Source organism: Thunnus albacares, chromosome 6 (assembly GCF_914725855.1).
Source record: "Thunnus albacares chromosome 6, fThuAlb1.1, whole genome shotgun sequence".
NCBI classification, from domain to species: domain Eukaryota; kingdom Metazoa; phylum Chordata; class Actinopteri; order Scombriformes; family Scombridae; genus Thunnus; species Thunnus albacares.
In genome coordinates, this window is record NC_058111.1 from 14,866,032 (window position 1) to 15,154,389 (window position 288,358).

The 288,358-nt window shown below is 39.5% G+C and overlaps 16 protein-coding genes and 2 long non-coding RNA genes across 29 annotated transcripts in view; 8 read left to right on the plus strand and 10 right to left on the minus strand.

Moving 5' to 3' along the window:
- Nucleotides 1-5,746, minus strand: part of ift80 (intraflagellar transport 80 homolog (Chlamydomonas)) — a 64,904-nt gene extending 59,158 nt beyond the window's left edge. Inside the window, exon 1 of the mRNA XM_044354876.1 lies at nucleotides 5,743-5,746. Coding sequence (XP_044210811.1) covers nucleotide 5,743 — 1 coding nt within the window. The 5' untranslated portion in view covers nucleotides 5,744-5,746. The remainder of the gene's footprint in view (nucleotides 1-5,742) is intronic.
- The window catches only part of smc4 (structural maintenance of chromosomes 4), a 19,450-nt gene extending 13,130 nt beyond the window's left edge, over nucleotides 1-6,320 (plus strand). Inside the window, exons 16-24 of the mRNA XM_044354875.1 lie at nucleotides 59-211; nucleotides 387-513; nucleotides 948-1,137; nucleotides 2,456-2,600; nucleotides 4,108-4,281; nucleotides 4,541-4,723; nucleotides 4,874-5,106; nucleotides 5,215-5,398; nucleotides 5,885-6,320. Coding sequence (XP_044210810.1) covers nucleotides 59-211; nucleotides 387-513; nucleotides 948-1,137; nucleotides 2,456-2,600; nucleotides 4,108-4,281; nucleotides 4,541-4,723; nucleotides 4,874-5,106; nucleotides 5,215-5,398; nucleotides 5,885-6,049 — 1,554 coding nt within the window. The 3' untranslated portion in view covers nucleotides 6,050-6,320. The remainder of the gene's footprint in view (nucleotides 1-58; nucleotides 212-386; nucleotides 514-947; nucleotides 1,138-2,455; nucleotides 2,601-4,107; nucleotides 4,282-4,540; nucleotides 4,724-4,873; nucleotides 5,107-5,214; nucleotides 5,399-5,884) is intronic.
- Nucleotides 6,321-7,529: 1,209 nt separating this feature from the next.
- trim59 (tripartite motif containing 59) lies at nucleotides 7,530-13,965 on the minus strand. Of its 2 annotated transcripts, none has more exons than XM_044353150.1 (5): nucleotides 13,464-13,965; nucleotides 11,132-11,438; nucleotides 10,779-11,000; nucleotides 10,440-10,649; nucleotides 7,530-9,123 (listed from the first exon to the last, which is right to left on the minus strand). In XM_044353150.1, exons 2-5 carry the CDS (start codon nucleotides 11,384-11,386, stop codon nucleotides 8,521-8,523), a joined length of 1,290 nt encoding a protein of 429 aa, XP_044209085.1. In that variant the 5' UTR covers nucleotides 11,387-11,438; nucleotides 13,464-13,965; the 3' UTR covers nucleotides 7,530-8,520. The 2 variants fall into 2 exon arrangements, with proteins under 2 accessions (XP_044209085.1, XP_044209086.1); XM_044353151.1 differs by having other exon boundaries at nucleotides 11,132-11,479.
- A 99-nt stretch (nucleotides 13,966-14,064) lies between these two features.
- On the minus strand, nucleotides 14,065-30,104 carry kpna4 (karyopherin alpha 4 (importin alpha 3)). 2 transcript variants are annotated; one of them, XM_044353148.1, is made up of 17 exons: nucleotides 29,860-30,104; nucleotides 27,425-27,469; nucleotides 27,183-27,272; nucleotides 24,459-24,488; nucleotides 24,129-24,181; nucleotides 23,011-23,106; nucleotides 22,603-22,688; nucleotides 20,723-20,809; nucleotides 20,453-20,622; nucleotides 19,556-19,600; nucleotides 18,890-19,021; nucleotides 18,498-18,626; nucleotides 17,685-17,789; nucleotides 17,493-17,564; nucleotides 16,887-17,049; nucleotides 16,688-16,782; nucleotides 14,065-16,411 (listed from the first exon to the last, which is right to left on the minus strand). In XM_044353148.1, the coding sequence occupies exons 1-17, from the start codon at nucleotides 29,926-29,928 to the stop codon at nucleotides 16,316-16,318; spliced, it is 1,563 nt and encodes a 520-aa protein (XP_044209083.1). In that variant the 5' UTR covers nucleotides 29,929-30,104; the 3' UTR covers nucleotides 14,065-16,315. The 2 variants fall into 2 exon arrangements, with proteins under 2 accessions (XP_044209083.1, XP_044209084.1); XM_044353149.1 differs by lacking the exon at nucleotides 29,860-30,104 and adding an exon at nucleotides 28,958-29,626.
- Nucleotides 30,105-34,434: 4,330 nt separating this feature from the next.
- Nucleotides 34,435-37,305, minus strand: LOC122983431 (ADP-ribosylation factor-like protein 14). Its single transcript, XM_044353147.1, has 2 exons — nucleotides 36,827-37,305; nucleotides 34,435-35,860 (listed from the first exon to the last, which is right to left on the minus strand). Exons 1-2 carry the CDS (start codon nucleotides 37,139-37,141, stop codon nucleotides 35,567-35,569), a joined length of 609 nt encoding a protein of 202 aa, XP_044209082.1. The 5' UTR covers nucleotides 37,142-37,305; the 3' UTR covers nucleotides 34,435-35,566.
- A 1,464-nt stretch (nucleotides 37,306-38,769) lies between these two features.
- On the minus strand, nucleotides 38,770-86,288 carry ppm1lb (protein phosphatase, Mg2+/Mn2+ dependent, 1Lb). The gene is made up of 4 exons (XM_044353146.1): nucleotides 85,369-86,288; nucleotides 54,309-54,525; nucleotides 43,419-43,580; nucleotides 38,770-41,161 (listed from the first exon to the last, which is right to left on the minus strand). Exons 1-4 carry the CDS (start codon nucleotides 85,765-85,767, stop codon nucleotides 40,821-40,823), a joined length of 1,119 nt encoding a protein of 372 aa, XP_044209081.1. The 5' UTR covers nucleotides 85,768-86,288; the 3' UTR covers nucleotides 38,770-40,820.
- A 1,596-nt stretch (nucleotides 86,289-87,884) lies between these two features.
- Nucleotides 87,885-102,117, plus strand: nmd3 (NMD3 ribosome export adaptor). The gene is made up of 16 exons (XM_044353144.1): nucleotides 87,885-87,998; nucleotides 88,254-88,329; nucleotides 89,505-89,639; nucleotides 89,757-89,853; nucleotides 90,306-90,386; nucleotides 91,034-91,162; nucleotides 92,855-92,945; nucleotides 94,015-94,093; nucleotides 94,681-94,777; nucleotides 97,775-97,892; nucleotides 99,234-99,379; nucleotides 99,745-99,857; nucleotides 99,974-100,046; nucleotides 100,271-100,377; nucleotides 101,260-101,330; nucleotides 101,551-102,117. Exons 2-16 carry the CDS (start codon nucleotides 88,286-88,288, stop codon nucleotides 101,682-101,684), a joined length of 1,515 nt encoding a protein of 504 aa, XP_044209079.1. The 5' UTR covers nucleotides 87,885-87,998; nucleotides 88,254-88,285; the 3' UTR covers nucleotides 101,685-102,117.
- Nucleotides 102,118-104,664: 2,547 nt separating this feature from the next.
- sptssb (serine palmitoyltransferase, small subunit B) lies at nucleotides 104,665-110,349 on the plus strand. 2 transcript variants are annotated; one of them, XR_006403690.1, is made up of 2 exons: nucleotides 104,665-105,241; nucleotides 107,055-110,349. XR_006403690.1 is itself a non-coding variant. In XM_044353153.1 (2 exons), exons 1-2 carry the CDS (start codon nucleotides 105,008-105,010, stop codon nucleotides 107,303-107,305), a joined length of 267 nt encoding a protein of 88 aa, XP_044209088.1. In that variant the 5' UTR covers nucleotides 104,671-105,007; the 3' UTR covers nucleotides 107,306-110,349. The 2 variants fall into 2 exon arrangements, 1 of the variants encoding a protein (XP_044209088.1); XM_044353153.1 differs by having other exon boundaries at nucleotides 104,671-105,023.
- A 5,587-nt stretch (nucleotides 110,350-115,936) lies between these two features.
- otol1b (otolin 1b) lies at nucleotides 115,937-120,333 on the plus strand. The gene is made up of 5 exons (XM_044353675.1): nucleotides 115,937-116,416; nucleotides 116,867-117,282; nucleotides 117,385-117,474; nucleotides 118,639-118,710; nucleotides 118,806-120,333. The coding sequence occupies exons 2-5, from the start codon at nucleotides 116,880-116,882 to the stop codon at nucleotides 119,702-119,704; spliced, it is 1,464 nt and encodes a 487-aa protein (XP_044209610.1). The 5' UTR covers nucleotides 115,937-116,416; nucleotides 116,867-116,879; the 3' UTR covers nucleotides 119,705-120,333.
- A 69-nt stretch (nucleotides 120,334-120,402) lies between these two features.
- Nucleotides 120,403-123,326, minus strand: LOC122983686 (high affinity immunoglobulin gamma Fc receptor I-like). Of its 3 annotated transcripts, none has more exons than XM_044353674.1 (7): nucleotides 123,270-123,325; nucleotides 123,128-123,163; nucleotides 122,490-122,780; nucleotides 121,912-122,184; nucleotides 121,261-121,536; nucleotides 120,784-121,094; nucleotides 120,403-120,747 (listed from the first exon to the last, which is right to left on the minus strand). In XM_044353674.1, exons 1-7 carry the CDS (start codon nucleotides 123,292-123,294, stop codon nucleotides 120,697-120,699), a joined length of 1,263 nt encoding a protein of 420 aa, XP_044209609.1. In that variant the 5' UTR covers nucleotides 123,295-123,325; the 3' UTR covers nucleotides 120,403-120,696. The 3 variants fall into 3 exon arrangements, with proteins under 3 accessions (XP_044209609.1, XP_044209608.1, XP_044209607.1); XM_044353673.1 differs by having other exon boundaries at nucleotides 120,403-120,730; nucleotides 120,767-121,094; XM_044353672.1 differs by having other exon boundaries at nucleotides 120,403-121,094; nucleotides 123,270-123,326.
- Nucleotides 123,327-124,638: 1,312 nt separating this feature from the next.
- On the minus strand, nucleotides 124,639-134,488 carry rabgef1l (RAB guanine nucleotide exchange factor (GEF) 1, like). 3 transcript variants are annotated; one of them, XM_044353670.1, is made up of 9 exons: nucleotides 134,349-134,488; nucleotides 133,480-133,673; nucleotides 133,160-133,332; nucleotides 131,101-131,279; nucleotides 130,340-130,421; nucleotides 130,107-130,239; nucleotides 129,862-129,953; nucleotides 129,495-129,751; nucleotides 124,639-127,857 (listed from the first exon to the last, which is right to left on the minus strand). In XM_044353670.1, the coding sequence occupies exons 2-9, from the start codon at nucleotides 133,650-133,652 to the stop codon at nucleotides 127,429-127,431; spliced, it is 1,518 nt and encodes a 505-aa protein (XP_044209605.1). In that variant the 5' UTR covers nucleotides 133,653-133,673; nucleotides 134,349-134,488; the 3' UTR covers nucleotides 124,639-127,428. The 3 variants fall into 3 exon arrangements, with proteins under 3 accessions (XP_044209605.1, XP_044209604.1, XP_044209606.1); XM_044353669.1 differs by having other exon boundaries at nucleotides 133,480-133,676; XM_044353671.1 differs by lacking the exon at nucleotides 134,349-134,488 and adding an exon at nucleotides 133,799-134,245 and having other exon boundaries at nucleotides 133,480-133,676.
- Nucleotides 134,489-137,560: 3,072 nt separating this feature from the next.
- On the plus strand, nucleotides 137,561-140,354 carry LOC122984224. Its single transcript, XR_006403850.1, has 3 exons — nucleotides 137,561-137,752; nucleotides 139,120-139,399; nucleotides 140,293-140,354. It is a non-coding gene; the product is annotated as an uncharacterized LOC122984224 (long non-coding RNA).
- A 1,828-nt stretch (nucleotides 140,355-142,182) lies between these two features.
- Nucleotides 142,183-147,735, plus strand: LOC122984222 (caspase a-like). 2 transcript variants are annotated; one of them, XM_044354557.1, is made up of 8 exons: nucleotides 142,183-142,819; nucleotides 144,571-144,855; nucleotides 144,939-145,027; nucleotides 145,308-145,484; nucleotides 145,607-145,841; nucleotides 146,025-146,195; nucleotides 146,326-146,435; nucleotides 146,617-147,735. In XM_044354557.1, exons 1-8 carry the CDS (start codon nucleotides 142,813-142,815, stop codon nucleotides 146,722-146,724), a joined length of 1,182 nt encoding a protein of 393 aa, XP_044210492.1. In that variant the 5' UTR covers nucleotides 142,183-142,812; the 3' UTR covers nucleotides 146,725-147,735. The 2 variants fall into 2 exon arrangements, with proteins under 2 accessions (XP_044210492.1, XP_044210491.1); XM_044354556.1 differs by lacking the exon at nucleotides 142,183-142,819 and adding an exon at nucleotides 142,840-143,332.
- Nucleotides 144,911-154,932, minus strand: LOC122984225. Its single transcript, XR_006403851.1, has 6 exons — nucleotides 154,311-154,932; nucleotides 153,064-153,156; nucleotides 152,046-152,110; nucleotides 151,508-151,600; nucleotides 150,783-150,849; nucleotides 144,911-144,999 (listed from the first exon to the last, which is right to left on the minus strand). It is a non-coding gene; the product is annotated as an uncharacterized LOC122984225 (long non-coding RNA).
- A 6,379-nt stretch (nucleotides 154,933-161,311) lies between these two features.
- On the plus strand, nucleotides 161,312-165,379 carry LOC122984223 (caspase a-like). The gene is made up of 8 exons (XM_044354558.1): nucleotides 161,312-161,680; nucleotides 162,850-163,134; nucleotides 163,218-163,294; nucleotides 163,585-163,761; nucleotides 163,847-164,081; nucleotides 164,232-164,402; nucleotides 164,527-164,636; nucleotides 164,817-165,379. The coding sequence occupies exons 1-8, from the start codon at nucleotides 161,674-161,676 to the stop codon at nucleotides 164,937-164,939; spliced, it is 1,185 nt and encodes a 394-aa protein (XP_044210493.1). The 5' UTR covers nucleotides 161,312-161,673; the 3' UTR covers nucleotides 164,940-165,379.
- A 2,043-nt stretch (nucleotides 165,380-167,422) lies between these two features.
- Nucleotides 167,423-230,554, minus strand: stx1a (syntaxin 1A (brain)). 4 transcript variants are annotated; one of them, XR_006403788.1, is made up of 11 exons: nucleotides 230,033-230,550; nucleotides 211,011-211,088; nucleotides 203,236-203,335; nucleotides 186,116-186,190; nucleotides 184,363-184,436; nucleotides 184,113-184,221; nucleotides 174,949-175,022; nucleotides 174,716-174,850; nucleotides 173,120-173,156; nucleotides 172,465-172,575; nucleotides 167,423-170,973 (listed from the first exon to the last, which is right to left on the minus strand). XR_006403788.1 is itself a non-coding variant. In XM_044354080.1 (10 exons), exons 1-10 carry the CDS (start codon nucleotides 230,060-230,062, stop codon nucleotides 168,752-168,754), a joined length of 864 nt encoding a protein of 287 aa, XP_044210015.1. In that variant the 5' UTR covers nucleotides 230,063-230,553; the 3' UTR covers nucleotides 167,423-168,751. The 4 variants fall into 4 exon arrangements, 2 of the variants coding, with proteins under 2 accessions (XP_044210015.1, XP_044210016.1); XR_006403789.1 differs by having other exon boundaries at nucleotides 173,120-173,162; nucleotides 230,033-230,549; XM_044354080.1 differs by lacking the exons at nucleotides 172,465-172,575; nucleotides 173,120-173,156 and adding an exon at nucleotides 172,103-172,213 and having other exon boundaries at nucleotides 167,423-168,829; nucleotides 230,033-230,553.
- Nucleotides 230,555-231,008: 454 nt separating this feature from the next.
- Nucleotides 231,009-238,841, minus strand: bud23 (BUD23 rRNA methyltransferase and ribosome maturation factor). Its single transcript, XM_044354082.1, has 12 exons — nucleotides 238,642-238,841; nucleotides 237,220-237,257; nucleotides 234,732-234,827; nucleotides 234,155-234,237; nucleotides 233,458-233,554; nucleotides 233,255-233,351; nucleotides 233,117-233,167; nucleotides 232,907-232,992; nucleotides 232,636-232,681; nucleotides 232,489-232,550; nucleotides 231,559-231,648; nucleotides 231,009-231,460 (listed from the first exon to the last, which is right to left on the minus strand). The coding sequence occupies exons 1-12, from the start codon at nucleotides 238,687-238,689 to the stop codon at nucleotides 231,406-231,408; spliced, it is 849 nt and encodes a 282-aa protein (XP_044210017.1). The 5' UTR covers nucleotides 238,690-238,841; the 3' UTR covers nucleotides 231,009-231,405.
- Nucleotides 238,842-257,994: 19,153 nt separating this feature from the next.
- LOC122984276 lies at nucleotides 257,995-263,238 on the plus strand. Its single transcript, XM_044354615.1, has one exon. It carries the CDS (start codon nucleotides 257,995-257,997, stop codon nucleotides 263,236-263,238), a length of 5,244 nt encoding a protein of 1,747 aa, XP_044210550.1.
- The last annotated feature ends 25,120 nt before the right edge of the window (nucleotides 263,239-288,358 follow it).

Consider the following 288,358-nt stretch of genomic DNA (forward strand, 5'->3'; position numbering starts at 1 on the left):
AGCACCACAGCAGACATTTACTGCACAAAACATGATGATTTTCATGTGTTTTCTGCAGCTCGACCGTATGGAGGGCAAGCTGAATGAGAATGTTTCGAAGCTGCAGGGCTGCCAAGAGAGAAAGCTGCAGCTAGAGGAGAACATACAGCGCTTCCGGCCACAGCTCCGAGACATGAAGAACACCTTGGAAAAATACACCAACAGCATGACTGTACAGCACATCCACCTCTTCCTTTTCATTCACTGTGTTTCTTTCATCCATTTGGATGTATTTGTGATCTAAATAATAACCTCTACTATTCATAGCTAACAGTAACATGTGACAGTATTGACTCATAACTTAGTGTTCTTAACAATTGATTGTTTTCCCTCTTTCTGTCCTTCAGAGTCTAGCTGACCAGGAGACTCACTTGAAGCTCCAGATCAAGGAACTCGAGGCCAACGTGCTGGCTGCTGCGCCAGACAAGGCCAAACAGAAACAGATGGAAAAGAGCCTCGAGGCCTTTAAGAAAGGTAGGATCCTCCTGTAAACTGTAAAGAGGACTCTTGTAGTTTATGATTTTGGGTTAATGTGAACTCTTATGTAAGACTAAGTTGTGATAATAGAATTAGCACCATACATATGGCTGAGCCTTGTTGGGACAGAAGGTTACATGAGTGATTGACATGACTTTACGTTAGCTTGAGCTTTAATTCAGTTTCGATATTAAGTATGTCTCACCACATAATCGAATGGTGACAAAATTCTCATATTGAGTTACAGTTTCAGGTCTAATGTCTAAATGAGTCTACATACCACATGACCGTTTCATTCATGAAAATGTTTGTCCAGTTTAATCCCCCTGAATATAAAGCAAAACAGATATCAAATTCCAACGTTAATATTATTGTCTTTCTCCTCTCTTCCTGTTCTGTCCATTCATTCATTCACTCTCTTGCACTCCCAGACTTCGAGGCAGCGTCCAGTAAAGCCGGGAAGGTGGAAAATGAGGTGAAAAGACTCCACAACCTGATTGTGGACATCAATAGCCACAAGCTAAAGGCTCAGCAGGACAAGCTCGACAAGGTCAACAAGGACCTCGATGACTGCTCCTCCACCATAACCAAGGCTCAAGTTGCCATAAAGACCGCAGACCGGTGAGGAAATATGCACATTTGCATTTTATAATTAAATGATTGCTTGGTTGATACTTTGCTTTAAGTTATTAGGATCATCTATTGTTTGACTATGATGAAACGTACGATACAGTCAGAAATGTTGAGCCATATTTAGCAGCTTAGTTTGAGTGAATGTGTTGGTATAGTGTGGTATAGTTAAACTTTCCTTATTGTTAGTTCTTGATTCTGTATACAACATCATAGAACTATTTTTAAAACGAATTATTGTGCCTCACTGACAAATATACAATACATAGAGTTAGGTTACAGGAACACTCACTAAACTCCACTTATTCCTATTGTTGGCATTTTTTTCATTTACTTAATCAATATGCTGACAGTAGCAACTAAAATAGCCATCTAGTCATCAGTACCTGTAGCTAGAACATTAAGATTGATTTGTCTGTTGAAGCAAAAAGACTCTGGTAGCTGCATTTGATGTGCTTTGTTCTGCTGGAAGAGCTGTCCTGCCGATGACAAACACAGTGGAACTTATGAACTGAGACACTGAAGCTTCCTGTGTGAAAACTCTTCTTTCTAGATGTCATATAAATCCTTGATGTATTTTCCAACTCACTGATACTTCCTAGCAGTGCAGACACCATGGTGAGGAGCAACGGAACAAAAACAGTTTTTCTTGTTGAACAAACGTTGCAGCTCTATCATAACTATCCTGTCATGTTTGAAAAGAGTCAACGTGGAACTTTTCTCTAATCGAGAAGCATGTCTAAAAGCCAAAAAGCCAGGTACTCTGGAGTTTTGGATCACTAGCAGCGTTATGGAGTAATGGGCAGTGACTGTGCAGGTGACGTATTGTTGGCATTTGTAGAGAGCAAGCGGCAACGATATTTAGGTTTAACATGCTGAGCCCAAGTGGAGGAACAGTGCTCTATCTGTCAGTGGTCTATCAACACCATTCCTAACCAGATGATGACGGAGAGAAGGAGGAAGAGAAGGTTTGAAGTCAATAGCATGGTCATAACCATGTTTGACACAAAATGTATCTGTCCTTTTGCGCACGTGGCTTAGCTGTTCACTGTTATAAACATCAAATCCTGTGTGTTTGAACTCTGACTGAACTCTGTAACAACCTGGGGGGAAACACACTCCTAAGTTGGAAAACTCCTTGTAGCCTTGTAGACAAGATGTTTGCTCTAAAGTAGTCACTCATTAACAGTCTCGTATGGCAAGTCAAAGGGGACAGTATCACTAGTTCTTTTTCACTCAAACACATGTTACGATGCCACCACCCTCACAGAGACTAATTTCTTTGCATTTGTGTGTGTCCTCTGTTCAGAAACCTGAAGAAGTGTGAGGAGAGTGTGAGTCGTGTGCAGGGTGAGCAGGAGGAGAATGAGAAGTCTTTGGCTCAGTTCGAAGAACAGCTGAACAAACTGGAAGAGGAGGCCGGGGAGATCATGAAGGCCTGTCAGGAGGCTGAGGTCGGCACTCTTCTTTCATTAGGGTTCAAACCCTGAAGGGGTAGAACCCTATTGTTTTTCTTCCGACTATTATTATTTTTCTCCACTAAAAGTCTCTGCGGCTCAGCAACCATAAGTCCAAAACCAACCAGATACAGTAGGTTCCTATGGCCCTCCACTACTCAGGCACCAATAATCACCCATGTCAGCCAGATGGTGGCGCTGTAACAGCGAACTTTATGTTTTGAACCAGTCTCACAAACAAAATTCTTTTTTCCTGTACTCTGTGGGTCCAGGCGAATCTATCCATATAAGCCATGCCCATTTACGCCAAGATAGATTTTCTGCCATTTTGAATTTTGTCCAAACCTTTTTTTTTTTCGCTACTCCACCTACAATTTTTGAGCAATTGTCACCAAATTTGGCATACTGCCTTGGGGGACTGAGATAGATAATCGGTTCAAAAACATGATCAACATCCATCAAAAAGACTTCACAAAAGGGTGGAGTTAAGCAGGAAATTGGGCATAACTCATACATTTTTTTTATTGAATCCACACAAAACTTAAGACATATGTTGAGGAGTGTTCAATGAGTATGTCTGGTGAAGCGCATTGTGCTTCAGCCTTAGGGGGAGCCACAAATGCGAAAAGTTTATATCTCATAATTGGCTGCATGGATTCATAGAAAATTTGGATTGTGCAATCTAGGCTCATGACTCAGTCAATAAAAATTGGTAATGATTGGTTAAAGGGGCTTGGCTTATTACAACAAATCTAAGTTTTCAGAAGTTTCACATTCCAAACTTCAAAACAAAACAAAAAAAAAAATCCACCTGTGCGTCTTACAGAGCTGACATTTTTCAGCACATCCTATGATATGTGACAAAAGTTTGCCTTACTGCCACCTGTAGTCAATTCAGTAAGAAGATATATAGAAAGTCATGTCTCCCCAGTAGCACAGTCAGTAAGTCACCTTCTCTGGGGATACAAAGGTCATGGGTTCAAGTCCCAGGATGTCCAATTTAGACTTGCAGCACATCCACTGATGTGACAAAAGATGGCCTCACTGCAACATGTGGTCATTTCAGAAGTCCGTCACTGTTTTTTCATTATATTTAGAAAAAACAGTGAAAAATGAAAAATGTTCAAGTTTGTTCACCTTTGTAAAACCTGAAACCCGATCGTTGCTGCTCACGGCTTTAACTTTGGCTGATTTGAAAAAAGATTCGAACCCACATATTGCCAATTGCAGCTTTATTTTTATTTTGGTTTATGAAATATGATTTTTAATCAAAATAAACTGATAAATTCAATAATTATGTCTGCAGCTTACCACAGTGCTTCAAAGGTGTTTCCGTTTCAAGTATGCAAGTGCTTTTTATAGAATTCTTGTACATGTGAGAATTGTCTCTCATCATTTACATATGAACTCTGCTTTTTGTTTTTACGTTCTGTAGCTGTGTGGCATTACTGTATCTAAATGACTTTTAGGTAACACTGTAGCACTGTTTCCTTCTGTCCTCTAGGCATCACTTCCTGAGGTGCAGGAGCAGTACCAGGGGGTGCTGAAGGAGATAAAGGTCCTGCAGCAGCAGGAGCATGCACTGCAGGAGGAGTCCCTCAGCGTACGGCTCCGCATTGAGCAGATAGAGACCACCATCACTGAACACAACAGCAAGATCAAAAACTGGCAGAAAGAGGTGTGTGTGTGTGCGTGTGTTTGTTCAAGCACATTACATAACTTCCTTAAATTGTTTTTTAAAAGTGTCCTATCCTTCATCTCTGAAGCGTTTATTAACTTTGATTTGAGATGTTCCCTTTGAGAAGATCTATATTTCTAACTGAGGGAGATTTTGGAGGGTGGGGTAGGGGATATTTGTTTTGTTTTGTTTCCTCTCTTCGGCACTTGTGTGGGTACATGATTTATATTTATGACTATTGTGTTGAAATGTTCTTCAGGCCACTAAGCTGTCCCTTCATACCATTGAGGATAAGCCAGCAGAGGAACTTCCTGTTTATACTCCTGCTGAACTGGAAGAAATCTCAGATCCAAATGTTATTATCAACAAGATGGTCACATTAGAGACCAAGAGTGCTCAGATGAAGCCCAACCTTGGTGCCATTGCAGAGTACAAGAAGAAGGTACGCACAAATATGCATTATCTAGTTTATTGCTCTGAACTAAACAAGTAGGAAGTGAGAGCAAAATAAGAGGAACCTCTATTTAGAATTTGTCTGATGCAAAAAGTACTGGATCAAAGGTTTCATCATCACGGCTCATTGTGTCTTCAGGAGGAACTGTACCTGCAGCGTGTGGCTCAGCTGGACGAGATCACCACAGAGAGGGACAACTTCAAACGTGGCTATGAGGACCTGCGCAAACAGCGCCTCAACGAATTCATGACCGGATTCAACATGATCACAAACAAGCTGAAGGAAAACTACCAGATGCTTACACTCGGGGGCGACGCAGAGCTGGAGCTCGTGGACAGTTTAGACCCCTTCTCTGAGGGCATCATGTTCAGGTAAGAGACGAGGAAAATGCAAAACAAAATGCAGCTGGCACATTGAGTTCTAGACATTAATCCTATCCTTATGTTTGAGCATAAATTTCCATTCCTCACTCTCCTTAGTGTGCGTCCTCCGAAGAAGAGCTGGAAGAAGATCTTTAACCTCTCAGGAGGAGAGAAGACCCTCAGCTCGTTGGCGCTGGTGTTCGCTCTGCACCACTATAAGCCCACACCACTCTACTTCATGGACGAGATTGATGCTGCTCTTGATTTCAAGAATGTCTCGATTGTGGCCTGTTACATTTATGTGAGTATGAACCTGTGTATTACATTCATGAGGCTTATCTCTTTCTTATAACTCCAGATTAGATTTTGGGCTGTGGAGTGGTGTAACAAACCACGAAAAGCTTGTTGTAAAGTGCTGAATCCAAGAGATGCTGTTGGAGGAAACGGTGATCCAACCAAAGTAATTGAAACATTAAATTGCATTAGTCAGTTAATTTTAAACACTGTGCAGCCAGCTAATCACTGTTGTAATCACTGACTCATGTGATCTCAGTGTTTCTGTTGTGTAACACTGGAATAATGGAGGAGTTCAGAAAAATCACCTGTTTTTGGGAGCTGGAGCAAAACAAGTACTAAGCCTTTAACTGTTGCCACTCAGTGCTCATTATTTTATAAGCTTCTGGATAATTGTTCACTTCATTCAACATAACATATAATTAAATATTCAACTAAGAATAAAATCTAATCGGATTAATTAATATTTTGATTCTGTCCCATCTCATTGCAGGAGCAAACCAAGAATGCTCAGTTCATCATCATCTCCCTGAGGAACAACATGTTTGAGATCGCCGATCGTCTCATCGGCATCTACAAAACTCACAACACCACTAAGAGTGTGGGAATCAACCCCAAGACCATTGTATTCAAAGAGCACGACGCCGTCACAGCTTAAACTTTTAAATTTGCAGTCTGTATATTTTAGTGGCATCTTGCGGGGGAGTATTCAGTTTGTTGCGATCTGCAACCTCACCACTAGATGTCACTAAATCCTACACACTGTGCCTTTAAATGTCGAGTGTCTGTTAAACTCAGATGTCTGTCTTTGCTGTTTTACTTCTCGTCACACAATGTAAATATTTATCTTTTTATCTTATTCTTTATGATGAAATGCTGCTATTCTTTATCGTTTCAATCAATAAACGTTTGTTTCATCTTTTCCTTAATTTTCACATTTCCACTCACATGATGAAAATAAACATAATCTTAGACATCTATGTATGTATTTTTGCTTAGTAGTAACTGAGATCTGTCAACATTTTAGGTTAAATTCCAAACAAAACTTACCTGATTCCTATTGAGTCACTGATGTCCCAAAAGATATTTTTGGTCTTACTCCTAAAAATCATAAGTTCACAATTTTTTAAGTCTGTTACAACAGTCAGATGCCCATATGAACAATGAAATAGGTTTTGCTCGCTGTAATCATTCCACTGTTCATACTGACGATTAGAAAATCTCCTTCAAATGTACTTAAGATGTGAGTGAGTGGACAAAATCCACAGTCCTCGTTTTGACGGAAAAAAATTATTTTAAAATTTCATCTGAAGCCAATATGAGGTTTTACCAGTCTGTTAGTCAAACAAAGCGGATCTGTTCCAGTTACAGCCTTTTTTAGTAAACTTGTCCCTCTTTGTGTCTTGCCGGACAGCGTTTTCCTGTTCAGCTGCAGAGGAAGGATCGTAACAAAAAGAGGGAATTTGGCACTGAAAAGACTAACTGAAAGATATTGACTTGATTTGGATACTTTGTATAGCCAAAGCCTCATTTTAGCTTCAAATATACTTTTCCACAGAAGGAGGCTTTGTCTATTTTGTCCTCTGTCCCTTACATTTTAAGTGCATTATGAAGGAATCTATTAATGGTCAGTATGAACAGGAGGAATGATTACAACAAGAAAAACGTGTCAGTGTTCATTTGGGCACCTGATTTGTTTTAAGACAGACTTGAAAAGTTGAATCTGTCCTTTAAGTCTCAGTGATGAAACCCAGTAAGTGAATTACTGAGATGATGCAAAAATGGTCAACTAACAATATATTTAAATATATATAATATAACACAACTGTAGCCATGACCGGGCCTCTATTTACACACTAATGTCCTGCTCTGAGGTCATGTGACAGCTTGGATATTTCAATTTCACACTAAACAGACAACTGTAGCAGGCATCCATTAATTGAACTCACTGCTACACTAACTGACTTTCTCACCAGCACTGAGAAAGCGCTTTTGAACATTTAAACAGGACACTACAAATAGGATGCGTTTGACCAAATTTATTATGACGTCTATAATATGCAGGAATGGTCAAAAGAGCCACTAAAACAGGTCTGAGAAATAGAGCATTTGTTAAAAAATTACACAGAAACCAATGCTGAGATTTGTTCAGTCTGACGCTTGAAATAAGATTATTTATTTAGGAATGCAGCTTGGCGTACACTGATATGACAGATACAGTACAATCAGCCCTACTTAAGTTTGCATGAGCGAAATGTAGGTAACATTTGTGGGATGCAAAACAGTCTCAAGAAGAGCTTTTCCAAAGGCAATAATAATTTTAAAAACAGACTATATATCAGTGCGCTGTTTAGTAAAAAGAGCACTGCTCTCAGCAAGACATATTGGCCCTGGTGGAATTACCAGTCCACTACGATAAAGCTTTTAAGTGGGGCGAGGTAAAGGCGTAGTGGTTTAAAGGCACAGTAAAGGAGCCACTCGGAGCCGTGAATCAATGCAACATGATCTGTGGAGGCTTCGGGACAGCTCCAGTGCGCGTCTGCATCCATTCACCGTGCTCTAAATTTCACTGTAAACAGTCTTGTGTAAGGAGATACACGTGCAGCTGTACTGATGTCCTGAGCTTCATGACACAGCAGGAAAGCAGCTGAAATGTCTCATTGCATGATGGGAAAAGTAGGAGTTTCACACAGTGTTAAAGAGCATGTAGTGTTTTACATGATAAAAGCTGATGTTAGTGAGGCGGTATGACTGTAACCTGGAGTAATACACCCAGATAAAGGACAGTAACGCTCAACAATAACACAATTTGATATGTGCGACGATTATATTGGCTACTGAAAATGTGCTCAAACGTTTTATGTGCAGTTCTCACTTCCGTGTTTTCTCCAGGCCTGAAGAGGATAAAAAGGGAAAATTCCACCCTCACACTTGCATCAAATGTTCATGATTTTTGGTTGAATGTTTCCTCTATCAAACTAAAAAAACATCAAAATAGACCCAGGAATGCAAATTCTGTTTAAAAAGTGTATCAGGGTGGATTTTTTTCCTTTTATACAAGACAGGAAAGAGGGAAGTGAGACTTTCTCAGCTTCTAAATAAACATCGAGGGTTCCAGTTTGGTCTCTTTCAATAAGATGTCAGAGTTTTGAATAAGGCAGTAAGCTGCTGGAAGGCTTTTTCTCCCGCAGAGGAAAGCTGACAGCTCCATCTTTCTATAGCTGCCTCCATCACTGTGTAAGCCGACCCCGCCGAGTCCCACGCAGACGAGATGAGTTCGCTGCTCAGGCCGTGAACCAGCTGACTGAACCGAGAGAGCAGCGAGAATCCGAGCGACGCCCCTCCGACCGGGTTGACCCACAGCGCCGCCAGCAGCAGCAGAAGACCAAGCAGCACCACAGACGACGTGGGCTGAAGCTCGAACCGCTGGTCCTGGACCCGGCTGTCAGACTGACCCCTTTCACTTTCGGCCTCCGCACCGCCACATCTGGCACAGCAGCACACCCTGGGAACAGGTGCTTCCTCCAGGCTCCCGACGGTCACGGCGGGCCAGTGTTGCTGAAGGTACTCTGCTGCTCGCGGAGTGACGGAGAGGTTTACCACAGAGGGCAGAGGCGCTTTGATGAACTCCTCCACCCGCTCTCTGAACAGATGCACTTTCTCCAGGAAGACCAGCGGCGAGTCCTCCTCCTCTACTGACGAACCCAAAGACACCAGGTCCAACTGCTCTTCCTGGAGGAAAGTTCACTGTTATCAGCGCTCGACAATGACAGTTAATTATTGGTTGCAGCCATGTAAACAACATACAAGCCAATCATGATTATCTTTGGATGAAAACACAGAAACACAATTTTAATGTGCCAGACCAGTTTTCAAGATCATAAATAAATGTTAATGCAGCATTCAGGTCATATGGGAGATGCCGTAATTACCAGTTTCTGACTTGTTAATAGCATTAATGTCAACATGAGAGTTATGACTGGGAAACTCAGATTTTTCTCAAAGCTCAAATATGTCCCACCTGAAGCTTAAAGATCCCCTCCAGTCATGTTTTAAGACATAAAAAAAATCTTCTGCTCGGAGTAATAAATTGTCTGATATGGTTTTTCCTCAAAAAAGTTCAATAACCTTCCGTTAACACATCCACATCTCTTCCTGCTCCCTCATTGAAAAATCCAGATTCTATGAATATTCTAATATTCTTCATTTCAAAAGTTGAACTGCTGTATAAAAGATGTCTCCTTTTCAGTGTTTGTGCACTGCAGGCTTCCTGTTTCCACATCACACTTTTATAAATTAGATATACGCACTAAACTCAGCAAAAAAAATGCACATACATCATTCTGCACAGTGAAGCTCAAACATCCAACCAAATAAACCCAAATTTAATGGATATAGTTTTATATCAATACAAAATATTTTTAACCCTTACACAGCCAGCTCTTTGATCGTCCTGTGATGTGAACGCTCACGAGTCAAACGTGGAAATCTTTCCCATATGAAGTGAATGCAGCGTAAATGTGAACATCGCTCACTGACGGTTCTTTCATTTTGAGCTGAGATTGTTTTAAACTCATCAGGAGCTCGTCTGACAGTGAAATGTAATGAATGATTCCTAAAATGTGTAATTCACTGTAATCACCCGTCCTTGCTAAATACTGTTTATGTCAGAGCTGGGCAATATATTGATATTATATAGATATCGTAATATGAGACTATGTATTATCTTAGATTTTGGATATGGTAATATTGTGATGTGGCACACGTGTTGTCTTTTCCTGGTTTTAAAGGCTGCGTTACAGTAAAATGATGTAATGTTCTAGCTGTTCTGTTATTTGCTTTTACCCATTTAGTCATTATATCCACATTACCGATGTTGTTTTATCAAAAAATCTCATGTAGTATTGATATCAAGGTGTATATATATATAGATATTTGATTTGTCCATATCGCCCAGCACTACTTTATGTATACTACAAAGCTGGGACTAAATGTGTGACACTCCATCTTGATTTGATGTAAACCAGCCATTAGCCTTGAAATCACACCTGTAGCTCCTTCACCCTGTGGATGAGTGGGTCATAGGCCCGCGACACCTCTGCACCAGCTTTATCCAGAGCCTCCAGGTAAGCTTGTCTCTTCCTGGTTAGCGCTGCCTCCAACGTCTGAAAAAACTGATTGACTTCCTGTCGGTCCTGCCTCACCAGGCCCTCACAGCGAGCTTTCTCCTGTTCCAGCTGCTCCCCCAGCTCACACACCTAACAGACGGAGAGAGTAATAGTGTTTTTTTTTTTTCACTGGAACATGCATTTATATTAATATATTTAGTTAAACATTAACTTTGCCCCAAATCAAACACTAGCCATGTATACGTGAGGACTCCCCACCTGTGCCCATCTCTGCTCAGACAGTCTGGCCAGCAGGAGCGACGGGGTCTGTTTTTCTCTGATGAAAGCCGCCTGCAGGTCATCTATGGGGTGGCCCTGGTGCTGCCCGATAGTCAGACACAACCCGCATATCAGCTGCCGATCCTGGATGCAGTACATGTTCAGAGGCTGCCTGTGATGCTCCTCACAAGTGGGGGGTCGCGGCTCGCTGTCACTCTGGTACTGAGACAGCAGAGGAGCAAACGGACATGCAAGACAGATGAGTGAGGCAGCCGAGAAAGTAACGGCCTATAAGAAGATTTCAGGTTAATAAAAGTTCATGTTTCAGCTGAACGTAAGTGGCTCCTTCCTACTTTCTCGATGATGGCCCGCAGAGATACATTGGTGGGCAGAGCCTCTACGCCCGTCGGGGGCAGCTCCACCACGCTGCGACAGTTGGGGCATTTCAGCGGCAGGCGCAGCGGACGCCAGATGGAGTAGTTGGTCGACACTTGGAGCAAGTTGTCCAGGCAGCTCTTACAGAAGGTGTGCGAGCACGGCAGGACTCGCGGGTCAGCGAAGAGAGAGTAGCACACCGAGCACGTCAGGTCCTCCTCCAGGTTGTCCATGATGGAGACTAGAGGGCCAGGCTCAGCACTGATGGCTGAGGGAGAAGAAGATCTGGCAGGACAGCAGGATGAATGAAAAGTGATGTGTTGCACCTGTTCAGCAAAATATGTTAACTTACTACAACTGTAAAGTGAATGTGACTGAGGTTACAGCTGAAACTGTCAATCGACCAACTGTTTTGATATTATTTGTTTGATTCATTTTCCAAGCAAAAATGCCAAAAACTCACCGGTTCCAGCTTCTCAAATGTGATGATTTGATACTTTTGTTGTCATAAATGATAAAACTGAATATCTTTATATTTTGGACTGTTGGTGAGATGAAACATTTGAAGTAGAACTTCAACTATTAGTCGATTAAGTGACTAGTTGCCAACTATTTTGATAAGAAATGACTCAAAACGATTATTCGATTAAGAAAAAAAAAAGTCAAAATTCTCTGGTTCCAGCTTCTCAAACGTGAATATTTTCTGGTTTCTTTAGTCTTCTATGACAGTAAACTGAGGATCTTTGGATGGTGGACTGTTGGTCAGGACAAAACAAGACATTTGAGGATGTCATCATCTAGGGCTTTGAGAAAGAGCGATCGTCATTTTCATCATGTTCTGACATTTTCTAACATTTTATGGACCGAACAAGTAATAGATTAATCAAGAAAATAATCGATAGGTTAATCAATAATGAAAATAATCGTTAGTTGCAGCCCTAACTTGAAGATGCAATTCAGACTGTGGGTAATTTTAATAGACCTTTCTCCATATTTTCATAGACTTTTATAGACACAATGATCGAAAAAATAATCAGCAAGTTAATCAAAAATGACAAAAAGGGTTAGACGTGTAAACACACTAATACTAACCACAAAAAGTTTGGTTACCTTGTGAAAGAAATCCAAAAGTTAGGCTACATCTTCTCCTTGTCTCATTGAAAAAATCTGAATCTGTATATGCAAATATTTTTCATTTCAAAAGTTTATCTTCTAGACACAAGAAAAGTAAATTCATAAACTAGTTTTGAATTCACAGCATCACCATTAAACTGAGATTGAAGGTGAGCTCAGAGACACTTTTCCCTACTTCAGCAGATACACCGGAAAACAGTCTTCTAGTGTCAAACGACACTTGAATGTTGCATCTTCATGACCCACTTTCACATCTCCAGTCCAGTCCTCCTAGCATATATGATTAATGCTTCCACTTATTTTAGGAGGTTTATCTAACTAGCAGTGATTGCCCCAATAAAAAACCGAAGTCTAAATCAGCATGTGTGGACGAACAGATTGTACTGAATAACAGCAGAACAGCCAAAAAAACAGCTCAGCTCTTATTACAGGATCAGTTATGTTGTTGTTTTGTATGTGTGTGTGTGTGTGTGTGTGTGTATGGCCTCTCTAGTTACAGCCAACACCGCAGTGACAATAGGAGGCCTTATGCCAGCGCCTACCCAGTCCACATACACACCCCCACCCACCCACTTTGTTGTGAGGACTGTTCAAAGCTGTAAACCTGATCCGTACGTGTCTGAAGTCAAACTGCAAACGATTAGGCGCCCAGATTCAAACAGGTTAACAGGTGTCCTGCTCAATTAAACACTTTGCAAAACTACAATTAGCTGTATGCCCTAAATATTTACTCTGTTACGCCTTAGTTTGAAATGTCAAAAGCTCAGCTCATTTACGTCGATCTGATATGATGGATGAGCTGACAAAGGTCGTTAGATTAGTTCAAAAACTTTTATTGCTTTGTTGTTTTTTTATTTAGTTTTAAGTTTCATTAAATTAACGGCGTAATCCATCTCCCGAATGACACGCAAAAACACGCAATTGTGTCGAAAGTGATAAAAGCGACATTTCTAACTAAAAAAGTGCCGAGATGTAGCTGCTAGCAAAACAAACTGTTCATTTTATCTTCATTTTTAACAAACGTTTTCAGTCCTGATGCTGGAAACGTTATGTTAGCCACATTACAGTTGTTTCAGCTACTTTTTAAAGGAACCTGTCCGCCATGTTGTGTTATCGTTTTCGTTTTAAACAATCTAAAAGATGTCTTATAAGAGTAATCTTCGATTTTAAACTCACCGTCTGCTCGGAGTTCAGTGCCTGCTGGTCCAAACAGAGCCTTCATTTCCTGTTAATGTCGTGTTGCGTTCAAATGCTCTCAGTAAACTCCCATTCCCCATCCAGCAACAGGTTAAAAAAAATGTCGGAAAATGGATAACACGACGAAATTAGTTGAACTAGATAAAATGATGTGTTAATTGAGAAATGATGATATATATAGCTAGATAGATATATGTTGACATTTAAAGTTCTAATCAGTTTAGAAAAAATGTGCAAACATATTCATGTTGTTTCTGATACGTTGACTATTAAGATTTTTTTTGGCTCCGTTTTCACTTAGACGTCAACGCCCCTGTCTTAATGTCTACGAATCCGACAGTACTTGAATGCATCATCTTTTTTATTTACCGTAGTACGCATGCGGATAAACGGTCACTCTGGCCAATCAGGCTCCACTTTATCTCAATTTGAATACAAGCTCAACTGTTGAGAGAAACCAGACTTTTTGGCTGTTCTACAGCATTAAAAAGTGGGGAAAACAAGCTGATAAATACCACGTTGTTACAGTATTCAAAGCAAAGGCACCTCTTCACAACAGACCACACACACAAACAGTCTCTCGATTTGGGTTTCACTATTTATTTTCTCGAAGACAACCTATCCTGTAGCCTATCTCCCAAAAAGGCTTTTGGGCAAACCACCTTTTTTCTCTTCCATGTCATAATTTTAAATTTGAAACCACATCTTTGCTAACAAGGAATGCTGCAAAAAGAAAAAAAAACCCTATGTTCAACAGAAGGTTTATGAGCACAATGTGTAATTATTTACTACAGTGTCTTGAAGTTAACACAAAAAAAAAAAAAAAAAAGGGAAAGGGTAAGCTTGTACACCTAGCTGGTATAAGAGGAAATAGGAGTATGGGGCTAAGGACTCTGCAAGGTACTAAAAGGTACAGCAAACTTGTTCATGGGTTTATTTTTCAGAGAACCCACTAAATTTAACTCCAGTCTGACATGTGGGATGCCCTTTGACCTTGAGAAAAGGGAGGTTAGATCTCCTCTTAGTCTAGCTGAGATACATTAGCAGATTCATTACTGCTGCTCCTGAAATAAACTCATTATTTTCTCAAGTATCACTAAAAAGCATCATTGGATTACTCTAGAAAGACAACAAAGATTGTGGTTGAGTGATGCATATTGGAGAGGTTGTTGGCAGGTCGAACCTATAAAACCGACCAACACACCTTCAGAAAGACTTCAGGCCTCACTTTGCAGTACATGTGCAAAACCATACAGATTATTTAGCAAATCGGACACTAGTGAGGGGTAAGGGAAGGGGGAACATGTAACATTAAAGCACAGTTTTACTTAAAATGAAAATTACACTGTATCCACAGCCTAAGGAAACTAAAATACCCTAAAAAGTAACTGTGCTATAGTTTAGTACATGCAAAGGTTATGATTCACAATCCTACGTGAAATGGCCATTGTTCTCTTCTCCCTTGGTGATAAGTCAAAGCTATGGCAACAATACTGCAAAGCAGTGATTTTGCTGTAATTGAAGGAAAAATAATAGCAAGGGGAACAGGTCATTTGGTTGATTATAGTGATGGTGTCAGAATTTCACAGCATCAAGCCCATGTCTGGTGCGTAGGTTAGGGTTCTGGTGTGAGGGTGGAATACGATCGTCGTCAATCACCTTTACAGAAGCAATGAAACTAAAAGCTGAAAATAAAAAATATCATAAAAAGGAACACACTGGAGGCAAAAAGAAAAGCCCAAAAGCCACCAAATGCATCTTAATACAATGCACTGCTGCTCCACGCCTGCCAATAGCATTGTCCAGTGTCAATTAATACTAACTTAACAATAATTGAAAACAAAAAATAATCCTTGCGATGACGATGATTTTTTTTTTTTTTCATATCCAAAGTTCTTCCGTTCAGGGATTTGAGGATCAGCCTCTCTTTCAAAGGCAGAATTTCTTTCCTGAAACCTTTTTCTAACCTCATTGTTGCGTTTCTCAATTTTGTTTCTCTTCAGATGTTGTATTGGTATCTTTTTCCCGTCTCTGCATGCGTTCTCACCCAGTCTTGCATACTCCCAGTCACGCACGCAGCCAAGCACACACAACTCATCCATCCATTCTCTCGCACATGCGTCACGCGCAGCCGGACTCCTGGCCTCGCCCGCCAGGGGGAGAGGATGGTGCCCCATCGGGGCGTCTCGTTGGAGGAGATGAACCTGGCTCCTCAGCACTGAGTCCAGACATTCATACACAATGGGTCCATTCACACACATGTCTGATAGCGTGGCCGATTGGGGGAGGGGCACATTGAGGGTGGCGCCCTCTCTAGTCGGAGGACCGCAGAATTGTGATGGTTTGTGGTTCATCTCAGTTCATAATTATAGTTCTATTCATTTCTGCATTTTGTTGTATTGAAATATTTCAAGATCTCTTGATTTGTTATTTTTGGATGTCCTTGGTTCTCCCCGGGCAGACATCGAGTTTTTTGTTGTCATTTGAAGTAGTTTTCTGAAGACGACAGCTCCAATAACACAGAAGTTATGTCGGCATGTCTCTCAACGCATTCGATGTAGATGTTTTGCTTTTTTTGCAACATGTAGCCACTCATTCTCACTCGCACCCACTCGCCATCTCAAACTTCATTTGGGCTGGTTCCCCTGGAATGCCAAATGAAATCCACACATTTTTCTCTCAGATAAGATGCAGCCATGGATCCCACGAGCCAAGCACAATGGATCAAATTTCTCACACTCTCGCTCTCTCTCGCTCTTTCTCTCCTAATTTTTTTATGTTGAACAGAGTGCTGCATCGTGAACAAAACTCCAGAATACCCCAGATGCCGTCTAGAACTGGAATCCCTCGGCTGGCACGTTGGCTGAGTTAAAGCCGTAAGTTCCACCCTGGATGGCCTCTGGGACCAGGCTGGTGTCTTCGTCAATCTGAATGACGGACAAGGTAAGAGGGCGTTAACAATGTGCTGCAGATCAAACACTAGACTTTTAAATTAAATAGGCTACATTGGGATAGGCTACAGTATTGGGCTGTAGCAGACAAAACTGGGGAAACTCAATACCAAACGTCACACAGCATTACTACTAAAGAGTTTCTAAACAGTAATCAGTGAATAAATAACACTACATTACAGTTACTTTGATTTCAAATAGTAAAAATCTGAACTAAACCTAAATTTGGAAGTACTAAAAACCATTACTTACATCATCAGATGAGAAGAATTGATCAATAATTTCGTATGCCAATTTGTAGATATCTTCATTTTCATGATTCTGCAGTTGCTCCACTTTCTCCAAACCTGATGAGCAAATAAATAACAGATTATGCATCATTCAATTGCATATGAACACATATTGCTGAGAAATAAAAACATCATGTAACCTTGATGGAAGTGAGACTCACCTCCGCACTCCTCAATGAGGTTAGCAATAGTTTCAGCCTCATCGTCAGCCATCTTGAGGATATTGCTGAGGCCGTCCAGGACGACCTGCACGACTTGGGCGTCCTTCACTGTCAGCAGGTTGCAGAACGGAGGGATCACCTGTTTCTCAATCAGATGTGCCACCTGTAGACGGCAAAGATACAACTCACGTCAGTAATGTGACATGTTAGAGAAGAAGCAATACACTGTTTTTTTTTTCTCACTACATTCTGTTTCAAATTTAGAGTTTTGCTGATGTGATTTTCTGGGTTGCATTTTAAGATTTGACTCCGTATTAAATGATAAATGCCAACAATGGTTTGACAATAAAACTACTAAACACAAAACACATTATTCTTCAACACAAACAACTGTGCCAATACCAACTAGGACAAACATTCCTTAATAGATTCTCTTTTCTTCAGTTTTTATTGACTTGAAAATGACCTTTATTTCAATTTAATGACACTTTGGTAAGGAATTTGTGGGTAAAAAGGTTGAACGTTAAAGCACAAAGAAGACAAAGTACTTTAGTGAGTACAGGGTGAAATACTATATACTATATTTTTTAAAAAAAAGGTTTTTACCTGATCTTTCCTCCCACTTATTGTCAGATTGCTGATGGCCCAGGCTGCTTCCTTCTGAGTGCCAAAGTCGCCCTAAAATGACATTTGTTCAAAGTGAGCTTTCCATATTTTCCCTGTTGTTCTACAAAAGTATCACACATCATCAAACTGTACTTGACACAGATACAGTGATAAAGAGGAAGAAACATTCACCTTGTCGAGCAGGTGAATGATCATGGGAACTAGCTTGGCGTCGATAACAGCCTGCACCTGCTGCTGGTTGCCTGCTGTGATGTTGGACAGGAACCACACTGCCTCCTACAGGACAAAAAGCACAAATACAAGAGTCAGTTGTGTCATGGATGTTTAAGCGAAACAAGCAGAGACCCCAGATGATTTTTAGTGTCACACTTTGGAGCCGAACAGAAGAACCAGTCAAGGAATTCACCTGGAGAATACTTTGATTGGAGTGACTGTCTGTTCCTCTTATGGAGGGCTAAAACACTTGTCAAAAATTAGGTTTTGTGTCTGAACTGGATCAGAATCCAGAGATCCACTCCGGAGAGTTTGGACCCCTGGCCGAGACAGAGTGCTGCGGGTGGGGCGAGGGCAAATTTGAGGCTCTAATCATCGCCCAGGTCACAAAGGGAGGGGCCTCGTTTCTTTTTAAGTGACAGGACTCAGATGCACTCCGATATCAGCAGAGACACATGACACATGGCCTTCAGCACCCTCTGGCCACCAACCCATTTTACCACACATTCAGTCACATGCACACAGACCCTCCTCCCCAGTTATCACCCATTGTACTAATTACAACTACAAGCCTGCCGTTGAGATCCTCTTCATCTTCTTCGTCTCCTGTCGATGTTGTAAATTCCTGTACTCTATCTGTCCCATCTGATACCTTTCACACAGCTTTCACACGAGCACCGAGTCTCTGATTTCATCACTTCCAGACATTGAAGTAGTTTGAGCTCGTCAAGGTTGTTTGTGTGAGAGGAGGAGAAAACAAGAGATTGTTACCTTGTTGATTTTCTCCTTCGGGTGTGTGAGGAGGGCGGGGAAGTGGCTGAGGGCGTCACAGTTGAGCACCACCTGCGTCTGTTCATCTGTGCCAGTCACTATGTTCCCCACGGCCCTCAGGGCAGCAGTCTGGATGTGGAGGGCGGGTGTATTTTATTTATAGAGCATGTTTATTCAGATATTCAAAGATGCTTGTTTTAGCATGAAGCCAAAAGAGGTAGAAAGAGTCCAGCTGCATAATTGGACTAAACTTCCAAGGTTATTTTGATTTATTTTATGTATTACAATCTCTGTATCGTGTCGAGGTATCTACAGGCAACACAGGATATTTTTATTGAGTACCAAATTCAAACCCCAGAGTAATTAATCTGATCTTTAGTGTTTCTCCTTACCTGAACTTTGACTTCCTGGTGACTGAGCAAAGGCACCAGATGAGGGACGATGCCAGAGTCGATGACCATCTGGATCTGCTCGTTCCCAGCGTCCGTCAGATAGGACAGAGCCCACACTGTGTCTACCAAGATCTGGAAACAGCAAGAAAATTTTATTTAAATGAATACATTCTGCTTCCTGCTAAACTTCATTAGACACTGATGATTTAGCAGGGACTTTCATGGCATAGTGATGACTGTCTAAGCCTACAGTCTATCTGTACTAACAACGTAGGTGTTACTTTGTTATTAGGCCATCAGCCACTTGGTGTGCCAAATGACTGAGACCGATATGTTGCCAATCAGTGTGGTAGAGGGCGAGGGATTGAAAGGGATAGTTCAGTACCTCAAGCCTGAGTACATTATGTCATCGAGAGCTACTGTGACTTAACGCATTGAAAACACTTTGAGGTGAAGAAGGATGAGCTAAAAGTCAAGCTAACCAGGGCAGACAAGCTAGCTCTGACCACCAACTGCTGGACAGTTCTCACAAACGAAAGTTACATCGCAACTTTTCTTAAAAATTAACTGGTTAACTACCAGTTACTGGGTGTCTGTCTGTGGAAAGCAAAATTAACCTAAATTGACATCCCTAATCTGGAAATATAAAAAATACTGGGTACTCACACTGACATCAGTGTGGTGGATCAGCACGCAGAGAGCAGGCAGGATCTGAAAAAAAGAATGGAGAAAGAAATAAGAACAGAGGGAATCATTAAGTAGTAAAAACAACAATAAAAACGCCAACAGGGTTCCTTCGTGATCCATAAAAGCTGCAGGATCTGTGAACTGAGAAATACCTGCTACACTTTTATTTATGTCATTAATAGATTAACTTATTTAGACAGACCACTGATGGAGCAGTAATCCTCTGTGCCTCTCTCACTTTGCCATACACAAACTAATAAACACAGATCTCTCTCTGTAGACTTCGGGAGAGGCGTAGAGAGCATTCACTGATACACAGAGCAGATGGACATTTACAGTAAGAGGTAATATTTTACTCTGGAATCAATAGTCAATATAGTTTTTGACACAAACTGTCTATCACCAATGTGTTCAAGAACATTTAGCCATCAATACTGTAATATCATCAATTTATTTAGCATATGAAGGAGATCTTTCACTCTGCCTAAAACTTAAAACTAGATTTAATTAACAGAAACATTTTGATCAGGTGTAAATCTTCCTGTCTCCTCTCAATATTCGAAAGGAAGATCTGTGTTGGACTGAAATGTTGTCTGTCTGTTGATAAAAATGTTCCAGCTGTGAGCCACAGGCAGTTGTTGTGATCCTTTCTTACAGTTTTTCCTGATGGAGGCTTTTCAGACACATCTTTTCCTTTAGAGTTTCATACTAGAATGGAGAAGGTAATCTTTGATCTATCATAAAAATAAGAAGATTGTAAAACCTGTCGGAGTCACTAGTGAAGGCTTCCCGCTGAAATATCGCCTTTCAAAAAACACCCATGTTACCCATCATTCTTACATGTACATGCTCAATTCCCTTTTCACACATACAAACCTCTTGGATCGTCTCCATGGGTGGTGGGGGGTCCTTGTGGCGGCACAGGTTGACCATAACCCAGGTGACATTGCGGAGGAAGGTGATGGGGATGGAGGGACTGATGAAAGAGAGCAGGGGCTTGACCACACCCAAGCTGATCACATAGTCTCTGCACTGAGGGCCATCACCTGGAGAGAAAGAGATCACACGTACACAGATGGAGCACATGTTGGGACCAACTGTACGCATTTCTGACACGTTCATGTTCACACAGCAACGGCAGCTCACCTATGATGTTGCCCAAAGCCCAGACAGCCTGTTCGCACACATTCTGATGAGGAGAGTGAAGCAGCCTCAGGAACAGCGGCACAGCATCTGCACAAAGAAAACAGATAATCATTTAAAAAAAAATGTATCTCATGATCTGATTGGTTGCTTTTAAATCAGACACCATGTTCAACACCATGTTCCTCACAGAACATGTGTCTGATTAAGCCCCGGTAAGAAATATTAAGATAGTTTTAAAGCGACTTGTATTATCTGGCAGTTACACGCATCAAGTGACCGATTGGACACACAGGCTTGGAATTAAGTCATTTTTAGGGCAAGGCCACTTTGGCCTTGGATAAATACAAATCTGATCTGTCTTAACTGAGAAGTGGCTATGTCTGCTTACAGAGAAGTGTGTCTCTGTGTGTGTCAACGTTGCATCGCACTGAAAAAGTAGGAACTTGACAGATCTAACAGCAAGTTATAAACTCTATGTATGTTCATAGTTAGCTAACACTATGCAGCAATGTCCTGGTTCGGGATGTTAACGGTTAACTGCTGAGAATATTTTGACCGGTTACGCATGTCGGTCTATAGATTCATTTGTGTACACACTCCACTGATGTTAGCCAACCAGTTAGCTGTTCATGTTTACGTTAACATCAGTTGGAATGGGAGAAATCTTGTGCTGCTGTTGATGTCCAGCGTGATGATGGAGACACTGGGAAATGCTGAGTCTGTTTATTTGCTGCGTCACATGTAGTTTTAAATGGGGATATCTGCAACTTTCTTTCAAGGGCACAACAGCCAGTTCAAAACAGGGCATGCCAAACTGGCAATGTGGGTAGTTAATTTTAGAAGGGCACTGCAGCCACACTCCGGGGCATCCATGGCACTGGCCATTTGGCCGTGGTATAATTCCTGCCATGGACGCATCTAGAAATCTGATTCAGACTGGGTCACACTTGCACCATGATTAGAAATCAACCTAGTTGGGATACAATTCAGCCCCAATACACTACTAAGAATAACAAGAAGAGAGAAGAGAAAATATCATACAACTACAACATACAAAGTCTGATCATAATCAGATCTTTATTTTTTTTTTTAAAATAACTCAAAATACTGATATTAATTTGATATTCTGTGGTCATGATTAATAATCCTGTAGTTTTACAATTAACTGTTTACTGTATATTTTAATTTCCCTTATGTTCCTGCTTGATATAAGTGCTGTAATTTAGTGTGATCAATCAAATCCTGTCAATGTGCGTTCACGTAGCAAAGAAAAAAATTAAGATGGAGAAGCAAGCAGCTCTATTAAGAAAGAGTAAAGGAATGGATAATCCCAATATTACATTAAAGACTATGTTTATAGAAGTGGATCATCTTCTGGTATTTGACCATGTTCCTTTTAATAAGATTTTAAATCCTATCTAATTATTTTGCCATCACCTTGCAGTTTATGTGTTACACACAGCATCACTATATGACATTCTTCTGTGCAAATACTGAGGATGAAATGTGTAACTTCATGTGTGTTTAAATTGCAGCAAAGATAATAGATCATGTCGTGTTTATTAACTGGTTTCACCATGTTGTAGTAAAAATCATTGACTGACTAGGTGATGTGATGGTATCATTTACTTAATGAGATAAGAGAGCTAAAACTATGAAGCTCAAATCTTCCAACACAGAAAATATACAGTTGAATGAAATGAACGCCATGAACTGATAAAGATTACAGGTTTATATTCCAGCAAAAGACTGCATCTCAATAAGTCAAAGTACTCTTAAAACAAGGCAAAACATAAGAACGATGCATAAAAAAGGTGTAAACAAAATCAAGAGAAAGGTTAAAAAAAAAAAGTGATGTGTTGTGGTACAGTGACACTTACTGGACTGCACCACGGCTTGGGTCTGCTCTGAGGTACCCGACGCTATGTTGGTTAGAGCCCAGGCTGCCTCGAACTGAAGAGATGGGCTGGTGAGAGGTGAGAGAGAGGAGACAGAAACAGTAAAAGTGACTGTGATTGGGCAGGAGCGTTAATCATTAAGTACACGCTGGTGAGTCATTGATGTTCTGCCTTTCCTGGAAGGTGAAAACTGGAACACATTTACATAACTGCAACACCGATCAGATGTAGGCCGGGCTAAAGCCTGCTGGTGCATTTGCATAACTTTGAAGTGTACATAGACTCAACATGATACGGAGGGGGAAAAGGCTAACTTGTACTATAATTATCACGTATGAATAAGCACGACTCACTGCAACATACAGACAAACAAAATTACAGCCGTCTTACTTGTCATCTCTGTCCAGGCAGTGGACCAGTATAGGAAGGATCCCAGACTTAATCAGGTCATCTATGGGAGGGTTACGGTCACTGGACAACAACTTCCTACAAAAACAAAGAGCCAACAAAAGACCATTACTCACACACTCATACGCACATAGCTTAACGGACACATACCAACAAGAAGAACCAATTACACACACAGTGAAACAGCTGAGGAATGTGAAGTGTCTACGAATAATAACTCATTCACAATCCCACTGACTGTAATAACAGGAGACTTCAGCCGTTCATGACCCAACATTACACAACGTCAGGTACAGTGTGATGGCGTTTTTTAATGTGGAGATAGAGCTGCAATGTAGACTTTAGTTGAGTCGTAAAATACAATTAAATGAACACAATATGCCCTGTGGAATAGGAACATGTTTTATAAATTAGGCTAACTAATGCTGCACCTGACCCGTCTTCATGAGGGCTGCGTTATCAGGCTGCAGCCCCATTTACAGTGTCCATTAATCAGGCTAACAGTCTGAACGGTAAATCACTGCTGTCTTACCGAGTTGGAAAAACGTTCAGCCGCTGAAATTGCAACACTGAAACAGTATTTTGCAAGAGGTCATAAATTTTTATCAGAGAGTCTCTTAAGACAAAGTATCAGTGTCCTGATGCAGAATCTCAGGTTTACAATTACATTTGTGAACTACATGAGTCTTGATCTTGAAAACTCCAACATGATACAGCATTAATATATTGTTTCCTCATAGTCTACATTAGGTTTGTATATAATAGTAACACAACAATAACCATCACAGCAGTTTTGCTACTATTGGTGTATAATAATTTAATACTTTATGTCAGTAAGTACAATTTATTTTCACTGGATTGTACAAAAACAGTTTTACTTAAATCTGGCAATTTTGAAGAGTTTAAAAGTAAGATTTAACTAATTTATTTAGATACCACTTAAAACTGTGTGAATAGAGTATCACAACATAAGAAATGTCACTACTCACTGTATGATTATAAAGAAAATGTTTATTAATAATATAAAATTGTTGGCCAATCCTTGGATAAAATGGGGTGAAAATCCTCAGAGCCCAAGTGTGATTTGTGTGTGTTCATACCTGGCAGCCTGAACGGCACTCAGCTGGACTCCCTGGTTATCACTGGTGGCGTTCTACAATAACACATATAACCCAAAAGAGTCATACACAACATTTAAAATGATCAATTATGTCCTTGGTATCTGTACACTCTCAAGTACATGCAAATAATAAATCAAAGGGTAGAGGGTTAGCTAGCTTCACATTTACATTGTATTACATTACTATACAGTTTGTTACATGTAGTGTTAAATTCTGATGCATTAAGGAATTAATGAAACATATATACAATGCCAATAAAAAAGGGTAAATGAAGGAAAGAAAAAAAAGAAAATCAAACACCCAACTTACTTGTACTATTGCTTCAAGAGAGGTGTTTTGCTGAAAAAGAAAATTTTGGAAAGTCATTAGTGTAGAAAAGAGCTTTGACACACATACATTATCACATACTGAGTCACACCATGATCAATAACTTTTTTCAACCAGTGGTTTGGCAACATAAAAATACCTGTAACACTAAAAAGCAGAGTAAAATAGTTTTGATTAACAAGTAGCGAATCGTTATGTATGTACATTTACAACCACTAGCCTCCGATTCAGAACAATGGGAGCATGATGATAGAGAAACATGCATTTGTTTGTAGTAAAACAATACATTAACCATCAATGTGGCATGATAAACCTTATAATGAAAGTGTCAATAAATATGGTCTGTTGATTCTTAATTACAAAAGTTCTGATCAGTCAGGAATAGGCGTGGTTTTAAATATTAATAGCTATTTACAGTCTGTGTGAGCTAAAACATACAAAAAGCCTCATTCTCCTTTACAATAGTTGACTACATGTTTACAATCAGGTAGGCAAATTCATTAAAATATGCAATAATTAAGAAAAGTGTACATGATGGAATAGTGACATTACAATGTGCCAGAGGCCATCAAATCTGGGTTTTTACAGCCAAAATGTTTCTCCAGGGGGGCATACCTTATCCCCAGACCCCCTTAGCTGACTACTTTTTCCCACTAGCTACTCTATATCCTGGTGGAAAGCCCTGGTAAGAACATAGCAATTCACACAGAACAAAATCCATCTGAATGCCCTGAAGAGTGCATAACCTGGCAGTGCCAAACAAGAGTGAGCAGACATCTGTTAGCTTCTTGCCTGGCATTAGAAACAGCCCTTCCTCAAATTTCTTTTTTTATGTGAAGACGGCAAAGCAGGAAGGAAATGTCACTGAAGCACCAGTGAGAACAGTGAAGGGAGGCTGGGGATTGGGAAATGCCATCAGGAGAAAGTCATGACTATATACAGTCTCATTTGAACCAACGTGGCGTTCAGGCAGGCATTCAACATGATTATTTGCCAATTGGCAAATTCACCTAAAGCCCTCTACAGGGACTCCAGAGTCCGGGGTAAGATGCTCTTGGTGGATCCTGTGTTTTACTCAATTTCAGTTGTTAATGAAATCAAATTTGGTTGATGGGTGACACCTTTGATAGCCAGAAGCTGATTGCCTGTGCACCTTCAAATTAAGGCTGGCAGTAGACTTGGAGAAAAAAAAGCAGAACCACATTCAAGCACGACCTGGCATAAAAATATGAATGTACTTGCAACAGATTTATATTGTTTGTGTATTTACATTCCACTGCTGTGGGCAAAGATTAAAAGAGACGATCGCAACCTAGAGAAATTAAAAATAGCTGTGACGAGAGCTCAGACAACACAGGCCAGTGCAGAAGCACTGAAAAAAATGAGAAGGAAAGATAAGGGGATTTTGGAAACACTTGAATAACAAAAGGGCTGATAGCCTCTAACAAGATCAGCAAGCTTAAATTACTCTTTTTTTAAGAGTTGACCACAATACCGGCAAAAAAAATAAAAAAGGCAAATGTCCACAAGGCAACACAAACAGGTATTTTATTTTAAACAGACTGAAAGGACTCACTCCGCAGTGGCTGGTTTGTTAAGTATTTAAACTACATTGGCCAGCATGCTTTTCCACAAAAGCCTCTCTAATGTCTTGCAGTGAGTCAGAGCTGCATGTCATTGTTGATATATTGCTAAGCGGCCCGTTTCTAGTCAGCCCTCTCAATACCACTAGGCAGTTACTGTGATTGAATTTCTGAACTGCTGAGTGGCCATTTTAATCCAGCAGTGCCACCAAACACTGGTTCCTTTAGTGAAGGTGGGATCCTTGATTGATTCGTTTTTGTGGCTGTGTTACTTCAAAACATGTAGGTCTGATGTGTGTCATCATTGTATACATCAAGGGACGACTACAGAGACTTTTATCATTGTGATTCAGGCTTCTGGAGCTCGATTCAACACAAAGATTGAAGACAAAAACAAAACATTGCATGTATTTCCACAGTAATAAATCACTATAAAAGTACAAGGTCTAATGTTTTTAGTTTATCACTCATGGTAAGATTAGTTTTACATAAAAAATATTGTGTGCCTCAAATGGGCCCAATTTGAGGGATACTTTTCAGGCAGATACCTACATTTTAAGTCACTGAAGTATTTATCGCGATTGCCATGACAACCAGCACTATTTCAGGCAATAATGATAATAATATTAGTCATTTTCTTCCCTGGAGCCCACTTCATACCTGTTTTCTTTCGTCTAAAAAAATAAAAAAGAGAGAGAACATGAATCTCTCTCAAATATTAATGGAAGTATTGTGCCAAAAAAGCCCAGAAAATATTCAAAAAAGGAAACAACCCCAACGAGGGATAGTTATACTTGGTACATTTGTGTCAGTGACTGTCAAACCAATAACTTTCATACTAAGAAGTTGCAAGTGTGCCTCTTAGTTTAGGAAAATGAGACACCAACTAGCACAGAGAAAAACAAACTGCATGTTTGCTCACACTCCTGCCCCACCCAACTGTCACTAAACAAGGAGAGCTAAAGAGGCAGCATCACAGGGACAAAATGTCAGCACGACCTAAATGTCTGGAGTGTTTAACCTGCGAGATGAATCTAATGCGCAAAACCTCTTGGACAGCCGGCCACAACAGACTATTTATGCCAAGCTGTCATTCTGATGAGTTGAAGACACACAACCATACCGATCTGAAATCTCCGTCGACATCAGAGTCCTCACAGATGTCCTCGTGGGGCACATTTCTCCTCTTCAGAAGGTGTTCATCTCTTTTGTTCTGTGGTGGAGGGTACAGAAATATCACTTCATGCACATTCAGGCTTGATCACCAAAAGGAAAACTCATTATTTCAAAGATAAGTTGCAGATAACAGCTAAAAGTTTAATGGCACACTAATGTAAAAGCACCATAATACACAAATGGGATTACCTTTCTGAGCTCCACCACTACCTCGGTCCTCTGTCTTCTCATAGTCTGTGGGCGAGATAGGATATTAACATTATACAACATGGAACTTTAATCCTAGTCTCCCAAGAGAGTGAGAGCAGCTGACATTAAATTTGGGCACAGCCTGAGGTCAGGATCCCGTTTGCGTTAATGGAGCCGAGCAGTAGTCTCAGTCATACCTGGAGCCTACAGTCAGCAGCCTACACACAGCGTATGACAGCACCCAAACAAGAGTCACATCTAAAATGACTCAGCTAAAGATAAAGCCAAAACATTTCACCTGCCGTAAAAAGAATCTTTAATAATCTATAATAAAAATATACACAGTTAGAATTGTAAAATACAATCATTTACTTTAACTAATGCAGTCCTACAGTAAGCTCTACCATCATAAAGGTTATATAATGTTGACACTATTTCAGAAAGGTGTTGATTCAACTTCATTGACATTTGTAGTGCTTTTGAATTGTATTTTGTTAGACTGAGAGATGTTTCTCATAGTAAATCTAATAGTTTACCCTTATTGATATAAATGGACTGAACACAATATTAGAAACACCTCTCAGTAAGTATAACATAATACAATTCAACAGCACCACAAACAAGCCTCCAGAATGACCATGAAGTTGAATCTTTTATAACAGTCTCATAAAGGTAGGAGTTATTGCAGTTGTATCATAGCGTGTTAGTTTGTAGTTAAGTGTGGCAAGAAAACTAGCAACTAAAGCTTATTATATACTTCATCTGCAAAAGAGTGTCGTTCTAGTTGCCGTTACAGAATAGATACAAGAAGGTTATGCTTGTCTGCTTGTGATCACTGTGACTTCCAGCACAGTGATGACAAGTTATTAACCTTAAGATAGGTTCACAATTTTTCAAGTCTGTCTTAAAACAACAGTCAGGTGCCCAATTGGACAGTAAAAGAGGTTTTCCTCACAGTAATCATTCCTTCTGTTCATACTGGCTATTAAAAGATCCCCTTCAAATGCACTTTCGATGTAAGTGATGAAGGCCAAAATCCACAGTGTGTCCACACAGTCATTTTGTGCAAAAATGTATTTAAAAGTTTATCTGAAGCTTATATGAGGCTTCAGCAGTCTGAGTTAGTCATATCAAGTGGATATCTGACACATTTACAGCCTTTTTAGTAAAAAATTCCCTCTTTGTGTTTCCCTGTTGAGCTGTGATGAAAGTATAATAACAAACAGAGACTGTAGCAGTAAAAAGACTAACTTTGAAAGAAATCTACTTGATTTGACTAATTTGGACGGCTGAAACTTTTAAATACATTGTTGCACAGGAGGAGGACTGTGGATTTCGGGCCCCCCCTCATTTAAATTATAAGTGCATCATGTAGAGATCTTCTCTGAACAGGAGGAATGATTACAGCAAGAAAAAAAAACTACTTCAATGTTTATTTTGGTACCTGACTGTTGTTATAAGACAGGCTTGAAATTGTGATCCCGTCCTCTAACATGCTGCTATAATCGAGACACCTCTTGTCTAGTGGCCTACCTCGCTGCAGCACAGAAACTACCGTACTTGTCAAACAGGATGTATCAGTATACCCCGCTCATATACATGTACAGAGAGACCGCCTGAAAACACATCATCACCTGCTGGGATTAGTAAAACACAGACATGCCGAACTGACAGTAAATCAACTAGGTAACTTATGGATCCAGCGTTAGCTAACTGTTAGCTTTGATCTATCAGTCATGTGATCGCGTTAACGTTAACTAGCTACTCGTGTTAACCTTGTTTTTGAAGATAATGTGTAACCTTAACATGTCGCGGGATCACAATTTAACACTGCGCCACAAATTAAACGATACAGGTTGGTGGCCAGCTAAGAGGCTAACTGGTTTCCGCCATTGTTTTTGGTGATAAAGACGGGGGATGGGTGAAGTGCAGCCAGCAGCAGCATCGAGCCCGACCAGCGAGCTTAACGACAAGCTAACGAGCAAGCTAGCACGCAGTTTAGCCAACTGCGGTATCAAAATAACGTCCATCTGCCGCTGTATTCGCTTGCCAATCATGAAAATATCTTCCAAAGACAACCTGAAAGTCAAGTGTATGTACTTTCACACACACGTTAAGCATTTTCACTGGCCAACGCATCGAGCTCAACCGATCCGGCGCTTCAGTTAGGCTAACTGTTAGCATGTCCCCCGCGGCCCTGGCTAGCAGCGGAGGAAACTACATGTTTTATAACCAACGCGGTCTCATGGCGCAACAAACACCTAAAGGAAAATCGCCGGTGATTTAAAACTGATGCCCAGTAAAGGCCTCGGCTGCTGCTGTGCCTGCAAAGTTCCCGATGGTGGAAATTAGAAACGACGTCACAGGGAAGCGAGGAGGCGAAGCTGGCCCCGGACTGAGCGCAGAGCCTCGACACCAATCTGTTCAACTTTTACCTCCAAATCACGGCCCTTATTCTTGAAATTCTTCAGCCGCTGGTTGTCCAGTTTCTCGCTGTCAGCCATGTTAGCGGTTCTGGTTTGCGTTAAGTAAGTTTTACTCGTGGATTTAGCTCGTGAGCTGCCCTTCTCTAGTTCCCTTTTCTCAGCCTTTCGTGAGCGGACTATTTTCTGCTGCTCTGTCCGCGGTGCATACTGGGAATGCCGGCGGTGGAGGGCAGCCTCGCTCTGGCGTAGAGGAAGGGTGGGGAAACCCCTTCACTCTCATTGGCTTCTCTGTTCACATCCATCTGCAGGGCGCGCCACACAACCAGGCGCGTAGCCAGTAATGGGCCTGGGCGGCATTGGCCCACCCACATTAGTCACTGGCCCACCCAGCCGAGTTTGATCAAAATACATTTTGTAACAATAAATATAATTTATATATATATAGAAATAAAGTAAATATGGACTTGATTTGAATTTGTTGTCTGATTAAAACTGAACTTTTGAAATAAGTTGTAGGAAGTCTCCAGAATGTAATTGGTTGCTTTGGTTCTGACACTCAGACCTTCCTGAGCTGTCTTCAGCCAATAGCTGGCTTTTCAGGCAATGTAACATTAAAGCTACGTAACAATGGCTGAACAAAGTCTTTAATGTGTCATTTGAAAAGAGTTGAGGAAGAAGAAATTCCACTGCATCGACTGAGTCAACCAGACTCATCAGCCCACGATGCGGTCAGCTGGGTCGCTTGCTCAATGATGGTATATGACTTTCTCACAGTCAGTCTGATGCGGGTTCACCCATAGTCGCCAGAAGAAGGGATGCTGGGAGTGCTGCAGCCTCCATGTGGTTGGCATTTGTGTTGTTGCAATAAGTTTTTTTCTGTCATGTGCAAGCTGGTCTTGCAAAAATAGATCCATAAAGATAATGGAGTGGGGAAAAGAACTGGACGTGAGGCGCACAGCTCACGGACCCATTTTTTACGCAGTCACTTTCAAGACAGGATCATCACTGCAAACTGTGTCACCATCCGGTGTCACAGAAAACTCACCATCTTTGTCATGTCTGCTTACAAGACCTGCATCTCCCGTGCCACGCCTATACCAACGGACTCTCATGAGTCCTGCTTTTTCTGCCTGGGTTGGCAGCATGAGGCAGAAATCGACCCCTGTGCCACCTGCCTCGAGTTCACCCGGGAGGAACGCAAGTGTCAGCTGGCCTTCACCAAGTCTCTCCGCTCCCTCTACACCAGCGTGGCACCAGAGATGGAGGATGTGACGACTAAGTCCAAGCTGTGGGCCAATTACAATAAGGAGGATGAGCGTTAGGCAAAGAGGAAGATCCTGTGTCCCTCTTCAAAGACGGCGACCTACCGACAGCCCAGCACTATCCATAAACGACCTGCCCAGCCTGTTCTAATCAGCCGTCAACAGGATGACGACCCCACTGTACCCTAGCCACCTTCCAAGGCTCTCACAGAGGGTTTTACCCCAGGGCTCCTTGCCCAGCTTTATGGGAGCCCTCACCCTTGTGTGATCTGTCCCAAGATGGCACCCCACTCGTGTCGGAGGGGACATTCCCCTTTACTCCCCAGATGAGGCGAATAAGGGGATGGCAGTGTATGAGGCTCAGTCTTCCTTGGCCTCCACATCACGAGTAGGGCCACCACGATCTGCTTCAGTGGCTAATAGAGTGTGCACCAACTGGGCTAGGTGGGTGCAGGCGAGTGGCGCCACTCACACGGCAGTTACCGCAAACAGTCTTGACCCATGGTAGCAGGCCAGTGTTGCAGAAGCATAGCGCCCACCCTCTGGTTCTCCCCCAGGTCGCCCTGGTGAATAAGTGGTTCAAGGTTGAGCTGCTAACCCCCATAAGCACTGTTAGCTCTGTTAGCACTACTAGATGCCACCATTTCAGCTACTTACGTGTTTACATGTGATGTTGGAGGTGAGAATCATGTGTAGGCCATCACGGTTCACACACAAGATGGTGTCCAAAACACTAAGGCAGGGCTATGTTCCAGGTGAACTAGCCCGCAGCCTGCTAAAGTAAGCCTTTCCTCATCGAGTTGGGATGTCCTGAGCTCTGAGCAGACTGCCAATAGGTGATTCATGTCTCATCTATTCACCGCTATTCCTCGCTATGCAGGGCCCAAAACACTACCGCAGTGGAGCATTTTTCCAGTCAAAACACCCCGCAGGTGAGTGTTCTTTCTTCACTGAGTGTGCACAGCGGACCTAAGTGAAAAGCAGGAGCTTTGCCTAACCCCAAAAGGAAGTTGTTGCCATCGCCCCCCCCCCCCCCACAACCGGCTTGATGGGTGACGAAGCAAGGGATGCGGCAGCATCTCTGTTAGCTTTAGCCACTTCCCAGCCCTTTCTGCAGGGGCCCCAGCCATGTTGCGCAGAGGCCCATTTCACAGGTTGATGGTCAGACAGCTTTTGGAATGCATCCTGCCGTATATCCATAGACCTGACTGATGCATACTTCCATGTCCCCCATTCTGCAGTGCCACCGGAAGTACCTGTGCTTCGCAGTGGGATGACAGAGCTACCAATACTGTCTACTCCTGTTCAGATACTCTCTGGGCCCGCACACATTCTCCAAATGTGTGGAGACAGCACTGGCGCCACTCAGAGAGAAAGGTGTGAGAATCTTGACCTACATAGATGACTGGCTTATTCTTGCCTCTCCTGGCAGGAGGTGGAAGCCCACACAACGCTGGTCATCCAGTATCTCTTGCAGTTGGGCTTCGCTATAAACCCCACCAAGAGCACCCTGTAGCCGAGCCAGCAGATGCCCTACCTCCGACTGCTCTTGGAGCGTGTGGAGGTGATATTACCCCTGACCAGCCACGTGAGGTCCATGGCCTTTGTGCCAGCAGGAAGCATCATGTCACTCCTTGGGATGATGTCAGCAGCCCCCCCGGTTGTGCGCCAGGGGCTGCTGAACGTGAGAAATCTCCAGTGCTGGTTTGCATGGCTATGGCTGCACCTGTTCCAGGACAAACAGTGTAAACTCTATCCCTCACTCAGCCGCCTCTGTGAGGGGGTTCAGCTGGGGTGTGTCCCTCACTACATCCAGGTCTTCACAGACACCTCCATGGCTGGTTGGGGTGAAACCCTCGACTCTTGACTTTTGTATTGGCCCACCCAAAATGCAATTTTCTGCCTATACCACTGCAAACAAAATCATGTTTGATCGTGTTTTATGTTCATCATCTTAAGTTTATATTCATGTTAAAGGACCAGTGTGTAGGATTTATGGGGATCTATAGGCAGAAATGGAATATAATATTCATAAGTATGTTTTCATTAGTGTATAATCACCTGAAAATGAGAATTGTGTTTTTGTCAGTTTAGAATGAACCTTTTATATCTGCATAGGGAGCAGGTCCTCTTCCACGGAGTCCGCCATGTTGCACTGCCATGTTTCTGCAGTAGCCCTGAATGGACAAAACCAAACACTGGATCTAGAGAGGGCCTTTCACAGTTTCAAGGCCACCATAGGTTCTCCCACACACTTGGAAGAGGAGGGGGAGGGGTATTCAGCTGGTTGCAATCTGCAACCTCACAGCTAGATGCCACTAAATCCTACACACTGGTCCTGTAATTCCACTGTGGCATTAAAGGATTGTTTCACAGTTTTTCAAGTCTTTCTTAAAACAACAGTCAGGTGCCCAAATGAACATTTTTTTTGCTATAATCATTACTCCTGTCCATACTGACCAGGGTTTGCCCTGACTTATGGTGCCAGATCAACAGAGCCCCAACACCCCAAGTATACGTAAGTCAGTTGATTTTTATCAGTTGCAGACTTTATATAGAATTTGCCCCACTAAAGTAAAATATCAACAGAAGCATGTCCTGCACTATTAGCTACTGTAATCTTGAGGCCCTATCTTGTACATGTGCCCTGTGCTAAAACCTGGTTTTATGAGCTTTATTTTTCAAATTTATATCATGCTCACAGGGAGCATAGTAAAGCTGTGTTTAGTCAAAATAAGTACTCGTACGTTTTGGGATCTTTTGGCAAATAATGAAGCTACCATGTATAGCCTGCTGTATATTCTGTTGTTCTTCTGCATAGCTAGTACTAGTGTTTATGATACTTTAAGTACATTTGACTGATGATACCTCTGTAATTGACTATTTTTACATTGTTGTATTGCTGCTTTTACTTAAGTAATAATGTAAGTAATAATACTTGCTGCAACTCTCATTTCTTTCAAATCACAGCTGAAGACTTTTCTGTTATCTGCTGTCTTTTATTGAACCAAATTTGAAGGTTAATATCTTACACTGCACTGTAACTTTTATTCTCCTGTTTTATCTGTCTTATTCCTTTTTAACTTCTTTTTATTTCCAAATTTAACACTTTTTAATTGTATTTAAATGTCTTTTTACTTGTGTTGCTTTTATATTCTGTCTTGATGCCTTTTATGCTCTATATAAAGCACTTGTATAGAATTGCCTTGTTGTTGAAATGTGCTATACAAATAAACTTGCCTTGCCTAAATAAAGCATATTTATTCTACTTCCATCACTGCTTTTTATCATCTAAACTCAGAAACATTTAATTCAAAGCCAGTTTCCAGATATTTTTATCAACTTTATTTCAGTGCAAGAAATAGACAAAACAATACAAAAACAGCGCTAATATGTGCATTAAACAAACACATTTTCAAAACACAATGTGGATTGACAGTTTGACTTGTTTCAATGTGTTGTTGGGTTTCATTTTCAAATGAGGTAAACGAGGAATTTTCTATGCCATATCCTACTTTATGTGTTCAATTTTGCAATAATTAAAATGGTGATATTTTGATTTAATTTCAAGTATGAAACAATACAACCTCAAATAAAATCAGTAGCAATATGAGTATATTATACTGGTACAGAAGTTATTAAGTATTAACAGTAGCCATGTCCGTGTTGCTAAAGGAAATCTTCACATTTTAACATATTGTGAGACAACACTATGACAATATTGTATATTTTCAAATAACATTAATATTCTATGTTATTTTTATTATTGCTCTGCATTCTTCTTAATAACTTCGTAATTTTAAATCTTATATTCTTTTTTAGTCTGACTTTGTAACATCTTTCCAGGGACTATAGTTGAAAAATAGTCTGGCACATTTACCAAAATGTTATTAATGTGCACTGTCCCTTTAAATAAACCTATAAATAAATTAAATAAATACATAAAAGTTCAAATGGCATTTCAAATCAATAAATAAAGTTTTTATGAAATACCAAGAACATAACAAAATGTCCGTAATATGAAAACTAATACAAATAAATACATAAAAAATAACGAAAAACAGATGATGCACGATTGAAAAACAACATTTCTTTCAGTGATAGAAACATGACCAAACAAACACTAGTTTTTTTATTTGCCAGTTTTCCATGTTCGCATTCAAGCAAGCTGATCATGACAGTGTATGATACACTGAATGTTTCCTCAAAAACATCCTGATAGCCCAAGAGTGCTCTCTGCGTCTTCATGGACTTTTTTCACGGTCCAAAGACACTTTATCTTCTCCATGATTCCATAAAAGTACTTTCTGCTACAAAGAGCACTAAACACTGAGTTAATGTCATCCACTATTACCGCCTCCTCTCATTTGATCTCATAGATCACACAGCAAGGTACGCAGGCAGGCCAGAAGGAATTATAGCATGAATGAAGCAAGATTTTCCTCCACGATGTATCAACCACAGTGAAAAGCTGTGATACTGAAGCCCTTAGCCTTCATCTTAACCTTAATGTCCTCTTGAGTCTGTTTCAGTGGAGTCTTCATCAGATAGACAATCCTCCTGAAACCTTCCTCTAGTCCCATGCCGGTGGTGGCTGAACAGGGCTGGATGAACCAGGCCCTGCCCTCACACACGCTTCTCAAGTCCAGTCTCAGGCAAAGCGCTTCTGGACTTAAAGCTCCCCGAAGGTCCTGTTTGTTTGCGAGGACCACGAGAGGAACTCCTCTGAGACTCTCGTACCTCAGGACCTAAAACAGAATAAAGAACACTTCAATTAGTATGGCATAAAACTAACTCTTCAGATGAATCTGCCCGTTATTATGAAGATTTTGTGTTTGCTACACATCCCATCAGGGTACACATTACTTTAATGCCTACTCAACATTTAAAAGCAGTATATACACACATAACATATAGTTTATAATACACTGTAATGTAAATAGACATAAGGACATTTTAAATGTTTATCAATGCATGTCTCAACAATTATGACTCCTCATATGAAGCATCCATAACTGGTGAATAAGCAAAATGATTGAAAATATAACACAGTTCTAATCATATAAAATATACAATATATTTGTTTCTCATATTTATTCATTTATTTATTAATGAAATATGTACTTATTTATAAAGACTTTTATAAATTCTTCACTGTCCATGACAACTGAACAAACCATCACCTGATGAGCACCACAAGATGCAGCTGAAAACTCATAGTCTGTATATATTGCCATTTATATAAGTATGTATCATTTTATTGTATTACGTTTTGCTCATTTTTCCTACTTTTTATTTATTATTATGACTAGTACATGCTGGTGTTGTCTCATCATAAGAATTTCATTGACTGCTACGTCATTCTGTATATATGACAATAAAAAACCCTGAAGCTTGAACCTTGAAAGTTCAGATTTTTTTGTCAAACACCATTTCCAAAGTCAAGATTAACACATCTTCATTATTTTTTATCACATTTATAAATAATTTTAAACGTGTCTGTGAATGATTTGTATATGTAAAGAATTAATAAATGCTTTATACTGTAACACACTGTAAGATCTGTCCTTGTGTACGACGATGTCATTAAATATACTGTGTTATCAGTCACTCATGAAAATTTTATAGCATGACAGATGCTTCACGGGAGGAGATTGACAAATAAGAACTTTAAAAAGTTACCCTAATTAAGAATCAAATATTGATTTAATTACCCGATGGAGTTCCTTGCAAGCCTCGTCCAGCCGATTCTGGTCCGAGCTGTCCACCACAAACACAACTCCGGCTGTGTCAGTATAGTGATGCTTCCAGTGGGGCCTCATCTTCCTCTGACCACCCACATCCCACACTGTAAGCCCCGGGCTGCTCCTGTCTGTCTCCAGCGTCTCCACGTTGAAGCCAACAGTTGGCACCGTCACCACGCTCTCATTGTACTTCAGCTTGTAGAGCAAGGTGGTCTTCCCTGATCCGTCCAGGCCCAGCATCAGGACCTGTGCTTGTTTCTGAGGCTTGGAACCATACATACCCATGTCTGAATGCAGCTTGTGTCTATATCCAAATGTATGGATTCCTGCACCCAGCGGATCCCTCTGTGTTGTCTGTCTGTAGGCTCAGTATGTCTGGTCTCTTATGGAGACTGTCTGTAATCAGTATGCTTTATGTACACACAGACAGAGTGGATCCTCCCCCTCTGTTGTGATGGGATTCTCCTGGTCCCTGAGTGGCTTTCGGTAAAGCTATTTATATCAAGAGTGACAGTGCAACTATGAGGAATGACATGCAGTTCTCTGGTTACCACAGTACAGTTAGTGGAGACACATCACACCTGCCCCAGATCATCACGCACACCAGCCAGGAAGCCCATATTTGGTACAACAGGAGGATGATGTTTCTTCCTGGCTGTATGTCCCATAGCAATGACATGGCCAAATGTAAAATTATCTCTAGAAGATGCAGCTTACGGAAACCTACAAAGAAAAAACAGTTTCTGGAAATTTGTTATTCAACTCAAATGGATGCGCACATACATAAAACATCTTTTGATTACAGCAATATAGATATTACATTATAGTGCCTATAACCTTAACCCCCTACAAGCCATCAGCTACCATGCTTGACAGCGGGAATGGTGCGTTTATAACAAAAAGTTCAATTTTGGTCTCATCAGACGAGAACCTTCCTCCTGCTGATTTCAGTCTCCCACATGCCCTCTGGCAAACTGTAGCCGAGATGTTGTGAGTCTTTAAAGAGAGGCTTTCTCTTTGCACCCGGCCAAGTGTTAATGTCTCTCCGATCTAAGCCTCTAAAGCTTGGTACTTCCTCACTAGTCTGCTTACCAGCTCACTCAGTTTTTGGGGACAGCCTGCTTTGAGGAGATTGACATACTCTTTCCATTTTTCAATGATTGATTTAACTGTGTTCAAAATGATGTTCAGTGACATGGAAATGTTCTTGTATCCATCTCCTGACTTGTGCTTTTCAATCATCTTTTTTTGCAGAGGTGCTTGTGGTGTTCATTTGTCTTGTCTATGGTGCATAATACTGACTTTTCAGACACAGGTGTACATACATTACTGCTACTGCTTTTTGTATTGATCAATGTCACAAAGGCCACATGAAATCCCCTTTGATTCTAATGCTTTAAAACAATAAAGCTACTTTTTCTTGGCACTTTAAGCACTACAGCTACATACAGTAAAGACTAGAAAATATGACCTAAAATCCACATCACTATTAACTGTCACAATTATCGATATAATAAATATATAAATAAATAAATATAAATAAATAAATAAATATAACAAAGTATTCTTTTAATATATCAGTGCATATTTAATTTCTCATGCTTGCTTGCTTCTGATTGTTTGTCCTGCTTAATAAAGTGGACTGTGGGCTTCAATTTACTTTATTTATTGAAAATTGTGGTATGAATAAACGTGGATTGAAAAGATTCATAATGTCTGTTATTTAATAAATTTGGTTTATTGACCAGACTAACAAACAGTCAAGAACATGGACTGCTGTAAAGATCTTCTAATATTCTAATCACCCAGCAGGTGGCATAAACTGACTACAAACAAGGTTCTCAAAACCTGCAGATCAATGTCAGAGTCCATGTGAATTTCAAACAGGAGAAAAAAATAAACCACAACACAGAGAAAACTGATATGATCATTTATAATTGTAATGTTTCCTTTTTGATTTACATTTTAAAATTCAGATTTGTTTTTACAGTTTATTAAAGTCAACAAAAACAAGTACAAATGCCACATAAACATTCTGTAACATACATTATCAAGGAAGAATGTTCAACTGAAAAAAGCACAAACAAACGGTTTTATCTGGTATCTATCTCTGAAGTTTATCAATCCAGGAACAGGCGCGTTGCTTCGTTGCTGTATAAACAGTGAAGGGGAGTGATACTGACATGAGGACAGTATGTACATTCATCTTACAATTTCATGTCTCTTGGAGACGTTCTTTCAACAATGCTTCTTCTACATGTGATTTAACACGGTGGGACACCGAGGTCGTGCTGTGTGCGTGGTATGATCGACAGTGTTGCATTAAAAAAAAAAAAAGAAGCGAGGAGCAGTTTTGGCAGCAGACTTCAGAACAGGAGACAAACAGTTAAAAAACATAAGGCAACAATAACGCGATTCATTCGAAGGCTTGTTACATTTTGTGTTCAGAGAAATGGAGATCAAATTGAACGTGATCTGTATCAGGATGTAGGATGTTTCTCTAAGTGAAGATGACACGTATTGATGGTAACAGTGAGTTGTCAGCTTCAGTATCTTTATATTCCACGTGGATTGCACTAAATGATAAGAAAGGTCAGATAACCTAATAAATAGCATGTCAATATGTAAGCCTATTCAAAAGGGTTGTAGATCTAACATGTTAATGTCAATTTCCAGATGATGTAATAATATTAAAAGTATAACTACCAACTATTACTTCAGTTATTGCATGTGATAACTCAATTTATTACCTTTTCTTACAAGTTTCTTTTTACATTAACAGCCAATAATTTGCAATTGTCATAATGTGATTTATTATCACAACATAATCTGGAAATGTATTGCTTTAATACTTTACATTTTATTCCCATTTAAAGTGCCATTTTATTACACACTGACAAGCTACTAGATTATCCAACAAATATCTCATTATCAGTAGTACACAGATCCTGATATGTTGGGGCTGAACAGAGTAACAGAACAGGAGTAAAAGTCATCAACAATCAAAATGGACATGAGACTATCAGCAATCGTTTCAAGACATTCAGCAACCAAAATATTAAAACGGGGCAACTCAACAAAAAACACTTCATTCATCCTCACACGTTCAGCAAGTGTGATATGACAATGTAATCGGCTCTATTGCTGTACAATACGTATGGTGATATTTGAACGAGCGTAGGTATATTATCAGTTGTGTTGTTCATGTATAAAGGGAATAAATTCATAATGTTGATTTGCACCAGTGACATATGTTTGATCCAGGGAAAAAATAAACTGCCCACGTGTTAAACGACAGAATTTTCAGTGCAGTCACTTGGTAGACGTCAATACAAGTGGACAATGTGGAAACACAGAATTAGGAATCGAAAAATATAAAATTAGTGGTCACACAGACATTGAGTGAAAGACAATATATTTGAAATAATATGGACGTGAAACTCCATGCTATCATGTATACTTTAAATGTGTCGTTATTGGCTAGACAACGAATTGTTAATTTGACACTTGTGTGCAAGTTTATCACACAAAGACAGACATCTATCACTTTTTCTCCTCACAGTCACTCTCTCTCTCTCTCTCTCTCACACACACACACACACACACACACACACACACACACGACATACAGATGTGTGTACACTCATGGGCGTTCCCCACGGCTGCACAAAGCTAAATCTGTTCGTTTGCATAACAGTGACCCAGCTCGCAGTACGGTGTCTGAACGATATGGCGAAGCTTAAATGAAAAGACATTTTGTTACAAGTGTCACTTTTACAGCAGTAAAAGTAAAAGAGGGCTGGCCGTGGTTTGATGCACTGAAGGACTAACTTTTGTAGCTATCGGTGATAGAAATAGTTCTCGCTCAAAAAGTTGCGGGCTCGGTTTTTGATATTTTCATCTTAAGCCTATTCTTGCTTATATTTAAACATCATATAGATACTGCATGTGGTAGACGGGCAGTCTACTGCTCACTGGCCTTGCCTTTAAACTTGACCACCATGACAGTGATGTTGTCAGGGCAACCACGGTAAAAGGACTGGAGGACGATGCTCTTGGCGCCAAAATGAGGCTCGTCAAGCCGATCCCTGATGAAGCGGACTGCTTCTTCATTGCTGAAGGTGTCCCACAGGCCGTCTGACGCCAGGATCATGAACTCTGGCTGCAGCTTGTTCAGGTCAAACGACATGATGTCGGGATCAGGAATGACCACGTTGAGGTTCTTCAGTGGGTAATCGCCCAGAGAGCGGGACATTGCTAAGATGCCCTGTACACGCCATGAGCCATTGAAACTGATGAAACCACCTGAGGAGGGAGACAAAGCCAGAGAGGACATGGTTGGAAAATAATATTACAAGTAATAGGATATGTGGGAAGGACAAGAGAGGGGGAAGTGTTAGACAGTAGAGTAGAGGAACACAAAGGCAAGAGGAAGAGAAGAAAAACAAATGTTTTCTTTGTCACTGCCATTATTTTTGTTCCTCTGAAACAGCTGGCAACATGTCTATTAAATTTTATCCACTGATGCTGTTGTATGCACATGAAATTGCCAAAAACAATACAGATCAGAGCCACTGACATGTTTTCACTCACTCATGGAGCACTTTATTTACATTGGATACGTTTCACTTCACGTCACATCCTGCATTTACAGCTGTGTGTGCTCTATGGCTTCAACAGATTTGCACACAGGGAATTGTACTGGAAATGACTGGATTACATGCACACTTCCATACTAGGTCAAGATGATTTCCTCATTGCTTGGAAGCAAAGTCGTAGCTTGGATTTTAAAAATACCAAGGTCGAGAGTTCAGGCCACTGGGGGCTATAAGATATTTGTGTCAGCCTAAAAATCCCATTAAGTGTATCTTTCTATAATAAACTGCACTAAAGTTAGCTAGAATCCCCAAATATCCAAACAAAAACAGATGATATGAACTCTGTGTCCTGAACAGTAGCTAATTTAGTAGCTACTGTCTCTTCAGCTCGCTGCTTTGATATATTGTAACATTATGTACAAACTGCAATTAGAAGCAAGAGAAGCATTAGATTTTGCCTAATGTCTCTCTTAAGCACTATGAGGTATTGACCTAAGCATTTAGCTACTGAGGACATTAATTAAGCTAATGAATGCATTACTTATGCCTTCACTTTATCATTAGACTGAATTAATTTGTCTTCTCATAACTGGTTGCTTGTATTTATTTGAATACAAGCCACTGGTAATAAGTTAGTCTGAATTCCTGCACTACACACTAAAATGCAACATTTCCTTCAAAGATTTTAATCAGGCATCACATTCATAATATGAACATCTTTGTAAAAATCTCACCAACACCTCAGACAATTATACCATCAATAAATGACAAAAAACTCTAATATGAGACCAACAATGTATCATAAGATCCACATAATATAATAGATGAATGGGAATAGAAAATGACCAAATGATGCAAAATAAGTGATTTATATCAACAAGTTTACAAATTAGAACAATTGAGCTTATTTTTATTAAGGAAATATGAAGTAAAGAATAAAAACTTCATTGAAAAATTTCTATCAAATTCTATAGATTTAAGATACATTGATGGTCTCATTTTTAATCAGTTATTGATGATATAATTATCTGAGGTGTTTGTGAAATGACCCCTTTTTGATTGGTTGTTGCAGCCTGTGGTTCTAGTATCAAGATATTTTTGCTTCATTAGGAGTTTGAAGATTAACGAAGGTCTATGACTAAAACATTGCATAGCCAGCGCTTAATTTAGCATTTAGATGTTACAACAGTTTCAAGAAAATCAGGTTTCCCTTATTAATATGCAAATGTATGCAGCGAGGTGCTCCAACATCTAATCAGCTCATCAGCTCTACCTGGGGAACCTGTGGTGTAAGTATAACGTTTCTATCATTTATTGTTCTCGAGGAACTGTGTTTCAAACAATGTGTCTGTACACAGAGAGATACAGATTGATACCAACATCACTGTAACATGATAATGTCACCCTATGAGAAGGGGCTACAGTATAAGAATTTATTAATAAAACATTTGGAGGCCTTCTCACCCAAAGTACAGTAGGGAATCTCAGCACCTGCAATCTTATAATTGCAAGCATTAATAAGTGACCAGCACCATAACGCAAACAAAATCTGTGGAGTTTCTTTCAGTACCCAAATGGACCATTAGATGGAGATGGTGGGCTGTCCTGACTACTGACCAGCTGACTAACTAATGAGGCAACCTGCCATCAAACTGAGAGTATGTAGATAGGATAGGAGGGAGAATTATGCCTACAAATACACCTTAAATACTGTGCACTGTCTGGCTGCATTTGATAACATGCTAATTCAGAAGCAGATTGTGTTATCAGTCACTGGGTTTTGATGTCCGTACAGAGACACAAGATGTGAAGAAAAGGATAACGCACTAAGCTTTGATCATAAGAAGACTTTTTTTATGCTTTCATGACAACAATCTGAGTTTTGATGTTCTCTCAAGCCATGTTGTGCTGCTCAGAATCAGTTGTGAAAAGTCTATTGGTCTGGACTGCAGCTGTTTTCTCACCCGCTTTCTTGATCCTCTTGCGTTCTTTGAGCTGGTAAGGTTTGTGATCATGCGATAGAGGAATGGCGTTGCCGTCTTTATCGCAAAGAACTCCACGTGAGTCTCCAACGTTGGCCACCGTCAACTCCTTATCAGACAGCAGGGCCACCAGACATGTAGTACCTGAAACAGAGGGAGCGGAGGGGCCCAGATACAGATAGGAAAAAAAAAAGAAAAAAAGAGATGGAGCAGGGGAGGGCGGGGGGAGAAAGAGGCAGAAAAGAGTCGTAAGAGAATAAGTGGATCATAATTGGGGTTGGCAGTATGGAAAAAAAATCCTCTAGCAGGGTATGTGTAATTTTATATTCATCACATTGTTGCAATAATCATTATAATACAATATTCATTCATACAAAAATGAATAATCTAAGTAGAAAAACATTTTTTTGGTAACACAGGAACTCGATGAGAAAAACCTCTTGCAATACACACACTTCCCTCCTGCAACAAAGTGAAACACATGAAACTGTGTGCAAACAATGCAACAAGCCCTCTGAAGTAACTTGTCTTCCTTGTACCAGTCTCCAAACGCTTTCATTTCTTCTCCTTCCTCTTTTTGTTTAGCTTCCCAGCCAGGCAGAACAGTCTGGACTCAGAATCTGAGGCCTATTGTGTGAGATCCAAAGTCCTGTAGAGAAAGAACAGATCTGCCTGTTTGGCCATCTGCTCACACAGACTAAAGACAAAAATGGAGAGAGAAACAGAGAGAAAGACAGAGAGACATAGAAAAAGAGAGAAGGGAACAGTGGAGAAAGTAGGGGGTCCTTCTGGCCTGGACCACCCGGACAGAGATAGAGATAGACAGAGAGAGAGTGAGAGGTGCGGGGGATACACAGGGAGAGAAAATGGGACGTGCAGTGGATACAAGCCCAGAAGAAAAACTAAAACAAAGCTGGTTTAAATGCCATCGTAAGAATGTGGTCGACCTACTAACTTTTGAGACTTCCCTTTAAATTTCCACATCTTGGCGTGATGTTTGACTAACTGACAGTTTATGTCTCAGCTGCTTTGGGGTTAAGCAGGATGAAGTAGGTCTTCCCCTTCCCACTCACTTCAGATTTACTCAGCCCAAACTTCAACTTCAGCTTGGACAATATATGTGAGGAATGAGACGGGGGACGGTGGATGCAGATGAAAAAAAAAAAGGAGTAAGAGGAGAGGAAGGCTGGAGGGCCAGGAGTAGGGGAGAGATATGAGGGAAGAGAGAGAAAATAGATTACTTCTCAGCAGGACAATGATTTTATTATTCCCGTTTATTGCTTTGGCTGAGAAAAAAAAAGTGATAAACAGAAAAACTGTGCAAAAAAAAAAAAGGAGACAGAAAGATGAGAAACAGCTGCAAGCGCAGTGAGGAAGACTGAAGTGAATATTGATGCCACTTAATTGTAAATGACTTACTAAATCTTTTACCCAGTTTGAGAAAAATATATTTCCATTAGTTTCATCATTGTATGCATCCTTAATCCTGCTGCTTATGCCTATAGTTTCCGCTGCACTGTGCCATGCTGTCCAGCTAATTATCCTTATCTAGTTCCCATGGCGATAGAGATAATGGACTGAGGTGCCTTGCTAGCACACCCTTCCCCAATTAGCCTAGCCATGCCAAGCACATATTCAGCATTCCCTATTAAAATGGCACCATGGCCCGCATGCACCCTGTGCTCATGCTAATTATTGGCTTAGCTTGGCCAGGCATACTTTCAACACTCCAATAAGATTAACATCTCAGCCCCAGATAGTCCCTCACTCCAATTTGTATCATTGCAATGATTCACTCTCTCCGAGCAAGCAAAGACTCTCCGCTTGTGCTGTCAGTGAGTCTGGAGAGCAAAAGTGTGCGTAGACTACATCCCGTGGATTTATGTTCTTAACCAAGCTGCTTGGCATTTAGGTGAAAAATGTGAGGGCAGGATTGCTGCCACCCTGCTCACCTCAGCTCATTGTCTGTTTCAGAGTCTTTCTAAAAAACACTACCTGCCCATTAGTCCACCCACAAAGTTTTTCCCCTTAGAGCTGCCATCCTATTTTACTTACCCTCCTTGGACTTGCACTGTTAACATTTATAACAATGCTATTTTTAGCCATACCATGTACATCATTTTGAACTGCTTTACAAAGGCTGTTCAACACTCAACACTGCATTTGCATACTATGTCACAATGAGGCTACAGGTGAGCTCTACTTTCTATAGTCTACAATTCTTATTCCACTCATTTGTTTCTATCATAAATAACTAGTTTATTCAGAGCTGGCCTCAGACTTTTTGGAGTCCTAGGTGAGAGTTTGTTTTGGGGGGCCTGTGTACATGTGAACCAGTCAATCATTTCTGATTCTGCGCAGTGTTTCTTTTTCTTTTTATCATTTTTATGACGTCATGGGCGTCATAAAAATAGTGACAGGTCAGGTCATAGGTGAAGCATGTCATTTAACACATCTATGGACAATTGTGGGAAACAGCAGTCTGATTGTACAGGGTCGTTATGGAAACACTGACAAAGTCAACCTTGTGGGTCAGGAAGTGGTTTAAGATTATTGATCTCACACAACCAAGTGAGAACAGAAAAATAAAAAGCTGTTTGCCTCGAGTCCTTACACACTTTTTAAACAACTTTCAAACACAAAAATCCTGAATAAATTCATGCTGAGGTCAAACAGAGCACTTTCAAATCCAACATCAAAGACAAGACAAAGACTTGACACTTGCATTTGATAGATAATTCATCACAATGAAAAACTCACTATCTTTACGTTTTTTGTATTCCTTTCTTTATGTTTTCTAACCATCTTACTGCAATTAGTTAGTAACTGTGAGCATGAAATACTTTACTTTACTGTCCCTAATTCATTCTGACATTTGCTACTTAGAAGTCAGCTTCCAAAAACCACTGTAACGTTGAGCTGTGCTGTTGTATAACAACAACTGTCACAACTCAGATGTCAAAGATGTTTGGTCTTTGTCAAATGTTTCATCAACATTATGTTCATTTCCTTAGGCTACACATTTCCCAGTACTATTTTGAATATTACTGCACATCAATAAACATTTAAAATGGGATAAAAAAATATTTGTGTGTCCTCTTTCATCGGTCTTTAACTTTTTCAGTCAGCATTTTGTATTTCTGTATTCTGCTGATAAACACTTTCTGAGTATTGCCCTGTTATGCCAATAGACTATGCTGTATGATCTCAGTCCTTATACCATAAAGTAGGATCCCAACTTATTATAGTGTATCCTATATTGATTTGAATTTTTTTCATTGCTTGCTACGAGCTTCATCAATTTTCATCCCTATATTGTACACCTACACACACCCTTTATTTATTCAGCAGCTTGGCACACCAGAGGACTACAACACTTCATTGGAACCTCTTCTTTAACACAAAGTGTTGCGAGCGAGTGACACAAACTAACTAAGTTTCAATTAATGACATCCAATGGCAAGCAGATCCAGTTTGGGTTAAAAAACAAATAAAAAATGGTCGTTTTGTTTCCATTTTGGTAACACAGACATAGAAAATTGTGTTTTGTCCTATCATAATGAAACATAAAATTTCAACAATCCCTATAGCTCTACTGTTATGGTCCCTTTTGGATGATGTTGCAGTTAAGTAGCTTTAGGGTGTGTCTCTAAAAGTCAACTGTTCTGACCTGTCACCATTAAAATGAGATGAGATGACATTTCACACAGTGTGAAAGAGAAGAAAGAACAGGGCTCATCTATGTTTTGCTAGGAAGGGGGAAGGGGATTAACAATTAAAGTTGGAAATAATAAGAAAGTTGATACCAGTTAGTGTCCATAACTGGGTTGGTAATGCGGGTGTTGCCTTCAGTATTTGGTGCTGCAATAGTTCAAATTGCATCGTTCTCGGCTCGACAAAGTGAACTAAAGGAGGAAACGCTGCGGAGTTTGAACACACTGCTGCAAATATACTCGGTGTGAGCAAACATTTAGTTGAATGAGAGTGGAGTGTATGTCACTTTTTAAGGTAATAAGACCCTTCACAGAAAAGAACAACGGGCCTTATGCATGAATGTTTTCTTATTTTTCCTCTTACATTTGTTCTTGCACAAAGCAATAAGAGGAAAATGAGAAAACATGAAACGTGCGCTGACAGCCAAGTCTGACAGCCAAGTCTGCTCTTACACACCTGAGTATGTTGATGAATTGTGTCTGATCTTAAATTGGATGCGTGTGCCAAGCAATTTGCGATTAGCATAAGGAAACATCCAAATATACCTATATAAGCTCAGCAGACTTAACTGCCATGTGCAAACCACAAACCAACAAGCCACGACAATTTCACAGGTAACATTAAACTCAGACAAAAGAAGAAAAGACAGGGGAAAAAAAAGGAAAACTCTTCTGCAGAGATAGAAACTTTAGGATAATGAAGTTTCATTAAGAAAATAAAATCTTATTTCAAATGTGAGCAGTGGTGTCATCAGTCCAGAAAAGCACAAAGCATGGCAAGAGATCACAAGTGCAATTAATGCTGTATCTGCAGAAGAAAGAACTCTTAGTGAAATAAAAAAAATTGTTTGATCTGAAAACGGACGCCAAAAAACAACTGCCTGCTGCCAGGCGTATTATTACAGCCACAGGAGGGGGCCAGGAAACTGTCAAAACAACAGACATGGATGAGCGCATTGGAGCCATTATTGGAGAGGTTTCTCTGTCGGGGTTGCAGCCTGATATTCCACTGGACAGTGACCTACCACAGCCAGGAAACATCCCGTCAGCACCAAACAGCATACCCCAGGATCAGCTAGCAAGATCTGAAGGCAACAATAAGCAACAATCCAAACTTTTAATCTTCACAGGGAATTTAATTAAGTTGAATGCTTCGTTTGATTCCACATTAAATGTATTTGAAAAACACTTGAATTTTACCTAGTCTACAGCCTACCATGTGCCTCTTTTGGTTTTAAGCTACATGTCTATTTTAAATCATTTGTATATAAATAAATTAGACAAAAAACATATGTATTAACGGTCTTTATTTTATTTTTTGGATGCATCTGGCTCCAATGCACCATCAATCATCATAAATCACTGAAATGCCATTACAGTTTTTCTGCCTTGAGTATAGGTTTAGGTCCATAGAGCGTGCACAGTATGTTTTCAGGAAGTGGCTTTTTCGGCTTCATGAGCCACTGAACAACTTTCATAGGAATAAACGGGGCCCTGCTTCTGACGCTGTATCCAGTCTCTTTATACATCCATGATAATTTCAGCTTAAGTAACACTGGCGACGGCACACAGATCCTCTCTTCTTAAATAGGTGTTATTTGGATAAACTGACTGGATATTGGGAATCTAAATGGTTACTTTTTTCATCTTAAAAATATTAAAACATAATAAAGTGACATGTTAACAGTCCTGAGGAGAAAATTACAATAGCTTAATCTCTGCCATTGCTGTCGGTTGGCGCAAAATGCATTCTGGGATACTTAATTTCGGCCGCCTTCGGCTGACCAATAGTGTAACTTCATCACTCAGTCAGTCGGTTGGTGAGTGGGGGACAGATGTGGTTATAGGGTTAGCCGCGCTGTTGCAGTCCAGCCAATAGAACATTTCAAGCTCTCTTGGGGGCCCGCTGGTGGCCACAGGGGTTCTAAGCAGGCACTTAGTTTTTAAATGTGTTGGGCGGGCCCTGGGATTCGATAGTTTCATCTCTGATCTAAGTTGAGGCTTCAGAACGTCACACAGGTTCGGAAGAATCTGCCTTGGTAAGTGAAAACGGCTTATGAGCCATTCGTCACTCTCAGTAAACAAATCTGCTCGATCTTTAAAATAATGCTCTCTTCTCAAGGCCTGGTTGGCCAACGCATCGAGCAGTAGCAAATGAGCAATTGAATTATTGTACATAATTTGCAAAAATACACGTAACATGTGTACAACTTGAAAACTCTTGATACTGATAACAGAATGTTTACAAAAATATGTGCAGATGCCAAAACTGTTAGTTTGTCATTTATGCCTGTTTGTCCATTTCTCTTTCACCTGGTTAAACACAGCTTACCAAGGAACACAGTTTCACTACACACTAACCAATACTGCTGCATTTATATAGTTTATATTGTTTACAACCTCCACAATAATCAAACTTAAGCCAATTTGATTTTTGAAAATATGAATTTCAGCTAATTTGAAAAGATGATGACAATATAGCTGTAAAACCCAAACCAGCCTAAACAGACTATTTTGTGGCTACGATGAAATAAATGTTTTAGAGCTGGTTAATACAACAGTTCTCATTATAGGTAGGCTATTATTTAATGGTAGGATGACCTAATGACAGGCTGAATATGAACATGACTGTTGAAAATCGTTGACAAATCGTACCAGCATACTTTCATGTCAAAATGCGTACCTGCTAAGCAAAATGCATACAGGTTGGCAGGTCTGCACAAATATTGATGAATGCAACAAAAGTTCTTAAATTGTTTGCATGAACAATTTAAGATCAAATCTGTGTGTATGCACAATTCATGCATGAGGCCCAATGATCAAAACAAACATTAAACATCATCGGAGTGAGAAAATGAAATGACTCATACCAATTAACAACTAACAATGAGATCAACATTCAGCTAAAACCAACTATAACAGCAACATACAAAGCTTAGAAAAGCAAAAACTAGATGATTGGTACTAAACAAAATGGAGCTTCACTTGGAAGAGATTCATATGATGAAAGCTAAAGAACAACATTTATATTGCTTCTGGCTGTTGAGGAAAGCTTGATTAACATTTCTGAATAGGCATGGGACACGTAATTAATATAACAATATGCAGTGTATAGTGATACAATCTGTTGCAATACAATATCAGTACTCTAGCACCAGAAATATGAATATCTTCTATTATATTACTGAAGTAGATATTTTTCTTTCCTTTCTGCAGATATTTGAAACCAAAATGTTTGGCTTTCTGGCAAATTCAGCCTTTTCCCAGTTATGGCTGTTTGACATTGAAATGATGACGTGTGTGCTCATTTTTCTGTGTGTGCGTGTTAAACAGACTCTTTGTCACCTCTTTATAAAATATAAACCACTTCATGAATACAATACACAGTAGGTTTGATTTCTCACTTGTAAAACAGTATTTTGTATTTTTAGGAGGTATCAGAAGTAATATTTCAAGTGTGCAAACATTATTTTTCTAAAATGTTTCTGCACACATTTCCATGAACTAATCTCAACCGTTCCTGACATTCACTTTGTAAGACAGAAACCTTGATGCAAGATGACATAATTAAACTGCCAGCTTGGTTGCTGAATTGCTGCTCGCACCTACAAGTACAACTACTGATTATTGGACTATGATGCACTGCTGAACACTTATGTGTGCTTGCGTGGGTGCAAACATGTGCGCTGTGAGACATGTCACGCAGCTACATAAAAGGTCAGTGCAAGCAGAATACCATACCGCATTAAGGAGACTGCTTCCATAATAGACTCTAAGCTCCTGGGCATTCCATCAAAGTCCCATCTCCCTTATCTTCCTTTCAAGCGCTTTTGTTCACTGATAAACAACAGAGGGATGAACGAACAGGGGGATAAATCTGATACGCTGTTGTCCTGGGGACTGGGAGCTGAATTGAGAGTGTATCTCTCTATTTTCCCCTCTCTCTTCCTTCCCTGCCAGCTCAATTTAGGCCCCCGATTACAACAGAATGCAGGGAGCTGTGCACCCTAAATGATGTGATTGTTGAATCAGATACACGGACAAGAATGCACAACAATTACCTGATCAGCAGATCCCCCCCCTGAGACGCTGACAAGAAAGCTAGGACAAATACTGCAGCAAATTCAATCCCAGGCTGTCTATTGCCTCGGACTAGACAACACAGGAGCTTTTTCATCGTAATGGAGCTTGACTGTAAAGTAATCTATAAACTCAGTGCCAGTCCTTGCTGTGCTGACCGAATAAAGATGATAGAAATATAGGGATAAAAAAAAAAAAAAGATATAGACAGACGGGCAGCTGGAAGAATATTTGGAGCCCGGATACAACAGGTCACAAAGCTTAAAAACAGAGACAGAGGGATCAGGAGAGAAGATTTAGTTGGTGGCTGTTTTGAGAGACAACATAGACCAGTAACCTGATGCTTATCTGCAGCAGGAGAAGCGTCGAAGGGGAGGATGATAAGGATTAAAAAGGATGAAGAGGTCGAGAGCAGGTGAGTGTAACAAAAGGTGAGGTAGCTGTAGTACACACACTACATACACCCGCCATTTTATTAGGAACACCTGTGCAATCTAATGCGATCCAACACAACAGCTCTGCCATAAATTCCACTTTTACGAAGCTTACTCATTTTCAGTTTTTGTTGACATTGTCAGAAAGGAGATAATTGTACTTTACGTTTATTATTGAGGTCGTAGTGGGTGGTGCCCCCCTTCATAATGCACTCCAGTAAACCACCACCACCCACTACGACCTCAATAATAAACAGAGTAGAATTATCACCTTTCTGACAATGTCAACAAAAACTGAAAATGTATAAGCTTCGTAAATGTAGAATTTATGGCAGAGCTGTTGGATTGTAATACATTGCACAGGTGTATCCAATGAAGTGGCCGGTGAGTGTATATATGTATGTATGTCAACCTTTTCTGAGCTGTCAGCCTCCAGACAGGGCGCTGTTAGTCTGGAGATTTTAATTCTCCTTTTTAACAATCAGTATCATATGACCCATTCTCTCGTTGCTTAATTTAACTGCGGCAGTCCTTCTCAATGGCTCTTTCATACCGATGACTTTGCAACCAACTTGCATGTGAGTCACATGTGAGTATCAGCTGTGTGCAGGTTTTTATTTAAGCCATACTCTGTTCAAGACCTATAATCTAATTGTAAACATCCACATTCTCTTTCCCCTGTCTTAGGAGGAAGGATACCACTCAACATCTCCGACATCAGTTTCACTCTGTGAACCAAAACCCTTCTCAATTTATTTTGTCTTAAACGTGCTTCCCACTCAGAAGAAACAGTTAAGGTTTCAGTATGCTTGAAACAAACTAGGTCTATCAACATGTTGTTGGATAACATCTGAAAAACATCTGAAAAAAAGTGTAATATCTCATAAATGAAGTATTTATCTCAAGGTCACATTCAAAGGTGGGGTCAAAAGTCTGCCATCACATCTAGCTGCATCCCACGGCCTCCCTGATCTCCCTCCAAGAACTCTGTCTTTTGAGTGTCTTTGAAGTCCCGACGCAACGAATCGTACAAATGGGGATAAAAAGGCCCACACTTTGGGTCTCTCCTTGAAGGCGTTCATGGTTTTGTGCTTGGTTGTACACACTAAAAGTGACATGGGTAGCGCAGAAAAAAAGGAAGCTTGCGAGAGTTCAAAATCTGCCTACTGTCTCACCTCTGCATGCCTGGCAAATCACTGCGATCCTTCAAGTAGATTGTTTGAAGTATAGTGAGGCCCTTGGTGAGCATTCAGACCAAAAACAGGCTTGTGTTAAAGTTTGAGAAACAGATCCATGAATTTCAAGACTTATCAGATGCCAAAACACTGCACTGCAGTTTTATAATATTATGAGAAAGGATTTTATAAGTCTGGGAAATCATAATGATGGCATTTTATCTTTTGTTTGTGTCGATCGCAGGGTAAACAGTAGGAAATGCTGCAAAGTAATCTACTGTGACAGGAATGTGTGCTTATGTGTATTTAACTGGCAAACACATTGCCTTTTCACGTAGAGCTGTTGTCTGTCTGAACATGGCCTTAGTCTAATCAGGGGCACCGGGAGAGAAAACTGTATTGTTGCATTTGCAGTCTGTCTCAATGTAATCATCTTATAATCAATATTTCAACCCTCTCCCCTGCATTCTCAATAAGCCAATAATGTTTCTGCTGAAGAAAGAAAAGAAAATCCTAATCTCCACTGTTAACATAAGGTCTTGGCCTCCTCTAATTTTCTTTTTCTACATCTATGATTCTGCGGTGGGACTTTTTGTTCCCTTTCTCTTCTCCCTCATGGTTTGTCTCTTTGCCCTCTCTCCTCACGCTTTGATGTTTTTGTGCGAATTGATCTTTTTCATCACCCTTTGTATCCATGTCCTCTGTCTCGCTCTCTGTTTGTCCCTCTCCTGTCTTTCCTTACCTTTCAGCTCTTTCTCTTTTACTGTTCTCCCTCCATTTGCCTGCCGTACAGGTCTCTCGTCCCCTTCTGCTGTATAGCTCTTACTAGCAAAATGTCCTCCTTCCACACATACATCCCTTCCTCTGACCCTTCTCCTACCTCTCTGCATCCATCACTCCCTCTCTCTTGCGTCACCCCTCCCTCCCCAGCCTCCCTCCAGAGATAATTACTACAAGCCTTGTGAAGATCAGCTTGTATTTAAACAGCTGAATAAGCAAGGACCGGGGCTGCTGACAGTCACTATTCAACAACAGTCAAGTGAAACAGAGGAGTGGAAAATAATAGTTTGCGTGCAGCATTATAGGGGACATTTAAAAACATCACTGGAGGAATAACTGGTACTTTCTTTTTTTGTGTGTCCAGTAATGAGCAACACTCGTGGGCAAACAGCCATCAGTATGTGGCCTCTGTCTTCTTGTTTTGTGGTCACACATTCACTCTGATATATTGTAGTCCCACATTTAGACCATTTAATGAGCAAGTGAGGAATATATATCGTCTAACCCACTGCAAAAAAAGTCCTCCCTAGCTGTAACAAATTCAAGCGCATGCAAACATGTGCAAGGATACATGTGAATATATTATGTATAAAGTTATGTGTACATGTTTTTAGAGTTTTGGGGGTATTTTTCCAGGCTATTATGGTGTATAGCGCGCACACACACACACACACTCACACACATACACACCTGCTTCATTATAAGTGGCAGAGAGCTTGTCCAGCATTTCTCTGTCCAAAGTCAGAATCTGCTGCTCCAGGATGGAGGGATAGGACTGGCCACCCCTCTCCTTTTTCTCATCCTTCTCCTTGTCCTTTTCTCTGTCTCGCTCTCTCTCCCGTTCGTAGGTCAGTAGCTGCTGGCGGAGAGCCTCGGGCAGGTGCGCCTTTGCAAAGTCAGCAGCAGCCTGATAATGGAGAGCAGAGGGAGATGGAGGAAAAAAAATTAGATAGGTTGCAGACAAAAATGATTTTGGTCAAAAACACTATCAGAGGCGTAAATATATTCTGATCGACATGTTTATGAGCATGTTTCTCTTTTACATTTTACATACTTTGTGTTCAAACAGAGAAGTAATGAAAACCTGACAGAAGTAGAACTGAAACAATTGGTAATTTTTAACCAAAAATACCAACCACTTACTGGTTTCAGCTCCTCAGTTGTGAGGATTTCCTGCATTTCTCAGTTTCATATCATTATAAACAGAAAATCTTTAGGCTTTAGACTGATGTCACCTTGGAATTCAAGAACATTTACCAGGCGTTTGTCTCTATTTTTTGACATTTCATAAACTAACTGATTAACTGAGTAAATAATTTTCAGATTAATTGATAATATCAATAGGTTGATAAGTTGCAGCCCCAAGCAAGAGGAAACTCGACTGATAAACTGAATTTAAAAATAAGTTTAAAAATCAGAGCAATTGAGAAGGTAGGCCTTAAAAACATATTAGCGTATTGTTGGTGCAGAATATTCGAATGTAGTGCCCAAACTGTGATGTTTTCTATATCTATACACACACATACATGCAGTGTATTTGTCAAGTGGTATATAGTGGGCTACAGTGGTGGTAGCCTGCTTGTCCTTTCTGCCTTGAACCAGATAAATCACGGATAAACAGAGATAAAGAAAGGAAAAGTGCATTGCCAATCAAACACACTCACACCCCGCTGTGGGATAGAGCTGAGCCAGAGAAACTGTATCCTCACCTCTATCCATTTTACTTTGAGGATAACACCAACTAAACCTTTTTTTTCACACATTCCTACTGCTGCTTCAGAGCAAATAATGCCTCCCTTCCTCCATCCCCCTCCCCTGACTCGGTGCCAAACAGCGAGGGCAAGCCAGTCCAAGGTCACGAAGTTCAGAAAGTTCCAAGTAAAAATGTTGGATAATATACTGCTGACAAGCCACTGATCTGAAGCATCCCAGATTCATCTCAAATTTCGTACATGTTTTCACATGTACGAAGCGGTGAAATGAGAAAACAAAATGAGCCAGTGAAGGCTGCAGGAGAAAAAAATAGTTTGATATTTCCTGGCGCTAAATATAATGATTTGAGGTCATATGACAGAGAGATATAGATGAACCCCATGTCTCAAGTGCTCATACGCTGTCCCCGTTTAGCTCCCTCTCCTATCTATACCTCCCTCTCTTTCTCTCTCCGTCTATATCTCATTCTGCTCTGGGAAATTGCTTTCAAGGACTCAGATAACCCTGCCTCCTCTTCTTCTTCTCTGCACACATGAAAACAACTCATCTACTCCTCTCCGGTTATATCTCTAGTCAGTGTTGTTGCAGCTTTCCGCTGCAGGCTCTGTCACTCTTCCCATATCTTCTCCGCTGACACCCAAACACTTCCAATGTTTTTCTTTCGCGAGACCGTCCTTCTATGTTATTTATCCGTTTCCCAAAGTCCCTTCTCTCTGCTTCCATAGTGATGTTCAGTCCACATATCACCATGGATCTTTTCTACACTCTCCTGTCTCTTGACAATCACCGTAGACATACCGCCATCCTGCTGTTACCATGCAGAGTGCAGAAGTCATAAACTGGGTTCAAAGGTGATAAATAGAAGTCTTTAGTCTTCCTTGGTTGTGCTGTGCCAAATACTGAGCACTTTAATTGTCTGCCTGTCAGTCCTTAACAAAGCCCCAAGGTCACAAACCCGTTTTTCCCCTGGCCTAGCAATATACCAACCAGTTTTGGAGATAATGTGACTGCATGTGTGTCTAACTGTACACAATTATAGTCCAAGATAAGCCTGGGAACAGCAGACAGCCTTGACAGAGTGGGAAGTGGGTAAATCCTAATTATCTGACCATCTAACCTGCTAGAGAACCAGATCAACACTTCAGACACCTGGCTGTAGCATCTGCACTGGTTTATAGGATGAAAGGAGGGAAAGGGCGGATGAGGAAGGGATGGACGGGGATGAAGACTGAGGGATAGAGGGATGAAGACAAGATGGCAAGGATCAAGGACAGTGATACAGCAGTGAACAAAACGGAGGATGAGATTAGCAGTTGACATAAGAACATAACAGAGGAATGTGAGAAGAAGCTGAAGGACGAGCTGGTCCTTAAAGGGAGAGTTATTCTTGCTGAGAGAGACATAGAGGGTTCAGAGCAGCAGGGGTCAGGAGCTGAAATTCTATACTGCATAGCAGCAGTTGACAAAGAAAATGTGCTTCAACGTGCGGAAACAGAAAGCGGGGGGGAGGGGGGGGAGTGATGAAGATGATGAGTATATATGGTCATGGAGGAAAAATAGAGAGAGATTTGAATGAACAAATGGTATAAGAGGCATGTTTGAGAGAGAAAAGGCAGGATTAAGTTTTGGTGCAGGGCTTTTTCGCTGAAAACAGGTGCCTGCTGCAGCCTAGAAAAACACTATTAGGGCTGTGAGACTGAACCAGAGCAGTAAAGATTTAAGCTGTAAAAAACAAAAACAATGAGCTGAAAGAAGCTAAAATGCTCCGGAGAGCTGAAAAGTCAGGTTAGGATTCTCTGAGGGTTTGTCACGTCGAGCGACCCCTTTCACATTACACAGTTATTTGATCCATTTTTATCATAAAAATATTCATTAGTTCAGCTTTAAGTTGTTGATTATAATTAATAGGGCTGTAACTAACAGCTATTTTCATTATTTATTAGTCTGTTGATTATTTTTTTTAGAATAATCAATTGGTTATTTAGTTTATAAAATCTAAGAAAAGAGTGAATAATATCTAGAGTCCAAGCTTAAGTCTGTGATAAACATTCCAAAATCCAGACATGTAATATTTTTATAGCAAAAATGCCAAATATTTAATAGCTTCAGTAACCAAAAACTGAGAATTTGCAGCTTTTCCTCATCACATATGATAGTGAACTGAATATCTTTGAGTTTTGGACTGTTGGCCGGACAAAATAAGACATTTGATGACATAACATCAGGCTCTGGTAAATTGTGATGGGCATTTTTCACAGTTTTTTAATGTTTTATAGAACAAAACTTTATCTGAATATTAACTCACAATGAAAATAATTGTTAGTTGCAACTCTAGATACAGCAAATCTAAATTTATATAAAAAAATATTTGGAGCTAGTTAAATTTTGTTATTTTATCATGATTAATGACTCTTAAATGATTATCAAAATTGTCAATTTTCTCTGGAACAACATATTGATTGATCACACAATAAAGTCAGCATTCATAGCTAAAAATGTATTTTTTGCAGTGCAAACAATCATTCTTGTGACTCCAAGTCCCAAAACAGGAAAGCTGGCTCAGAGTGCAATCAGTCATGGCCGTGCAGAGCGTCACATTGGCATCTCCTTCACAGAAGACTTAACTTGCACCACACATGCAAGCACAAATGCTTGTATGCACATACAGTAAGTACACAAACCCACACATACCTTCCTATCTCAACAGGGCCACCTACACATCTACCCCGTCGCCCTAACTCTCCCTCCTGACTCCTAACTGCGAGCCACTCTGATGCGCAGTCCAACAGAAATAGTCAGGCCTTTTAAACACTTCCATCCATCACATTGCGAGTCTGGCAGAGAAAAAGAGAAAAGTCATGTGAGTTTTCCTTTAGAATCACCCTGAGGGAGTCTCATAACCGAAGTAGAAAAATCTCTTTCTGCGGTCTCTCTGACAGATCAAGCAGGCAGATGGAGAGAAGAAGAAAAAAGAAGAACGGAGTGGGAGACACTGAAGAAGAGAGTAAGAACCATTCATTAGCATCACTCAAGCACGTCATTAAAAGAGAATAGAAAAAGAGAGATAAACCCTCAAAGCAATGACATACAGAGAAAGCAGTGGACAAACTCTACTAGAGAAGGAGTCTGGAAGAAGAGCATTTCAAAATATTTCCCTTTGTTGTTTTGATTTCCAATTCTAGTTTTAAATTACAATAACATTATTCATCTCTGAGGGGACAACATTCGCCCATTTAAAATTCCAGTACAGTATGCATTGAGTGTAAACACTATGTGCTCAACGCTACACGCAGTAAGAAGGACATCATATGCCTGTACCTTAAATTAAACAGGAAAAATAAAAACAAATAGATTATGAGAATAATTAAAGAGGAAAAAGTCTATTTAACTATCATGTCTGTTGTGGAGGTGTAGCATGTTTCTCCTCAGGATGACATTGCAGGGATTAGTCTGTCCACAGGGCCAATGAGAGCATGAGCATGGGGCGCTAATTTCATTATCTCACACCTGAGCTTTGTATGTGTCAGGGCTATGCCAAGCAAAGGTTATTAGTGGGGCTGTGTGTGTTTGTGTGTGTGTGTGTGCTGGAAAATTACGATGTTGTCACTGTATAATAAATAGAAGCCCTCTCTTTTGTACTTAGTGGAATGTGAAAGCGGGCAAACAACACTGGGGTTAAGTACACGTGAACACACGAGCACATACACACTGTCGTTTGTGAGGCTCAGACCGCAAATTTATTCTTGAAATTGGAAGCAGAAGCACTTAAAGTACTCAGAAAAATGCAAATTTTGATATTTCAAATGAGCAAGCTCCATCTGCTGAGTGATATGATCGTGGTAAGAATGTTTTGTCAAATATCATTTGTAAGCTTTAAATCTTTTTATGCTGCTGAAATTATAACTTTGGAAATAGTTGTTTCAAATCAAATAAACAATCATAACTCAAGGTTCACTTATTAGTTTTCTGTGGAGCTTATATTTTATTGATAGCGGTGAAGCGAGCTCACTTATTCTGCCTGGTTTTAAAATATTGACTGATTTATAGAATAATCCCCAAACAAGTTAAACAGTGAAAACCAATTTGTTTCTTTTTTTGTTTTTTTAATGATAGTAAAACTGAGTCATCTGCTGATTAGACTGACGCCATGTGATTGAAAGTTCTTTTGTTTAGTATCGAGTCCTGAGATGCTATTTTTCATATATTAGAAAAAAGAAATAAACCAATCACATTTCATTCTTTTTATCCATTTTGTCACTTTTTTAGTTTTGTTGGGACTATGGGTGCAAACTAGCTGCTGTGTTGAGCTATTTTATTAAAATGTCAATATTAATGAATGTATGAATTGCACTGGGGTCATCTCACTTATTCTTTCTGGTTTTAAAATACTGGCTTATCTTTTAAAATATCCCAAACAAATGAAGCTATACTGGCAACCAATTTCTAAACCTGTTTCACTTATTTTTAGAAAAAAAAAAAAAAAGCAATAACTTGCTTCCTGTGCAGTGTGATCCTAGAGCCAGATTGGAACTGTTTGTGTGGCCTTGAAAACACCCCCTTTCGTCCAAACACACAGATTTTACCCAGGCATCTCAAAACTATTTCGCCCTGCCAGCCATTAAATCTCCCCCAAAACCACAACAAACATTCTGAGCGCAGATGGGCTCGGGGATGGAAGGCTGGTGTAGGGCAGCGGTGGTACTGTGAACTTTAAATCTCCTGTAGCTGCCAACAGAAAAGACACATACTGTATACATAAACACACATCAGTGCATTGGCTTAAGAAACATTCAAAAATAAACCACTCTGATTCATATTCAAATACCAGTCATCCCTCAGAGGGTATACGTAATGCCCAACACTGTGCAGTGTAGCTGACAGTGTCAAGAGGACAGAAATGACTTCTGTAAAGTGAATGAGGATTTCAGAAGCAGAGCCAGAGCTATAAAAGTGAATCAGGAGTGGATAGTTGAATAGAAGTCCATTAAAAGTGGAAGGAAACGCTTCAATGCCTTCAGCTTTCAGAGAGAGACAGAGAGAGAGAGAGAGAGAGACAGAGAGAGACAGAGAGAGAGAGACAGAGAGAGACAGAGAGAGAGAGAGAGAGAGAGACAGAGAGAGAAAGAGAGATCGACTTGAAATACTGCCTCATGGCTAAACAGAGTCAGCCCCAGCTCTTTTCTCTCCGACTGTGAAAGAATGAGAGGTGTAAGAACGGTATGATAAGAACATCTGGTAACCATGGTTACAGCTGCCAAGGCTTCCCATTGGCTGAACATCTGTCCCACCTCAGCAGACATCTCATTCTAAGTCCCCCTCAAACTTGCGGTGACACACAAAGACCTGCCCCCGAGGACAACAGTCCACAGCCTGTTGGCTCATTCAGTTGCCAATAAAACAGATTTTACAGCAAAGGTGACCGTCTGCGACTCCAAATCGACCACTCCAAACACACACACACACGTACACACACACACACACACGCGCACAGAACGCCAACAGGTACAAACTTGCACTCAAACACACAAACAGCGACAGATCTTGTCCCTCTTTACTCATAAAGTGAAGGGAAGTATTACAGAGGTGATTCGCATTCAGGCAGTGAACAGGCTCAGAGCAATCAGTCTGCCTCTCCGCTTGCAATACACACAGCTTAGAGTAAGATCTCACCATGTGTCCTTCCTGCGACAGCCGGGTCTATTAGAGGAGGTGAAAACTCATATAAAACCTAAACAGTCTATTAGAAGGAGGCTGTCTGGTTGATCCATAGCTTCCTATAGCTTAACCTCGTAGTAACAGTTCCCTGTCAGTGTCTATGGCGTGGACTCCTGACTCAATAATAGACTGATGTTTAGTTTATAGAAAAGAGGCTCAGCATCATTTCCAGTGTTCTGTGATGCCAGAACATGATTCATATAACTGCAGAAACATGCAGGGATTTGAACTGCTTATATTACAGCCTGACCGATACTGGATATATGCAGATGATACTGATATCTATATCTGAGATTATAAAAAAAATCAGGTAGAGATACATCAGCTGATATACATTTTTGAAACGTAAATTGAAATACATTTGTTTTTTAAAAAAGTTGTGTTTAAGACATGTACTACATGTACTGAGTGAGATATTTTGTATGTAAGCATGTAGCAGTAATTTCCATTTATCAATCGAGGAGCTCAGTAGTTCAGCAGAGGCTCTGTGCCTTTAATTTCTCCAGTGAAAAATAGATGTTTAAACTTGAACAAATTAATCTCAACTCATGGTCCAAATCTAACTTTTTCCAGAGCTTTCAATCACTTCTTGCAAGTCTTCATCAGTGGATGGTATGCTCAGTTGCCATGGACCTGAAAAAAATTACTCTTCACTTAATTTTGAAAACAAAATTGATATTCTCACCCTGACTACTTGACCCTTTTACCCTGATGGAGTTGTTTGACAGTGTATTTTGCTTATTCAGCTTTTGACAGAAGCCACCAGTTTCTCCTAAATCCTTCCTTCAGTCTAGGACCAGAATAGAGACTGCTGGTGGCCTAGCTCTTTAAGACAGGGGTTTAATCGCAAAATCCCTGCTTCCAGTTCGACTGAGCACCAATGTTGCATGTCATATCTTATCTCTCTTGCCTTATTGCTTAATAAAAGTTTACAGTCAATACTCCACTCCACTGCTGTGCTACCTAGCTAGCCTCGTATAGCAGCTAGTTTAAGCAGCAAAGACGTGACAGAGCCATGACTTATCTTTTAAGTAACACATCTCACAAGCAAAAGAGCACCTTACCATGAAATCAACACTTAACAGACCCACAAACTCCGTCCACCTCCATCAGCGGTCTGCTCGGCTGTGATGCTTTCTGCCATCTTACGTGGATCAGTGTCTTGCAAACAGGAGCTACAGTGCTTTTTGGTGAACAAACATGTAATGGCAACACTGTTTCTAAATGACCTCAAACATAGCTTTGGCATTTCTTTGCTTCAATTTCTTTCTCAGCTGACATTTAAACAGATAAAAATGTATCTGTGATGAACTTAAATTGGTTGATATCATTGGGGTTAAAGTTAGATTTTAGCTTTTATGTGTGAGTAACATTATTTTCCTTCTATATTCACCGGACAACAGCAAGAAAATTGCTGCCATTTCTACAGCAAAAGAAAAAAAAAACGATCATGGGAAATGTTAAGTGGAAAGGTGCAGAGGCGCTGATGCTCACACATTTCCAGCAAGGCAATAAATAACATTCAGACTTCCATCTTGCTGCCTTCTTTCCAACACACACACACAAACAGAGTCGCCACAGTGTAAATGTGGCATCCATGAAATGTAATGCTAGTCATTAAGTACTACAGCCCTGTAATTTCTTGGGTAATAATATTGAGTGCTAAGCAGCAGTATTGCAGAGGCATAGCCTAGTCGTCGTGCACATGTGTGTGAATGTGCCAATATTCATGTGTGTGTGTGTGTGTGTATCACAGAAAAGATAGACAGAAACAGTTATTACATTTGGCCTGGGTGCTCCACACGTCACATGCCTGAGCGCAGGGGTGGCAATTAGAATAACTCCAACTGGCATAAATCAGCACGGGCCATAAACACCAGAGTGAGGGAAAAAGAGAGTGATGGAAGTAAAAAAATGAAATGAGGAGGTGAAAGGAAGAGAGAAGAGGTGATATAGCCATTTTAGATGGGCACTCAGGTGAGAAAAATGAGGGGGAACGAGAGGGAAAAAGGCGGAGAGAGGAGAAAGAACGAGAATCGCTTCCAACTCAGATCTGCTTCCAAATTTCTTGGAGGCGTGGGACTGATTAAAACACATTCACACACAAACACACTTACATCTATCTTGATAGAATTAAAAATATCGACAGATATTATGAGTGAGGACAACATCACATAGTGTCTTTTTTTTCCTCAAACCATGGGCAGCTCATTTTGGGGTGCTCTGTCTCTTACATCTCAGCACTGACAATACTTTCTCCTCTTCCACTTCCAGTAAGTCTATTATTACCAACAGCTACCAATAACAGTACATAATCCCTCGCCTTTACTCCAGCTGCAAGAAAATAAATGATAATTCTGAATAAATATTACACATTCCTGCTACATTACCAAGCAAAGATGACTTCCCACGGGTCCCCTCTTCCAAGTCTTATAAAGCTACAGACTCTGATCATATTAACTGCAGGAGGGCACTGCAGAAACAAATGGAGCGATGTCACAAAGTTGCAGGGTCAACATTTCCACCGCACTGACAAGACTCTGTTTTTAGACAGACAAACTGCATTATCTATTGTTTAGTGCGAGCCGACACTTTATACACCAAGAATGATAGTCATGACTGTCTTATTAATACAACATCACCAGGAAGTAGTTTCAATTAAATGATGTGACATTAGTTTATTGGTTGAGATTTAACGAGTAGTCAATGAATCAATTAGTTGGCAGAAAATTAATCAGTTTCAGTCATTTTTCATTTCATTTCATGGTTCCAGCAGCTCAGCTGTGAGGATTTGCTGCTTTTCCCTGTTTAAACTATAGTGAACTGAATATTTTTGGGATTTAAGTATTGGTCGGACAAAACAAGCAATTTGAAGATGGGAAATTGTGATGGCCATTGCTCACTTTTTAATTTTTTTTTTTTTAAGTCAAATAATCCACAAAACATTGCTAATGAGAATGATCCTTATAGTTGCAGCCTTAGACGACTAACCATTCCTGAGATGTGAGGTGGGCATGTCGATTATTATGATAAATATGATCAATCATCATGCATTACTGTGACATCTCAAAAATTGTCACGATCACGGTATTAGTGTTGGAATAATTAGTTGCTTAATCGAGTAGTTAATTATCAGAAAATTAATTGACAACCATTTTGACAATCAACAACATCAGTTAAGTCATTTCTCAAACAGAAAAGCCAAACACTGATGGTTCCAGCTTCTCAATTATGAGGATTTGCTGCTTTGCATACATTTAGGTTTTAGACTGTTGTTGGGATAAAACAAGCAATTTCAAGACGTTGCTTTGTTCTCTTGAAACTTGTGATGGACATTTTTCACCATTTTATGAATTACAAATCAACTAAATAATTTATATATAGTTATCAAAAACATCATCCACAGATTATTTGATAATGAAAATAATCATTACCTGCAGCACTTAAAGGTAATACAGTAATAACACATTGAACCAAAGTACAATGGTGGCGATCGATATTCATAATGGATATAGACTCACATTGACAGGACAGCAAATTCTGTACTTTGGCAAAAAACCTCAGTTTAGTTTGATGCTTATCATACAGAATTTCGACAGGGAGCAGACTAAATTATTGCACATTTGCAATTTCCTTAGATGAACAGATGTAAGGATAGAATGATGACCGTTTCTGTTCAGGACCCAGAGGGTTTGGCTAAGCACTTTTCAGATATCCATCAGTTTACAGATGTCCTTGTGCTAAGGACAGAGCCAGCACTATTAAAAGTTTCTGAAACACGTTCGTACATAACAATACAGGCTCCTCAGGGCTGCACATGTTCATTTGAATCAGGATATTAGAAAGTGCTGATCTATAGTGAGAAGAGAAGAGAAGAGAAGAGAAGAGAAGAGAAGAGAAGAGAAGATTGAGACACTAATAAAATAGATGCACAGTGCCTCCGTAGGCTTGTCCTTTGGCATCTATTAGAATTTCACTTGTCCTTCAGACCCCAACACCTACCTCTGCTCTATTTATATACACACACCCGTGCACGATTTCTGTGTGTGTGTGTGGAGTACACTGCTGACATTTTCTTGTCTTCATTCTCTCTTTTACTTTGCAGAAAAGGGAAAACAACCTGGGGGAGTTGATTTATATTACACTAATTGGCAGCAATATTCTTTACATGCAGAGTTAAAACACTGTTTTTTTGTTTTTCCAGTTGTCTCTTTTTTTCTGCTGTTACTGCATTTATGTTTTCTTATTTTAAATAAGTGCTCAGAGAAAACAGTTGAAACTGTATTTGCAGAGATCTTTTCAAAAACAAATTATCTGTAAATATACAACTCTTGTTGTATCCTGTCGTAGATTTAGAAGTTTAGAAGATATATTTACATTGCTTCTTTTGTCTGACAAACAGTCCAAAGGGTTAGGGTTAAAGATCTTCAGTTTACTGTCATATATGACAAAGAAATGTACCAAATACTCACATTTGAGAAGCTGGAACCAGTGAATGTTTGGCATTTTGCTTGATAAACGACAATTTAAAATGTCAAACTGATTAACAGTTGCCGGTTATTTTCTGCTGATCAACTAATAGCATAATCCATAAATTGTTTCAGCTCTACTCTCCATGTAATCATATGGTTTCACAATTTGTTTTTTTTAAATAAATGATACATTAATCTTACAAAAATCTGTGACAGCATGACATCTTAAAATATTTATAGATTTTGGTCCACGTAAACTTGAATGTTGAACCTCAATATCATTTTTGTTCTGGCTGGAATGTGTTTGTTACTCCATGTATTGAAAACTGTTAAGTACCAAAAGCTGGCATTGAATGTTTGGTCAGATTTATTGACTTGTTTACCTTTTCTTAGGTCAAAGTTTCTGATTTAAATCAAAATTTGACCAGACCATTTTAGCTAAAATGAAACAACTTCTGCTTTTGTTGAGAAGTTTTAGCCAGACAATCAGACTCAATCGCCATTTTGTTTTGCTTAATTCATTTTATCGATACCTTACTTTGACAAATTCTTAAAACACTTTTGTTATTTCACAAATGAAGCCATGTTCAATTATTTCATTTGTATCATTGAACAATCTGGAGAAGTTGTAAGAGATTCAGAAGGCTAGAGAAGTTTGGCAACTTTTGTGAAATAAAAAAAAAGGTTTTGAAGAAAAAGATGTTTATTCTTTGTTGAGAAAAATATTGATAAAGCATCGTATTGTCGCTGGTATTGATACCTAGCCCTAGCTATAACACAGTCTAATCTGATTTAATGTAATAAACAGGAACTAGAGATTTAAATCACATGATTTTTATTGATGATACTTTTTCAAGATCTAGTAGTGTTTCACATTCTTTGGGTTCCTATTTTACTGCAATATCACACATTGAGCTTATTTTATCCATGTGCTCTGAACAAACAGCAGGATGTAACATAGTGAAGGAGGCAGAGTTGTGAAGACAGCAGGCAAAAGTTTCCAAAAACAAGAGCGAGTGTTCCTTTCCCTCTTTTGAATGTGGGGCACAAAAAGCCTAGAGGAGAGGAGCTAAGTAAATGTCAGCTACGCCTCTCTTTCTCTCTCTGACACACACACACACACACATACACACACACACACACACATCTCAATCTTACACCCTCCCAATTGCTCATGCGCTCCGGGGCCTATAATCTCCCTCTGCGCCCACACACAGATCACACACACACTTGGCAAGTGTTCTTATTTGTATTCCTGCGATCTGGAGCTTGCATTCTCTGTCAGACACTGATATATCAATTGCATGAATATTCATACACTAGTTAGGGTGGCAAGCTACACCAACCCCCTCTCTTTTCGCAAGCATGAACACACACACACACACACACACACACACGCACACACACACACACACACACACACACACACACACACACACACACACGCCCATGTACTCGCACATGCACACACACCTTACTCACACTGCGCTGATGATTTATGTATTCCTAAACAATGCTAACCTTCCACATACACATACAGTATGTGAACACTGAAGTGTTGAGAGCTGCCACAGCAGGGTCTTTCATCATAAGCTAATGAACTGTGTCAGTGTCTGTCTATCACACCCTACACACACACACACATACACGCTGACAAGAGGTGCATCTCGGTCTCTCTCCTGCTGTGATTGAAGCCCCTTATCAATCATTTCCTGGTTGATTAATTGGTACAGCGGATCTCCTGGTAGATTAATGACATCTGTCTGAGAGCCTTTTTACGTTTGAGTAGCTTCACTGAAGAGGCTGAAAACTGCAAATGTGTACACACACACACACATACATTCACACACACACACACACAAAATGCACATGAAGTATCAGATCAGTCAGACCTCAGATGCCCTTCTTAAGCCATTAAAGACATTAGCTAGAATCTCATCTGGTTTAAGGAAAAGTGCATTAAGGACTTAGTAAATAATTTAAAAAGACCACAGCTGAAGGTACATTGCTCCACAAAGTCTATCCATTATTGGACTTTTAGTTGGAGGCTGACGTTGTCAACTTCATTAGAGTGGGAGTATGAATCTGCCTCACCCTTTTTTGCTGGTAGGAAGCTATTAAGATGCTGGTGGTGGAGAGACAATCCAAGACCTTTGTCAGTGTGCATTCGTCATCTCCGCTCGCCAACTTTCTCTCCTACGTCTTCGGCGTGTCGAATACGGCTCATTGCTCCCGTGCTTCGTCTGGTTCCTCTCATATACATGCACTTATGTCGCAGCCATACATGTGTACAGCTCCTCTGATCTGAGATATCAATTTGCATTTCTCTCCACTCCACTGCAAGCACAATGCACATCCACGCTGCGATATCATATCACTCACTCTCACTGAAACCTCGTCCTTGTTCTTTTCCGTTTCGTTTTATTCAGCTGTGATTGAAGGGGTGATTATGCATGCGGCCTTCATACAGCAGGATCTTAACTTAAAACCACATTTCTCTCACTGCTTGCCCTAACTCTCCTTCCGTTCAGGTGGATACATCCTGTGTTCTTATCGAAAAGCGGAAAGGCGATGTGAGCATGGAAAGAGAATGAAATTGAAATAAATAAAGATAGAGTACAAACCTCGTTAGATCTACAGAGGACACAGCAAACACAAAGATTTAGAGATGAAAGGGACAAATGTGAGATAAGAGAATTTCCGAAGCTGACGTTCGGGAGGAAAGCAAACTAAGTTTTCTGTTTACAGATTACCACCTCTGTTGTAAAAGTGCTTTATCACACGACAATGCCTTCACTGTGGGCCAGAGGGAAATGGCGAGATAGGAAGGAAGGATGGAGCTGAAGTAAACACACACTGCTTCTCTGTTCCTCCAGCCCCTCCTTTCCCCTCTATTACTTCTTCCTGCCAGAGGTGAACGCCCTGTACCAGTCCAAGTAGGCATCTAATATTTAATTGTGATGCAACCTATAACTGCCGGGCTGACAAATGATTTTATATCTTGTATGTTGTGTTAACAGACACATTTATATCTTCCTTTCTGTGCGGCTGTTTTTGTGTATTTAAGACAAAACATCAGTAATAATGTTGAGCATTTATAGAATTTTTTTAATATAAAATGAAAAATATCTATTGATAAAAAAAAGCAGGGAAAACTCACTGCAGTTTATAACGGACCTTTAGACAGCAGTCATGTGGGTAATTGATCATTTAGGCAATCAATCGTGTCGTGACCGTCCTTAAACTGAGTTTTAAGCGACAACCGATCCGGCTGATTCTAAAATTAGTCACTGCCAACAAATTAGAGTTAAAATCAGGTTTAATCTTTATAGTGTCCGCCCAGTTTAAAGGCACCCTGTGGACTTTTTGACCACTAGTGGTGCTATAGAGCAATGTTTTTACAAGTGGGTCCCTGTTTTGTTTGTAATGAACACACACATGAAGCATGACGTGGCATGATTTTCATTGCGCTGCTGGTTTTATGCTATTCTGCTGATCGACAGTTGTTGGCAGTAATGAGCAAAAAAGGAAGCAATGAGCAAGTAAGAAAACCGCTGGCAAGCAAACTCGGTTTAAAATATTCTAAAAAGTGGCTTTACACATGTTTTATGAGGAAGGAAACATGTTCAACACACATTTAGTGAGAAAACTAAGTGGTTTTCAACACTTCTCAACACACAAATTAAAGAGCTAAAAATTGCCCCATGTTATCAGATTAGATAGAAATCCTAAACATGTTTCTCTTGGCAAGACTTTTCTTTAAATTCCTCTTGATTTCTAAAAGTGTGCCACTATTGCATTATGCATTTAAAATCATTTGTAGTCAAATATCAAGTCAAGTACAAATATAACATCACTGTTATCAATACAGACAACTGATGATTGAGTCGTCAGATTCGTTGTCATTCTGAAAGACTCTTGCCACCAAAAGGCACATTGCAGCACGCTCTGCCAAGTGTCGCTTCCACCATCCTGAGTCAACAGCTTCCTGGACTCCATTCATCCCTTCCTGTGTCCATCCATTCATGATCGCTCTCATCTCCATACAGCTGGCTTCCTTGGCAATTAAACAACATTGCACACATGAAAAATAAGCCAACAGTGGGCATATGGTGCAAAGTAACCATTCCATATTTCACATGCACATGCACCTAATTACCATACACATACAGCGTGTTGAGCAGCAGCAGGCGGCAGGCCCTATAATTGGGGCACCCATAAATAAGGAACAGAGCGGCGCCTGGATTTCTGCTGATGTGTTTTGCAGGAGATTCACGTGTGAATAAAGTGATAGCTTTTCATTTTAATAACGCTGCACTCTGCTGGTGTCATCTGGATTACTCCCTCCCCTCTCGCAACTTTATGTAACTACACAACTATACCTTCTTTGACTCCTCACAACCCCCCTGCCCACCCCTCCCAAACCGCTTGCTTATTCCAGGCCTTCCATCTGTATCCTCCTCCCCTTTCTTTTACCTCTCCCCCTTTCTCTTGCTGTCACTCTGGAGACAGATGCTGCATTTATCACGTTAATTATAAACTGCCTGCTTCCTTTCTCTCTCTCTCTCTCTCGGTCTGATTAGTGACAGTTTAAAAAAGCACCACCGAAGAAATCCACAAATACAATTACCTCACCGAAGGCATTCATGGATGTGTGCAGGTATACGCACACACACAAACACACAAAAAAAATCCAACACCAATCCTAACCTCTATGCTCTTGATTGCTGAGTGATATGCAATGCTCAAAATATGACTTTTCTTCAGTGGTCCAAACACTGGCTTGCTGGCATCTCCCCCACTCCCATTCATCAGAGAGAAGGAAAAAAAACACAGCGATCAATAAAATGCCTGTTTGTGTGTGTGTCATAGCACAAAACCAAATTGCACTAGCTGATAAACATACAGACATTCATAAAAAAAAATCAATACTCATCTACTCCATCCGCTGCTGCTCTCATAAAGCTTGCTGATGAATATAAAGGCTTTTGTGTGCATGCTTTGTGTGTGAGTACTTCTGTTTTGTGGAAAGTACAGACCTCTATCAATCAGAACATTGATTAGATTAAATGGACTCTGGATACGAGGAGAAATGTAAAGTGCGTATGAGGACAAGGCTTTGCATGATGAAGCCATGAGCAATGAAAATGGGAGCAATACAGAAGTATAGGACTGGGAGATATGAGTAAGAGTAAAACTAAATAGAAGTAGCTACTTTCAGCATGTGAGTCATGCTGAAGACAAGGACAGAGATAGAGGTGAATCCTGCATCACATCAGTCTGTGTGACAGGCTTGTGGAAGACCAAACTATCACTTCCCACACTCTGCCAGAAGAGACGCTGGCTGAGAGTAACGGATGTCTCTGAGGAACACAAATCTCATCCAGGATCACTGTGTCTTCTAAAACTAGTCCTTCAATTTCCAAAAGAAAACAAGGTGCTGACTAAACCAAAATCAGTTATGATCCGGAAACAACACGACAAAATCCTCACTGTGTCAGAGAGCCAACTCATGTCCCTTAATTTATACCTTAAAGTTGACTTGTTCCCTCTGGTCGAATTGATTTAAATGGTAAACAGTATAATGACAGATGATGAGGTGATGATGACACGTGTTGCTCCATGATGGCTCAAATCTATAGCACAGTCAAGTTCCCGTACATCATAACGAGGACAGGATGTGTTGCCAAAGACCAACCCGGTGCCCAATTTCCAAAAACAGGCTCCATCCCAAACATTGCCCATTACAGCTCAAAACGACACTGTGGCCACATTCAATAGGCTTTATGTGGAAAGCGTCCAACAGCTCTGCTTTCAGTACGGTCCAGCTAATGAACTGAATCAATGCTTATATGCTGAATAAGCATGCCCACGTAGGGAATAATTTTGGATTAAAAATGCTTTTAATCATTTTTGTTCACTTTTGGTTTGCAAGCTTTTGACAGCTTGTACAATTGTTTTCATGCCTGCCTGGTGAGGGAGGGCTGCAGGCACAGTGGCAGAGCCAGCAGGCGTCAGGCCACGGGTCTCCAAGGCAGCCCAGTTTCCACAGCAGGTGCAGTAGCATCATGGAGCAGACCCACTCCACTTCGACCTGCTCACTATTTCTAGCCTTAAACACCACTGACCCCCAAGGGACTGCCTGCTAAGAATAGCCAACATGAGCCTCTGTCCTTCTCTGACTATATGTTTGTTTGTTTGTTTGTGTTTGTGTGTGTGTGTGTGTGTGTGTGTGTGTGTGTGTGTGTGTGTGTGTGAACCATGCGCATCCATATGCAGTGTGTACCATAAAGTGAGGAAAGTGTAACTAACTGTGACGTCACTCGTAGGTGTCTTAAGTGATGATTTGAAGCTCGGAGTTGAGTTTGCAGTTCGTCAACATGCTTAATTGGAGCCAGAAAAATCAAAGTTGAGCATAGACATGCAACCACTACACCTTAATGTCAAACCCCCCCCCCCCAAAAAACACCCCCCCAGAGATACCCCACTGGCAATCGACCAATGTCAAAGTCAATTTACTAGTCATTGAGAGTACCAACGACTGTCTTCTTTAGCTCTGGAGGAGCTTTGTCAAGTCAGAACAAAATTACTCAAGAGACATGTCAGCTTGGGTGAGTCTGAAAGACACGGGCAACAACCAGTTGGGGGAGGAGGGCCGGTCTAGCGAATAGCCGTAAAAGTGATGGCTACAAATGTCCTGTTTTTCCAAAAGATATTCTCTTCACAGTGATATAAAATAGCAGCAAAGCAACAAATCCTCACATTTGTGAAGCTGCAACCAGAAAATGTTGGCATTTACACTTGATAAATGACTTTAACAATCAATGCCAATAAAATACATCTGCCAGTACATTAAATGTTTCAGCACTAAACTTGACTCTTACTAGGGACTAAAAGTCTGATTATCTAAGCATCTGCTGCACCTATTCTGACCATGCTTTTGTCAGTCTGTCTTTTTGCAATTCCCAAACTTTAAGAGAGGTGAAATTGGCTATCAAGGCCGAAATGTCTTGTGGAATAAAGTACTGGAAAGTTGTTGATTTTTCTACTCACTGAAATACAGTCTAGAGTTTTCTTATCAACTGTTAGAGGAACTGCTGTACCGACAGTAACTCAAATGAGTCAGTCTTCCCTTGTTCTGCAAGACCAGCTAATATTAACTGGTGTCCTGTAACCTGCATGTGTTCGGCAGACTGGCAGTCGCTCAGGCATGCATGCCATCAGTTTTTCCGACAGTATACATGCATCTGCAGGGTCCTGAAGGAGCAGGATTTGTCAAGATTATGTGTGCTGTCTGTCAGTCTGTTAGAACCAGGAGGAGACTCTAAAACGACAAGACAACCAGTAGTTTGAGCACGGCATAGTGCTGCTGAGCGTGCACCATCTTCAGAAGACATTATGATGCGGGTTGTGTGTGTGTGTATATGTATTTGCATGTGTGTGTGTGTGCGTTGTAAGTAAAAATTGTGGACTCCCCTCAGGACTGGAGGCAGCCGACTCTTTAATATTTCAGGGCAGTGATAAATAAGTCAGACAGACTGCAGAGAGATAAGGTGACTCTGAGGGTAGGGGTGAGGGGGGAGGAAGAGGAGGGAGACAGAGGTAGAAAAGGAGAAGGGGGAAATAGATATAGCAAGGTAGAGAGAGAGAAAGATATAAAAGGTAATAGAGCAAAAGGTCAGAGGAGACATGAGGAAAAGGAATGGGAAAACCAAAAAAAGACTCCTTATACTATAAATGGAAATCCAGACACCTCCGGCAAAAAGGGAAAAGCTTTCTATAAACATTTTACAAAACATTTAGGAACAGCAGCCTCTAATGCATCACGAACCTAAAATCTCTCTAAAAACCTGTGTAGTTCAACGGACCAATCAGATGATATCCGAGGGTGGAATCTCTGCCCTTCACATTTCTCTCTTTCTCTCTCTCACACACACACAAACACTGAATCTCCAATTTCACTCCCTTGACAATAGTGACCTGGAGACATGGTGAATGACAGATTTTGATTTCTGAAGACGAAAGTGATTGGTGGGGGATCAGAAGAAGAGAAAGGAGAGAAGAGATAAAGTAGGTAAGGTGGAAGGAAGAAAGGAAGGAAGGAAGTTAAGGGGAGAGGATGATGAGGTAGGAACTGTTGGGAAGGGGAAGGGGGTGGGGGGGGAGGGGGGAGAGAGAAAACAGAGACAGTTACTGTGGGGAAAGGTCAACAGAGACACAGAGCAGTGTGAGAGAGAAGATGAAAAACAGAAGAAAGAGGTGGAAAAGTATGGCATGCTTTCTCAGGGGAGGAACTACCCCATGGTGCCATGGCCTTCAGTCTAACAGACTTATGATCAAAAGATGAAAAAACCTCCCCTGGCACTTCACACACAATCTAACTCACAGCTTGTAGTACAGTTACAGTATGTTTAGCCTGTATCTGTCAACTCTTTGCTTCACATGCACTCTTTAAGCCTCGGAAATCTACACCAACTTTGCTCTGCTGCTTTCTGACTAAACTGGAATTATTATGCAGGCCTGGAAAATCTTTAGGCTACGGGCGAGGAGTCGCCTCTCCGTACATCCATGTTTTCATCCCTATCTTCTCTGAAAGAAACAACCTCCTCCACGCCTTTTCTCCACCTCCAAACACCAGCTTTAAGCCCCCTCTTCCACCATCTTCCCTTTTACTTCTTTAAGCCCGAAGCATTTCATTTTCCCGACTGCTTTGTCAATATCTCTCTCCTCTCCCATCACTCCCCCTCTGTCCTCCTCTCTCCTGCCCCTACTGAGGGCGCTTCTCATCCTCACCATCATTCTCCTCTTCTTCACCCTCAATAAAGCATCTCTCCTCCTCCAAGCAGCTGTAAGTATAGCTGCCAGCTCTGCTACTGGATAAGCTCATTAAATCAAGTCAGGAAGAGGGCAGCATGCAGACTTCTCTGGATAACAAACACACGCAGGTACTGGATGTGTAAAAACATGCACTAGAGAGAGGGGGACATCTAAAAATATCGAAAAGTCTGACAGGAGGGGAAAGAAAAATTAATTGGGGAAATAAAGTGGTTAGAAGGATGATGATGGGGGGGAGGGGAGGAAACTCAATCCATGGAGAGAACGTATAGTCCCAATCTCCCCAGCGGGATTAGTGTAAATCTAATCTGTCCCGCTGTCTCTTCAACTCCTTTTAGCCTCGGCTTAGCGACGCTCTCAGGAAAAGAGCAGGGATCCTAAGAGCCTTGAGCTGTTAGCATTAGCTCACATCACTGTAAGCTTCCTCTGCACCACACTAATCAATTACCAAACCTGCTTATCTGCCTCTAAACTTCCCATCCACTCCGAGCCATCACCAGCCTGTGACCTGCAGCACACACACACACACACACACACACACACACACACACACACACACACACACACACACACACACACACACACACACACACACACACACACACACACACACACACACACACACACACACACACACAGGCTACAAAGCTCCTTTAAATGAGACCCATTTACCAATATACTGGATCTGATGTATTTATCTGTTGTCCTGTTTGCTAATGCACCAGTGTCTGTGGCAGTTTGAAGTTATCACATCACCTCAGTTTAGTTCATTAGGGAGAACAAATTTAATTTTAGAAAAGTGCAAATAAATATAATAATAAACATAGGTTTAGAAGGCCAAGACTATACATAGTTTTCGTAATATAATAGCAAGAGGTGAAACGATTAGTCGGTTAATGTATAAACTATTTTGATAATTTCTTAGTTGTCATTTTTCAAGCAAGAACACCAAACATTCTCTGGTTCCTGGATTTTCTCTGTCTTCTATTACTGTAAATTCAATATCTTTGATTTTTTTTCACAGTTGTTCAGAGAAAATAAGCAATTTGACTGGCTTTGGGACCATTATTCTGACATTTTATAGCCAAAGCAGTAAATCAAATAATCAAGAAAATAACTGGCAGTTTAATCAGTAATGCCAATGATCATTAGTTGCAGCCCTAGTATCAGAGACAATGCTGCTTGACTTCATTGTAAAGGATATATGCTCTCTTCTACTAAAAAAAACTGGTTTTACAAAATTGCATGCTATTCTGTTTAAATGTAGTGTAGTTTTTATTTTAAAAGTGGCCAAAATGTTGATATTTTCTTGTGAATAGAGTGTCTGGCTCTGGGTTTAAACATGTTCGCAACTGTGCTAAAATGTTTCATATCAGTAAACGTAGAAACCTAGCTCATATATAAGGAGGAAGATGTGTGAGAGAGCAGTTATGTCACTGGGGTCAGAACATGTGAACAACCCGTTTCTGATTTTCTGAATGAGGCCAACAGCACCTCTAGAGACCTCTGGCAGCCAGCGGATAGCCTAGCTCTGACTGGGACGTGGCTAAATGCAGGGTTTACACTCAGCTTGCTTGTTATGGCCTTCAGCCACTGTTGACATGGTTCAGGATTACAAACAAAAGGTCAGACAGACCCAGATTGGAATCAACTTTCAATCCCATTGGAGGATTAAATCTATTTATTGCAGTTACTCTGATGAACATGGAAACTTTGACTTCAATCTGTTTACAAATAACTCTCAATCTGCTTCTTCCCCTTCTTCCTGGTTTTGTCTTTCTTTACCCTCCAACCTCATGTGTTTTCTCCTTAAGACTCACAGCTTTTTCTAAGTCTTACACTGCAGATGGTTTACCAGAAAGCCTCTCAAGCGTTAGAATCGCCCCCTGCACCACCCTTTTCAATAAATGCCCTGAAAAAAAGAAGGAGCCACAGAGGAAAACAAGAGGGTGAAAAAAAAAACTCTTAGGGTCATAAATCTCAAAGGGCCATAATTACATGACAGAGATCCAGCAAAACCCTGGTATACAAATAATCACATGTACTCTGACTAAGAATAAATGCAAAACACACACACACACACACACACACACATTTGCGTGCACATAAGATCCCACTTCCTCCCAACTTTAATCACAAGCACAAATTAATGACATGCTGTGGAGTCCGATCCTTTATCCCATGAGCATTCGTTACAGTGTAAATTAAAGACAACCTGGCTCACGGTTGGTTCACCGCGGTGTGTTATTTGAAGGTTTGTGGCTCACAGTTAATCCAGTGAATAGAAACCATGTGCAAATATCAAACATTCATATCAGCTGCATTCCTCTTGTCTGGATGGATCGATGTCTGGAAGGCTGTGCAGCACATGTGTGCTGCAGACCGGCTCCAGCATGCAAACTTTAAACGTACATACAAACATGTGGAGGGCTCAATCATACATTCAAAAGTAAGTAAGAATAGAAAACAGATTCTACAATTGAAAAACAAAGCATGAAATGTTTAATTCTTCATCTAAGAAGCCTTAGATATTTAGAATTATCTGATGCCGCATGTTTAACTTGTGAGCATACATACTGATAAGAGACAGTGGCAGACTTATGTGCAGAGACAAACACAACCAGGAAGCCTGTTTTCATTTACCAGGGTGCACCTGCCTTACCCACAGGCCCATCTGGCCAGTGTGAAGAGAGGAAGAGCCACAACTGTGAGCCTTAAAAAAATAATGGCCCAGTCTCCTTGCACACACAATCACACCAATGTCACTAACTCTGAACAGCTGCGACTTGCTACCTTCTCTCAGCCAACATTCTTCTCCCGCTGGCCTCCACTGCCAAGACAGCAAACAGGCAAACTCCAACTGACTCATCTATTTTCTCAATCACACACACACACACACACACACAAACAAACAATTGTGGAGCTCACACTCGCGTTAGGCTCCTGTAGTCGGGTTCAAACTGTAGACGATACTAAAAAGGAAAAAAGCATGCACAAACATTCTTCTATTTCAGCTTTTTATGTAACTGCCTTCTACATGAGGAATGTCTGCCTTTCAAAACAAAGTGTAGATTAGACCAAGCAGCACAGTCAATTCCAGCCATGTGATTAGATTTAGAGACTGCTTATCAGCTACAGACCAAAAAAAACAAACACTTAAGACTATATAATCTAATAGCAATGCTTTGTACGGACAGATATACAGTAGAACTGCTGTAGGAAAGTATTATGCATTTGAAGCCAGACATGCAGCTTTACAATGTCTAGGATTGGATTTTAAACCTACACTTCTAATACAATTGGCATGTTAGGCATTTAAAATAGGGCACACATCACATGGCGTGGTATATTAGCGTGCCACATCGAGTGTTTGAGTGTGGCAATCAGCCGAGGCCAGTGTGTGCACACAGAGGCATTAGGGGGGATGCTATAATGGGGGGACAGCAGGTTGACATGGCCTTGGAGATGGAGTTTTTTTTTTGTGGCCCATTCATTCACTGCCAACCCCCCAAGAGAGAGGAGAAAAGGGGAGATGGGAAAATAGGTGAAAAGAGAAAACAGGGTGATGGGGGTGACAAGAGGAGAGGGGGAAGGGGGGGGTTTAGCAACCAAACACAACAGCTCCATTACCAAACCCACCCTTCAACACTGTGTCAGCTCAAACTAGCCCCGCTGGGAGAGGAGCGGGTGAAGTGCAGGAGGACAAAGAGAAGCTAAACACCCTGAAGCTCCGACTTCACAAACACCTTCACAGACAAGACCTCCTCCCCAAAACTCCACATACGCCATGATATGTGATGCGTGTGCGAACAATGACCTTGTGGTTTCCTTCTGCTTGGGAGGTGGGTGTATATTTAGTCAGGGAGTTTTAGCCGAAGTGTTTGACAGAGCGGGTGTTAAATTATTGAGCAGTGGATGCCAGCAGGGAAGGACGACACAGTGAGGCTGAAGAAGGCGCTTATCTGGCGCTACATGCTGTTGGCAAACACGCACATATACAATCCTGTCACACGGACACACACTTAAACACCTATAACACCAGAAGTAGTGCATGATCTTTTTAACCAACCAAATGCTACGATTTTTTTTTTTTAAAGAGAGGAGTAGGTTTTAATATGCTAAGACACACACAGAGGTAAAAATATTAATACAGTTAAGAGGATTTTTATATGAGCCTCACGTTTATTTTTATGGAAAAGAAAGAGATTACAGATGTTTTCTCCAGGGCTAAACATTTAGGTTGCTTGACAGGCAACAGCCCCTTGATCCATTTATTTGCTTTTTTCACAACGTGACTCCACTCCTCACTCACTGCCTGACAGTCCTCCCGCTATACAGGAAAACAAACCTCACCACCGGGGACAAATTACTGAGAGGTCAGAAGACTTTTCGGCAGAGCCTTTCAGCTCTCTCCGGTCTCTTCTCTGCTGCACAAGTATTTTCCAGGAGAACATGACCTCCTGTGTACGCTCCACTTTCCACTTCACTTGACATCAAGGAAGGGCTGAAATGTTGAGCATCAGCTTTCACCGTGAGCGACAGTGAAGTGCGTACGGGAGGATAGCAGCAGTAACAAGCAATTTTACTGATCCCCGTTAGATGAATTCCTCTTTTTTTGCCCTATCCTGTCAAAGAGCAAAGAGAACTGCTGGAGTTGCCAAGAATTTAGTCCTACTTAAAGACATTTTAGTGTGTGGCTGATGCTTGATGTTTTTTGCAAGCCCTGCTGCTGATGCTTTAGCCTGAGCTTAGTGGTAAATGGATACCCTATTAACTGCACCACCATAGTCATAGTTTAGAGAAAGTAATGAGCTGGTAGGTGTTTGCAGAGGTTAGACAAAGCAAACATGCAATAACTGATTTTTTTGCCATTTGGAGGCAACAGTAACAAGCTGTAAACACGCACTGACATTATCACCTTTTATGGTAATATGAGGAACTTGTTATTGGGGAACTTGGAAACTTACACATCCAGCAGATATGGTGCAACATAAGTGTTCATTTGAAGTCATGTTTCCTCACACCTGGCTGCCAACTGTGTGGGTCTGCCATTTGGTGCTGGTTAGGTAGTGTACAGTACGGTTTTAGTGCTTTACAATGCTGGTGAGACCGATGAGAGTGAACCAAAACAGTAAAATTGCAGTCCAAAAGATGTAGGGAACATAGGCCATGTCACAAAAGTAGTCACACAATCCAATTTAATATAAAAACAGTCACCATAGCTGCTTTAACAGTTTTTTTAAATTCTCAGTCTTAATTTAGTTGATCTAATTTATTCCAAAATGCAGTGAGAATGCACGGTGCACAAACTTGCTGTGGGCGCTGATTGAAGATGTGATGTAAAATGGTGTGAGGCAGGTGTTTGGTTCTGATAGGCCTCTGGCATTTCAGGCTCTCGCCCTGATGTCGTCTTTCCCTGGAAGACCAGATAACACCAAACTGCCCCTCTCATCTCTGAATCTTCAACTTCCATGAAGGAGAAGCAGTGTGTCTTCTTGGTTAAGCTCGCAACACGCACAAACACACACACACACATATATATACATATTCATGCACTCAGGCCCACATTGCTGTCCTTGGTTTTCACACGACTCCCTCTCTTCGTTTGCTCTCTCTCTAATCCTGTAATACCAACAGTGCAATTAGTCACATGCTGGCTCTTTCTTTCATCCCCCAAGTGAGAGCGAGCTCAGGAGGAATTCAAACTGCTTAGTATCTTAACTACATGCCCCCGCCGGAGTCAAACACAAACATGAATATAAACGCATTAAATTACCTAAAACTATACAGCAGTATTTCTGACTATAAAACATCCTTCATTGTAAAGTTGCAAAGAAGGTGAACTATGCCGCACGACTGCTTCACTCGCTCTCAAAAGTCTTGCCTACTTTGCAATTCAAAAAATGAATAATGAAGCTGAAAATGAAATTGCCATTCAGCCTGAATATGAAGTAAAGTTGAACTAAGGACAGGCTGAATAATATCAGAGAGAATCCTTCTAAAAATGGACATTGTCCCTGTGGTTTCAGCATGTTTACCCCCCCCCCCCCCCCCCACTTCTTTACACTGTGCTCTCCTGTCACCTCCATCACAGTTAGACACATCTATCACAACCCACTCACAAACAAACACCACTGATTGAAACTACATAAAAGAGGGAGCTCTGATAGAAAAAGAAATCGACAGAACAAAAGTTTTAAAGGACGGCAAAACGGACAGAGAAAGAAAAGCAGCCCCCACACACTCAAGTCAAACAGGCTTATAGTGAATATCTTCTATGTACTCAGTTAAGGTAATTTTGCAGCGCCTGAAGCCTGTGAGGCAGGGAGGGACAGAACATGGCTGACTCTCTACATGTCAGTGAGGAACAAATGGCTCATGTTGCCGTTATATGGATGGAAAGCCCAGGGTTATCACTTTCATGCAGGTTATTCCTATGTGTCAGCTAAAACTCAATCTCTATTTAACAGATAAATCCTCTCACTGACATCTAATATGACTGAGGGCGCCGATGGATATGTTCACATTAGACACTGATTTTAAACACTTTGAAAATTGAATTTGGGCTGGTGTGTGTGTGTGTGTGTGTGTGTGTGTGTGTGTTTGTGTGCTGCAGCGAGATAGAAAATGAGAAAACTAGATTTCCAGATGTTATCAAGAACTGACTGGCGATTCATCTGCTAGTAAACGGATTGGTTCCAGTGAGGTGGTGGAATAGTGACAGGGTCACACTCAACGAGAGATTCAGTTTTACTTCCTTAACCTCCTCTCCTCCAACCTGCTGGACTCACACCGTGGGGTCGCAGGATTAAAATCAACCCAACCTCCTTGCAGATTAAAACTATGTAAGGAATGGTTTGACATTTTGGGAACCGCGCTTATTTGCTTTCTTGTCGAGAAGTAGATGAGAAGATCGATGCCTTTCTCATTTTATGTGTTGAATATGGATCTGGAGCCAGTGTAGTGTAAAGACTGGAAGCGAGGGAAAGCAGCTGGCCTGGCTCTGTCCAAAGTGAAAAAAGACAACTACCAGCACCCCTAAAATTCACATATTGTCTTTAATTTCTACACAAACAAAAATATATATAAACAAATGTGGTTACTGTAATGTTGTAACTTGCCAACCTACAGAGAGGTAAAAAAAAAAAAAACAGCACATGGTATCAGTCTTATCATCTAACTCTAGGAAAAGGAAAAAAGTCAAAAGTGTTTTTCCCAAAATGTCGAACTATTCCTTTGATGTTCCAGTTTTGTGGGGAACTGCACCCACCCTATAGTCTGTTATGACAAATGCATTAAGTGTGTTTTTTATATGTCCCACATTGAAAAATATCCATTACCTACATCAATTTCACCAGTGCGATTGCTGTTGTGGTCAATACTATATTGATACAGTGATTACATCACTTGCTGCTGCCATTTCTAGCTTTCAAAAAGCTCCATTTACAGCACGTACTCTTCCACAACACCTGCTCCCTGCATTTACAATAACTCAACAATGGGTGATGGTGCCACGGGCAACTGAAAAAAAGGCTAAATGATTATACGTCATTATGTTGCAGTTAGAGCTGAAATGACGAGTCGATTAATTGATTGGTACGCCAACAGATAATCAAATATCAACTATTTTCATTGATTGATTGATCATTTAAGTCATTTTTCAAGCAAAAATGTCATTTTTTTCTAGCCTCTTAATGATAGGGATTTGCTGCGTCTCTTTGTCTTATGTGATAGTAAAGTGGGGTTTGGACTGTTAGTCGGAAATCAAGCAATTGAGAGATGTCTCCCTAAACTTAGAGACAAAACAACTCATTGATTCATTGGGAAAATAATCGTCAGATTAATAGATAATGAAAATCATGTTAGTTGCAGCTCTTGTTGTATTCTGATTGACTACCTCTCTTTTGTTGAATCTCTGCTCTAAATAACTGGCACGCTGAACTGTATTTTAGATATCTGTCCATTACAGGCTATCTGTTGATGATACATGTCCTTCATTGCTTTAATGACTGTGTATGAGGTGTAGATATGGACAGTGTCTACTGTATGTGTGGAGAGATAGGGAAGCGGTTGACACCTCACTAACTAGCCAGCTGAGGCAGCCAGTATTCCTGGTGCTGCCTTGGGCCACACAGAGTCCCTCTGCTTTATTCAATGCCCTCTGGCTAGCAAAAAAAAAAAAAAAAAATCTAAATTCACTAAACAGAGGAAGTTGTTTCTTAAAGCTGCTGTCTGGCAACCATTTCACACACTTCAAAAGAGGGCGTAGGAATGACAACAGACCAAATTTTTGCCCATGGACGTTCAGTGATAAAACAGCCTCTCGCCTACATGGGAGAATCTGAACCTTCTCTTGCTTTTACTCTCACCATTGATGCTCTCCCACTCATCTTCTCCTTTCTCTCTTTCACATATATAAACATATATCTTCTATTCACTATTTATTTCTCATAGTCTCTTAACCACATGTCTGGTAGCTGTAGCAGGACTCACAGGTTAGGTCACCGGTCTCAAAAGGAACTCCACAGAGGGAAGGAGAATCGGGAGAAAGGCCGCAGGGAAAAACAATCCAATGACCACTTTTGGTCAAAAGCTGCAGCAGTCAGCACTGCGGCCTTAAATTTAATTTCCCCTAAAAGAACAGCTATCCTCTATGCCTTTGGCTGCCTATTTTTAGCATGTTATCGTTCAGCCTCAATCAGACCACAGCAGTCAAACTAAGAATGAAGACAGTGGCTGTCAAGCGCAAAACAGAACAGAGCTCCGCAACAACCGCAACTGGATGATCGAAAAGTGTGTAAGAGAAGAAGAGAGAAGAGAAGAGAGGAGAAGAGAAGAGAAGAGAAGAGAACAGAAGATGCCCTGTCACTTACAGTTTATACACTTTTTTTCTTTGTGGCTTTGTAGCATCAATACTATACTGTCAGCTGAGGTCATGGTTGCCGCCCTAAGAGACAATGCCAGTGTTCAAGCATGCCATCACTGCACGATAAATCAGCGTTTTCATGCAGTTCCCGTCTCACCGCGGCGTCATCTCAAATTCTCTTTGTCCCTTTAAGTGACATCGTTTTTTTTTTTTCCAGGAGCTTGCTTTGTTAAACTGTTCCCTTGTTACACTGAACTCGCTGCCACGTTCATGTGCTCGTGTGGAAGGGCAACATTAGTTAGCTCCAAGGAAGCAGAAAGACCCAGGAGGTTTCTTAGCTGCAAACAAGTATCAATCGGGGGCGGACAGTGACCAGCAGATCAGTGATCAATGACCCACTTCAGTTTTTGCTCTGCTCATGGTATTTTGAGCTTGGCTAGCTGTGTTTGCCTCTGAATAACACGGATTTGAGTACATCCTCCTCCTTCCAGCTATAATCATCATAGACTGTGGGGCCAATACCGTCCGCATCCTAAAAATGTTGTTTTGGCCACACAAAAAAAACACAAGAGATGGGTATTTTGGGGGAATAATTTTAAGCTGTGGATGGACAAGATGCGGTTGTCTTGCCATCTGGAAGAAAACTGTGAAAGCGTGGGTGTATGTGTGTGCAGGGCTGTAGCAAGGAATTATGGGCTTCTACATGCCACCTCCACTTATCAATACTCCCTGAATGAGAAAAGCCCAACGCTGGACTATTAACCGTGCAACCCGGGCAACTGTCCCAGAATCCCAGAACTCCTCAGTCCCAGAAAGCTCTGGGCTTATGTGTCAGCTGGTTTGAGCTAATTTAATTGAAAAGTTGTTTGGGGATATGCACCACTAAAGTGCGATAAAGGCCTAAAGACCAGTCCTGCTTTATTGCCTGACCTCAAGGACCTGTCTTGAAGAGGCCTATATGTCAAAACATAGTTTAAACAGCTTAATTGGGTCAGTTTTGTGCTCATATGTTGCACATTATTAAATTGGTGTAAATAAAGTAGGAGAACAGGGAATTAAAAGGGGCCCAGTAGCTTGTTTTTGCCTGCTGTCAGGTTAATCTGGTCCTGCAAATGTCCACACCTTTATCACAGCTTTCCATATTGATTTGGGGATTTTGATGAGATGCATGACTTACTGGAGTTATGTTTTTTGGGTACTGGCGTGAAAGAGCTGATTGGCTGTGTTTTAAATAGAAAAAGATAATAAAAAATGGTGTAAATGATTATTGTAAAAAAAAAAAAAAAAAAAATAGAGATATTTTCCACTTAAGAAATCCTCTTTCCAAAGTGTGTGGAGGACAATTCAGCTGTAATTTGAATTTGAAAGAGGAAAATATAGATTCCAGTATGCTCCACTTTGCCTCTTTCATGGTTTTCATTAATTTTTGACAGCAGAATTTGAAAATCAGACCAGACATAATAAATAATCCTACAAACTGTGTTAAATACTCACTTGAGAATCATTTTACTCCAGATACTTCAGGGCCTCTTCCACTCAAAAATTTGTTTTTCCTCCTGTTCCTACAGTTGGATGTTCACTGTGCAGAATTATGCATGTGCAGACTTCTGACAGTTGAAGGCTGTTTTCACATTAATCTGCTGAAAGTGGAAACTTTCTCTGTGATCACTGAAAATCCACTTTTAAGGGGCGGACATACAGGCGGGATTTCTGAAATCACAAAATGTTTGGAAGACAAACTGGTCCAATATCCAAGGTGTGACATGGAAACTTTAAGCCTCCAGTGCACAAACACTGAGAATAGACTTTACAGTGAAGTAGGGGACATCCTGTGTCCAGCAGGAAAACTTTAGAAATTAAATATATTTGCATATTAATAGATTCTGGATTTTTAATGAGGGAGAAGGAGTAGAGGTAATTTTAAGGATTTTAACAAGATAATTGAACTTTTTTTTGTGGAAAAACCATATCAGACACAAATTATTATTCAAAGTAGAGCTCCTTGTTTATTTTTGGGGCCCCTGGGTACCCAAACACTTGAGTATATTTTGGAGTGGGAGCGTAATTTGGACTGAATGTGGGAAAGAGATACACACACACAGACAGAAATGACACCTCGCCTCCGTTTTCTCCTCCACATTGTACTCACCTCTCCTCCGTGGCCGTCAAAAATCCCAAATATAGACGGGTGACTCTTGTTGACGATGTCGGTGAGCACCTCGAACCTGTCCTCCATGTGATCTCGCCGGCCTTGGATGGAGTACACGGCCGCGTTGTTGCTCTTGAACTCCCAGGTCTTGGCGAACTCCGCGTCCAGGACGTCCAGCCCGCCGAACCGCTCGTTCTGCATCATCTCCGCCACTTTCCCCTTGACCATCTTGACCGCATCCCGGCTGGACTTGACGATGGTCTTCACTTCGTCCGTGTGGAAGAAGTAACTCCACAGAGCCAGGCTGATGCACAGCAGGAACAAGGTCTCCGGTCTGAGCAGAAAATAACGCATGATCCGACCTAATAGAGACAGCAGGGTCATTGTATCCTCTATCATTTATTTATTTACATGCAGGAAATCGCGGCAGGTTGTGTGTCGTTCGCCCCCGCCGCAGATTTCAGTCCATCGTCGCGGTGAAACAGGCGCATTTAACCGAGTGTTTCACAGCGGGGAACATTAAGATTATACTGACTTTAAGGGTGACACTTCACTGCATTTTATGCGGAACCACCAGGCTGGAGGTAAGGTTGTTTCCTACACAGACCCGGTCTAAGCACGGTGCTCCGGCTGCTCTAGCACACAGCCCCGCAGTGAGCCACCAACGGCTGTCCGTTGACCATCTGATGCGGTCCGAGAGATCCGCTACCCCGGAGAGAAAACGCAGGTCGCCCGTTTTGACTTAAAATTAAGCCAATGTGGGGATCAGAGGCGAGCCGTGGCAGCGTCTCTTCCCCTGCTACTGTTCCCAGTCCTGAAAATAGCAGTCTGTGTTGAACCCTCACATTCCCAGCTGCCACACTGGCTGCGACTCTGCTTCTGTTTCTGCTGCCTGACCTGACTAAGCGGCGGTGCTGCCTTCAAGTGCACCCCGTAAAGTTCACTTAAGTGAGTCAGAGATCTAGTGAAGTTGAGAAGCGCGGATGACCATATACAGGAGACTGCTGGAAACATGTTTCAGCTACGTTTCTGAAAGGTTTTTTTTTGTTGTTTTTTTTTTTTTTTTTTTTTTTTTTTGGTAGGCTATAGGTCTATAAAATGGCACAACTTCCAACTGCTGCTCCAGTATTTCATTAGAAGCTCTATGAATGATCAGAATCAGAATAATCTTTATTGGTCCAGTATGTTTACACAAATAGATAGATAGATAGATAGATAGATAGATAGATAGATAGATAGATAGATAGATAGATAGATAGATAGAGCAGCAGCCTTATTAGGTAAAAAACGACAACAACAAAAAAAAAACAATGTGGTAAAAGAAATAAATACAATCAAAGGCTAAATTATATACAATAACTAAATAAACTAACTCCAACTTCATACCTGAATAATCTACACAAAGTATGTACATATGATGATAGCACAATAAACCCAAAATATGATTCTGAAATTGGTTGGTTATTCGTTGATTTAATCGGGTACAGCAATATTAACATTAAATGCACACCAAAAAAGACCTTATAATTGTTAACATCAATCTTCGGGCTTTTATTCTTAGTGTCGGTTAATAGTCACATCATTTCGTATTTCCTTTGGAAGATCATTAACGTGCGCACGTTTTGAGTTTGGATATTTCCGACAGCAATGTAAGGCGTCCAAAGCGCTGCCGAACCACAGGTGCGTGCAAAGACAGCAGATTTATAAAAGGTAACCCACAAGCGATAAATCCATCACAACCATAAAACAAATCAGACAAAACAATCACAATGTTGAGCAGAAATCAATATAATTCACACTAACCTGGCTATACGGTCCATATGAATTTTGAGGCTTTAAATGTTTGCTTTTATAGACCAGTCCACGCTTAAAGCTATATATTGAGTTTATCAGACCTGTATTTTGAATTGTGAACGACCAGTAGAACTGCTTTATATTACTAAGTCAATACCAAGTTTAGTCAAATAAATGCTAATCTGTTCTCACTATAATACAATGACATGGAATCAGGTCCAGAGGTGTGTTTGTTGTTTGTTGAGGTGTGTTGCAGTGTGTTTAAGAAAAACTACACGCACACATGAAATATTAATTGTTCATTTCCAAGTTACAATCTCATATCGTTGAATATGGTATACATTTCTCATAAATATTTTCCTTATAGGTTATCTGTTCACATTGCTGGGCTAGCAGCCTACTACTTTTTGTGTGACCTATGTTGCAGCAGGGCAGAATTTCAGACATACATTGGACAAAATAAAGTTCTTTCTCTCTTATTTTCTTTCCTTATTTTTCTTTTCCTTAGTTTTTTTTCTGCAACATGATGACAGTATTTGTCAAATTTTAACCATTCATTTTGGTTTCTGATATTAAACAGCTCTATTTATGCGGTGACTCAGTAAGATAGATCAGATAAGACAATAATTAAATGCCAAATATACTTAACTTGCCTTTTGTTAGCCCATTTTAATTTAACCTGCATGGCTTTTAGAATCAATTTTTATTCAGGCAAACAAAGACAGTCTCGGGGTCCTCGAGGCCTGCGTAACGTCACCCAGCCTTCCTTGGTCCTCGGTGGGGAAAACGTGGAGCACTTCACGGTGTGTTTCGGATGTCACTTCTAAATAACACCAGTAAGTGTTGTCACCCTCTCAGTTTGCAACAGTCGTAGCTAGAAAAAAAAAGTTAAGTTGACGTCTTCTGCTCATTTCTTCACGAAATGTCTCTCAGAAATCAGCAGAAGTAGCCGTTTAGCATTTGGTGCTAACTGTAACGTCAACTACAGTCTGTGTATAACTGTCTTCTCTGTCCCTGACTTTAACACCTAGTGCGTGACAATACACTTATATTGTATAAAAATCTGTCTGCCATGATGTTTCTGTCCTTAGAGATCCACACAAAACTGTGAGGTTTGACAAGAATGGAGTACATACAAGCTCCTGCCACAAGTAGCCAGGGGAATATGTAAGTAAAAATGCATAAATGTAGTACTGTGTGTGTGTATTAATGACATTTCATCTCTGTCTCGTCAATATGTCTACTATTCTATTGCGTCTTTGCTGTACTGACAGACGTATTACTGCAGATATATCTCTCAAATACTCATCTGTAGTGGTCATGACAGACATGCTCAACAATCAGAGGGGTTTCAGTTTGTAGAGACTGGAGATGGGGAATTCATTGTAGTGAAGATTTTGTCATTTTTGTTGTTGTTTTTTAAGATGAACTTATTGAAGCTTTGTTTTGCCATTGAAAGCATTGATTGGAAACGAAGAGTTGACTGCAGCCCAGCACCACATTAACAAGCACAAGCATTACTCAGCACTCTGTATCTTTACCTTTTCACTAGGAGTCCTCCTAAATTACCCAAAAGGTTCCTAGCTAAAGTTTCTTCTTGAGATCTGTTCACAAAGCTGCTGACATCATGTTGATGATGTAATTTAATATTTTCACAGTGGTTAGATGACACAGCAGCAATCATATCAATGAATGTAAAACATAATATTCAGATAGATGGATAGATCAAATGTGAAGTTTTGTGCCCCTGATTTTATACATGGAAAATAATATTGATTTGTCAAACTAAGTATACATGTTTTGAAATTAATAGTCTAAAACATATCTGTGAGGAAGCTTAGCCAGGGTGTCAAGGAAGGTGATAAGAGGCAGATTCAGAGACTTTTTGAATAGCAAAAAAGATGAATTATTTAGATCCATGTAACTAAAGACAAGTGACTCCAAAAATGAAATGAAAAAAGCAAGCAAATCAAACGCAGCTTAATCTGATTTAACTCAAGAAAAGTCCACAAACTTAGGCATGATCATGTTCTTACAGCTACTTGGACATCCTTGTCTCTGTCCTGAACAAACAACAAACTCCCCCCTTAAACAGGCCCTTCAATCTGTCTAAGAAGAACCACATTTCTCTCAGGATTGTTTCAGTCTTCCACCCCTAAGCACTTATCCTTCCAAACAAACAAATGACAAGAATGGGAAGTTCTACAGCAAAGTCTAACAGGGATAAATGGCGTGGCCACACCCACTTTGTCACAGTAACAACGCCAGTATTTTTCTTCAACTTAGAGATGTGAAAATACGCAAGCAATTTATCTCACAGATTTGACCCTCTCTCTTCCCAGCCTGTGCTGTACTTGCGGTGTCCCTATTCCTCCCAACCCAGCCAACATGTGCGTGGCTTGTCTGCGTACTCAGGTAGACATCTCAGAGGGAATCCCCAAGCAGGTCACAGTGCACTTCTGCAAGCAGTGTGAACGGTACTGAACTATATGATACATAGAGTACATTTTTCAAAAACACACACTGTACAAAACTGTTTTTTGAGTAATTGTGTTGAGGCTTGAATGTACTGTATGTCTGTCTCCTCCGTGTAGGTACTTGCAGCCTCCAGCCACCTGGGTGCAGTGTGCTCTGGAGTCCAGGGAGCTGCTGGCCCTTTGCCTGAAAAAACTTAAAGGATCTATGACCAAAGTAAGTGTGATTCTTACTAAACTGCACAAAAGACAACAGCATATTTGCACAAAATATTCACATGTACAAAGAAAGTTTATAAAATCTAGGGGATCTCGTGTCCTTTCCTAATCGTGGGATTCCCTGATTTTGATTTCAATGTCAGCCTTTTAATACTAATGTAATACATTATGAAGGAAATCATTTCTGTATCTCATTTTTGCCTTTAATTTTTTTTGGCAGTGTGTAGATGCATCATGCATCATTTCAGTGACAAATTAATTGTAGCATCTTATAATCTTATAATAATATAAAGCTGCCTAATACATAAAGTTAAATCAACAAAAACTCAACATTGTAATGTTCATGTTTATAGAATTGATCTCATGCCATGGATAATTAAAATCAAGGAGAAGTACTTGATTCAGAGCTCCTGCTGCTTGATGGATTCAACAACACCTCTCTTCTCACAGGTGCGTCTTATTGACGCTGGCTTCCTGTGGACAGAACCACACTCCAAGAGGATTAAGATGAAACTTACCATCCAGAAAGAGGTAAGGAAACAGAGGAGAAGTGATAAGTGTGGGAGAGAGACATTTAAACTGATTAGCGACCTGAGATTGGCAAGATGTTTTTCTTTCTTTTTTTTTCCTTTTTTTTTGTCCAAAGGTTATCTAGGTTATTTATTTCAGGTGGTAATTGGCAGCCAGATTTGTTTGTGTTTGAATTGTTCTCATTTAGAGATTGCAATAATTTGAGTGTTTTGATTAACAACATATGAAAATAATAATGTCAAGGTGCAACACACACCTCCCATTACAAAGTGACTCAGAAATAATCATAAGTACAGCAGACTTTGACGTAAAGTCTTGAAACAGAGTCGCCTGTTCTCAGTTCATTTAGTTGTGTTTGAGAGAGGTGAGCGTAGCCAGTGGCTGTCATCTCATCTCCTTGACCTTAAGTGAGAACCTGAGCCCTGTGCTGCTCAGAGCCAACTCTTTTGTTTGTGCTGTTGAAGGGTCTGTATAACGCTGCTCACATATTCTCTTAATGGTTCAGAGATGGCAACATAATGAACAAATATTTTTTTTTTCCCCCCGGAAGACTTGGTTAGTGAATGGCTGTGTGCACAGTCTTCGCTGCTACTTACAATGCCGTTAGAGCATATGGTGTAACTTGTTGCTGTCTTTTGCGTCTCCAGGTGATGAATGGTGCTATCCTACAGCAGGTGTTCGTGGTCGAGTTTGTCATCCAGTCCCAGATGTGTGACGACTGCCACCGTGTGGAGGCCAAGGACTTCTGGAAGGCCGTCGTTCAAGTCAGGCAGAAGGTAGTTATCTGTGATCTAACGAAGCGTGTATATATAAATATTTATTTTATTTTTGGTTATCTGCTGTTTTACTCTACCTGAACTGGACTCACATGTTCACCTACAAAGAATTTAAAATACACCAATGTGTACGTGCTATAAGCCTAATTTTAGGAAGTATTTATTGATTAGTTGATTCATTAATAGTGGTTTTATTTTAGCAAGGTACGATTCAGTAATTCTAGTCGTCTAGGTAGCAAAGAGCCTGAAAAACTGCTCATGCTTGAGGCTGAAAATATGCTTGTAAATAAATTATACTGGGTGTGACTCCATAATTGACTCCTATTTAAGTGTGTGGGGGTTTTTCTAGGTTGATCTCATTTTTCCGTTTTGGCGCGCTCACTTTACCCTTCTCTCAATCCTGTTGTTTTTGTTTGTTTAAACCTAACCCTGTATCTTTGTAGGTTTAATGTAAAGCAAATATAGAGGCCTAGATATTCTGCAGTAAAATATAACACTAAATCCAAAGGTTACACTTTTTTTTCCCTTTTATCATTGATGTGGAAATAAACCAAGTTTTGCTGCAGTCATATAAAGACAATAGACTTGTGAGATCATGCCACCTAAATTAAGCTAAGTTACTCCTGCTGATTATCAACTCAACACTGTCCACGGCTACTTAACAGCCACAATTACCTCTCTTCACTGGAAGGCATTTCCTGTGAAGCAGCTGTACAGGAAGTGTGAATTAACAACATACTAAAAACTAAAGGTCTGCTTGTTCTCACTCGTTCCTCTGCAACGCTTTGCCACTGGAATGCATTTTCACAAACTGCTTTTTTCAGAGAAAAGAAGTAGTAAGCCCCAGATACCGAAGGTTTTAAATTGAGTATTTTTCTGAGAGGTCAAAGGTGGCGACAGGCTGTGGCAGATGCTAATCTGTTCATCCTCGTTCCACACCAATAAATGTTACAGTAATTGAGACATGGGGTGGAGGGATTTGTTAGCCTGGGAACCAGAAGAGTCTGCCGAGCTCATGTTTTATTTGCTCTGGCAGATACGTCTGGCCCCCTCTCGTTCAGACAGATTTCCACCCGTCCTGGGCCATGATGAGCCAATCACAACCATTTATCCATATGTGTGGGAACGTATGGGGGGAATGGCCATGTAGGGATTCCATGCTGTGATTGGTCGACGTTGCTAAACTCCATCAGAGCACCCTATTGGTTAGTGCAGGATCTGTCACTGACAGTCTGCAGAGGTCCGTCCAGTGCAACGCACCAGGCTCACGAAACTCAGATCAAACTGTCAAACTAGGCGGTGCTGATCAAATATGATTCAAGATTCTGTTACTGTATTGCCTATTTCCCACCTCAAATGTTTTCAAAAACATATTTTAGTGTACTGTTTAGCTCTAATATGAGAAATTTTGTGACCAGACCGCCATTTTTTTCCTCCTTGAGAAGGGCGAAGCACCGCCCAACTTGCATGTGTCGCTCATTGCTACGTCACACGTTTTGTTGCTCTGACTGGTTGTAGGTCTGTCCAATTGCGTCCAGAGACATTTTGGTCTTCGCTTGTTGATAACACCCCTTGGAAATTCAAAATGAACTGAGAGGTTCCAGACTAATTCGTATTTGCAAATTAGTCTGCCAGGCCAGGGATTTGTATGATAATGATTATACTGAGAAATCTTTTTTTTTTTTTTTACAGACTGCTCATAAAAAGACTTTCTACTACCTAGAACAGCTGATCCTCAAGCACAAGCTCCATCAGAATTCCCTCAACATCAAAGAAATCCATGGTAGGTTTGTGGCACATGATTTCATATATTCAGTTTTTTCAAGATCACGTCTTGGACAAAGAGAATTGCTGCAACAACAACATCACAATAAGAACAATCTAAGAAAAAACACAGTAAATAAGCAAACACAGTACAAACACAGTAACTAAGAACACACGTGCAGATGTTGGCCTGAGAATCATCAAATTACTACAAAAACCATTCACTCTATTAAAAAACTGCAGTCTAAGGCAAAAACATCTCAAGCATCTCAATAAATTACAAACAGGCACATCTCCCTTTACATGTTTACAAACAAACACACAAATGGTGAAGAGCAGCAGTTGTGAGTGCCTCGCTGTCTTTCACGAGTTGTCCATTAATAACTCGTGAAGGACAGCGAGCACTCAGATAACCGCTGCTAGTATGTATATCTTTAAAAGTAGAGACCCGCTGTTTTCCACAGGGCCAAATTACACTGAAAAGTGGGAAACTTGTCTCATTCGTCACCGGCGTAACTAATGTGGATTAGAACTGAGCAGAACATAATGACGTGTCGAGTGTTAATTACCTCTTCCCGTACCAGACAGCAAGCCATGCATGCATATCGCTGGTGCCAATCAGTTCATACAGCTGGCCTGTGTGGGCCTCAGCGGGGCATGCGTCTGTGCGTCTAATCATTGTGCTGTAATCAGAGCAGGCATTCCATACCAGATTCCAGCAATGCAAGCTCACTTCATACCCTATTTAGAGATGCTAACTCCGACCTCATACACACACACACAAGCATCCACACACTCAGGCACACATGCTGTGAGTTGAGTGAGCAGCGGCTCTCTGCACTCTAGGACTGTGAAGTGGAGTTTGGCTCTGGTAGTGTAATTTAAATCATGCCCATATCTCAGCAGGACTTAAAAGCTTTATGAAGGTTACAACATGTGGCTGCCATATTGTCTCCTGTCTTCATCGGCTCGAGCTTGTGTTGCATGTGTTCCGCAGTGATGATGACCCGTGAAGCATGCCAGTGATTAATTTATTGGTGGAGGGTTTGATGGTATTGCTCTTTTTTCTTTCTTTTTTTTTTTCTCAGAGGGGATTGATTTCTACTATGGCTCCAAGCAGCACGCTCAGAAGATGGTGGACTTCCTCCAGTGCACCGTGCCCTGCAGGTGAGCGATGCTTCAGTCTGTGCTTATGAAAACATTGTTCTCATGAGGCTCAGTATTAGGCCAACATTATCCTTTTATTTATTTAGAACATAACCTTCAGAGCTACATTGAGTAGTTATGTTTCCACCCAGTAGTCCAGAAATTTATGAGCAAATGCGGTCACAAAAAATCATTGGCTTGATTCAACATATTTGTTGAAGTGAATAAATTATCCTAATAAAAACTGCATAAACAAAGAATTTAACTCTATTAAAAACAGTATTCATACTGTGACATTATTTTAAATGAATGTTTTCTTTTGCTATGTACATAATGTAATTTGCCAAAATAAACTGCAGCTATTGTTGGATAGTAAAAACTCAAACATTATGTAATCAGTCAACTGGATGTGGAGATGGCATGTTGACATGACCTTCAACAGTTCAGATGAGTTAAACAGCACAATACATAGTCTTTTCCATGTGTGCAGAACATCTTATTGCAATTAGGCTCTTTTGTTGTGATGATTTGTCCACCTGGGACACGATGGATTATGTCTCTGAATGGTGTCTGTGATAATGACGAACACTTTCTTTTCATTTTTAAAGGTCAAAGACTTCCCAGCGGCTCATCTCTCATGACATCCACTCAAACACGTTCAACTATAAGAGCACCTTCTCTATGGAGATCGTACCTGTCTGCAAGGTTTGTTTTCATTTTTAGTGGGATTTTGTTTCTCTTAATTGCAGCTGAGACACAACCGTATCTGCTCAGACCTTTTCAGACAAGCCAGAACTGTTGATGTTCTTACACATCATCGCAAAAGCTTTCACTTTGTTAGTTTAGGATAAATGTTGTTTTAGAAGGGTGTTAGACGTTTTGGTGATATGCAGATGGAAACCTGCGGCTGGCCAAAAATCTCTCATGTTTTTGGCACTGACACATAGTAAAAAAATCAACTCATTCAGTATTAGACAGAATTAATGTGCTGTTGTGACATGACAATTTATTAATATAAAACATAACCTCGTCTGGGCACCACCTCCTAGAAGTAACCTTTTAATGTCTGGAGGAAACATTTAAGGTTGAATTTAATTCTCAATTTGGTCACTAAATCAGTCTCAAAACTGTAAGTTCTTGTCCCGACAGTGACCTCTTATTTACTGTTGCTTAAAGAAACAACCGACCACTTTTAGGATAAATTAATACATTTATTAATAGCTAAACATCTTGAGGATAGATGATAAAGCATTAGATAACAAATAAAAAGAATAATAAGGCCTATAAATGATAATGAAAATAAGATCAAATTATTCAGCAAGAGTAGCACGAAGTGCTAACTTATTGCATCAAGGATGCTAAAGGAAAGCTAATTCAACTTATCTAAAGAAATTATCTTTTTAATTTTAATGTTATTCGACATCAACCCTTTATCACAAAGCCATGTTTAGCCTTATAGTTGACGTGTTTCGTCATGATAGAGGGGTCATCCTGGCAGGTCCAGCATTGTTTGGTGTAGAATCATCAGCAGTGTTTGGCAGTTAAAGAGCCCAGATCAGGCTTTAGACTGTGGGCACGTCTTCCTGGGTACAGAGGTGCTTAAATTTAGGCTGGCTTAAATTCTAGTTTGCAGTATTGCTCTCAGAAAGCTGGTAGCGGTCCTTTTTCAATCGTCTTCTTCAGGTGTTTAAGTTGAGGGTTCAGGCTTTGGTTGGCTCGTGGCAACCTGAGTTTAATGCTGAATTAAGTTTAATCTGACTACTCTCAAATCTTCAGTGGCATTTACTTCAAAAGTAAAATACTGTATGTGGAAACACAACACTTAATGCCACAAACTAGGACAAACTAAACTTGTTGCAATAAAAGATTAAATTCACATATACTTGGTTGAGAAACAAATAAAAGAGACCCCCTCAAAGAGAATTCACTTTGAGGCTGTTTTATAAGTTTGGACAAAACGGTTGGAGTATTGGGCGTGTTTTAAATTTTCGTGCCAAATTACTGATGAATATTCAATTTCTTTGTTTCAGGGAGTTTTAAGGTGTGGTTTGAGTTTGACTTGAGATGGCAAATTACTTTCTTACACTGAGGAATTAAGTTTTGACTTTTAAATACAAAATTCACACTTCAGAGTCACTAGGTCTGAACATTTCATGTCACTTTGTATCATATATTGCTAAACAGTTGAGCAGTATACATCCACTTTATAATAAGTCATAATTCTTCTATTAACATATCAAACATTAACCTTCATATTAGCACTTCATGATGTCTAAACATCCAACTTTCTCAAACCATCCATACTGAAATAAAAGTTTAATACTATAGTGAAATGAAATAAAGTTAAGCAACACTTATGTGATTAGATTAAACCTTCAGGAACATATTCAAATATAAATTCAACACAACTCTTACTTCATAATACAAAAACATTTAATTTGACTATTATTTCATAATAAAAGAAAAGTTAAAATTGAAACTCTTCAAACTATCTTTACATTCTTATTACTTCAGAAAATTCACTCTTTCAATACAACTACTTATCTAATTTAACTACTAAAATATGATTGTCTATTAGGTTAATAGATCAAAAGTTAAACACTTAGGTGATTTTAAAATACAATTGCATTAACTCTTGACATAACGGAGTTTAACTCTTGTCACTAGAGGGCAGTAGGGTCACATGTAGTAAAAAGGTAATAAAATCAAAGTTTAATGTCTCCTTAGTAGATAATCACACAACTATTAAAGTTGTACCATTCTTCATGTATTTACATGACAAATAACATTACATCATTTACATAATGATTAGACATATAATTTACATGAAATTCAGGTTTGGCTCAGATTTGCAGGGAGACTCCAGGAATGTGAGTTAGAGTTTGTGGCTCTGGTCTGGTAAGAGAAGAGGCCCAAACGAGAGGCGTTCTCTGTCCATGTTTACTGAGTTGTTGATGATTTCTCCTGGTTCAAATGACCCCAGACGTCATTTATGCTTTTAGTTCAGGCCATAATTCAGTTTATGGTCAAAAATGGTTTCTCAGGAGGTCTGTTCAGTCTCTGTTTTGTCACAGTGTTTAAGTTCTGGGGTAATGTCCCGCTAACAAACATTCACTTGGCAAGGAGGTAAGTTCAGGGTTCAGGGTGAGGCATTCTCCATGTCTCTTATTTTGAAATTAAAGGAACGCTGTTTTACCCATGAATTATCCATGAATCATCCAAGATGTCCTACAGTGTTTTGACATGAAAACTTAAATTGGGTGTAGAGATTTTTGGCAGAGGCATATCTTTGATTTTCAGTAGTTGCTAAATCCAATTTGACATGTAGTATTAGTTATGTATTTTAAATAGCAATACACACATTTTTGTGGTTTATTTCATAGCCTGGTTGAATGACAGGGGCGGCAAATGGTGCAAAAGCCACTGACACATTCAATAAGCAAATTAATATCAACTGATATCAAGATCTTAATCAGATTTTTATGTGTGAACTGGCAAATCTTAGCTCCCATGTTATTTTTTTAGGCCAGAAAGATATAATCCAGACACACTTGTTATCTCAGCTTTAAGATAACAAGGACTGTCTTTTGGAAACAAGAGCAGTAGGACACACTTTGTACTTTTTTCACTTACCGTAGCAAGTCGGCAGTCTTATTACTTTCCCAACGAGCTCACTTTGACCCTGAGTTGTCTTGTTGCCAGGACAACGTAGTGTGCCTCTCACCACGGCTGGCGCAGAGCCTGGGGAACATGGGTCAAGTGTGTGTGTGCGTCCGTGTCACCAGCACCATCCACCTCATCGATCCCAACACCCTGCAGAGTGAGTATCTCCACTGACAGTGTCCTGCTGAGTTTTACCAGGTTCAGTTGCCTCGGTGTATTTAGCGAAAAAGCACAGATACTCTTTCATTCAATAATATGAGCTCTATGTGTAGGCATTGTGAAAGACCTAGTGTACAGCAGGGGAGAGATTTCCAAAGGTGTCTATGCTGAAAGGATAGATGAATAATCAATTAGTGGATCAACAGAAAAGTGCAGCAGATCCAGACAATTTAAAAGGCTGGAATCAGTGAATTTACCGCTCGATAAGTGACTTTAACAATCAGATGAGTATTAAAATAGATGCACATTCATTTTCTGTTGATGGACTAATTCATTAATTGACCAATCGTTTCAGCTATGCACTTTAATAGGGTCTTTTGCATTATTCTACTATTTGGGAATCATTGCTGCAGAAGGAACATATTTATGCATTTATGTCTGAGTGTTTATCAAAAAACATCAAAAGCATTTCCTGTATGTTACCATGGTGACACTCATTTCTTGGTTAAACCCTTCAGTGCTGCACTAAGCTGACCTCAGTCTGCGGACCACATGTTTATCACAGATGTCTAACTCCCTCTGCTTCCAGTCACAGCTCAGCTACAGACACACTCACAAAAAGAAAAAACATATTTTTAGTTTATGTTAAGCATGCTGTCACAGCCAAGTCAGCTTATTTGGATGCATTTTTAATCAATACACGTATGGTGACAATTAGTGAGGATGTGTTTCCTCTCTTCCTGGTGTAATCACTAATTACTTGAGAGGCTTTGGCACTCCTCAACAGAATTCTGACATCTTGGAAGCGGCACACACGTTTTTAATTACTCTTCAAAGACTAGGCTATTTTTGCTGCAGAAAGTTTTGGAGCTGGCTGAATATCAGAAACAGCCTCGAGGCAGAGCTCTGTTAGGCAGATTTGGGATTCAGTTGGCAATTAACTGGACTATTAAAAATATTTTTATTGCTGTTTGTCTGCTTGTGTTTGCTTTATTTGCTATATAGGCAGAAACACATCACTCCTGTCTGCATTTGGTTTATTTTTTAATATGTAGAGTTAGAAAAACACACTGTTAGACAAGTCTGATTCATATTAGCTCAGTACCCATATGACTTTTGATTAAGAGGCTGAGAGTGTTGAGGTTTGACTTTTTAAGGAATTCAAAAAATATTTAAACTTTGCATCAGGAGTGACTCATTTCTTTAAAAAGCTGTCTGTGAAATGATAATGGGCGAAATGTATTCTAGCTATCTAATTAAGTAGAATGAGAGGGTAGATTATAATTAGTGCTCACTTTGCTCTGCTGTTAGTAATAAATGTATAACTCTAACTCACTAGTTGCTGAGGTGGATGGGAACACATACTGGCGTAACCCCTTCAACAGTCTCTGTAACCCACGGCAACTGGAGGAGTTCATCGTTATGGACACTGACATCATCAGAGATCAGAAGCTGGGTGCTGGAGCCGGCATGAGGTCCAATAAGGTGAACGTGTGTCTTTTGTTGCAGAACAGATTGCATTATGGCGGAACATTGCTCTTCTCTTGGAAGCAAAATCAATAGTGAACCATTACATTATCCCTGAACCTGTATGCGGGATTCAAGCCAAAACAACAGAAACGCACTGAGGGTGTTTGTTTTGATGGCACAGGGAATGAGGTTTGTAGGGACATTGGGCTCTCTCTTCTGTCTGACTGCTGCATTATTATCGATGCAACTGTCAGAACAAATTGGAGGGAAAGAACAAGAGTAATGTTGTTACAATGGCTTGAAAGTAAATTTCTATTCCGTGTGTGTGTGTGTGTGTGTGTGTGTGTGTGTGTGTGTGTGTGTGTGTGTGTGTTTTACAGCATACCCTGGCTGAAGTGTGGGTTCAGAAAACATCAGAGATGGACACTAGTCAGCAGTATCACTGCCGCACATTCCTGGGTCACCTGCTTAATATAGGAGACCTGGTTCTCGGGTGAGTCTGGAGGAGGCACAAGAATTTGAGATGTTGGTCAGATTGGCAGTAAAATAAAGACCGATGGCAGGCTGTGTGGTTTGCACTTAATGCCACATTTACTTTTCACCCTACAGGTTTGACTTTGCCAATTCCAACGTCAATGATGAGTACTTGAATAAGATGAACCCTCACCATGTTCCTGATGTGGTAAGACTAAACTGCACTTCACTGATTGAGAATAAACTTGCATTTCATACTGTATATCCCCACAGTAACCACTGTCGACTTGTTTGACACTGACCTCTAGTGGTGGTATGAAATACTGATTGTGCTATATCTGCTATATCTTCCCATAGAATCACATAACAAAAATATGTGGGAATCTGTTGTAGTGCTTTTAATTTGTACAATGAAAATGTGGACTGTTGAAGGTGCTGATCAAGAAGAGCTATGACCGCACAAGGAGGATTAAGCGCAGGAACTGGAAACTGCAGGAGATGGCCAGAGACCGAGATGGCATGGACACAGATGATGAGAGGTAGGAGAGTAATCGCACAGTTCTCGTGGAGTGAATTGCCACGTGTCTCGTGAGAGCTTCTTATTGGCAACAGATCCCATGAAAACACCAAAACCAATAATGCATTAGTCTGTCTCTCAATACTTTCCTACTTCCCTACCTATTAGATCTAACTGAAGATGTGAATTTGTTTTCAAAAGATATTTTCTAATGCACTTGGGCACCGTAGATTTGAGTAAATGTTACTCAAACAGGAGTAAAAAAAGTGCATTTGTAGGAGACTATTTTCAGCCATGTTGATTACATCGAGTACTTGGTGATCTATTGAGTATTCCAGGCAACACGACGGTGTTTGTGGGATGGATTAAAAATAAACTTCAGTGCCTGTGTTTGTGGTAATGAAGGAACATGACACCCAGTGAAACAGTGTGACTCACTAATGTGATTTTTAAATAGTTTTTGGGCAACAATGGAGGTCTGTGACACAAATTAATCATCTATATCAGGCAACATACATGACAACATAGCCAATTAATTGTTGGTTTTGGTCTTTTAATGGGATTTGTTGTTTGGAATATCTTGTATTCAGTTGCATGAAGTATCTTATGAATGTAGACATATGCTTACAAAAAGATAATAATGTCTTGTGTTTAAAAAATGCCATTTAGGCTACGAGGGATTCCTCAAAGTTTGTTTTCTGCACACATGTACTTGGCACAGAAAATAAGGGAAAACACTCAAGATATCTGGAGCGGTGATTAAAGGCATGACTGATGACATTGTTTTCATTAGTTGGTGAATAGTTTGAAAGTGCGCCAAGAATGCCAAGTACCCCGTGGATTGTTTTCTATCTGTAATGTTGTACCACATGGGTTTTCCTTTAACTTGCTTTTTTGTCCTCAGACAATACCAGGACTTCCTGGAGGACCTGGAGGAGGATGAGGCACTGAGAAAGAATGTTAACATCTACAGAGGTGAGCAGCTGGACATGGCAGAGTTCCCTTTGATATATTTGCTGTATCTTTCCGTTGTTGCAACTGAAATAGTCAGGCTACGGCTAATTTACTGTAAATGACTGCTGAAGCTGCTAAAAGATCTAGTGGCACACAGTTTATTATAATTGAGAGAATATATACTGGATGACAGAGTAGAGGTTGATTCTTTTTTTTTTTTTTATAAATATTTTAATTTCAGATGCAACAAAGATCCCAGTGGAGAGTGACACCGATGACGACGGAGCACCGCGCATCTCCCTGATGGAGATGATGGAGGAGCTCAGCCTCTCAGATGCCACAGGAGGAGAGGGTGCTGACATGATGACAGACTAGCCGGTTGCCATTCTGCCTGTGTGACACTGACAGCTGATCTGTCAAATGCAGGTCCACTGATGATACAGTGATAGTTACAGAGCTGAGGCATCTGATTTTGAACTGACAGCAGATTGAGGACTGATTGAACCATTGACAGATGATTTTTCATACTGAAAAATAACAGTTTTTCTGACTGGTGTGGTGACTCATTACAGTTAAAGCTGCAAAACTGTGCAGTATAGCAGTGCCACTTAACAAGTTTCCCCCGAGAAACCGGACTTATTTACCTTGTCCACCTCTTCTCAGTGAATTTTTGTCTTTCCAAAAAAATTAACATTTTCACCTATTACTGAAGTATTCTTCTCTCCTTTGTCATGTAAAGTTTTGAAGTGATATAGAAATGATGTGCTTCTGCTTTACAATATCAAAATAAATATTTGTCTTATGCACACTTTTCATATATATTTTCTACTTGGGGATGAAAAACACAGTGTTCTGTTGGAGACGTCCACCAGAGGGAGCTCAGAGACACTTAGAAAAAGGAAGTAATATATTCGAACAGCCACACATAAAGTAAGTGGAGTCAAACCCCTTAATGGTGTGATTTGGTTACTGTGGGTAATATTCAAATACAGACTCAGCTGCAGGGCCTTGTCAGCCAGACTGTGCTGTCTGTGCCCTGATAAGGGCTGAAGTTTAAGATACAAATAAGGATAAAGGATGTTCTGCATAACAGTAATGTCCTGAGATGATCTGGAGTGATGTGCAATGTCTGCTGTAAACTGTCCCCCACCTAGAGTGCTCTATATACACAAAATAACATTTAACATTTGGACACTTAACACATAGAAGTGCCCTTCAAAACACATAATACCTCACTAGCTGTCAAATAAGGGGGTTTTAAACTAGTGACAATTTATTAATTCATCCTGTAATGACAGTAATAATTAGCACAGTACTTTCAGGTGTTATGTAGATGTGTTATCTGGTAGTCTGACAGTAGTCTGATTTTTAAGGATTTAGATAAGATTTCATCCTTATAAGAAAACAAATTAAAACACTGTAAAAATTGAATTATCAAATTATCAAATAATTTTCTTTCTTTTTATATCCTGATTCTCATTCAAGGCAGCTGCATATAGGTGCTGCTGTCACTGTGGTAATACTGTAGAGCTGCAGTATAATGTATAAAATGCAAGGACACTTTACGTTATGAAAACATCTTTTGAGCATCTTCGTGGAAGAAGTGAAGAGCAGCTATTATAAGACATTTTGCCTTAAAAACTCTTATTTTAAAACGGTTTGAAAGCATGGAATTCATATCAAATTGAATATCAGATAATTTAATATTCCCCGGTGATGATTTTGGGAATGTAAAACCATTAAATTGTTACAGGCACAGTTTTGTGTTTGTTGCTCCGCTGTGTAAACCCTAATGATATGAAGCTTTATGTAATCTAACACACTAGAGGAATGTTTGTTTCAGGGTGTTTTAGTCTGTGTGACATGTCTCACATTCTAACCTGAAGAAGGAGGAGGTCGTCCAGTTTTGTTTTTCACAAACCCGAGCTGGTTGTTAATGGTAATCAGATCTACTTGGGAAAGTGAATGAAGTATGTGTGTATGCAGGTGGGTGCAGCAACAGTGCAGAAAAGGGGTTCTCCTTTTTTTCTGATCACCCTCCTGTTGTCCTGATTTTCTCACCATCTTTGCATGTGCACACTTTGAACCCTTGTGACCCAAATGCTTTGCCTCTGGCACCTCATTACCTGGAATTTCTAGTATTACAGACTCACTTTCCAGGTATTAGAAGACACGTGGTGTGTTATTGGATCTTTGAATCACAACAGAACCAGAGGCTATGTGTATTTTCTGTGACAAATCTGTTGCAAGAGCGGTTCAATATTCGCAAAGTTGATAATTGTTTTTTGGCATTCATCCGCAGAGCTTTTGATGCTAACAAAGCTGCAGAGTGTATCCATGCGTAATTGGTGCGCCACGGCAGCACTGCCCGTGTTTACACATCAATAATGCAAAGTGTTGTGAAGTGTAAGAACTGAGCTGGTCAGCAAACCCCTGGCAGATAGGAGATAAGATTTCCTAACTGTACGTCTGATTGCCCCAAAACAAAGAAACACCGTCTTCAAGCTTATACTTGAATTTCTTTTTCAGGGGTGTTTGGGATTGAGCGTTTTTCTCTTTGTGTTTGTGGTTGGTTATTAACTTTTCCTATTCGATTCTGCAGTGGCTAGATGTCTAAAACCAGGTGTTGAAGGAACCCTTCAGGTTATTCACATTTAATTCAGAAAACCTTTTCTCAGCCCTGTTTAGGCAGGGGCTTTGAAGAGAAGAAATACTATATTAATACTTTTCTGAATATATTCTATTGTATGTGAGTGTGCATAGTAGGCTTTTGGCATTTTTCCAAAACAAACTGAGCCACAGCTGCTGTTAGAGTTGGTCAATTCTGTGGTCACTGGTGCGTAATATGTTATGGTTTCAGTACCTGATTATAGTCACACACCTCATTCCTCTGATTCCTATTTCTATTCTTCATTATACATAACCAAATATCAGCCACCAAAATGTCGACGCCCATAGACTAAAGGACAGAAGGGAGTATAGATGGATTTTTGCATATTTCTTCAAAATGGCCAAAGGTTTACAAACTTACTAGGAGGACACTAGTCCTAAATGCTGCATGCACTGTGATCTCATAGAAACACTCACTTCTGCAGCCTGCAATATATTCTTATCATGAAAGAGGGTCCATGAGATTGATTTTTTTCTTAAGTCTACCAAAGGCGGAGATAAAGAGAAGCATGACTGTTTGTGAATGGTTTATGAGCTACGGACTGTGCAAACACTGCAGCTTAATATTTAGAGCAGGTTGGAAATAATTTCATGTGCAGTGTATCATTTCTGACCATTTTTGTTCAATCTTTCATTTCCATATAGTAATTCATATAAACTACAGTACCCAAGGCTGCGGTATAAGTGCATACCAGTGTGATGTCTGTGCTGTTTCGGCTTGTTTTCCCATCCTGTGCAGCAGAGCAGCGCTGCTGCTGGCTGCCTACGTCAGAGGTGGTACTGCGGCGCAGTGTCGGGCTGCAGCATGGTGGGACAGATGCGCAGGAGGATGCGACACACGGGCTGAAGAAAGTTTCAAGATGCTGCACAAAGCAGCGGACTTCACATGGCGCAAATAGGGCTGCAACCAAGACATCGAAACCTCCTTAGCTTCTGATGCGAGGATTGTTTTCTTTTCGCTGCCTGGACACACACGTAGCCTACATACACTCATACACCGGCCTGTGTGTCACGGCCACTCCACCTGCATGATCTGTGAGCCAGGTGAGTCGGGAGTGTAAACACGAGTAGTGGGTGTGGTGTCATTCTCATAGTCTGTGTGACCCACTACATATAGGCCAGTGGCAAACTGGTGAGACAGCTTTTCGTTTACACAAAGCAACGCAGCAGCAGCGGGACGCGGGCTGTTGTCTTTGGCTCGTCCTGTATAATAATCTATCATTAGTAGAAAATATCCAGAAGAACTGACGTCGGCTGCTGAGGTGAGTCGTATGGATTCTGTTATACATAATTCAGGCTACACTAGGTGCTCAAGAGCTGCTATACCCCCTCTAATACTCTGCTTATTAAAAATATCAATATGACAGCTAAGTGATGAAATATATCATTTCTATGTGCAGGTCTTTAATAATTACCTATTTAAATCATTAGGCCAAGGAGAACAACTTTTGCTTTGGTACTTCTGTGGGCCAAGCTTGTTAATAGAGGCATTTATCAAGTATTTTAATTATAATAAGAGACTGAGTAGAATACCATCATAGAAAGCAACAACAGGTTTGTTGTTGTCTTTATTTAAGGGCTATTAAGGAAGTTAATTTGTTTGCATCCTGTACACAGAAGATATGCTGAAAACGGACGTGGCTTATATTTTCCATTCTTTCTACTTATAAAGTATATTCTACACAGCCAGGTGAGTATACACCTGTAGCGCACCTGTAGCGCACCTGTTGGCCCCGCCCCCTGCCTGTGTAGCAGGATCTGTTAACGCCTGCGGCTATGTGAACCTTGCTTCAAATAAACACAGCGATTTTATCTGATATTTGGGGAAAAAAACGGTTAAAATTATTGCAAACAGTGTTAACCCAAGCAAACTTTAAAACAAGTGTGCGTTATTTTATCCATATGTAGGCTGAAGTGCATGTTTTTTTGCCCTGTGCTGTATGTTCTGTAGTTGTGGAAACCCATTGCTCATTACTTTCCTCACACAGCATAAACTCATTTGTAAGTGTCCCATGTGTAATACGTGTATGTGTATCATGTAAGTATGGGGAGAAATGTGCCAAGAAAATAAGGGAGGAAGGTTTTTGCTGTTCTGGTCCATGTGGGACCCCTGGGTTTAATTTCTCTGCGTTTCTCCACCCACACAACTAATGCCTGTAAGACCCTGAGCTCCCATATGGCCTGTTGATTGCCCCCTCAGGGCTCTGCTTTGGGTTTCGAGGGGCTAGAGGAGTGCTCCTAATTCCCCTTCACACCTCCTTATTAATAAACACAGTCACAAGGGGGTCTTTTTTTCCATTGTGGTTACACAATTGTCCCAGGGATAATGGCAAACAGGGGACAGAATATATTCGTCTGTGTTTGGAGCATCAGTCTTCATGATTACAAAATGATACATGATGAGAGCACTATGAGATATTCTTTTCTGCATATTCGTAGTCAACTTGTTTCCATAGAGAGTAAATTCCTCTTGTTCAGGGTGTTTTCTCCTTATATTTACCCACTAAAATACAGGTAGTAAGAACTGCACTTAAGTACAACTTGAGTGTTACCATTTTATGTTATTTTTGACTTCTACTCCACTACATCTCAGAAGTAAACATCAGACTTTTAACTCCTCTGTGTTCATGTGACAACACTGTAATTACCATTACTTAATTTCAAGGTTTTACATACAAAAATGTATGACAAGCTTATAAAATATGATGCATTGCTATAAATTAAACAATGCAACCAGTATATAAAGTTGTATACAATAGCTTAATTTGACGAGCCACAACATTAAATGCTGAACATCAGTAATAATAATCCAATAACACTAAGAGAAGTAATTCTCCTTTGACTTTCGATACTTAAAGCACACTTTGCTGTTGCTACTTTAACTTAACTTAATAATCTGAATACATCCTCCATCACTGCAAGTAAAGTAACAATCATGACTCAGAGATGTTGTTGAATCATCCGTAGATATTTCTCACACTGTAGACTGAGCAGTGGCCTCATAGGTGTATCCCTGACCTTTACCACAGTTTCTTTATCCTCTTACATGTTGGCATTTCTCTGTCTTTCTCTCAGCCCGCAGGATGAACTTCAAGAACTTGAGGGAGTACCTGGCCTGGCTGTACTACCAGTACCTTCTCATCACAGGCATCTATGTCCTGGAGCCGTGGGAAAAGTCCATCTTTAACTCCATCCTCTTCTCTGCCATCGCCATGGTGATCTACACCTCATATGTCTTTGTGCCCATTCACGTACGTCTGGCATTGGAGTTTTTCTCTGGCATCTGCGGTGGACAGCCTGAGAGCACCATGGCACTCATGAACTAAAAGAAAGCAGAGAATATGGAGGAAAGGATTAGTCCACTAATCATTTTCTATAACTCAACTCCGTAGCTCTTGGAGCACCTTGAGCCTCTCTTAACACCACATTAATCCTGAACCTATCAGTCACCTCAGCAAATCCTAATCAAGACTGAAAACATGAAGATCTTAAAGGAATGCTCTGGAAATCAGAGCCTCACTATCTTCTTTACATCCCAAACCCTCTGGCCTTACCCCACGGTATTAGACACACGACTGTACATTTCTTTCACACCCTCGCTGTGGAACGTCTTGTGAAATGTTGTCTGTCCTTTTTGTTGTTTTTTTTTATTCTTCTTACCCTATGTTCTGTGTGAGTGCATATCACCTCTGGGTTTTGCATGATAGGATCATACATGGGTAGTAGATTTGCATGCTTGTCTCACTACAAAATACTACTAGACCCTCTTCCTTCCGCCATACCGCAGTTTTTATGTCTTTGTTTATCTGCTGTATCTGTGACAACATGTTATCACTGATTGTGAAGCACTCCCAGATAAAGAGGGAGTTAGCAGTCATCCCAACATATTTGGCATGCACTTACTGGTTGATTTATGGTTTTGTATCAGAACCACTATCACCTTTTTTAGTTGCCTTTATGCACTGTAACACTAATTGGCAGGGTACATTGCACATTTCATGAAGCCATTGTGTAGCTGATCTTTAAAGAGAGAGTTGATAGAAAAGCTAAAGCTATGCAATGAATCAAAAAGCGTCATGATCAGGGATCTGTCAGTTGTTGGAATGTTTGTCCCTAAGCCTACATTTGCTGATTTCCTTGTCAAAATGAGGAATAAACTGCAATAATGGCATCAATGTGTGCCGAACCCTCTCTTTATCTCCAGTGTTTTAACTGTTGGTATGTCAGGAAGGTGTGCTCACCACTGAGCATTATCAAATATTGACAAAACACACCTTTGTGTGTTAGGCTTGGCTTTGTTAATGACATCGCTTTACTTAATCAACAGCCTCTGGACTCAAAGCAAAACTGTTTGCTTTCACATGCAAAAATGCAGAGACACTGCAGTCAAATTGGCCTGAATGAAAAGCAAAGCCTGACTGGCCAACCAAAAACATTGTCTTCCTGGTAGTTGAGCACTGAGCATTGCGTTTAGTTGTGTGTTCAAGATCATCTTTGACTTTTGTGCTTTGGGTCAAGGGCTCGCTGATTACAGTCTAAACATGATCTCTATGTTAACCTTATTTATATGGAGTTATATATTTATACACACTGGTAAATGCTTGGCTGGTTACAATGTCAATTACCAAACTGTTTTAATTATTTATATCTGTGTTCTCTTGTGGCCATAAATAACACATACTATAATTTGTTCTTTATGTTTTACTCCAGCTGAACATGCTTTTATATTGTTTCCCGTTTATGTCATTTAGTTTTGCAGTAGTCTGGGACATTTCTGTACCATGAATGAGGAGCTCTTTAAGAAGCTATAAGACAGAAGACATCTCTTGTCACCAAATGAATGTTTTATTTATATATGATAGCAACACATCACTGCAACATTCAGGAAATAAAGACATCTGATGATACGTCTTTTCTCATCCAAGTTTGGTTTTTGATTTGAATGTATGCTGATAAAACAAGCAGAAGGCTTTGTACGCCTCACATTCAAACACAAACACAAGCAGTCAGTTTGAAATGGAAGAACAAGTGAAATAAAAGCTTGGGTGGCACATTTCTCACACAATGGACTGTAACACATTAAGTGAATTCACACAATAAGAGGCAGAGCCACCAAACCAGTTCTCCCCAGACAGTGCAAGAATGAATGGCCAGGGGCTTCACCTTCCCCTCTCTAGACACTGTCCAACCTCTCCATGCCTACAAGCTCTGCGGGGTCCACCCTCTTTATTGGCACGGACACAGTTTATACCAATGTAAAACACAATAGGGTTTTAAAGGCTTGCTGGTAGAATCGTGTAAAATTTATGGTGCTGAAATTAAATTTGCACTGCAAATTTCCTGCAATATTATTAACATGGATGATGGGTGAGGGAGCAGGAAATTGTTTTGGTTATCAGTTTGGCTTCAGTAGAGGGAACAGTCAGGTAATTATGTTTATGCCTTGTAATTGGACACCTCCATCTTGGTTTTTTTCCCCAGGATGTTGGAACACAATGGCTTCTACAGCATATGTTTCCAACGTCCACACCGAAACACATCCCAAAATACTACTGAAGCCATTTCCTTTCCTTTCGTTTCCTTTCGTTTCCTTTCCTTTTCTTTCCTTTCCTTTCTTTTTCTTTCCTCTCCTCTACTTTTCTCTAGTTTCTTCTTCTTTCCTCTCCTTTATCTTCATTTCCTTCCCTTTCCTCTCCTCTCCAATACAAAAAAACCAAATGCACTATGTAAAATTCTTATGATATTCTACATAGTGCATGTTTTTAGGATTGAAGTCTGCCTCAGCATCTTTGAAGAACTGTCCTCTGTTTACAGGTCACATGTTAATTTGTATCCCACGAAGGAAGAGGTCAGAGGTTATCTCCTTAATGACAAGGTGTAAACAAAGCTATCTGAAGACACAAATGCTCTAAACACACTCAGCGGGGTGGTGGTGTATTGTTTCTGTCATGTTTACATGTGGCCTGTGACCGTTTCTCTCAAAGACAACTTGGGGGAACTCTTAGCAACTGTCAGGTACACAGACGGAGAGGTACATGACGAAGAAAAACACACCGACACCACCACTCACCACCAGGTTTCAGTTTACGAGAAAACCCCAGAAAGTGTTCAAATATTAATATTATTGCCAACACACACACACACACGTGTGCCATTACAATGAATGTCTCCATGGTAATAACCTAAGGCTACTGTTTAACCACAAACTACATATGCACACACACACACAACTGATTTTACAGCATGTACGTGATCTATGTAGTAATTTGTTGATATGAGGTGATATATTCATGTTTACTGGTAAATAATTGGTTGGTAATGTATTTTTATTTCCATTTTATCATTTATCTTCACTTTTGTAAAACTCATTTTTTTTGTACTGTACTGTATGATAGCAACATCTCACTGCAATGTTCATAAAATAAAAAATAAAGACAAACACAACAGCTGTTTTCTTGTTTTTGTTCATGTTCTTGTGTGTCCTGTTTGATATAAGTGTTTGTACATAGTGTCCACGACTGTAGGAAATATGTATTTATACTTACTGTAAACATAATCCATTAGGTTTTAAGGGACATGTTCAGAGATACATAAAACATGTTAGTTATATTACAGTTATATACATTAAATTGATAATTGCAGTAGAAATAGTGAATGTCACTATCATTTAATCACAGGACAGCCTTCATAAACTGCTTGTACTTGAACATGTTTATAGCTATTGTCACTACATACCATCAGTATCTTGAGATCTTGATGTTTTATAAAGTGCAAAAATCAATGAATTGTATAATCATTTTATTATCTGCCAGAGCCTTCATTGAGAGTTAGCCACAAATCTGTATACTTTAAAGATGTCAGATGAATTTACATTGTGCAAGTGTTGTTTTGGTTTTTTTGGTCACTCACATGATCAACTAATATGGCCAACAAATGTATTCCACTTGACTGTGTGAGTCATACGATTCATTGTGAAACAACAATTTGCAGTGATTGGTTACTTTATGAGTTAGTTCAAAAGAGAGCGAGAGAGAGAGAAGATAAGACACTACCCTGCTATTAAAACATATTATAGTGTCATTCAACGGGCTTCTTTTGAGGGAACATTGTTTGCTCTGCTGGGTGTGTGTGTGTGTGTGTGTGTGTGTGTGTGTGTGTGTGTTTGCGTGTGTCTCTGTCTGTTGTTATGCAGTGTAGTGTTTCAGGCTGAGGCTTGGTTCAACACACTCTTTTAACTGCACGTCTCCTTTTAAGGATTCAGATGTGTACATGGAAAAAGTCAGGAGGTCATCTCCAAAAGGTTGAATTCACACTGGGTATAAAATTGTGTTTTTCCCCCCATAAAACAGAAATTCAGGAACACTTGGTGAGCTAACAAGCCCTGTAAATATTCTTCAATCATTTTCTTTCTTTACTTGTTGGAAATTAATTTTGAACTAAAACAAAAGTTTTAAACACATTGTTGTCTAATCATCCACTGAGCAAACAATTAGCATAGATCAGATTAGACAATCATGTGGTAACATGATTTGGGAATATAATCACATCCACAACAGAGATCACGTAGACAATCACATTATTATGGTTTGAAGATAAATTTTGTTGTATGTCTACTGCATATCAACACCAGATTTCTTTCTAGACTGATCTCTGTGCAATCAGACAAGGTTTGTGCTGTGGTGTTCAGAGTCATTGTGCAATTATTGCCATACTCTGTTGATCAAAGATGGAAGAGGAATTCACCTTAAGACACAACTCCCAGTGCCATGGTATATCTGAAGGATCAATAAGTCAATATGAGCCTAGGAGTGGCTGACTTGATAAAAACATGAGACCAACAAGGTATGAAAACATAACTGGAGCCAAACCCTGATGCAGTCAATGGACACATGACAACATGTTTTTCTCATAGATGTTGATGAGCAGCGTATAACATACAGGAGTGTTGTGTTCCTACATGTATTTGTGAGTGCAGTGTTAATCTGGATATTGTGAATGGTGTATAGGCTTTAAAGGACCAGTGTGTAGGATATAGTGGCATCTAGTGGTGGGGTTGCAGATGGCAACCAACTGAATACACCTCCCTTCACCTTCCCCTTCCAAGAATGTAGGAGAACCTAAAGTGGCTGCGAAAAATGCAAAAGACCCTCTAGAGCCAGTGATTGGTTTTTCTATTCTGGGCTACTATAGAAACATGGAGGTGCAATGTGTTGGGCTCCATGGCAGACGACCTGCTCCCTATGTAGATATAAAAGGCCCAGTCTAAGGTAACGAAAACATAATGATTCTTATTTTCAGGTGATTATACACTAATTAAAACATACTTATGAATATTATAGTCAATTTATGCCAAGTCTGTTTTGCTAGATGCCTAAATTCTACACACTGGACCTTTAACATGAACTAATACACATGCATTTTCATTTGTGTCTGATCAAATATGTGGTAACAATCACAAAAGTAATTCAAGCCCTGCAAATACAAAGAGCCCACAAGTCTGCCACCAAGTAGTCTAGTAGAGAAACTATTTTTTGCTTATTGCAGTACAGGAACAGTAACAATCAACATGTTCTTTGCACAATAAAAAAAGTGTCAATGAATTTGGTGTCTTGTAAAAAGTGAAATTTTCCTGCATGACATGTGTGCAAGCTGCTGTGAAGGAACGTTTAACAAGGTATCAAGAATTTTAGTGTGAAACACACAAGGGAGAAAGTGAGTCAGAGTTTGGTAATATGTTTTTCCAACAGACACCAAACCTGCCTGATCATCATAGGACTCTGTTGGGAGAGCTACACTGATCACCATCTCGCTTAGTTCACTAAATCCAGAGGTGTGAAAGATGAAGGCTTTTTATTTTGTTCCTCTATTTAGGGGTTGTTGTTGATTTGGGGGCATTTATAACCTTTATTTAATCAGGTCTCTTTTGCAAGAGGCGCCTGAGTACCACAGAGAGACAGAAAACAAACATAACCAGGCATAACAAAAGGACAGAGACACACAACACAAATAGCCAGACAAAAATCACATGCTGCATTAGAATCAATCACAGGAGTCATTAAATAGACACATGAGGGCAGTTGGTGTATTAGGTATGGGACCTTTGTTTGGGAATGTAGGTACTGTATAAGGTAAGAAAGATATCATGAGGCTGCTGGTGGAGTTGTAGGTTAGTTGGAGTTGGAGGAAAGGCTATAAGTTGTGAAGAAGGAGAGGGGGAACATGCAGGTGGTAAACCATCCATTCATCAGCCACATTTTGCAATATAATCTCATTTTTTGTAAGTAGTTCCTGTTTTCTGGAGGCACAACTCAGTACAGGAAAGCATTCAAGAAGCTTGTAGGGCAGATAATGATCCAAAAACTCTGCTATGACTTCCCCTTTGATTTGTCCAACCGCCAAGTTAAACCATCAGGCCAGCGGTCAGTCAACTGCGAATTATGTTTACTGACAAAACACTTTTAACTCTACCTAACAAACAAGAGCTTCCGCTACCATTAAGTTGCTCCTTATAGAAATAGTTTGACATTTTGGGAAATGCTTATTTACTTTTTTGCCAAGGGTTACATGAGATGATTGGCACCACTGTTATGTTTGTCAGTCAAATATGAAGCTGGAGCAAGTAGCACAGTTAGCTTAGCTCAGCATAACATAGCATAAGGGCTTTGTTTTTGTTACCTTCAGACAGGGCCAGGGTAGCTGACTGACCTCCTGCTGTTTCTGGTTGTTGTGCTAAGCTAAGCTAACTGGCTGATTCTGTCTGGGTTGTTGAGGAGTCAAAGACACTCCTGCACAGCTGAACAGTAACCTGGATAATGTTTGCATTACAAAGGGATATGAATAACCAGGTGTCTTATGTTCCATATCAAATACTGAACATGATTAAAATCAGAATAAGACATAATAGGGACTAATGTTCATGTAAAGGTACTAATTGACAGACTATATCATATTGATGATATGAAACAGACCAGAAGTTTAGTTAAGTTGAATAAAGTTACACATTTCTTATAATTGTTAATAATAATAATTAATAATGAAAAGATCAGTCCCTTCAGGGGTGCCAATAGATGTTTCCTGCTTATATTTAACTAAGAAATTTGAGAGTGGTATCAATGTTCTAATCTAGCTGTCAGCAAGAAAGCCAATAAACATATTTCCATAAAATGTCAGACCACTTCTTTAAACTATGATGTGTTGTTCAGTAGGCAAGAAAATGAATCACACATATTTTCTTTAAATAGGAAATGTCCAGATGAAACTCAATCAACAGCTTATTACAACATTTTTCAGTAAATGCAAAAATACTCCAATTCCACATTCATTAACAACACCGAATGAAATTACATATTCTGCACATATACAATATCAGTCTGTGTGATTAAAATCTAGTTCTCTGAGTGCACAATCCATCTAGCAATAATGAATTTCACAATAACTAAAACTGCTTTTCTTTTGTGGAAAATGGGATCGCGCTGTTTCTTAACATCAGATCAAGTGTGGCAGGGGAAAGTGTTTTTGTACTCTGTCTGATTACATGAGATGTGTCTTTACTGCCAACAGTTCTCTTGCCAAAGTCATTAGCGGCTAATTCTGTGGGATCTAGATTTTCTTTGATAAGACCCCACAGTAAAGAAAAAAAAACAATCTTTGGCCTTACTAGTGCTGGTGAGCACAGTAGGAGAATAATGATAAATTGAATAAGTGGTTGTTGTAAACAAGTCTATCTTATTGTTTCACTCTCACCCTGTCTAACTCACTCTATACACATTCACTGCAGCTTCAAGATCTCCTTTACATGAATAGGGTTAATGTAAGGCAATACACCTCCCTCCATCCATCCAAGTCCTCTTTGGTCCTCTCTCTGCTCGGCTGCACCCTCTGAGTAAGTTAACTCTTCCTTATCCTTCGCTCCATAGTCCATGTGGATGGAGGCTGAGGGCAGTCGGTCGGTGCCAGTGTTAAATGGACGGACAGGTGAGCAGTGCCTGAGTCCTCTGTGACCAGCTGGGCACTGTAAGCTGACCGCTGCTGTTGTGTGTGGTCTGAATGGGGCTGAGAGACGATGGGGGTTGAGGTCGGGCATGGAGAACCCCAGAGGAACTTCTCTCTCTCTCAGGACTCAGCTGCATATCTTACACTCCTTCTGTTTATCCTGGAGGGGCAAGTCAGGGACACTTCACCTGAGCTGCTGGGAAGGAGGGAGAAGAAGAAGAGCATGTAAATGGAGGTGAGGAGATAAAGAAAAGTGTGTGTGAGAAGAGAAGATCAAAATGGTTTATGTAAACATAAGCTTCTCCTATTTAGTAGCTCCATCCTCACCCCTTCATCTCACCATCAATCCTCTCCATTTCCCAAATTTCATTTCCCTTCTTCCTGCTCACTCATAGCTTGTCATAGATCCCTCTTAGGACGTGAGGTCTTTGACAACTCAGGCATGTCCACTGCTCAAACATTCATTGTCACTGGCAAGTCGAGAGTTTCGACTAGACAGCTACCAGAAAATCACTTTTCTACAAAAACCCAATGCTATCTCGTTACACCGTAAGAATGAATCATTGTCCTGCCACACAGTATGAATCATAGTAAGCAAATGTACCTGCCAGGAGTCTCCGGGGCTCATGAGCAGAAAGTCGGTCACAGTGATCAGGTAAGCATTGCAACTGCACTGATTTGGGGGAGATAAGCATGTGCCTTTGACGAACAGCTCAGGTTTAGCAACTGCTGAGTGAGGAGATTATCAGTGCTCTTTAGGCTAAAGCTTTCTTCTGGATGTTCACCAAGTGCCAGTAGATTGTTAACACTGAGCTCCCAGTGCTGCTGTGTGCCAGTTTGCAGATTTAATAGTAAGTCATTTAAAATTAACTGTTGTAATTAAATATAATGAAGATACATCTTGCTATTAACTTGCAAAATTCTGTAAAAGACCTCTAAAATGGTTTGCACCTTCCCACCTGCAGCGACATGCAGAATGCTGTCCAAACCTCTGCTTGAAAAAAGGCCGTTGTAGTGCTCTGGCCTCTGTCACAGAACCCTCTTTGCTTGGCTTTGTCCCACTGTAAGAGCAAGGTAGTTGGTTGGATGTTGGAGGAATTCCTCCATATCGGGTGACCCATTGCCCCACGGCCTTTGCTCCTTGCCTAGCTTGCAGTGAGGGAGTGCTCCTGGCGGGTGCTGTATCCCATGTCACAAAAGCACCTTTCTACACAACAGGGGTACAGAGAATGGGCCACAGCACAGTGGTTCTCCTTGGTTCAGCTCCAGCCTGCCGTAGTTGGATTTCAGACCTCCCCCTGTGCTTCCAGCAAACACCCTCATTGGTGGGGAAGTTCTTTCGCCCAAGCCTGGCAGAGATATCAGAGAGACCCGGAGCTCCTTGGTGCTGCCTCCACCACCACTGCTAGAGAGAGTAAATGACCATACCACTTATGCATAACTGGGTGAGTCTTTGTTAAATTATATAATCTGTACAGAGAGTTGCATGAGAGCATGGCAGGTAACCTGCTAAAATCATTAGTTTATGTGTAATAAATGCTGTATCTAACTTGAGAAGCGTACTGAATTTAAACACCCAAGAGGATACAGGTTTTCATTCCAGTTAATCAATTAATTTACTCATAAACAATAATGAAATCAGCTTTCAGTGGACTGCAGACACACTGGGTCATGATGGTACATGACTAAAAACAATGTACAAGTGGAAACAGAGAAATGAAGCAGAAGTAGGAATGGTAAGAATAAGATTGGGAATGATTACAGACGAGAGGGAAGATGTCACCACTTGTCAGTGCTATGTGAGTGATTTACAGCATTGGACTGTTTACCTTCTGTAGTAGAGGGAAAATGACAAACAGAGGAAACATGTCATGTGTAAACTCATCTGTTCTCAGATCCCAGTCAACCATGAGGATTATCTCCTGTCAGTCGACCCTTATGGCTGTAGTTGTGCTTACACTCACTGTGGTGTCCTGCACTGAAGCTAAAACTACACAAAAGCCCAAGTACCAGTACACCAAGAAGCCCATCTCTCAGGTCACAATGCACAGCCCTGTGACCACCAGCATGCCCAAGACCCTCAAGATAGTGGCAAGCGCAAATCCGGTGGAGCCAAATCCACTGCCTGCCACAGAGAGGACCACCTACCCCAGTCATGTCTTCCAACAGTACCACACAGAGAGCACTGAGTCCCCTGGTGTTGGCCCCGAGAACTACACTCTGGATTACAATGAATGTTACTTCAACTTCTGTGAGTGCTGTCCACCTGAGAGAGGCCCCAGGGGTCCAAAGGGAGACAGAGGCCTGGCAGGTAAAAGACTGACAGAAAAAGGCTATAGATTTAATTAAATAACTTGTTTGTTTGTGTGTTTGCTTTCAGCATTTTGTATTTCACTTACATTTTCTTATCTAGGGCCACCAGGTGAAAGAGGCCTTGTAGGAGCAACTGGTTTACCTGGACCACCAGGTGTGAGTGGTGCTATGGGGTTAAAAGGAGACAAAGGTGAGCATAATATGGTTAAACACAACTAAAGTTGCCAACATCTAAAGAGCCCCTCCTCCTACCTGCAAGGGCAACACCCCCAGCCACCACCCCTCACTTGAATATCTTTCCTTACTGTTTTGTAGATTAACCTTAACAATAAAGTGCAGCTGCTTTTTGAAAACAGACCCTTAACTTCAGTATTTTGTTCATGCTGGAGATGAAAAGAGAATTAATAATCTTTCCTACAGCTTCCTGGAACAGCAGATCCACTCCTCTCCACAGATATCATACTAAATACTGTAGCATATTATACAACATATTATTGGAAACTATCAAGAGAAAGCTGTGATGCAAGTCCAATTTTCTTAATGTCCAAGTCCAAGTCCAAGTAGCGGTGGTCTGCTAGCTGTCAAACTAAATTGAATTGCTTAATTAATGTTGATATAGGTTTCATGTATCCTAAGTATGAACTGTGCAGCTATATTATGTAGTTGGAAATAAATAAAATATAACAAAAATAAACTGTAGATCAGACTAAATATCAGTAAATACATCATATAAAATATTAACACTCCAGGCTGAAAAGCAATGTTTTATTGACCACCAACCATCACTGATAGTGTGGTCACAAGTGGTCACAAGTGTGTGTTGCACCTGTAATCACACCCAATAGTAATGTCACAAGGTCCTGGAGTACACCTGTACATCACTGCAGCAAGGTGAGAGGTTAAACCACTGGAGGTCGCCAAAGACAAGAATTTTAGGGGGGTGGGACACCCTCAGTTTCTGACAGGACCACTTCACATTATGTGCTCACCTGGTGACATACTTATCAGTATTGTTTTATTCTATCTGTGAGGATAATAAATAGAAGTTTACAACTGAAAAAAAACTGGATGTACTTACTTTATCAGGACCAAATTAACATGATCATAACATTCCTTCATTTGGTTGAACCCTGTGACTTTCCAATGAGAAATGTTAAAAGTCACTTCAAACCGACCACCAAAAAGACCACTTGGGCTCCTGAGCCTGTACCTGGTAGGCCTGTTCTGTAATCATCCATGATCATACAGTATATTGTTCTTCCTCACCTACTAGCTCTAGTAGAAGCAAATATATGTAATATCTGATGTTTGATATTGTTAATTGAATAAAAGCTGTATTATGTTGATTTCTTAGGGGATAAAGGTGACAGAGGAAACAGTGGGATAGCTGGGCCACCAGGAGGTCCAGGGAAACCAGGACAGAAAGGTGCAGAAACAGTGCTGACTTATTCAAGTGCTTGTTACATTGTACTTGTTTCATTTTGTTGTCACAGTTCTGACAATTTGTCCTTTACTCTGCAGGTGATGTTGGCTCAAAAGGGGGCAAAGGTGAAATAGGGTTGCAAGGTGTAAAAGGTAATCGTGGGGAGAAAGGTGAACCTGGCCAGAATGGGACTGCTGGTGAGAAAGGAGAACCAGGAAAAGAGGGGCCAGCTGGACCTCCAGGAGTGGCTGTAGAGCTAGGCCCTAAGGGAGATAAGGGGGATAAGGGGGAGTGTGGCACATTTGGGGAGAGAGGACAGAAAGGTGAGCGTGGGGATTCTGGGTCTCCTGGCATCCCAGGAGGGATGGGAATTCCAGGAATAAATGGCAAGCATGGTTCCCCAGGTCCTGTAGGTGTACGAGGGGATCCAGGACTTCCTGGACCACAGGGGGAACCAGGAGTGAGAGGGGCTCAGGGACCACAAGGCCAAAGAGGGATGCTTGGGCCAAAAGGGGATAGAGGTTACCCTGGGATGAGAGGGGAGCGGGGCATTCGTGGGTTCAAAGGAGCTAAGGGATCAGGGGTTCCCCTGAAGCGTTCAGCCTTCAGTGTAGGTATCTCTCCAAGAAAGTCTTTCCCTCCTTCTGGTTTCCCAATCCGCTTTGACAAAGTCTTCTACAATGAAGAGAACCACTTCAATGTCACATCCAACAGCTTTACATGTGTCCACGCTGGGGTTTACGTCTTCTCCTTCCACATCACTGTGCGCAATCAGCCACTACGAGCCACGCTGGTGGTGAACGGGTCACGGCGGGTAAGGACACGGGACTCTCTGTATGGTCAAGACATCGACCAGGCATCTACTCTGGTGGTGCTGCGGCTGGTGGTGGGTGATCAGGTGTGGATGGAGACGTTCAGAGACTGGAATGGGGTGTATGCCAGCAGTGAGGATGACAGCATCTTCTCTGGATTTCTGCTTTACTCAGACAAGGCCTGATACTCATAAATGTAACTGGAAATATTCTCATTTACTGGGCTGTTATCCATATCTGTGAAAAGGCCAAATACTGGTGGTGTTACACTATACTGCTACTCCCGAACTCTTCCAGAACTGTACTCTATGCTGCAGTGCAACTAGTCTGAGAACTTAAGGACTGGCGATATCATGTCTATTATATTATCACCTTGCAAGTATTTTCTTATTTTGCCTGGCACCCTGATGAACTTCGACTTTAACCCTTAAAACTCATAGCTCTGAAGTATTTATTAATGGTCAATATAGTTCAATTACACCATCAGTTAAACACTATGACCCCATGTCACGCTTACCTCACTGTTTGTCTGACCCAAAAACATTCATTTCACATCCTCATTCTATGATGATGTCTGTTTTGTGATTTTGTTTCTTGCACTCTGACTTCTTCCTTCACAACACTGTCACTGATGACCTAGGCTATCTGTATGTAACTACAAATAAGACAGAAATATATGATGTGTGTGTTGAGAGATTATCACTGTGACCTATAACTGTATTCTTACTGTAAATCTGGCAATGAAGACCTTACTCTTCTGCAGTGGAAAAATATAATATCCACTGTCATATCATTAATACTTATATTCTTTGTAAACAGCGTTGCTTTACAATGTGGTTGTAAAAAGAGATTGTGTTCACTGAAAATAAAATCCAGTAGTACATATCATTTATGGAATGCTTTATTTCCTTCAAGCAAAATAACATTAGTTATTATCCTCAACAGTATTGATCCGGTTAGTTTTCTACAGATGAGATCATGAAGTCGATACCTTATAATCTGTTAAATTAATGTTATACAAAGAATCACATATACAAGTGTGCAATCGCAGCCCAATGACCCCGTATGATTGATATCAGATAGAGAAAGATGACACATTATTTTCACACATTATTGCCCAGATTGGATGATTTTGGATGATTAGTTTCTGCAATGGTCTGTAAAGTAAGATTACTTGTCACTTTGGGACAGTGTCTGGAAAGTCCCCAGACATATAATCAAAGTAAATGTCTGGAGAGTCCCCAGACATATAATCAAAGTAAATGTCTGGAGAGTCCCCAGACATGTCACCAGATTCCTCAGATATATCAACAAGCTCTGGGGTTTGTGTGATGAGGTGGACTGTAGGTAGCAGAGTGCTTGGTGCCGGCTGTGAAGGCTTCAGAGGAGGATCTGAGGATTGGGTGCGCTCCTCTGTAGGCCGAATAAAAGTAGGAGTTGCACTGGATTGTTGAGGGGTGGGCCAGGCTGCTGTGGGCTCAACTGCAGGAAGCAGGGAAAGGTCTGGGGTTGGGATTGGGGGAGCTAAAGGCCATGGATCTCTGGGATGAAGAGTTGGAGACATCATCACTGGTCCTATTGGGTCAGAGACAAGTTGACCTCAGAAGTTGCACAAATGCTGTGCTATGTTTCACATTTTTGGCAATTTAGGAAGGAGTGATGATGGAATTAAAAAGACTGGCAGGGGATTAAGATTTAAAGTCAGTTTAGTAAACAGCAGGTTACATTTAACCTAAAGTACCTGTCTCTTGTCCAAAGCTTTTGGGCTCACTCAACCTAGAGATGCCCAACTCAGGCACCTTGGCCTTGCAGCTGTATTGGCCTGGGGTCTGTTTCACCAGATCATGGTTCTCAGAGGTTGCTATTCCCAGTCTTTGGTTATTCTTGTAGAAATAGTAGTGTATTGGAGGGGCAGGAGCACGGGCGTTGTACTGGAGATTGCAAATGAGCCTCATCATATTTGCTGGTATCAGGTTATCACCAGCAACAATCTCCAAAGCTGGCTGCGTCAGAACCTCTGAGACAGAGCCAAAGAAGAGAAAACATTGTTGAGACATTGGAATCTTAAAAAAACATTTTTTTTTTTCATATTTTTTTTTTTTTTATGTGGTCAATTTTTCATTGGTATTTAACCATAATTAAATAGGGCTGGGGTTACAAGTTTGATAGACCACAAAGAAAGTAAATGTAATCACAAATGTCCATGCATTAACCAAATAAGACTGAGAGAGAAAAATCTAGAAATAAGATCATATGTTTTGCAACTTCATCCCAAGTGCTGTTGTATATTGGAAATTTATTCAGCTCGGAATAACTGTGCTTAACCCTACTTAACATGTATCGTGTAATCACAACCAAACTCAGCAAATGCAACCCAGTATGTAAAACTCACCTAAGACCTGCACTTCAATGTCAGCTGAAATTACAGAGCGTGTACGTCTGTCTATATCCCAGGATGCCCTACAGGAATACAGTCCTTGGTCTTTGAGGGTCAAGTTGTTCAAGTTGAAATGTGGGTTCAGGCCACTTTGTCTCATAACTTCAACACCATCTTTGTACAGGATCACCTCTCTAAGCTGGGGGTTGGCTCGGACGCGACACGTCACTGTCAAGGTGTCTCCAACAAGGCCAGGATGTGGCGGGACCTGCAGAATAGCCCACCCTCCTGAACAAAGAGCACAATGAAGGAAGTTAGATTATAATATTGATGATCACAGCAATAAAGTAGAACAGTAGTAGCATGTTTGAGATCTGTTTTGATATCAACACTGGCAAGTTTGTCTTGCTTTCTAAAATGAAACACAAAAAGCACTGTACAGTGCTAAAAACAAGCTTAGGGAAGCAAGACTTTCAGTGTTTTCAAATTTTCAATTTTAACAGGAGATGCAGAAGTAGGACAAAGAGGAAATTTGTGGCCTGATATGACGACCAGAAGAGATTTTCTGTCTATACTGATAAATCAGGTCTTACCATCCACGTTTATCTCCACAGGCAGACTTTTGAGGGTGTATATGTTTCCCACCGCTGTGTCCCTCACTCCTTGGCAGTAAAATTTTCCACTTTCTTTAACACTGGCTTTCCACAGAGTGAGGCTGTCCATATCCTGTGAGAGCTGCTCAGATCCCCTGAACCATCGGAAAGTCCAGGTGGACCTGTGGCCAGCAGGAATGCTGCATCTCAATCGGACACTCTCCCCAGAGAAGATCCTTGAATCTCCTGACACCATCTCCGCAACAGCTCTAAATGAGGCCACAGAGGGAGCTACAGAGACAAACATAGATTATCCCTAAAAAAGAGTTTGGGCCCATTTTAAGAAGAAAAAGAAAATACTAATCAATTGATAATGAAGGGGTTTTCAATTTAGAACCCCTTAATAACTTGGTTTTATAAATTAATTGGCAACTTAATGGATCTCTGTCTACAATACAAAACCACTTAATGTTTTCAGGGGTAAATTAAGGAATAATTAATGGCATTTTAAGAGATTCATGTTTCACAGTGTCATCAGAAACTAACATCTTGATTTTCTTGATATATGATTGCAAATATTAACATATGTTGTTTTACAGTACATTTAGAATTTAATTATAAGAATATTTGGTACATACCCTGAGATACTACAAGCTGTGGTAGTGTTGAAAGAACTGAAATAGGACAAATATTTGAGAATGAATGACAAATTACAGTAAATGACAATATTTCCAAAATACAAATTTGTGAGATGCTGTAAATAAACTGAAGAAAACTCACCAAGGAGGGTGATGACTGCGTCCATTGTGATTTCTGTTTGTGAGAAACAGAATGAAGGAGACTTTTATTTCTGTTAAAGAGGGAAGTGAAAATGGTGATTTCTGAGCTTTAACAAATCACACAGGATATCCTCTTTTCCACAAATAGCACCCTCTTTCTTTCATTTCTGGCATAAGTTTATTTTTCATGTAACTGCATATTTTTATGGAAACAGAGGGGCTTTTCTTTGAAGAAAGAATGAGTTGTATTATTGTAGTTTTTAATATATATATATTACAATCATTTTCAGTTCCTTCTAAATTTCTGCTTAACCCTATTGGAGGTATGTCTCAATCCTGGAAAGTGTATGACCAGTGAAATACAAAGGAAATAAAAGTAACACACCCTTTTTTTAGATTTCAGTTTCAGTTGAAATGTACCCATGTACACCCCTGAGAGCCCTGGTGGACTCAAGGACAAAACAACAACAAGAAACACGAAAGTGCCCTCTAAGGTGCCTGCACAAAGGAGAAAACATACAAAAGTCCTGTAATGACTGTCTAGTTGTGGGTAAATCAGGATGAAATGCGTCTATATGTGACAATCTGGAATGAAGTGCTCTCATGGTGCCCTTTCAGTGGAAGAAAATGTGATAGTGCCCCGTAAAGAACCTTTAAATGAAGAGGATGTGGTGTAGTGCCCATTTGATGCTGTTGTAATGCGGTAAGCTGGAGGAACAAAGTGCAATTTAGGGTTCTAAATTTAGGGTCTGACATATTGAAGTGCAGAATTGGGTGCTCTTTCAATGGAAAAATGTGCCAAAAACAACAAATGACATCACATAGTATAGAAAAGGTCTAAATAAATCCTTATTTTAAATTCCTCCTTAGTGAGGTGGGGAACACTTTTGGCGTGAAATAAACTCAAATTTCAAAACAAGCTGTATGACATTGAACTATATTTATTTACACTTGAAGCCTCCAGGGTACATACATTGAGAAGACTTGTCAGCGAAAGAGGAGACAGCTTTTAACAATATTTGCATATTCATCAATACTGAATTTTTCAATGAAGGAGAAGGAATAGATGGAATTGTAAGGTTTTTAATGAGGTAATTACTTTTTTTGAGGAAAAAACACATTAGACACATTATTATCCCAAGCAGAGTATTGTTATGTATCTTATATGTCTGGAGGGGATCTTTAATAATTTGACAAACTGTTAGCCTGCAAGAGCCCAATGTTAAAAAAATAGTAAAGTATGAGCACCATCACTGCAGTGTGTATATGAAGAAAAAAGGTTAATGAATTTCTGGCATTTTGTGTTTTTCTGAATATTTCTTAATATCCTCTGTATTTCCCCAACATGATACAGAACTGCAGAAGTAGTGAAATTCTCAGTCAACTCTTTATTTAATCCCAGCTTGCACAATCTATTCGTGCAGTCATGTGAAATTACATTATGAAGAGGAACTGCACACGAGTGCACGTGCATTTTCAATTTTTATTAATCGTCACACACCCACAGATGCAAATAAACCAATACTGCCCCAATAAGTTACGTTTAAATAAAAGACAGCATTGAGTTACTTTCTCCCATGTGATACAATAACAAACCTATAAGGTTACAAAGATGTTTGAAACTTTTTAAAATACCTGATAAATGGCTTCTGCATACAGTGCAATATGTAGTTATTCAAGCTATTAAGTTTGCATTAAAAGCCTTTTCTCAAATTAAACTTGTACAGCAAAACACACACTGACTATACTTGTTGCAAATATGAATGAGAAATAAGATTCAATTCAAGCAACACATGGGAATATTAGCTCATGAGGCAAAGGGGAATAAATGTGCCTTTCACCTTTTTTCATACATACAACTCTCCCCAAATATTTGACTGCCAAATACAAAGACAGCTGAAATATGCCTGTGTGGTAACAGTCCACAACACTATGTTCAAAGTATCCTTTCAGCTCAAGTACACCAATTCTCCTTCATTAAATCAGAATTAAGATCTTTAAAATCAAACAAAAGAAAAGTGCTTCAAAATAAGTTAAACCTGTTGTGTTGATTCTTCTGCACCGGTAAAACAACAGGCCTTAAGGAGTGATTTCATATCTTCATCTTTGTCTTCTTATCTACCAATCTAACAGCAACAAAGAATTAATTCACCTAAAAACAGATTTTTTTTTCTTTGATGGGACATACTTATTAAGAGTCCCTCTTAAGAGGATAAATGACTAGATGAAAGCTTTTATCACTTCCTATTCAATCATTACAATTCATGTAATACATCTTCAAGCAATGTTCTATGACAAGAGTACTACTGTAAATATTACAGGATTAATGTCTCCGATTGCATCCAGAGGAATTGATACCTGCCACTCTATAGAAAAATAAAATCACTTCTGTACATCCAGCTTATGACTGTAGTGAGAGGTCTGGCATGAGACAAGACTATGTTACTCACACACAACTGGAGGACTTATGACTTATCAACATTAATGGAACATTTCCATGCAACACACTCACGCACTTCTCCGCAGGACAGGGAAATACACAGTAAATATGATACAAATCACGAGCATGAAGTGAAGGGTTATTTTAGTGGGAGGAAGTTAAATTTCAGATCATTCAGCTTTCTCCATTTCCTTTAAACCATATTATTACTGAAAGTTACTGCTGCTGTTTTCAGATGTTACTTGGGCTGTAAAGTTCTACCTGTCAACATGACAATCAGACACACACACTCAGACACACACACTACCCACACACCTGGAGATACCTCAACATAATGACAAAAACCTTTGTCTGAAAAGATGTGAATAATGACAGAAACATGTCTAAAAATCACATCCAACCATCTATCCTGTTTGCACAAACAACAACTAAGATAATTAAGTACTGAGGTACTGAAGATGCTGTTGTAGGTGACCAACAGAGATGTTCGGGAAGAGCTTGGAGTGGAGCCACTGCTCCTTTGTATTAAAAAGGAGCCAGGTGAGGTTGTTTGGGCATCTTATCAGGATGTCTCCTGGACGCCACTCTGTGGAAGGTTTCCCTGCATATCCCATTGGAGGAAGCAACAGTCAGAAAATGCTCTGAGGGGATTAGATTTCCCAAATAGTCTAGGAAAACGCCTCTAGAACTTCCAGAAAATTCTGGAGGACATAGCTGGGCTAAGGACGTTTGCAGTAGCCTGCTTATCCTGAAACTGCACTGAAACTCAAACAGCATCAGAATGCACCAGATCTTTCTCTTTGCAACCAGGACAAAATATTTGGAGTGTATTTGCCCTTACAGCGCTGACTCTGGGACTTTTCGTCTCATATAGTCTGATATTCAAGGAACAGTTTTATACTTAATCAGTTTTTTACTTAGACTTGGGTGAGACGATCAATACCACTTATGTTTCTCCATTTATCATGAAGCTAAAGCCAGGAGGCAGTAAGTTTAGTTTAGCATAGAGACTGAAAACGGGGGCAACAGCTTGTGTGGCTCTGTTCAAAGGTAACAAAGTCTCCCTGCCAGCACCTCCAAAGCTCACTAATCCATACAAAAACTCGAGTGTAAAAAAAGGAAAGTTGTGGTTTTACGGGGCGTCAAAACCATTTCTTGCACAATGACTTCATGCAAACTTGTCATCACTGTGAGTTTACAAGGCAGCCAGCAGATACTCAAGATATAGCTGGGCAAGTGACCTCTGTAAAAACTGAAACTTGCTGTTTTTCACTTGTATTTTTGTACAAACAAGAACAAGATATAACGTGTTTATTAGTGAGCTTCAGGGGTGCTAGTGGGCGGATTTTGTTACTGTCAGAAAGAGCCAGGCTAGCTGATTTATGCTAAGCTAATTGCCTCTTGGCTCCAGCTTGGTATTTAATTGCTAGATATGAGAGAGGTACTGATCTTCTCATCTAACTCTTGGTAAGAAAGTGAATAAGAGTATTTCCCCAAATTCTTAACTATTGCTTTAATTCCAATGTACAATTACTGTTCAATGTAGTTTCAGGGCTTCTAGTTTTCTGCCGCTGTCCACAGCCTGGACCTGGACGATGGATGGAATAAAGATGGCTGTATGTGCATACGGACAGCAAAGTTTAACAGCCGGGAAAAGGGGGAGGGTGGAGTAAAGCATCTAGAGGGATTTTTTTTTAAATTTAGGGCAGAGCTCTTCACATCAACCAGCAAACACTTGCGGTTGCAGTGGTGGCGGCAGGAGCTCATTCTCAACGTTATCAGAGTCGATTGCTGATGAAGATGCGGATGTCGAAGTAGCCGTGGTTGGGGTAGGGTTTTGCGTCTCTGGTGGGAAACTCTGCAGAACGTTCTGCACCTTCTGCTCCACTTCGTCCGTCCAGTCGATGAGGTCGTTTTCCAGCTGGCGAGCCTTCTCCATGACACGGTCTTGCCTTTCCCCGAGCCCTGTTAGCAGGTCCAGTCGTTTATGGACCTGACTGAGAGCTGTGCTGCCTGGGGAGCAGGAGGAAGCTCCAGCAGCCTGAGGCCAGTTGGGGGATGCCTGGCCCGACATGTAGAGCTCAAACTCCTCAGAGCTCAGGTTCAGAGACTGGCCATCCAGCTTCTCAATGAAGGCCACTGCACAGCACTGGGGAGAGAGGACGTAGAGGGTCATTAAGGGAAAAAGTCACTGTAGAACATCATCATATTGTCAGTAACATCAGATTTTCTTTTATTAATGTTCTGGCATTTTATCCTTTATTGGACAGATGAGACAGACAGCAAACAAGGGGAGAGACCACTTGATCACCAGGAGTCCCCAGATTTCCTCAAATTTCTAACTTTTAAAGACGCTTTAATGCCAATTGGAGTGGTGAACATACCCATCCACACAGACAAGAACTTGAAAATAAAAGTTATCGACCAATCAGTAGACAGAAGAACAGAAGACTAAAACCTGAAATATTTTTAAAACCGTTATAAATGACTTTAAACGTAAAACACCAGTATTTAATTATATTCAAGGCTACTTGAGGCCTTAAATGTTTCAGAGATTTTAAGACCTCTTCACTGACTTTTTTATTCTTCTGACTTCACTACCAGAGCAAATCAGCTGTTGGTTTTATGATGAGTGGAGTGAACAATAACACTGTGAAGTACGAGGTTTTCAGGATATGATCTGCTTACTGTAACTGCTACACAGAATAATGTTAACCGTCTTGTGGCTAAAAGACTCTGAGTGGTAACAGGTAATTGGTTTCTATATGAGCTGCACAGATAATCATAATCTGACATCTTTAGTTTATGAGCAATTTTTTTTTTCTCTACAGAAATGTTTAATGTAGACTGATGTCATAGTGTATATTTGACCAATAATTTATGATATGAAAGAATTAGAGGCAGATTCCCTACAATGTAAATGTTTTTAAGTTACCTGGTGACGTAACTGTTTCCAAGAAATTTCTCTTTGTGAGTTTGTGAGTTTCCTTATGCTTGTTTTTATTTTCTTATTGTGTCTGTTAACTATGTGTTTTTATTTGTGCTGCTGCTGTCTTGGCCATGTCTTCCTTGAAAGAGATTCTTAATCTCAATAGGAATCCTGGTTAAATAGAGGTTAAATAAAATATGAATATAAAAAGAAAACATGAGATATCACCACAAAATGGACCTGATGATTACCTGGTCATTAGAAAATAATGTAACATGGACCCCAATAATCCACAGTACATCACAAGTTATATCTTTTGATTTGTATATTCTAGTGTTTTAAATGTTTTATGGTGGATTTTCTGCTTCGAAAATGTGAATATATGGATACTTAAAGGCAAACACATATAAGCCAGATACATGCATACAAGTGTAACAAGGTTGTTATAGATTGTTGAAGTTCGTCAAAATTCATTTCTGTTCATTCAGTATTTATTTTATTTTGCAAGCAAGTTATCTTGCTGTTTTTCATTTTCATTATTTTCTTTGAAAACAGGTTAATATATGCAAGGCTCCTTTTATTTGTTGATTTGAGCGCCCTCCCGTGGTCGGTGGTGTTAAATATAGTGACTGGAAAACGTCAGCTCATCCCTTTTGCCACCGCCAATTTCAGATGTGGGACAAGGAGCTGTACTGTATATCTGACCATCACCAGCCACATTGATGTGTGTTTTTCTAACAGCTGTGCTGAGAAATAAATGTGCCGTGAACCTGAGAGAAGTCGTCGAGTGGTCTCTTAAGTCTGCGAAGACTGAGCTGGAATAGAGGGGTTACACAAGCATGTACTAATTTCCTCACCAGGTTAGTGAAGTAGTAACCATCCTCTCCAGTCATGAGTCTGCTGGGGTTGCAGAAGCGGGTGATGTACTGGATGTTGGACTGAAGCCGAGGAGGGTTTGCCTTCAGCACAATGTAGATGAGTGTGGGGAGGAAGTCATCTGCAGACGCTGCCTCCTTCTTGCTGACTTTGATGGCGTTGAAGATGTGCTTGCTGCAACGAGTGATGCACCCCAGCTTGTCCTTGGGCACACGCTTGGAATCCATTTCGATCACATCTGGAATGATGCAGAGATGGTAAATTGTTCATCTGAAAATCTTACTGGATCTCTACCACCAGGATGATGAGGTGATGTCCTGCTGTGGCATTCTGAAAAATAACTCTCACCTGTGATGGCTTTAACCACACTGTCAGACACTTCAGGGATCTCCTCGTCTACAGGGACACACAGCATCTCAATGGTGACCCAGTGCAAGGCTCTGTAAAAAACACAATCAGAATTTCAATCTAAGTAACTCTGATGTTGTCATTTTACCCGCAATGGTGAGTCATTGTCCTCTGAGGAAATTCAGGGAGATTAATGACGATTTGAGTCGCATTTTCTGGCATTATTACAACTGTTGTGCACTAACCTGATTCTCTTCTGAATAGCCAGGTCTTTCTTCTCGTCATCTGTGGTCTCAGGACAGAAGACTTCCTTGTAGAGACGAGTCATCATGTACTTCTCTACTTCATCCATAACGCTCTCTACATGCTCTGATGAACCTAGACATAGAAGCACAAAGAATATATTGTATAAGGTTTGTGATGTTCAGACTCATCTGTTTATAGCTGATTCTTCATGAGTGCAAGAGTAAAGCAGTACCTTTGAATTGGGTCTGGAGGCGTTCTGAGAGGTTCTGGTAAAAGTCCTGTACACACTCTGACAGCTCGTCAGCACCCATGTCCTGTATGAAGGAATGGACATAAACAATTATACTGGCAGGTCTTATATTCTGATAGTTTTATATATTAAAATGTGATCACCTTATCTGTTCAAATGTGACAATTACTAGACAATGTTAAATAGATAAATAGTTCCTATTTAACACAGTGTAGAAGTTTTTAGAAATACAAAGACTGAAGGCAGCAGATTTGATATTGATAACAACAAAAACTTGTTTTCACTTAAGGCAACAAAACGACAGTCAGCATCTTGTAGGGAAGCTTTGAACGTTCCACCAGCTCTATGTTTAAATGTTAAATGTTCAAGATATTTGACAATGTCATGAAAAAAGTAAATGCTGCCTGTTTTCAACATTTGAGATGAAGCAATTTGTGCTTATTTCATTCATATGGACACTTAATGAGGTGATGTGTTTAGTAATTAATCAGGACAGGTGGTAATTAAAGAGTAAGACAGCTACACACTGGTGGAAAATGATAAGTAATGCAATCACAATGACTTTAAAAAAAACAACTACTGCAATCAGTGTCACCTGCTTTGAGCAAAAACACACAAAAAATAAATTTAAGCAAAAATGAACAAGTTACAGAGATATTCATACACAATAATAACCTGTCTCCTAAAAGCTCAATTCACCCGCTAACACACAAAAACATTGCAAGTAATCCACTGTAGCTCACCCGCTTATAGGCCATACTCTCAGTGAAGGCCCGGCACTGTTTGAAGATCTCCCTGCCAGACTTCAGAGGCTTGAGAAAATCAATGAACTCCCGCGTTGCGTGGTCAGTGTCCACAGAGGAATGCCGGCTTGCTGACGAGCTGGGGCTTGGGCTGGACTGAGCATCAAAAGGAGAAGCATCTGGGAGAAGATATTTAATGTTACTTTAACCTTTGTCACATTACACCCTGGAAATTAAAATAAATGAAAAAAATAACTTTTTTGAGCTGCATGTACACAATATAACCCTCATCATCAAAGCATTTTAAAAAAATTCTGGACAATTATTAAAAATGAATTAGTGAAAGACCTGGTTTGGTTAAGTGATCAGCCCCTTACAGTATAACATTATAAACTTGCTCAAGTGCAACCAATCAACTTCTAGATCAAACACCAGGCTAATTGCCCCCCACCTGACATCAAGTATAGTGATTTTGATTACAGAATAAAAATTCAGAATAAAACCAGTGATTCCACTACTAGTAGTGAATGGTACTGCAAAGCATTCACCATGGTTGGAAAAGTGCTTTCAAATGGCCTCTGGGATAAAGTTTGGAGGAAGGTACAAGTTAGGTGAAGGCTACAAAAAGATTTCTAAGGCTTCAAAGTACTGAGTACTGTTCATTAAGAAGTGGAAAGCGTATGGTACCACCAACACCTTGCATAGATCAGGCCGTCCGTCCAGACTGGATGACTGAGCCAGGAGGACACTGATCAGAGAGGCTACCAAGAGGCTAAAGGCAACTTTGAAGGACTTACAAATTTTTATGGCTGGGACTGGTCTGTCTGTGCATGTGACAACAATCTCACAAGCTTTAAACAAAGCTGGCCTATATGGCAGTGTGGCAACAAAGGAGCCTTTTCTGAAAACGTGCCATACACAGTCTCGTTTGTGCTATACAAAAACAAACCTGGAAGATTCTGTTGCCATGTGGAAAACGTTTCTGTGGGCAGATGAGACTGAGACTGAACTTTTTGGACTGAACTCCAAGCACATGTTTGGCGAAAACCAAACACAGCACACAACCTGAAACACACCACACCTATTATGAAGTATGGTGGTGGCAACATTACGTTGTGGTGATGTTTCTCTTCAGTGGGGACTGGGCAATAGGTCAGGACTGAAGGGAAAATGGATGCTGCCAAGTACACTCAAATTCTTGAGGAAAACCTGCGTCCCTCTGCTAGACAGCTGAGGATGGGCAGGTCATTCACCTTCCAACACAACAACAATCCTAAACACACTGCCAAAAGAACAACGGAGTGGGTTAAGGACAGGAAGGTAAATGCACTTGAGTGGCCAAGTCAGAGCCCTGATTTAAGTCTGATAGAACATCTGTGGATGGACTTGAAGAGAGCAGTTCATTGCTGCTCACCACCGAATTTGACTGAACTCGAACAATTCAGCAAGGAAGAATGGGCAGATATTACCCAATCTAGGTGTGCAAAGCTAGTAGAGACATATCCAAACAGATTAATGGCTGTAATTGTACCAAAAGGTGGCTCTACAAAGTATTAAATCAGGGGACTGATGAATTTCCCAACCCTGTTGCTGCCTTTTTTTCATTAGTTTGATGTTGTAAGGTTTAATTTGTAAATAAAGCTTTTTTTTTAAAAAAGGATTTTGATTTCAGGCTGTACAACAAATAAAGTAACTATTTCAAAGGGGTATGATGATTTTGTATAAGCACTGTATAAGCACTTCCTTTGCCACATAGTGTTGCTGTGTGCTGAAGTCTAATAGCCTCTTTTAACCAGACTGCATGTAGGTTATAGCAACAAATCTAAGGAAGTGGTTGAACTGAAAAGAGACACGGATTATTGAGATAATTTGGGAGACCACAGTCTGGTTTTATTTCCTCATGTGTCTCCAGTAACAGGTTACGAAAGCCAGTCACACAAAAATGTGCTTGATATCGACACAGTTATCTCTTAATGCAAGAGCAGCAAAAATACCTGTAAAATTACAAATATTTGATGATTAATGACTAGCATCTCTTACAGTGTGTAAAATGATGTACCTTTTTTTGGCGGTGTTTTTGTGGAAGGAGTAAAAAACTTTGTGACTGTGTTGACCTTGCTGGACTTCTCCTTTGTTTTCCTTTCCTCAAACTTGCTGAAGGGTGTGATGGAGGGCTGTGGTTGGGCCTTCTGATTTCTACTTGCATACGCTTCCTCTTCCTCTCTTTGCAGCCTAGGACGGGAAAATACAGCACCACTGTTAATCGCTGTCAGGTGGACAGATGGACAGGAACTCAAGCAAAAGAAGATGAGGAGGTAAGACAGCAACAGACACTGTGTAGAAATAAGAGTTCAAATTTCAACACAAAGACAGACAAACCTCTCAGCAAGTGCCCAGTCTTCTTGAATCTGTTTTTGTCTGTCTCGCTGATATTCCTCTCGCCAGCACTTTGAGCAAAGGCCTTGCCAAGCTGTGTTGCCATAAAAACCGCATCCTTTCTTGCAAAGCAGTTCGGACTGGTCCAGATGGATACCACGCCGCTGGCTCAACATCTCTCACCAGAGTTAGGAAGACTGCTGTTGGGGGGGGGGGGGGGGGGGGACACACGACAGAAAACAGTAAAAAATCAAGACAGTGAGGTCGTCCAGCACCGTAGTGACCAGAACTTTGTATTGTCGTATGTAAAGACAGGTCTTACTGGTCCTTCAATTTGCCTTTCAAGAATTAACAAAAACTTTGTGCATCGTTGAGTTGTAGCTGGGATCAATGTCACCACACGTCATTAATCAGACCCAGCTAATTCAAAACGTTTAACCAGAGGCCCGACGAGTCTAATTTGATGTCTTTAATTAATTATGTACAAAACACAAGCAGCGAATAATAAGATACTAAAGGAGAGTCTCCAGCTTTGTTAGCATTAGCTCATGTCCAGTCGCTGCCTCTCACAAACATGACCTGACAATACAGATACAGCCTTAAATACAGTTTTGTCCCTTCGTTACGATAGCCTTCTGTCATTCAGAAAGATGGTTGTGTTGTTGTAGATAAGTATATTCGGACTGCAAAAGTTGGTTTTCACGCTCAAAAACAAACGCGAAACCAGCGAGCTAATCTGCAGCTACCTACCAGTGTTTACTCAAGCTAATTACAGAGCTAGCCTAGCCAGCTAAGCTAACTAACTAGCTAGATTAACAGCGTGTTGATGAAGATGCTCTATGTTTGGCGACAGGAATTTGGTGTCAACATACACTCTCATTCGCAGAGTCAACAAGCTATCAGGTAATGCTGTCGTCGCTTCAGTCTGCTGAGGGTGGATGTTTACATTTGCCAGGCAGCTAGCTTCGCCCTACGGCCATTTTGTCTGTCAATTTTTCTTCTTTTCTTTTTTAAAGTGTGTTACGAATGAATATAAAGGGTTTATCGCCACCTAACGTTGACACAGTGCAATAGCCAATATACTTTATCAGAAAAAAATGGCATTGTGAGGAAATAATAATGTTAATCATTCTTATTTGCTACAAATATTGATGTTAATACTCTAAGTTAAGACCCTTTTCAATAGAAACACGCACATTCCTATTATATAAGACGATATAAAACCACCCCTTTAAAAGCAGTTTTAGATGCCCAATTTTGGTGGACTAATCCATTAGTTTAATGTTTTTTGCAAGTCTGTTCAACTGCTCAAAACAGTAAGCTGGATATAAATTGAAGTCCAAAGTTTGTTTTTGAACATAAGTAGTCATAGTGAAATAAAATGTGTCCAAGAGGTGGTGTCTTTGGTGACCTAGTTTAGGCACTTGAGATGTTTACATTCTTATCCCTGATGCAATATCATCAGGGAGGCGTCTGATCTTTCCCAAATTTATTCTGCAGCATGACAACAAACTCTAACATACAGCCAGAGTCATAAATAACTATCTTCAGCAACAAGAAGAACAAGGAGTCCTGCAACAGATGGTTTGGCTCCCACATAGACCCATGATCTCAACATCATGGAGTCAGTCTGGGAGTACATGCAGAGACAGAAGACACTGAAACAACCTAAATCCACAGAAGAACTGTGGCAACTTTTCCAAGATGACTGGAACAACCGACCTGCCAAGAACCTTGAAAAACTGTTTGCAAGTGTACCGAGGAGAACTGCTGCTGTTTTAAAGGCAAAGCATGCTTGCACTAAATACTGATTTCATTTAGGTTTCCTCTTTTTACTGAACGTTGTATGAAGTTAATTGATACATTCCAACCATTCATAGCATTATTTTTGAAAGCATCCTCCCTTTACTTTTAGTGCCTAAAACTTTTGCCCAGTACTGTATGTCAAAAGGGTATATCATGTTGTGATGATTAGTGTTGCAAAAGAAATAGGATGGGCAGAATTGCACTTGTTTTTAAATTTTATTTTTGTAAATATTTTTTTATGTGAGCAAACCAAACAAAAAGGCCAATATATTACCATGAGCCACTTATGAGATTTTATGATAGCATATGTGCTACTGAGTGAGAAAATGTGGGAAATCAGCTGGAGATATGTAAAATGTAAGATGCAAATTGAGTGTTTTTCTGAAAATATCAAGGCCATAAAAGTAAAAATTGTGTATTTTAATGTGTAGTAGACAGTGTAAGAGGAACAGATCTTGTGCTGTGTTGTGTATGTTGTATTGTATGTATTTGTGTTGGACTACTGTCTGTAAAGCAAATTTCCCCTCTGGGACATTAAAGTTTTTTGAATCTTGAATCTTGAGCCATCATGCACAACATCAGGACCCTGAAACTGAAGCAGCTAAATGGAATTCAGCCATTTTCTTCTTCTACTGCGACACGTCACACTGTGTTCTGCTAAAAGGACCTTATCTAAATCCTAATATCTCCCTTTGTACAGATGTCGTCAAGTTGTGAAGTTTGTGGATGATGTTATGAGAAGCTCCTGGATGACCGTTGCCATAGATGCAATGAGTCATAGTGAACTGCCATTTTGGGATGGAGTCATATGGCAGCCATGTTACCTGGATCCATTTTTAAACTTGCTCTAATTGGAATCTATGATGAAAGAGGCTTATATTGTATTTTTAATCCTTGTATTTTTCTACCAATACTAGCTTTTATTTTAAGTAATGAGCATAGGACAACTGTGCTTGTCTCGAATGAACCAAAAAAACAAAGATTCTGGTAGAATTTTGATTATCATAGCTCCATGAGAACAAACCATGCTTTCAATCATGAAGATAATCTCATAATTGTGCATTTATATTGCAGACAATGATTTTATTTTTTCAATTTTGCCTGAACTTAATATGCAAGAACTGTCTTTGGTATTCTGAATGGCTACATTAAGCAATATCTTTTATGTAGCAACCCGAAATAGATTCAGTAAACACACCTACTGTAATATATTAATATATTTATTAATGTCATAAATTGTACACATATTACATTATGTATTTCTCTCTCTCTCTCAATCACTCACACATACACACACACACACACACACACACACACACACACACACACACACACCTATCTATGGACCTTACAGTCTGGTTCTTGAGTAATGAGGAGAAAGACTCAGCAGTGGAAGAAGTACTCGGCACCTTTGCTTAAGTAAAAACCAAGTATTTTTAGATAAATGTGCTCAAAGTATCAAAAGTAACTAAGATTTGGAGAATGCCCCCTTTCATACTGTCATTTTACTATGGATATTACATTTTTGTTTTACTAGTCATTGCATTAATGTGTAATCATTATTTTTAATGTTGTGGCTGTAGCTATTTTAACTACTTTATATTCTAATTGCAACATTTAATCTGTAACAATGCATTTTTCACATCCAGAATGACACATATGGGTGAACATTTGATGTATTCGCCACCTTTTTTATGTGGTCTTTGATAATGCACATTGCACATGGATATTATATATGAGGAGTTTTGTATGTCACCCAAAATCTTTATCTGCAGAGCAGCTGTTAAAGAAATGCAGTGGCAGAAGAAGTATTTCAAGTGTTACAAGTCCTGCATTCAATATTTCTACTGAAGAAAAAAGACGTTCAGAAGCATCATGAGAAAAATGTACTTAATATATTAAACGTTATGCAGCAGAATGACTCCTGGAGTTATCTTCTTTTTCCATATTACATTGTTGGATCCTTACTACTGATGCAGATAAACAGGGAGTAAAAAGTACAGCATTGCATTTGTTGTTATGTTTTTCATGGTTTTGTGAAGCACACTGTATTACATCTTTCCGAATGAAATGTGCTGTATAAATGAAGTTTTACTCCACTACTTTTTGGAGGCAAATAATAATAAAAGCATAATGTAGCAGAGAATGGAAATGTATTTAAGTGAAGTAGCCTCAAAATTACACAAAAGCACAGTGCTCGACCCTGCTTGACTCTTTACTACTGAGACTTCAAGAAAAAACAACACAGAAGTAAAGAGAGCCCTGTCTCATTGGCATGGTGAAGAAGCAAAAGGATTCACGGAAAGCATGATGACTCCACCCCGAAACTAATAATCCATGACGCGACATCTCCAAAACTTTACGCATACGTAGCTACAGTACAAGCGGGAAGGACTTTCGTTGTTACAGTAAAACTCGTTTGGCTTTAAGCGGCACGACTCTGTGATACGAGTTTCATGAGCAATGGCGGGTAAGATGATTTGTGGTCTAAATGTATTTTTCATGCAATTGTGTATGTGCGTATAACTCAAGATAAAGTCGGCGGTAGTTTGATACAGGCGGTCAGATCTACAAGTAGGGAGTCTGCAAAGGAGGCTAGTTTTTTAGTATTTCGTTTGTGTGACGCTAATATGAGCTATGTCGAGAGTTACAAGTAAAGTTTGCGCAAAGTTAAGTGCAGCTTTGAGCTGCAGCGTGGGCGTATCCAAATTACATTACGCACGACAGACGGTTGCATCCGCTTTATTTTAAACTAGCCGAGTGCTTTTTTTCTTTTAGAAAGAAAAAGTGACACTGAAAGCCCAGGGTATGCATTCCTCCATAAAGATGCATAAACAAGCTTTAGCCATAAGAATCCCACAACTTTGAAAGCCACTTGTGATGTTTTTAGGTCAAGAACTTTTAGGTCAAGAACTTTTTTAAGATTAGGTGGCAAAAACTATGACCATACATAAGAGATTAGATGAAATGAATGGTTTCACTGACTTATTTCCCCTGATTGAGAAACCCGTATATAAAAAAATATAAATTCATACTATTATAGACACATTAATTTTCGCCTCTAGGAAAACTACATGTCATATAGGTTTCATAACCACCCTAGGAAGACACACAATGACCCAAAACACAGACACACTTTACCTTTACGGGCTACATTCATTGCAGTAGTGTAAAGTACTGTACATCCGATTTACGTGCAATTTGAGGTACTTTTAACTGAGTATTTCCCTGTTATGCAACATTATAGTTCTACTCCACCTACAATTCAGATGTAAATATTGTATCTTTTACTAAAATACATTTATTCCACAACTATTATTACTAGTTAATCTGCAGATTAGGATTTTAATACAAAACAATGATCCGTTTTTATTATAGTTTAAAAAACCCAATAGTACATAAAGTAACTTGACCCGTTATGATGTTAAAATGCTGCTTACATACTGATGCATCACTAATAGTAATCCAATAATATATCATAGGTTATGATATAGCTCTCTGAAACTTCTGAACTAAAATTGTGAATGCAATTGTGAATACAATTTTTTTTATAAGAGGGTATTTGTAACTTAAGCACTTTAGTTAAGGATTTGAGTACTTCTTCCACCGCTCACCCATTATCTACCATTACAGTTTAACTTAACCATGTGGAAAACATTTGAGAAATATATTTATATTTTTCACATCATATATTCATTTCAAATCATATTTTGAGTTTCAAATGTAGATCTGCAGACACCTTTTGTAAATATTTTACTGTCATATTCATCTTTAGGATCTTATACCACCTTCAGAAACCAAATTTTGAGTTTTTTTTCTCCATAATTATTTTTCTAGACCAGCTCGCCAGGGTTCGGGTTAGATTTGTGGAGGGGGCGAACAAAGAACTTATTAAGCAGCTCCTGGATGACCTTTTAGGAGATGGTATCTTGAATGATGGGGAGAAAGACTCAATACTTGAGGAGAACTTGAGCAAGGCAGACAAGGCACGCTGTCTCATTGACACGGTGAAGAAGAAAGGAGATGAAGCCAGCTGCAAGTTGATTGTTCACCTTAAAGGCAGAGATCCTGCACTTCACAGAACCCTGGGCCTGCCCTGATCCACCTGTTTAACCAGGTGAGCTGACATATTTCACAGGAGTTGCTAAACATTAATGAGCTAGGGAGACCTTTGCCCTACTTTTATGCAAGTGTTGTCACAAATTAATATTGTACCTTGACACTGTTATGTTCAGAGCTATGTTACATACAGTACATAGAGAAGTATATTGTTTTGAACAGTAATCACAGTGACAATAACTGTATTGAATACATTTATCCTATTTTTGTTCAAATAATAAATTTGGCTTTATTTGATATTTCTCTTATTGTCAACAAATCCCATGAAAAGACCAAAACCAACAATGCTGTAGTCTGTCTCTCAATACATTCTGTTTCCTGACTTGTACTACTGTACTGTTTGTAGCATTCAGCCCCAAGCAGATTAGTTCTTACTGAAGACCAAAACCTTTAAAAAAGGGGTATCAAACATATAGTTTCATTTTCCCAAAAGGCTCAGTAATTTCCTTTAACAGCTGGGCACTGTCATTTTTAGCAAACGTCACTCAAACAGGAGTAAATAGTGTATTTGTTGGGGGACTATTTTCAGCTGCGGATTACTACACATTTGGTGTGTTAGTGAGTATTTACAGCAGCAGGATGGTATAAACTATAGTGTCCATGTTAACTGTAATGAAAAAAACATGTGAGCCAGTGCAGCAGCAGGGCTTACTCATGTGTTTTTTATTGTTTTTGTACAACAATTGAGGTTCATTGTTGTTTTTCCATCTTTTCATGGGATTTTATTGAAAACAATAATAATACTGAATATCACCAGCCCTATCCTTTAAGTGTGACACCCTATATTGTACTGTAGCTTCGAGAACAGAGAGAAACAGAGAAATACATATCTTAAATACATACACAGTAATCTGTTGCAGTGACTTTGTGTTTTGCTGTTTCCATCCACAGTGTCTCAGGAGGAGCAGAACTTGCCATTCATCCTGCTGATGCGTTGTGGACAGGGAAAATGAAGATATAGGATATATGCTCATACTTGATGTCTTGGATACAAACTCTATGCATATATTACACTATACTAATGTTTTCAGCAAGTGTTGGATTGGTTTCAGAGACATATCATGATACTTTTCATCTTGTTTAGTTTTAGAGAGCAGAGAGTAACAAAGAAGTCTAGTAGATTCAGTTACACTGAGTACTGTACACTACTCATTTTTTAAAAACCATGACCTTTTCTTTGCAAAGAAAATAAAACCTTGTTGGCCGGCAGAAATCTACATTTTGTTCTTCACCAGCAGCAGATCTTTTCACCTTGTATTTTCCAGGGAGAAGTCCAAGTTATGAAATATAAAAATGTTTGGTGGGTATGAAATTTCACAGTCGTGAAATGTTTCAAAAAGAAAAAATATTGATTTATTTTTGCTAGATGGAGAAATATCTATAAAGATTAAGTAAAGTGACTTAATTACAACCACTTGTAGGGAGTCCTTAATTATACTGAATGTAGTCCAAATGCATTTGTATTTATATTTGCATAATGGTCATATATGGATGATTCCTGTCATTTACTATACAGTCTGTTTGCAATAAGATCATCATCAATCAATCAATCAATTTTTATTTATATAGCGCCATATCACAACAGAAGTCATCTCAAGGCACTTTTCACATAGAGCAGGTCAAGACCGTACTCTTTAATATACAGAGACCCAACAATTCCTCCATGAGCAAGCACTTGGCGACAGCGGTAAGGAAAAACTCCCCTTTAACGGGTAGAAACCTCAAGCAGACCCCGGCTCTTGGTGGGCGGCCATCTGCTTTGACCGGTTGGGTTGAGAGAGAGAAAGAGAGAGGGAAAGGGGGAGGGGGGACAGCACAAGCAGCAATAGCCAGGGAAGGATGCCATCAGGACTGTGAAGGACCGCGAAGGTTCGGCCCGGGACTCAGGTTTTCCTGTGAGATGAGAAAGCACAAAAAACTCCGGGGAAGAAGCAAAGTTAGTGCCATGCATTGATGTTACATGAATGCATACAGATGGAGAGGAGGAGGAGGAGAGAGGAGCTCAGTGCATCATGGGAAGTCCCCCAGCAGTCTAGGCCTATAAAGCATTACTAAGGGCTGATCCAAGGCGAGCCTGGTCGGCCCTAACTATAAGCTTTATCAAAAAGGAAAGTTTTAAGCCTACTCTTAAACATAGAGAGGGTGTCTGCGCCCCGGACTGAATCCGGTAGATGGTTCCATAGAAGAGGAGCCTGATAGCTGAAGGCTCTGCCTCCCATTCTACTTTTAAAGACTGTAGGGACCACCAGTAAGCCTGCATACAGGGAGCGCAGTGTTCTAGTGGGATAATACGGTGTTATGAGCTCTTCAAGATATGATGGTGCCTGACCATTAAGGGCTTTGTAAGTGAGGAGAAGGATTTTAAATTCTATTCTAGATTTTACAGGAAGCCAATGTAGTGAAGCTAAAATGGGAGAAATGTGATCTCTTTTTCCAGTTTTTGCAGCTGAATTCTGGACCAACTGGAGAGTCTTTAGAGACCTGTTAGGGCAGCCTGATAATAAGGAATTGCAATAATCCAGCCTAGAAGTAACAAATGCGTGAACTAGTTTTTCTGCATCTTTTAGGGACAGGATGTGCCTGATTTTTGTGATATTACGTAAGTGAAAAAAAGGCAGTCCTTGATCAAAGATAACTCCCAGATTCCTTACGGTGGTGCTGGAGGCCAGGGTAATGCCATCCAGAGTAGCTTTATCATTAGATAATGTGTTTCTAAGGTGTTTAGGGCCAAGCACAATAACTTCAGTTTTATCTGAATTTAGTAGTAGAAAATTGCAGGTCATCCAGGTCTTTATGTCGTTAAGGCATGCTTGGAGTTTGTTTAACTGATTGGGTTCATCAGGCTTCATTCATCTAGCTTCAATGGGAAAAAGACAAACGTGTGTACTTATTGGCAAATACAGTATTCTTCAGTTATTTCAGTTTCACTATGAAACTCTAACATTCCTGTTGGGAGTGTCATGTTTTTTGCTGTGTAAAAGTTAGAGGAAGTAATTTTCCATTTCCAGGCAAAGGTTGCCTTTCACAACCTATGAGATTTTATCTAAAGCCTCTGGTTTAATGATTAATAATGATTAAGCATGGGATTTATGTCAGGGTCTCAATATTTTAAAACGTGTTTAAGATCAGCTAACACCAAAATGTCCAGTATACGCTTCATCATTTGGAAAAATTGTTCTCTTCTTTTCTTCAGCCACACATATGTCATTTTCATTAATAAAACCTTTAATAGTAGCCTGTTGTACTGATTACTTTAAGTAGGTCACGTTACTTGACGTAAAACAGGAAACACAGGCTACCATATACACCCAGTGCCTATCACACACCTATCAGTCTACAGGGAGCTGGAGAGTTTTCATGTGCACTTTGCAGACCTCAATTTAAATAATCCAGTGATCCAAGACTTGAGCCATGGCAGGTAAGAGTTCTCGGCATAAATGCACTTTGCAAGTAACATGACTTGAAAGTTGGCGGCAATGCGAAATCGATTAGACAAAAACCTGCATAAACTATATTTATCGTGTGTTTACTGTGTGTTATGGAGGCGGTGAGGAGGACAGGGGTTGGAGATAATATTTCTTAAACTTTCTCAGTTTTACAACGAATGTCTGTCAAAGAAAAGTCTTGATGAGCCTGAATTTTGTTGTACGTGCCACCTAGACTATTAGTTTCACTTTGCTGATCGTTTATGCCCGCCCCGTTTTGTTTGGTTGCAAAAAGAAAAAAAAATAATATGATGCTACCTTTTTGTTTTTCGAAATTTCGATGAACAGCTCAGTGTATAAGAGAAAGATCTGTTGAAATGACAACTGTGATATGTTATCTGTTATATTCATATCCGCCTCACGGTTGTCATTTCAAGTGTTTGTTCAGAGAAAGGTGGCAAACATTAAACACGAGTTTATGGAGCTGAAATGTCCAAAGAGCGCAGGTCAGCCTGTAAAGTTTTTATTAAAGAATTTCTTATGAAAGAAGGGCGGACACGAATAGATATCACTTATAGTCTAATGATTTATGATGTGAAATTCTTTGGACGCTTCTTTTCCACACTGTGTGAGGAGGAAGGGCACAAACCACCGTCAAACCCCCTCTCGCAATACGAAAAGGAAGTACTCATAGTTTATTACAGTGTGTTTGAAAACACATATATACATAAAGCATATAGGGGCTCAGTAATGCAGCACTCATATATCCACATATATTCACATACCACTTATGTGCAATACACTAATTCACCGATTTATCACTTATGTGCAATATAGGTCTAATGCATATTTGTGTATACAGTATGTACACAGTTGTGGTAATAGGTTTACATACCCTGGCAGACTTTGTAAGATGTGTACCATTCATAGTGTTTATGGTTGTGACCATAAAGTTAAATTTTGGACTAATCACTCTAAATTGAGGCTTGTCTTGGCGCTTTTTGGTATATTGTAAGCAGGCCGTTTTGTTTTCGTTGGCGCAGGAACGTCTTTTTTTCTGGCAACTCGTGCAACCCATTTTTGTTCAAATACGTCCTTATTGTGCATCTCGAAACAGCCTCACCACGTTTTTTACAGAAGTCTTTATTTCAGCTGAAGTTACATGTGGGTTTTTCTTTGCAACTCGAACAATTTTCCTGCCATTTGTGGCTGAAATCTTTGTTGGTCTAACTGACCGTGGCTTGGTATCAGCAGAACACCTAATTTTTCACTTCTTTATCAGAGCTTGAACACTACTGATTGGCATTTTCATATCTTTGGATATCTTTTTATATCCTCTTCCTAATTTATAAAGTTCAACTCTCAAGAAAACTCATTGACTATTTATACAAGGACACTAATTACAATCAAACAAGTCACACGTGTGGAAGCTCTTTAAACCTGTGTGTGTCAGTTTGTGTGTGTATTATCAGGTCAAACATTCAAGGGTATGTAAACTTTTGATCAGAGCCATTTGGGTGATTTCAGTTATCATTGTGATTTAAAAAGGGCACACAGAATTATGTAAAAATAAATGGCTTCACCTGACCACAATCCCTAAATAAAAGAAAAAAAATCAGCATGATATTATATTTCTAATGTTATATCTGATTCAGTATTAGCACCTTCTTTGAAACCACCTCAGACAAAAATTTGAAATGTGTAATTTTTTTTTTTTTTTTTTGCTTTATATTCCTTCTCTTAGACAAGGAGCTTCTCAAGGTGAGGGGTAAGTTTGTGGAGAAGGTGAGCAAAGAAGTTATTAAGCAGCTCCTGGATGACCTTTTAGAGGATAGTTTCATGAATGACGGGGAGAAAGACTCAGTACTTGAGGAGAACTCATCCAGAGCAGACCAGGCACGCTGCCTCATTGACTTAGTGAGGAAGAAAGGAGATGAAGCCAGCAGGAAGATGATTGCTCAGCTTCAATGCAGAGATCCCTCACTTCACAAAACCCTGGGTCTGTCTTCTGGTCAACCTGCTCAACTAGGTGAGCTGACATATTTCATAGGTGTAGTACACAAGTAGAAGAACTTCATTTTGATCAGTGATGTTGTGTTTTGCCCTTCACAGTTGCAGAGCCCCAGACGGTGCAGGACTGGTCACCGACACTCATCCCAACAACCGAAGCATTCTGGAGGGAAAAACAGAATGATAAAAGTGTTAGTCATTCATTAAAGCATTATCAAATATGTCACATGGTCTTAACTGACAGATTTACCTTCAGTGATTTGCCAGTAGTGAAAACATTATGGAAAAATGCAGTTCTGATGCAAAATTAACCAAGTCGGTTTCTTGTGCATCATTTATCAAGAAATAAAATGGTTTTCTTTGAACTTAATTTTCAAAATTAAAGTCTACTATGTACATGACATTTTTCCTGTAAATTATCATAATACATTTTTGTGTCACTTTGTGTGACTTTAAATTTCCATTTTTCAGATTTACCCTGTGACCAAAAATTCCATTATGAGTCGCGTCGCCCTGCTAATCACTAACATAAAGTTTACTGATGAGAAGTTAAATAGAAATGGAGCAGAGAAAGACGAGCAGAACATGGAGAAACAACTTAAAGCGCTGAGATACGAGGTGGTGAAACACACAAACCTCACTGGAAAGGTACTTTTGATTAAAAAAAAAAACCACACATTTTCTCATGTTAGTGTAAATTAAAAGTATTATTTTGTCTGGTTGATTGAGCGATACAGTAACTGGCATATGACTTTTCTGTGTTCTCGCAGGAGATTGATGATGCTGTAATTAAGTTCTCCAAACATCCAAAACTCAAAGAGACAGACAGCGTGTTTGTGATTATCATGTCTCATGGGAAACTGGGAGCTGTCCTCGGTGTCAACCATAAAGATGAGGAACCAGACGAATTCCCCATTGATAACATTTGCAAATACTTGGACACACAGAAATGTCGAGCGCTGCTGGACAAACCCAAGATCATCATCATCCAGGCCTGCAGAGGAGGTGATTCTCATCTGTTCTCACAGATACACCAAACATCAACATAGTTTTTTTAGGATCTATATGTAATAGCTTTATTTTTTGTATAATAATATAGCTTTGTATAAGTCTGCTAATGTCTTGGTTGTTGCTTTAAGTGACGAGGCCCTTGTGATCTGTATTTAAAGTATGTCACATGTATTGCAGGAAAAGATGGAGCTGTGCTTGTTAGTGATAGTGCACAAGCAGCTGTGGTTTGTGATGATGTGCAACAGCCAGATCTATCCCTGTCTGCTGGTGTAGAAGACATTGAGGAGGATGCTTTGCAACATGCACACAAAGAAAAAGACTTCATACGTTTTCTTTCTTGCACCCCTGGTGAGTCTGTCTGAAATGTTATCAGATCTTATTTTAAACCTCAGGAACATAAACATCAATAATCAGCATTGATAACAGCTAAGAGTAGTTACCTTATGTAATAAAAACTGTCTGTATGTTTTTCCTGCAGATACTGTCTCATATAGAAATAGAGACCATGGATCTTTTCTCATCAAGTTTATTTTTGAGGTAGTGAACACCTTTGCACATAAGGAGGACATTGAGGAACTTTTCAGAAAAGTAAGTTTTGCAAGTGTAAACTCTCTTCTGGGTGTAAAATTTTCGTATATAATAGGATACGATCTATCTAGCGGAAAGTAATATCAGCTGTGAGGCAACAAGACCAAAGAGCAAGCAGTAATGATGTTCTTGTTTTATTTGCCTTGTTTAATGTCATACACTGTTTGTTTCAACCTCACAGGTCATGCAACGCTTTGAAGAGGACTTCCCCTCTGCGACCAAAAAGCAGATGCCTACCAAAGACAGATGCACTCTCCCAAAGCGCTTCTACCTCTTTCCAGGCCTCTGAGACAGGATCCAACACAGACTTTGTAGCCATGTTTCATTCATTCAAATTCATTTATTCATTCAATTATTCTTGCAATGCTTTCTGAGGTGCTACTTTGTGAATAGATAAACTATGCATTCTATATTTTTATATATCTGAATTGCAGAGTTTAATCAGTTTGTATTCCTTGATTCAACAGGTTGTTTATTCAAGTTGACTTTCTTTTGAAGAATTGATCATTGGCACTTTCATTTAATATTGGACAAGCTGTGGTTAAAAAGTATATTTTCAAATTTGATTGTGTCAGTGTTCAATTTGTCAGTGGGAATATTCTTTTTAATAGTATGCCATAGAGTGATGTGATTTAAGTATTCATTTTTTGGGATACTAGGTTCCTTGAATAATTCATTAAAAGTTTTAAAACAGTTGTTAGAAAATATGTGATAAAGTTTAGTTATTCCAATATCTTTCCATTTATTCCATCTTATAACCTTTTTGTTTACTGTTATATTTGATCTTGCCACGGTTGAGTTATTGAAGTAGCTGTGTTTTATTCAATGATCTTTGTATGTGATTTCAGGATGTTAAATGGCGCTTTGATTGGGCTTTGCATTACTTCCTTTGGAAATATTTTCATAAATTATGGACATTTTGTGTCAATGTTTAAGCTTTGAAACATATTTTCTTCTATGTATTTCCAATCTTTGCTTACAGAAGGATCAAAGTCACTAACTTACTGACAATCAAAGGATATGTAAAAGTGAAAGCAGTTGGGTTGCTGTATTCCACCTTTTTTGTATGATCTATAGATATCCTTAAGTATGAACATCTTGCCAAATAAAGGTTGAGATTGTTTTATGTAAATGTTCAAACCAGGTTTTTTGTATTGTGACAGCTAACATCCTCAGAGTGTAATTGACATTAGGAAGAATGTTCACCTTTATTATGTTCACTCAACCCCCAGAGATATGGGAAGATTTGACCATCGATCTATATTTGATTTTGTTTTATTAAATGTTTGTGTGAGATTTATATATTGTGTTTGATAGCTATTTGTTGTAATTCTTAATCCTAAATATGTTATTTCTTTATTAATATACAGTTTACTTTGTATCCTGGGAGTGTGCCATATTCAATTAATCTGATTGATATACAAAGTTAGGAGTCCACATCTGTTAGGTAGAGGATGAGGTCATCACAATACAGTGATATTTGATATATTTGACTTTCAATTTTTATGCCTTTAATATTCTTTTCAGATCTTATTTTCTAAGATTCTAAGAGCTAACGGTTCAATGATTAGATTAAATAAAAGTCCTGAAGCTGGACATCCTTGTTTTGTTCCTTGATGTAAAATGAAATTTTCTGAAATTACATTGTTAGTTCCTATTGAAGCCGTGGGCTTTGAGTAGATCATCCTAATCCACTGCATAAAATTGTTACCAAACCCATATTTCTGCAGGGTACTAAACATAAAGGACCATTCAATTCAATCAAAGGCCTTTTCAGCATCTAAAGTACACAGTGCTACTGGATGAGGGAGCCTTTTTTGCGCATTGAATGACTGAATAGTTTCCTTAAATTATCAGATGAATGTTAATTTTTCATGAAGCCAGTTTGGTCAGTATGTATCATCATTCTGATTACATGAACTAATCTTGCTCCAAGAATTTTGGCCAGGATTTTATCTAAATTTGCTAATGATACTGGATTACAGTTGTTACAGATTAAAGGGTCTTTATCTTTTTTATGACTTAAAGTTATGTGGGAATAATTAAACATGGGTGGAAAACTTCCATTCACAAATGATGCTTGATAAGCCTGCAAAAATAGAGGGGATAGATCCTCACTAAAGTGTTGGAAGAACTCTGGATTATAATCCAGTCCCTGGAGATTTATTTTCAGAAAATGAGTGAGTTAATGGCTTTATTATTTCAAATATGGTTATTGGCTGTTCCAATGCATTTTTTCTTCCTCTAATAATCAGGGAAGATAAATATTATTTAAGAATTACTGCGTTGAATCGGGTTCATTATCACTGTGTGACTTGTAGAGATTTTCATAAACGTTAGTAAAGGTTTTATTTATTTGATCTGGATCAGTGGTAGTTGAGTTATTTGGTAATCTAATACAAGATATGGTATTTTTAGTCATCTGCTTTTTAAGTCTTGAAGCTAGCACCTTTCCTGCCTTCTCCCCGCATTTGCAATAATTTAACTATGCTCTCTTTAATTTATATTCAATTTTGTTCCTTATAATGTTATCATATTTCATTTTTAGCATACATTCATTTGAAAATGAACTTTGTAACAGCTTTATTTCTGTTAACAATCTATTTTCTTCTTAGCACTGCTTTTTATTCTTTCATCATCAGTTATCACCACCACTTATCTGCAGCTTTGTGTTCTTAGAAAAACACGCAAAGCTCTACAACAGATCACAAAGCATGCACGTGACAAGAGGGTATGTAAATTATGACACACATAAAACACACATAGCAGAGAAGCTCCTTTAAGATGCATTACTATTAGAGTAGTAGAGAAAAGCATGTTTTAAAAGTGAAACAATTACACGCTGATGAACAAACCCAAGATCATCATCATCCAGGCCTGCAGAGGAGGTGATTCCCATCTATTCTCACAAATACACCTAACATCAACATAATTTCTAGCTTTATTTTCTGTATAATAATACAGCCTTGTATAAGTCTGCTAATGTCTTGATGACGAGGCCCTTGTGATCCTAAAGCTCAGGAAGATAAACATTAATTATCTGCACTGATACCAGACAAGAATAGTAACAAAAACTAAATGTATTTTCTGTTTATGTACTCCTGCAGATACTGTCTCATACAGAGAAACATAAGAGGGGGCTTTTCTTATCCAGTACATTCTTGAGGTGTTCAATCACCGCTCCCATGAGGATGATATAGATCAACTTTTCAGAAAAGTAAGTGTAAAAGTAAAGAAAGACCAAAGGATTGTCTTATCATTTTGATGTGCAGAGATGTGTTAGGATGATCATTACTTTTCTCCTTTGCTAATGTGTGCATGTTCCTGAGAGAAGGAATGTGCCTTAGGAGGCCAACACTCCTCTCCTCCCATCCTGGCTTAGGCCCAAATAAGGTACTATTCTGTGTCTTAGAGTAAACAGGCAATGTTGAGGGGTTGAAGGCCATACATGGATTGAGGCTCTTCCTTGATTTGTGTCTATAGGTGATGGGGCTCCTAGTTAACATACATGTGAATGTAAATGTATCTTGTGGCTGTTTGCCATTGGCTGTAATCCATAAGTTTGTATGATTTGACCAATCACAGATAATTTCTTTGTTCCTTCTTCAACTATAAAAGATTAGGTTTACTTGTTGTTCGCTGAGATGAACTGATGCAAATCTTTGTGTGTTCTGTCTCCTCCCAGCTGGCACAGGACATCAATTAAACGTCACAGAGACGTTGGACAGATGTTGAATTTTAGATAAAAATGAAAATCAGGTTGATGTCAAAACCCAACCTTGGTTTGACATCAACCTCTACTGTTGGACAGACATTGAATTTTGGTTGAATATCTATAAAAACCCAACATTACCCGTTAAAAGAAAGATGTTGAAATTTGGTTAGTATGGATGTTGTTGGTGGCATGACATCAAACTTTTAACAGAGCCACATTTTTGTTGTAAATGAAAAATCAACATACTGAGAAACATGGATGTCATATCAGGGTTGGACAGATATCAAGATCCAATGTCAGACAGACCCAAAAGTATTAATTTTAAGACATGAACATAGAAAAATTAAACTTTAAAATCTCAATGAAAGTGAAATTTTTGGTGGCTTTATTTTATCAAAATAACCTTTTATTGGAGCATTTTTGAAGACCCTGCTTACCTTTTTTTTTTAAAGAAGTGGGTTCACAAACCCTGAATGATGAATTCACAGAATTTTTAAAATGAAAGAAAACAAATTAAATTCACAAATTTAACAAAACTGGCAGGAACTCAAACCTCAGTTATGAAACCAGATAACACATTTTTACAGTTAAATTTTTTTCTGCCACCTCCGCCAACTCTGTCTGGGGCATACCTCAAGCAGAAGACAACAGCTGCTGCAATGTTTGCCTCTGTTTCCTCTGTCGTCCTCTGGACACTCTCTGCAAGAAATATTTGAAACTGTAAATCTACAGGGAATATAGGATAAGATAGGCTGCTAAACAGTAAAAACATTAAGTTGCAGACATGTACATTTAACACATTCTTGCATGTACATGCTGTGACTCCTCAAAAGTTTAAGAGATTTCAACTTTGAATGCTGTTCACAAACAGTTAGCAGCTGGCTACATTCTGGCAGAAAAATGTCAATTGTATCTATTCATCGGGACAGTGTACTGTTTTTAATATAAATGATGCACTGTACCAGATTTAGCTTCAAGCCAATTTTCATCTGCAGTCCCTTATAATTAAAACATATAAGAGCACAATAACAAATAGTACAAAGCAAAAAAAAAAACACAGAACACATTATACAAAATACAAAGCTACACAGAATAGCACATCACTTACACCCACAATATCAACTAGAAATTAATAATATAAACTTGTCAAAATGTGAATGCCAGCAGCTCTCTGTTTTAAAGACATAAAAGAATGTAGAAGACATCCATCCAGCATTTTTACACTAAAAAACAATGAAAAACAGTGCACTGAAAATCTGACATTTCTTGCAGGTAGCGGCCAGGTTGGTCACAGGTTGTTCACTGTGCTACGTGGTTACTGGTGACACTATCAACACTGAGGATATATGCTTTTTACCTGTGACAAGTGAAGAGACAGAGCTTTGGGAAGGCAAGCTTGCCCCCTCCCCCCTTCATGTTGAAATTCGCCATGACCTGATTTGTATTCAACCTGTGGATACGAAAGGGAAAGGATTTATATGTCACAATCATTTACTTGTATTATGAACAGCGTGTCGCTTGTGCTGCTGCTTGGCTCCACTGCCAGGGACTGCTGCTCTCTAAACAGAGCGCTCGCTGTCTGTGATCTACACCAGATAACATCTATCCAGAAGTTACTCATACAACCCCATGTCTAAAAAACCCAAACTATCCTTTAAAGTCTAATTAATAAAAAAAAAGGCAATAATAGTTTTATGACATAAGCTGATGAAGATCCAAAGCAAGATGCCTGTTTTGTCACAGTGGAAATGTCAATGAAGGTACTCCATCAGTTCCCAGAAGAAGGCTGCCAGTGGGCCCAGTGGCAACCACTGAGTCCGCTATACAATGTCAATTCTACTCAATTCCCATTCTATTGATTGACACTGAGATAAAAAATTTTTTTAAAAACTTACTTTTTGATCATTCTCTTCACGTTGTCCTTCAAGTGGACTCCTCCCACCTTGGACAAGCCATTAATCTGAAATTAGACAAACAATATTTCTGTTTAACCAAAAAAAAAAAAAAAGTGTTCAGTATATACCCATGACTGTTGCAAGTCACACTGGGATTGAAATACTGCACATTAGAGAAAAATTGCATTATGTTGCTATGACTACAGGCTAGGGATGGAGAGATTCACATCGGTGCACTGGCATAAGCATTCACAATGCAAGTGCCCCAATTAAAAAAGGTGTGTTCTGGATACAATTTTGGATGACTTGCGATGAATCCTTTCTAACATCTGCATCGGTAAAATCAGATTTATTTAGATATAATTATTAGTAGGGACCCTATGCTTTTATTATTTAGACATTTGATATTAATATTGATTTCTCAAGTGCGCTAGCATGCTACAGCTAAGTAGTGTGATGCCAAAACGTTCTGGGTGAAACTCATGCTCTATTGGTTCACGCAGCATATGCATGTAAACTGAAGACAGAAAACACTACACTACAAAGGACTTGTAAAAGAAACAGCATAAATATGCTTACTGAGTTGCACTACTAGAGAAACAAATAGGTAAAGTAAAAATGGAAATTTTTAGTTGATTTATAATTTTCCGTATGCTTGAAATAAAATCAAACTGTACCATATTGAATTGCATAGCATCATTCTATTGCATTGAATCGAATCATATCATGTTGAATCACATTGTGTTGAATCAAATCATGTCAAATTGCACTGCATCACAATAGGGGTGAATCATATCGTATCACATTGCTAGTTGCTTCATATGTATCTTTAATGTATGAATTGTTGGCAATGCATTAAGATGCGTATCGCATCAGCCCCAGTGATGGAGATTCACATTCCTACTACAGGTATGATCTCACCAGTGTCTGCTTTTCATTCAGGGAGTCAAGGGATTTGTCAAGGAGGTTTAGTGCCTCAACTGTTGAACTCTGTGCAGGAATCTTTGAGTCTTCACACCTTTCAGCATTCCCAGGATGTTTCTTCATGGCGCGGACATCCTCACAGATTTTCACGAGTATTTCCATGACTTTTCTCTGAAATTCTAATGCACTGAAACAAATGATTATCATAATTTGAAATATTATCAAGGCATATCTTACCACTAACATAACAAGCCCCAAGCCCTAACCCTAACCCTAACCCTAACCCTTTGGCCCAACCTACAGGCAACTAAAAATCATGTACTATAATATAGATGTTATTGTTCTTTAATCCATATCAGAGGCTTTAGTCTCAGACTCTTGGACTTAACTTGCACAAAGCTCATAAAAATGCAAATCCCTTTAGCTTAACTCAATTCTTGGATACCTATGGGATCATGTAGCTGCTAACATAAATGTGGCTGAATAATAAGCACTTATTAATTTGTATGATCCTGGGACAGATATTTAGTTTTATCCCACAGAGCTGTCATTTTTGGATAACAAAAAAAAAAAAAAAAAAATCAATTTGTATCAAAGGGTATTCAATATAATATTAACAAAGTCATTCTCTTTGTCTGCTCCTGATTTAATTGGCAATAATCATTTGTTTCAAATCAAACAATCACAGCTAGATGGTGTCCTTACATTAGTGTCAAGCACATCCTGTGCACACTGGTGAACACTAAAGGAGGTTGGCGTCTGCTGCATTGTCTTAAAAGCCTCTGCAAGCAGCTCAATGATATGACAGGACTATTCATAACACCTTGGTAATGGCAGAGGTGCAGTCAAGTTGGTATACTAACAGCTGAAGACCAGGTCCAAAGGATAAACCTTTGCTAGTCATAAAGAACTATTTTCAGCAACAAGAAGAATGATGAGTCCTGCAACAGATGGTATGGTTTGGCCCCCACAGAGCCCTGATCTCAACATCATGGAGTCAATCTGGGATTACATGAAGAAGCACCTGAGATGGCCTAAATAATAAATCCACAGAAGAACATTCTTTCTCCAGGATGGTTACAACAACCTACCTGCAAGTTACCATGAAAGTCTGTGTTAAAGTATACCGTGGAGAACTGCTGCTGTTTTAAAAGCAAAGCTGCTCACAGCAAATATTGATTTCATTTAGGTTTCTGCTGTTTACTCAACTTTGTAAGAAGTTAATTGATAAATTAAAACAATTTATAGCAATATTTTTGTAAAGATTCTCACTTTACTTTTAGTGCCTAAAACTTTTGCACAGTACCGTATATAATTTTTATATATTATATACTTACTTACTTCTGGCATTAGGTATGGGGAGCGTTTTCCATGTGTTAATGGAGTTTGTTGTCTGAAGCTGGCCCCTTGCATAGATTGATGACCAACAAGTGATCTTGATCTTCTGCTTTGTTCTGTTTGGTGAGACAGACCTCCATGGGAAGGTGGTCTGGTCTGCTTTTCTGAGTTGGGCCCCTGAATTTGCAAGGGGTCTACAAGACTTAAGCTAAATTTAGTACTGATTTTTAGACAAATAATTTCCTTAATGCAAATTACCATTGCAGGTAGGTGCAAGTTTCATAGATCCTCCAAGTCTGACCCATCATCACCTTCCCTATGGCAAGAACAAGTGGCAGTGTTCTTTTCCAAAATGAAGTAAATATAGATTTGCAAACAATAACGACTTGGAGCAACAACCCGAAGTGAAAAAATATTTTGAAGGATGCACAACACCACACATTGTTTGGGATTCATTATCAAGCTCTTTTCCAGTCCTCTAGTTTGCTAACTGGTGGAACTACTTTGTTCCAGTATCACTAAGCAACAGCTTCACCGACCAGATGTGTAAACAAAAACACAGCACTGCATAGTGACACAGAAAGAAAGTTGTTCCACCAAGGGTAGTCTGTGGTGATGAGGAAGAGGAATGCCAACCCTGTGATCTTGAGCTTGATCGCCTGGATGAAGTAGAAGACGATGGCGAGCTTGCATTTGCAATGTGTGTTTTAGCAGCTTTCTTATTTTTAGAGTTAAATATAGTTTTAATGTATTGTTTGGTTTCATTTTCAAATATTATCATTAAAGGTTTAGAATTGCTAAATTTAGATTTATGAATATGAAATTTTGCCAAGATATTGATCAAATTGATTATATGTAATTCATTATTTTTTTTTATTATTGTTATTGAAGAAACCAAACAATACATTTTTCCAGTAGAGTGAAAAGTCAGAGTCAATATTATCAACAATATATTGGGTTACATCTCTCCAGAATTTCACAGTGTAGGGATATTGCCAGAACAGGTGTTGCATTGTTTCTGAATGCATTACACAAAATGAACAGTTAACACAGATGTATTTTTTAAACTTAAGAAGATAATGACTTGCAGGATAATATCTATGTATGATTTTAAAAGAAACTTCCCTTATCTTATTAATAAGAAGATATTTATATGTAAGATTCCAGACATATTTCCAATTCAGGTTATTGACAAATCTAGACCAGTAACATACAACACAAGGGGTACTAGTAATATCTTTTTGAAACAATGACCGTATGCTATGATTATTATTTCTTAAAGTATTAGTCAGGCCGCGAGCTCCCGCTTGGCCCATAGACTGTACATTATGATGATGTCACGGATTTTTAAATCGCTTTTCTTGGCTCGAGGAAAGTTTTACAAACATAAAACCTCCATCGATCAAAAGTTCATAATAGAAAGAGTCATAATTGATGTTGTTTGCAGTTCTAGGCTAACTGTTATTAAGTTAACAAAACTGACTGACTGGTGAGTAAAAAGAGAAATGTATTAGGATTCCTTGTTGTGGGAGCAGTGTTTTAGATTCACATTAGTATTTTAATTACAAGCTGTAATGGACTATAACATGGGCTCTCTGACATCAACAGGGTTTATTTCATGGCAAGCATAACTTCACTCTGCAAACTGCATGGCAATCCAATGACCAGAGTTTACAAGTTTAATACTACAGGAGTGTGTATGCTTATAAAATTTGATGGCAATAATTATTAATTATTGTGGCCTTGTTGTCATGGTGACACCAAAATTGACATAGTTTGCTCTTGGTAGCATAGTGCACTCATAAGAATTCATGAAAGTATGCTAAATGGATTTTAAGATGTGTTGCTTTTAAGTGAAGTGTTGCACTGTCAACAGGGCAAAAAGGGAGTTCATGAAATTCCATTAACAGTAGTGATCCATTGCAATACATCTGTAAGATAGGCATGAATAACTACTTTTGGAAGAGATAAGAATTGGTTAGATAATAAATAAATGCACAAGTATAACTCAGTGAATGATTAGCAACTGCAAAGTAAACAGAATACCTGCCAAACATTCTTCAGATGTCTTAGTTTTTCTTCTTCTTTTTACTTCCAGTGCACCTTCTTCAGCTTCTGTACTACTCGTGAAGTTAAAGTTATCACATTCTTTGAAGTCATCGATAAATCATAAATAACATCAAACAGTGGCAAAGCAAAAAGATTGTCAGTGCACGTGAAAAAAAATGTTTTGAGTCAACTTTTTTTTTTTTACTGGTGTCCAGGTTGTGCGGCAAAGCAAATTGCACCATTTTTAAAATGCATAAACGTTACAAAAGTATCAATAAAAGAATCTCTTTTTTTGCATCAGAAATAAACAATTTTTAAACAATTAACAATAAACAGACTATGATGGAACAAAAAGTTCAGTTTTGATGGAAATCCGTCTGCAGATGGAGCTCTTGCACCCATGAATGCATAACATTGATATGGCAGGTTAATGATCTAAAATCTACAAAATAAATGTATCATGCAACTTTACCTACCAGATCTCATCTTCACTTTCAGAAGAGGAAACTCTCTCCAACCATCAGATGGTTTGCGGCATTCATTCAAATGTCTTGTTGCATTTACACATTTGGCCAGAATAACAACATGTTTTCTGTGTCTACCCAGCTGGCTGGCACCGTCCCTTCTTCTTGCCTTTTATTCTCTTGCCACATTGCCCTAATCCAAGCCATCCTCAAACAACACACATTGACATACGCTCACTGGTCACTTCATTAGGAAAACCTGTGCAATCTAATGCAATCCAATACAACAGCTCTGCCATAAATTCTACATTTATGAAGCCTATACATTTTCAGTTTGTTGACATTGTCAGAAATGTGATAAATCTACTTTATGTTTATTATTGAGGTCGTAGTGGATACTGGTGGTGTACTGGGGTGCATTATATTAAATGGTGTTCCTAATATTTTACCACTCCATTAACATACGCAAGGAGGGAATATTAGGAACACCTTTCCAGGGTTCAACATGAACCATGGCCTGATGGCCTGTGGCCATAAAAAGTAACTATGTAGACACCAAATACTCCATGTAGGTGGCCCCCTGTGGCCACCAAGTTTTATCCCCATACTACGAGCCTTCACCAATGCAACGTTACTGGGAGATGTCAGTGAGTGCGTTCTAACCATTCAATCCACACCTACTCCGACCTGCATTCAGCATCTCTCTCCACAGTAACAGCCATCTGTCAGCAGCAGATCCTGACCAGCGGCCGGCTAACCTGTCTTCACCAGGCTGACTGACAGCAGATATTTACAGAACCAAAATAGTTTGCATGTTGGCTGCATGGGAAGAAATCAGTGGTGTTTGTATTTATTGATTCATTGATTTCATTTCCCCGCCCACCATAGCAAGTGGAAGAGACAGGTGACCTCACAGACAGACTGAGAGCCTTGATCAATCAATGTAGATCGTTTTAATCAATATTTGTTTAGAAAAACCTCAAAATTTCAACTCAGTAACATTATTGTGACACATGACTAGGGATGTCAGCAGTTAACTGTTGATTGGTAAACCACTGACAATATTTTTGACAAGTTACACATGTCAGTCTATAGGTTAATTTGCATACACACTTCGCTAACGGCTAAACAATTACATGTTCACAACATCAGATACTCTTTTTGAATGGATAAAGTACTGATGTAAAACTGACTCTTACACAGAGTGTTGCATTGTGGGTTGTTTGTAGCCTTGATATTGTCTTAAAATCTATTTATAGCGAGTGTCAGTCAGAGTCAGAAAGTCAGTCAGCCGTAAAACTGTTTCGTTAGTCCAATTTGAAGAGTTGTGTAATGTGTTTTTCTGCCATGAAGGAAATAAATTCATGACAAGTGAAAACGAAAAAAAAGCATCTTCTGACATTTCTACTGCAGAAACAGAATATATCAAGCTGCCAAATACCACAGCGACAGATAATAAAGGAGCTCAAAAAGACAAAACAGGCAGTCTGATAAATGCTAACTGCCCGAGAAAATAAATTTTGACCACTTTCAAGAGCCTGGTAGGAGAGTGTGTGAGTACGTAACTATATTATGATGTAAGTTATATTCAAAAATAACTTTAACATTATTTTTCCAAAAACAGTTGTTGGAAAAGGGGGAGTCATCTTATACTCACACCTGGGACACACTGGATGTGTGACGCCTGGGACACACTGGATGCGTGAACCTCAGCATTGTGTGTGCGTCGCTGAACTGCTGCGTCTCTCACGCTTGCAGCGTCCACGCAGGAAGTGTGTCTGCTGCGGCGCTTCTGCCACTGGCAGCCCTATCTTTCTATCGTGTTCCCTGTCTGTTTCTGCTGAGACCCGCGCAGTCACGCGGAGAAAATAGACCTCGAATCTCTAGATGTCTCACGCGAGCTGTGGCTGCTCTAACCTGTTAACATGGGCGCCGAAATGAAAAGCAAGAAGTTCCGTGAGGCACACGCGCTGCTCACGCATCCAGTGTGTCCTAGGCGTCAGGGCCAGCTTATATTTGGGCGAATACTGTATTAGCATTATGCTGCACCACATTAAGAACAAGCACCAGTCTCGCTGAGAATCACATGGCTGCTAGCCAAGGGGCGCGCCAGTCAGAGGCCATCACTTAGTTTGTGTGCTGAATGATTGAGACCAATATGCTGCCTATCAGTGTGGTAGAGGGCAAGGGATTGAAAGAGCTAGTTCGGTACCTCAAGCCTGAGTAAGTTATGCCAGTTATTACATTAACATTAGTTATTACATTATTGGCTGCTACAAACGCACCTCCAGGGAAGTGATGCTGAGCTCAACTGAGAGATACACACGGGTAGGCACCAGAGCAGGCACAAAGCTCCAGTGACTTTGACGCAGAAAAAGAAAAAAGCAGATAAACTAACTGAACAAATAGCTGAACACTTCTGCATTTGGTCAACTTAATATTGTAATTAAGCTGTATTTTAGATGGGGTCAGAGGGGCAGCTGGCTGAGCATGAACTAATAGCTGTGGGTGCAGCTGAGTGGAGGCACAAACAGGCGGAGGACATCGACATCAAACCAGTGCTCAGGTGACTGGCAACACAGTTCCGACCCTCATGGGAGGAGGTCAGAATGTGCTCTCGAGCCACAAAAGGACTCTGGTCAATGTTTGAAGCCTTGCGCCTGTGCGACAGGGTGCTGCAGAAGGGGTGGAAAGAACCAGCTACATGAGAGACACTTTGGCAGGTGGTGGTGCCAAGGGCCCTGAGGGAGGTGGTGCTCCAGGCGGTACATGGAGCCCCAGGATCTGGTCACTTCGGGGTCGGCAAAATGCTCTGCTGCCTCCATCAGGGATTCTACTGGGGCCAGCACAAACGAGACGTGGAGGACAATTGTCGCCGCTGTGATAGCTGCAAGGCCCGTAAGGGGCCCACAGACAGATCTCATGCCCCGCTCCAACAATTTCTAGTGGGGTGCCCGATGGAGAGAGTGGGGATTGATGTCCTTAGTCTGTTTCCACACACAGAGCAAGGTAACTGCTACATCCTCACTGCCTAAGTGGCCTGAGGCATACTGCCTGCTGGACCAGGAAGCAGAGACCATAGTGGATGCACTGGTGGAGGGAATGTTCAGCAGATTTGGGGTGCCCGAAGTCATTCATACTGGGGGCAAGAACTTTGAGTCCCGTGTGTTTGCAGCCATGTGTGAAAAACTGGGCTCCCACAAGACCTGCACCACACCCCTCCACCCTCAGAGCAATGGTCTGGTCGAGAAATTTAACTGCACACTAGCACAGCAGCTGGCCATTGTGACAGCTAAACACAAATGGGACTGGGATACCCATGTGCCCCTTGTGCTAATGGCGTACCGGTCTGCTGCACAGGACTCCACCTCCTGCTCACCCGCCCTTCTCATGCTTGGCAGGGAGATCCGGACTCTGGCTGAGATGATGGTGGGTAAACCACCTGACGCCCAGGGGGATCCTATATATATAATGTATACACCAGAAGCAGGAAAGCTATTGGTCTTTGAGAATTTTATCCTGAAGAAAAAATGAAGGAAAATTATTGGTGATCAAGAGATGGCATGTTGAAACCAGACTGTATAATAAACTGGTACGATGAACATGGGCCAATGTCACTTAACCCCTTATGGCCAGGCCACACAACACACATTTTAATTGATCTTTATGATATGATTTCAAAGCAAATGGGAGTGGTCCTGTAAAGGATTACAGTGCTACTATCCCCAAATGAAATATCACTAAATAATGAAATAAGTGTAATGTCACAACCATTGTTGCCACTAGATTTCAACCTAAATAAAAAAGCACATTAGGGGAGACCAGGGATGGTTGTAACATTTTTGACATTTCTGTCTGTAGCTTGGAGCTCTTTTAAACCACTGCATTCAAATTTGTGATGCAAATTAGTGACATGTGTCTGCTATTAAATGGTGTACGAATTATCTCTGCAACACAAACAGAAAATGCATGGTTTAGTCTCAAACACAAGCAGTGAAATGTTACAATTGACCCCATAGTCCAGGTTAGTTGTAACATACCCTGAGGTGAAATGTAACATTATGAAATAAGGATTATGACAAATACTTAACATATTGAAAACTTTTTATTCATTACTTAAATTATTTTTGATGTTTTTTTTTAACATAATTGGGATGTGTGTGTGTGTGTGTGTGTTTTCATCACTTTCATTTTAACATTATAATAAAACTAAACAAAATGTGCAAATGTGCACCATCTTCATCAATTGAACATTAGTGTGTTTCTGTGTGAGTGTGTCGGTGTCTATGTGTGCCAAGTGTGTATGGAGTGTGTGTGGCACTACAAAATGTTGAGAGGCACCCCCCGTGGCTTTCTCTTCCATGACCTATGCATATTGAAATTCAAGGTTAACATATAAATACAATTAATTTTTTGCTTGGGGTAGGTTGTAACATTTTTTCACATGTTGTTACAACTAACCCAGACTCTTATAGGCATGAACTACCTTACAGCTAACAACTAAAACATTAACACTAACCACTTGCATGAAAGATATCTACACAGACACACAATTAACATGATTTAAGTTTGATGAGTTCATCTACAAAGTGGGCAATACTATCACAAAAATAACTTGCCACAGGGTGCAACTTCCTCGGATGTGGAACAAGGACTAAATTGAGCATGTGCAGAGTAAATCAGGTGAATTGTAACATGTTCCTGATTGGAGAAATCGAAAGTGTTACAACTAAGCCATGTTACAATCATCTCCGATCTCCCCTAGTACCTACCAGGCTACAGGGAACTGAGGAGTTTCAATGTACAATTTGCAGACTTCAATTTAAATAATCCAGTGACCTGAGACTTGAGCAATGGCAGGTAAGAGTTCTCGGTCTAAATGCACTTTGTAAGTAACATGACTTAAAAGTTGGCGGCAATGTGAAGGCGATCAGACAAAAACTTACATAAACTGTATTTACCGTGTGGGGGCGGTGAGGAGGATAGGGGTTAGAGATAATATTTCTTCATAATATTTCTGTTTTCTCAGTTTTACAACGAATGTGTGTCAAAGAAAAGTCTTGATGAGTTTGTTGTATATACCACGTAGACTATTAAGTTTCACTTTGCTGATCGTTTATGACCGCTCCGTTTTGTTTTGTTTTGTTTTGTTTGCAAAAAGAAAAGAAGATGAAATAATATGATGCAACCTTTTTGTTTTTCGAAATATCGATTAACAGCTCAGTGTGTAAGAGAAAGATCTGTCGAAATGACAACTGCAATATGTTTTCTCTTATAACCGCCTCACGGTTGTCATTTCAAGTGTTTGTTCATAGAAAGGTGGAAAACATTAAACACGAGTTTATGGAGCGCAAATGTCCAAAGAGCGCAGGTCAGCCCGTAAAGGTTTGTATTAAAGTATCAGATTCTGACAGAAAAGTGTACATTAAGTTAAAACATATATCACTTATGGTCTAATGATTTATGATGTGAAATTCTTTGGAGGCTTCTTTTCTGCTCTGTGTGAGGAGGAAGGGCACAAACCAGCGCCAACCCTCCTCCCGCGATATAAAAGGGAAGTACTCATAGTTTCCTATTACAGTGTGTTTGAAAACACATATACACATAAACCATGAAGAAATATTGGTAACAGTTTATAATGAGTTAAAAAAATGCGTGATTCATGATGATTTAATGCATCATGGATTCTTGTGGCTCACTATTAATTACTGTGAGTTTATGTGATTAGTTAATGCATAGTGGATCATCAGTTACTTCAAACATTAATTTATATTTATCACTTGAACATTTGTTTATTAACCTTATCATAAAGTGTTACTGAAATATGATTAAATCACAAATTGATTTCAGATGGTTTTCAGAATTTAAACATCCAAGCATCCTTTCATCACTGTCATGATAAGTGGCAACCCCATTTGTTAATATTGGATATTACAGTTAAACTGAAGGATTAAGTGTTTTTTTATGGGTTGAGAATATTATATTTTAATTTTTTTAATTTATTTTTTGCTTTATGTTCCCTCCCATAGACAAGGAGCTTTTCAAGGTGAGGAGAAAGTTTGTAGAGAGGGTGAACAAATACCTTATTAATCAGCTCCTGGATGACATGTTACATGATGGTATCGTGAACGACGGGGAGAAAGAGTCAATACTTGAGGAGAACAAAACCACAGCAGACAGGGCACGCTGCCTCATTGACACGGTGAAGAGGAAAGGAGATGAAGCCAGCAGGAAGATGATTGATCACCTAAAATGCAGAGATGCTGCACTTTACACCACCCTGGGTCTATCTCCTGGTCAACCTGCTGAACCAGGTGAGCTGACATATTTCATAGGTGTAGTACACAAGTAGAAGAACTTCATTTTGAACAGTGACGTTGTGTTTTGCCGTTCACAGCTGCAGAGCCCCAGACGGTGCAGGGTCTGTCTTTGCAGCAGAAGTCGTCAACCACACTCAAACGAACCAATGATAAGGTTAGTCATTCATAAAAGCATTATCAAATATGTCACATGGTCTTAACTGATAGATTTATCTTCAGCTATTTGCCAACAGTGGAAACATTATAGAAAAATGTAGTTCTGATGCAAAATGAACCAACATTAAGTTGGTTTCTTGTGCATCATTCATCAAGAAATAAAATGGTTTTCTTTGAGCTTAATTTTTTTTCATTAAAGTCTACTAAGAAGTTCCAGTACATTTTTTCCTGTAAATGATTATAATAATTTTTTGATTAACTTTCGTAGTTTAAATTTCCATTTTTCAGCCCTACCTTGTGACTGAAGAATCCATTAGGAGTCGCGTTGCCCTGCTAATCACTAACATAAAGTTTACTGATGAGAAATTAAACAGAGATGGAGCAGAGAAAGACGAGCAGAACATGGAGAAACTGCTTAAAGCGCTGGGATACGAGGTGGTGAAACACACAAACCTCACCGGAAAGGTACTTTTGATGACAAAAAAACACATTTTCTCTGGTTGATTGAGCGATACAGTAACTGGTATCTGACTTTTCTGTGTTCTCGTAGGAGATTGATGATGCTGTAATTAAGTTCTCCAAACATCCAAAACTCAAAGAGACAGACAGCGTGTTTGTGATTATCATGTCTCACGGGAAACCGGGAGCTGTCCTCGGTGTCAACCATAAAAAGGGGCAACCAGACAAATTCCCCATTGATAACATTTACAAACACTTGGACACACAGAAATGTCCAGCACTGCTGAACAAACCCAAGATCATCATCATCCAGGCCTGCAGAGGAGGTGATTCTCATCTGTTCTTACAGATATTTGAAAGATGCTGAAAAAAACTCTCTGACTCTCTGAAAAAAAAGTCCTCTAATGTCTTGATTGTTGTCTTTAAGTCATGAGGCTCATATACACTGTATTAAAAGTATGTCACATGTGTTGTAGGCAAGAAAGGATCTGTGCTTGTTAGTGATAGTGCACAAGCAGCTGTGGTTTGTGATGATGCACTACAGCCAGATCTGTCCCTGTCTGCTGGTGTAGAAGACATCGAGGAGGATGCTGTGCGACATGCACACAAGGAAAAAGACTTCATTGCTCTTCTTTCTTCCACTCCTGGTGAGTCTGTCTGAAATATTCTCAGATCTTATTCTAAAGCTCGAGAATGTAAATAATCTGCATTAATAACAGCTAAGAGTAGTTACCTTATGTAATAAAAACTGTCTGTATTATTTTCCTGCAGATACAGTCTCACATAGAGATGAAAATAAAGGGTCTTTTCTTATCCAGTACATTGTTGAGGTGTTCAACGACAGCTGGCGTGAAGATGACATTGATGAACTTTTCAGAAAAGTAAGTTTTGCAAGTGTAAACTCTCTTCAGGGTGTAAAATTTTCATGTATAATAGGATACAATGTATCTAGCGGAAAGTAATATCAGCTGTCAGGCAACAAGACCAAAGAGCAAGCAGTAATGATGTTCTTGTTTTATTTGTTTGCTTAATGTCATACACTGTTTGTTTCAACCTCACAGGTGATGCAACGCTTTGAAGATCTTTTAGTCCCCACTGAGAGAGGTCACGATACACAGATGCCAACCAAAGAAAGATGCACTCTAACAAGACGCTTCTACCTCAGGCCACAGAGTCAGGCTTGAGTATTGTGCAATGCAAAGTTTGTTTAACATTAAACATTATGATCAGAATGCTTTATCAGGAAGTGCTTTGCTAATGCAAAGTGTAGCCTTGAACTTTCTTTATTCTGCATGAAAAAGTAATCTTGTCTGCTCCACAGTTAGCTGAGGTGATGTAATAAATGTGTGATGAACATGATATGAAGAAAAATACTATTGAGAATATTTGTTCTATCTACCTGAAATGATCAATATGTACTCTTGGTGGTAAGAGGTGAAAACTTTCTTGTACTGTATAACTGCCACTGATGAATTATTATGAATTACACACTGCTGTTTTTAATCTGTTTTAATGGCTCCACCTGAAAAATATATTTTTTATCATTTTTTATGGTGATTTCAGTCCTTAATAGATTGTAAGTAAAGACAGAGAATGGTTCGATATGTCTCTGAATTATCATTTATTCTTGTTTCAGTGTATTTTGTCATTTAATCCATGATTTTCATTTTTGTCTCCACCTAAACAAAATAAAACATCGATCTTTTAGATACAGTAAAAGGCTACTATTACTCTTTTTAACAAACTAAAAGCGCGCACACATTAAAGCATTAGTGGTGTAAAAAATTAAGACTAAGGTTTGGTCTTCATATATTGATATAGATATTTATCAATTTCTGTGTAAGTGCAACAACATACAGCACAGCAAAGTTAACAGTCTTAATAGCAAATAACACTCAGCCCCACCAAGTGTAGCAATTAATCATTATAGTCTGCATGAGATGAAAATATAGACATTATTGATGTAAAGCAGGAAACGGAGACCACCACCCAGTGCTTATTACGCACCCACCAGACTACAGGGAGTGGGGGGGGTTTCATGTGCAATTTGCAGGCTTCAATTTAAATAATCCAGTGACCTGAGACTTGAGCAAAAGAGTTCTTGGTCTAAACGCACTAAATGCAAGTAACATGACTTAAAAGTTGGCGGCAATGTGAAGGCGATCAGACAAAAACTTATTACTTAATACTTAATACTTAACTGTATTCATCGTGTGTGTCTGTGTTGTGGAGGAGGATAGGGGTTAGAGATAATATTTCTTAAACTTTCTCAGTTTTACAACAAATGTCTGTCAAAGAAAAGTCTTGATGAGTCTGCATTTTGTTGTATATGCCACCTAGATGTTATTAAGTTATTAATTGCAAACATTTATTATACACTCTAATTGGAATTTGAGCTTGAAAAAGCCAAATTTCACTGACTCTAATGTTGCTGTACATGTGTCAACAAAAGCTCTTGAATCTTGAATCTAACTAAGGCATGATGATTTAATTACTGTGAGTTTATGTGACTAGTTAAAGTTTAATGGCTCATGATTGTCATTTCGAGTGTTTGTTCAGAGAAAAGTGCCACACACATTAATTTATGGAACAATGTATTTTCTCATTTAATCCATGATTTTCCTTTTTGTCTCCACCTAAATTAAATAAAACATTGAACCTTTAGAACCCATTTTAGTTGCCTTCATTTGTTCCTATGAACTTACATGGCTGAGTTTTTGTTTATTTGAAATGAAAGTGAATAAAATGGGCTACATAGCAATAATGTTTGATGAGTTCTTGTTTAATTGGGAAACCCGGACATTTTATTTTAAGCAGCTTTAGCAGCAAATCACATTCAGGCCCAGCAAGAGTAGCAAATAGTCATTATAGTCTGCATGAGATGAAAATGTAGACGCACATACTGTTTTAACAATGCTCAACAGTTACGAGAAGGCCTTTTCATACACTAAACATTAGATAACTAGGCAAAAGAAAAAAATCTCCCTCTTCAGATATGAAAAGCCCCAAAACAAACATATTTGGGTATTTTATGAGCTGGTACTCAAAGATCCCCGAGTCTGCTTTGCATTGCTTGGCGCTTTCTAGGAAGTTCGCTTCATCATCAAGCCTTCATCACCAGTAGGAAACAGTAGGAAAACCATCTACCATGCTTCTGTCTCAGAGTTGATGCAAGAGATATTCAAAAATTACATTTTTATCGGCTTTACTTAGAGTTAATTGCCCCTCATTGCGTTTTTGATAACATCCATTCATTCTGTTGGCAATAACTTGTCAATTTACCCATTCATTCATGCATCCATTCACTCATTCATTTTAATTTTATATATGTACATATGCTTAATGTTTCCCTATTGATCCCTATTCCTTTAGTAGTTCAATAAATATCTTGATTTGTATTTGTATTCCTTTGTATCAGAAGATGGGGGTCCGTGTAGTGCTTAATATTAATTTCTAGTGTAGTGTTATTCCTATATGAGCATTATTGGGTTTCATATCAGCAGACGTATATGTATTCAGACTTTTTGAAAGGTAAATAAAAATAATCTTTATTAATACTGAGCTCTTTTAGAAGCCTTAGAGTTGTTGTATATATATTTTTTTACATGTTATTTCTGTTATGTATATGGCTGCATTATTGCTTTAAATAACTACAGGGAACAGTATATTTATCTAGAATAAATACCATTTAATCCACTTATTAAAACACCCTGTCTCCATGAAGCAAGGCACAAACTCAGATTTAGCTTTTTCAGACAAACTTTACTTGAAAAAAAAATACTCAAATGAAACAAACAGAACCATGTTATCACAATACACAACACAAAGGCAACAAGTTGAGTAGGCAACATGGTAACATGGTTGCAGTCTGTGCATGTCTGATGTGTCGCCAGAAAACTGATATGAGAGTCTTTTACGGGGCTACTTTGAGATCATGCTGATGTTTTCATTGACTCTTCAAGTTCACTTATTAGAAATAAACAGAAAAGTAGCTTTACAGAAGGATATGCTCTGTTTAAAGCTTGAGATTTATAAAAAGACATAAAACAACAATGGTTTGTCACTTACAGATCAGAATTATCAATCCAACCAGACTAGACTCCATATTAACAGCTTATTTGAACATACTGGCAGTGTTAGAGAGCTTTATATCAGTTTACACTTTATACAAAACAAAGACACAAGTGGCTACTAACAAGCACTCATGTTCTTATCGCACAACTCACATGTTCAAACATGAAGATAAATGAACATATCCTTTTTCACCCGTATGCATGCACTCACTCAGACTCAACACTGGAGCAACGGTTGGAAATGCTGCACAATTGGTAAGGCCAGATAAAAAAAAGTACAGTAGCGTTGCTTCTGTAAACTAGAAGTGATGACTTTATGAAGGTTTGGCAGTATGACGATTCTGCGAGCAAAATATCCAACATCAGTACAACTGTCTTCTTTTCCCTTTTGCAATAGAATAAAAAAACACTAGTTTACAGTGAACTAAACCATGCAGGGTTTTTTAGAGGGAGGGAGAGGAGATTAGAGAGAAAGTAAAGACTAGAAAAGATAAAGCTAACAGAGGTCTATAGATAACGTGGCCTTGACAACACTGCGGATAAGTGGCCTGTCACTTTGCCCATACAACACAAAATGGACTTTACAACTCAATAAGTGTCATATTTGGAAGTCGGAATGTATCAGTATAGTGTTACATATCATTTAGTAGCTTTTTCATTCAATAATTAACTTTTGGAAACATATCGCTGACAACACTCAACACTCAGATAAACATTTTGCAGCACCACACATTTACAAAATAGCAACTCATGCGAAAAACACCTCTGGCCCTGTACACTGTGTGTAAAATGTATCGTGTGTAACAACGCTTGTGCTATATGTGTAATAGATTGCATTCATGAAAAAAACATGGAACTGAAAAGGTGGATCTGTTCTGTTTTTGCTCTGTTGTGTGTGTTTTAGTGGGGACTGTGGCTGAGGTTTAGGCCAACACTCCCCCAACGACGGAAGCAATGATAATTCCCAGAACCACACAGCATATAATAATCATAATTTTCTTCTGAATAGTGTTAACAAGAACAGAAAAAAATCATCCAAGGCAGCAAATGAAGAGCAGAAGAAAACATGTTAGAAATATCACTTGTATTTTGCCAAACACATGTTACAATATTTATAATAATAAGAACAAAATGCAGTTTTGAGAAAGGCTGGTTTGATTTTAATGTGTCTGGTGATGTTGTTGGAGTGTGACTGAGGTTTAGAAGCATTTTCACATCCACTGCTTTTACAACCATAAATCTTCGGTTCCTGCATTTTGTTCAGACCACATCAAACAACATACAGTATATTCAAACATGCCACAAACATGAATCATTCTTCATCTTAAAGCCACTATGTGTAGAATATGGGAATCCTCATTTTTGGCGACATCTAGTGGTAATATGAAAGAGGGTAATGTGGCAGACGACAATTCATGCAGCAGAGGCAGAAAACATGTACAGACTGCACCGGGATAGATTAATTTTCCATAAAAAATCCACACAGTGACTTTAAAGCAAACTTAACTTGTAAAACTTTTCTTTTAGCATGTATTCCTCAACATGAGTTCATAAACAGTCAACGTCCAACATTTAAAGTCTGTGGAATCAACAGTTTACAACAATTTTTAAAATAGTTTGACGTTTTGGGAAATACACTTACTTCCCTTCAGCTGAGAGTTAGATGAGAAGAGATCAGTAACACCCTTATGAATGGTAAACATGTATGAAAAAGAGGGGGAAGTAAACCCTGAAGCTACATCATGTTTTTTGTCTGGTGAATGGGTGGCATCTTGGAGACTTGCAGTTCTTATATTTATATATTTCATTGCCCTTCAGTACCTGTCTACTTTCTTTCTTGATCTCCAGTAAGTAATGCTGTTTTTTTTTTTAAGGCTGTTTCTGTCCCTCACAGAGAGATAGTAGCAGCAACGTCTTTGCTATGGTTGATGTGTTTTCTGCAGCCTTTGATTTAAAGTTTGACTCCTTCTCTAATTCTAAGGCTAATATATTCCTGACTGTTTTTTGGATGACTCAATCACCAATTTCTCCTATTCTAAGGTTTTACTTCCCAGTTTTATAGGACAACTATGTCCTTTTGACTCTTGACTTTCCATCAACTCTCTGAACTTCCCCTTTCCTCCCAATTAAAGTAAAGTAAAAGAACCTTTACTTCCTTTTCTAGTTGCATGCTTACTGAGGTTAATCATTGCACTTTCAAATAAATTACATATTTCAATTATATTTATTATAAGAACTGCATGTATTATATGTATTATAATATAACACATCCATCGGGTTTATGTGCTGGACTATATCTTGGCCAGGTGCAGTCAGTACACTTCCTGGAGTATTGTCGTCAACGTGAGGTTGCCAAGCAACCAGCAGAGACTCCAAGAAGTAAATGCTCAGTCTCAGCCCCTTGAAAAATAAACCACAACTTGATGTTTTTACACTTTTTACGGGTTTTTATCGATTTTCTCATCTAACCTTTGGCAAGAAACCCAATAAGCTAATTTCCCATATTATTGAACTATTCCTTTAGTGCTACAAACAGCTTATATTTGCAAAATAGTGATCTGGATAGACTCATTATCAGGGTTCTCAATGTAAGATTTATCTGAAAGGTTGACTGTTCATGAACTTACTCTATGCTGAGGTGTGTGAAAAATGAAAATGTTCTTTGTAACTCTGATTTCATACATGTTTATATTTATTATCAATTAACTTGACAATTTATCTGCCGCTTTGTGCTTGTAGAAAAACATGCAAAGCTCTTTAACAGACTGCAGAACATGCACATGACAAAGGTATATGAATCATGGCACACAAAGCACAAACAGATCCTCGAGGTACTTGACTATTTAGTTTAGAAAAAGCAAATTTTAATTGTTTTGTAATATAAAATATTTAAGTGCACAAAAGCATATTGAGCTGGTTTACTCATAAACAGCCTTCAGACCAGTAATGTAAGCCAGTTTCCCAGCTCACAAGCAATTACTGACTGTACATCATAAGACCCAGTATACAGTACATTTTTAACATCTGAATAATAAAGAGTGTCTCTTTGTGGGGGTTTCTTAAGGTCCTAACTGAGTCCAACCACAAGGGAAATAATGAGGACGGTCAGACATACTGCAACACAACCTCCTATCAGGATCATCTTCTGGATGGGGGAAATGGGAAGGGAAACAAGGAGAGCGTAGTTTCAGATAATGATTCAGTGGACGTAGGAGAGAATGAGCAGAGACAGACAGAAAGAAAGAAAGAAAGAAAGAAAGAAAGAAAGAAAGAAAGAAAGAAAGAAAGAAAGAAAGAAAGAGGGGGGAATAATCATGTAGATGACTTTCCTGGTGAATTGGGGTCAAGCGATCTATGAAGTTCCTCTTCCTGTGAGTGTTATTATGGATATTAGCCAAGAGGTGGCAGAGTTGTTCCACAGTAGTGCAGACTGAGGGACATAAATAACACATTTCAAAAGCATATTTTTTTATCACTGAGTGTTGTATTTCTGACCTATTTCAAGTATCCAGGTGAATAACCCTCTTTACAAACTGTAGACAAGTGTTTGGGGTTTTTTTTGCTTTTTTTGTCTGACCGACACCCACAGCCCAGTCAGATAAGCTCAAGCACCTCATCATCAACACCAACTACTGTATGTGTTCTTTTGAGTTAATTTTAAACTGGATGTTATTTAAAACTATTTATTATATAAAAAAGGGATATTGTTACAATACTTTTTATTGACATAGTGATCCTGGAATTGTTGTAGGCTTGGGTTCTTTTTTTTCAGTATGTTTGGTCAAGTTTTCATTTGTACCACTTGGAAACATGTATTTTGATTTATCTGCTTGCTTTCTAACTAGATGACACAAACTCTCAGGTGTTTTAACTGACTCAGGTTGGTGGGAGGTGTGTCCTGTGAGGTGGGCCTATTGTAGCTGGTATTTAATTGATTAAATACACTATCAGATTAGTCTCACATCAATTTGCAATCCTATTTGTGTGTTTATTTACCTCCTAAACACATATAACAGATCAAATTAGTTGAGGTACTTTTTAGTAGTAACTGTGGAAGTAACTCCTGGTTGGGAATCACTGCTGTAGACTACGGTATATGTCAAATACACTCACGACACACATGCTCCACATGCTGAATACATGACAGAGCATGCAGACACATTGAAGACAGTCACTGCACCACAATATACACATGAAATGCTTCTGAAGTCAGCCACGACATCTTCAGAGTTAGGTGAAAGCACATGCATTGTTTTGCTGTGTATGCAACTCACCCGCAGAGCTTTACTCTGGTATTTAACCGCCTTCTTAGTGTCTGATACTGCCCTCTCCACATAGTCTACTGAGTGCTCCACATTGTACTCTATGCGGTCTATCATTTCCCCCTAGAAGAGGTTAGTTACAGAGGAGGTGTGGAGGACATGCAGACAGGAGGAGAAAAGAGGGAGACAGATGTGTGGGCAGGAGGAGGAGGAGCAGGAGGAGGAGGAGGAGGAGGGGTGAATACAGATGGAGAGGAGGTGAGAGACGGAGGGAATAAAGGGTGAAAGAGGACGAGAGAAGGAGAAGCAGAAAGGGGAAAAAGAGAAATAACAACATAAGAGTTAGTTTCTAGACTGTGCATTTTGCTTCTCACCCGTTTGCCGGTCTTTTTGAACTTTTTGCATTTTGGGATGCTCTCCTTTGCCTGCTCCACATATTCCTGTGCCCCCACCACGCTCCGCTCAATGTTGTTCACCAGCTCGCCCTGCACAAAAACAAGAGAAAGAGTCATTGTAGTTTGGGTGAGAGCAGAAATCAGCCTGAGCTCACATGTTCATCTTTAACCACATCAAGAATGAAACTTCATAGATTTGCTTTTAAATAATAATCAGAAGACAAGTTCAGTTTCTTTAGCTTTCATTTATCTTTATATGAGACAATAATAAATAGTTTCATAATATTTATAGAATTTGAAACATTAGTGTATTGTGAAGGCTTTGAAAAAGGTACTAATTCATCCATTCTCTTCTTCTCTTTATTCATATACCTATCCACATTTTCCTTCTTATTCACACTTTAATTTATGAAAGCAGCAGGTGTCATTAAACATGTTTAAATCAGCATTCATCAACAAAGAACACCACATTTGCACATTTAGCACCGACCCAGGATTGATAAAAAAAACATAAAGAATAAACAATTTAGCATTTGAATGACTATTAAAGTGTATACAGGTCTTCGTGCATGCACTCTGACAATGATTTCTCCAAGTATAAAAAGGAGGAAATGAGGAATCGCAGGTAAATTACCTTGCTGTATTAGAAGGGGAGCGCTGTTCTCTGTTCTCTAGAGCTTAGAGTCATTGTTGTGATGACAGTGTTGTATAGGAGAAGAGAAGAGAAAAAAGAGGGAGAAACAGCAAGCTGAGGAAGGCAAAATTAACAAACTGACTGAAGTGTAATATTAAATGATGTGGTTAATAAAGGAAGGATTAGTTAATTGAATTATTTACGTTTAGAGCATTAACATGTGTGACGAGAATAAAAGAATACACACAAACTCACAGAAACACACACAATACTACTGAATTGTTTGACATTTATACAATTATAACTCCTACACTGAATTTACGAAGGGAAGCCTGCCATTGCATTGTGCCGTCATTGTAATTCATACCAGTTACACACCATCCCATTCACTTGAAAGTGTGTCCAAACTTTTGACTGGTACTGTATATGCAACAATTTACTTAAATATTCGTCATTCAGCGGATTTTCTTATTCATGTGTTCTCTCACTCAGACTGCCTTTTGCATAATTCATAGGTCGAGTATTTGTGATGAGGGAAACAGTTCATCTCTGTGGGGGATCAGCCCACACACTCGTGGAGTCACACATACAGGCAGCAGGCCTACAGATTTACCTGAAGCTCTGCAATTTACTGAGAAGAACATAGGCACTCTTTTTACTCTTGAGGATAATCTTCGTGCGTGGCTTTGCAGAAGCAACTGTATGTACTCAGGAAACGTTGTCAGCGCAAGTATGTTCACTGCTAACAAGATGAGGTAAGCCCTCCTGTTAAATCCCACAGAGCAGATGATTATACAACTGTAAACTAGAAGGCCTTAAGCAAACAACAAAGCTCCACTAATCGTGAAAAAATTGGAAGCCTCTTTATAACATTTAAGGTTTGTTTATCCTAAATTATCCTGGTTTGATGCTGCGACAAAACAAACTAAATGCAATGCTGTGTAGTTGCCAACTAGAAGTCCCAGATGTCAGATTTTCCTTCCAGCTCATGAACACAGCATGAAACTTACGTCTAAAAAATGGTTTAATGGCAGAAATCCCAATCACAGAAAATCATAAAATTCCAATCAACTGATCATTGAGCCAAACATTATCTGTCCCCTAAATTTTGTCTAAATTTACTGAGATATTTTGCAAACAGACAACCAGATGGAGATGAAAACACAACCTCCTTCCAACTCTGTTGGCAGACATAGGCCTATGTTTGTACTAATACACTCTACAACTTGTATGCAAATTAAAAGTCTGCCAGTTGCTGTTTGTCTGAAGTGGAGTTATTTTCACGAGAGGGAGAAGTAGCAGCTGCTGCAGAAGGCTAGCATGCTTATAACTGGTTAATGATTTTACCATTGTGAACCCCATGTGCTACTGAACCTCTGCATTAGCCAGACCACCCTTTCAAACCACTGCCAAGAAGAAACACTTGAATCCGGAAACTGGAATTTTGACTAGATTGCCCATTTTTGCTCTGCAGTAAATGATGGCAGACAGATTACCAATTTATGAATAGCATTAACAGGTTTGTTTTCACATGAGTTTGGTTGAGCCCAAAACCACACAGCTGTAGGTACAGAGAAAGAGGATCAGTGATTTCACCTGGTTCTCCACCAACATGGCCATGTCCATGAACATGTCATGAAGCTCTCTGATGCTGTTTTCCAACTTGATAATCTCATTGTGCCGCGTCTCGATCTCATTCATAGCTTGCTGGGTGATGTTGTCCATAATGATCTAAGATCATATTGGAGGAGGAAAGAGTTAGAGAGGAGTAGAGTTAGATTAAAAACATGCTTTGTGTGCACTATTGTTGCATTTGTTACATCACTTACCCCCGAGGTGAAGATAGCTGGGTTGTCACTCTCCAACATGCTCTCCAGCTCGTCATTTGTTGTGTTTCTCCCAGCTAAAGAGACGAACACACACAGTCGTAAACATGTGTAGGTGTTAGAGATTTAGTGAATGTGTTACTAATAATTTTAAGCCCAGGAATTAAGTGGTGTAGGTGCAATGCAATTGGATTTAAAGGGTTCCTCAAACTACAGTGGATGAGGACCACATTAGGAAGCGCTGATAAAACTCCAAGGATAATAATAGCCATCCCCCTTCCTTCTTCATATCTGTCTGAGGATTAATTAAAAAGCTGTGTGCCTGTTCTGTCTAATCTGTCTCCACTGCATTTTAAACTCTTTATTCTTAAAAATCATTTGCCAGAATTCAGGATAAACATCTATTGCTGGAGTCAAAATGAATGATGGAATAACAGTTATAGCAGATATAAGTCTGTACCATCATGGATCTGGATCACCGGACAAGCCGCACCTTTGACTAACTAACTTACGCTTCAAGCTGATCTGAATGTGACAGGGTTAAGTGTGTGTTTGTGACATTGTCGCTATTCAATCAAGCAAATATGCAATTGAGTTTGACCTGCAACACAAGGCTCAACAACAATTGGTGCAGTCCCACAACTACCAGACTCAGTATGCAATCTCAACACCATACACGACTTCAGTTACATACACACTGGACAGCTCCAACACTTACAGGCTTACAGTTCAAATATTGGCCAGTAAGATGTGATACATTTTTCCTGTCCAAATAAGGTCTTCCAGATCCAGCTTTCTCCCAGACTAATGTGAAGATGATCAGGTGTGTAAAATAACTGACTGAAACAATTTCTGAGGTTAACATAAACTATATTGCTCTTGAGCTTTCCTTCTCTGTAGATCCATTTGTTATGGTGGATTTTGACGCTGTAATGGAAAAAAGCCCCAAATTTTCATGATAACCTATTGCATACAAGCATTTATCCTGCATTGCCTCATTTAACTTGTGCATGACATGCGTGTCATTAACCTCTAATACTCTTAGATCTATGCACACTTTGTTTGTTTTAAATACTATTTTGAACAGCTGCAACGATTAGTTGAAAATAATCTCCAACTATTTTGATAATCAATTACTTGTTTCTAATAATTAAAAAATATCAAACTCTTCTGAATCAAGCTTCTCAAATATGGATATTTTATGGTTTCTTTAGTCTTCTACGACAGTTGTTGTGGACTGCTGGTTGTCACAAAAGAAGACATTTCAGGATGTCATCTTGGGCTTTAGGAAACAGTGAACATTTTACTGACCTACTTTTTTAACGATTAATCGACTAATCAAGAAAATAATCAACAGATTCAATAATGAAAATAATAGTTGCAGCCATAAAGGTAAGCTACACTGTATTACAATGTGTTTAAACCAAAAAAAACCACAGGGCTTGTGCAAATGTTGAGTCTGAAAATATCAGTCATGTTTGATAGTATCAGAACAGCTTGTGTCAGTGTGCACGTCATTTGCAGTGTAAGACTGCATCTCATTCTAGCAGATAATCTCTGATATTTCCCCTCAAATTGTCCATATGGGAAAAATCAATGTAAGCAGGCCTCATAGTTTTTGGGTGTGTGTGTGCTATCTTAAGTCTAAACAGTAAAGATCATCACATACCTATCTGTTTGCCCCCAACAAAGCTTCTATCTATCTATCTATCTATCTATCTATCTATCTATCTATCGACCTTGCCTATATGACAGCACACTTCACCGCTTCCTCCTGCTGATGTATTTGCTCCTTATCTGTCTTTATTTTCCCTGACAGAGTTGTCCCACTTCATATACATTTCCTTACACCTCTTTGCTACACGTGCAGTAATATCCTTGTGTATGAGTGCTGACTGTGACTGCAGAGCTGTTTTCTTGGGCTCCATTTCCGCCCTGCTGATACAGTAAGTCACAGCCAGTCAGTATCATCTCCAGTCTTTCCTTTGCACATATTAAATCTATGGAAGCCCATTTCCGCCGCTGTGATGAAAAAAAAAGATCCTGTAAGTCGTTATAATGAGAAACTATCTCAAAATAATGACTTAATATCTCATAATGACTTAGTATCTCAAAATAATGACTTAGTATCTCATAATAATGACTTATTTTGAGATACTAAGTCATTATTATGAGATACTAAGTCATTATTATGAGATAGTTTCTCATTTTTTTTACAGGATTTTTTTTTTCATCACAGTGGTGGAAATGGGCTTCCATATAAATCTTCTGTGAGATACAGTACAGTATATACAGTTTCACAATCTTTTCCCCTTCTCCAACCTCTCTGAGTTGATGTCATATTCATGATGCTAATGTTATGAAGCTACCATGAGCAGCCAGTTAGTTTAGCTTGGCACAAAGACTGGAAACAGGGGGAAGCTAAGCTAAGCTAACCGGCTGCTGGCAGTAGCTTCTTATTTACCAAACAGACTTGACAGTGGTATCGATCTTCTCATCTAACTCTTGGCAAGAAAGCAAATAAGCTTATTTCTCCAAATGTTGAACTATTCATAAAAAAACACTAGTCAATTCAGTTTTACCCATAATATATCCAAATAGACCTACACTCATAACAGCTTTGTCAGATATACTTTTTCTCTCCAACTCGTTCTGCACCAGACCTCCAGCAGCTGTGGTTCCTAGGAGATTCTGGATGCAACTACAAAACCTCCATTCATGCCCTAATCAGAATGTTGTTTATATGTGTGATGAAGACCTGTGGTTGGTGCGGGGGTCTTGGTGGCAGAGCAGGCAGGTTGATGGTGAGTGATGATGGTTGGGAGTCAGAGGCGATGATTGCCTTCATGAAAAGAATACTGATGAAGCTGCTCTCTAATATTTACTGTGCGGTGCATGAACGCATGCACATGTGCCTGTGTGTGTTTAATTTCTCTTTACATATAATGGCATTTGGCATTTTATGTCCAAATTTCATATTCATATAAAACTTATGATTTTGATTTAGCTGTGGTTAAGTGGTCCCGCTGCGTCATTACGGTACTTAACAATCTACTCATGTTCAGCAATGACATTTTGCAGTTTGACAAATGAGAGGATGAAGACGGGACACAAAGAGGAGGCCACATTCAACACATCATGGTGATCAATCCCCTATTCCACCCTGATAATAAATAATTTCTCTATCATTAAGGCTAAAACTGCAACATTAAGAGGGTCAGAGTTAGAGTTGAAGGACAGAGAAAAGCGACAATGAGTCATGGATAATTGTGAAGAAAAAAGAGGGAAGGCCCTCTGGTGCTACCCTACCCTATTTATCCCACTTCCCACACACGCGCACACACACACACACACACACACACAAGCACATTCCCACTCCTCACTGGCTTTTTTAAAGCCCTGACAGGCTCCGAGGGAGCCTCTTATTTGTTACCATGGAGACCCAAACCCTGAGAAACCTAATATGAAGCCAAGAAGTCTCAATTCACCCGTAGCATTTATTGGTTATTAAATCATTCATACGATGTTGCTACCACTAACAATATTATTTCATCTCCATTGTTATGTAACACAAATGAAGTGAGACCCCCAAGGACCTGAGTGAAAAGGCAAACCACTCAAATGTTCATGCCTGCAGAATGAAATAAGCTTCTGTTCATATCAATTTCACCTGCAAAGGAATGAGAAAATGTGCATATGTAATTTTTTTTTTACCTGTTGTTTACTTGTTCACATGTGTTTATTATACCAGAAGAATGTGTTGGTGTACATCTCTGTCTTTTTCCCCGGCACTGTGAGTGTGTCTCTCCCAGCTAAAGGAGTGTCCGCAGGGAAATAAAATAACAATCAAATGTCAAAGAGGCCCTGCGATGCCTGTGACCAACATACCCTCCATCCTGCTGAGCCTGCCTGTCTGCTCACTGCTTAAATAAATAAACGTGTAATATTCATTCTGAATCAATATTAAACTAAAAGGCAACATACAGTAAAGGCCACTTCATTGGCTTGAAATATGACCATATCCCAATGTGTTTTTTAATCTTAATTTACAATGCAAAAATATTCAAATAGAGGTGTTACTTAAGCCTCAATAATATTCAAGAACTGTGCCTATAATTCACTGACACAACAGGCTGAATATTAGCTCAGTATTTCAATCGTATTGTAATTTAAAATAGTACATACTGCTGGTTTGCCAGCTTTAATCTAACTATCAGTGATTAACAGTGACTTGACGAAGGATATGAATGAACCATATTTAAATAAAGTTCAGTTGACTGTAATGGTAGTGTCAACAATGAACTCACAAGACAAAAAGTCTACAGCCACGCTAGCGGCTCTGTGAGGCTACACTGAAGTACAGCAGTGCTTTGAGTTAAATGATACCATCAGCATGCTAACATGCACACAACGACAATGCTTACATGCTGATGTTCGGCAGGTATAGTGTTTACCATGTTCAGCATCTTACTTTAGCATGCTTACATTTGCTAATTAGCACTCAAAGTATCTCAGGCTCATGGGAATGTCTTCAGTTTTGCAGGTATTTGCATCACTCACCATCAACCAAATACCCAAAGCATTGGACATATTGACATTTTGACCTGATGATAGCAGTATAGGAGCTACGGGAAAGCTAAGGGATTACTTAAGTTATTACAAGCCATCCTCTGGGCACCACAGATATCTGTACCAAATTACATGACAATCCATCCAATTGTTGTCACTCAAAACCACAAATACGAACCTCAAGATAGTGTTAAGGGGAAAAGTCAGGAGATCACCGAAGTTAGTAGGATTTATCCTCTGGGGACCATGAATGTCTGTACAAAAGTTCACAGCAATGCATTCAATAGTTGTTGAAATATTTCAGTCAGGACCAATTGACCAGCACTGCCACCCCTAGCCAAGCCTCAAGGCTAATTTATGAAAGTAGGAAACTCACAAAATATAGCAGCAACACAAATAAATACACAAGGCTTAAAAACAAGGCAGACTTATTCTGACCTTTCGTGTGTCCACATATATATTTATTAATGTAAGTAGAAGGAGCTCTCACTGTCTCATGTAGGACAGTTCTCATGCATGCACATTTACTCAAAAGTGTGAGTTGAATAAATTGTGGAGGAGAGGCCGAGCAACTGACAACAGTACTGTTTATGGAAAGTATTTCAACGATATCAGTTTTTATTTATGCAATAAGGTAGGCATTGAAGTTATCCAAACTGTTAAATGATGTAGCATATTCTATAGAAACACATGGCTTGCCTTGATATCTCAAAAGTGTGACAGTATTATATGCAGTATCCAGAAAAATTGTTTTGTGTTCACAATTTTTTGCTCCTGGGTACTTGTTCAACCATTTTATTTATGCAGAAAGACACCCAAAGAACTTCTGGTTGTCCATGCAAATAGGGGCAAAAATGCTGTTGTATTAAAAATGTCTGATGCTTTCCTGTTTTTTTAATCTCTGTATCAAGCAGGTTTGTGTAGAGGTGAAAGGAACAGGAGAGAAGCAGGAGAGAAAATATCAATACTCAGTCTGACAGAACAGACTTGGTTTCCCCCTGTGTGTGACACACTCTTATTGATTCACACACAAACAAGTCAAAGAGGTTGGCACTACAGAAAACACAGCTCTCTTACCAAATAAACCTGAAGGAACTAAAAGGTGTTGAATCAAAATATATGACCAAATGTGATCTTAAGGGAAAAAGCTTTATTCAAGACTTGTGAACTTGTTTCCTTCAAAAAATGTGTTTCTTTCCTTCATTCTCATAATTTCCCATCTCCTTTATGCTTTCATTTCATCTCTGTACTCTCTCTATGTGTCTAATCCCTTCCTTGACAACAGGTGATATCAGCTAAGGCCTCCTGTGACTCCACCAGCTGACAAATCAAATCCAAATGGATCTGGAGGAGCTTGAGGAAAAAATGAGTCAGGTGTGTGTGTTTTACTCCATGACGATGGTTTGTGTTGGTCCTTCAGTTAACCCCTCAAAGAACCTGTATGTTCACCAAGTTGCCAATGTTCTTTTGACTGGACCGCATTTAGTGGAGTTATATTGGGCGGTGCTCACACATCCAGACCTGGCTGCATGTGTCCACTCTAAACTGACAGATGGCCAGAGGAAATTACATCCATGCCAAGTGCCCTGCCACACAACTGCCCCTGATCTCCTCTGCTATTACCACTAACTGACTCACAGTTTTCTTTTCTGCATGTGTGTGCCTTTGTGTCTAAGGTGACTGTGTGACAATGACTGTTAGGGGCAGCTGGTGCAGAGCAGCCTGCCAGGATGCCGTGGCAGAGGCCGTGTCAGTGCCTGGTCCAGGAGCATTGGGCCTGCAGCTAATATCTGTCAAATCATATTACGCATACGGTGTGACACGTGTGAGAGGAGCACAGATCTTAGCTGCAGCAACCTGGCATGTGCATGAATATGAGTGTAGGTGTTGGTGATGTATGTGTTTTGGAAAGTGAGTGGTTGTTTTGCACACACTAGTCCAATTCAACATAAAATATGGATGAGTTAAAGTGTAATTTCTTTATAAACAAAAGAAGTAATGGATAGTGTTTTCTTGTGCATACACAGTCAACAGGTTGGAGCTCAGGTAATGTATTTTCACCACCCATGTTAAGCCTCTTTTTCGATTGGATGCAGAAGAATATACTGCACTTAATATATTTCTGTTCAGTATCAGATATGTTCGTTTTTTTTTAAATGAAACTGCATGTCAACCCAGTAAAGTAACTACTTATTTAAGTGCAACACTAAAAACTAGAGACAATGGAGCTGCGGGTCTCGAAAATGGTTACGGCACTCGCAGGATGTTGTAATGATGAACTTTTCTCCGATCAGAGGCAAAAGCTTCAAAAATAGAAACGTGAGAAGTGTCTGCTTCTGCAATCATAGCACCTCTCGCCACATGAATTTCACTGATTAAAATTGAGCCGTTGTTGTTAACAGTTTAGTGTCCTCCCTAAGACTTTGGAGATTCGAGAAGCTACGGTGGCCTTCAAGGACAAGAAGCTATTTGCTGAAGATGTCATCGTCCACGACAACTTCGAGCATTATTAACAAGTCAAGCGATGAGGCAAAGATGTATTTAATTATTTAGTCTTTAATACTATAGGTTATAGCTCACAAGTAAGATAGCAATTATGAGTGTTTTATTGTTTTGGTAATACAAGCTAACATTAGCAACGTCATGCTAAACAAAACTTATGTTATTTTATTCTAACGTTAGGCATTATTGCGAGATAGCGTTGGCAGGATAACGTTACATATTTTATTATCCGTTTGCAGAGTCAAGTACCGGAGGTTAGCGGGAGAGGAAGAGGGCCACTTAGCGGTTCTGCTGCAGGCAGGGCCAGGCGAGGGAGGAGAGCAAACACCGGCACCGCGGAAGCAGGCTGAGGTTTGTGACATTATTTATACAATTATTTTATCATATTCCTACCTGTTCTGCATGATATTAAAAATGCCAATACAACACAAAGTGGTATTTACATAGCAACTCTGTGCTTTACATTACTGTGGTCTGTATGGTTTGATGTGTTATCAGTGTAATGTGAGTCAGTAGCCCCTTTTACACAGCCCGTTCAAGGCGGGAATACTGCACCTGTAGTCCGCCTTGCTGTTCTGTTTAGCCCGTATTCAGACCAAAGCAGGCGGCGCAACGCACAGCTGCAGGGTTGAAGAGGTGTGTGGGTGTGTTTATGCTTTAGAAGCTAACCACTGTGAAACAATCAGAAAATAACGTTTATCGATCTGGTTCACCAGCTTCCCCACTAACGTTACTAGCGCTCCCTCTCTTCATTCACCCTCTAGCTCACTCGACCACAGCTGCTCTCTCTCTCTCTCTCTTTCTCTCGTGTTTTTAAAATGAGTTGGGAAGCCAACAGAAAAGTCTAACTTTACTTTTAACATTATCCGCAATACCGCACTTCCCCTAGTACTGTCTTGAAAATGCTTTTTATGAATTCACAGGCGATACTGGGAGGACATTATGGTAATTGGCCAAACCAGGAAGCCTGGGGATGACAACCGGGAGTACCGTTATGCTGCCTATAGACATTTCATCTATTGACAGCATGGCTCTTTAGGCCAGGAAAACTGACTTGTCATCTCCAGTTGATGTGTTTGGAGGATCAGGGACAAGTTCCACACAGTATCTCAGGTACTCGCACACCTGCCTGTTCATCATCAAGGCATCAGATCATCTCATATTTATTTTTTACATTTCTGATAATTTATACTTGTTCTATACATTTTCTATATTTATATATTTTCTGGATAATTATTCAACTTTTTGATTATATATTCACATTTGTTCAACTTAAATGTGCAAGTTTACCAAATAAAAGATATTCATCAGATGTGCTGTGATAATTGTAATGATAAACATATTAATATATACTTATACAATGACAGTATTTCCCTGCAGTGTCAGTATATTGTCATTACCACTTCCACCATTAATTCATATTGTCATTATTTATATTTATAAAGCATAAATAATGACAGGCCATAGCATAAATGGCACATCCAGCCCCTAAAGGTGGGATCAGACTACATGATATAAGACTGATTTGACAAACCTTTGGCATCAAGAATGAAAATGAGCATCGAGGATGACAGTCGGTCATTTTATCCCCTGTGGTGTGACATGGTGGAAGATAACCAACATGGCATCTGGGGCACCGTACAATACATATGCCTCAACATAAAGATCAGCATGTCAGTTCTGTTTTCAACTATTATTGTCTTTGTTTGACAGTTTTCCCTCTTTCCTAACAATGTTAACTCCTCCCCCAGCTCCTTCTCCATATAAAACAGGATTTAAAGTGTGTAGTATTTCCTGTCAAGTGACCAAGAGCTGATTGTCTGACTTATATGTGATTTTTAACAGTTAAAGAACTTAGGATGCAAACAAATAAGGCACTTGATTTGAAAACAAAAAGAATTATTGGGGAAAGTGGTCAGGTTCCCCATGTATAACTTGACGACTTCAACTGCAACATCAACATTTCAAAAAACAGAACAATAAACACCACATGATTTAGAAGAGATGCAGATGTGCTGGATCCATGCAGTGCTAATATGTGTGCAGTCAGTATGAAGGGTGGTGGAGGGTTTAGTCTCCCACTCACTGATACTCACTGATCTCCAGCTGTCTTTGAATGCGTCCCTTGCAGCGCTCCCTGTAGTCCGATTGGGTGGTGTTGTACTCTGACATCACCTCGACAAACTTACGGGACAGTGTGGAGTGCTGGAGAGACAGTGGAGAACAACAAAACACTTAAATTAAGCCTGCTTGATGCCAGCAGCAGACGCCAACTTTTAACTAATTTAAGCAGGTATGAACATATACTGACAGTGAAACAGAGGTGACTTGACTCTGCTGCTGTACCTGTGTCTTACGTATCCTCAGGTCAGCTGATGACCTGTTCTGCTTTTCTTCCTGCTCAATGGTTTGCAGGATACCTGGACGAATACGCAAAAACATACATTCAGTCAGCAGGTTGTTTATGTTTGTTTGCATGTTTAGCAGGTATAAAGTTAAACATCTTCCCCATGCTAGTTTAGCATGTTAACATGCTAACATTTGTTAATCAGCACTAAACACAAAGTATAGCTGAGGCTGATGGGAATGCCATTAATTTGTGTGTTTGGTCACAAACCAAAGTACTAGACAAACTGAAATTTTGAGCTGATCTATCACTCTTGAGGATCAATCCCAGTGTGCAGTGTGACAAAGATGAGGTCACTTACTGACTAACCAAACACACACACACAAAGGTATCCTGTGGCAACAAGTGATGTGAACTGGAGTGACACAGTTAGAAGCGTGTGATGCAGAGCCTGTTTCGCCTGACAGCACTTGTGTCAAGTGTGTGTATCAGTGTACATATATGTGCACATGACACTGTGTGTATATGTGCGTGCGTCTTCATGCTGTAGGCACAAGGATGAGGGATAGGGGCTATTATCTTCTTGCTTTCTTCATTGAAGTTGTGTTCTACTTTCTACTTTTACTTTATACAGATGTTTTCGATCTGACCCCTATTCTTTGACACCTGAGCCCTGTAGGAAGGCACCGTAGAGAGGACATAGGAGCTTTGATGCCACATGATTTCAGGAATGGCACATGAATATGAGAAAATATTCATATATGCCAGAGGAGGGGAGAGAGAGAGGCGAAAAAGGTATTGTCAAGCATACAAGAAGAGCTTAAAAGGTGGGAGGGCGAAAGAGAATAAGATTATTGGCCTAACACACACACATACATATAAACATGCAGGGATAAAAACCAAGCAAGGATACTAATACATATTGGGGGTGTAATCCAGGACTAGCTACATGTCCATTATGCCTGCACACAGTATGAGACTATAACAGTAATCAGTTTGTATGAATATGACTCTGTGTGAATGAATCACAGCCAACCACCTCTGTGGTGAGTGACACTAATCACTCTGCCCACTGCAGCACAGGATCCACTAGTGTAAACTGAGTTGTCTGTTACCTGCCAAATGCTATACAGTTCACTGTCTCTTTATGTCTCACTTGTTTCCCTCTGTCCCCTCACAAAGCACCATGACCATCACATTACATAAAAGATAAACAGCTGCTTATGGATATAGTTGTAATAAATCAGCTTTGTTAAGAATAGCACAAAACAATTCATTGTTTATCATGTAAAATTACCAAACACTAAGATGAGATGTGCAACTATTTTGATAATTGTTTAAGTTCTTTTTCAAGCAAAAACATTCGATGGTTTTAAGCTTCTTTAAATGAGAGTTCTCTGCTTTTCTTTGCCTTAACATTTTGGTTAATTGAATGTCTTTGGATTTTGGAACTTGGGCTGTAGGAAACTGTGATGGGCATTTTTCACAATTATAAAGACCAAGTGATTAATTGATTAAGTGAGAAAATAATAAGATTAATAACACTAATCAATAATGACAATAATTGTTAGTTGAAGCTGTACAAATGAATAATTTTTAGCTAGAATAAAGGGTCTGGCTCTTGACAAGCATTTGCCAGTATTAGATTTTTTTTTACTAAACACTGACTTAGTTGAACACAGGCAATCAAAATATTTAGGTGATACAGAAAATAATCACTAGCTGCTGCTCTAACAGGAGAATTATACTCACTCTTTAATTTGGAGCGTACTTTGTTGGCCAACTTCTTGATGTCTGCCATAAGATCCTCCAGCTCAACCTTAGTTTCTGAGGAAAGGAGAAGAGAAGAGAAGAGAAGAGAAGAGAAGAGAAGAGAAGAGAAGAGAAGAGAAGAGAAGAGAAGAGAAGAGAAGAGATTAGTGGCCTTGCAACAACACATACACACACACAGAAACACACACTTGTAGTATATGCTAACTCACCCACTCACAAAAACCTGCGTGCCAGCCAGTTTCACAAAGACAGAATCAATGCTGACACACAAGGGATGACTCCCAAAAGGGACAAACAAACAATTCATCAGCTCCAGTCCTCAACAGTACAGCTCAACATTTCCTTATGGTGTCTCTTTATCTCATATAGAGAACCAGCATCCTTCACACATACTGCAAATATTGTACATTATAGACATAGAGTTGCAACTAATGCGGATAGATGGGTACACGTGCTTGTGGACAACTAAGATTAGCTATTCTGGTGACAAGAGAAGCAAGTAAAATGACAGATTGCGATACAATCTGGAAAAAACGTTGAAGCAGGACCACATTATCAGAAGGTGGAGTTGAGGCAGACTTCAATAATGATCAATCAAATCAACAAACTCTCTGGCATGGCGCACTGACAGATTCCTAAATGGATGCTGTTCTTGTCCAGAGGGCATAAATGCAAAAGAGACAACCAAAGCGCAGCTGCACAGTTTGCTAAATTCAGTATAAATATATAGCAGCCCAAATAAAAGAAGAAAAACAATTCATGGAGGTTAAGACACAGCCTGAGGACGCCTCAGGAAGAATCAGCAAGGGACAGTTTACGAGTCTGGTGTGCAAAAAAACACAAAAGTCTCCCATTTAGTTTTTCTCTGCTACTAAATAAATTTCCTGGAGCAGCAACATGTGTGAAAAATAGCTACAAAATGACATTTCTTCTTTTTTTCAAGTTTAGATGTTAATGCTAATGCCACAGCAGAGATTGTTTTAGTGGTTACATCTTTTGTTAGAGATAATTTAACAGAAACACACACATCCTCCACACAGAGGACATACAGTTCTTCTCATCAGTACAATCTTTAAAAAGCGACAGCACTGATGGTCGGGCTGAGTGATTGTCACAGTGCTGCTTATGGCAAACTGAAGAACGAACAAATCTGTGTTTTTCTTTTAATCTTCCCTTCCTTCTGTTGCTCATTACAGCTATCAGCAGTTTCATAATTATATATTACATACACTCCACATATAAGAGTGCACAAAAAAGCTAATTAGCTGCAAACCCCTTAGATTTACTGAGCCTCATCTCCCTCGTCAAAAATAAATAAATATTGTGATTATTTTGTCATGTCAAAGAACACAACTTCTGTAACTTGACCACATGTGAAACTGGATTCCAATCTGAAGTGACTGTTTCAACAAGAGCATAGAAAATTAATCAAAAAACAAAATAATATTCTCTTTGGTGATGTAGATGCACATGAACGACTCACTTGACTAAGCTTGTCTAATGATCTTCTTCTTCTTCTTTTGTATTTGCATACAAAATGGAAACAGATGAAAATTATATGATTATCATCATTTTTCCAGTGTGCTATCCTAACTATTATAAACCATCTTCCTCTTTGCTATCATTACTTTAAAATGTAGACTGAAACTAGAAATACTGCCTTGCGGTTGTATGCCTCCTCCAACCAGTCAAGTTGCATTTTACATCCATGTCTGTCCAGACTCATATAATATTTGTAGTGAATTTAATAAAAGGTGTTAAGTGTATTTTGTGTTCAAATACTTGGCCAATAAAGCTGATTCTGATAGAACACAAAGTTGTAGCCATGACAGTAGACATCCAAAGAAGCTACAAACTCTAAAACGTGGATGCTTCTCACACATCTTCAACCCAGCAGCACAGAAGATCTATACAATCACAAACATACATGAACATAAAACCAGTACCATTGTTATGCAGATGACACACAAATTTATGTTCCATTAAAAACCAGTGAAGAAGGCACTTCGTCATCTTTTATCTTTTCTGGCAGAAATGAAGTGCTGGATGTCCCAAAACCGTCTCCGGCTAAACGAAAAGAAATCAGAAATAATTCTCTTCGGTCCCCCAAAGTCAATCCCTATTTTAAAGAAATATCTTGGATCCATGTCTACAAATATCAAACCTGCAGCCAGAAACCTGGGTGTAATATTGGACAGTGATCTTTCATTTGAAAAACAAATTACAAATGTTGTTCAATGATGTTTTTATCAACTAAGGAGTATCTCAAAAATCAGGTCGTCCCTGTTCAGAATGTGAGCCAGAGCATGGCCTCAGAACCTCGGGAAGGGCTCTGCTGGCTGTTCCTATGTCCTGGCTCAAGACTAAAGGTGACCGGTCTTTTGCAGTCAGGGCCCCTCAGATCTGGAACTCCTGGCCTGAGAATCTGAGGGTTGCAGGATATATGACATCTTTTAAATCACTTCTCAAAATTTATCTTTTTAAAAAGGCCTTTTATTAATCCTAGCACACCGTTTTATAACATGTCTTACCTGTTTCATTATTACTGTTGTTACTTTATTGTTGTGGATTTTATTCCATTTTATTTTTGTATTATTTGAATTGCCTGATTTTATTTGCCTCAGTCCTGAAATGTTCTAATCTTGGTTCAACCATGTACAGCACTTCATAAGTTTGTTGAAAAGTGCTGTATAAATAAAGTTTATTATTTAGCATTATTATTATTATTGTTGCCATTTTAGCACATTGCAAAGAAGTGAGAAGGTCATTTATCATCTTAATGCTATCAGAGAACCAAATCTCCATATGATAACAATCCCCAGGAAGCCAGTAGACATAAAAGATGGTCCTTAAAAGTCATTCTAGTCAAACTATTCAATCAAACAAAGACTGTCTGCGGTATCTCTTCATAATGAGTTTGTCTCTGCATGGTACCTGCTTCTTTAAGGCTGCATGAATCACAGAGATGAATAAGAGACACAGAATAACTGAAACTCATAGCAAACATCTGCACCCAATTACAGACTGAACCTCAACGGATAATTTAATCACACAGTGCGAGTTACGCTTCAATCACTGATGTTCATTTATTAAAACATAATATTTGCACATATTTTATGATAAGAATGAAGCTTAAAAATGTGTGATGTCTACAGCCACACAGCAAATCCACAGTATACAAATCACACTTTGATGATTAAGAACAGTCAAGACAGCCCACATGGGTAGCATACTGAGCTGAAATCTCATAAATACAAACAAGCAAAAAAAGTGACGATAGGGCCTCATTTTATTCATACTGTAGTAAATAATATATGTCATATGAATCCTAATCAGCAGCTTATACCAGACACCAACTGGGATAAATCCTCTGGCCAGCTTGTATGACAAGGTAAAACTATAACAGCTCAGTGGAAATGGTAAACCTATTACACACAGATCAGCAAAACATGACAACCTTTAATCTGCTTAACAGATGTTTTTCCATATCAGTGAAAATCAGTCTGTGGTGCATACAGCTCAGCGGGACAAAGCTGTGGACATGCAGAGTGCTAACTGATAACTTTGGACTCTTTCACAGATTTAACTTTATATCCATCTGCCACAGCCAGGTGTTTCTTTTCTTTTAAATTCTTTATATTTTCTTTTTTTTTTAAGAATCTGTTTTTTTTTTTACTTTATTTGATAGAGACAATAGAGGTGAGGTGACAGGAAATGAGGGGAGAGGGAGGAGGAATGACAGAAAACAAAGGTCCCTAAACGGACATGAACTAGGGGCGTTGCAATTATATGGACAGCATCTTCAAGCCCCCCTCCAGTAAAAAAAAAAGTGCTTTGATAATTGTTTCTTCAGTTGGATGTTTGAACTTCACTGTGCAGTATGATGTATATGCAGAGTTTGACACTAGAGGGCTGTTTTCACATTCATCCACTGAAGGTGGAAAGTTTCTCTGTGCTCATTACAAATGTAAGTTTAGTCTTAAGTTTAAGACATGTATGTATAAGCAGGATTAGTGACATCACAACTAGCCTAGAGCCAATCGTGGTCCAGTATACAACTTACACAAGCATTGTGTGGGAGAGGTGCACATACTGTACACTAAGAATGAACTTTGTAGTGAAACAGGAGACGGAAGAGAAGGAAGAGATGTAATTTTATTTTTTTGACAAGCCAATTGCGAGAAACAAATGTATTGTTCAAGAGTATTTTTATATCATAAAGATGTCTTTATATCATAAAGGGATCTTTATACTCCTGGGTCACCAGAACGTTCAGGCAGGTGTTGGTGATGTTTCTCAAATATTCAAAGGATCTGTGATTAAAAATAGTCCCCAACAAATACACAATTGACTCCTCTTTTAGTAACCTTTGCTCAAAACTGCTGCTGTTTTAGGACATTATTTAGCCTATTTTTAGAAATGAAGATTTATAATTGTATTAATTATTATATTATTAATTTATAATTATAGTTTTCTAAGATACAAGTGTTCATTTAGGAACTAATGGTTTTGGGAGTGAGTGCCACAGACAGGCTGGGGACATTGGAAAGTATTGAAAGACAGACTAACGCTCTGTTGGTTTCATACTGTTGGATTTGTTGAAAATGAGAAAAATGTAGAGCATGATCACCCTTATTCTTTAAGAAAGGTTTAGGAACCAACAATTGTCTCCAGCAAAAAGGAAGGTTACTGATGAGAGCACAAATGTGCAGCGAGGTTAGAAAGAGAAATAACACATCATAGTGAAGTGATACGAGGCTCTTAGGAAATAGAGAGAAACCAATCCGACTGGAACAATCAAACAATAATTAAAAGTACTGGAAACACTGGGATATTAAATTCTACACAAACTAAACATGAAAATTTGATTTTTTCCTCGAGCACACATAACATCACCATATCAATTGTATACATTTGAATACAATTGTGTCTCATGTCAATAATTTTGCTGCTAGCGGAGAGATGTATGCAGCATACACTGAGTTTATCGAGATCAGAGACTGATGTGAAGTGGTGACCTGCGGCCTTCGGGGCACAATATATAGGCAGTGCTCTGTGGTGTGTGTGTGTTTGTGTGTACAGTGAGAGCTGCTTCACAAATGTAAACAGTTATAGCTCACAGATTACCTGCTTAAAACTGTGAGCTGATTAGATTCAGTCTGAATTATCGTTATTAAATAAACTTTTTATCATTCTGCATGATGGATTTGTTTGTGGATTTTCCTGACACTGTTTTGTTTGTTCATCTTTGTGTGCTTTTGTGCATGTGTTTGCACAACTTCAGAAACTCAGACGGCTGTAAGGTCTCATTTCTGTGTAACCATAGCAACCTCTGGTAACCTGTTCCATGAGGTCAGCTGCACCAGCATCATGGAGATAATAACATAAAAACTGAGTTTAGTTTTGGGCCATGCATTGAGTGTGTGTGAAAGAGAGAGAGCGCGGTATGTGTGTTAAGGAGTTAGATTAGATTTCTTCCTCGTGGTTACCAAACAGAGGAGGCCAACCTGCTCGATCAAGTGTCTATTCAGTCTCATTATTGGCTGTCTGAAAAGAGGAAGAGTGCAGACACTGATGAATAAGTAGAGGGAGAAGTGAGAGGGAAGCAAATTAGAGGGCAAAACTGAGGAGTCAATTGAGCTGTGGCTTCACACTCCATCCCTCGCCCAGACGCTCTCAAAGGGAATCTTCAGGTCACGCTTGTTGCCATCATTAAGACTGCGTTGCTATGGCGATGTGTGCAGTCGGTCCTCTCGCCGGCTTCAGATTGTTTCAAAGTGGCAGAGGGAAAAAGAGAGCCGGAGAGTGAGAGAGAGACGCTACGAGGCAGGAAGCAATTGATGAAACATGCAAGCACAGAAGATCAAACACATTGTATTCAGGAAAAGTTATACCAGTGTGACAAATACATTTCTTTGTAAAGATTATTTGTATGTCCTTTTTGAGACAAAAAGTCAGGAAATAGTATATTTTAAAAAATATATAACTATAAATTAAAAAAAATTATATAATAAAATTATAATATATTTCTATTTTTCAGTAAATCCAATAAAAAGACCAAAAAGGAACTGATGAATAACAAGTATTGCCTGTGTAAACAAAACCTAAAATAAGAGAAAAAGTTTTCTTCTGCGCCATAGACCTCCATTGCTGTCTAAAAACTATTAAAAACACATCAATGAGCCACTGGGAAACATGGACCTCCATTACCATAAACATGCTAATAAAGCCTTTTTAAAAACTGAAACAATGTCTTTTGTGACCTGTTCAGCATGAACTGGGTCTGCGTATTAAAGGCAGAGTGGAGAGGTGGGTAAGTATTCAGAGATGGACGTGTTGTTAGTTTTGGTCTTTTCATGAGATTTTCTGATAGAAATGCTTTAAATACAACAAGGGCTCTCAACAGGACTGAAAACCAGGACACAGTAACATGCCTATAATGCATGTACCTTACACCACTGAAGCACCAGGATGCATTTGAATAAGATAAAGATTTCTTTATTGTCATTTCTCAGCACTCACATACATTATAACGAAAGTGACCTCTGCATTTGACCCATCCTATAAGCTAGGAGCAGTGGGCAGCCGCAGTGCAGTTCTTGCCAGTGCCTTAGTCAGGGGCACTGACAGGAGTATTAACCCTAATGTACATGTCTTTGGTGGTGGAAGGAAACTGGAGCACCTGGCAGAAACCCACGAAAACACCTACAGGAGAAAATGCAAAATCCACACAGAAAGGACCTGTGATGGCCGGAGTTTGAACCCAGGACCCAGCTGTGAGGCAACAGTGCTAACCACTGTGCTGCACCAAATAAGACTATTATTGGTTTCTCCTTGACTGTCAATCAGTAGTGCGTCTTTAACACTGTAGCTCCTATTATTTCATCGACACAATGTGTGTGTGTGTGTGTGTGTGTGTGTGTGTGTGTGTCAGTCTGATGTCAAGGTGCCATGACACTGACAAGACACCAAACCGATTCTGTTTTCTTCCGCGCTAACACAGGGTCAATTGCTGCTTTTCCGATCTCTAACTTGCAGCCATTTATCTTTCTCTCTATCTCACAGTCTCTCTCCATCTCCCTCTGCTCTCTCTGTAAATATATTACCAGTCCTTTGTGTGTTTGCTCCGCTTATTGATCGTCTAGAGTCCAGGTGTCTGATGTTTTGGAGAGACAGATTCTGAGCTCATCCCTCAAACATTACTGATATTTGCCTTAGTGCAGGAATACAGTACAGACTCAGGTAATGACAAACTGACAACACAGATAAAGACTAACCACTAAACTACTCCAGGGAAAAGAGTTTCGTGATAACACACTCTAACCTTTCCATTGTGACAGTTGTACAGATTTGCTACAGTGAATAACAAGTATTACTATTTAAAATCCTGGTTATAAACTTGCAGACTTTAGACTTTTTCTTTATTCCACAATGACATGTCATTGAGTTATATGGACACACATACAAATGAAAGAAAGAGAAATGGAGCAAGTGTACAGTGGAGCTCGTTGCCAAGTAATGGGCAAATATAATAAAACAAAGAAGGAAATGATAAGAAAGTAAATTAAAAAGTACACTATTCAAAATATTCAGTAGTAACTTAAAAGTATCCATTATCATTTTAAGAAACTTTGCAAGTTTCTGATGTTCTAGTGTTGAATAATCTCAAACTTAACAGTGGTGGGTATAATCTTATACTATTCTTTAATTAATCTGTTTCTCTCGTTGTCAAATCTAGGACAAACTAGTATAGTATGTAATGAAACTCATAAAGTACATAATCTTGGGAAATTGTCACGTAAATCTCTCGTCTTTGTGGCAGATCATGGCTACCACATCCAATTTAGACAAATTAGTTCCTTACACTGGGCTGTCCCCCCAAATATATACATATATTTAAAAAAAAACATCAGTTTTAAAGGGGAAGTGCAGCAATTTTACATATTAACGTCTTGTTACAGGTCTCAAGGAAAACTACTGCATATGTGAAAAAAGTTGTATAAAGCCTTTTGTGGCTCCAGAGGGAGCTGCGAAAAAAACTGATTAATTTATGTGATTTCATTGGTTGAGGCTGAAGACTGCAAATTTGAAAAGTCTCAGGATGAGGCGTTAGACAGAGGTGAGGTTATTAGACCTTTGTAGGCTGCTCCTCATCTCTGCTGTCAGCATTCAATTTGCATTGTGGGTAAGGGGGGGGGGGGGGGGGGGGTTGTCCATATAACGTTGTTCTCTGGCAGAAAAGCGCTGGCAGGGTGCCAGGGACCGCTTCATCTCCGCGCACCCAGCGCTTTTTTGATGAAACGCTGTGCAGGGGTTTTGTTTCTATGACAACAATATCTTGACAACATATTACCACTCTAACCACTGTTGTATGATAGACTAGCATCGCCCCTTTGCTTTTTATTATCTATTTGTTATTCTTAGGCTACTATTTATTTGTTTGACATTGTTTTTTCACCATGAGTACCGATGAGAGGACGCCCCATCTAATATGTGATTGGTTGCCTGAAGAGCAGCGACAGTGACAACACCAGCATTTTTCTGAAGAGTTCAGAGATTTTCGACTAGAAGTGCTCAGTGTGGCCGCACAAAACAGTCGGAGCGCTCTGAAAAAAGACGTTTTCTCTAGGTGGGCACATATGCTCTCTCCTCACTGGGAACAACTGAAAAAGATGGTGGCAGTCAGAAAAAAATGTGGTATGGACACTCAGCCTAATGTTAGACCAGGTTTTGCCAAAGAATAATGTGACTCCAGTTCTGCTGCTGATTTTGATCTCTTATAAACAACCTATAGTTATTACACGGAAGGTTTTTATAAACTTAAAGAATAACAGTCCTGATGATCCATATCCTTGAATCTGAGGTTAACTTCAGGGAAACTTCATGTATTCTGGATTGTTATCCTCAAAATCATGCCATGAATAATAACCCAATGTGTTTACACTTGGCAATCCATTTTGACTGATATTTATCATTGTCATATAGTTTCTGTTTCAAGTAAAACACAGTACATCTTTTTTTGGGTGCCACTCAAGAACAGATGTGAGTGTTTTACCTAAATCAGTTTCTGTTAACAACCCCCCTCCTGCTTTCTTACAACCTCTTCCTCTTCTGCAACATCTTCTGAGACAGTGAAACAGGGTTGCTGTGAGTTAACATAACACTATCACTGTCACTTTGAAAAATACCCCTGGCTCCCAACACTTGACATTTCAATCTAGATCAGAGCACTAACACCACACGCCTCTCGCTGACCGCTGGCTCAGGAGCCAAGAGGACAGAGGGCAGTTAAACTGATTTATCCCTGCATGAATGAGTTATCTTACTCGCTTTGACCTCCATTGTGTGTGTGTGTGTCTCTCACTTCAAGAGGGATCTTATTATTCCACAGGATGAAGCCATGTCTTCAATGGCTATAACACTACATCAGCTTGAACATTATGAGGGAGATGTAAGAGACAGGAAAATAGAGAGAGAGACAAAGATAAAACAAATAAAGATGGTTGAGGAAGAACAAAAGACAACAGAGAAAAGCTGGGGGGAACTTACACAACACTTTCAAATTTTGGTTGAGGGTGGATGAGCTTTGGCAAACAGTACTCCGAGGGTGGGAGCACGCTCAGCCAAAAACTGACTCTAGAAATAGTAACACTCACAGGCTGCAATTAAAACAAGCATCTCCAGAGCTGCGAGTTGAGGACTTTTACGAGTCAGAGAAAAGATGCTCATTAGAAACAGGAGGCTGAGATGTCAGAGGGAGCAAACGCTAAGTGGTTGGAAAAACAGACTGAGAAATGTTATTAAATAAACTCCAAGTATCAGTGTTAAGGAGCAGATTCTCTGCATCTAATTAAACTAGTACATTTTGCAGACACATGATGGCAGCTCAAACTGTGGATTCTGTACTTAATTATATTTTATATATGAGAGTAATTTTTTGTGAACAACTGCAACTCTCAGGTCATCTTTGGTCCTCCTATTATATTTGAAAGTTAACATTCCTTCCATTTTTTAACACAAACATCTGTCTGCTCCACTGGTTTTGAGTGAAAATGTAAATGTGAAAATGGAATGATGAACAAACAACAGGATGTTTCATTTTGAGTTAATGTTAACATTTATTTGTGGACCAATTTTCTGGCAGATAGCAGTTGGAGCAGGACATTATTTGATCCAAAACTCTGCAGCCAGGTTGCTAAGAGAAAACAAAAAGTCCTGGTTTTCTATTAGTTTTACATCACTTTACTTGTATAGAAAGCACTACAAGTTCTTACACCAGGATACTTGTCTCATATGCTTTTAAAGTACAAACCAGGAAGGCACATTAAGTGCACTGGGATCAGTCTTTTATGATCACTGCTCAGGTTTCCTCCTACAGTCCAAAGACGTGCATGTTAGGCTAATTGGAGACTGATCGTGAGTGTGATTGTCTGTCTACATGTGTCAGATTTAATGCATGGATGGATTATCTTGATTAATGGTTATTATAGCAGTGTTTCTCCTATATTCATTCTTTTGAATGAATTATGAATAAATCATAAGCGCTGCTGCTAAAATTTCACACGATCATTAATATCAATGGGCTACTAATGATTTTCACTTACACACTGCGTGAGCATGATAACGCCCCACTACTACCCCTTATCGTGGAATTGTTTTGAGTCATCCTCCCTCTCCTCATTCTTCAACGGACATCTCCATGAAAGTTACTGGAATAAGAGTAAAGTAGCTCCATTAAGGAAGAGGGCAGTGCGTAATGTGTGTGCGTAGAGAGTGAGTGGTTGAGGGAGCGGCAGAAAAGTGATGTGAATGCGAGCAGAGCACATGAAAAGCTTAGCAGTAAGTTGTCAATCTGGACTAGTGGCAGTTTGGGGAAAAAAATTATTCTTAGATGTATCGTGATGTGGACGTGGACGATTCTGCATCGATTCACAAATGTCAAAAAATCGATTTTCTAAATATTAGTTAATAACGTGATGTTGACGGAAGGAAAAAGGTGGAAGTCAACTGCAAGAGCAGTACAGCACCCAGACAGTCTACAGTGAACACACGATACAGTTATATTGCAGTTCATCTTAAAAATAAGGCAGCTTTTGCAAGCGTTTTTTGATTTAATGACTAATAATTACCTTTGCAAGATGAACATGAAGTACATTGTGAACGTTCTACGCCATCACTCAGAGAGTAACATTAGCAGAGTGAAGAAGTGAACTCCAGCAGTAACAAACAAGACCGACACACACTGCAGCACAAACAACTTCTCTGAAGTGAAGAAACTAACTCAGTACTCTGTTTCACCTTGACAACCCTGCGTCCACTCAGCATCTTGGACAGCGATGTCTTTCTCCAGAGCTAACAGGCTGCTCTCCACCGCTGAAGACATGACGTTAATAACAACATAGTAGAGCACTCTTCCTCCCCTCATTTGGTTATTCTCATACAGGCAGGAGACTGCTTTCAAATCAATTCATTCAAATGAAGTTAACTCTTTAAAATAAAAAGGCTGTGGTCCATTTATCTTATCTGCCGGTTATGTTTCATATTGTATTTCAGTGGACTAAGGACACCAGTGAATGGTTCGGCACACAGTTTACTGGAGCAAGAGACTGAAAATAGTGCCCCCTTTTCTATTCAATCAAGAATCGATTCTGAATTGAATCAGACACCAAAGTATCTGAACTGCATCAAATCGTGAGATTCCCAAAGATTCCCACCCCTACATTAAGGTGGACCAGCTATTTTCGTTTTAGTGTAAATCTCAGCTACTCTTAGATAGACAACGGAGAAATGTTTGGCTGCTAAGTCTCCTCTGAGTTTTGCCCCCATTCTCCACTGCCTCCACCCACTCCCCCCGCCGCCCCAAAGCAGTCAACCTAGGGGAAACACTGTATTTAGTTTAGTTTATAAGTTGATAAAGAGTAGGGCGAACTACTTTTTCAGGTTAACTTTAGCTTATAAAATTGTGTCTTTGTGCTGCTGATCAACCTTTTCTAATAAATTATACTCTGTAGTTCGCAAAATTTAAAAGTATATACTGAAATAATGTATTTTCTGGATATGACTATACTATAGTGTTATATTTCCTTTATTGCTCTAAAGACGAACGATGTACATCGATGTGTCTTTCAAGTATCAAAAACTGGTCTGATGTTTAGATAAAATGATGCAATGCTACAGAACTGGCTCAACACATCTTTACTTCCCTCCAGTGAGGATACTGATGACAGATGTCTAACCTGCAACTGGAGATGGGAATTGACAGTTTGGAAGAGATGAGTCGTACCTTGTTATCAGACCACAGAAACACAGAGTCGGTGAGTAAATTCACTATCTGATACAATACATGAGTCACTGTAGAGCAAAAGAGAGGAACTGGACATGTTGACAACAGGAAAACAGTGAGTCAAACATGGGAAAACATCTAAAACCATTTTCTCAGTCTCACAAAGACTTTTCCCAGCACCACACTCCTCTAATGTTGATTAAACAATAACTCAAAGGTTTTAATACCTCAACCTCCTCAAATACTGTGTTTCATTTCATACCAGCCTTCCCTATGACCCCAGACTCTCCTGGGGAAAGCTATGGAGTAAAGGCTACTGATGCTCTTACAGGAGAGGCAATCATTCCTGACTTTTGACCTTTCATTATGAAATCTATCACCAACTTTCATCATTGATCAAAATAATGGGAAGCAACGCTGCACAAGGCCAATAAACCATACAAGAAAAGTAAAACAAATAATGCAATTATTTCATGGAAGATGTGAATTCAATCATGTTTCTAAATATAAAAATGCATTTGTGTCTTCCCTTCCTGCATTAGAGGAATGCGCTCATGAAGAAACTCAGATTCAATACCCATTATGATCTGATGGCTATTACCTAATCTGTCATCATTATTGAACCTACTACTGCCCACTGCTGCTGAGCGCAGCCCACACAAAACAGGCAACACACAAATCCTTAACAAGCAAAACAAGCACACATACCCTATATTGCAATTCCCTGGTGGAAATTTGCTATGCCTCATCTAGAGGAGTGGGTAAACCGTGATATGGGATAATGTGTAATGCAGGGGCGATGGTAATATTACACAGAGGCTGTGTGTGTTTGTGTGTCAAAATAAATGTGTGTATTAATTCCGGCTCCGCAAGTGGGTTGGAATTAACTCCGTGGAGATCACCAGGAAATGTCTCAGTCAGCGAGCACAACAGCTTCCCCAGCAGAGGGGGAGGAGGAGAGAGGAAGGAGGAGAGGCCGGGGTCATGAAGCTGGCCAGGTGGGTGGTAGCTGGGGACATGTGATGCAATATGAAACTGATAAACCGTGACAGAAACAGAGGGTTTACTTGCCAACAATGTTACGCTGAGTTCTGGGGGAAAAAAGTCATTTTGTGTGTGTGATTCCCTACTACTCCTCCATTATCCTGTTTATGAGCAGACTGCAGGGAAAATAAATGACACTGTGATCATCCTCGCTCTTGCTATCACACACTCTAAGTCTCAGCGCCTGTTTCAGTGACATCCATGATACATGTTTTTTTATGTAGGAGAGAGAAAGAGTAAAGAGAGGAGGACTTATGAGAAACTACTGTGAAAAAAAAATACGAGAGAAGAAGAGGGCTCATTCTCATCAGGAAGGAGATGAAGTTCGATTTGGTGGGAGGAATAAGCTCTGAAGTTACAGCAGAAGCAGAGCAGACTCCTTTACAACACAGGGGAGGAAAAAAAGCCAGCAAAGACTTTATAATGCAAAAAACAGACTTAAAAAGCGGAATATGAAGAAAGAAAAAAAAAATTAAAGACCACACTGACCTTTCATGTAAGCAGCATTTTCTAAACAACATTAGTTGTTAAAATACATTAGATTTCATGTTAAAATGTCATTGCACAAGTGGTTGTGATGACGCATTCCAGTGCAAGCCACAGCACAAAAATGTCACTTACACACTGTTTCCACAGTAGTCGGCACACATATACACACAACTACGCAAACACACTGCTAAGTTCGTATGATCTCGACAGACAGGCACACACACACGCCGACGCCATGTTAAACGAGTCATATGCTACTAATTTTCCATGACTAATACAAGGAAATGTAAGTCTGCAAGGATTACGTTCACAGGCAACGTTTTGTTTTGTTTTTTTCTCAGATATTGGGGGAGACCAAACACAGCTAAAAGAAGAGTGCATGTTGCATATTCACCAGGTGGCCAGAAACATGACCACAAATTAATGATAATGTCGCTCCCTAATGCATATGCTGGAGGTATTAATAAGGAACTGTTTGCTAACAAGTTCACCATATCAGCTTAAAAGGTGATAATATGTCATTGCTGTGTTTACAGCTTGCTTCTGCTGCCAAAAAAGGTATTACTGCAAGCAAAAACCACCTTGTGTCCCTTATGTAATTCAAGAACCTAGACGTAACCTATAAACATTAATTATGCTTTAGTTGCAAGGAGCAGATACTGTTGGGAACACTAATGAGAAACATTGGCAATGAACTTTTTGCAAAAACACTCAATATAAATGGTTGTTTTAGTTCTTCTTTTCTACTGAAGTAATTTTTCCCCATTTTCTCTCAATCTCTCAATCTTTGAACACCTATATCCATGTGTACTGCAGTCCTTGTCACTGCTTGTTAAATTCATTAAAAATGTAATCTCGGTAGCATTGTTTCCAAACAAAATGTATGCAGATTATTTATACAGTAGCCTACCAGTTAAAAGTTTGAGAAAGTGTGTCCAAACTTTTGACTGGCACTGTAGGAAAAAGGGTTACACACTTACAAAGACACACATACACACTCAAACTATATAAAATGCTCTTAAGGAGATAGAGCAGTGTCTGCACTGCGGGTAATAAGATGAATCTCAATTACCACAATGCAACAGGCTCACAGTGAAAAACATACTGACCTCCGTGTAATGAACAACCCTGACATTTACATCAGCTGCTGACTGATGTGCATTTATCAGGCAGACACACACAGACACAACATTGATTTCAGTCACAAAGAAGACGACTTGTAGAAGGATTTGTATCTTAAACGCAGCACCTTGCCGAGATGTGTCATCGGCTAGTTGAAGGGCTCGTCTGATGCCTGCTGCTGCAAGCAGATCGATGCTTTTTCAGGTAGATGACAGGTAGGGGATCAGGGGGAGGAAGAGGATTGGGGGATGTTACTAGTATGAGTAACATCCCCCTTGTGAGAGTAGGGATCTAGATCAATGCCCTGACATAAACGAGAGAGGAGGAGGTGTTACAGAACAGAGGTGGGGGAGTAGGAAGATCGGAGGGAAGATGGCAGCACTTTACAGCATCAAGCACGGATTCAGCAAAAGCAAAATGGAGAGTAGTTGAAATTGGTAAAGATAAGAGAGAAACTGAGAAATATGGCAGACGGTGTTAACAGCAGGTGAAGAGGTAATGACAGAACTAAAGAGCAATGGAGGGGGAGCAGAAAAGTGAAGAAAATGGACAAACATGAGATTTCACTGTGAGAGCATGGACGCTCAAAAGAACAGAGAGGACTGATTGGTTCTCTGACTTCTGTCACAGCCTCCATCAACAAGCAGGCTTTTTGCTTTGTGACAAATTGTTCTTTAATTGCTCAATTTCTTTTCTTTTTGTTTTTTTTTCTTCTTTTGTTCAGTAGAATCTGCCACTATTGTCAGGCTCTTTGCTGCTGATGTACATTAGAGGCATATAAAATAGTGACTTTTTGGCTTCATTCTCTTTCTGCTTCTCTGACTTATTAATGAGTCATTGCAGTATTAAATATTAATGTTATCATTAAGAAGCTATAGGATTATAGGTCTGTAGAAAAGAGTCAGTCTTGGCTTGGACAATGTAACCTCATCTGGACGAATCAATAAATAAATTCATGATGAATCACACTTTTTGGAAATAAAGATGGGTGACAGATTAAGGAAAAAACAACATAATGTGCTCCATGTTCCCTCATTTGGTGCTTTGATGATGGTGGTGCTGAGCGTTGTCTGGCATGCCCAGACACATGCACATTCCTGGTAGTTACTAACATGAAAATAAGAAAATGTGAAAGATTTTGAGCTCTTGTATCCAGGCTTTCCAAGAAGTGGTGTCCAGTGCATGTAGTCAAGGCGAACGGTCCCATACCATTAGTAAAACAAGACTATGAGTCCATGCTATCGACTCTGAGCCTGTACTTGCTTTGAGCTAAATGCTAATTGAACTCATGTTTGTGCAGCGTGTTACAAGCCAACATTTGCTAATTAGCAATAAAAGCAAAGTATAGCTGTGGCTGATGGGAATGTCATTAGTTTCACAGGTATTTGACCCTAAACAAAAGTACTGGACAAACTAATCTGATGACAGCGCTAGATTAAAAGTCAGAGGACCACTTAAGTTTGTACAATTCATCCTGAGGAGGACAGGAATTTGCCAAATTTCATGGCAGTCCACCAAATACATATTGAGATATTTCACTCAAAACTGCAAATGTCAAACTCATGGTGGCACTAAATCAAAAAGTCACCAAAGTCAGTAGGATTCATCCTCTGGAAACTTCCAATTTCAAGGCAATCCATCCAAATTGCCATCCATAGAATCAAACTGTGAGTGTGGCTCCAAATGCCCGCACATCAACAAAAAACTATTAGAAGCTCTTCAGATGCAAAGAAAATACATGCACAAAAGGTCTAAATGTGACTAAATATGGTAACCAAATCTGAAAAAATGTGAAAAAAGTGAACGTTTCTGTAATAAGATCATCGTCAGCCCAACTCCAACTTTATATTTCTGCTGTTCATCTGGTGAAAAAATAAAATGATCTCCATTGCCATAACTTTCCAGAGCTGTAAAATCCATCCTAATAGTATTGTAACCCACTTTGAAGTGTTCTGGCATCTGATCAGCTTTCAAATATCACTCCAACTGACCTTCCTGGATTGTATTTCATCGTCTCACTGGTACCTGAAGCAACACGCCTAAACCACTGCAGTCCATTATGTTTTTCTAACAGTTTGAACACTGTTCTAAAATCTTAAATTATTGTTGAGTTGACAAAATGAAACACGGAGAGATATAAAATACATAAAAACAGCCTTACTCTCATCAGGGTTGGGTGAGGCGAGGATGGCGCTGTGCTTCCTCTTCACCTCCTCAACTTTCTCTGCCAGAGACTCGATAAAACCCCGGATCTCCTCCACCTGTTAAGAGAGAGAGAGGATAAGAGAGCAAAAGGTGCTTTAGATCTGCTCTGCACACAGAGGCAGGAAGTACCAGTGATTAGCCTGAGTGATGTTGATAGAATCTGAAGTGAAGATGTCATTATCATATTAGAGGCAGAATGAAAGCAGAGTGAAACAGGTTCATGTGAAGGAACACACAGATTTTCAAGTTTTTCATGTTTATTTGGCCTCAATCATCACTTCTCTGTGACTTTACAGACACCTAGAAGGATCTCTCATTCATGCGTGTGATGTGTCGACTAAATTTGCATTTCTATCAGCAGCAAACTGGGCTGTTTTCAGACTAAAATCTATTAAGTTACCGACTCAGACATCCTCATCAGTATACAGCTGCTATTTATAATTAATACAAATGCAGCAGTTCTCACTTGATTTAAATTAATGCTGTTTTTTAAACTAATTTTAGTCAATAACAACTGTCAGGGAAGATGTATGTGTGAATTATAATGTGCAGTGGAAATGACTCAGTTTGTAACATTTGATACTCAGCCAAAGCTGTGTTTTTACTACCTGTGATGTAACTGAGAATCGGAGGCTGTAAAGTGTGAATGGGGCTTAAATAAATCAGTGCTGTGGGTAATGGAATCTAAGGCTACTCCAGTTTCCTTTTACAATAAAAAATGTCATCACTACACCCATACATTACACCCTTATGTGATTGTTGAATATCTCATTCTTCACTGGACATTAATATGCTGCTATTACAGCCTCCACTCTTCTGCAAAGGCTTTCTAAAATGTTGTGGAACCTGGCAGAAGAGATTTGCTCCCATTTAGCCACAAGAACATTAAAGAGGTTGGATGCTGATGACTGGAGATAATGTTTGGCTCACAGTCTGCTTTTCAGTTCATCTCAAGGGTGTTGGTTGGGATTGAGGTTAAATATCTGTGCATGCCAGTGAAGTTTGTCCACATCAGACTTGGAAAACCATTTCTTTATGACCTGGCTTTGTGCACAGGGGCATTATCAAATAGAAACAGGACAGCCACAAGTTTGGAAGCACACAATAGGCCTTTTTCATGGAGGACATTTTGAAATATCACAGTAGGAAAAGCACAGGAGTAAACAAACCTCAATGATTTTGCATATTCAAGGATATTCAAGGATATTCTACAGGGACGACAGACCGACTAATGTGAAAACAAATTTCATTGTCTGAGACAAACAATCACTTTAACTCAACACATTTAACAGGGCAAAAAAATGCAGCTCTTTCTAGCCACCCATGGACTGAGGCTCAACTCAGAAAGAGCTACAAAACTGAACAATGAACATACTGACATGACTGACTCACAAAGACACAAAAGGGGAACATTAGACAAAAGAAATACCATTAACAATAAATAGTTTTTCAGTTTAATCCACAATATTACTTTGCTCTGTATAATTTAACATAACTTATACTGAATATCACATATGAAGTTTTGATCTCCCCCTATGAATCCTGGTGAGTTGGTTCTGACCAGTAACCACACCTATGATAAATAGGTAAAGCTCCTCCTTTTGCTGGAGGAACGCCACATCAGGACAAAGCTAACAAATCGAACATAACCCTAAAACAGCAGGAAGATCTCAACTCATTATTATCGATAAATGAAGTAAGTTTAATGAAACAATGTGTCAGTTTAATTGACCTAAAGACAAACATAGAGTCAAATTAACTGGTTTAGGGAGACACAACGCAAGCTACGAGACGTGTGACTGGGCTTAAACACTCTTCGTTTGTGAACACTGTTTTTTTTTTTTTTAAAATACATTAAAGAAATTAAGTGCATAACATGCGTATTCTCCTTTGAATACTGCATTTCACAGAATCATCTGCCACTAAGATCCTGGTTTGACATTCTAACCAATCATCTCCCTCCTCCTCCTCCCTGCTGCCTCGTTACCAGCTGTGCTGCCTCTGGCTCCGGTAACAGCTGGACGAGCAGCAGGTCACATCTGTCGGTGACTTCATCAATCTGTACTTTCATCTCAGCCTGTCATCTACTCTCGATTCACTTTCCTCCACCTCTACACCTGCTCAACTACAGGCCAGCCTGTTCTCCCTTCGTTCTTCCCTCTGGTCTCTCTGATACGACCAAAGTCACATCCTCTCGCATATCTCTGGTTTATGCATACCTCTGTCAGTCCTCTCAGATCTGAAATCCCTCCACTCCTCCATCCATACATTCCTGAGCTTCCTTCGTCTCAGCTTGGGTCATTATTCTCACATTATCTCTTTAATTAGCTGCAGATTGGATCTGTTTTTAATAACATCATAATTGGCTTTGGAAGACCACTGAGGAGAGACCAGGCACTACCAAAGGCTCTGTATTCACATGAGGTGAATACAGAGTTAAATGCTCGGAGAGAGATCACAGAAGTTAAAAAAGTAAGACAGCTAGACAGTTTGATAGGATGGGAAGTGAGCAGAAGATGAAACCACTTTGAGCTGTCTCGGTTCAGAGACCATGTGTTAGTGAGTCACTGTGCGCCTCTCAGCTCTCATAAGACATCAGGCAGATTTTATTGGCGTGGGAGAAAAAACACTATCAGACACATCAGGAAAAACGCATATACATGCAGAAACAAACAAACAGACACACAAACACACACACATTTACAGGGCCATTTCGCAGATTTTTATAACTATTCTTTATGAAATTCATATATTTGACATGACATTTGTCAGTTTTCTGTACCTTGTATAAAAGCCCTGTTAACCACCAAAGTCCTACAGCTCGTAATACAGTCTAGGATGAGAAGCAGCAAGAACAATTGCCGTTTTTGCAGTTTGATGTCTAATTTTAGTGTTTTGGTGTAAAAGTCTCATTTTTATATTATAATGGGAAAGATAAGGCCTGTGGCCACAGCGGGTCTGTCTTGCGTCTTCTCTCTTCATACTTGCATCATCAGGTGAAGGATATTGGGGACATGAGAAAAGAGTCCTCCTACAAGATGTTAGAAGAATACTGACGTGTAATGGTGCCTATATTCAGGTCATACTATGACAAATACATGCACATAAGGCTGAAAATCTTTTAAATCTTTTTTTTATGAAGTCGTACAAGCAAAGTTATTTCTTTATGTTGAAAATTACCCCTATTTATTATCATCAATGGTTTAAGGGCAAATTTATAATATTTCTTTACTTCTTTTAACTTTGAGGTATAAACAGGACTTTGAGTAATAGATAGAAAATCAGAATATTGTGTGCTTCAACATTGGCTAAAAAACATGCCTGTTTTCTACAATGCTGATGTAAATAAACCTTTTACAGCATCATGAAACCCCAATAACTAAGAACTTTAGTTGCTTTCTGGTGCTTGACGTTTGTATTTAAACACCAATCAGTTTGAAAGTGATACCAGCTTCAAATCTTGTGTTCCACTGAACATTAAAACACTATTGAGCGACAGACACTTTAACACCATCTCTGTGACAGATTGGTTTATGACTGCATAAGGTTAAAGCTTCAGCTAAGCATCACATACGGCAGAAACATACACATGTTCACACTTCGCTGTCAAAGCTGTCAAGTCAACATACAACGTACAGACTGAAGGCCAGAAAGTGCAGAGGTAAACAGGCTATGTCAGATGTTGTACCTGCTGTTGAACGACACGGCAGAAAGACTTCATTACAGTTACCATGTGTGGTTTATGTCAGTCAGTATTGCGACAAGTCTACAGACACTATGGAAAACTTGCTGAACTATTAAAACTTAAACTTTTCTGCCACTGCCTTTTTCGAATGTGATGATGGATTATGGAATAAAGCACATACATCTTCAAATGATAAAAAGTAAAATAATAATAATAATAATAATAATAAAGCATAATAAAATAATCATTAATTACTATTAAAGCACACCATTGCAAACCACAAGAGAAATCAGAGTGAAGACTAATTAAATGATCAAAAAACTGACCTTTTTTCCAAGCTTTTCAGACGAGTCAAGTCAATTTTTATTTTTATAGCAGCCAAAGATCACAAAAGTTTGCCTCAGGGGGCTTTTTGATCTGTAGAGCAAAACATCTTCTTAAGTTCTCCAGCTAACTTTCGACAAACTTAGCTGGCTTAAAGACATCAAAATTTACCAACTATTCCAATTTTTGATCATTCATACACAAGAATATATTTAAAGGTTTTGTCAATGAAAAGTGACACTCTGAAGTTCATCATAGTATGAACAACAGAAGTCAATTGCTTCAAGGCATCAGGCTTTGGTTTGATTTGGTTTAGGGCTACAACTAACAATGACACGGTTACAATTACAGAGCTTAACTAGCTTGTTGTGCTACATATCACAACCTCTTGACTTTTTACTTAAGTTCTTTGAGAAATTTACAATGTAGTACAAAGTCAAGAGGTTGTGATGTGTAGCACAACAAGCTAGCGAAGGAATGTGTGCAATGTTGTGGCTAATTGATATGTTTTTAATTAAGACTGCTATTGTTGTTTTTGGACAACAATAGCAGTCTAAGGCACAGAGGAATAAGATATATCAGGCTTTGGATACACACACAATACTTTTAATGATCAATTCATTGTTGGTTTGGCTCTGCACATGAGATTTGTTGACAATAAGAAAAATATAGAAAATCACCAGCCTTATCCTTTGAAAGGTAAAATAATTTCAGTCTTATCCTTGAATTGCCATTAGTGGGCCTCTTAAACTCTTTAACATCCACACACAAACAAACACACACACAGATAGATATCCTTGCAACATACAGCTGTGTAGTACATGATACTTTAATACATTATGACAAAGACACCACCACATGCATGTTTGCAGAACGAAATGCCACAAACACATTATGAAATCAATATCAACACTCTGAGGGTCCTGTTTATGGTGTGAGTGAAGGACAGCGGTCTGCTATCCCTCCACTGAAAGCTTAATTAATGCACCCAGTCAGGGTGAGAGCCTGATTACTCTTTCTCCCCCTCTGCTCCCTTAATCTGCTCCCTGCACTATCTACATCTCCCTCTGTCACATCTTATTACCTGTTCCTCTTCTCTGGTCTTGCTATTTAACTTCTTCCACATCACTCTCATCTGGCTGTCTCACCATTTCTCCTGCTTCTTGCTCAGTCTGAAACTCCGTCTCCACATTTCACTCAACCTTGTCTCTCCTCACTTGAGACAGAAACTCCAGACAGATAAAGAGATGTTCGTTTTTATATCAAGGATGGATAGAAACTGTCTGTCAGAGGCGAGAACTAGAGACAGAAGAGAAATGAGAGGATACAAATGTGAGAGAAATGACTGCAGGCTGCAATGTTCCTCACAGCTAAAACATCCCACAATTACACTGTTTTAAGTGTAGGTTACACTATGTACATTCAGGAGATTTCAGTCCTGGGTACAGCGAAGTAAAAAACAATTTCTTACTCAAGAGGTAAAAAAATCTGTTTTTTTTGTAGATCAGGGCCCCATTCTTTGCATGTAGATAACTGAGTTATCCAGATTATAATGTTGATGATTTGAGTTTGGATATTTTGGCTGGAGATACATTTGCTTTTTAAGCTTTTTTCTGAGATTTATAATAGCCTTTCTTGCTAAGGTTGTTGCTGAGGTTTTACCATGTGTTGCTGCATATTTTTGATCAGATTTTGGCTCAAACATGCATGGATGTATTTGAGAAGTTGACATTTTGAGCAAAGAATGAGAAAAAGTAGTGAAATCCTACTACTATAGTATGTTTCATTGTTTGTTGTTGAAGACTGCTGAGAGGCAGCTTCCATGAGCTGAATGAGCTCCTCAGGAGGGAGGCCTTAAAGAGACAGGAGCTAAACAACCCTCCTGAGGGGCTGTGTAAAGGGTCAGTATAAATAAGGAGTTTTTGAACTGTAAACCATGCAAGGATACTCTGGTAGAGTCCCAGACTGAAAATATAGACCTGTAATTGTGTATATGGCCCCTTTATGCCACATTTGAAGAAAAAGGCATTGGTCTTGTCTCTATGCTCACACAAACAGGGAAAGAGTCTGGGTCTCTCATACTGAAACGAGAAATCTAAAAGCTAATGCAGGAGTCGGCTGGGGAGGTGGAGATATTCGACTGCTGAGAAGCAGGTGGTGGTTGTAGCAGCAGGAAAGCAGTGCTGAGCAGAATGACTGAGCACCAAATCTATTTATGTGCTGCCCAGTTGCTTGTGTTAGTGGTTGTTGTCATATATGATTGAAGGGTATGGACGATGTAAATTTAAAATGACATCTCTGCTTGCTTGAACTACCACATGGCTCCATTTATCAGTAATTATTCACCACGTATTTACAGTATGTCGATCATAAATCTGTTGGTTAATTTTTTTGAAATATTCCCCTTAAAATATTAAATAACTACGCAGGTTTTTGATGGATGCACCTGCAGTTCACACACAGAGGATTTGGCCTCTTTAGTTGTTTCATGTTGCTTTGAAAACTCACATATCAAAGTGTTTATTGTTAGACCTCTTTCATAGCTCGCAAATGCTGCTAACTGGCATTCAACCTCACACTACCCACCTTTTGTAGCAGCATTAGCAATGGTGATTTAAATACTTCAAAGTTAAAGCCCCCCGTATACATAAAATGATATATGCAGGTGTCTTAAAAACTGTAAAAATATAGAGAACCAGAGGATCAAACAGATGATAGATGATGATAAATATGGAAGTCTCCCTCAGCTTTCTTGTTATTTGAGCTGAATTATCCTGCTTTTTACTTCTAAACCACTCGCTGTATAAGGCCCATTAAAAAGGCATTACAGAGGCCACTTTACTCACAGAGAAAGATGTCAGAGAGTAAAGTCAGTCTGGCTCCTTATGACTGATGATTCACAGCAGGTCTCCATCTCTCTGGGGAGGAGATGTCAACTGCCGCTACACTGAAATGGAGGCCCCCCCTCTGAGAGCCATGACGATGTTCAGTTTGTGTTCCCAGCATATGTGCACAGCATGTACAGGAAAATACACTCCCAAACGCATGCATAGATGCAGTTTTACACAGGCTCGGTGCATATCTGTCATGCACAAGAGGAAAGAGTGGAAAGAAATTACCATTGTTGTTATTCAGAGCTGGACACGGAGTGCATTGTTGTGTTGTTGAATCAATAAAGGCTTTTTGAAATGAAATAAAATACGTAACGATCCATGTCACACCAGCAACAACATCAATAACCATAAATCAAATCAATGCTCCCCAGAGATAAAAAATGTCACGAGATTGATAACAGAGCTGTGAAAAATCAACAAAATTAGATTCAATACTGGGAGAGGAATAATACCCAGGCAGATTTGTCCAGTGGTTCTCAAACTTTTTCACATCAAGGACCCCTAACCTGACACAAATAAGACCACAGACCCCCATTTGATAAGATTTTGTGCCAGGGTCTCACATTTGATGAGACTTTTGCTTTTAGATGTTTTATTACAGAAAGCGTATGAAACCCGTGACCAAAATACTCACACATTCTGTCATCACTTAGAATTATAGTGAAAATACATTATTCTCCTTTTTGCTGGGGACCCCCTGGAACCCCTTCAAGGACCCCTGGGGGTCAAAACAGCAATTTATTAGTGTACTATGAACTCGTTGAATAGGTGAATGAGATCAGTGATGGAGAGAAACAAAAGAAGATAAGATCAATGAGAGCAACACACCTGTTCAAAGAATTCGTCCATAAATCCTTTCTCCATCCCGACAGTGACTTCATCCTCCTCCTCTGTCGTCTCCTTCCCCTGAACAAACACACACACACACACACACACACACACACACACACACACACACACACACACACACAATTAAAAAACTAATATTGAACATGTTCCCCAAAAACTTCAATTGTGGTATGTAATACCTGTTCCCAAATGGAACAAACCATGTAAGTTGTGGGTTTTTTATTGTTTTTTTTTTTTGCATAATTCAAGGTGAAATAGAACAGCATTAACACGCTCCCCACCTCTCCACCCATCGACTGATTAGAAACAAGGAGCACTTAACAACACTTGTAATTAGAACCACAGGTCGAGTGATTAGCAAGTTATTATTGAATTAGGATCTAGGGGCAGAGAAAACCTTGGCTTTTACACACTTTTTCCTGCACACACATACACAAACATGCAGATGCACATGAACATTTCAGTTTAAAAGTATAATTTGACATTTTAGTAAATATGCTTATTCTCTTTCTTGCCAAGAGCTAGCTCAGAAAATTGACACCACTCTTGTGTTTGTCCATTAAATATCAAGCTGGAGCTAGCAGCTGGTTAGCTTAGCACCTCTAAAGCTCACTTATTAACACGTTATATCATTTGGCTTACCCATACAAAAAAAAAACCAAGTTGTGGTTTTACAAGGAGCAAAAATACGAATAAGCATATTTCCCTGAAATGTCCACCTGTTCCTTTAAATGCACAATATGGGAAGCAAATACATATATATATAAAAAAAAAAGGTTGCTCCAGTATGTAAGAAAAAACACAAGAGTGGAACCTGCTTTCAATCTGAAAATGACTGACAGGTCATTTAATACCAGACAACAACAACGAGAAAAGTTTGTTTTTACTGCTGCTGCAAAATATTATATTTACATCAATAAATATCAGTAAATAAGACCAAGTAATATTTAGTTTTTCCATTTCTAGCTCAAACTATACAAAAATTCACATTTACATGGTCACAAAGATTACCAATCAGGCCTTTAAAGTCTGTCTACTAACATCCAAAGATGAAACTTTACCGTTGAATCAGTTCCATCCTGAAAAGTTAAAACTTCTCAGACTTTCCAGTGTCCGGCCAATGATTCATTCTGAGATACATGTTCATTTCTAATCACATATCTGCCATTACACGACATTAGCAGGGATCTCATCTAGCTTCATCTCATTCATCTAGCCTCTGTCAAACTAATTCAATTCCCAATTAGCAGCCTATGAGATCCATTTGCTTATCAACGCTGTGGAGAAGGAGTGTAGTTTCCATCTTGTCCTGGCTGAAATGATGCCTTATTCTCGTCCCGAAATTTCCCAACAACAGGGAGAAAATCTTGGAGATACCGGTCATGTTTTTACCACACACACACACACACACACACACAAATCAGTGTAAGTCAGTTGACGTCTTGTTTCTATGACTTTGGACCACATAGTTGGTTATTGAGCAGTGACACAATGTAGACACTGTAAATACAGACCCTCATATAATGCTGATGACAGCAACTTTCCTAGTTGTGTGCATCAAAATTACAATTGTATCTATTTCTCCTTCCCACCATCAAGCAGCTCAAAAAAACAACCCACCAAATTTTCTATTTAAAATCCTCATTGGCCCAAAAGGATTGTGGTGTGATATTGGTGTAATAGGTTTCAGACACTCTGGGACTCAGAACGACTACTGTATTTGACAAACGCTTCCTTTTGAAAAGGAACCACTGTAAAACTAAGATGAGAATTTCCTGAGCACCCCTCACATTTAAGAACTACTAAATAATGGATATAAACATTATATCCAATAAATATTTAAAAACCACCAAGAGTCGTATTAAGAGATTATTTTCATGCCACTCGTGTGCAGGCAGTCAACCAGGTTCATCTAGAGAAAGACACTAATATGCATGAAATACAGGCATCCATGGTAGGAAGCAGGATGAATAAATTCCTCTCAATACATCAATGATGGCTCCCTTGTAGATCCCTTGCTAACCTAGAGCTAGTCAATATCTATCTCTCTGCTGGTAACATTATGCTAACATTGTTGTTATCCAAGGCACAGCTTAGGTTCTGTGGAGACTTTGAATATTGTGTTTTAGTCAAATCAACAAACACAGAAACACACTTGATCCCAAAGCAAAATCCACTGAGACCTAAACAATCACAACTCATATTATATATTAATAAAGAAGATGGCTGAATGAACACTAGAGTTGTTTATAATGATAAACAAAACCAGATCATCTCTATAGGGCTGCTGAACCCAAATTAACAAAAAGACATAAATCAAACCACACCAATCAATCACCTTGTTTCAATATATTGTAGAAAAGATGCCCAGGATGTAAACTGACATGTTAAGTTATTCAAACAGTTTTTCCAAATGTGAGATATCAATTTATGTAACCACGTCTCTGTGAAGAATAGTTTTTTTTGTCTATACTGGAACAGATAGAAACAATTACTCTCACATCAATCAACAACAATCCCAAAATAAATGTAGCTTATGAGTTGCTTCTTTGATTTTGCATGTAAATTGAGACACTGAGTAATGAAACCTGTGAATAACTGTGTTTCTAACAGTTACAGATACGAGCTAATACAGGCGTTCGTGTTTTCTCACACACAAACTCCTTCTGTGGAGAGTTAACTTGTGATGTGCTGACAAAGAATCAGAATCAGCAAAATAGAGGAGAGGCAGGGAGGAAATGTGGGAAAATAGAGGGGGGAGAAGTAGAGAGAGTGAGGAACCTGCTTTTGAGAAAAACTTCTGAGATAACAGACTTGAGCGAGAGATGGCGACGCAGTTGGCACAAAACTAAGTGAGAGCCACTGTGATCACACTAATATTATCTAAACCCACTCAAACTATATTTAAACCAACAATAAACAATGAAGTGTTTTATTCCTCATTTATTTGGAAAAGCAGAAATTAATCAGACTTTTACATTTTTTAAAAAAAAGGTAAATGAGTCTAATGATTTAATGTGCTCAATGTTCATGACAACACTCATTTTAGAACAAAGCTCTTCACATGGCATCAATAAGTCAAAGTTGGTGTTGGTACAGCATTGGAGGAGCTGCAGACTATTAGAAGCAGAGAGAAAAGACGCGGCAGCAGCAGGAGGAAGAGGAGGAGGACAGGTAGGGAATCTCAATGAGTTTCCACAAGGAGAGCCCCAGTGGTGTGTTCAGACTCCACGGAGAGATTCTGTATCTCCTGCAGAAAGAAGGGGGCCTTTGGTCTGGTTTTACTTGGAGTGGTGAGGAGGGAAGAGGACCTCAACCTCCCACCCACATCCACAGCTCCCGCTGAGTCACAAAGAGGTTGAAGGAGGACTTCAGTGCTGCACTCTTGACTTAGCCTACGGACTTCGACATGACTGTCCACAGGCACAGCAGATGCGCTGAGCTCAAGACGCACATGCACACTGCAGCTGACACTGATAATATACACCAGATGGTAAACAGAGAGAGAGAATAAGGCCTATACAAGCCGGTCCCCATTAGGCCATAACCCTTCAATGCACCCTGCCTCTGGGGCTCACACTCGGGCGAAACACCCCGGCAGGAAAAGTGGCCTGATTATGCTGCTTATTAGATTAGAGAGTTGTTCTAGGCACCATGCCAGCAGGGAGTCACTCCATAAAGACAAAAGTCAGTGCCTGCACACACAGTGTAAACAGGAGGAGGAGGAAGTACAGTCCCAGAGTGAGGGAGCGAGAGATAAAAAAGACAAGGAGTGAGAAGGATGATGTCAGCACGGGAAAAAAAGGAGGATGAGAAACAGCAACATTATTGAAAGCTGTGAACATGTAATTGCATGTGCAATCAGAGGACACGGAGTTGGTGTTGATGTGTACTCTTAAGTTGTCAGGTTACATGGAGAGGAAGAGAATAAAATGTACATTTAAGTCTGTATGCATTCGAACCCTTTTCATAGTATTATCTGAGAATATGAGAGAGAGTTTTTGAGAGACAGTTCAAGTTGAGATGGAAACCCAATTGGACAGTACTTTATTGTCCTTTTGTATTTCCATATTACAGTAGACCTGTTTCCTGTATCTTTGTATTACAGCCAATTCAAGCAGCTTCCTGTAGTCCCATTAGAAATGACTCATAAAAATCTATGTCAGCTGCACAGAGGACTACTGAGAGCATAACCACATTTATTATCATAATACAGCTAGGTAACATCCATTATGTATGTGTGCTCACTCACACACACACACTTGAACATTTTATTATTTATTCATATTTCCTACAGTAGACAACTGCAAAGATATGAAGAATAAGAACTGAATAAGAGTTTGTTTTGTTCTCTGTATGCAAAGCCTTGTTGCTCACATGCATGTGCGTAAATCTGCTTAGTTCAACTGGAGAGCACATGGAGAGGACAGTGACCAACTGATGTTTCAAGGCCAGGTCATTGGCTCACTACACACACATATGTTTGTTCTTCTACACTTGTGACAATCATTGACATAATGCATTATCTAAATACTAAACATGTCAGTATGCTTGAAACTAACTAGTTCATATGACATTTATGCATACCGACTTGCATTCTCTCCCTCTCCAATTAACCTGCCTACTTAAAAGAAAACATCAACACACCCTGTGTATGTACATTTAAAAAACAGCAACATCTTTTTGCAGAATCAGTGCTCCCATTAAGCCCAAATCGACCTTTCCACATCCAAGTGGCCATTTGGATTGGCGAAGGTCAGTGTGAGGAAATGTAGTCATTTGCCCAAGTCTGAGAGGGTCCCTGTGCAGGGTCCCAAAATTTACTGTACACACCAACAAACCCATTAACGTGTCCATTTATACAGACAACTGGCTCCACTTCAATGTCCGTTTTTGGACCATATCTGGCCCTTTACTATAAAATAATTCTACACACACTGTGAGCACTTCTCCTAAAACTAGTCCTTCAATAGAAAGTAGCTCCAATAAGATCTGTGGATTATCCAGAGTTATGGAGACACTGTTTCTGGATTGACATGTAGCTTTTTTCCGCTCTCAATTGTAATTTTTCAGTACTGTGAGCACCACCGATGAAATTCCTCCACCTCCATTGTATTAGGGTGGAGGCAGAACTCTCAAAGACTGACATATAAAAACCTGTACAAATAAGACCAAAACTTGAAGTATAACAAGTTGTATAACAAGTGTTTTTTAATTTGGGAGAACCCACCCTTTAAGGTTAGAAAATGCATTATATCAGTGAGGGTCTTTCCAAGAGTAGACGACAGATATCTCCAAACATGGACAAATAAAACCAACATATCTGCATGGATAGATACCTGTAAAGGTAACTAACTGGACCAACCCTAAAACCAAGTCTTAAACCTAAAACAGCCCTGTGAAGAAGTGAGGGCCAGTCAATGTCCTCCCTTCCTAAAAATGTCTCACCACTTAAACCACAAACTGGTCCTCACAAAGATAAACTTTCAACAGTGCACATACACACAACCCCACTTATAAAAATAGCCACAGTCATGCCTTCACCTGCTCCCATACTCAAGCCCTCAGGACATTCGCCACCTACACGCTGAGAGATCTACCGTATACTGTATATGCATGCAGGAACAGCTGGGAGTAAAACCACAGAGGAAGATTAATTTTGACTCATATTGTAGGCTTGTAGCTGATGCTCAGAGTGACTTTATTACAGAGCGCAGGTGTTGAATTGAATTTACAGGTCACCAGTCAAGACAAAGAGTTGGAATATTTCTACAACCAAGAGAAAGCATATATATGCATTCAAAACGATTTCAAAGCAAACTAAAGCATTCATTTTCCATCATATGTGAGATGTCTGAGAAAGATGACAAAAGCAGCAGAGCATTGGTGGCACAGAGGTGATGCTGCACAACCGCACATCAAAAAACCAGCCACACTGACTGATTGCCCTGCCGGTCGGCTGACCGAATGACTGTCAGAGTGAATGACTGGCTGATAGAAGGGGAGGACACAGAGTAGGGCTATTGAGACAGGATAATTACACAACCATGTAGCAGTGTGGGTGACGAGAGGACACAGGAAATGATAGATTGAGCCAAGAGACGACCAGCCAGATGTAAAACTCAGTTCTTTTCACATTACTGTGCTTTCTAGGATTTAGGATTTTATTAGGATCCCCATTAGCTGATGCAGAACATCAGCTACTCTTCCTGGGGTCTACAGAAAACATAGAAGCAACACAACAGATAAAAGACAACAGATAAGACTTAAAGACAAATCAACTAAATAATGTTAAAATCAGAACAGTATAACTAACAATATTCTTTCTCGCAAACATATTACTATATATATTCTTATTCATATCGATGTATAAACTATATTAATATACACTAAATTCATAAGCACTGAATATACATACAAAGTGAGATCTTACAACATATTTATATACATAAAAATAAAATTTAAAAAAAAGTAAAATATATACAAAATGTGGTTACAGGTTAAGTGTGCTGGTAGTGACGTCTCAAAGAGAAACACAAACATTGGGGGTCAACATGGGGACAAACATTACTCTCAAGGCTCAAATTAAAGATATGGCCAATAGGAGAGGCAATATGGTCTGCTACCGTCCTCAGTAGCTTTCCATCTAAGTTGTCAATACCAGGTGATTTCTCATTATTGATAGACAGCAATAATTTTTTCACCTCTTCTATACTCACTTCACACAGTTCAAAAGTACAATTTTTGTCTTTCATCATTTGGTCTTTTATACATAAATATGATGGCTCACAACTTGATTTTTTTGTAGTGTATTTCATGCTTTAGTTTACACACTTTGCCAAGAAAATTATCAATAAAATAACTGAAAATATCTAATGGTTTAGTCATTAAAGATTAATCTGATTCCATGAAAGATGGAGTTGAGTTATTCTTTCTGTCCATGATCATCATCTGAGGTACTCCAGAGCTTTTTTCCATCATGCTTTATATCATATTGTTCCTTATTTTACAGTATGTCTGCCAGCCAGGTGTGCAGCCAGACTTATTTGTCGCTACTTTCGCTTCATCTCTTTCAACTAGGGCTGTAGTCAACCAAAGAAAATCTTGGTCGACTAAAATCGTACATAATCTTCACTTAATCGAGTAGTCACTGGGGGAAGGGGGGACAACAGACTTGACTTTTTAGCATTTATTAACTGACACACTAACCACGGTGCACTAACAGTTCTAACAGTCAGTTTCCTGACAGGTGCGTGCTTATCAATAACCGGAAACAACAATTTCATGAATACATCAAGTGCAACATCTGGGTCCTTCTCTTTACTCACATCAGACCAACAAATATTTTTAACATCATCCACATAATAATCTCTTAAACACTATTTTAGGTCCAGACTTTGGAACTTTGGCTTTCCTGGATATAGCTACTTGATTATGATCGCTAAATGCAATGGGAACAGATACAGCTTTGGAGCAAGGTTCTCCAGCGTTATTGTAAATGTTACCAATGCACATGGATGATATGATTCCTGTACAATTAGTGAACACCCTGGTAGACTGATTAATGACCTAGACCAGATTACAAGCACTGGTTACAGTGAGAAGTCTCTTTTTCAGCTTGACGAAAGAAAAGTAATGTTCAGGTATCCCAGGAAATAAATCTCTCTATTCACATCTCATATTCTATCAAGCATTTCACTCAAATTATCTAGATACTGACTGTCAGAACTTGGAGGCCTATAGCAGCACCCCTACGGCAAAGGCTTTGAATGAGGCGGGTGAACCTCCAACCCATACATTTCAACAGCACTAGACATTAAGTCCTCTTTGAGCTTAACAGGAGTGTGGCTTTGAATGTATATTACAATTCCTCCCCCATAGATGTCCCTGTCTCTTCTATACATGTTATATCCCTGTATTGCCACTGTAGCATCATTAAATGAGTCATTTAAGTGGGTCGCGGAAATGGCCAGAATATCAATGTTGTCTGATGTTAGCAAGTTATTGATATCCTGAGCCTTATTTCTGAGGCTACATATATTATAATGGGCTATTTTTTAGCCCTTTCCTGGGAATATTATCAGATACAGAAATGATATAGAAAAGAACAAACAGAGCAAACGCTATTCAACATTCAGTGAAGTATGTATATGTATGTATGTATGTATGTATGTATGTATGAGTGTGTGTGTGTGTGTGTGTGTGTGAGCAATATTACAAATCCATAGACTTGGCTCTTTCCACTCTCTGTCTTTTGGGAGGGAGGGTGCAATCTTGACTTTTGTTAGTGTGGATGGCCTTTAGTGTACATTTGGATTTGCATTTGGACATCTAGATTGTGCCTTCAAAAATATTTACCAAAACAATAATTCATCTAGATACAGGTGTAAGTTCCTTACAGTTTTCCTGCTTTGAATTTCTTAATATCTCTCCATCACCTGACACCTGGGCTGCTTCTATGTGTTTCTCTTTCCTCCTTAAACTTTTTCTTCAGTTGCATCTTCTTCACTTTCCTTACTTCTGTCTCCTCTCTCCTGATTCCTTCACTCACACTCTGGAAATGTAAAAAGCCTTCTTTTTAAAAGTCTGAGTGAGCATGAAGCAGAACTTTAGCTTGTATGGTGTTAATTACAGTAATTGTGGACAAACACACAGTAGGAATGCATCAGCAGTCAAGCTATCCAAACTATCAAAGCTACATCAAGCCAGTTTGAGCCACTAACAGCTGTAAAGTGATGGAAAGTCTGCGTAATGTTTTTTCAGAATTTGAGAGGTGGGTAAATGGCATTTACGTGTGTTTAGTCTCCACTACAGCCCTGTGTATGACTGTAAAAATGAAAAAAGGGAAATACGGGACATTTACAGGTGAAATTACGAGACGGGAGTACTGTGGGAGAGGGGGTGAAAATACGGGAAAAACCCGGGAAAAACGGGCGAGTTCACAGGTCTGCTCCATGTGTACGAGCTGATCAATGCACTCCTGCTGGTAACTTGCAAATCAAAAATACAGATCAATTTGTTTTAATTTAAGACATGTACGAGCTGCAGTACTTTCCAGACAAACTTCTCTGTTATTTATACACATCCCTGGAGGACAGCACAACTACTTGTGGGAGAAAATCTATTCTTCTGATTTGCCAAGACATTTGAGTTTGAATCCAGTACAACTGTGTATCTAAACACTCTGCCTTCTGTCTTTATTTCAGCTTACTTACCACCACTCACAACTACCAAACCAGATTTTAGGTTATGAAAGCAGCAAGACTGAGCCGAAACAGTAAAGTTGCAGGCCGTGAAACCAAAAGAATGAGGTGAAAGATGTTAAAAACCTCTGAAGAGATGAAGACCGGCTGTCAGGTGATATTTATCTGTCTACATCAAGCAGCAACTACCACAGTTTGAAGCTGAAGTCAATATCTTAATACCTTAAAATGCAATGCCACCACATGCTGGTTCCAAAAGATGGCTCCAATTGACTTCCATTCAAAAAGCGTCAACTCCTCTCTAGAAATATTAAGTCAATCACTTATTTCAACGAGTCATTATGGTCTCAATTGCTAAATTCAGACCCTCTAATAAGTTATTTGGTGGTCATTTTAGAAATCATTGCTCTGTTAATAAGATTTCAACACTTACAGTAGGCTTTGATGCCTGCTGTGTGGGCGCTGAATGACAGCCGTGATTGACAGTTCGCTTATCTGCTGCTCTGGGACTTGCACTAAGTTGGACTATTGTTGCAATATTTCGGTAAGTTTAATGTTACTTGATTATGATAATTGCATATTGTCCGTCTTTCTATGCAGTCTATGGTGTACAGGTAGTCATCTGACCAATTGTTTATATAAAAACATTGGTAAGAGCTCCAACAATAAGTCGATTGACCGATTAGTCGGTCAACAGAAAATTAATTCAACCATTCTGATAACTGAATAATTGTTTTAGTCATTTTTTAAAGGAAAAATGACAATATTTGCTGGTTGCACCTTCTGAAATATGAGAATTTGAACCTTTACATACATGTATATTTGGATTTTGGGCCATTGATCAGACAAAACAAGACATTTGAAGGTGTCACCTTGGCCTCTTCATGACGGCCATTTACACTATTTTTGGACATTTAATCGAGAAAATAATCAGCAGATTAATTGATAATAAATAATCATTAGTTGCAGCTATAATATTGAACTTTAAAGAACTTCAAATGCCCCAAATGACCAATTTCTTGGTCTAATTCCAGACCTCTGAATTGCTGTCCACATCTAAGATGTTAGATGCTAACAGGGTTGTCATCTTCCTGAGACATTTAAAAAATGAAAGAAGGATGAGATCAATGCATCTGTAAAGGTTATTGCAAGCCAAATTACAGAAACAACAACTCTTAAATAGGCACATCTTCAATCAAAATGAAAAACGTTACGTTAACTGCTCCTACAAGTCCTACCGCCGCTTCTCTGTCGACTGAAAATGACATTGATGGAACGGCTACACCACTCACTACTACTATTCAGTGGAATTATCAGTTCCCAGAATCTGGAGTTCAATTCCCATCAATTTTGTAAATTTCCCAGCACTCTTGTGTCACATGTTAAGAATAACCAATTGTTTTTGAATTAACCAATTGTTAAGAAATTCTTCATTGCTAACACCTAGAAACCTTTCAAATTTACATTGATAATAATCGTATTTGCACAGATGATTGCATGATTGTCTGTAGTTATTTATTTTTTAATGTTTACTCTTCAAGTTACATCATAAGGCTCTTAGCTTTTTCGGCTCTGCCAGCACATCTGTAGTGAACGTATGATTCGTTCCTTGTATTTTACCTGTTATAACTTTGCCATGACTTATTACATTGGATATTCATTTGATTTTGTTCAAATAAACTGATGCTTTGCATTCCAGTGAAAAACAGATCAGGCCGAGGTTAACAAGATGGTTTTTATCAGCCATGCCCACAGTGTGGAGGGCTCAGCAGATACACAAAGAAGAATAATGTGGGTGGAAGAAGCGATGAAGCACTGCCACCACAGCAGCACAGAGTCAAAAAGTGTGTGCGCTGCATACGCAACAATTTCCTTTTCCTAACAATCCTCCTCAATGTCCTCCCCCTTTAATCATCTTCCTTTTTCTTTCTCATTCTCCACGTCCGTCATTCTCTCGCTCTCCTTCCTCCAGACTTCAGCTTCACTACAGAGTCATTACAGCAGCTGGCCCACACAACATGGACTCAGTTACCTTTGTCTCGCTCTCCCTCCTCCTCACGCCTTCACTTCATCTACATTTAAGTTACAGTATTTGCGTTTTTTCTCATATTTCTTAGTAAAAATGTGTTCAAAAGTATATTTTAATATGGAGAGGTGCTGTCAAAGACTTCTGTTACCTAGACTGAATGAAAGAGCCTGGCAGCAATACAGAGATATTCCCCTCTCAAGTTTTTAAGTAAGACTAACCCCTCTAACGAATCAGAGGAGGCCAAAGTCAGGGGTGGGCATTCACAGCTGACAACCAATAGGTGAATGCACTTCTGGCCTACTACTAGTCCTGTACAGGGCGTTCAAGCTAGCATTAGATGAAGACGTCACTATGGCTCACTAACAGGCTAGCATGCTCTCAATACCTACATCGAATTGAAGAGCGCCATCGTTTCCAGTTCCTGAGGAGAAATAAATACATCGGGTCAGCAGGAAAGGAAGGGGAGGCAAGAGCAAAGTCATTTGCTTTCAAGCCTCATGCCAGCAATATTTTGACTTCCAGAACTTGCATAATGAAGCTTTAACCTTCATTTATTCAACCAAACATACACTTTATTACCTGGTCTTGACAGAAACAATATCTTACTCTGCTGTACATATGGATATGGTTGGAATCACAAAGAAGACGATTCCTGAAGAAGGCACTTGGCCAAAATGTTGATCTTAATCTGTTAAAATAAATTAGAGTTATGACTGTGTGGCTTTTTTCACTTTTTTCAAATCACAAATAAACCTGACATTGATCTTCCTCATACAGTCGCTTCCTCCTCAGTGCATCTTACCCCAGATTTCTCCCCTCATTTGATATTCCTCCCTGTTTTCCTCTCCATCCTCTGCCTCTCTCAAATCATTCTGACCTCTAACAGTGTAATCATCAAAGTGATGCCATTTAAACGCACCTAAATACAAATTCACAAACTGACACACTATAAAAGGTTAAATTATGACTTATAATGCGATAATAACACGTTGGTGCACAAATCAATGATAATCAATTTCAGGCCCGAATTCAAATGTCTGCAGCAGCCAGTTCTCACAGATAAGTCTTTCTGCTGCAGGGACTCAGATGAGATGACTGACCTTTTAGACTAAATAGTGGATGCTTACTTCCATTTTGGGTTGTTAGCACGTAATAGGCCAATGGGTATGGATATGAATACACAAATTAAATGACGTTCATACAAAAAACAGCTGGCCCGGGCATGCGTGTCGACAGCTGCGGGGTGGTCAGTCAGTGTTCAGCGTTGCAGGAGTGGGGGGATAAAATGTCATAAAGCAATTGAACTTTAATGACAGATCACAGGCAGCAAAAAGAGATGTGCTGTCACCTCTCCTGCCATGCCTTTTCCCACCCCCAGTCTCCTCTCTCTTTCTCCCCCTGTGGGATATATTCAGAGCACCTCACTCCGTAACTCGCTGACCATGAAGGATTATGACAGCACCAATGCGTTACTAACACAATCATACTGTAGGTATAGGGGAAATGTAACAGAGAGTGAGAGGGATGTCAAGGAATGGCAGGACCAGTAGAAAAAAAAATAATGGCAGCAAAAGGGGAAAGATGAAAGAGCTGTAGGACAGGAAGTGCAGAGAAAAGAGAAAAATATCATGAAAGAAGCAGACGGATACAAAATGACAAAAAAAAGAGAGAATATTTTAAGATGATCAAAATAGCCATTGATTAATTATGAAGTGACAAACTCTCTAGTGTCCGTAGGAATTATGCGGAGGTCCGAGGAGGGAGGAGGTCAAGGTGAATGCTTACCATTTCTTACCAGCTGTCAATGTTGGTTTCTTCTAGACATGGCCATGATTATTCCCCAACCTTAACAGAGTATATTTTAACCCAAACATGATCTTCCCCCAATCTTAACCAAGTTGCTTTTGTGCTTAAAACTAACCAAAGCCCAACCATAGAGTTGTTGAATCATGAAAAGGTTTTATTTTTGTCACACTAACAAACCATGTGGTCAGATCACAAAAGGTTTATACTCTAAGTGTTGTTCTGAGGGATAAGTAGATTAAAAGTAGAGCTGCAACGATTAATCGAGTAGTTGTTTGACAGAAAAAGAAATCAATAATTCAACTATTTAGTCATTTTTTAAGCAAACATGCCAAAAATTTGCTGGTTTCAGCTTCTCAAAGGTGGAGGATTTAAGGCTCTTCTTTGTCAAACATGACAGTAAATATTTGGGTTTTGGACTGTCGATCAGACAAAACAAGACATCTACAGACGTCAACTTTGACTATGGAAAATTATAACGGCCATTTTTCTGACATTCTATAGACCAAACGATTAATCAATTAATCAAGAAAATTATCTGCAGATGACTCCATAATGCAAATAATTGACAGTTGCAGCCCTAATTGAGACCTATAGCAAGATTAAGCACGAATATCACCCGACAAAGACAGACAGAGCTACTTAGGGCCTTATGAGGTCAATGACAGTTCACATGGTTGTAAATTATGTTTACAGGCCTTAATCTCCAACAAGTATCTGTGATAAAAGACGTTATCTGTATGCTACCACGACTAAAGAACCACTCTGCTACCACTGATTATGAGATGATGTGAAAGGGGAGGCTGGCACATTAAAAATTCAATTTTAGCAGCAGTAACAAAGATGACCTGAAGCTAATTCTCCCACAACAGATGGGGAAGGTTTGATCACAGAATTGTCTTTTTTAATTATTAGGATCTCCATTAACCGACGCCTCAGGAGCTGCTACTTGATTTCACTACACAGTCAACACCACAAAAACAATCAGCAGACACTGATATCAGAAGAAGTCAACCTGAAAAATGGATCCATCATGAACACTGGTGCTTATTTCATGCTTTACTGGAATAGTTAAGGATGGCATAGTGCATAATGGTTCAAATGGACCATCCATTCACACATTTCAAAAATAACTATTAGCAGCCAACAGATATCGGATATCGTTGCAACTGTCACCTCATTTGCAGAGACAGGCAAGTCCCTGGTGAAATGCCAAATCAGTCACACTCATTTCATGCCTCATTAATGCAATTATGCAGGCTTTATGTGTTGATGAATAATGTGTTTGTCAGTGTGTAAGCATGTCCCTTTCTCATGGTAATAGTAAAAATATAGGATGATGACGACACATATTGGCACTACTTAATTCCCTCTACAGCTGATTTTATGAATAAAGGCTCATTTGTGGGTCAGCTGCCAGTTTGTCCGCCACAGATCCAGGAGTTTACAGAGGCTTGAAGCTTGTAACAAGGACAAATAAAACCTCTGACCCTCTAGGATCAGTGTTCAGTTCAATAGCAACTGAAGTGGCTCTTTTTTTCCTCGCTGTTGTTTGTGTCACTAAAGAAGTGTCAACGAGCCAAGATCGGGTCAAGGACAGAAGAAAAAAAGAGTTAAAAGATGTGGAATAAAGGTGAGATGGACATGAGTGGCGAAGAAAGGGGGGGGGGGGGGTAATGAAAAGAAAAGGAGAAACAAGAGAGTCAAAGACAAACACAGCCTCTGAGTCGGTGCTTCCCATCTATCCTATTAGTTAATGTGTCACTCTAACGCCAAACAGGCAGTGACAGTGAGTACTTCGACCATATACACACACACAAAGAGCTGCCCGAGCCAATACTAACACTGACTAACAAGGCTGCACAGAGGACGGGAGGGAGAAATGAAAGGAAAAATGTAAGGGAGGACAAGAAGCCATCTGATAAATCACTGATAGGAAAAGAGCAAAGAGCAATAATAGAGGAACTCACCATTACTGAGAGGATGAAAGAAAAAAAAGAGGGTTATTATTAAAGAGATGGAGACGGGAAAAGAGGGAGATATGTTCAATCAAACAATGAGATGGAAGAAAAAAGGCAGAGTTGATAAAACGTCAGGAAAAAATGAGGAGATATGACCTGCTACAGGTGCAGCGCTCATAACGCCGGCCTAAATAAATAACTCACTGCCACAAAATGATAAACAATCACATTTGATTGATAACAGTCTCTGTGGTGTGTGAAATCTGTAATAACCTCATCAGCGCGTTTCCCCTTAGGCTTCAAAGCTCAAGGAAGGCTCACAAACGCATCATATCTGCACCATCTGTCACTAAATCACTGCTGGGCCAACTGGGAGTGATGGGACAAGGTGAGGGAAGGGGAGAGGACGTATGACCGTTTTAGTTATTGACACTGGCAGCTTTAGGCAGCAAGCTAATGAGCGATTGGAAGAGCGGAGCCGTCAGCAGGTGTTGAGCTCATAAAGTAGCTTCATGTACATATGGACGACGTTGGAGCAGAACGTGCACTCTCGCACAAATATCAGCAAAACACAATTTCCTGCCAGGATGACACACAAGCACATGGATGAGTAAACTTGCAGTATGACTCTACAAAAACACACAGAAGCAACCAAATCTGTAAAGCTCAGTTCTCTTCTTCTTGCTGCTCCCAAGCTTGCTTTGTATGTAAAAATGAAGGCCTCAATATGTAATATCTTTGTCTTTTGTTATGTGTAAAAACAAATGTTTTCATGCTGGAAGAAATGTGCCAAAGTCCAAAAAAGAATCACAACATTTAACTGAGAGAGTCAGAATGCAAATCTAAATAGTCTAAATAAAGAAAACCTTAACTAGCTTTGATGAATAATGTCCATATAAATTTCAACTTGCCTTCACATACAATACATATCAAATACCTGATTCCCATCCACATTATTCAGATATGATTTTGCGCTGTAGACCAGTGTCTAGACTTTGTTTATTTGACAGTTTAATAGTTATTTAATAAGTAAACTCTCTTATTTTGTTATAGCCCCGAGCCGAATCCCTCAATCCCCCAATTATGGTGATTATTTGCAAATCAATGTGAACATCAACACTGAGCTGGGAGAGATTTGGGGACACCATTATCTAGCAAGGCTCAACCAGACTGCATTATGCATGGATTGCTTTTCTAAGCTCCTTGGGAGTGTGTGTAGCCATAGATACTGTCCAATCAGTAAACATTTAGTTGTTTAGTTATCCAGGAAGCTTGGGGTGGCAGCACGCTAAGAAAGACAGCTCAGACATCCTTTTCCTCAGCTATGTCCTCCTGCTCCTCCTGTGGGATCCCAAATCATTCTCAGGTATTCTCAGGCTGAGGCCAACTGGATACAGACTGAGCCACCAGGTGCTGAACCTGCAAGATCCCAGGTCTAAATCCACTCTTTCCCACTGCTGATCCACAGAAGTCTTTGAACTACTGTTAGTGTGGCCCCTCAATATGGTTCAGAAGGCCCTACCAGGAGGGGCCCTGCCTAGCAGCAAAGTTTCCAGAATCAAAGGGGCACCTAAACACCCCCAACCATGATAAGGTGAGGTTTCTTGAGGGGGGGGGGGCTCTCCACCCTCTCAAATCTCATTCACAACCATTCAAATTTTATTTCTTCTTTTTTTAAAAAAAAAAAAATTAAACCATTTCAAGAACAGCAACCACATATTTCAGCTTGAAATTAAAACTAAAGACCAACAGCAGCCCAGCAAGAGGTGAGTTAGTCCAAAAAAAGTGCAGCATGGCTTTTGCTAGACTAGCTACAGGTGCAACTGGCAAAATCAATATATACACACATATGCAATATAGCCTACATTAAAGTAATCAATGTCAAACATTAAGCTGAAGTGTTTTTAGGAACTCAGTTGGCGCTCACCACCAAATCTCAACAGGATCTCAGCCCAGTCACAAGTTATAACGTTGCTCTAAATTGAAGCTGCAGCTCAAAAGGTGTTGGGTCACTTGTAGTGCTGAAACAATTAGTCAATTTATAGATTAGTTGCAACAAAATGCTAAACATTTGCTGGTTCCAGCTACCAAAATGTGAGGATTTTCTGCTTTTCTCTGTTTTATAGCATTGTAAACGTAATGTCTTTGAGTTTTACACTGGTGGACAGACAAACAAAAGTAAAATGAAGACATCACTGGCAACTTCTGATGGGCATTTTTCACCATTTTCTGACATTTTCTAGACTAAGTGATTAGTGGCTTAATTTAAAAAAAAATAATTGATAGATTAATCAATATTGAGACTAGTTACACCAGCTCAGAGTCTTTATACAATCACACATGTATCCTACACTGTGCTGCTGTAATGTGTCGACAAGCACCACTGAGATGTTTCCATGAGATTCAAGAAGCTGCATTAACTTGAGGCTGTAATATGGAAAACAAATTTTAATCTAGTGCTGATGGGAAATAACAGTCTGTGACTTGCAATTTACTTCAATTTTGTTTGGTCTAGATTGCCTGACATGGGTCTGGCTGGAGCAGACATGAAAGATATGATCAAAAATAAGAAAACTAAACAGAATCCGCAGCTGACAGATAATTTCTGACGACTCGAAACTGAAGCTGGTGAACAAGTCTCTGTCTCTGTCTATCTCAGTTGCACAACTGCATCTCTCCAGCACTGAGAGGAGGCAGCATGGCAGGCTGCAAGGCACGCCTCTCTAACACACACACTTGGCAGGACTAGGTTGTCTCCCTCGAGGCCAATTCATAGCTAGATCTTCACTGAAAACCGAGGAGCCGCAAATTGTTTCCCCTCTCTCTCCCCAGCTTAACTGGCAATTACCCAGATCTGACAGTAGCCACTTTGCCAATACACACACACACTCACACAGTAGCCTATATCAAGCTCAAAAGCAGCATTCCTGTAAAAGGATGATACTCAATGACTCCTCTTCTTTACCTGTCCAATCATATCCTTTAGTTTTGGTCTAATTTTAGCCCTGAATGTCTTTGAGCAATAAATATAAAGGTGTTCTTCTATGACTGTCTTGATTTAAACTATATATATGAGGATATTGAGGCTATCAGGTCAAATATTTTCACAATTAGAGGATGTGGGATTGAGTATTGAGGTACGGAGACTGTTGGTGCGCACCAGCCCTCTCCAGAATCTGTTATGACACAATGAACTCCGGTCTCTTTCTCGCACACATGCACAGAGACCCAAATTAACTACAACACAATTGCTAGTAATGCACAAAACATTGTGCTGGGTGTGGGTGGTTAAAGGATTTTTTTTTTTGATAAGGCCGCCTGTGACGCGCAGAGGGCGGACATCTAACAGGTGAAATGGGCGAGCTGGGACCAATTTCCCTCCGTAATCACACACCCATAATTGGCCAGATCGATGAAACGACACACACATACACAAAATAATTCAATCACCGGTCGCACATTTCCACATATGCAATATGCAACCTCTCTCTCTTATGATAACTGTACAAATTTGGATGATACCACATAAAAATTGTAGAATTTAACACTGAATGTTAAATGAATGAAACAATCGAGATTAAATTCTAGTAAGTACAAAATGTCTTAACTATACTCCCTTGAGTACAACAGACATGCTATAATAGCCTATAAACTGCTGGAGGAATATAAGCAGCAAGATCAGTGTTTTTTGGTGGGAGATTGAAGGGAAAAACTGACTTTTACTTTAAAAAAACTGAAATCATCAAACTGCCCTGGGCTTAATCTTGCTTTAGACATAAACAGTAAACCTTGGTAGCTATAAGCGCCTGTTGCCCAAAATAAAACACAATTTCAGGCTCCATCAGACTCCCCGAGAGTAACAACTGTTGCTCAATCAGCGCAGCGGGCGCTGTGGCGCTGCCCTCTCCGACAACACTTTTACATCATCTAAAAGCGGATTTAAAAATCATTTATTCTCAGATCAGGTGGATGCTGAGCATTTTAAAGAATCAAACAGTAACTTACATGTCTAAGTTCTTGCATGCGGTCTTTCATGCTGCCCTGCTTCGCCGCTGAATCACTCTTATTCCGTCAGTTGTCGTTTCCTAATGGATGTGTGTGATGATGGAGCGGCGGGGCGGAGACCGACAGGATGATGAGAGAACGACCGAGGCGAGGATGCGCGTCTGTCGGCGGCGAGAGGCGGTGATTTCCACCCCCCTCGGTTTGGATGCTGGAGTGGTGGTGGGACCACTTTACAAAGCCGGGTGACGCGCACAAAAGGTGAGGCGAGGCCTTCCGCCGTTAACCCATTACACACCCGCAACTTCCTCCTCAATTCGCACTAATTGAGTCTTCAAAAAAAATAAATAATAAAATAAAAAGTACTCAACCCTCCAGGTTTCTTTTTGTTCCGCCAACGTCAGTCTGACAGCATGTGGTTTAGTTTGACAGAGAAATAACCGCCCCAGAGAGACAGGCTAAGTGGTGAAATTGTGTTGAATTTCATTATCGATTGGGCACGTTCAGAGATAACGCCCAGGTGGTTTGCACCGTGCCAAAGCGCACAGCGACCTCTGTTGGCCACACGAAGCGCAAAGACAGCACAGAACACATCATCAGCACAAGAAATCTTCATTATCAATTGGATTTGTCTTACATTATGTATAGGAAAATATAGGCTATTACATCCCTTTGGTTTTCCTTTTTGGTGAGATGCATTCATAAGCTCTTTTTGTTTTTATTTTACCAGCAAAAATCCTCTTTTGACCATTTATGTATTAGGTTTTATTGTTTTGTCACTCACAACCTGAGGTCCCTACTGACTCACCCTTTTTGTAATCTTTACAAACTTAAGTTTGTTCAGGACACATCTGCATATGTAATAAATATGTCACATTGCATATCCCATCATCTTCTTTGTAACATGGGATTGTGATACTGTGAAGTTTTGTCAATTTCTTCTATATTCTGGGAAAACAAACAGCAAATACGACGAAGATTTCTATTTTTGTTTAGTTTTAATTGTGAAAATATTGCAGATAATACAATAAGCAGCTGATCAGAGATTCATTTGATCACTCATAATTTAATTCTGTGACATTGTGGTGCCACCTCTGTCTCCACTGTGTTTTGTGCCAACAGTGGGCAGTACAGATGTCTGTTCATGCACTTGGTACCTTCCATCCTCACCACCATTTGTTGGGAGAGAAATTGCCAAACACTCGACCAAATATAAAAACGATTGGCCATAATAGCATTTCGCTCTTGAGTCTCATCCACTTGAATTGAAGAGCTGCAAAATGAATTGAGTCCAAACACACTGCAGTTCCAGAGGTGCTTGTGTGCGGGTGAGGTATAGACGAGAGCTGATGAAGGTAGAGCTGCATGAGTCAGAGCTAGAAGTGAGGTCTTCTCTGACGTCCGGTGTATTTTGTGTCGGCTCGAACCTCCCTATAGGACCACAAAAGAGACAGAGGAGGCGTCAACAACTGTTATAGACACAACTAACCCTAAAAGTAAAAGCCAATTTAAAACAGTCATGTACATACCGTCCTTGTCTCCTCCTCCTCTCCTTTTTCTCCATGATCCAATCTCGTCCCTTCTTCAACGATTTCCCCTTCATGTTTTTGAAACGGCATCTTCACAAAGACAAAGTGTAGCTTATTTAAAATGCACCACATCAAAAATCTGCACTTCTATATCAGACATGAAAGTCTCTTGTGTTACCAGGAGAAGAGACTTATACATAATGATGTGAAAGGGAGGAAAACCCACCTGACAGGGTTTCACATCAGGCAGGACGACAACCTTTTGTAAGATTTCTCTCGGTCTTTTGGCTTCATCGATCCAGGTATGACCGAACCTGTACCTATGAGTGCCAAGACCTGTTTCCTATCCTGACAGCTAGCAGTAAATGGGAATGTTTTTAAATGGCTGTTTAAATACAAATCGACAGTATAACCACATATGAATGATTTGAATCAGAGTAAAGTCCAGTGTAAGATTATTCACTTAATACAGCTACTATTCTAGTCCCTTGGATTTATTTGGTTGGGTAAATATTATAGCCTGTTATGAATGCTCTTCTCAAACATGCAATTATTCTGTAAAGGTCACAGACAATGCTGATGTAAACAGCAGCAGTGTGTTTGTGAACACAGGCAATTCTTTCATTTCTGTAGGAAAATGAATAACCACTGTGCCAAAATCTGTTGTAAACACATTAAGAAAAACTAAAAAGAAATAAATATCTTGACATGTTTCATCTGATGCACACATGGCCTCAGGCTGCATCTCATCACATCATATCTCTCTCTAGATAATATAAACCAACAAATGAATCTCTATAATTTCTGGTTATTTGAACTAACTGTTGCTTCTTCAAACTGTGTTAACAGTTTCATTAAACTATCACAATAATCTGATCACACGGGTATCACATTCATGTAAACACATCCAGTGTCTTTCTGTATCTTTACCTTTGTCCTGAATACTGGACCTGGTTTGAAACAGCTCTGTCTGAAGTTTCTGATCCCAAACCCTGAAATGAAGAAAAAAAGATCACAGCAATCATAACGTGGCTAATAAGACAGACAATATCTACAGCTAACTCCTTTGCTTCTTACTTTGGGAAGGACTCCTGTTACTCCAGCAAACAAACACAGGAAGAACCTGTTAAAAAAGAAAAAAGAAAAAGGTGCTTGTGAGAAGGAAAATCATTCTAATGTGTGACAATTTATCACGAGGCTAATGTGCCAAACATGTCATCCTGTTCTAATTAGCCTTGTGTTGAGAGTACACTGCTTCTAATTTCACAGGCCGTTAAGAAGCAATCAATTGCAGATGCCTGTGGCTGAATATGACAAAATGAAAGCTCCACTTCAGACAGGAACTGACTTTTTAGCCTTGCTGCTGTTGGGGTAGTCCACCACCATGCCTCCGCTGAAGCCTGCCCTCATGGCCTGCGACGTGATCAGCTCAAGCTTTTAGAGAGGGACAAGGAAGACTAGAGGTGAGTGAAGGAATTCTAACATCAGATTGTAAACTCTGACACCCAACCATCATAAAATACAGAATGACACAATGTTTTTTTTTTCTTCTTTTCACCTGTTCTGAGTTCTCTGGATAAAGCTGAAAAACAGCACGTGAGCCTCTTGACTGGAAGACAAAGAGCGAGGAGAAGATTGTAAAATATGGATATCTGGCTATTTTGAATTCATATCAACAAGATTCATAAAACCTTACCAGAGAAGAGTACAGAGTAGTAAAGAAGGTATAGAGTCTCTTTGGAGGACTATGTGACCTTTTGTCGGCATTGCAGAGCCACTGCAGGGCAGAGATACTGAGGAGGAATAAAACATAATGTCAATGAAAATACTCTGCTTTTAAAATCAGAAATGACTGCGGTGACTGTTTATTTTTTTACATAAGTATGTTATGTTGTTCACCTGATACAACCGTCGAAGGTGCCTGGTCGGAAAGGCATCCCCTGGCCCATGTCGCCCACTAAAAGGTCTCCGTCTACTTCTCTGTCCAGTGCAACATCTGTCACGGAGAAGACGTTCACATTTGATCATCGTCTCAGCAATTTACTTGCATCACTTTTACATATTAATTAAACAAACAAATCTTAAATATATAAAAGAAATGATAAAGTTATTTTGTACAACAGTTAAAATGTCACTCCCCAATTTAATCTATGTGTAATATTCAAAATCATTATCACAATTTTTGTAAAGAATATTTTAAGAGTATGATGTTGATGTTTTGTATACTTTGGATCTTTGGTCATCTATAAGCAGCTGAGACTGTTTGGGAATACATTCTTCAAGCACAATATTTCAGGAAAGACTATTAATGTTTTCACACAATGTCAACATATTTTGAGAAATCATAATAAGTGATATTGATATGATAACACAGCAGGTAAAGGTACTAACTGTTCATACCCCTTAGCTAATTTTTTTCAGAAAGTTAAATCATTTTAACTGTAATTTAACTTTTAAGACCAGGACATTTAAACTGTATCACAATTTAAGATAACCAGAATATCACATGATATCCTGTATAATATCAAAATATTGATATTATATTGCTACATCATCCAGCTCTACTTTCTTCCATAAGTGCAACAATGTCACTAACCCAACATCGCAGTGCTGATGTCGACTCCAACCCAGTAGTGTCCTTCCTCTGACAGGTAGTCTCCACTGAGCCCTGAGCCACACCTGAAAGACAAATGACACACACCTGAGTTCTCATCACTAACACACAAGATCGTTATTCTGGATCTTACAAGTTAAGTTTATACAGTTATGTTTAAACTTCTCAAACACTGTCAAACTCTTTCATGCACACCCGTTAAGATGATGGTAAACCACCACTTCTTCATGTTGTCGTTACTACAGAGTTTCTCAGAAACATCCAACCTCAGACTCTTTCTGTAATGTTGCTACGGCAGTTTACCAGTGAGGTTATCTTTGTGTTGAGTTTTGCAAAACTACTGTACTTCAGAATGATTGTATCCTCTTGTAATGCAAAATGTATAAACATATCTAAACTTCCCTTCCCACCTATTATGACAATACAGCATACACATCTTAATGTGACTCTGTTCAGGTTCACAAAATTCTCTTGGCATGGACATTTCACACTAATATTGCCTTAATCAGGCTAATAGTGGAATATTATACGTAAACATAAGACTTTGTCACATGCTCACCCCACATCTAGCAGGAAGCATGGCTGTCCCTCTGGTAGGTTCAAAAGCTCTACGGCTCTCTCCGACATCTGAGTCTGAATCTCAATCATACGAGAGCTGTAAAGCAACAAAACACACAGACAGTTTCACATGTGACTTTTGGGAATAGAAGCATGCTCTAAGACAAACAAATTCAACTTCGAAACCATTCGATTTTACTCTGAATTTAGCAGACTTATAAATCTTATGGGACTCTGATTTTGAAGAGATTGACTTGAGGTAATCATATCATGTGATTATTTCCACTGACCATGATTTAGTGAGGGTTTTTTTTTTCATAAAGTTTAATGTGAGTGTAGAGTTTTAGCTGTAATTTAGATAATGTTCCTAAATTTATCAAAATCTCCACAATTAATTTCCTTTTGCCCTAAAACAGATGCTCCAGAATTTATCTGTAGATGGCATTGTCTATTTACTTTTTGACTTGTTCAAGTTCATTAAATAAAACTGAACTGTACAATATTATAGAAATAATAGGGGTGCGCAAAAAAAAATCGATTCACATAAGAATCGCGATTCTATCTCTGCCGATTCAGAAATTCCGAGAATCGATTCACATTTTTCAGTCTTTTCACGACGCTGTTTTCAATTTTTTCCTGATATGAATTAGCTCGCTAAATCCCATAGATGGCGCCCGGACCCAAATCCGGGGGCAAGAAGGAAGTAAAGTGTGTGTCATGGAGAGACCGTGAGCAATGGAGTACTTGACAGTAAAACAAATACAACCTGGTCCACCGGCTGTGAAGGCGATCATTTGGACAAATTTTGGATTTTCTCATCTCCAAGGGAAGAAGGAGCTTAATGCCATTATCAGGCGCTGCAGCGCACCTCCACAGGTGTGTGCCATTGTGGGCTTATTTATTTGTAACCGCTGTGAAACAGTCAGAAAATAACGTTTAATTGATCTGACCAGCTTCCTCACTGACGTTACCAGCGCTCCCTCTCCTCATTCACTCTCTAGCTCGTTCGACCACTGCTTCTCTCTCTCGTCTTTTTGAAATGAGTCGGGAAGCCGTCAGCAAATCCTAACTTTACTTTTAACGTTATCAAATGATGACCCTGTGTCCTCCCCTCTTCCTAGTAATGTTTTTGTCATATGGCAGGGTTGTACAGCGTTACAGGTTGCGTTTCTCCAAAAGTTGATTCTGGTTCAGTTTTCTCGCTGCGGCCCCTGCAGCCCTCCTCCCCCACAGCCTAAACACACAATGCACAGCAGGTCTGCTGCCAGCTGGTTATCTGAGGACGGGAACGAGAAATTAATTTTCTCTAAATGAAAAACGTAGTCTCCTTGAAGCTTATGACAAACTGCCAAAAACAAGCCAACAAGATGCAGCAGCGAAACAAGCGTTTTAACAGCTGTTATGTATTTTGAAACAGTCAATAAAATTCAGTAAATAGCGAAGCTGCCTGTTTCATCACTTTACATTCATGTAGTAAATATACAAATATCAATTAGATGGTAATCTGCATGAGAAATGGAGGAAAAGAAACAAAATTGGTTAGCCTATAATAATCACTCGCTAATAGTGATCAATGTTCTTGTATGCACTTTGCAGCTAAATGTAGCAGGCAGCTATTGTTTGTTTGATTTTGTCAATTGAAGTAGGAATTTAAGTTATTTGAGGTTTTACACTTAGTTTATCTTTGCAATCATTTTTATTTTTGTATTAAGTATTCATTTGACCCTTTGTCTCAGGGCTGCCTTGGTTTCCTGTTGACTGAGTGAACTAAAGGAACATAAATCTTACTCAGGTTGACATTTAGTAGCAAATGTTTACATTTGATTCAGTGTGATCTTTTTTATTTGAGACCTATAAAAGTGTCTACTGCAGGCAAATGGAGAGAGTAACTCAAAACATCAATCTAGAATCAAATCTATGAATGTATTGAATTGAGAACTGATTTTGAATCGCAAATCAGTTGTGAATCGAATTGTGAAACTGATAAAGAATATATAAAGATATGTTTGTGATACTATCTAATAGTGTGGAATATGATTTGTTCGACCTTAAAGGTGCAGTGTGTAGAATTTAGTGGCATCTAGCGGAACGTACTTGGCAGAAATGGAATATAATATTCATAAGTATGTTTTAATTAGTGTATAATCACATGAAAATAAAAATCACTGTGTTTTCGTTACCACAGAATGAGCCTTTTATATCTACATAGGGAGAGGGTCCCCTTTCACGGAGCCCACCATGTTTCTACAGTAGCCCAGAATGGACAAACCAAACACTGGCTCTAGAGAAGGCCACTATAGTTTCTCCTACATGCTTAAGTGGAAGGGGAAGGGTATTCAGTTGTATCTTCTGCAACCTCACCGCTAGATGCATCTAAAATCCTACACACCAGTCCTTTAAAACTACTTTGGGTGAAATAAAAAAGGTAAAACTGTATGTTAAGCGGTCACAGAAAGTGAAATTTAGTATAATATAACATCCAAACTTGCTTCTGGGAGTATTTCTTGGCCTCCTCTTCATTGTAGAACTGCAGAGAAGAGAACACATCAGATTAACACTTAAACAAAACTGCTCATGACACAACTACAGTAAGTACTACAGTATATTTGTTCAAGTATTGTACTTAAGTACAATTTTAAAGTATTTGTACTTTACTTGAATATTTATGCTACTTTATACTTTCTACTCCACTACATTCCTTTGACAGCTTTAGTTACTTTTCAGATGAAGATTTGACACAATGGATAACATAACAAGCTTTTAAAATACAACACATTGTTTAAGATGAAACCAATGGTTTCCAACCTTTTTGTCTTTTGACATCTTACAAAAAGCAGTGTGTAGTTGGGGTCACATTTCAGATGTCTATGAGTTGTTAACAGCGCCACCAAATAGTGATTTTTCCCTCTAAACTTCTCAGGTTTTCATTTAAATACTGATCCAATACTGGGTCAATTAAATATGATCCAATATTTCACTAAAACTCAGATTAGAGAAAAAGTCCCAAAAATGACAACCCCCCAATTAAAGTTAAAGTACTAATTTTGTGACTGACTAACTGATATATTATTATATATGACATCATTAGATTATTAATACTGAAGCATCAGTATGTAAACAGCATGTTACTGTTGTAGCTGCTGGAGGTGGAGCTAGTTTGAACTACTTTATATACAATTAGCTAGTTTACTCCAGTGGTTCCCAAACTAGGGGTCGGGCCCCTCCAAAGGGTCAGAGGGAAGAAGAAAAAACAAAGTTTTGACACACAAATCTGTTTTCAGTTTTGGGACTTAATCTCTAATCTTTGATTTTTGGTGAAATATTGTATAATTTGAACAGTTACTGAAATGAAACCATATGAGAAGTTTAGAAGGAAAAACAACTATTTGGAATGTGTCCCCGACTACACACTGCAAGACATCAAAAGCCAAAAAGGTTGGAAACCACTGATTTCATCTTTACCATGTGTCGTATTTTAAAAGCTTGTTATAGTATCCATCGTGTCAGATCTTCATCTGAAAGGTAAGTAAAGCTGTCAAATAAATAGGTAGAATAAGTAGTGGAGTAGGAAGTACAGTATTTCCCTCTGAAATGTAGTTGAGTGGAAGTATGAAGTAGCATCAAATAGAAATACTCAAGTACCTCAAAACTGTACTGAAGTACAGTACTTGGATAAATGTAGTTAGTTACTTTCCACCACTGTAACATTTGAGACTCAAACTGAGGCTAATTTCAATATTAGAAAACAGAAACCACTGAGAAGTTGCCAAAGCGGTCAGTAAACATCAATAAACGTCCCCGTGCGTTAATTAACGGTTGTTTAATACATCCATGGTTATAAGACGTTAGAAAACGCTCCTACTGTTAGCCTAGTAGCTAACTTATACACCGCAGTAAACCGAGTCACTGACCACATCTGGAGGAGCCGAGTGTTCCGGCCGTCGACAGCTGGAGGACATGCTTTTCGCTGACTTAGTTCACCAGTTTCTGGGGATAAAAAGTTAAGATCAGTGCAATAATGAGCTAAAATGTCCCATGTGTTGTGGTAGCAGACAACACGTGAAATAGGGAATACAGTGACGTCATATACAAACGACAGGAGCGCTTCTTCCTCCCCCTCTTTTGTTGTTGATTGGCAAACTGCTTTTAGGCGCATTACCGCCACCTTGCGGATTGCAGTGTGAACTATTTATATACAGTCAATGATCAAAAAGGTGACGGCAATGCCACTACATTTAAGTATTTGGCATTTTTACTCAAATACACTTGTTTAGGTGCCACGTAGTTAAAATTTCTGCAGAAATATGTCTCCTGGGTTTCATCAGACCTAAATACTCTCTCATTATACAACCGAAGAAGGTTGCTCTTGTTTAGGCCAGCTATTATGTTATCAATATCGGTTACTGACATATTCAGCTTTATTAATTTATCTCTCAGTTTTGAAAAGATGTGCTCTATGTTGCTGTCATGCACCACTTTGAATTCCTCTATTAAACTTTGGATTGTGGTGGCTGATAGCAGCATTTTAGCTTGCATCATCAAATAGAACAGTACCAAATTTGTCAAAAATGTGTCTTTTACATCATTGCCATCATCATCTTGAATCTCAAAATGCATGTGACTGTCTACATGGATGTCACCATCATGCCTACAGCTTGATGCATCATTATCTACTTGTGCAGGGTTCTCCAAGGAGTCTCTGTGTTTCCTGCTGATGTGGGATGTGAAAGATGATTTCACATGAAAATATTTTTTACAGTTGGGAAGGCAGGGTGTCTACAGGTATAAACAAGTTAAATTTAAGACTTTTTAATACCATTTTAAATGAAATTTCAGCCCAAACTTGCAATGGAAATACACACCAAAAGTGAAAATATACTCAATGATCAATGTCAGTTCAAAATGAACAGTAAGGTTAAATGACAATAATCGGTTGAGTTTAAATTCAGTTGGTTGAGTTTAAGTTTAACATTGTCCAAATGTGTTTAATGTGGAAAAAACAAAAAAATATCATTGCTGTCCTAAATGGTATTTATTAGAATATTCTCAGAACATTTAATATCAGCGGACAAAAATCTAGAAATCAAAATCGACAGTTGTGTGCAAACCAAACCAAGTGTTTTTCACCATGTAATGCCATGTGTGGATACGTTGCCTTGGTCTAAAATTAGGTCCCCTGAAAAAATACTAACAGCAATTCTTTTGAACTGCAAAGAAGCTACTGTACCACATTACTTGCTTATGATCACTGACCAGCTCACAATAGCAGTTTGATTTCTGTCCCGGCTAATGAAACCTTGTATTTCTGTTATAGGCCTACCTTAAACATTATAACAGTGTGAAAGCACAACTTTCACTATGTGAACCCTTGAAACAGGGAGGTGGAAAGGTAAGGAGGAGAGAGAAAATTTCTGACTGGACATTATGGCATATGCCTGAGTTCTGCTGATTATTTTCCGGCTCAATCTCAACCTCTTTCAGCTCTGTGACTTTTTCTTTGTATGATACATTTAATGTAATTTTAAAAAATTACTGAATCAGACAAACCTATCACTGCTGTACGCATGACTGAACAAGCTTCAGTTAAGCGTGACAGTGTACATTCTGCTAGGTTTCTGAAAACTTAAGTACCAGCAGAGACACCTCCTGACAGCTGGTTGTCTTATAGAAACCTCTGAACAAGTTGTTTCATTCTTTCCTGGCACAAGTCGGGGTCTGAGAACATGTTTGTTAGGTCCAAACATGCCATCTGCCTCACAATGGTGTACTTCAGTGGGCTCTTGTCTTACATTTTCTGGACGATGTTAGTTTTTTCTGTGTCACTGCATCCACGTACATCACGATCATTGGTCATTTTGCAATAGCCCTATTGACGACAGGTAGGTTTCTATGAAACCATATGAGAAGCCCACAGAACGGTAGGAGAAATACAGATATCTTGGTCAAAGTGCAGAAATTGTCTCTTCTAGCAGGGGTATTGTGAAAGACTATATGCAAAGTCTTGAGCACTTTGTCCAGCTGACAGACACTGAAGCCACTTTTGAAGGCATTGTGGAGTGTGTGTAGCCCACAGCTCCCCACCACAATCAGCTGGGCACCTCCAAACACTTCTGCATGTTCCTGCTGGAGCAGTTAAAAAAAACTTCCAGTTGACACTGGGTCTATCTATGGAAACAGAAATCATGTTTCTCAAGTCAAGCTGCTGCTCACACTCCTAGTAATTAAAAAAGATGCAGACATTAGCCATATCTCATATCTGACATTGTACTTCAGATTAATGACTGGGTCAGATGAAAAAGAATGAATTCACAAATGAAGCAACATGAGCCATTTACATAACTAAACAGTGCAGCTAGCCTATAGCCATAGTCAGTATAGGAGATGTCACCAGCCTAATACTGGTCAATTTTTGTCTGTGGCTGGTAAGTCTATATTTATATATTCGCAATACCAGAGTCTATTCTAAAATTAGACTCAGCTGGCAATAACGCACATGAAGGTCCAGTTGTTAGCTTTTCGTTGTCTGATTCAGGGTCTCGTCAAACATGATTACAAACACACCGCTTGTGCTTACATTGGCGACTAGCTGTTTTTTAATATACGGGGCCAATCCAAATTTAGCTACGTATCTGGTTTTGTCTTTTCCATATATATAAATATCTGTTCAAGCCCCGAGTCTGAAAACATGGCCTTGAACATGTCTTTAATACCGTCATTTGACTTGTATGAGTGGTGGCTTGTCCCCATCCTCAGCACCCAAATCACCTCTGCTCTGAGTGTTGGCTTAGAGCCACAAATTGTTCTAGCAAGGCCTTAGCACAGCCCGTCTACAGTGAATAATCTGGCTTTAGTTTAACCCTATGGTGTAACCAAACTTCTCTGCTTTAACGACAGTGCATACCGGAAATTCTTCCTCTTCTTCAATCTGGCAGATTAGAAAAATTCTCCCGGTGACGTGACAAAAAAACATTTAAGACCACTCAATTTGAATTTAAGACAATATAATACATTTTAAGGCCTTTCATTTGAAAAGGTGTATTTAAGACATTTTAAGACTTTTTAAGTACCCGTGGCCATCCTGGAAAGAGGCAGGTAACTTAACTTTTTCCCTATCTCTTATATGCCATTTCAAATGATCACACAAGCTGAGCAAATTGGGAGATGTATGTTCACATCCTTCAACCTGACAAATCACTGCATCCATCTGACAAGGTCTGCAGCTAACATTAGGTTTATTTGGCTGTTTGTGCTTCCGACGCATGTGGGACTTAAGTTTAGGCAGTGTCTGAAAACTGAAAGAACAAGTCAGCAAACCCTAAATTAGCCAGGTTACTATGCATTTTGATATGGTTGTAAAACCTGGAAAGCGTTCACAGATAAATTACATTGTTTGCAAACAAATGGCGTGACCATCTTGACAGTTACTGCTAACTAGTCTCTCAATAAATATGTACCATAAATTGTGAATGTCATGAGCGTGGCGTCATCTGTTAAATGTAATGTTAGTCTGTTAACGGTATATCACGTTATCTAACTACAATGAGAGACTGCTGATTTAAGTTAGTTAAACAGACAAACATAAGAAAGAAACGTGACGGATGGTCTTTGTACACGGGAAAAACTGGTGATGTAACGTTAACCAACGTTATTTGACTCTAATATTAAACTCTACTCTAACATTAAGTCAGGGCTCTACAGTGCGAGTATTTCACTCGCATTTGCTTCTAAAAATAGAGATGTGTGAACTGTAAAAATAATTTACTCGCACACTGTGCAAGTACAAATTACAACCATAAGACTATATGAAACACTAGAAGGTTTTTAAATTGAAACAACGGATCGGTCAGGAATAGACTTGCACTCACGCTGAAGAAATATTTGGTACAATAGTTAACATCATCTCTGAAGATGAAGCCCATTCATTTTTATTTTGGGTGAAAAAGGGAAGAGGAGAAAGAGGAATCCGGTGAGGGGGATTCGCAAGGTTCCACTGAGGTAGCTCACGCTAGCACGGTGGCTAACGGTAACGATGCTAACTTCAACATGGCAGCCAGTGATGACTGGACCGCTGAGAACAACATCGGCGAAGCTACAGTGACCCCTGCTGTCACTTCAACATCCAGTGTGAGCTCATTGTCCTGCTAAAAATGAATCCATTTCCAACATCAAGTCAGACTGAATGATTTATCTTAAAGAATAAGACAGCATAAATTTTGATTTACACACACACACACACGCTCACACAGAGAGTTTAAATATGTATGTAATAAATTGTAAATATGTATGTAATGGATTGTTCTTCTATTCTGTTCTTTAATAAACTTGAACTTTTTCAGTGTGCTCCTAAATTTCTTTTCATTTAGGAGCACATGTACCTTGGGGAAAATAAGCGTTGAGCACTGCATTAAGTTAATGTTTACTTTGGCTAATTTAGTCGATGTTAAATTAGCAAACAGCGAGTCCAGTCTACAAACTGGAAAATAAAAAACAAAAGATGCACTTAAAAATATAGTTTTAAAAACTCTGTGTTTAGAGTGTTGCCTAACTCACTTTCCTGCAGTCATTCACGTTAGCTTGCTGTTAACATAACCAAAAACTCCTCCTCTTAGCTAATTAAGCAATATTACACGAGAGGGTGTGCTTTACTGTCATGAATACCACATATATAGACACAAAACTGCTTTGCTAGCTCAATCTTGTTGTAACTAAGATATCATTTTTTAGAGGGACAGATTTAACTACGATGTCCTCAAACTTCACAGACATTTTTAAGCTAGTAGCGCCCTAGTATCATGTCGGATGCCGGAGTGAAAGCTATGATATACTCTCAACTGAAGGGAAAATGGCTATGATTTGCTGTGTATGAGGGTGCCAAGTAACGATGAAAAATGAAGAAGGTGTGTGTGATTGTGTGCGTGTGTAACTCGTCCCACAGTCTCAGAGTTAGATCCACTCGACAAAGGGTCTGTTTTGCTGGTAACTTAGTGACCTTGACGCTTTGGTAATAATCCAAGTATGATTTATCTTAGAAATAATACCTTATCAGCATCTTCCACATTTCTCATAATAAAAACGGGCCTAGCGGCCGTTAATCATCTCACACAGAGAACCCAAATGTTACATTACTGATTAGCCTTTTTTTTAACTTCCCTGGGAACGGTCTCTTATTGACATAAATGTTATCTTTTCACATTCACTGGCACATTCCTTTGATCATGTGAAAAATAAATAAATAAATATAACTATATACATTAAATTCATACAATATATACAAACAACAGAATACAAACATTTAGGGACACAATTCATGTTGGTGAAATTCATAACAATAGATTAAAAAAAAGTTTTAAAAAAAATCTTTAAAAAGAAATCATGAAATGGAACTATATACAAAGCCTTATGATGAACAAAGAAATTAAGACACAAGTTGAACTATTAACAAATATATACAAACAACATTGAGGAGTCTTAATATGATATATATGTATATAATTTGTCATATTAGGCATTACATTCCACCACAGACCCTTGCTTGACTGCACTAGCAGATTGATGCATGGCTGGTCAGCTGCTTGTAGCGTTAGCACAGTCTCTGGTTGGTGAAGTCTTCGCTGGACATGTCTTTTCAGACCCTTGCTGTACCTCATTTGTGGATTTCTGTGGAGTGGAGTCCTTGTCCTTTTCCTTTATTACATATGAAAGGTGCCCGGTTTTTATTTTGGTAAGAGAGGAATTAAACATCATCATCTGTCGATACTCTTTAGACATTTGCTGTTGTCCATAGACAGACATTGCAATCCAGTAATGCCGTAATTATCTTTCTGTATTCTGAATCGCACTGAATACTCACCACCTTCTCCTTGTGAGCCTTCCAGTGGCCCAACAGAGGAGATGGACTCAGTGACACACGCCAGCCTCTTACGACCTCAGATGGCCCTTGAGGGTCTTCCTTTTTTGGAAGTCCAAACCCACTGAATGTCCCACAGATTAATCTTTCCAGTACTATCCCCAATCAGAAGTATCTTCTCGTTGGTAACAACTGCACTTGTATCACACACCGCCCTGAATTTTCCTAACAGACCACCTCTGCTAATAATCGACCAGGCATAGATATGGTCATTTTTAGAAGTCAGCAGTGTGACTGTGTCAGTAGTGGCCGTCCTGGTCTGCAGACATAGAATAATAGGATTGGTAGTCACATCAGTCCTCTCGTTAGTCAGAGCAGTAGATTTTTTACATTGTTCCAGTGCCTCTGACTTTCTTTTGGTGACTGCCGGCACGGAGGTTTTTTACATAGCCTTGAGCTTTTCCGTCTGCCATGTGTGTTCGTGGGTTGTTACTGGTATCAAGCCAATAGAAAACCTCCGCAGTTTTAGCATCCCAGACAACTACATTACCATTGCTCGAGGCAGTAAACAGTATGTTTCCGTGTGTGCTCATGGAGGATATGTCATTTAAATAATCATGCTCCAAAATTCTGTTCTCAGACTCATCTAAATCCAGGTTAAAAATGACCTTTGACCGCCGTCCAGACACAAACACCCTATTGTTCATGGAGACAATACCTGTCACCTCCTTTTGCACAGTGACAGGAAGAACGCGAAGCTCTTCTCCGTTGTTGAAGTTCAGTCTCACAGTCTCACTGTCCTATCGTTGGAAACTGTAATTAATCTGGGCTGTGAACCATCAAATGCAATGGTGGTGAACCCCACATGCTGATCTGGAGTGACTTTGAATTGCATGATGGCCTTTCCTGTTAGGATATCCCATACTTTCACCACACCATTCTGGCAAATAGAGATGACTTGCTTGAATATGGAGTGATAAAGAACACTGCACAGGGGCTTGTCATGGGATGTTAACATTTCTATAAAAAGATCTGTTCCTCTTCCAAGAAATGCTCCTATATCTGAGTTAGCCAGGACTAACTCATTGTTGTACATGTTATAGCAAACACTGGAGATTGGGGCCTGTCTCATGCCTTGTACCTGGATGCTTTGCAGGCACACCCAAGTTTCCTCTGACCACAGACCTACATTGTTGTCCACGGATATACTGTAGACTATTTTGTTTCTTATGTTAAGGGTTATGTGCCTGATTGGTTTGACATGTCCCATTACTGTCTTTTTGCAATGTACATTGTCATAGGGATACGACGCCCGCAGTATGCCATCTGTACCGCCAGTCACCAGAAACTGAACTGAAGGGCAGTATTTAACGCAGGTGAAAAACTCATGGTCTTTATTGCTCTCAAATACCCTTCTATGGATTTTGCCTTGAGGTGTCTTCGGTAAGGTAGTGAGTACCATTGTTCTGGATGAATGACCACAGACAGCAAAGGAATCCAGTGATGGAAAGTATCGAATCTGATGGCATATGTCATCAAAGATGGGAAGCTTGATAGATAGAAACCCTTCCCATTTCTTTTTTAACAGGGATGACTCATCAACAGTTGGATACGTGTCCAGAGAGATTTCCTCGTATGGGTCAGTGACATTTTAGAATATCAAAATAGCAAAAAAATAAAATTGAAGTAATGTGTTAGTTTCAGCTTTTTATGTGTGAATCCACAAGTGTATTTTTCTTTTTTTTACTGCCCCTTGTAAAAGGCTATAATATATGACATTTTAATGCATTTATCTGTAAAGACCCCTGAAAAATGTCATTTGGTAAAACGAACTAATTTTCAATATTATATTACAATTAATGTTAATGACACTGTTACAAACAATCAAAATGCAATTATTGATCCACAAGTATGTTATACACAGTTGCAGCATGTCAACACTAGAATTACAAATTTTGGATATTTTGCCTTTAAAGACGACATCATGTCATTTGTCAATATTTGTTACTTTTTTTTTCCAAGTAGAAAGGCAAAAGTGCTTTAAAATCAGGCATACTTTTATATTTTATTAGCTCTTCTTCATTTTGCTCATTCATAAACTCATTTAATAGAGTATTTTGTATATTTATTTCAAAATTAAGTGTTTTACCATATGACATTTTGTTTTACCGCATGACATAGCACAACTGCAAAATACCATGGCACATATAGTATACCTAATAAGTTAAGTTGGCTACTTCTGAATAACGCAAAAGATACACAGGGCCTCTAAAGTAAACCTTTTAATGACATTAAAATGTCTTGCAACAGTTTTCTTGTTTCATACAAGAATGAATGCATTGTTAGTTTGAGGTCTTATACAATATATGAACAAGTAAATCCAATTTAAAATTTGATTTTTACCACTAGTCAATTTAAAAAGAGCACTAACTTTCTTATTTGGTAAAACATATTTACAGTTTGATTCCAAACATAACAGTCAGTTAGAAACAGCACAGTAACATTTATATCTAAACCTTATGAACACTTCTAATCTCTAATACTAATTCTCAGAATTCATTTAGTCATAGAAAAAAACGTAACACTCTGTCTAACCCCTATAACTGTAATCTATCACTTGAACAATGATTAAAACAAATCTGTCATGGTAACCTGAAATCAGTACAGTGTGCATAACATATCTGTTTTCTAACGCCCTCCCCCTGTGGCTGGTCACTGTTGTTTTCTTCAGACAGATAAGAATCTTTCCCAGTCCTCAGCTGACAATCTTGAACTTCGACTGGTTGATGGCTCTGGTTCTGAGATGACAGCTTTCACATCTGACCATGGGTGGCTCACATTCGCAGGTAACTCCAAAACGCTTGCAAAAACAGGACAGCTCTCTGTGAGAGATCTTTCCAGGGGTGTCTGTAATCACTTGGTGAATGCCCAAGGTGCCTTTGACTATTGACAAGGCAGTGGGCACAGCCTCATCCACCCTAGCGATGTCCTCTTCTGTTACCCAGTAGAGTTTTATGTGGGAACTATTTTTATTGGTTTGGGAAAGGCATGAATACTCAGATTTATGCTTTCTGTTGCTTTGTTTTTAACCAATAGGAAGTTCAGTAGTTCACTGCTTCTGGTTCTCCTGCTTCCTCCTGGCCAGTATTCTCTGTCAGAATTGGACTTTTCCAGAAAGGAAAACAATTCCTCTGGGTGCTGAATATCCCCTCCTTGCTGGACAAATGCATCTGCTTTTCTCTTTAATAAACCACCAATACCATCTGGTACACCCTTTCCATGGGACTTCTCTGAGAAGTTCCATGTGACAGCCTCAATGCCATGCATGAAAGGCAAGGTTGACATCAAGAAGAAATTTTTCTTATTTCTATATTGTGTCAGAGGGCCATCACTCATTAAGTGCACTGTAGATATTGGTGCATTTGACTGTATTTCATCCAACACAGGCTTCAAGTGTGCCCATACTGCCCGCTCATCATGTCTGAGAGAAGTGAAAATGGTAGCATAAGCTTTTGATCTTTCTGCAGTGTAGACCATGCATGTGTGGACTGTTGCTTGTCTTCGACTTCCCCCCCAATGATAGGACTGAACCTCAACACTCAGCTTGCATGAATAATTCTCAGAAAAGTCCATGTGGACTAGAGCCTCATGGTCTTGAAGGCTGTTCTTGAGAGCCCTACATTGCTCCACCTGATGGATCCATGTATAATGATGCTTTGCCAGTCTTTCCAGCTTTTCATTAAAGCTCTTCAGGAGATCTTCCCATTTTCCGGTCACTTCTCTCTTCACAAAATGTGAATAGATTTTCCCTTCTGAGCTGACTTTCTCCCTCTGCCATTGATGCCATGAAACCAGCCCAGTGTCATTTGGAATGGCTGGCTCCATCTCTGAATAGCAGCACTTTGCACACTGCCTAAACACGCATTTTTTGTTTTTCATGTCACACACAATGCGGGTGAGTGCATCAGTAATGCTTTTACTTCCTAAAAAGCCTCATTGATGCAGTTTCTCTATCATCAACCTCACATTTTCATGATCAATACAGGCACATGTGTTGCGGTCACTAGCCTTAAGCTCTGTGACATAAAATGGACGAAGGCGGGCAAAATGCCGGTATGATATGGGTGCTCCTCCTACCTCTGTATTGTATTCTTTATGAAGCTCTTTAAGAGACTTGGTCAGCACACGACGCTATTGCTTGACCTTGCTTTTAGTTACAGTGTCCTTTTTTCCCAGTAAAAGACGACTGTTTTCATCACGCGTTAGAAATCGGACCACACTGCGTCGTCTTTGTGTACCTTTCCTGAAAACTTTTTCCACTTTCTTTTTTCTAGCTGCCTTGAAGTTTGTATTCTTCAGGTTCTTAAAGCTCTTGCGGAACCTGTCAGCTCTTCTTTTTTCTCTCAAAATGTCCTTTTTTAACTGCCCAATTTCTTCTCTCAATTTCCTAACACTATTTTCTGATTTCTGGCGGGAGCTATTTTTCTTGCTTCCATGTGAAGGGGTGGAAGATGAAGATGGTCCCTCCCAAGATAATGCTGTCTCATCAGGTGCAGAGTGTTGTGACGGCCCTAGTGGTGCAGAGTGTTGCGGTGACTGTGGTGATGAGGAGTGCTGAGGAGTTCCAGGTGGCGAGGAATGCTGAGGAGTTTATTGGTTTGGGAAAGGCATGAATACTCAGATTTATGCTTTCTGTTGCTTTGTTTTTAACCAATAGGAAGTTCAGTAGTTCACTGAACCCAGTTCAGTGAGTTCCAGGAGTTCCAGGATGGTCAACTTGAAAAGGCTCCGCAAACAAATCCACTGATAGTGGCGTGAGGTTCATCACAGCTTCTGCCTGTCGCTGTCTTTCCCTACATTTCCTCTGGTTGAGCCTCCACTGTTCTCTTCTTTTTGTGGCTGCAGATGTGGTCAAGTGTTTGATGGGTTGATAATCATATTGCCCAGCTTGCTTCATTTGTCGATACCTGCAAGAATTGAAATAAATGTTTATATATGAATAATATGAATTTAATATATGAATAATATAAATATCATATTAATTCATTAGTTTATTTATTCCTTCATTTACTTATTGCACGTCAACAAAGGCACTTTATAGTTGTGCCTCTGTTAAGGACTATAAATCAGGCTTATAGATTGCTGCCTGTACTGACACAACTGACATACACTGACATTATTACCATCATACACTTTCACAGTAATACCTTTCCCTTCTCTTTTCTAGTCTCTCCTCTCTAGCAACAGGATCTGCCCTGATCTTTGCACGAAAACGTGCACCCCTCTCTATACTGGAAAGAGGCATCTGTAAAAATGTAAAATAATGTTTACAACATACGGAAACATATTACATGTTAAATGTAATTAAGAACAATTGTTCAGACTTAACAAATAGTTAAAATAATTAAAAAACAAACAGATAATTTAGTTAAATTCTCTTGTGTCATTTGGGATGACAACATGTCATTTAGTAAAACCATTTGTCCAAATGACATATTTTGTTTTTCCGCATGATGGATTTCAATATTTTCATTCTGTACAGCCAGTTGCATGGCCACCTATTGCTAACAATGACCTTGACCTATGAACTTTAAATTTCATGGGTAAATCAATAATTTTTAAATCTATAACTTTATCGTCACTTTTTAAATGTTTGACCAAATGACGCTGAAATCTGTGACACTTTGTACAACACATGGAAAAGGTGATATTAACGTAAAGTACATTTTTGAACTTACCTCCAACTCTGGTGGTCTTCAGGGGTCTTCTGAGTGATGTCATCACGTCACATGACACGAGTCATTTATCTACAATTCAAAATGGCTTCCAAAATTTGTTTTACCAAATGACATTGAGGGAAACACAAAGTGTTTTAGATATTAAAGACATTTCTTCAAGATTTATCCTATTAATACTTAACAGTGCTTTTCTGTACATTCTAAACATATGCCACAGACAAAAGTTGATGATTTTTACATATTTTTAATCATTTTAAATGAAGTTGTCTTCTTTGACATCAAGTGACTGCCGTTTTACCGTATGACATTTTTCCACTTTAATGGTATAAAAGTCAGTCAATTTTGTATTTTGCATGCAAATATAAATAGTGAGGAGGAAATGTGACGTGAGATTAAAGAATATATACAATATCAACCTCATTTAATCCAAGTGTGTAATAGTAATTTCTCCTGGAACAAAAAATCAGTGCGTCACGTCACTGACCCGTATGCATTTTTGTGGAAGAGGCTTTTCCTCTCTATGTTGTAGCTGACAAAAACAGACAAAAAGCCTTTTGTGTCACCATAGGAAATACTGCTTTAGTGCCATCGGACCAGTAGGTCATGGTATTCACTATGCTATCTTCTTTATTAAAGCATATTTGGGTTTAAGTAAATCAGGGAATTCATTGCCGGTATAGAATACCAGTTCCCTGCAAGAGGTTGCGATAGCCAGCTCGTTGAGTTTGCTGATGTACACCATGTCATTAATACACATTTTCTCCCTGTGTGAAAAAGGAAGTTTCTTTTGTATATTATTTAGTTTGATTGGGTGTGACTCCTTAACGCTCTCAGTCCAAAAGGTGAGGATTCCATCAGGGCTGATGGATAGGTATTGACCTTTCTGGTAGGTCCTGGTTGACGATATTGAAAGCTTAGACTCATCCCTCACTTGGCTGTCATCAACGTCCATCAACGGACGGAAATCACCCTAATTATTGATGTATAGTGATCTATGGGATCTGTTTTTATTGGTTTGGGAAAGGCATGAATACTCAGATTTATGCTTTCTGTTGCTTTGTTTTTAACCAATAGGAAGTTCAGTAGTTCACTGCTTCTGGTTCTCCTGCTTCCTCCTGGCCAGTATTCTCCTTAAGGCTGAGTTGCATAGAATCCCACTCGTGTTTCCCAAAGATGCCAGTGCAGTGTCCTGTGTTTGTCCATAGACAGACATTCCTATCCAATGACACAGTAATTATCTTTTTACATTCAGTTACACTTAACACACACCACCTCCTCAATGTGAGCTTGCCAGTAGCCCAACAGAGGAGGTGGACATGGTTTCTTTTTATGACTCAACAGATTTAAATAAAAAAATTTTAAAAAAATAATGAAATGGAATTATATAGAAAGTCTTGTGATGAACAAAGAAATTAGGACATAATTAATGTTGGTGAAATTCAGTGCAGAGAATCAGGATAAAGGGGAAGTGTCTGCCACACTTGGCATTATAGAGAAAAAGAGATGAGGGTTATTAATAAATCTCTCTATCTATAATGTATATATATCTATATACATTAAAGTCATACAATACATACAAACAGTCTCACTGAAGTTCCTAGTCACACTCTTGAAACCAAAGAGAAAAGGTACAGTAAAGATAAAAGTTCTTTTGGTTCCTGTACTGTGTTACAGGCCCATCACTTATAATGTGGAGGGAGGAAGGCGGCGTTTCACATTTTGTCATGGCGTCTCTCACAACAGGTTCTAAATGCGCCCACACAGCACGTTCGTCGTGGTGAAGACAGCCAGAGATGGTGCCATACACTAAATACTTAATACTTAATACTTAATAAAACAACAAAGTATAAACTACAGTACAGAATATATATATAATACCAAATAAAGTAACACCTCACCGTTTGTTCCCTAATAACCCTGTCATCCCCCCCCTCGATCCTCAGCAACTGGATCCTGGAAGCTGATTAAGAGGAAAGAAAGAGAAAGCAACAAGATGATGGAACCAAACAGAGCAAAATAACCACATTTTAAAAAAAGACATCATTCACAGGGAGCCTGAGACAATGCGTCTGCCACCACATTGTCCCGCCCCTTGATATGACGAATATCTAAGTTATAGGACTGGAGCATCAGAGCCCAGCGAATCAGCCTCTGGTTAGGGCACTGTAAGGAACTCAAGAATGTTAAAGGATTGTGGTCTTTAAAGACCATAACAGGGACAGAGCTAACATACACACTGAAATGCTGCAAAGCCAAAGTCAAGGCTAGCGTTTCCTTTTCAATGACTGAGTAATTCAGCTGATGTTTATTTAATTTCCTTGAAAAAAAAGAAACTGGCTTATCCACTCCTAAGTCATCAGGCTGTGACAGCACGGCCCCTGCACCCACAAAACTTGCATCCACTTCCAGTTTGAATGGTTTCTCCCATTGTGGAGCAGCCAAAACAGGAGCGTTACAGATGAGGGCTTTAACACTTTCAAAAGCCTTCTGACACTCTGAGGACCACATATATTTGGCCTTAGCTTTCAACATATCAGTGAGAGGCGCAACAACAGAAGAAAAGTTCCTACAAAAGCAACGATAATAACCAACTAATCCCAAAAAACGCATGAGCTCCTTCTTAGTTGTGGGTGGAGCATAGTCATCAATAGCCTGCACTTTCGCACGCACGGGACACACTCTGCCTTGCCCCACCACACCACCCAAATAAGAGACTGTGGCCTTCGCACTTGGCAAGATTAACAGTCAGATGTGCATGAGCCAAGCGGTCAAACAACCTCTCAATGCGGTCAAGATGGACATCCCAGTCATCAGAATAGATGACCACATCATCAAGATACACCGAGCAACCTTCCAGATCTCCAACAACCCTGTTCATCAAGCGTTGAAAGGTTGCTGGCGCATTCCGCAACCCAAAAGGCATCACATTATAAGAGTACAACCCCGTGGGTGTAATAAACGCAGCAATCTCACGTGCTCTTTCAGACAACGGAACCTGCCAGTAGCCCTTCAGAAGGTCAAACTTGCTAACAAACTTAGCCGAGCCGACTTGATCAATACAGTCTTCCATACGGGGAAGTGGAAAAGAGTCCGGTTTTGTGACATTATTAACTTTACGAAAGTCTGAACAAAACCTAGGAGTATTATCGGACTTTGGCACAAGCAAGCAAGGTGATGCCCAGCTAGAACAAGATGGCTGTGCAATACCACTACCAAGCATATGCTACCACAGTGGGAGAAACCATTCAAACTGGAAGTGGATGCAACTTTTGTGGGTGCAGGGGCCGTGCTGTTACAGCCTGATGACTTAGGAGTGGATAAGCCAGTTTCTTTTTTTTCAAGGAAATTTAATAAACATCACCTGAATTACTCAGTCATTGAAAAGGAAACGCTAGCCTTGATTTTGGCTTTGCAGCATTTCAGTGTGTATGTTAGCTCTGTCCCTGTTAAGTGTTGATGGTCGACTGCTTCCGGCTGCCAGCAACGTGAAAGGGCTGGATCTCGCGATTTAATTTGCAGCCATAATTTTCAGAGAAATCAACATGAACACACAGTTCATCTGTAAGCAGAGAAACTGATGGCGAGTGAAGGCGTCCAGCTGTTCAGGAGACTGAGAAGGTCTGCCATCCTGCCACTCTCTTCAATCTTTTGATATTTTGCAGATGTTTTCTCCTCCTCTGTAACAACAATCCTCTCCCACTGCTCCCATGTGACGATGCTATTATCTAGTGGGCCCTCGAACTCCACTTCATTGTAGCAACACCTAGTACACAAGCGGTACATACACTTCTGGTTGGCCGGGTCACAAACAATTGCTTCCAGGAGATCCGAAATGCTGTTAGTCAACAAAATGCCTTTCTGACAGAGCTTGTCAATAATCATTTTAAAATTGTCGTGGTCATAGCAGACACAGGTGTTTCGGTCGGACTCTTTTGCTGGAGTAACATAAAAAGGGCAGTATCTGAGGAACTGTCTGTATGAGACTGCATGGTGTTTCAGGGCGGCTGTATTGTAGTTGGCGTGGAGGTTTTTCAGAGACTGAAGCAGCACTCTCCTTTGGTGTTTAATTTTGTTTTTTGTAACGGTGTCTTTTTTACCCGACAGCATGCGGCTATTTTCTTCCCTACAGAGAAAGCTGACTACCCTCTCCCTTTTCTCCTCTGCAATTTTCTTTTTGTCTCTCTTCTTGTTTCCCTCACTTACTTTCTGTCTTTCCTTCTCTGGGTTTTTCTCGAGTTTCCGTTGCAGCTTTTTTGCCTTCATTCTTTCACTCTTAAAGGTCCTTCTTTATTTTGATGAACCAAAACCTTAGCCTTTCCTTCTCCTTCAGCACTGCTCTACGTTTTGCTGGTACTTTTCTGCACTGCCCTTACAGGAGTTGATGATGCCTGTGGTCTCTCAAAACTTGGCTGCACATAGTCATGATCAGCAAGGTTTACTATGGGCTCTGGAGGGCCATTAAGCTGGTCACTTGCTGTTGAATTCAGTGAGGGAGGAGTAAGGTTCAAAACATCAGCAAGCACCCTTTTCTTCTCTCTGTATTGCCTCTGATACTGCCTCCACTTTTCCCTCATCTTCTCCTGTTTTTGCCTGGGCAGATCTGAAACTGGGATGTTTGTGATCTTTCCCGGTCTCTTTTTCCTTTGATAGCTAAGAGTAAAAAAAGACGAATACAACAGTTAGTCTTATATCTAGAGCCTTACTTCATCTTCCATTTGAGCTTCACATCTCTCACTTACACTACCCTTTCAGGAGATCTACATCACTGATTTTACTTTCACATGAAGCATTAGCGCATGTGTGTGTGTGTGTGTGTGTGTGTGTGTGTGTGTATGTGGGGGGGGGGGGGGGGGGGGGGTTATGTGGTGGACCTTTGCTTTCTTTTAGCCAGGTAATTATGACTAATACCTGGAAAATAATCACTCACGTCAGTAAAATCCTATTTAATAAAACCTACTCCAGCAAGTAGGTCGACCCTTAGTAACGACCTAGCAACAGAGACGATTTCTAGTCCCTGCTGAATCAGCCAGCCAACTGCAGCTAATGCTTTCTGGAGATTGCAGCATTTCCCAAACTGAACAAATACCACATATATAAACACAAAAGTGCTTTTGCTAGCTCAGTCTCATTGTAACTAAGATATCCGCTGAAAAAAATAATTATAACGTGTTGTATAATTATGCATCTAAATCACTGACTAACAGCAAAGTCAACCATGCCCCGATTGAGAAAGAGCTCTATGCCATCTAATTTATTAATTTAGTGTTTATTTATTAAACCCAAAGAGATATAACCATAACCATAATTATAATACAATATTTGCTGAGTATACACTGTTCAATGATATTAATATGCTATATTATGGTACATAATATAAGTCAAATGGATATTGCTATGGCAATAAGGTGCATAATTGCCCATGAATGTTAGAATTAAGTGTACACTGAAACATGAATAATTTACACAACACAAAGTATATACATATGTAACCATATACACAGACAGTACTTGAAATATTATATACAGATGAATCAGATGTGATGGATAATGTAATAAATAAATAAAAGTCCAGATGAACACAGAGGAGAGTCACTGTACAGACTGATGGCAGCTGGCAGGAATAACTTCCTGTAGCATTCTTTGATATTGCAACTTCAATTTTACCATCATCCACAGACCTGGGAAGGTAATAGCTATTGTTCACACTTTAAGGAGGTGAGTGCCATATACATATATATATATATATATATATATATATATATATATATATATACACATACATACATACACACATATATATATATACATATATATATACACATATACATATATATATAAACATATATATATATATATATATATATACACACACATACACATATATATATATGTGTGTGTGTGTGTGTGTGTTGTGTCCTCATACACAGGAGGGGTGGTGCAGGATTCTAGAATCAAAGCCAAGTAAATATGCTGTCATAATGGTATAAAGTCAATGTCAAAGTCATTATACTCAAATTATAAATGTTAATAAATCTTTAATAAAATCCTTCTTGTAGTAATCCATCAAATCTGTACTTTATAAGTCTGCAGTTAATAAGTTGTTAAAAAATGTATCTTGGTCCTGATGGCCTCCAGCCCTTTTCTAAAAGGTGGATGATCAGAACAACATAAGAGGCACAAGAATAGAATCATATATTTAAAAAACCAAACAACAAACCCCCAAAAGAAATGAGAACTTAAGAGAAGAAATAAATTGGTAAATAAATAAAAAATAAATAAAGATTACGTGTTTACATAAGTGAGTTATGAGGTCGAGAAAGTAGCAAGTCACTTTTGTGGTTCTTTATTGTGGTGACATCATAAAGTGTTGCCATTTCTTTTAAGTTTATGACATCATATTTATTTAGCTTAGATCCTGGGATTTTGTCTTTGATATTCCAGCTTTGATCTTTTGATTGACTTCACCAAGTCAAGTTGACTGTAGGAGTGCAATGAGTTGACAATTCTATCTGATATCAAACAAATCTTTCGTGGAATCCTGTGTATAAGGAATTCTTTCGGTTCAACAAAACTTTCATCGATTGAAAACATTACCTAATTGGTTGATTTGTTATATCAAAATAATAATGGAAACACATACAGCAATAGCAGAAGACCTGCCTGAGAACACTACAATGGAGACCAAAAGTGGACTTAAAAATATTAAAGAAATGTTCGGTTATGAACATATTCCAGCGATTGTGAAGTTGTTTCGAGAAGTGGATGTTGACGGAGGTGGAGGGTTGGACATGAATGAATTTTGTGTTGCACTGGAGCAGTTATATGGAACTGTGAATAAAGAAGACCTCATTACACTCCATATGCAGATTGACACAAACTGTGATGGAACTGTGGACCTTAGTGAACTACTGAACTTCCTGTTGGTTAAGAACAGAGCAACAGCAAGCATAAATCTGAGTATTCATGCCTTTCCCAGACCAATAAAAATAGTTCCCATAGATCACTATACAACAATAACTAAGGTGATTTTCCGTCCATTTAAGAACGTTCATGACAGCCAACCAGAGGATGATTCTCAGCTGTCAATATCGTCAGTCAGGACCTACCAGAAAGGTCAATACCTATCAATCAGCTCTGATGGAATCCTCACCTTTTGGAGTGACAGCTTTAAGGAGTCACACCCAATCAAACTAAATGATATGGAAGAGAAACTTCCTTTTTCACACAGGGAGAAAATATGTATTAATGACATGGTGTACATCAGCGACCTCAACGAGCTGGTTATCGCAACCTCTTGCAGGGAACTGATATTCTATACCTGCAATGCATTCCCTGAGTTATTTCAAGCCAAATATGCTTTAATAAAAGACGACAGCATAGTGAATACCATGAACTACTGGTCCGACGGCACTAAAGCAGTATTTTCCTACGGTGACACAAAAGGCTCTTTGTCTGTTTTTGTCATCCACAACATACAGAGTAAAATCCTTTTCCACAAAGATGCATTCGATAAAATCTCTCTGCACCAGTATCCAACTGTTCATGAGTCATCCCTGTTAAAAAATAAATGGGAAGGGTTTCTATCTATCAAGCTTTCCATCTTTGATGACATATGCCATCAGATTCAATACTTTCCATCACTGGATTCCTTTGCCGTCTGTGGTCATTCATCCAGAACAATGGTACTCACTACCTTACCGAAGACACCTCAAGGCAAAATCCATAGAAGGGTATTTGAGAGCAATAAAGACCATGAGTTTTTCACCTGCGTTGAATACTGCCCTTCAGTTCAGTTTCTGGTGACTGGCGGTACAGATGGCATACTGCGGGCGTGGTATCCCCACGACAATGTACATTGCAAAAAGACAGTAATGGGACACGTCAAACCAATCAGGCACATAACCGTTAACACAACAAAGAAAGTAGTCTACAGTATATCTGTGGACAACAATGTACGTCTGTGGTCAGAGGAAACCTGGGTGTGCCTGCAAAGCATCCAGGTACAAGGCATGAGAGATGTTCCAATCTCCAGTGTTTGCTATAACATGTACAACAATGAGTTAGTCCTGGCTAACTCAGATATAGGAGCATTTCTTGGAAGAGGAACAGATCTTTTTATAGAAATGTTAACATCCCATGACAAGCCCCTGTGCAGTGTTCTTTATCACTCCATATTCAAGCAAGTCATCTCTATTTGCCAGAACGGTTTGGTGAAAGTATGGGATATCCTTACAGGAAAGGTCATCATGCAGTTCAAGGTCACTCCAGATCAGCATGTGGGGTTCACCGCCATTGCATTTGATGGTTCAAAGCGCAGATTAATTACAGTTTCCAACGATAGGAAAGTGAGACTGTGGAACTTCAACAATGGACAAGAGCTTCGCATTCTTCCTGTCAAAGTGCAAAAGGAGGTGACAGGTATTGTCTCCATGAACAATAGGGTGTTTGTGGCTGGACGGCGGTCAAAGGTCATTTTTAACCTGGATTTAGAGGAGTCTGACAACAAAATTTTGGAGCATGATTATTTAAATGATGTATCCTCCATGAGCACACACGGAAACATACTGTTTACTGCCTCGAGCAATGGTAATGTAGTTGTCTGGGATGCTAAAACTGCGGAGGTTTTCTATTGGCTTGATACCAGTAACAACCCACGAACACACATGGCAGACAGAAAAGCTCAAGGCTGTGTAAAAAACCTCCGTGCTGGCAGACACCAAAAGAAAGGAGGCACTGGGACAATATCTCTATGTAAAAAATCTACTTCTCTGACTAATCGGAGGACTAAAGTGACTACCAGTCCTAATATTCTATGTCTGAAGACCAGGGCGGCCACTACTGACACAGCCACACTGCTGACTTCTAAAAATGACCATATCTATGCCTGGTCGATTATTAGCAAGGGTGGTCTGTTAGGAAAATTCAGGGCGGTGTGTGAGACAAGTGCAGTTGTTACCACCATGTCGACTGATGGCAACGATAAGATACTTCTGATTGGGGATAGCACTGGAAAGATTTATCTGTGGGACATTCAGCGGTTTGGACTTCTAAAAAAGGGAGACCCTCAAGGGCCATCTGAGGTCATAAGAGGCTGGCGTGTGTCACTGAGTCCACCTCCTCTGTTGGGCCACTGGAAGGCTCACAAGGACAGGGTGGTGAGTATTCAGTGCGATTCAGAATGCAGAAAGATACTTACGGCATCACTGGATTGCAATGTCTGTCTATGGACAAACAAAGGAGAACTTATCGGCACCTTTGGAAAGCACGAGTGGGATGCTATACAACTCAGGCTTAAGGTGGATACTAGCCAGGAGGAGGCAGAAGAACCCAGAACAGCAACAAGAGGAAAGTATCAAATGCCATTCCCTGACTTTCCATCGGAATTACCCAGACCACCAAACGAGTATAGAGACCTCTTTGAAAAAATTAAAAAGGTAACCACAGTACCTAAGCCTATTCCAAGACTAACAAAGCAGGAAATGTCTGACGAAATGCGAGAGATTATGACTATTCGTTCATCTCTTACCAGAAAAAAATACGGGGAAATTTCAGATATAATAAGGGACGAGGACGAGGACCCCACTCCACTATCCACAAATGAGGTAAAGAAAAGGTCTGAAAAGACATGTCCAGTGAAGACGACACTAACCACAGACTGTGCTAACACTACAACCAGCTCACCACAAGAAGTCAAGAAAGGGTCTGAACACACTTCATGTCACGAACACTTCCAACCCATCTCAGATACAATGCAGCTCACATATAGTCAGACTCAATCCATACCATATCCACCTCAGATCCCGCTCACTAGAGGTCGCACTGACATTAAACAAAGCTCTCCTCAAGCAGAATCATCTCCACATATGAACAACACTCGGTCCAAATATGGACGTGTGCTCAAGATTAAGTCAAAGGATACATTCAAAGACAGTGTCCTCACATCTCCACCAGACACCCTGCCAGCCAAGCAGGAGTCTAAAAAGACATCCAACCATGTACGTTTCCCACCCATTCTTGATAAGGTTCAGCTTACACATAATCAGTCCCCATTTCATCCACATCCGCCTCAGATACCACGTACTGGTGGTCGCACTGACATTAAACAAAGCTCTCCTCAAGCAGAATCATCTCCACATATGAACAACACTCGGTCCAAATATGGATGTGTGCTCAAGATGAAGTCAAAGGATACATTCAAAGACAGTGTCCTCACATCTCCACCAGACACCCTGCCAGCCAAGCAGGAGTCTAAAAAGACATCCAACCATGTACGTTTCCCACCCATTCTTGATAAGGTTCAGCTTACACATAATCAGTCCCCATTTCATCCACATCCGCCTCAGATACCACGCACTAGTGGTCGCACTGACATTAAACAAAGCTCTCCTCAAGCAGAATCATCTCCACATATGAACAACACTCGGTCCAAATATGGACGTGTGCTCAAGATGAAGTCAAAGGATACATTCAAAGACAGTGTCCTCACATCTCCACCAGACACCCTGCCAGCCAAGCAGGAGTCTAAAAAGACATCCAACCATGTACGTTTCCCACCCATTCTTGATAAGGTTCAGCTTACACATAATCAGTCCCCATTTCATCCACATCCGCCTCAGATACCACGCACTGGTGGTCGCACTGACATTAAACAAAGCTCTCCTCAAGCAGAATCATCTCCACATATGAACAAGCCTTGGTCCAAATATGGACGTGTGCTCAAGATTAAGTCAAAGGATACATTCAAAGACAGTGTCCTCACATCTCCACCAGACACCCTGCCAGCCAAGCAGGAGTCTAAAAAGACATCCAACCATGTACGTTTCCCACCCATTCTTGATAAGGTTCAGCTTACACATAATCAGTCCCCATTTCATCCACATCCGCCTCAGATACCACGCACTAGTGGTCGCACTGACATTAAACAAAGCTCTCCTCAAGCAGAATCATCTCCACATATGAACAAGCCTTGGTCCAAATATGGACGTGTGCTCAAGATGAAGTCAAAGGATACATTCAAAGACAGTGTCCTCACATCTCCACCAGACACCCTGCCAGCCAAGCAGGAGTCTAAAAAGACATCCAACCATGTACGTTTCCCACCCATTCTTGATAAGGTTCAGCTTACACATAATCAGTCCCCATTTCATCCACATCCGCCTCAGATACCACGCACTAGTGGTCGCACTGACATTAAACAAAGCTCTCCTCAAGCAGAATCATCTCCACATATGAACAACACTCGGTCCAAATATGGACGTGTGCTCAAGATTAAGTCAAAGGATACATTCAAAGACAGTGTCCTCACATCTCCACCAGACACCCTGCCAGCCAAGCAGGAGTCTAAAAAGACATCCAACCATGTACGTTTCCCACCCATTCTTGATAAGGTTCAGCTTACACATAATCAGTCCCCATTTCATCCACATCCGCCTCAGATACCACGCACTAGTGGTCGCACTGACATTAAACAAAGCTCTCCTCAAGCAGAATCATCTCCACATATGAACAAGCCTTGGTCCAAATATGGACGTGTGCTCAAGATGAAGTCAAAGGATACATTCAAAGACAGTGTCCTCACATCTCCACCAGACACCCTGCCAGCCAAGCAGGAGTCTAAAAAGACATCCAACCATGTACGTTTCCCACCCATTCTTGATAAGGTTCAGCTTACACATAATCAGTCCCCATTTCATCCACATCCGCCTCAGATACCACGCACTAGTGGTCGCACTGACATTAAACAAAGCTCTCCTCAAGCAGAATCATCTCCACATATGAACAAGCCTTGGTCCAAATATGGACGTGTGCTCAAGATGAAGTCAAAGGATACATTCAAAGACAGTGTCCTCACATCTCCACCAGACACCCTGCCAGCCAAGCAGGAGTCTAAAAAGACATCCAACCATGTACGTTTCCCACCCATTCTTGATAAGGTTCAGCTTACACATAATCAGTCCCCATTTCATCCACATCCGCCTCAGATACCACGCACTAGTGGTTGCACTGACATTAAACAAAGCTCTCCTCAAGCAGAATCATCTCCACATATGAACAAGCCTTGGTCCAAATATGGACGTGTGCTCAAGATGAAGTCAAAGGATACATTCAAAGACAGTGTCCTCACACCTCCACCAGACACCCTGCCAGCCAAGCAGGAGTCTAAAAAGACATCCAACCATGTACGTTTCCCACCCATTCTTGATAAGGTTCAGCTTACACATAATCAGTCCCCATTTCATCCACATCCGCCTCAGATACCACGCACTAGTGGTCGCACTGACATTAAACAAAGCTCTCCTCAAGCAGAATCATCTCCACATATGAACAAGCCTTGGTCCAAATATGGACGTGTGCTCAAGATGAAGTCAAAGGATACATTCAAAGACAGTGTCCTCACATCTCCACCAGACACCCTGCCAGCCAAGCAGGAGTCTAAAAAGACATCCAACCATGTACGTTTCCCACCCATTCTTGATAAGGTTCAGCTTACACATAATCAGTCCCCATTTCATCCACATCCGCCTCAGATACCACGCACTAGTGGTCGCACTGACATTAAACAAAGCTCTCCTCAAGCAGAATCATCTCCACATAGGAACAAGACTCGGTCCAAATATGGACGTGTGCTCAAGATTAAGTCAAGGGATACATCCAAAGACAGTGTCCTCACACCTCCTCCAGACACCCTGCCAGCCAAACGGGAGTCTAAAAAGACATCCAACAATTCACATTTACCACTCATCCCTGATCAGGTCCAGCTTACACATAATCAGTCCCCATTTGATCCACACCCGCCTCAGACCCTGCTCACCACAGGCCTAAAGAAAGGGTCTGAAAAACCATCAAAGCATGTAACCTTCAAACTCATCCCAGATGAGGTTGCACTCACAAATCAGACCGAACACAAGCTGCACCCACCTTAGACCCTGCTCACCAAAGGCCATACTACTGCTACAAAGAGCTCATCAACATCCAGTCGGGGAATGCATTAAAAAGTCCACATATGGACGTGTGCTCAAGATTAAGTCAAGGCATACATTCAAAGACAGTGTCCTCACATCACCAGACACCCTGCCAGCCAAATGTGATTCTGAAAAGACATCCAACCATCTACATCTACCACCCATTCCTGATAAGGTTCAGCTTACACATAATCAGTCCCCATTTATTCCACATCTGCCTCAGATACCGCACACTAGTAATCACACTGACATTAAACAAAACTTTCCTCAAGCAGAATCATCTCCACATATGAACAAGACTCGGTCCAAATGTGGATGTTTGCTCAAGATTCAGTCAAGGGATACGTTCAAAGAAAGTGTCCTCACATCTCCTCCAGACACCATGCCAGGCCAGTGGGAGTCTGAAAAGACATGTCCAGCAAAAACGACACTAACCACAGACTGTGCTAACACTACAAACAGCTAACCATACATGCATCAATCTGCTAATGCGGTCAAGCAAGGATCTGAACACACTTCATGGCGCACACACTTCCAACCCATCTCAGATACAATGCAGCTCACATATAGTCAGACTCAATCCATACCATATCCACCTCAGATCCCGCTCACTAGAGGTGGCACTGACATTAAACAAAGCTCTCCTCAAGCAGAATCATCTCCACATATGAACAAGACTCGGTCCAAATATGGACGTGTGCTCAAGATTAAGTCAAGGGATACATTCAAAGACAGTGTCCTCACATCTCCACTAGACACCATGCCAGGCAAGTGGGAGTCTGAAAAAACATCCAACCATGTACGCTTACCACCCATCCCTAATCAGGTTCAGCTTACACATAATTGGACCCACTTTGATCCACACCTGCCTCAGACCCTGCTCACCACAGGCCAAAAGAAAGGGTCTGAATAACCATGAAAGCATGTACCACCAAAGCATGCTTATCACCCATGCCAGACAAGGTTGGGCTCACAAATCAGAACAAACACAAGCTGCACCTACCTCAGACCCTGCTCACTAGAGGCCGTACTAATGCTACAAAGAACTCATCACACATGCAGATGTACAAACTTATACATGGTGAACAGCAAAACATTACAAAAATAAAATACAATCAAAATCACTTTATGTTGTTGTTGTGTTGCAGTTCAGTAATTTTGCCAATCAAAGTGGACAAGCTCTCTGATGAGAGACGCCACGTGGGGACTCAGGGTGCCGTTTTTTTCTTTGGATCCTCTTTCCAGAGTTCTGGCTTACCGGTGATGTTGATTTGCATTTAGAGTCATCAGGGCTGATTCTCTGAATGAACCCACAAGCACACAAAAAAATACATTATTACTTAAAGCAATGTTTCCCCAGCTGTTGTAACTTGGTGCTGTATGCACTTTAATGTTAATAAAAGCATCATGTACTATATGTGCACATCTGAATAAGCCTACAGGGAAGGTACATAATTAGTTGATAATCAATCACATTCAAATCATTGAAGCTCCATCCATTACAATAAAATGTATTTTGGGTTATCTAATGCTGCACCCCTCATTTGAACAAAATGTAAGCATTTAAATTTTCCACATTTAACCTAACCCATCCATCCATCTGTATCTATACCTGCTTACACTGGGCGAGAGGCAGGGTACACCTGGAAGGGCTACCAGTCTATACAGTACATATAAAATAAATAAATATATTTTAAAAAATATTCTTTGACTCACTAATTAACCTGAAGTAAATGTCGTTGGACTGTGGGAGGAAAGCATAGCAATGCGAGGAAACTCAGAACAGAAAGGCACTGGCTGGCCAGCAAATGCATACCCAGGATGGTCTTTGAGGCAACAATGCTTCCCAATGAGCTAGCTTTTTTCCCCCCCACCGATACACCTCTCATCCCTCATCTACTACATTGTTGGTTAATAAATGTACTATATTTGATCAATCAAATGGATATCAAAAACAGAAAAACATTTACCGTACTCAAATAATGGCGTGGTTGCCATGAACAAACACAGGCCGTTGGAAAAAACAAGGGTGGATAAACTCCTGGTGCCAGTCATATAATATGCATGCTAAGTAAGCATAATGCACATTTCCATCGCTTAAATGTAATACATTCAACAATTTAATCATGCTATTTCCAACACTTTATTGTTCTGGATTACTCATTTGAAGTTTTATTGTCCTTATTCAGTCACTGTGGGTGTATGTGTATTAATGTCACAGCCAAACTGTATTTTGTAGTAACGCAAAAGTGACCCAAGTCGGCAATCAGGGGCGGAGCAGCAATTTTAAAATCAATCAATCAATCAATCAATTTTTATTTATATAGCGCCATATCACAACAGAAGTCATCTCAAGGCACTTTTCACATAGAGCAGGTCAAGACCGTACTCTTTAATATACAGAGACCCAACAATTCCCCCATGAGCAAGCACTTGGCGACAGCGGTAAGGAAAAACTCCCCTTTAACGGGTAGAAACCTCAAGCAGACCCCGGCTCTTGGTGGGCGGCCATCTGCTTTGACCGGTTGGGTTGAGAGAGAGAAAGAGAGAGGGAAAGGGGGAGGGGGGACAGAAGAAAAAAAAATCACAACAACAACAACAACAAGCACGAGCAGCAACAGCCAGGGAAGGATGCCATCAGGATTGTGAAGGACCGCGAAGGTTCGGCCCGGGACTCAGCTTTTCCTGTGAGATGAGAAAGCACAAAAAACTCCGGGGAAGAAGCAAAGTTAGTGACATGCATTGATGTTACATGAATGCATACAGATGGAGAGGAGGAGGAGGAGAGAGGAGCTCAGTGCATCATGGGAAGTCCCCCAGCAGTCTAGGCCTATAGCAGCATAACTAAGGGCTGATCCAAGGCGAGCCTGGTCAGCCCTAACTATAAGCTTTATCAAAAAGGAAAGTTTTAAGCCTACTCTTAAACATAGAGAGGGTGTCTGCACCCCGGACTGAATCCGGTAGATGGTTCCATAGAAGAGGAGCCTGATAGCTGAAGGCTCTGCCTCCCATTCTACTTTTAAAGACTGTAGGGACCACCAGTAAGCCTGCATACTGGGAGCGCAGTGTTCTAGTGGGATAATACGGTGTTATGAGCTCTTCAAGATATGATGGTGCCTGACCATTAAGGGCTTTGTAGGTTAGGAGAAGGATTTTAAATTCTATTCTAAATTTTACAGGAAGCCAATGTAGTGAAGCTAAAATGGGAGAAATGTGGTCTCTTTTTCTAGTTTTAGTCAGAACACGTGCAGCTGCATTCTGGACCAGTTGGAGAGTCTTTAGAGACTTGTTAGGGCAGCCTGATAATAAGGAATTGCAATAATCCAGCCTAGAAGTAACAAATGCGTGAACTAGTTTTTCTGCATCTTTTAGGGACAGGATGTGCCTGATTTTTGTGATATTACGTAAGTGAAAAAAGGCAGTAATTGAGATTTGATTTATGTGGGAGTTAAAGGACATATCCTGATCAAAGATAACTCCCAGATTCCTTACGGTGGTGCTGGAGGCCAGGGTAATGCCATCCAGAGTAGCTTTATCATTAGATAATGTGTTTCTAAGGTGTTTAGGGCCAAGCACAATAACTTCAGTTTTATCTGAATTTAGTAGTAGAAAATTGCAGGTCATCCAGGTCTTTATGTTGTTAAGGCATGTTTGGAGTTTGTTTAACTGATTGGGTTCATCTGGCTTCACTGATAAATATAATTGGGTGTCATCTGCGTAACAATGAAAATTTATGGAGTGTTTCCTAATAATATTACCTAAAGGAAGCATATATAAGGTGAACAGAATTGGTCCAAGTACAGAACCTTGTGGAACTCCGTGTCTAACTTTTGCCTTCACGGAGGATTCATCATTAACATGTACAAACTGAAATCGGTCTGATAAATAGGACTTAAACCAGCTTAATGCAGTTCCTTTAATGCCAATTAAATGTTCCAGTCTCTGCAAAAGGATTTGATGGTCAATTGTGTCGAATGCAGCACTAAGATCTAACAGGACAAGTATAGAGACAAATCCTTTGTCCAATGCAGTTAGGAGGTCATTTGTGACTTTCACCAGTGCTGTCTCTGTGCTATGATGCGCTCTAAATCCTGACTGAAAATCCTCAAATAAACTATTGTTATGTAGAAAGTCACATAACTGATTAGAGACTGCTTTCTCAAGGATCTTAGATAGGAATGGAAGGTTAGATATAGGTCTATAATTGGCTAAAACACCTGAATCAAGAGTAGGCTTCTTAAGAAGAGGTTTAATTACAGCTATTTTAAAAGACTGTGGTACATAGCCTGTTACTAAAGACAGATTGATCATATCTAGTAAAGAAGTGCTCACTAAGGGTAAGGCTTCCTTAAGCAGCCTAGTTGGGATGGGATCTAAGAGACAGGTTGATGGTTTAGCTGAACAGATCATTGAAGTTAGTTCAGACAAGTCTACTGGAGAAAAACAGTCCAAATATATGTCAGGATTTACTGCCGTTACCAAGGTTCCTGTGTTTGGGGAGAGAACGGTGCCTGTTAAGGGCAGGAGGTGGTTAATTTTGTCTCTAATAGTTAGAATTTATATCATTAAAGAAGCTCATAAAGTCGTTACTACTGACAGCTATAGGAATACATAGATCAGTAGAGTTATGACTCTTTGTCAGCCTGGCCAAAGTGCTGAAAAGGAACCTAGGGCAGTTTTTATTCTCTTCTATTAATGCTGAGTAATAGGCGGCTCTGGCATTACAGAGGGCCTTTCTATATGTTTTAAGACTATCTTGGCAGACTAAGCGAGATTCTTCTACTTTGGTGGAACGCCAAATCCTTTCCAATTTTCGCGATGTTTGCTTTAATTTGCGGGTTTGGGAGTTAAACCATGGAGCTAACCTCTTATGTTTTATTATCTTCTTTTTTAAGGGGGCGATGGAGTCGAGTGTTTGTCTTAGTGAGCCTGCAGCACTATCAATAAGATTATCAATTTGGGAGGGACTGAAGTTAACATAAGAGTCCTCTGTAGTATTGAGACATGGCAGTGAATTCAGTATTGACGGAATTGCTTCCTTAAATTTATCTACAACACTATCAGAGAGACATCTAGTGAGGACATTTTTGTCTAGTGGTGTATAATCCAGTAATAGGAATTCAAAAGTTATTAAAAAATGATCTGATAAAATAGGATTTTGTGGAAAAATTATTAAATGTTCAATTTCAATCCCATAAACCAGAACAAGGTCTAGGGTGTGGTTAAGACGGTGAGTGGGATTATTTACACACTGAGAGAAGCCAATTGAGTCTAATAATGAGATAAATGCAGTGCTGAGACTGTCATTATCAACGTCCACATGAATATTAAAATCACCTACAATAATTACTTTATCTGTACTAAGGACTAAATACGACAAAAACTCTGAGAATTCAGTTAGGAATTCAGAGTACGGGCCAGGAGGACGATACACTATAACAAATAGAACTGGCTGTAAAGTTTTCCAGGTTGGCTGAGAGAGACTAAGAACAAGGATTTCGAATGAGTTATAGTTAAATTTAGGTCTAGGGTTGATGATTAGGCTTGAGTTGAAAATGGCTGCAACTCCTCCTCCTCGGCCAGTGTCTCGAGGAATATGAGTATTAATATGACTGGGGGGAGTGGATTCATTTAGGCTGACATGTTCTTCATGACACAGCCAGGTTTCAGTGAGACAAAAAAAATCAATATGATGATCTGAAATTAAATCGTTTACTAAAACGGCTTTAGATGAAAGAGATCTAATGTTCAAGAGTCCACATTTAATTACCTTATTTTGTTGTACTATTGCAGTAGTGGTTTTAATTTTTACTAGATTTTCATGAATGACTCTTCTTTTGTTTACTTTGGATTTAATTGCTTTATGTGGTCGGGGGACAGACACAGTCTCTATGTGGTTTTGGGTGGGTAACTGCTCTAATGGAAGCGCAGAGAAGCGTGTAGGACTGCAGCTCTGCCTCCTGGTCTCAACTCTGGGTTGTCATGGTTTTGGTTTACTAATAAACTGGGCCATATTTCTGGATATGAGAGCAGCTCCATCCAAAGTGGGATGTATGCCGTCTCTCCTAATCAGACCAGGTCTTCCCCAGAAAGTCTGCCAATTATCTATGAAGCCCACATCGTTTGCTGGACACCACCTCGACAACCAGCGGTTGAATTGTGACATGCGGCTATACATGTCATCACTGGTCAGATTAGGCAGCGGTCCAGAGAAAATTACGGAGTCCGACATAGTTTTTGCAAATGTACACACCGACTCAACGTTAATCTTGGTGATCTCCGATTGGCGTAATCGGGAGTCATTACCGCCTACATGGAGGGCCGCCTAAAAGTGTGAGGGATCTAGAGGAGGGACATGAGCACAGCAACCCCCTGCCTTCGAGCCCTGTTCCAGTCTCAACATGCCAAATCAAAATGAATGCCATGCATTTAAACAATTTCTTCTACTACTGTAGTTGTAACCACTGCTTCAGCTTACCATAAAATAATTACTGAGACCATATGAGTGTAACAACTCATCAGAATTTATTTAGGGTCTCATAGCAGTTTACTACTTATATCCAGTTATTTGTATGAATTGCTGTACTGGTGCATAGCTATCCTTATTATGCTTAAGATAGTTACAGAGTATCTTTATCCTACTTCCTTACATACCTTATAGACATAAAATTAAAGGAAACTTACACTTCCATTAAAATGAAATGGATAGTTATAGATGCATAACAAATTGAACCCTGGTAACAAATCAGAATCAGTAAATTAATTAAATACCAAAAGTTTTCCAGGAGGTTTTGTATCAGCAGGCGTCAGTTCCTCTCCAACAGCCACAGGAAACAAGCGGTCTCTCTTCATCTGAAGTCCACCTCAAAGCTAACAGAATATCACACAAGCAGGCCACAACAAAGGAGGGAGACGCACACCCAAACTCCGCAATAATAAACTGAAGTAAACTGAACTGAAGAAATTTAATAAATATCAGCTGAATTACTCAGTCATTGAAAAGGAAACGCTAGCCTTGATTTTGGCTTTGCAGCATTTCAGTGTGTATGTTAGCTCTGTCCCTGTTAAGTGTTGATGGTCGACTGCTTCCGGCTGCCAGCAACGTGAAAGGGCTGGATCTCGCGATTTAATTTGCAGCCATAATTTTCAGAGAAATCAACATGAACACACAGTTCATCTGTAAGCAGAGAAACTGATGGCGAGTGAAGGCGTCCAGCTGTTCAGGAGACTGAGAAGGTCTGCCATCCTGCCACTCTTTTCAATCTTTTGATATTTTGCAGATGTTTTCTCCTCCTCTGTAACAACAATCCTCTCCCACTGCTCCCATGTGACGATGCTATTATCTAGTGGGCCCTCGAACTCCACTTCATTGTAGCAACACCTAGTACACAAGCGGTACATACACTTCTGGTTGGCCGGGTCACAAACAATTGCTTCCAGGAGATCCGAAATGCTGTTAGTCAACAAAATGCCTTTCTGACAGAGCTTGTCAATAATCATTTTAAAATTGTCGTGGTCATAGCAGACACAGGTGTTTCGGTCGGACTCTTTTGCTGGAGTAACATAAAAAGGGCAGTATCTGAGGAACTGTCTGTATGAGACTGCATGGTGTTTCAGGGCGGTTGTATTGTAGTTGGCGTGGAGGTCTTTCAGAGACTGAAGCAGCACTCTCCTTTGGTGTTTAATTTTGTTTTTTGTAACGGTGTCTTTTTTACCCGACAGCATGCGGTTATTTTCGTCCCAACAGAGTAAGCTGACTACCCTCTCCCTTTATATCTACATAGGGAGAGGGTCCCCTTCCACAGAGCCCACCATAGTTATACTATAGTTTCTCCTACATGCTTAAGTGGAAGGGGAAGGGTATTCAGTTGTATCTTCTGCAACCTCACCGCTAGATGCATCTAAATCCTACACACCAGTCCTTTAAAACTACTTTGGGTGAAATAAAAAAGGTAAAACTGTATGTTAAGCGGTCACAGAAAGTGAAATTTAGTATAATATAACATCCAAACTTGCTTCTGGGAGTATTTCTTGGCCTCCTCTTCATTGTAGAACTGCAGAGAAGAGAACACATCAGATTAACACTTCAACAAAACTGCTCACGACACAACTACAGTAAGTACTACAGTATATTTGTTCAAGTATTGTACTTAAGTACAATTTTAAAGTAATTGTACTTTACTTGAATATTTATGCTACTTTATACTTTCTACTCCACTACATTCCTTTGACAGTTTTAGTTACTTTTCAGATGAAGATTTGACACAATGGATAACATAACAAGCTTTTAAAATACAACACATTGTTTAAGATGAAACCAATGGTTTCCAACCTTTTTGTCTTTTGACATCTTACAAAAAGCAGTGTGTAGTTGGGGTCACATTTCAGATTGTCTATGAGTTGTTAACAGCGCCACCAAATAGTGATTTTTCCCTCTAAACTTCTCAGGTTTTCATTTAAATACTGATCCAATACTGGGTCAATTAAATATGATCCAATATTTCACTAAAACTCAGATTAGAGAAAAAGTCCCAAAAATGACAACCCCCCAATTAAAGTTAAAGTACTAATTTTGTGACTGACTGACTGATATATTATTATATATGACATGATTAGATTATTAATACTGAAGCATCAGTATGTAAGCAGCATGTTACTGTTGTAGCTGCTGGAGGTGGAGCTAGTTTGAACTACTTTATATACAATTAGCTAGTTTACTCCAGTGGTTCCCAAACTAGGGGTCGGGCCCCTCCAAAGGGTCAGAGGGAAGAAGAAAAAACAAAGTTTTGACACACAAATCTGTTTTCAGTTTTGGGACTTTATCTCTAATCTTTGATTTTTGGTGAAATATTGTACAATTTGAACAGTTACTGAAATGAAACCATATGAGAAGTTTAGAAGGAAAAACAACTATTTGGAATGTGACCCCGACTACACACTGCAAGACATCAAAAGCCAAAAAGGTTGGAGACCACTGATTTCATCTTTACCATGTGTCGTATTTTAAAAGCTTGTTATAGTATCCATCGTGTCAGATCTTCATCTGAAAGGTAAGTAAAGCTGTCAAATAAATAGGTAGAATAAGTAGTGGAGTAGGAAGTACAGTATTTCCCTCTGAAATGTAGTTGAGTGGAAGTATGAAGTAGCATCAAATAGAAATACTCAAGTACCTCAAAACTGTACTGAAGTACAGTACTTGGATAAATGTAGTTAGTTACTTTCCACCACTGTAACATTTGAGACTCAAACTGAGGCTAATTTCAATATTAGAAAACAGAAACCACTGAGAAGTTGCCAAAGCGGTCAGTAAACATCAATAAACGTTCCCGTTTGATTTATATACAGTCAATGATCAAAAAGGTGACGGCAATGCCACTACATTTAAGTATTTGGCATTTTTACTCAGTTACACTTGTTTAGGTGCCACGTAGTTAAAATTTCTGCAGAAATATGTCTCCTGGGTTTCATCAGACCTAAATACTCTCTCATTATACAACCGAAGAAGGTTGCTCTTGTTTAGGCCAGCTATTATGTTATCAATATCGGTTACTGACATATTCAGCTTTATTAATTTATCTCTCAGTTTTGAAAAGATGTGCTCTATGTTGCTGTCATGCACCACTTGGAATTCCTCTATTAAAATTTGGATTGTGGTGGCTGATAGCAGCATTTTAGCTTGCATCATCAAATAGAACAGTACCAAATTTGTCAAAAATGTGTCTTTTACATCATTGCCATCATCATCTTGAATCTCAAAATGCATGTGACTGTCTACATGGATGTCACCATCATGCCTACAGCTTGATGCATCATTATCTACTTGTGCAGGGTTCTCCAAGGAGTCTCTGTGTTTCCTGCTGATGTGGGATGTGAAAGATGATTTCACATGAAAATATTTTTTACAGTTGGGAAGGCAGGGTGTCTACAGGTATAAACAAGTTAAATTTAAGACTTTTTAATACCTTTTTAATACCATTTTAAATGAAATTTCAGCCCAAACTTGCAATGGAAATACACACCAAAAGTGAAAATATACTCAATGATCAATGTCAGTTCAAAATGAACAGTAAGGTTCAATGACAATAATCGGTTGAGTTTAAATTCAGTTGGTTGAGTTTAAGTTTAACATTGCATTGTCCAAATGTGTTTAATGTGGGAAAAAAACAAAAAATATCATTGCTGTCCTAAATGTTATTTATTAGAATATTCTCAGAACATTTAATATCAGCGGACAAAAATCTAGAAATCAAAATCGACAGTTGTGTGCAAACCAAACCAAGTATTTTTCACCATGTAATGCCATGTGTGGATACGTTGCCTTGGTCTAAAATTAGGTCCCCTGAAAAAATACTAACAGCAATTCTTTTGAACTGCAAAGAAGCTACTGTACCACATTACTTGCTTATGATCACTGACCAGCTCACAATAGCAGTTTGATTTCTGTCCCGGCTAATGAAACCTTGTATTTCTGTTATAGGCCTACCTTAAACATTATAACAGCGTGAAAGCACAACTTTCACTGTGTGAACCCTTGAAACAGGGAAGTGGAAAGGTAAGGAGGAGAGAGAAAATTCCTGACTGGACATTATGGCATATGCCTGAGTTCTGCTGATTATTTTCCGGCTCAATCTCAACCTCTTTCAGCTCTGTGACTTTTTCTTTGTATGATACATTTAATGTAATTTTAAAAAATTACTGAATCAGACAAACCTATCACTGCTGTATGCATGACTGAACAAGCTTCAGTTAAGCGTGACAGTGTACATTCTGCTAGGTTTCTGAAAACTTAAGTACCAGCAGAGACACCTCCTGACAGCTGGTTGTCTTGTAGAAACCTCTGAACAAGTTGTTTCATTCTTTCCTGGCACAAGTCGGGGTCTGAGAACATGTTTGTTAGGTCCAAACAAGCCATCTGCCTCACAATGGTGTACTTCAGTGGGCTCTTGTCTTACATTTTCTGGACGATGTTAGTTTTTTCTGTGTCACTGCATCCACGTACATCATGATCATTGGTCATTTTGCAATAGCCCTATTGACGACAGGTAGGTTTCTATGAAACCATATGAGAAGCCCACAGAACGGTAGGGGAAATACAGATATCTTGGTCAAAGTGCAGAAATTGTCTCTTCTAGCAGGGGTATTGTGAAAGACTATATGCAAAGTCTTGAGCACTTTGTCCAGCTGACAGACACTGAAGCCACTTTTGAAGGCATTGTGGAGTGTGTGTAGCCCACAGCTCCCCACCACAATCAGCTGGGCACCTCCAAACACTTCTGCATGTTCCTGCTGGAGCAGTTAAAAAAAACTTCCAGTTGACACTGGGTCTATCTATGGAAACAGAAATCATGTTTCTCAAGTCAAGCTGCTGCTCACACTCCTAGTAATTAAAAAAGATGCAGACATTAGCCATATCTCATATCTGACATTGTACTTCAGATTAATGACTGGGTCAGATGAAAAAGAATGAATTCACAAATGAAGCAACATGAGCCATTTACATAACTAACCAGTGCAGCTAGCCTATAGCCATAGTCAGTATAGGAGATGTCACCAGCCTAATACTGGTCAATTTTTGTCTGTGGCTGGTAAGTCTATATTTATATATTCGCAATACCAGAGTCTATTCTAAAATTCAACTCAGCTGGCAATAACGCACATGAAGGTCCAGTTGTTAGCTTTTCGTTGTCTGATTCAGGGTCTCGTCAAACATGATTACAAACACACCGCTTGTGCTTACATCGGCGACTAGCTGTTTTTTAATATACGGGGCCAATCCAAATTTAGCTACGTATCTGGTTTTGTCTTTTCCACATATATAAATATCTGTTCAAGCCCCAAATCAAAATGAATGCCATGCATTTAAACAATTTCTTCTACTACTGTAGTTGTAACCACTGCTTCAGCTTACCATAAAATAATTACTGAGACCATATGAGTGTAAAAACTCATCAGAATTTATTTAGGGTCTCATAGCGGTTTACTACTTATATCCAGTTATTTGTATGAATTGCTGTACTGGTGCATAGCTATCCTTATTATGCTTAAGATAGTTACAGAGTATCTTTATCCTACTTCCTTACATACCTTATAGACATAAAATTAAAGGAAACTTACACTTCCATTAAAATGAAATGGATAGTTATAGATGCATAACAAATTGAACCCTGGTAACAAATCAGAATCAGTAAATTAATTAAATACCAAAAGTTTTCCAGGAGGTTTTGTATCAGCAGGCGTCAGTTCCTCTCCAACAGCCACAGGAAACAAGCGGTCTCTCTTCATCTGAAGTCCACCTCAAAGCTAACAGAATATCACACAAGCAGGCCACAACAAAGGAGGGAGACGCACACCCAAACTCCGCAATAATAAACTGAAGTAAACTGAACTGAAGAAATTTAATAAATATCAGCTGAATTACTCAGTCATTGAAAAGGAAACGCTAGCCTTGATTTTGGCTTTGCAGCATTTCAGTGTGTATGTTAGCTCTGTCCCTGTTAAGTGTTGATGGTCGACTGCTTCCGGCTGCCAGCAACGTGAAAGGGCTGGATCTCGCGATTTAATTTGCAGCCATAATTTTCAGAGAAATCAACATGAACACACAGTTCATCTGTAAGCAGAGAAACTGATGGCGAGTGAAGGCGTCCAGCTGTTCAGGAGACTGAGAAGGTCTGCCATCCTGCCACTCTTTTCAATCTTTTGATATTTTGCAGATGTTTTCTCCTCCTCTGTAACAACAATCCTCTCCCACTGCTCCCATGTGACGATGCTATTATCTAGTGGGCCCTCGAACTCCACTTCATTGTAGCAACACCTAGTACACAAGCGGTACATACACTTCTGGTTGGCCGGGTCACAAACAATTGCTTCCAGGAGATCCGAAATGCTGTTAGTCAACAAAATGCCTTTCTGACAGAGCTTGTCAATAATCATTTTAAAATTGTCGTGGTCATAGCAGACACAGGTGTTTCGGTCGGACTCTTTTGCTGGAGTAACATAAAAAGGGCAGTATCTGAGGAACTGTCTGTATGAGACTGCATGGTGTTTCAGGGCGGTTGTATTGTAGTTGGCGTGGAGGTCTTTCAGAGACTGAAGCAGCACTCTCCTTTGGTGTTTAATTTTGTTTTTTGTAACGGTGTCTTTTTTACCCGACAGCATGCGGTTATTTTCGTCCCAACAGAGTAAGCTGACTACCCTCTCCCTTTATATCTACATAGGGAGAGGGTCCCCTTCCACAGAGCCCACCATAGTTATACTATAGTTTCTCCTACATGCTTAAGTGGAAGGGGAAGGGTATTCAGTTGTATCTTCTGCAACCTCACCGCTAGATGCATCTAAATCCTACACACCAGTCCTTTAAAACTACTTTGGGTGAAATAAAAAAGGTAAAACTGTATGTTAAGCGGTCACAGAAAGTGAAATTTAGTATAATATAACATCCAAACTTGCTTCTGGGAGTATTTCTTGGCCTCCTCTTCATTGTAGAACTGCAGAGAAGAGAACACATCAGATTAACACTTCAACAAAACTGCTCACGACACAACTACAGTAAGTACTACAGTATATTTGTTCAAGTATTGTACTTAAGTACAATTTTAAAGTAATTGTACTTTACTTGAATATTTATGCTACTTTATACTTTCTACTCCACTACATTCCTTTGACAGTTTTAGTTACTTTTCAGATGAAGATTTGACACAATGGATAACATAACAAGCTTTTAAAATACAACACATTGTTTAAGATGAAACCAATGGTTTCCAACCTTTTTGTCTTTTGACATCTTACAAAAAGCAGTGTGTAGTTGGGGTCACATTTCAGATTGTCTATGAGTTGTTAACAGCGCCACCAAATAGTGATTTTTCCCTCTAAACTTCTCAGGTTTTCATTTAAATACTGATCCAATACTGGGTCAATTAAATATGATCCAATATTTCACTAAAACTCAGATTAGAGAAAAAGTCCCAAAAATGACAACCCCCCAATTAAAGTTAAAGTACTAATTTTGTGACTGACTGACTGATATTATTATATATGACATGATTAGATTATTAATACTGAAGCATCAGTATGTAAGCAGCATGTTACTGTTGTAGCTGCTGGAGGTGGAGCTAGTTTGAACTACTTTATATACAATTAGCTAGTTTACTCCAGTGGTTCCCAAACTAGGGGTCGGGCCCCTCCAAAGGGTCAGAGGGAAGAAGAAAAAACAAAGTTTTGACACACAAATCTGTTTTCAGTTTTGGGACTTTATCTCTAATCTTTGATTTTTGGTGAAATATTGTACAATTTGAACAGTTACTGAAATGAAACCATATGAGAAGTTTAGAAGGAAAAACAACTATTTGGAATGTGACCCCGACTACACACTGCAAGACATCAAAAGCCAAAAAGCTTGTTATAGTATCCATCGTGTCAGATCTTCATCTGAAAGGTAAGTAAAGCTGTCAAATAAATAGGTAGAATAAGTAGTGGAGTAGGAAGTACAGTATTTCCCTCTGAAATGTAGTTGAGTGGAAGTATGAAGTAGCATCAAATAGAAATACTCAAGTACCTCAAAACTGTACTGAAGTACAGTACTTGGATAAATGTAGTTAGTTACTTTCCACCACTGTAACATTTGAGACTCAAACTGAGGCTAATTTCAATATTAGAAAACAGAAACCACTGAGAAGTTGCCAAAGCGGTCAGTAAACATCAATAAACGTTCCCGTTTGATTTATATACAGTCAATGATCAAAAAGGTGACGGCAATGCCACTACATTTAAGTATTTGGCATTTTTACTCAGTTACACTTGTTTAGGTGCCACGTAGTTAAAATTTCTGCAGAAATATGTCTCCTGGGTTTCATCAGACCTAAATACTCTCTCATTATACAACCGAAGAAGGTTGCTCTTGTTTAGGCCAGCTATTATGTTATCAATATCGGTTACTGACATATTCAGCTTTATTAATTTATCTCTCAGTTTTGAAAAGATGTGCTCTATGTTGCTGTCATGCACCACTTGGAATTCCTCTATTAAAATTTGGATTGTGGTGGCTGATAGCAGCATTTTAGCTTGCATCATCAAATAGAACAGTACCAAATTTGTCAAAAATGTGTCTTTTACATCATTGCCATCATCATCTTGAATCTCAAAATGCATGTGACTGTCTACATGGATGTCACCATCATGCCTACAGCTTGATGCATCATTATCTACTTGTGCAGGGTTCTCCAAGGAGTCTCTGTGTTTCCTGCTGATGTGGGATGTGAAAGATGATTTCACATGAAAATATTTTTTACAGTTGGGAAGGCAGGGTGTCTACAGGTATAAACAAGTTAAATTTAAGACTTTTTAATACCTTTTTAATACCATTTTAAATGAAATTTCAGCCCAAACTTGCAATGGAAATACACACCAAAAGTGAAAATATACTCAATGATCAATGTCAGTTCAAAATGAACAGTAAGGTTCAATGACAATAATCGGTTGAGTTTAAATTCAGTTGGTTGAGTTTAAGTTTAACATTGCATTGTCCAAATGTGTTTAATGTGGGAAAAAAACAAAAAATATCATTGCTGTCCTAAATGTTATTTATTAGAATATTCTCAGAACATTTAATATCAGCGGACAAAAATCTAGAAATCAAAATCGACAGTTGTGTGCAAACCAAACCAAGTATTTTTCACCATGTAATGCCATGTGTGGATACGTTGCCTTGGTCTAAAATTAGGTCCCCTGAAAAAATACTAACAGCAATTCTTTTGAACTGCAAAGAAGCTACTGTACCACATTACTTGCTTATGATCACTGACCAGCTCACAATAGCAGTTTGATTTCTGTCCCGGCTAATGAAACCTTGTATTTCTGTTATAGGCCTACCTTAAACATTATAACAGCGTGAAAGCACAACTTTCACTGTGTGAACCCTTGAAACAGGGAAGTGGAAAGGTAAGGAGGAGAGAGAAAATTCCTGACTGGACATTATGGCATATGCCTGAGTTCTGCTGATTATTTTCCGGCTCAATCTCAACCTCTTTCAGCTCTGTGACTTTTTCTTTGTATGATACATTTAATGTAATTTTAAAAAATTACTGAATCAGACAAACCTATCACTGCTGTATGCATGACTGAACAAGCTTCAGTTAAGCGTGACAGTGTACATTCTGCTAGGTTTCTGAAAACTTAAGTACCAGCAGAGACACCTCCTGACAGCTGGTTGTCTTGTAGAAACCTCTGAACAAGTTGTTTCATTCTTTCCTGGCACAAGTCGGGGTCTGAGAACATGTTTGTTAGGTCCAAACAAGCCATCTGCCTCACAATGGTGTACTTCAGTGGGCTCTTGTCTTACATTTTCTGGACGATGTTAGTTTTTTCTGTGTCACTGCATCCACGTACATCATGATCATTGGTCATTTTGCAATAGCCCTATTGACGACAGGTAGGTTTCTATGAAACCATATGAGAAGCCCACAGAACGGTAGGGGAAATACAGATATCTTGGTCAAAGTGCAGAAATTGTCTCTTCTAGCAGGGGTATTGTGAAAGACTATATGCAAAGTCTTGAGCACTTTGTCCAGCTGACAGACACTGAAGCCACTTTTGAAGGCATTGTGGAGTGTGTGTAGCCCACAGCTCCCCACCACAATCAGCTGGGCACCTCCAAACACTTCTGCATGTTCCTGCTGGAGCAGTTAAAAAAAACTTCCAGTTGACACTGGGTCTATCTATGGAAACAGAAATCATGTTTCTCAAGTCAAGCTGCTGCTCACACTCCTAGTAATTAAAAAAGATGCAGACATTAGCCATATCTCATATCTGACATTGTACTTCAGATTAATGACTGGGTCAGATGAAAAAGAATGAATTCACAAATGAAGCAACATGAGCCATTTACATAACTAACCAGTGCAGCTAGCCTATAGCCATAGTCAGTATAGGAGATGTCACCAGCCTAATACTGGTCAATTTTTGTCTGTGGCTGGTAAGTCTATATTTATATATTCGCAATACCAGAGTCTATTCTAAAATTCAACTCAGCTGGCAATAACGCACATGAAGGTCCAGTTGTTAGCTTTTCGTTGTCTGATTCAGGGTCTCGTCAAACATGATTACAAACACACCGCTTGTGCTTACATCGGCGACTAGCTGTTTTTTAATATACGGGGCCAATCCAAATTTAGCTACGTATCTGGTTTTGTCTTTTCCACATATATAAATATCTGTTCAAGCCCCAAATCAAAATGAATGCCATGCATTTAAACAATTTCTTCTACTACTGTAGTTGTAACCACTGCTTCAGCTTACCATAAAATAATTACTGAGACCATATGAGTGTAAAAACTCATCAGAATTTATTTAGGGTCTCATAGCGGTTTACTACTTATATCCAGTTATTTGTATGAATTGCTGTACTGGTGCATAGCTATCCTTATTATGCTTAAGATAGTTACAGAGTATCTTTATCCTACTTCCTTACATACCTTATAGACATAAAATTAAAGGAAACTTACACTTCCATTAAAATGAAATGGATAGTTATAGATGCATAACAAATTGAACCCTGGTAACAAATCAGAATCAGTAAATTAATTAAATACCAAAAGTTTTCCAGGAGGTTTTGTATCAGCAGGCGTCAGTTCCTCTCCAACAGCCACAGGAAACAAGCGGTCTCTCTTCATCTGAAGTCCACCTCAAAGCTAACAGAATATCACACAAGCAGGCCACAACAAAGGAGGGAGACGCACACCCAAACTCCGCAATAATAAACTGAAGTAAACTGAACTGAAGAAATTTAATAAATATCAGCTGAATTACTCAGTCATTGAAAAGGAAACGCTAGCCTTGATTTTGGCTTTGCAGCATTTCAGTGTGTATGTTAGCTCTGTCCCTGTTAAGTGTTGATGGTCGACTGCTTCCGGCTGCCAGCAACGTGAAAGGGCTGGATCTCGCGATTTAATTTGCAGCCATAATTTTCAGAGAAATCAACATGAACACACAGTTCATCTGTAAGCAGAGAAACTGATGGCGAGTGAAGGCGTCCAGCTGTTCAGGAGACTGAGAAGGTCTGCCATCCTGCCACTCTTTTCAATCTTTTGATATTTTGCAGATGTTTTCTCCTCCTCTGTAACAACAATCCTCTCCCACTGCTCCCATGTGACGATGCTATTATCTAGTGGGCCCTCGAACTCCACTTCATTGTAGCAACACCTAGTACACAAGCGGTACATACACTTCTGGTTGGCCGGGTCACAAACAATTGCTTCCAGGAGATCCGAAATGCTGTTAGTCAACAAAATGCCTTTCTGACAGAGCTTGTCAATAATCATTTTAAAATTGTCGTGGTCATAGCAGACACAGGTGTTTCGGTCGGACTCTTTTGCTGGAGTAACATAAAAAGGGCAGTATCTGAGGAACTGTCTGTATGAGACTGCATGGTGTTTCAGGGCGGTTGTATTGTAGTTGGCGTGGAGGTCTTTCAGAGACTGAAGCAGCACTCTCCTTTGGTGTTTAATTTTGTTTTTTGTAACGGTGTCTTTTTTACCCGACAGCATGCGGTTATTTTCGTCCCAACAGAGTAAGCTGACTACCCTCTCCCTTTATATCTACATAGGGAGAGGGTCCCCTTCCACAGAGCCCACCATAGTTATACTATAGTTTCTCCTACATGCTTAAGTGGAAGGGGAAGGGTATTCAGTTGTATCTTCTGCAACCTCACCGCTAGATGCATCTAAATCCTACACACCAGTCCTTTAAAACTACTTTGGGTGAAATAAAAAAGGTAAAACTGTATGTTAAGCGGTCACAGAAAGTGAAATTTAGTATAATATAACATCCAAACTTGCTTCTGGGAGTATTTCTTGGCCTCCTCTTCATTGTAGAACTGCAGAGAAGAGAACACATCAGATTAACACTTCAACAAAACTGCTCACGACACAACTACAGTAAGTACTACAGTATATTTGTTCAAGTATTGTACTTAAGTACAATTTTAAAGTAATTGTACTTTACTTGAATATTTATGCTACTTTATACTTTCTACTCCACTACATTCCTTTGACAGTTTTAGTTACTTTTCAGATGAAGATTTGACACAATGGATAACATAACAAGCTTTTAAAATACAACACATTGTTTAAGATGAAACCAATGGTTTCCAACCTTTTTGTCTTTTGACATCTTACAAAAAGCAGTGTGTAGTTGGGGTCACATTTCAGATTGTCTATGAGTTGTTAACAGCGCCACCAAATAGTGATTTTTCCCTCTAAACTTCTCAGGTTTTCATTTAAATACTGATCCAATACTGGGTCAATTAAATATGATCCAATATTTCACTAAAACTCAGATTAGAGAAAAAGTCCCAAAAATGACAACCCCCCAATTAAAGTTAAAGTACTAATTTTGTGACTGACTGACTGATATTATTATATATGACATGATTAGATTATTAATACTGAAGCATCAGTATGTAAGCAGCATGTTACTGTTGTAGCTGCTGGAGGTGGAGCTAGTTTGAACTACTTTATATACAATTAGCTAGTTTACTCCAGTGGTTCCCAAACTAGGGGTCGGGCCCCTCCAAAGGGTCAGAGGGAAGAAGAAAAAACAAAGTTTTGACACACAAATCTGTTTTCAGTTTTGGGACTTTATCTCTAATCTTTGATTTTTGGTGAAATATTGTACAATTTGAACAGTTACTGAAATGAAACCATATGAGAAGTTTAGAAGGAAAAACAACTATTTGGAATGTGACCCCGACTACACACTGCAAGACATCAAAAGCCAAAAAGGTTGGAGACCACTGATTTCATCTTTACCATGTGTCGTATTTTAAAAGCTTGTTATAGTATCCATCGTGTCAGATCTTCATCTGAAAGGTAAGTAAAGCTGTCAAATAAATAGGTAGAATAAGTAGTGGAGTAGGAAGTACAGTATTTCCCTCTGAAATGTAGTTGAGTGGAAGTATGAAGTAGCATCAAATAGAAATACTCAAGTACCTCAAAACTGTACTGAAGTACAGTACTTGGATAAATGTAGTTAGTTACTTTCCACCACTGTAACATTTGAGACTCAAACTGAGGCTAATTTCAATATTAGAAAACAGAAACCACTGAGAAGTTGCCAAAGCGGTCAGTAAACATCAATAAACGTTCCCGTTTGATTTATATACAGTCAATGATCAAAAAGGTGACGGCAATGCCACTACATTTAAGTATTTGGCATTTTTACTCAGTTACACTTGTTTAGGTGCCACGTAGTTAAAATTTCTGCAGAAATATGTCTCCTGGGTTTCATCAGACCTAAATACTCTCTCATTATACAACCGAAGAAGGTTGCTCTTGTTTAGGCCAGCTATTATGTTATCAATATCGGTTACTGACATATTCAGCTTTATTAATTTATCTCTCAGTTTTGAAAAGATGTGCTCTATGTTGCTGTCATGCACCACTTGGAATTCCTCTATTAAAATTTGGATTGTGGTGGCTGATAGCAGCATTTTAGCTTGCATCATCAAATAGAACAGTACCAAATTTGTCAAAAATGTGTCTTTTACATCATTGCCATCATCATCTTGAATCTCAAAATGCATGTGACTGTCTACATGGATGTCACCATCATGCCTACAGCTTGATGCATCATTATCTACTTGTGCAGGGTTCTCCAAGGAGTCTCTGTGTTTCCTGCTGATGTGGGATGTGAAAGATGATTTCACATGAAAATATTTTTTACAGTTGGGAAGGCAGGGTGTCTACAGGTATAAACAAGTTAAATTTAAGACTTTTTAATACCTTTTTAATACCATTTTAAATGAAATTTCAGCCCAAACTTGCAATGGAAATACACACCAAAAGTGAAAATATACTCAATGATCAATGTCAGTTCAAAATGAACAGTAAGGTTCAATGACAATAATCGGTTGAGTTTAAATTCAGTTGGTTGAGTTTAAGTTTAACATTGCATTGTCCAAATGTGTTTAATGTGGGAAAAAAACAAAAAATATCATTGCTGTCCTAAATGTTATTTATTAGAATATTCTCAGAACATTTAATATCAGCGGACAAAAATCTAGAAATCAAAATCGACAGTTGTGTGCAAACCAAACCAAGTATTTTTCACCATGTAATGCCATGTGTGGATACGTTGCCTTGGTCTAAAATTAGGTCCCCTGAAAAAATACTAACAGCAATTCTTTTGAACTGCAAAGAAGCTACTGTACCACATTACTTGCTTATGATCACTGACCAGCTCACAATAGCAGTTTGATTTCTGTCCCGGCTAATGAAACCTTGTATTTCTGTTATAGGCCTACCTTAAACATTATAACAGCGTGAAAGCACAACTTTCACTGTGTGAACCCTTGAAACAGGGAAGTGGAAAGGTAAGGAGGAGAGAGAAAATTCCTGACTGGACATTATGGCATATGCCTGAGTTCTGCTGATTATTTTCCGGCTCAATCTCAACCTCTTTCAGCTCTGTGACTTTTTCTTTGTATGATACATTTAATGTAATTTTAAAAAATTACTGAATCAGACAAACCTATCACTGCTGTATGCATGACTGAACAAGCTTCAGTTAAGCGTGACAGTGTACATTCTGCTAGGTTTCTGAAAACTTAAGTACCAGCAGAGACACCTCCTGACAGCTGGTTGTCTTGTAGAAACCTCTGAACAAGTTGTTTCATTCTTTCCTGGCACAAGTCGGGGTCTGAGAACATGTTTGTTAGGTCCAAACAAGCCATCTGCCTCACAATGGTGTACTTCAGTGGGCTCTTGTCTTACATTTTCTGGACGATGTTAGTTTTTTCTGTGTCACTGCATCCACGTACATCATGATCATTGGTCATTTTGCAATAGCCCTATTGACGACAGGTAGGTTTCTATGAAACCATATGAGAAGCCCACAGAACGGTAGGGGAAATACAGATATCTTGGTCAAAGTGCAGAAATTGTCTCTTCTAGCAGGGGTATTGTGAAAGACTATATGCAAAGTCTTGAGCACTTTGTCCAGCTGACAGACACTGAAGCCACTTTTGAAGGCATTGTGGAGTGTGTGTAGCCCACAGCTCCCCACCACAATCAGCTGGGCACCTCCAAACACTTCTGCATGTTCCTGCTGGAGCAGTTAAAAAAAACTTCCAGTTGACACTGGGTCTATCTATGGAAACAGAAATCATGTTTCTCAAGTCAAGCTGCTGCTCACACTCCTAGTAATTAAAAAAGATGCAGACATTAGCCATATCTCATATCTGACATTGTACTTCAGATTAATGACTGGGTCAGATGAAAAAGAATGAATTCACAAATGAAGCAACATGAGCCATTTACATAACTAACCAGTGCAGCTAGCCTATAGCCATAGTCAGTATAGGAGATGTCACCAGCCTAATACTGGTCAATTTTTGTCTGTGGCTGGTAAGTCTATATTTATATATTCGCAATACCAGAGTCTATTCTAAAATTCAACTCAGCTGGCAATAACGCACATGAAGGTCCAGTTGTTAGCTTTTCGTTGTCTGATTCAGGGTCTCGTCAAACATGATTACAAACACACCGCTTGTGCTTACATCGGCGACTAGCTGTTTTTTAATATACGGGGCCAATCCAAATTTAGCTACGTATCTGGTTTTGTCTTTTCCACATATATAAATATCTGTTCAAGCCCCAAATCAAAATGAATGCCATGCATTTAAACAATTTCTTCTACTACTGTAGTTGTAACCACTGCTTCAGCTTACCATAAAATAATTACTGAGACCATATGAGTGTAAAAACTCATCAGAATTTATTTAGGGTCTCATAGCGGTTTACTACTTATATCCAGTTATTTGTATGAATTGCTGTACTGGTGCATAGCTATCCTTATTATGCTTAAGATAGTTACAGAGTATCTTTATCCTACTTCCTTACATACCTTATAGACATAAAATTAAAGGAAACTTACACTTCCATTAAAATGAAATGGATAGTTATAGATGCATAACAAATTGAACCCTGGTAACAAATCAGAATCAGTAAATTAATTAAATACCAAAAGTTTTCCAGGAGGTTTTGTATCAGCAGGCGTCAGTTCCTCTCCAACAGCCACAGGAAACAAGCGGTCTCTCTTCATCTGAAGTCCACCTCAAAGCTAACAGAATATCACACAAGCAGGCCACAACAAAGGAGGGAGACGCACACCCAAACTCCGCAATAATAAACTGAAGTAAACTGAACTGAAGAAATTTAATAAATATCAGCTGAATTACTCAGTCATTGAAAAGGAAACGCTAGCCTTGATTTTGGCTTTGCAGCATTTCAGTGTGTATGTTAGCTCTGTCCCTGTTAAGTGTTGATGGTCGACTGCTTCCGGCTGCCAGCAACGTGAAAGGGGCTGGATCTCGCGATTTAATTTGCAGCCATAATTTTCAGAGAAATCAACATGAACACACAGTTCATCTGTAAGCAGAGAAACTGATGGCGAGTGAAGGCGTCCAGCTGTTCAGGAGACTGAGAAGGTCTGCCATCCTGCCACTCTTTTCAATCTTTTGATATTTTGCAGATGTTTTCTCCTCCTCTGTAACAACAATCCTCTCCCACTGCTCCCATGTGACGATGCTATTATCTAGTGGGCCCTCGAACTCCACTTCATTGTAGCAACACCTAGTTACACAAGCGGTACATACACTTCTGGGTTGGGCCGGGTCACAAACAATTGCTTCCAGGAGATCCGAAATGCTGTTAGTCAACAAAATGCCTTTCTGACAGAGCTTGTCAATAATCATTTTAAAATTGTCGTGGTCATAGCAGACACAGGTGTTTCGGTCGGACTCTTTTGCTGGAGTAACATAAAAAGGGCAGTATCTGAGGAACTGTCTGTATGAGACTGCATGGTGTTTCAGGGCGGTTGTATTGTAGTTGGCGTGGGAGGTCTTTCAGGAGACTGAAGCAGCACTCTCCTTTGGTGTTTAATTTTGTTTTTTGTAACGGGTGTCTTTTTTACCCGACAGCATGCGGTTATTTTCGGTCCCAACAGAGTAAGCTGACTACCCTCTCCCTTTATATCTACATAGGGAGGAGGGTCCCCCTTCCACAGAGCCCACCATAGTTTATACTATAGTTTCTCCTACATGCTTAAGTGGAAGGGGAAGGGGTATTCAGTTGTATCTTCTGCAACCTCACCGCTAGATGCATCTAAATCCTACACACCAGTCTTTTAAAACTACTTTGGGTGAAATAAAAAAGGTAAAACTGTATGTTAAGCGGTCACAGAAAGTGAAATTTAGTATAATATAACATCCAAACTTGCTTCTGGGAGTATTTCTTGGCCCTCCTCTTCATTGTAGAACTGCAGAGAAGAGAACACATCAGATTAACACTTCAACAAAACTGCTCACGACACAACTACAGTAAGTACTACAGTATATTTGTTCAAGTATTGTACTTAAGTACAATTTTAAAGTAATTGTACTTTACTTGAATATTTATGCTACTTTATACTTTCTACTCCACTACATTCCTTTGACAGTTTTAGTTACTTTTCAGATGAAGATTTGACACAATGGGATAACATAACAAGCTTTTAAATTAAGATGAAACCAATGGTTTCCAACCTTTTTGTCTTTTGACATCTTACAAAAAGCAGTGTGTAGTTGGGGTCACATTTCAGATTGTCTATGAGTTGTTAACAGCGCCACCAAATAGTGATTTTTCCCTCTAAACTTCTCAGGTTTTCATTTAAATACTGATCCAATACTGGGTCAATTAAATATGATCCAATATTTCACTAAAACTCAGATTAGAGAAAAAGTCCCAAAAATGACAACCCCCCAATTAAAGTTAAAGTACTAATTTTGTGACTGACTGACTGATATATTATTATATATGACATGATTAGATTATTAATACTGAAGCATCAGTATGTAAGCAGCATGTTACTGTTGTAGCTGCTGGAGGTGGAGCTAGTTTGAACTACTTTATATACAATTAGCTAGTTTACTCCAGTGGTTCCCAAACTAGGGGTCGGGCCCCTCCAAAGGGTCAGAGGGAAGAAGAAAAAACAAAGTTTTGACATACAAATCTGTTTTCAGTTTTGGGACTTTATCTCTAATCTTTGATTTTTG

Excerpts from the sequence above, each read along its gene's own strand:
- trim59 (XM_044353150.1), bottom strand. The coding sequence starts at position 11,386 with ATGGACAACCTGGAGGAGGACCTGACGTGCTCGGTGTGCTACTCTCTC. Across the intron at positions 10,650-10,778 it reads CTGAGCAGAGATGGGCACAG|GTGTGTGAGCTGGGGGAGCA; the intron begins GTGGGGAGTCCT and ends TCCGTCTGTTAG. Across the intron at positions 9,124-10,439 it reads ACAGGGTGAAGGAGCTACAG|GAAGAGCAGTTGGACCTGGT; the intron begins GTGTGATTTCAA and ends ACTTTCCTCCAG.
- kpna4 (XM_044353148.1), bottom strand. The coding sequence starts at position 29,928 with ATGGCTGACAGCGAGAAACTGGACAACCAGCGGCTGAAGAATTTCAAG. Across the intron at positions 27,470-29,859 it reads ATAAGGGCCGTGATTTGGAG|ACTATGAGAAGACAGAGGAC; the intron begins GTAAAAGTTGAA and ends TCTCGCCCACAG. Across the intron at positions 22,689-23,010 it reads TGCCTGGACAGAGATGACAA|CCCATCTCTTCAGTTCGAGG; the intron begins GTAAGACGGCTG and ends ACCTCTCACCAG.
- LOC122983431 (XM_044353147.1), bottom strand. The coding sequence starts at position 37,141 with ATGGGTATGTATGGTTCCAAGCCTCAGAAACAAGCACAGGTCCTGATG. Across the intron at positions 35,861-36,826 it reads CTTGCAAGGAACTCCATCGG|GTCCTGAGGTACGAGAGTCT; the intron begins GTAATTAAATCA and ends ATTCTGTTTTAG.
- ppm1lb (XM_044353146.1), bottom strand. The coding sequence starts at position 85,767 with ATGATAGAGGATACAATGACCCTGCTGTCTCTATTAGGTCGGATCATG. Across the intron at positions 43,581-54,308 it reads TGCCACTTATAATGAAGCAG|GTACTACATGTCTGGTGGCC; the intron begins GTGTGTATGTGT and ends CCTCTGTTTCAG. Across the intron at positions 41,162-43,418 it reads CAAGAGGATCAAGAAAGCGG|GTGGTTTCATCAGTTTCAAT; the intron begins GTGAGAAAACAG and ends CTCCCTCCTCAG.
- nmd3 (XM_044353144.1), top strand. The coding sequence starts at position 88,286 with ATGGAGTACATACAAGCTCCTGCCACAAGTAGCCAGGGGAATAT. Across the intron at positions 88,330-89,504 it reads ACAAGTAGCCAGGGGAATAT|CCTGTGCTGTACTTGCGGTG; the intron begins GTAAGTAAAAAT and ends CTCTCTTCCCAG. Across the intron at positions 97,893-99,233 it reads CGATCCCAACACCCTGCAGA|TTGCTGAGGTGGATGGGAAC; the intron begins GTGAGTATCTCC and ends CTAACTCACTAG.
- otol1b (XM_044353675.1), top strand. The coding sequence starts at position 116,880 with ATGAGGATTATCTCCTGTCAGTCGACCCTTATGGCTGTAGTTGTGCTT. Across the intron at positions 117,475-118,638 it reads GGGGTTAAAAGGAGACAAAG|GGGATAAAGGTGACAGAGGA; the intron begins GTGAGCATAATA and ends TTGATTTCTTAG. Across the intron at positions 118,711-118,805 it reads AGGGAAACCAGGACAGAAAG|GTGATGTTGGCTCAAAAGGG; the intron begins GTGCAGAAACAG and ends TTTACTCTGCAG.
- LOC122983686 (XM_044353672.1), bottom strand. The coding sequence starts at position 123,294 with ATGGACGCAGTCATCACCCTCCTTG. Across the intron at positions 122,781-123,127 it reads ACAGCTTGTAGTATCTCAGG|CTCCCTCTGTGGCCTCATTT; the intron begins GTATGTACCAAA and ends TTGTCTCTGTAG. Across the intron at positions 121,537-121,911 it reads CATTGAAGTGCAGGTCTTAG|AGGTTCTGACGCAGCCAGCT; the intron begins GTGAGTTTTACA and ends GCTCTGTCTCAG.
- rabgef1l (XM_044353670.1), bottom strand. The coding sequence starts at position 133,652 with ATGTTGAGCCAGCGGCGTGGTATCCATCTGGACCAGTCCGAACTGCTT. Across the intron at positions 129,954-130,106 it reads GCTATTCAGAAGAGAATCAG|AGCCTTGCACTGGGTCACCA; the intron begins GTTAGTGCACAA and ends TGTTTTTTACAG. Across the intron at positions 127,858-129,494 it reads GTTACTACTTCACTAACCTG|TGCTGTGCAGTGGCCTTCAT; the intron begins GTGAGGAAATTA and ends CTCTCTCCCCAG.
- LOC122984222 (XM_044354556.1), top strand. The coding sequence starts at position 143,218 with ATGTTATCTGTTATATTCATATCCGCCTCACGGTTGTCATTTCAAGTG. Across the intron at positions 144,856-144,938 it reads TGGTCAACCTGCTCAACTAG|TTGCAGAGCCCCAGACGGTG; the intron begins GTGAGCTGACAT and ends TGCCCTTCACAG. Across the intron at positions 145,485-145,606 it reads ACACAAACCTCACTGGAAAG|GAGATTGATGATGCTGTAAT; the intron begins GTACTTTTGATT and ends GTGTTCTCGCAG.
- LOC122984223 (XM_044354558.1), top strand. Across the intron at positions 163,295-163,584 it reads TCAAACGAACCAATGATAAG|CCCTACCTTGTGACTGAAGA; the intron begins GTTAGTCATTCA and ends TCCATTTTTCAG. Across the intron at positions 163,762-163,846 it reads ACACAAACCTCACCGGAAAG|GAGATTGATGATGCTGTAAT; the intron begins GTACTTTTGATG and ends GTGTTCTCGTAG.
- stx1a (XM_044354080.1), bottom strand. The coding sequence starts at position 230,062 with ATGAAAGACCGCATGCAAGAACTTAGACAT. Across the intron at positions 186,191-203,235 it reads CTCACCCAACCCTGATGAGA|AAACTAAGGTTGAGCTGGAG; the intron begins GTAAGGCTGTTT and ends TCCTTTCCTCAG. Across the intron at positions 184,222-184,362 it reads TGAGGATACGTAAGACACAG|CACTCCACACTGTCCCGTAA; the intron begins GTACAGCAGCAG and ends CTGTCTCTCCAG.
- bud23 (XM_044354082.1), bottom strand. The coding sequence starts at position 238,689 with ATGTCCTCCAGCTGTCGACGGCCGGAACACTCGGCTCCTCCAGATGTG. Across the intron at positions 231,649-232,488 it reads GTCCAGTATTCAGGACAAAG|ATGCCGTTTCAAAAACATGA; the intron begins GTAAAGATACAG and ends GTCTTTGTGAAG. Across the intron at positions 231,461-231,558 it reads AGGAGGAGGAGACAAGGACG|GGAGGTTCGAGCCGACACAA; the intron begins GTATGTACATGA and ends GTGGTCCTATAG.
- LOC122984276 (XM_044354615.1), top strand. The coding sequence starts at position 257,995 with ATGGTACTCACTACCTTACCGAAGACACCTCAAGGCAAAATCCATAGA.